The 237,925-nt window shown below is 42.8% G+C and overlaps 9 protein-coding genes and 4 long non-coding RNA genes across 26 annotated transcripts in view; 9 read left to right on the top strand and 4 right to left on the bottom strand.

Annotated features, from left to right (window-relative positions):
* The first annotated feature begins 3,101 nt into the window (after positions 1 to 3,101).
* LOC120434281 lies at positions 3,102 to 4,508 on the top strand. The gene is made up of 3 exons (XR_005609032.1): positions 3,102 to 3,410; positions 3,708 to 3,835; positions 4,010 to 4,508. It is a non-coding gene; the product is annotated as an uncharacterized LOC120434281 (long non-coding RNA).
* Positions 4,509 to 17,845: 13,337 nt separating this feature from the next.
* Positions 17,846 to 21,851, top strand: LOC116316546 (zinc finger and SCAN domain-containing protein 21-like). Of its 3 annotated transcripts, XM_039602073.1 has the most exons (4): positions 18,155 to 18,280; positions 18,932 to 19,012; positions 20,120 to 20,506; positions 21,188 to 21,851. In XM_039602073.1, exons 2-4 carry the CDS (start codon positions 18,946 to 18,948, stop codon positions 21,697 to 21,699), a joined length of 966 nt encoding a protein of 321 aa, XP_039458007.1. In that variant the 5' UTR covers positions 18,155 to 18,280; positions 18,932 to 18,945; the 3' UTR covers positions 21,700 to 21,851. The 3 variants fall into 3 exon arrangements, with proteins under 3 accessions (XP_039458005.1, XP_031590977.1, XP_039458007.1); XM_039602071.1 differs by lacking the exons at positions 18,155 to 18,280; positions 18,932 to 19,012 and adding an exon at positions 17,846 to 18,142 and having other exon boundaries at positions 20,117 to 20,506; XM_031735117.2 differs by lacking the exons at positions 18,155 to 18,280; positions 18,932 to 19,012 and adding an exon at positions 17,849 to 18,142.
* Positions 21,852 to 23,832: 1,981 nt separating this feature from the next.
* ift57 (intraflagellar transport 57 homolog (Chlamydomonas)) lies at positions 23,833 to 28,566 on the top strand. Its single transcript, XM_031735290.2, has 11 exons — positions 23,833 to 24,633; positions 25,070 to 25,244; positions 25,405 to 25,523; positions 25,617 to 25,707; positions 26,064 to 26,132; positions 26,231 to 26,353; positions 26,591 to 26,662; positions 26,975 to 27,106; positions 27,236 to 27,298; positions 27,839 to 27,905; positions 27,992 to 28,566. Exons 1-11 carry the CDS (start codon positions 24,479 to 24,481, stop codon positions 28,171 to 28,173), a joined length of 1,248 nt encoding a protein of 415 aa, XP_031591150.1. The 5' UTR covers positions 23,833 to 24,478; the 3' UTR covers positions 28,174 to 28,566.
* Positions 28,567 to 29,139: 573 nt separating this feature from the next.
* tmem71 (transmembrane protein 71) lies at positions 29,140 to 42,971 on the top strand. 2 transcript variants are annotated; one of them, XM_031735272.2, is made up of 11 exons: positions 29,142 to 29,456; positions 32,270 to 32,338; positions 33,228 to 33,286; positions 33,734 to 33,776; positions 33,868 to 34,077; positions 35,994 to 36,256; positions 36,339 to 36,533; positions 36,751 to 36,817; positions 37,433 to 37,494; positions 38,538 to 38,587; positions 38,674 to 42,971. In XM_031735272.2, the coding sequence occupies exons 3-11, from the start codon at positions 33,256 to 33,258 to the stop codon at positions 38,695 to 38,697; spliced, it is 945 nt and encodes a 314-aa protein (XP_031591132.1). In that variant the 5' UTR covers positions 29,142 to 29,456; positions 32,270 to 32,338; positions 33,228 to 33,255; the 3' UTR covers positions 38,698 to 42,971. The 2 variants fall into 2 exon arrangements, with proteins under 2 accessions (XP_031591140.1, XP_031591132.1); XM_031735280.2 differs by lacking the exon at positions 32,270 to 32,338 and having other exon boundaries at positions 29,140 to 29,456.
* A 209-nt stretch (positions 42,972 to 43,180) lies between these two features.
* LOC120434285 lies at positions 43,181 to 44,456 on the top strand. The gene is made up of 3 exons (XR_005609037.1): positions 43,181 to 43,388; positions 43,686 to 43,736; positions 43,832 to 44,456. It is a non-coding gene; the product is annotated as an uncharacterized LOC120434285 (long non-coding RNA).
* A 3,480-nt stretch (positions 44,457 to 47,936) lies between these two features.
* LOC116316632 (zinc finger protein 184-like) lies at positions 47,937 to 50,979 on the bottom strand. Of its 4 annotated transcripts, none has more exons than XM_031735245.2 (4): positions 50,498 to 50,979; positions 49,203 to 49,300; positions 48,990 to 49,128; positions 47,937 to 48,855 (listed from the first exon to the last, which is right to left on the bottom strand). In XM_031735245.2, exons 1-4 carry the CDS (start codon positions 50,787 to 50,789, stop codon positions 48,050 to 48,052), a joined length of 1,335 nt encoding a protein of 444 aa, XP_031591105.1. In that variant the 5' UTR covers positions 50,790 to 50,979; the 3' UTR covers positions 47,937 to 48,049. The 4 variants fall into 4 exon arrangements, with proteins under 4 accessions (XP_031591105.1, XP_031591114.1, XP_031591121.1 ...); XM_031735254.2 differs by having other exon boundaries at positions 48,990 to 49,125; XM_031735261.2 differs by having other exon boundaries at positions 49,041 to 49,128; positions 50,498 to 50,978.
* LOC120434290 lies at positions 49,240 to 56,652 on the top strand. Its single transcript, XR_005609041.1, has 2 exons — positions 49,240 to 49,309; positions 56,502 to 56,652. It is a non-coding gene; the product is annotated as an uncharacterized LOC120434290 (long non-coding RNA).
* On the bottom strand, positions 51,797 to 57,238 carry LOC116316619 (myoneurin-like). Its single transcript, XM_031735220.2, has 3 exons — positions 56,519 to 57,238; positions 55,494 to 55,554; positions 51,797 to 54,341 (listed from the first exon to the last, which is right to left on the bottom strand). The coding sequence occupies exons 1-3, from the start codon at positions 56,885 to 56,887 to the stop codon at positions 53,395 to 53,397; spliced, it is 1,377 nt and encodes a 458-aa protein (XP_031591080.1). The 5' UTR covers positions 56,888 to 57,238; the 3' UTR covers positions 51,797 to 53,394.
* A 5,352-nt stretch (positions 57,239 to 62,590) lies between these two features.
* On the bottom strand, positions 62,591 to 69,369 carry si:dkey-7l6.3 (zinc finger protein 467). The gene is made up of 4 exons (XM_031735232.2): positions 68,763 to 69,369; positions 67,412 to 67,527; positions 66,674 to 66,800; positions 62,591 to 64,046 (listed from the first exon to the last, which is right to left on the bottom strand). Exons 1-4 carry the CDS (start codon positions 69,022 to 69,024, stop codon positions 63,208 to 63,210), a joined length of 1,344 nt encoding a protein of 447 aa, XP_031591092.1. The 5' UTR covers positions 69,025 to 69,369; the 3' UTR covers positions 62,591 to 63,207.
* Positions 69,370 to 71,019: 1,650 nt separating this feature from the next.
* Positions 71,020 to 108,472, top strand: dnaaf11 (dynein axonemal assembly factor 11). Of its 3 annotated transcripts, XM_031735093.2 has the most exons (14): positions 71,020 to 71,139; positions 73,189 to 73,356; positions 73,646 to 73,723; positions 73,855 to 74,027; positions 74,417 to 74,637; positions 75,218 to 75,394; positions 86,139 to 86,216; positions 87,270 to 87,335; positions 87,843 to 87,912; positions 92,465 to 92,560; positions 93,056 to 93,150; positions 101,433 to 101,585; positions 107,198 to 107,257; positions 107,549 to 108,472. In XM_031735093.2, the coding sequence occupies exons 1-14, from the start codon at positions 71,130 to 71,132 to the stop codon at positions 107,619 to 107,621; spliced, it is 1,518 nt and encodes a 505-aa protein (XP_031590953.2). In that variant the 5' UTR covers positions 71,020 to 71,129; the 3' UTR covers positions 107,622 to 108,472. The 3 variants fall into 3 exon arrangements, with proteins under 3 accessions (XP_031590953.2, XP_039457993.1, XP_039457994.1); XM_039602059.1 differs by lacking the exons at positions 71,020 to 71,139; positions 107,198 to 107,257 and having other exon boundaries at positions 73,109 to 73,356; XM_039602060.1 differs by lacking the exons at positions 71,020 to 71,139; positions 107,198 to 107,257; positions 107,549 to 108,472 and adding an exon at positions 101,676 to 101,996 and having other exon boundaries at positions 73,110 to 73,356.
* A 6,696-nt stretch (positions 108,473 to 115,168) lies between these two features.
* kcnq3 (potassium voltage-gated channel, KQT-like subfamily, member 3) lies at positions 115,169 to 221,795 on the top strand. The gene is made up of 16 exons (XM_031735053.2): positions 115,169 to 115,296; positions 115,743 to 116,190; positions 205,861 to 205,951; positions 206,753 to 206,879; positions 208,205 to 208,377; positions 208,795 to 208,968; positions 209,667 to 209,777; positions 210,582 to 210,677; positions 210,806 to 210,900; positions 211,302 to 211,328; positions 216,195 to 216,394; positions 216,507 to 216,612; positions 218,845 to 218,976; positions 219,066 to 219,161; positions 219,303 to 219,390; positions 220,261 to 221,795. The coding sequence occupies exons 2-16, from the start codon at positions 115,877 to 115,879 to the stop codon at positions 220,945 to 220,947; spliced, it is 2,517 nt and encodes an 838-aa protein (XP_031590913.1). The 5' UTR covers positions 115,169 to 115,296; positions 115,743 to 115,876; the 3' UTR covers positions 220,948 to 221,795.
* LOC116316612 lies at positions 163,791 to 164,384 on the bottom strand. The gene is made up of 3 exons (XR_004199167.2): positions 164,184 to 164,384; positions 163,949 to 164,086; positions 163,791 to 163,828 (listed from the first exon to the last, which is right to left on the bottom strand). It is a non-coding gene; the product is annotated as an uncharacterized LOC116316612 (long non-coding RNA).
* A 10,298-nt stretch (positions 221,796 to 232,093) lies between the features above and the next one.
* The window catches only part of LOC116316525 (HERV-H LTR-associating protein 1), a 22,082-nt gene continuing 16,250 nt past the window's right edge, over positions 232,094 to 237,925 (top strand). For 2 of the 6 annotated variants that reach the window (XM_039602054.1, XM_039602058.1), the window contains exons 1-8: positions 232,094 to 232,364; positions 234,086 to 234,181; positions 234,261 to 234,317; positions 236,051 to 236,131; positions 236,461 to 236,544; positions 237,303 to 237,386; positions 237,466 to 237,549; positions 237,631 to 237,687. In XM_039602054.1, the coding sequence (XP_039457988.1) occupies positions 234,091 to 234,181; positions 234,261 to 234,317; positions 236,051 to 236,131; positions 236,461 to 236,544; positions 237,303 to 237,386; positions 237,466 to 237,549; positions 237,631 to 237,687 (538 nt within the window). In that variant the 5' untranslated portion in view covers positions 232,094 to 232,364; positions 234,086 to 234,090. The remainder of the gene's footprint in view (positions 232,365 to 234,085; positions 234,182 to 234,260; positions 234,318 to 236,050; positions 236,132 to 236,460; positions 236,545 to 237,302; positions 237,387 to 237,465; positions 237,550 to 237,630; positions 237,688 to 237,925) is intronic. The other 4 variants (XM_039602055.1, XM_039602056.1, XM_039602057.1 and 1 more) reach the window with 4 other exon arrangements.

Raw genomic sequence — 237,925 nt, 5'->3', positions numbered from 1 at the left:
CTGAAGACATCTTTTCAAGAGCGCCCTGAGAAGCGTAAAGCATTTATAATCAGGCAAACTGTTTGTAATTAACTCAACAAGGACACATCCGTGAGTGAAAAAAGAAAAAAGTGTCAGGAAACAATAATAAAGTTTTATGAACTCCACCGGGGGGGCATAGAGGACTCTAGTCTGCCCGAGTCTTCTAAGCAGATTAAATGCAGTCATATAAAACAGATGCAGGCCAGCAGGAGAACAGGTCGTCCTCTACGGTGTTAAAATCCATAAAGTGGGAATGCTGTGTGACTTTGGGCTGTCACAGACAAAAGACGACCAGTGTCAACAATCATTATGATATTTTTGGCTCCAGAATGACGGTGCTAGACCTCACAGCTCAAGTTTAGTTTGATCACAGTGTGTCTGCTTCTGTGACCTATATTTACTAACCAACCAGCAGGAACGCTGCATGAAACGGCGTGCTGATCAACCAAAAGACCAGAATAAAGTCTCGATGGATGCTGGCAGCAGCAGGTGTTTGTATGATCTGTCCACTCCGCCTTGATTCAGTCGGTATTATCATCACAGAGTCGCCGTACGTCAAACTCGATGTTCTGCCCAACTTTGAGATCCGTGCTGCACAGTGTGGCTACAGCGAAAGTCTCTACAAGCTAACGCTGGAGCCTCCAAACTCCTGCTGCAAAGGTTTATCGAAGTTTTAATTTCTACAGTTAGAACTGTACACAATTTAAAAACAAAATTTCACGTAAATATTAATAATTTCCCAGCAGTATGATCCAATGATACAATAGATTCTTCCGTGGTCCCCGGGAAGACCAGCTGCTGCACCGCTATAGCTAATGGAGATCCTGGTAAACTGAACTTTCACTTTTATCAGCCGCCACAAAGACGTATTCAGGGTTCACTGTTCAGCAATGAACATCAAAAGTTCAAGTTCTGTTGCACCTCCAGCACAAACATGGCGCACACGTCCACTTTAGCCACTCTGTTTAGCCGAGGTGCTACACCGCGGCTAGCTTAGAGTTAACAAATATGGCCTCTGTACTGTTGATATGAGGAGAGAAGACTAAAAATATTGTTTGCATCGGGTTGAATGTTAATTTTGTTAATTGTTAATTTCTGCTGTAAATTTGGTCATTTTTAAATAGAAGTCTATGAGCAGTGACTCACTTTTAAAAGCAGCCTCTAGTGGACGTTAGAGGAACTGCAGTGTTGATTCATTTTTCAGCTCCAGGTGGTGGGTCCACTTCTCCGGCTCTTCCTTGTTTGTATTCATGTGAAAGCTTCAGATATTTTTCTTTAATTAAAAAATTAAACTCCATTCAGAACTCTATTAACTCATCAGGTTAATGCAGGACAGCTCAGATGGATAAAATCAGTATTCACTCACTGCTGAGCTCCATCGGTCCCTGTGGGCAGATTACAATTCATATTGCTGTAATTACATTTCTGACTTTCATCAGGTCTCACTCTTTGATGCTCGTCTTTTTACAGATGTGCGATTTTGTCAGTAACATCTGTTTAACAGAAGCTCTGATCGTCCCTCCTCTCTGATCTCCACTGTCTGTGGCTCAAATTAAATCAGTGCCGGGACGTCAGGGCCGGTAAAACAAGATCGCTCAACCGAGTCAGCAGAGTCCCGCCGAGTCACCCCTCGGCCGCCACCGGCGGCCTCCAAATGAAACGCCAATCACCACGCTTCGCTCCAGAGGGGATTTACAGTCAGACTCGTCTCTGCGTGGCTAGAGGCTGCTGCAGTTTGTCAAGTGTGAATTTATTACATTTATTACAAACCCCGGAGCTCTTATTTCCTAAAAGAGTCCAATCAAAGTGACCGGCTGCAACACAAACCCTGTAAAGATGAAGGACGATCAAAGAGGCTCTGGATGATCCAATTATCTGCAGAGTGCATGCCGGTCAGAGCTTTATTTTGAAAGGAAAACATCGTTATTTCATCTATCACACGCCGACTGAAATATGTTTTGTTCAGCTGAGGATCTTCAAGGCTCTTGGAACAAACCAATTTGTGAACAAAGACAAAATTAGAGGCCGAGGCAAACGGTGAGCCTGCAGGCAGCAGCTGATACCTAAAAACTCGAGGATCAGGCAGAACGTTTGCAAAGCCGGTCAGTCCCCACAGTCCAACAGCACTAAAAAAGTTTTGGTGTCTACAACTGATTTAAATCTTAACAACAAACTTCACAGGTGGTGAAGTTTTAAAGGTCATACAGAGACATAAATGTTCCAACCCTCGCCGCGGTCACGAGCTCACAAATGCAAACAGATGAAATGAGTTTTCTTTGGGCTCCACCTCAGAGAGAGCGATGAGGTCGGACATCCGGAGAGAGCACGGAGGAGAATCCCCGAGTCAGCTGAGGCGGTTCACGAACATCACTGGGATTCCTCCTGTGCACCTCCCACTGACATCCAACTACCTGCTCTCACGTGACGTCATGCACACATGCTTGCAAGTTGATACAAGCATTGGTTGCTATGGAAACACATGTATTCTCCTGGTTGGCAGTAGTTCCTGGAGGCTTCTCTCATTGGGTGAAATCAGATTTGAAGATGAACTGCTTTGTTTGTCTCTGTTATTTTTGGTTTGTCTGCTAATACTTGCTAACTACTAGCCGACCAGTGTGCCGGCCTATGTTCAGCAGTGACTCACAGCTGGTTGGGGAATCCTGGTTTCCATCATCACCAGTGGCTGCTGAGTGGTCTGTGTGGGGCCTTTTTCACCTGATCCTGCACCAGCACTGTCATACGTCCAAGTTAATGTAACACGGTTAGCGGTTTCATTTCTGCAAAGCCTCAGCCTCTCGTCTGACCTGGGAGCTCCTATCCCCCAGGAGGAACTGGAGGAGTGCATCTGGGAAGAACAACATCAGCAACACCCTGCACAGCCTGCATCCATCAAAAAGCTGGGTGGATGAAATTTCACTCATCATAAAGGCTCTGCTAGTATAATTAACCACAATTAAGTTCCATTGTTTGTTATCGCTTTGTTAGCCAAGTGACCCTCTGACAACCTTTCTGTTGGTATTTATTGCGTTTGTTCCTTTTCTATGATCACATCTGTCTCCAAGGAAACGACACAGAGGTGACCAAAACGCTGTAAATCTAACCTGTGATGGTTTGGAGTTGTAACAGCTGGTGGAGCTTTGATTAGCTGCCAGTGCTGCGTTACAGTGTTGAGTGGGTGAGTCTCAGTGTAAATGAGCTGCAGCGGCTCTGTCTAATTTCAGCGCCGCTGCTTTTCATAACCTTGGCAAACTTGGCGAGCGATGACTCCGCCGCGTAGAAATCAGCCCACACCGACGGGAACCCGCGTTTCGGCCACGCTTCACCTGTTACCAGGTTGTCATGGCAACCGTACCCATCAAAGTTTTGGGAGAAGTGGAGCAAAAACGCCGGTAATTAAAACGCTCGTCATCCGGGTGATGTGTGACTGTGTGTTTCTCTGCACCGTCTCTCCTCCCGCGTAGCTTCACCGATGCCAAAAACCATAATTTTGATTTATTTCAGCGCTTCGGAGAGGAAGAGACGGAGACGCCACTCTGGAGCGATTGCGCTCGGCTCCATCTGTTTGTTATGCATTAGCTGAGCACAATTGAGCTCTTCAAGCAATCTGTTGAAGAGAAACGGCCTCGGGTGGAGTGCGGGGAAGGAAAAGAGGAGCTCCATTAACACGTTTTCATTTTCTCCTTCAGAGTGCGAACACTTCTTCTTCCTCCTCTGAGCCAGAAACTCTTGAATAGGCCGCACAGGTTTTTCCTGAGGACTCTCTGAGATTGACTTGTCAAATGTGTTCTTTAGGCGCCGTAACATGCGTTCACAGGTAGGATTTACATTTTGTACGACGGGGGTGAAGTTGAAGAGCTGCGCCGGATTTAAGGCTCCCCTCTCTCTTTTATTTCACTTCATGTTTCAGGTGAAAAGCTCTCAGGCTACGATGTAAAGTCTTACTTGAAATATTCAGTCGCTAACGTTTCCCCTTTGTTTGCCGTGACAGCTACAAGGCCACAGACGAAGAGCAACCGACTGACGAAGGCGGTGAAGAAAGGAAACTTTCTGCACCTTCAGCAAACACCAGCGCCAGAAATAACAGTTCTGTCTTCAATAAATTACGAGTGTACACTAAAAGTGTGCAACAGAAAGCTCGTATAGAGACAGAACAGGAGGAAGAGAGAAGCATTTAAGCCACAGATGATAAAACCGCATTTACTGCTCTGTTTTCACAGCATCGATTTGGCCTCGTCGCAGAAGCAGCAGGTGTTTAATCTGTCTGGATCCATATCTGAGAAATTATAAAGTGTCGCATTATGACTGCAGAGTGCTTATGTCCACACCGGCGGCTTTTCCGCACTGTTTAAATACATTTACTTGGAGGTCGGTGCGAAGGTGAGCATCCGAAATGTCACTGACGATCCCTCAGTGCACAAGAAAATCTGTAAAACAACTTCAGTAAATTAAAGTAAATGTCAGAGCTGACGTTTACTTTTTCACTTTGACTGTTTGGAGTTAACGGAGCTCCGAGTTACCTCAGAGAACCGGTGTTATTAATGAAGCCTGTGGTTGTTTAAGCCTGAGTCACACAGGCCTGAGAGCGCTCGATGCCGCGCTGCACCCCAGTTATTACAGTTATTACAGTTTTGTATTTTCTAATTAGGTTTGATTTTTTTTTTTTTTTGACTTTTTGTTTTTGACTCGGTTTAGTTTCAGTTTGTTTCAGAGTGTTTCACTTTGGTTTTTACCTCTCAGCTGTGAAAGTTTGTTAATGCGCTAACTCGAGAACAAGGCGACGTACGATTTTAAAACTCATACCACAGGTGCATCTTGTAAAGTTTGAATCCAGGTCAGGTCTTTGAAAATCCCCTCGGATTATTAGATTTATTCTAGGAGTCTGAGGGCTGTTTGACTTTTTCTTAGTTCCAATATTAGGTTTAGTCTTTTTAACTAGTTTTAAATGGAGAGCAAACATCAAAGGCAAGATTTGGGAACCGGCGCAGGTAACGTTTTGGAAACAGCTGACTCAGAGTTTTGTCGACATCAGACTCGTTTTTATTAAACTAACAGACACTAAAACTAAGGTTATTTCCTTTATATATTTTTTGTTTTCCAGGCTCACTATATTATTTCAGGTACTTTTAATTGTTCTTAAGAGTCTACTTTTTATTTTTATTTTATTTAACTAAAAGGTTTTTTTCACATTTAGGTTTTAGTTTTTAGTTTCGTATTATTTATAGTTATAGTTGTATTATTATAGAGTCTTTACCTTACAATATAAAGCACTTTGAGACAACTGTAGTTGTGATTTGCGACATTATAAATAAAGTTGATTTGAATTGACCCGTTGGCTATAATAACCTTGCTAGCGACTGACACGATCCTCCTGAACCCATTTCCCAGATTTCTGCGTAGCGACCTGTGGCTGGGAGTCAGCGTCTGTGTCTCTGTGACTGAGGCCTAAGTGTTCGAGTTAGTGTTGGTCAAAACAGTGACGAGACATAAAGTTTAAACTTATTTTGGATTTTCTCTAATCCACACGAGGTCAGAAGTTTACATACAGGGTCAAATATGCATAAACCCACTAACATTTAGTTAAATGCTCCTAAGCATTCTTAAAAAACCAAATAGTCCCTAAATGTCAAAACTGTAGTTTTTGACAGGATATTATCTTTCATGTGAAGTTACAAAAGCATTAAAAAGTTTTTTAACACATAAAACAAAATCAAATATTACCTGTTTAAATAAGTTTAAATATCAGTAAAAATAATAAACTGGAAAACCTTTACATTTAAAAAAATAATAAAAACAGAAAACATAAAAACGAGAGGCCATGTTTTTTGTTGACATGCTTAAAATAATACATATACATGGATTTATTATTATTAATATTACCAGACTGCTACTGTTGTTCAGTTTTATATTTGTATATAACAGTCAGTAATTTTTTTTAATATAAAAACATTTGTAGCTTTCGCAGGTTAATATTGGCATCACTTGGCTTCCATACAGTGATAGGCTGTCTATAGACGGTATAAAAATAACACAGTGAGCCGGCCTCAGTGATGCCTGCCTGTGATACTGTGAAAAGGATGTCAGATACTGTGTCGACGTCTAATTAGCCTTCTCCTGCCTCTGTAATGTGTGTGTGTGAGTGTGTGTGTGTGTGAGAGAGAGCTAACAGCTCTACCTGTCAGTCAACATGATGGCTCATCAGCTGTGAGAAAGACGCCGTTTTCTTTACGAATCTGCCGTTTCTCAGACGTGACACCTTCCGTTAAGCAAATGAGCGCCACCTCGATGGTGGAGGATAGCTGTGAGTCAGCCTCACATCTGCTCACACAGCAGAGGCAATTACAGCATCACACCGCCTCCTGCTGCTTCCCTGTTATCTTTGACCTCTGCTGACCTCTGTCAGCCGGCAGTCTGAACTACAGCTCATAACCACAAATCAGTTTTACAGCATGCAGCAGCTCCTCCAGCTGTTTCATGTTAATAAAAACTCTACATCTGTGCTTATTCTTTATCTTATAAATCACTCATATTTAGCAGGGCATTATTATACACTTATTATAAATGTATTTACCTTCACTTTATTCTTTAAACTGCATTTATAGATTATTTTTATTTCATTTTAAGTGTTAAACACATCGTAGTTGATCCTGTTCTTTTTTGTAAGTCTAGATTTTTTAAACTATTTGAACTATTTAATTTTTTATGTTTTTAATATTTTAATATTCTTTACATTTATTTTGTTTGAATTTTATTGTGTGTTTTTGTAACTTTTGAAAGGTCCGATAAAAGCTTTACTATTATTAATTATTACTTATCTGTTGAATTCTGACACTTTCTGCTTGACGAGATGGTTAAGATGGCGCGTTTAGGTGAAAATTTAAATATTAAAATGTTGGTATAATGGCACAATCATTGACCTGTTTACCTTCACATTTCATCAAGATTCATTTTCAGTTCTTTGAGGTTTATTTCCACTTTAGTTTGTGTTTTTGGACAAAAATCATGTGACCTTTATGTCTTTTAGTCACAACAACTAGTAACACATAAAGTCATATTTTTATTGATCCAAATCAGTCATGTTAGCCTCAGCTGAACTCTGCAGTGTTAAAGATTACTGGTCATGTCCAAATTCGTAGACTCCTCCGAATGCAGCCGACAAATGCGTCCTCCTTTTCCCCGAATGTGAAGGATGGGTCGGGTGTGTCCTTCGTGGCCCACCATATCCCAGAATTCATAGCGTGGCCCAGCCAAACTCCAGTTTCCAACAATGGCGGCCGCTACTAAGTTTTAAAATTACTCTTACTAATCTTTCTGAGTCACAAAATAAACTTTTAACATATTTTCAGGCGAGAAAGTAGCTGTGTAAACATCAAATATCTGCTCGGTTTATCAAGATATCACATATTTGCAAAAGTGCTTCAACGTTTTCAGAGACGTCTGTTACCCACCAGCGCGATAGCTAGCCCGGAGCTCGAGGGTCACTGAAGCCGCCGAGAACGGCACAACTCCCGGCACATCATTTTCAGATCACCGCGGACTTTCGCTACTGAGGTTAAACGTAACACATAAGTCACTTAGACAACCTAAAAATGCTATTGTTTGGCTTTTTTCAGTGTTTTATTTGTTCGTGAGTAAATCGGTTTGGCTGAGATTAACGTTATTAGATTAGATTAGATAAAATAAAACTTTATTAATCCCCGGGTGGTTTTCACACAGCTGAATAAACGTCAAACAGAAAACTGATTAAACAGAAGTGTGAGATGGTCGAGAATTTACGCCAGTGTCCTGTTATATTTTACATAGCAAGGAGCAGACGGCCGAGTTTATTAAACTGCACCGACACAGCGGTGACGTTAATCAGAAGGCTAGAACGTCCAATTTCCCCAGCCATTTACTTCCGGCCTACCCGACCTTCTGAGGACCCGGCCCACGTAGACCGCGAAGGCCGGGTCCTCAGGAGGATGCAGCCCATGAATTTGGACACGACCATTAATTGACTGCCTCCTGTAAAATAACTTTACCACCACCAGGGGGCAGATGTTTTCAGACATTTGTTTCTGCTCCTTTTTTTTACATTTTACTTTTATTTTTGTTTGGGTTTTTCCTTTTGCAGGCTTTCATTGTCAGTCAGAGCGCGTTCTTAACGAATCTCCTAAATGTTACATTTGCTCACTGCGCCATCTTGTGGTATAAATTGGTATCACGTGAACGTGCAGCCTGGTGCTTGTTTGATTTGAGTCAATACTTAAGCTTGTAAAACGCTAAAGTACCGACTTCCAGTTCAAGCATATAACAACGTTTTTGTCTTTTTAATGTGCTACAGTGACAAAAAAAACCCAAAAAACTGTTCAGCCTCTCCAGCTTTTTATCAGCACTGTTAACGTGCATCATGTCTTTAGGTTTTTAAAAACTCACAGTGTAAATACAGCTCACCGTCTCCCAGATACCAAATATCCAAACACTTCTGAAAAGATTCACAGCACATCTAAGCCCTCAGATCAGGATTTTTCATAGTGAGTAATCCAAAACCACGCAGCAGCATACTGCAACATGTTCTGATGAGTCTCGATTTCTGCTGCTGCATTCAGATGGTGGAGTCAGAATTTGGTGCAAACAGCATGAAAGCATGGATCCATCCTGCCTTGTATCGATGGTTCCAGCTGCTGGTGGTGTGAAGGTGTGGGGCACGCTCCTCACTACCAGCTGAGCATCGGTTAAACACCACAGCCTGGTTCCAGCTTCTCAAACTGATGAGTGTCTCATCATAGGTGTGCAGCAACTGTGTGACGCTGTCATGTCAACATGGTTATAGTGTGTTGGATTCTCTATCTTTAGTTACTTCCTGTTTTATTTTGGTAGTTCTTTGTCCCCATGATTCCATTATTCCTACCAAACAGCAGTTTGGTCCAGCAGGGCGCAGCGTGGAAGTCAACCAGACAACTCGGAGGCTAGTTTGGGTAGGTAGGACAGCAGGCCTTTATTTGGCATTACCATTAACAAGACCACACAATCCACGTCTCCACGGCTCTACACAATCTGGGGCAGGTAGATGCCCACGCCAGCCTGTTACAAGGGTAAGGTCTCTCTGATAGGCTGGTGAGAAGAGAGCAGCATGCTCATCTATAATGGCTATGCGCGTACTCACATCACTTGGTGCTTTGCCATGATAACAGTTGTTACAGCACGCAGGTGGCTCCACTCCCTCTGATTGGTCTCAGTGTGTATAAATGTCCAGTTTTCCCTTTGTTGTGTGTGTCGTTACCGTTTGTCTCTGTGTGTTTGATTGCAGTTCATTATTTCTGCTGCTGTTTTGAACTTTGAGATTTGTTGTTATATTTTGGACATTGAAAGCTTCCTCCAGCGTCCTGCACCTTGGGTCCTCTCGCCCTCCACACGAGCTGAGATTTGTGTTGTTCACAGAGGTGTCGGTCACACTGTGTGCTGTGTTGTTGGTGTTGACTTTGCCTGTGTGCATGCAGCCCAAAGATCATCGTTAGATTCAAAGTCCTTCTACAAGCAGCACATTTCTTCCTGCAGTTGTTCAGCAGCCGCCCTGAAACACACAGGCTGTTATTTTTAATCCTTATCTAAATTAACTTTCATTTCATTGGTCAACGGGCATAAAAACGACACGTCCAGACGATCCAGTCAGCTCTGATAAAAATCTCTTGACTCTTTGCCCACAAATAAACTTTTAAAGGTTTGTTTTTCTCTGGAGGTTTGACTTCCAGCACCTTTGCTGTTGTAAAATCCTCAGTTTAGATTTATTTCAGTATCTCTGCCTCTAATAATGTCTCTGCTGCTGCTGCCCTGCACGGGTCCAGCACTGTCCGCTGCTCAGTTTAACCTGCTCTAACTGTCTATTCTCTATTACCTTAAATGACACGAAGGTATTTTATTTTAATTTGCTATCAAAGACATTTCATAATAGGAAATGAGCATCAAGACATTAATATGTAATCTTCAAGCTTCCAGTGTATCAGAGGTCACTCGCAGATCAGTGCTTATCTCTGAAAGAAATCTCCCGTCGTCCTTGCCAGTCCTCTCCTTCTTACATTTCTTTATCTCTCGCTGTGAGCTTATCACACACAAACTTTTCTCTCACTGTTAAACAGCAGCTGTAGCTCCAGCTAGCAGACAGACTGTGTGCAAAGTTACTTCATTTATGCTCTCTCAGCAGAGTTAGCTAGACGCTGAAGTACCACTACCAAAACTTTATTGTCGTCCTCCCACGTAAACGCACGTCAGGGATGAGGAGGGGAAGGATGTGCAGGTGTAGGTCCGCGTGCTCTGAGCTGGAAGGACGGCCGAACTTTCAGATTTAATTTCTCATTAAGTGAAAAAGAAAGAACGTCATTCCAGATCATTCAGACCCACTTTAACCCTTTACTCATTTATCACCTGACCATTTTCAGAGGAATGTTTTTTTAATCATTTGAGCATAAACCGGCTCCAAACTCAAAGGATGAACTGGTGTTGTGTCGCTTATAACAGACAAACTGGCAAAGAAACAATTTTAAGTCGTATCTTTAGACACTTTGTTACTGGCAGCCTGTCATAAAAACACATTTGTTCCCATTTCTTTAGTTGAATCTATGACAAATTTCATGGAATACACAGTTTGACAGACATAAAATTCCTACCGACAAAGTGATACTCAAAGAGCTTTTAGCTAAAAACCTGCATATCTCAGCGAGGTGTGCAGTGTGTCCTTAAGTGACAGGCCTACAAAACTATCTACAGCAGGTGATAACTATCTGAAAGTCATGTTGTGAAGAAACCGGTGATAAATCCAGCAAAGACCCTTCAGCTGATCCATCTACTGTTCACTGAAGCCTCATCAGAAACGCTCTCAGCGGAGAAAAAGTCTGAGTGATGCCAAATTACTCCCTCTGATTAGAACTGGACTGAAAATCTGCGGCAATAGAATGATAAAAACAAATTTGACTTTTTTGGTTGAAATCACTGTGAGTACAGTATTTATGTAGGAGAGCCACAACAGTGAGTCATGATGTGGGGCTGCATTTGGCTCAGTGGTGTTGGAGATCTTGTCAAAAATGATGGAATTATCCATCGTTGCCTCAATGATCCAGGTTTGGGTTGTGGGGGCACCAGTCTCAGTGGAGAAGTCTGGGGGGCACCAAGATGTGGAGGAGTTGCGAGCTCGAATGGCCGAGCTCTTCATCCTCTCTAAGCGAGAGCCGCTGTCTTCCTCTTCGAAGGAAACTCATTTCTGCCTCTTTAGCTAAGATCTCTTTCTTTTGGTCACCAATTGAATTATGAACATAGAAAAGTTTGACCACCATCCAGATCCATCCGGAAAATGTTTGACTGGCAGTGGCTTCATTTTCCAGCAGGTCAGTGACCCCGAACACACGGCCAGTGCAGTAAAAGCACAGCTGGATCAGTTATTGTTCTCTCCAGAGCCCGAACCTCAACATTACCGAAGCAGTGTGGGATCATCCTGACAGAGAACGGAACAAATCGCAGAAGCATCCACATACGTTTGAACATGTTTCTATAAATCTCTGAACCTATTTCACATCTTCATAGAAAAATATAAAGAAATGAGAGGTGGTGTGAGACTTTTGTGCAGTACTGTTCCCAGGAGGATGTCTTCAGGTTGGAGCGTCATTCCTCGGATTCTTGCTGGCTTTGTTTTAGGATCAGAAGCTTTTACTAAAACTTCCTTTTTTTCTTGTTTGTGTTGTTTCGTAACATTTACACATTAAGCAGATTGCTGATACTGAGGCACATGTTCAAGTGTCCATTGATGTTGTGATAAAGAAGTCACGTCCCTCCTCCAGCAGGGACAGGAAGCTTGCGAAGCGAGCAACGTTTGTACGGCACTCGCGAGGCGACCTCTGAGCAAGATGGCTGCAGCCGCTCAGCTCTGCTTCTCCCTGCTCTTCGCTCTGATCTGCGATATTTGTGCAGGAGAAATCATCGCCATACGAGAGGAAAGCGAATCTTTTGAATTTTGGCTGCCAAAGCAGAATAGCTCCTGCGTAACCTCCAGACGTGCCGGTGAAGAAATGCTGGTCCTGTGGAACGTCTCTCACTTTGAGAACATAAACGTCACGGTGCGTGAGGATCTGACGGGACGACTCTCGGTCTCAGAAACATCCGAGGCTTCTTCGTTTACTCTCCACAACCTGACCCACTCGGACTCTGGCCTGTACCGACACGTGTGCCGGAGCGAGGGCAAAGTCACATATGTGGAAACCATCAGCCTGACTGTTTGTGCTGCAGTCAGTATGAAAGTAGTCAAAGCTGGTGAAGCAACATCAGACATACATTGTGATGGAGCAGGCGACAGTCTGGCAGTTGAGTGGATCAGATATGAGTTCAGGTTTGGAAAAGACAAACAGTCGAGGGTTTTAAGCAACAGAACGACTCTGGAGGTGGACAGTATAAGAGACAGCTTCCTGGATGTGAAGAACACATCAGTTCTTCACGTGTCCGACATCACATTTTACACGTTATACATCTGCCTGGTGATGAACCAACAGCAGTGTGTGAGCAGCTACTCTGAACATCTGTTCAAGGTACCAAAGCTAATCTACCACTCTGTGGGAGAGCCAGCTGTGCTGCAGTGCGCCTTCGCTGGTTCAGTCCCGGTTTGGTGGAAGCTGGAAAATTATTCCAACGCTGACCGAGAAGTCGGGCGAAACCACTCGCTGGTGTTTCCATCGCTGACGTTAAACGATTCAGGCTGGTACGGCTGTGGCGGTCCCAACATAAACGAGCGGTACTTGCTTGTGGTGTGCCCAAAGTTCGGCCCGCCTGTCCTGGAGATCTTCTCGGAGGGCGATAACGTCACTCTCAGATGCGCTCAGTGGACGTCACAGGCGTGGTTTGAGTGGTTCAGGAAGTCGAGCCGAACAGGAGGGGAAGTCGTTTACATCAATGAAACACAGGAGAGCACAACAAACCTACCCAATAACAGCCTGGTGCTCATCAACACCTCAGCGCAGGACGCAGGAGAGTATATGTGTGCAGTGTTGGACTCACATCAGCACTGCCTGTTATCATCATCAACTCTGCTGGTCTACAGAGAGCCCTTTGGAGTTCACTCCACCTTCTACAGAGTCAGGTGGATGCTGCTCAGCGGCCTGCAGCTGATGCTTTGTGCTGTTGTCGTCTGCGTGATGCAAAAAACCAGGAGAGGAGAGCAGCTTTACGCTGCAGCACACACTTAATGTGGTTATCACTCTCCATCATTATTATTACTATTATTGTTATGTTTTTTAACCTTTGCCTTTTTTTTGTTTCTTGGTACTCAGACATGTTTTTCTTCACGTATATGTGATGTGAATTTGATTTCATCCATATTACTGTTTTTCTCTGTCTGTGGTGTTAAAGTCTAAGTTTGAATAATCTTCTGTTTGTGCCAGTTTTAAAATCTGAATTCTTCTAAAGTGTCGGAGGAAACATCGTGGTCTCATTCAGCAGACGCTTCATATTATGGACTGTGGTTTTTGTTCGGGATCAGTATATCAGGCTTGACTACTGCAATAGTGTCTATGTTGGTGTCAGCCGGGCTCTGCTCTCTCGTCTTCAGCTTGTTCACAATGCTGCAGCCGACTCCTCACAGGCACTCGTAAACACGACCGTATTTCCCCGGTTTTGGCTGGTTTACACTGACTACCTTATAGAACTGATTTTAAGATTTTATTGCTTGTTTAAATGGATTAGCTCTCTCCTACCTCTCTGATCTTTTAACTAAAAATACTCCAAACAGAACTCTCAGGTCAGCTGATGAGTTGCTTCTGATTGAAGCAGACTAAACCTTGGAGGAGGCCGGGCCTTTGGGATTGCAGCTCTCCAACACTCAAATTCTTTAAAACCCGTCTGAAAACTCATATTTACTCACCTGCTTTTAATTGTGACTGAGTTTTCCTTTTGTTCTCTATGTGTGTTAGCTCTACTTTTTACTTTGTACAGCACTTTGGTCAACCTGTGTTGTTTTTAAATGTGCTTATAAATAAATTCATTGATTTAAAAATTGGTTTATTTCATAGCAGGATTCCTGAGTGTATCACTGGGTTTGTACTAAGCTTCATTTCTATAATAATGTTTATTTTGACCTTAAAATGCAGGAAAAAAATCAGTCTGTCATGCAGAACATGTAACGAAGCTGTCACATAGTTGAATAATATGGTTTATGATTCATTTCACCTTTACTTACGATAGATAGATGACCTGATAGAAACTATTTTAAGGGATGGTGTTCAGCTTCTGTTCACTGTGCACCGGAGTGTAAATCATACAGGTAAATATCCGAACAGTTTCCTGAACATGTAAAGTGACGGGGATGAAAGACGCAGCAAGGACACAAACCTGAACTACAGCACATTTCAACACCACGATAAATAGTCCTGAGTTCTCAACATAGAGCTCCTGGTCCATACTCACATGACAGCATCACTTCACATCCTGAAGGAGCTGATGGAGACCTGCTGACTGTGGAGGCTGAACTCACTGGAAACCAGTCTGAGATGATTTGAGCTGGTCTTGTGTCATCCTGCACGGTAAAATTATTACAGATGAAATCATCAGAAACCATCTCCAGCTGCAACATTAACGTGATATACACGTGAATAATTATGTAACAATAAAATATGACAAAGTTTTGGATACTTTAAATTCATTTTATGCTGCTTATTGAGCAGAATTTCAATCCTTATCTAAATAAACCGTATAAACATGTAGTTGCCCAACACTGTGCGAGTGCACAGGCTGCACATTTCTCCTCTGCAGTTATTTCAGAACAAATTTGTGTCTGACTGGCTGAGAGCGGTGAAGGCTGAGACCCAAACGAGCTGCTAAGAAATCTCTGTTTACTAAAATAAGTCTTCATTAGAGCAGCTGTTTAATCTCAGGGAGGTGCAGCTCAAGGTAAACAGACAGCATTCGCATGAGACGGAAGAAAAACTTACAGCCCAACGTGATGTGACAGGTAGAGATGCCTTACAAGGTCAGACAAATCACCCTCAGGACCCTGACAATCGTATCAGCCCCCACACAGTCATTTACTGCAGTCACCTATCACACTTTTACATAATATGCAGTGAAGTAATGACGCTCGGATAGCGGTTATTTCTGACCAGAAAGGCATAAATAGACTTTCTGAATGACGTCCAGCAGGCTGATAAGCTTCATGCTGGCCCTCAGGCGAGGCCTCCCGGCAGCCGCCGCTCATTACCACCTCGCTCGGGTTAAGCCACGGATCCACCTCTGCCTCTCCTCCCAATTACTCCTCCATCCAGTGCTGGCAAACCCAGAGGAGGAGGCCAGGCTGACACGCTGCTGGCTGCAGAGGGCCTTTAATCACACCAGAGCAGAGGTGAAGCCTGTGCAAACACTCCTGTTCTGGAGGAGATTCATTATAACTGCAGCTCAGAGGCTCCGGACAATTAAGTGCTGAAGTTAATTTTCCATATGATTCTGAATTTAGCGGCAGTTAATTAATCAGAAATTGCTGAATTAATTATTTGATCATTTAGAGGCGTGATTCTTATACAAAAACTCTTTAAAGTGACTAAAACCCGCAGACATTAAAATAAGACTGTATAAAAAAGATGAACCACTGTGACCAGTGGGTTGTATTCCTGCAGCCAGAGCCGACCATATTTACACTGTACGACACACATGACTGCTCATTAGTGCTAATTAACAGACTAATGAAACTCAAGGTAGTGGTAGTGAAGCCTTGCACACGCAGCCACCTGTCAATCAAAGGGACCATGAGGCCTATTACAAAGGTTAGTATTTGAAAAAATCCCCACTGCACTGTTGTTAGGCAGGAAATTATCCACAGAGACACAAACTGTTCTTTTATCAGGCTGTGAACATCGGTGTTTATGGGGACCGCCTCACTGCTGGAGCCTCAAGTGGACGTTAGAGGAACTGCAGCTTTTACATTTACATGTTTCAGGTTTCTGATTGGTCAAAACTTCATGAACGCTTAAAGGCGTGAGTATCGCCGCTGGACTGTACTGGATTATTTTATGGCTATTTTTCTATTTTAAACCATTTATATAATTTATTTACATTGTTTTTTATTAAAAATGTATTTGATTTTTGATTTTTCAGCGATTAAATTTTTTTATTTTTTTGTATTTCATCTACATTTTTACTTTTTCACACTTTGCATTAGTAACTGATATCTTAATAGTACTTTTACTTTTTTTTATATTTTTAGTAATTCTTATGTTGTATTATTTACATTTTTTATTTACATTACTTTTATTTTTTATTCATGTTACATTTTTATTCTTTTATTGCATTTTTATTTATTTACCATGAGCTCAGTCATATATTGTTTTTGGATGATTTTTTTGTCATATTGAATTTATTTTATTGTTAAAGGTTGTGTTTAGTGTTTAATGGCTTTGTTTTTCTGATCTCATCCTTTAAACTGAAGCAGAAATAAGCTCCAGACGTTTGCATGGATAAATCAGGATGCAGGAAATTAAATGTTTGACACCCGAAATTTGTTATAGGAGAAATTCTGAGAGTTTATTCAAGAAAAAATCATACTTTTAAAATGTAAAATGCTGAATTTTAATGAAAGGATAAAGGAGCTACATAAATCTGCCTGATTTTATTTTCCTCTGATTTTCACAGAAATGCAAGAACCTCACATTTTGTCTTCAGCACTGAACACATCTGTGGGACCTGTGGGTATTGTGTGTACACTCGTACTGTATCCCATCACAATAAACACCAGTCCCTCTGTGTTGCAGGGTTTTATTCCTCAGGTCGATGGCGTGAAACTGGGCTGCGGTTCGCTGAGCGTCATCAGTGATGCAGCAGGCAGTCAGCACGCCTGTCCATCAAACCCGGTCACCGGGGAGCTCCACCTGTGTGCTGCTGACAGACAGGGAGCAGCATGCAGATGAAACAAAGACCCCCTCTCTCTCCACGCTCTACCTGCTGCCCCACAGGGAGCGAGGCGGTATGAATTATTCACACACAAACACACACATAAGGTGCTCCACTGCAGAAGGTCACAAGGTTTTTAGAGTTTAATATTTATAATGTATGAAAGAAATTTAAAAACAGACAGAGAATGATATATGAACAGCAGCTTTGGACCCTTTTTTCAACAGATTTTATAAACTAGTAATAAACTAATATTAAAATATTAGTGCCTGTTTAATATTTGTATTCACTATAAAATAATAAAGAACAGAAAATGTAGCATTTATTCCATCATAGATAAACTGTAAAATAACAGAAACTTTTTTTTTTTTTACTATTCATTGATTTTCTTGCACTTTCAGCTCTCACTGAGCAAGAGGTGAGTTACATTCTGGACAGGTGACACAGACAGACAGACATACATGCATACCTAACTTACACTCACCAATTAACCCATGCACAGCCTACAAGTCTGGGAGGAAGCCAGAGTACCCAGAGAGAACATATTCGAACCAGGAACCTGGTCCTAACCACCAGTCACAATCAGAATAAAGAGGGTGTTCTCAGTCAGCAACAATAGGCCATACTTCCTTAAGACAGCACAATGATACAGCTCATTGTTTCACAGCTGTTCAGTTTGTCACAGTACGGCTGAGATGTTGAAAACAAGGATCTTTTTAATCAAGATGGCTTAAACTCTCTCCAAAACTCCAAAGCTTCTTAACGTCCTAGTAAGAAACGATCTCTGACTGGAGAAACACTATGACCCGTTTATGACAGCTTGTTTTCGCCTGAATCTAAAACCGGCCGGTAGGGGGCGATAACGAACGTTTATGTCAGTTTTCTGACAGCAGGGAACCCCCCACCCCCCCACCCCCCACTCACCCCCACCCCAAGAGATAAAATAAATAAAAATCCAAATCCAGAAGAAGAAGAAGAAGAAGAACCTTCATTGAGTAGCTTTACTGGTGGAGCCGGCGCAGTGTCTTACTGTAGGTGGAAATTTCACCTGTTGAAGCAGCAATGGCTTCAATTCAACATCTGAGAGAGTTTATCAGGGACAGACTAACGGCTGCTGCTGAAGACATCTTCTCAGAGTTTGAAAAAACCATCGTCCAGTACGAGGAGAAGATCGAGTGTCAGCGCAGACTGCAGGACATCACCTGGAACCCGGCGGTAAAGCTCCAGCGGACAGGTGAGTCAGACTGTGCGACTGGAGTGTGTTTGAACCCAGAGAGAGAGAGAGAGGTGGAGCGCTAACAGCCAGCAGCGGAAGGGCAGAGAGGCTAACGGACGAAGACCTGAGAGCACGAAGAACAAACTAGAAGCTCGTGTGAGTCACACATATGTACCGCAGCATCACCAGAACACATCACTGTACGAAAAAAGGCTCGGTATTGATTTTTATTCTTTCAAAATTTTCCCGCCGTTTGTTGAATAATCCGTTAAAGTGGACGGGAGGCCAGAGTAAAGTAATGCCCAGACACACAAGTTTGATGAAAAACATCAGCTTCCTCCTGCCCACGCACGCACAATTTTCACTCTACAGCCACCATTTTACAATCAAATCGTAGGAAAATGTGTTTTCTTTCCAACAAAGTCTCCATCAAAGCCAACAGATGTATGCTTTCTTAGACTGGAGTGTTTTCCAAATGCCCAGTTAACGACTAATAATTTCATGAAGGTTTTTAGAGAAAACGCAGAACAACCTCTGTTTTCCTCTCACTCCCCTGGCCACACTTTTAACACCAGGCCTACTAAAATTTACATCAACGTAGAACAGCTTCTGCATTCTCACATTTTTTAAAGCAGGCTGACGTGATTTACTGTTCGGATTTTATCAGTGGTTTTATGGTAGCAGTACCAAACCCATTTCACAGGCAGTTGGCCTATGCCATCACCATGGCAACACAACCACTCGCCTCTGACACAGGTGCACGTCATTATCTGATTGGCTGATTTGAATCTGCTCCCTGTCTTTCAGTGATTGGCTGAAATATGTATCCTGTTTCACCTCAAATCACTGGGCAGTTAATGAAGTACGTCATGCGTGCCACTTTTATAGGTACACCTGCTTCCTCGGTCACTTTATTAAGTACACCAGTGCACCGGGTCACTATTTTGGGGATACTCCTGGCAACTTTACTAGGAACATCCTTTGCCACTTTATTAGGTATTGTACTGTGATAGCCAACCACTTTTTAGGGCCCATCTTCTTTCAACTTTTGAACCCAACCTGTTTATCTCCAATCTTTCAGCAGCAAGCTACAGACCATGTCCAGCACCAGCAACGATCCCACTGCAGATTCTCCAGAAATCTCCAGAAATTCTTCTATTTACATTTACAGCACTACATGAACAAGCTTCCGACTGTTTATCTCACTTTCTTATGAAACACGATGCTGCTCACAGTCTTTGTTCCTCCTTTGAGTCGGAGCCTTTCTCCAGCCTCTAGGACCACGGCTCTGGAAGAATCTCCACATGGAATCAGTTAAAAGTCTTTTTGTTTAGCGAGGTTTTAGCGAGCTTCTCATTGATATTAATGGTTATCTGTTTTCTTTGACTCCTTCCTAACTTGGTTTTGCATTCCTGTTAACTGTATTCTTCGTTGTTTTTAATTATTGTGTTGTGCAGCATTTGTGACTACGTGTCTGTGAAAAGCACTTTATTAATAACCGTTACTTACTGTTTCATAACTAAATATTGGTGATCCATTCATTAATTAGTAATTAGTGTATCTGCAGTTAATACTGTGGATCCGTTGGGGCCAGCCACGTCTCTACGTGTGTGCTGGCTTTGTTAACTACTTGGTAACACAAATATCTAGACAGTGCACTTAGGCATGGAAGAATTGACCTGCTGAAGTTCAAACAGAGATACTATTAGCATGAGGCAGAGACCTGGATGGTCTGACTGTTTCAGAACTTCAGATCTGCATCTCTTAATAAAATCTGGACCTTAATTGAGATGAACTACAGCAGCAGAAAAGGACACCAGGTGGTGGTGTGATGATATAGGAGATATTTTCTTGGCACAGTTTAGGCCTTTTAAGACCAAGAGGGCATTTTTAGGCACCACACACTGGCCCTGCACCATCAGTTATGTCATGTACAGTAGATGTTTTTCTGCCCTTACATTAGTAACCTGTTTTTCTGTTTCTTTGTCCCAGCAGATCTTGCACAGCAGCACATCGGTGTTCAGACTGAGTTTTTCACAGACCAGCAGGTCTGTGACCAGGAGAGGAACTCCAGTAGGGGCCAGGAGGACCCGAAGGCTCCACAGATTAAAGTGGAAGAAAAAGAAGTCTGCATCAATCAGGAAGGAGGGCAGTTTGCACTGAAGCAGGAGAATGATGCCGTTATGATGGCACCAACTTGTGAAGAAAGTGAACCACAACCAGAAAGTGACCGGCCCCTCTCTAACAGTTCTGATATTTGCACGTTTGTTAATTCCACATCCAAAGAAACATTAGAAGTTACTAATAAGAGCGCTGACAATGAGGTAGAACTCAACCATCTGGACAGCACCTGGAACCCCGTGGTGAAGCTCTACAGGATAGGTGCGTCTTTTTAACACCACAAAAAAAACATACACATAGATGTAAGTCAGATAGACTAACAGGGCTAACACAGCTAACTCTGAGAGCTAACAGCATCAGACTTTTTAGGGTTAAGTTTGAAATAAAATGTATCTATCTGATTATTAGAACACCAACCGACCTCTTTACCATCAGGAAAGCCAACAACGGGCTAGACTCTGTAATTTGTACTTCTGCGTCCACACAAATACTTGTTTGTTTCTACTAATTCTAAAAAAAAAAAACACGTTAATTTTAGTCATAATGGTGAGAGTTAAACACCACGTCTTATTCTGAGTCAGAGTTCGGCGTAAACAACATGAAAGCATGGATCCATCCTGCCTTGTATCAGTGGGTCAGGCTGCTGGTGGTGTGAAGGTTATAAATGCATACGTCTAGTTTTAATCTCAAATATGAGTGAAATGCTTGCGCTGTTGAGTTCTGCATGACTGACTTTTTCCTCTTCAGCCTGTTTGCTTCACGTGCTGAATCATAAACATGATTGGTGGAAACACGTTAGCAGCCCAGCAGCTGCCTAACAAGTTACCTGACATATTTACTTAGTGGCCTCGAGGCCATCATCGTCTCAGACCCTGTTACAGTATACCTGCTCATAAGAAGTTTTCCGTCATCTCATTAGTAACCTGTGGTTTGTTCCTGCAGATTTTCCACAGCAGCATGTCTGTGATCACAAGGAGGTTCCCACAGACCAGCAGGTCTTAAACCAGGATCGGAACTTCAGCCCAGACCAGGAGGACCCAGAGCCTCCGCAGATTACAGGGGAGCAGGTAGCAGTCGGCCTCAGTCACCAGGGAGAGCAACTCGTACAGAACGAGGAGACTGACGCTGTTACAGTTCAGCCATGTTTGGGTCCTCCTGCCCATGAGCAGCCTAACACAGCCCCTGTTAAAGTCAGCGCAGATTCTGATTTGGCTCTGAAAACCAAAACCTTCACAGGTGAGAAGCTGTATCTCTGCAACACCTGTGGAAAAACACTGAAAACCGTGTCCTCATTTAAAAGGCATAACGCCAGTCACACAGGGGAGAAGCCGTACACTCGTCACAGCTGTGGGAGAAAATCTAGAGGCTTGAGGTCTTTAAAAAGGCACATGAAAACACAGCTGATCAGAAGCACGTCTGTAACACCTGTGGGAAAAGGTACAAACAGGAAATAACTTCACATGCAACGTCACACAGGTAAGAAGACAAAGGCCTGAAACGTCTGCTGGAAAACTGTGCCCCTGAAACGAGGCTTGATGGTAAAAAGTACGAATTTGTACAGGTTCACATGTGAGATGGTTCAATAAAATCTCGTTTTTGTTCTGTGTGAGGCTGCATAGTCATTTCTAGGCTGTGAAATTTCACATCTGACTCATGAATAATACATATTATTAATTTTACGAGGTAAATTAATGATATGCCCAAGAACTGCACAGGTGTCCGGTACCTGGGTGGAGCCCTGGGACCCTGTTCTCGACTCATGGCTGGACTAGTGGGGGCTCTCTCACCCTTTGGCGCCCCATTAGGGGCCTCCCTCCCTCCTCCTCCTGCTGGGATAGGCGGATGTCACTGAGATGTGTGGCCTCAGGTCTTTGGTATGCTTGGGGGCTCGGATCGATCTCTGTCTGCCTCTGGCTCCTGGGGCGTTATTGCAGTTTCCCACCCTCATTATCAAGTACATTTGTGACAAAGACACACACACTCTCACTCACTCTCTGTCTCTCACACAGTACGAGAAGACTGATGATTTATGGACCTGCGTATTTTCTCTTTTTTGTGTTCCAGGTGCAGCAGTTGGTGCATTTCTATCCTTTTATTACATGTCCTATCCTACTCCCATCCTGCCTTAGACGCTGTCATACTGTACACCACACAGTAGCGGTTTTAGATATGGGCGACACGGGCGGTTGCCCGGGGCGGCATCACGGGCATCGGCAAAAAAAGAAAAAAAAACGCTCGTACTCATGCTGCCCCTACGGCAGCCAGCGCATATTGGGAATGGCACAGGCATCGATCGGTTTTCTATCGCCCATTTGCTGGGAGTAAGGGCGCCCTCCGTTTGCGTGGTGCGCCTGCTGCTTGCGGCGCGCAGAGAGGAGAGGACGGGCGGCGGGGATTCTCTGGCTGACTGGAGCGGCATCTAATAACCAACTAGCAAAATAAAACAAAATAACAAACACGAAAACACCAGACATCATGATACAGACTTATAATTTGCACCGATGTTTTTTCAAAATTCTATACACGAAAAGTGAGCACGAGAGCCCTCGGTGCGCCTGCTCGCTGCTGAAGTCAAAGTAAACTTTATTGTCATCTCCGCTACATACAGTCCAGTATATAGAGAGACGAGACGACGAGGCTCCAGTTACAGCAGTGCAAGGAAACAAACAATAAATATAAGAAGAGTAAGAAAATAAATATACACTTTAGGACTCGGGGTAAAGGGATCAATGACAATTCAAAATTTACAGTTTGATGATTTAAAGTCTCACACAACCAGTCGAAAGGGGAGGAGCCCCGGCTGCTTCCAAATCGAGCACATTTCATTCCTAATGTTGTAAATCCAAGTCTGTTATGTATTCATGATTTGAATCCTGGGTTGTGTGAAATCTCAGAAATACACCCTAGACAAAGTGAATCTGTGAACTAAGGTGTAGGTCTGTTAGGTTATGTTGTGGTGATCCTCGGGTTGAAGGATGGGTGTTCATACTGGAGTGCAAAATTAAAACCAATGGAAGATGGACAAGAAAAGTTCAAAGCCATCAGGTGCTCAGTTTAGAAAAAAGAGAAAAGAAGAGGAGGAGAAATGAGCAAAAGATACAGGTAAGCAGATGTGTCATTGGATAATGGCAGGTCATCCTGAAACAGTCAGAATCAGAATACTTTATTAATACTTTACTAAGGAAATAATGTGGGTTACAGTTGCTCCAAGAAGAAATTGTAAAGATAGCAACACTAACAGATTAAACTCCAAACAATACATTATGTTACAGATTTTAATATTAATTAGTCATTGTCAGTTGTTGATTTGTCCTGTTCTCATTGTATGAAGAATTATGATGGCCGTTTGCATACAATGCATACTCTCTCTCTCTTCATATGTGTGTGTGTGTGTGTGTTTCTCTGGCGAAATTCAGTATGGTTCCGACAACAGTTTTTTGTTAATGTATAATCCTTAATATGTTTTATGTGCGTGTGTGTGTGGGGGGGGGGGGCAGAGGGAGTGTTCGCCCAGGGCGCCAAACAGGCTAGGACCACCACTGACACCACATACAATATAATAACTGAAATAACACAAATAGGAATTAACAAAGAAACAGATGAAAGATATACATGAACAAGAGGAGCCTGTAGAGAATTTATAGAGGTGGTTTTGGAAAATGTGTTTGGCACCACAGAACATTCAGATCATAAATCTGGTTGCAAAAGCTGCCACACAGGACAGGACAAAATCACCAAATTTATATATCTGTATGTATACACACACACACACACACACATACATATTTATATACATATACATATACATATATATTCAGTTTGGGGGGAGCTTTTAATCTTTGAATACTGGAAATACCGTTTTTAAGCACACACTCCAGCCTGTGGAGGTCGCTGTTGCGATGTTTTCCAGCCGACACAAAGAAGACAGCTAAGCTAACGGCAGCATCTAACGGGACACTGAGAGGATTCAGACTGTCATTTTATACAGCTTTTTTCCAGACTGTGAATATTGATACAGCTTATAAAAGAAATGTGACCAATTACTGACTTCAGACCAGTGTTTAAAATGTTATGCCGCAGTCGCTATCTGCTAACGTCAGCTAGCCGCTTAGCTGGTTAGCTTTCGGTTGCCTGACAACAGAAGCCAAACAAACACCGCTAGCAGGTTAGCAGTGCTAATCTGTTAAAGGTGCTAGGTTTTTACATTTTCCACGCAAACGTGAAACTTGCAGGATGGCGGAGGACGGCAGACGCGGCGACGAGGAGGACCGAGGGCCCGGAGCGGCTTACCGGGGGGTCGTAGTGATGGAGAGCCTGCTGGAGAAGCTGAATGTACTCAACTATGAGGAGGAGGTTCTGAGCAAACACAACATGAAGAACCTGTCCAGGTGAGAAGCGCATAGTTCGGATGTAAGTACGGTGTCCTTTTTAGGATTTAGAACCAGAAAAAAACAATCGAAGTGTGTAACTCAGTAGTTTTCCTTCTCAGACATTTAGAAAAATATAATGAGACACAATAAAAACACAGACACGTCCTAAAGATAAGTGATTGTGTTGTGAAGTTCATTCATCCCTCTGGTTGGAGGAGAGTGATGGAGTTCAGGTATGATGTGGAGGGTTTGTGTGGCCTTGGCATTGTACTGGACGGTTGTGGTGGAGAGAGAGCCGCCTACAACCCTCACCTCTGATCGATCAACTCAGACAAAGTATTGCATAAAAATAAAATGAAATCCAGGCTTGTTCCCAGTGTTTGTGCCGTTTTGATGTTTTCGAGTGTGCACAGTGAAAGAAAACCCTTCAGTCCCCTCTGCTTTCTCCGTGCAGGCATTACTTCGTCTCCAGTCCATACCTGGCGTCTAACCCCGGCGAGCAGTTCTACATGTTCACCATCATCGCAGCGTGGCTCATCAATGTGGCGGGGAGGCCGTTTACCGAGCCGCAGGAGTATGACGAGCCCAACGCCACCGTGTCCAACATCCTGGCAGAACTGCGGGCCTTTGTGAGTCACACAGAAAGAGTTTAGAAGCTGGAAATGAGCTTTGATATGGCTGGAGTTAGTTTGATTGTGCTTTGATAAATCTGACCGATCATGCGAAGGCGGGAGCTTCTGTTAAACAAGAAAAGTTTGACGCTTTATCGACGACTCCTCTGTTTTTCAGGGTGTTAAGGTGGACTTCCCGCCCTCCAAACTGAAGTCGGGCTCAGGCGAGTACGTCTGCTTCGTGCTGGACCGACTGGCTGAGGAGGCGCTGAGGAGGAGAGGCTTCACCTTCAGGAAGTATGCCATCTGTTTTCTTCTTTTTGTCAGGCTGCTTTTGTTGCTTCTGTGTTTATAGAAGGTTTTTTTTACTTCTTTCTGTCTCTGTTACAGGACAAACTACCCATCAGAAAACACAGAAGAAGAGTCTGTGGTGGAGGATGACGCCGAGCTCACTCTCAGCAAAGTGGAGGAGGAGCTGATCGTAGGTCTTCCACATTCGTCTAACTTCCTCTTCTTTTCCGTTCGGCACACTTACAGGATGAATCTGTTTTTACTGCGGTGGTTTCCTGCACCTCTGTCAGAGATCACCAAACACTGAGAGGAAATCAGGGGACAGATTTCAAAATAAAACATCCTCACACTTTTATTTTAAAAACAATTTCATGTATTTTATTACAAAATATTTCCCTCATTTTATAAAGTCCATCACACTTTAGAGCAGAAATCATAATCGAATATATTGCCATGACCGTGTTTTGGGTGTTTTTAATGCTCAGCACTGCGCGGGTCCAACCATGAATCATCTTCACGTCTCATGATTTTTTTGTGTGTGACCAGGACGAAGGGGACGAGGAGGAGGAGAACGTGATGGACCTGGAGGCTCTGAAGTTACGAAGCACTCACACGGTGAGATCACCTCCGAATAAGATTACATCATAATTTCCACTTTCACGCTCTCACGTTCGCGCCGTTTTGAAATCGCCATGGCGTCTGTTTTCTGGCAGGAAGCTGAGATGTCCTCCAAACCCGACGAGATCCTAGAGTCGACGGTCGACGCGACAGAGTGGAACCTGGAGGTGGAGCGTGTCCTGCCGCAACTCAAAGTCACCATCAGGACCGACAACAAGGTAGGCGCTCACCTGACGCTCACCTGAGGTGTCGGAGGCGCCGCCAGATGTGAGGTGAAGTGAAAGAAGCTTCACTCTGCCGGAGCTTCACACACTCGTCCAGAGTGATTGTAAAAATCTTTTGTTTCTGTATGAATGACTGAAAGCTTTGAAGGTTACCTGCAGTTTCCCAGCATGCTCTCTGGTTGGCTGTCAGTGTTAGTGGCTCTCAATCTCTGGTCTGTGTTGGTCCTGCAGGACTGGAGGGTCCACGTGGACCAGATGCACCAGCACAGAGAGGGGATCCAGTCCTCACTCAAGGAGGCCAAGGTGCGTTCACTGACCCGCTTCATCATCATGTTATGTCCTCCCTGCAGCCTCTCACCGTCATTGGACGGGACAAACAAGAAGTATTCTTTTATTTCAGTCACACATACAGAATATTATTGATCAACCAGATTTAATTAAATAAACTAAAAACAAACAAGCAGAAGAAACAGATGTTTCCATGTTCAGCGGATCTCCTGTTAACCACAGAGACAAACGTCCTGAGGACTGTTTCAATAACTCTGGAGAAAGATGAAAACGAAATAAATTCATGGAGTGAAACTAACATGATGTCATTCTTCGTCGTCTTTGCAGAGCCACCTGGACAAGCTGCAGGAAGACATCGGGAAGACGCTGGAGAAGGTGAGCAGTAGAGAGAAGTACATCAACAACCAGCTGGAGAATCTGATCCAGGAGTACCGCAGCGCCCAGGCCAAACTCAGCAAGGTGAACCCAGAGCTGAACGTTCCTGATTCGTTCACGTCATTGCGAAGTTCACGTTAATTCCAGTTTGAAACTGTCTCAATGTCAGAATGTGTGGAAACAGTCAGTTCAGTAACTCCTGTCATCCTTCAGGCCCGAGAGCGCTACCAGCAGGCCAGCGGAGGAGTGACGGAGAGAACCAGAGTGCTCGCCGAGGTCAGTGAATGCACCACATTTAATTCATCAATAAAATCATTTTAACAGCAGCGGGTCAAAAAAGCAAGCTGATAATAATAAAACATCAGATTTCACTGTCCTCAGTTTATTTAATAATAATAACTATACTTATTATTAGAGATTATTTGAACCTTTATATGTGAGATAAAAGAGGATTATTCTGAGCGGTGAATCATGCAAAGCTACTGTAGCAGAGCCTAAAAATATAAAATATGGAAATGAGCCGATAAATCTCATCTAGATACAAGAAAAACAGGAGTTTTTAGTTTGGTCGTCGCTGTTACAGGTTTGGTGACTTCATCTTTAAATCTGATTCACTTTTATAATTAAACAAATAAAAGCTTCAAAGCACAAATAAACATGGAGGAAGAGACCAATCAGTAACCAGTCTGAGCTAATCGTGTAACAACGTCAGTGTTGATCACTTGGATTGGGTTTAATTAAGTATTCGTCTTATTTTGAAATGACGACAGCCTGTATTGTTCTTGTTTTATTTTGAAATTCTTCTGTTTGTTTCAGATCAGCGAGGAGCTGGAGAAGGTGAAGCAGGAGATGGAGGAAAAAGGCAGCAGCATGTCTGACGGAGGTGAGGTGAATCTGGTCACAGTGCTCAGGTTTGACTCCGGCTCTGCCGCAGTGCTGACCTCTCCTCTTCTTCTTCTTCTTTTGCAGCGCCGGTGGTGAAAATCAAGCAGAGCCTTACGAAGCTGAAGCAGGAGATCATTCAGATGGACGTGCGAATCGGCGTGGTGGAGCACACGCTGCTTCAGGCCAAACTCAAGGAGAAGTCCAACATGACGCGAGACATGCACGCCACCAACATCCCCGAGCCCGCCGCCGGGCCCTTTGGTTAGCGCCCCTGCCTAGACCCGAAAAACCTGGCGAGGTCCGACTCCTCTCAGAGGACCTGAAGTGTTCAGGCTCAGGAAGCTGAAAAATGTCTTCACATCTATTTATTACCAACATGTTTTTCTATTTCCTGTAATGGATGTTTTTATGTCTTTGAGGGACGGTTGGATACATTTTTATAAACTTAAAGAATTTCTCTGTCACGCTCAATGATTCAAATCAATTAATCAGATTGGCCACCAGATGGCGCCAGAGTTGCGGATAAAGGGCTTGTTATTGAACTTAAGTATAAAAAGTATAAATAATCGAAGCATAATTGAATCTCTAGTTAGCATAGTTTTTATTTTTGTACAAAATATTGTAAACACTAAATAAAACCTTAAAAAACAGGAAATCAACCATTTTGACTCCAGGGAATTTTATTTCATCAGCAGCAGCTGATTAAGGATTAACGGGAAGTTGTGTTTTGGACCTTCAACATAAAACACCTTCACGTTAGAATACTTTAAACGTTTCCTGATGGAAGCTGGAACATTTACTGAATAATAAATCTAAGTTTAGGAAACCTTTTATTTTATTGAACCTTACTAAACTTATATCTTAACATGTGTTTATTTGTCTTTAAATGCTGAAAATGAGAAATAATAAATTACACACTGTCCTGGATCTCCTGTCCCGATGGTGGATGTTTTACAAACATGACCGATGTTTCTAATAATGAGCTCAGTGAGTGTGCGGGAGTCTGAGCCCAAAGCTCAGACCGCAAACTCAAACGCACAAACCTTTTTTCTTTTTTTTCTAACTTTTAGAAAAGAGGGGAGAATCGTGATATGGTCATGTCAGGCATGCACAGGCCTCACCTGCTGTTTTTGAGAGGGGCAGCCAATCAGAAGAAAGTTGTCTGAAAGGGTTAGACTCTAAAACAGCTGGCTTCTAAACAGAGATGTAAACAGAGATATAAAGAAGAAAAACCTGCATGAATATATATTTTATTCAATATTAAATTATATCGTTTTGCGCAGTTTAAATATGTTTGTGTCACTTGGTGCTTTTACTTTGAAATCCTTGTGAGTTTTAATTTGACAGCAGCCGCTGCTTCCTGCGTGTGGGCGAGGCAGAGTGACAGCTGCGAGCTGCAGACTTGTTTTTATCCTCCTGGAGACGAAATGTGAAGGTTTCAAAGCGAAAGTCCAGAAGAAAAAATACGAAAAAGAAAAACGAAAAAGGTTCAACGCCCGGAAGAAGATTTTTCTGTACTTCCGGACAAAAAAAGGAGGAAAACTGATCGGTGAGTTGAGCTTCAGTCCCGTTAGTTTCTCTTTGTCTATTTTTCTGCTGCTGATCCAACTTAAAACACACAAACAAACTCAAACAGGCGTTTTTTAACAGGCTGGATATTTATGCAAACTTTAATTGCATCATAAAAGAAAATATAAATAAAAATAAACTTGCTTGTGTTTATAAAGCGTCTTTTATTATTTCCGTTTATTTACACGATAATAAAAACTGTAATTCCAGGTTGTTTTCGGTATCACGTGTTTATCAGAGTAAAATAACACCACAGATGTTTTATAGTGGGAATACTTCAGGAATGATCAGAGGTGCATCACGTGGGAAAAACACGGAGATCAAAGTGTTAACTGGATATTCTGATATTCGGATCATTTTAAACCAGCAAAGTGTGAAAAAATCATAAATAATGACCGAACAGCTGAAAGTTAGTGTGTTACAGGGATATGACACAGAAATACTCAACAATGAGGACGAGCAGTAATAAAACTGGTGCTCATTATTGTTGCTCATTATTAACGAAACAAAACAAAAATCCTCAGATTTACACGAAAACTGATTTTAGAGCTGAAACACCAAACTGAAGGAGTCTGAGTGTCTGAAGGTGGAAAATGGTTTCTTCCGTTTTTGACGCGTTTTCCTCCAACATCAGCAGCTCCAGCAGAGACCAGCCTGCTGCTGCAAGGCATGCTGGGACACACAGGATGGGAAGAGTCCATAAAGGGGGCACAGAGGGGGGATTCAATTATTATATAAATAATTTAAATTATCTTTAGTCTCAATACAGAAACAGGAAACTATACGAACATCCACGTAACAGCTGAAGTTTTTTTTAATGTGTTAATATTTAGTTTTATTAGATCAAAATGAAGTTAGTATTATATATTATTATATAATATTTTATTATTTTATATGATGCATCAGAAGCACTTTTACAGGAGAGACCAGCCTGCTGCTGCAGCGACAGCAAAGTATCAGAAACACAAAATACGACGTAAAATCAAACAAATGAAGAAGAAGAAGGAAAAACGTTCACAGAAGTCAAATGTAGAGATTCAAATCATCTTTTTTCCTTTTATTAGTGAATGTAGTCATAACTGTCCTGATTGAAAACACTCGAAACTCCAACGTGAAAAAGAAGAAAAGAAACAAACGGTCAGATCTGAAAAGCCGCAGCCATCAAATGTTCTTTGTTTAAAAATCTCTCAGATTAAAGTTCAGTTCTGCATTTTCACTGAAAAGTTGACAGCAGGCAGTTTTCTGATCACACAGAAATCCCAGAAAGAGTTCAGAGCTGCATGAGTTTACAGACTGTAGTCCAAACCTCTCTTCCTCTGCTGTTTTCAGTCAACACAAACTGAAATAAACATAATGTTTGATCTGGCAGCGTTTTGTCCTTCCTGACACAAACCCAGAGGGATCGATCGTAACACAAATCATTATTCCCAGATATTTCCAGATCGGATCCTGTAGTTTGATATAAAAAGTCTGTCTTTATCTGAAGCCTCATGGGAAAAAAGTCCTTTTTACTTTTTCCCAGAACATGAAAAATCTTTTATTTGAATGTTTCACTCAGGCGGAAGTCATAAACAGCAGAAATAATAAAATGTAAACGCTGCTCTCCAGAGGATAAACATAGAGTCTGAGGCCCACGGCAGGCCCACCAGAGCCTGCAGCTCGGCCCACTCGCAGCTTTGCAGCTGTGCAGCTGTGCAAGAGCTGCGCAGGACGAGGAACGTTTAAAATCCTTCAGAGGCTGAACCAGCATCAGGTTATTGTTTTACTCACAGGCGTCACCCAACGTGTGCTGCTTAAAGCGCCATGAAGGTGCCATGGCTAAAAAATATCTTTGTGACATCAAACTGATCGAACGCAGAAAAAAACTGAGAGTAAAATTTAAAAAACAAACAAACATATTTTTCCTCCTCAGTTTCAGGGATGGACGGATAATTAAATGTGAAGCATTTTAAATCTGTTTAAACAGTTCAAAGGTGCCTTTTTTATTGGTTTACAGGTGTGCAGGTGCTCAGCTGTGCAGGTGTGCTGCATGTGGCACATGGACTGAGAAGAGTTTGACACGCCTGTGATAAACTCTTCAGATTATAATCTGCAGGTTTACAGAAAAAAGTTTAAAAACATCAGAAATCTTTCAGATGTTTGCGCTGAGGTGTAGCAGATGTGGGAGGAGTCTTTCTTCTTCCCTCCTAGCTCACGCCGCTTCCTTCTCTTGTTTTGCTTTTGGAGAGCTGAACCTTCATCATTGAGTCTCGCTGCTGAGTGGACGTTAACCGGACGCCAGACGGGTTTTCTTTTGAATCTTGAGGAGGAGCAGAGAAAGACGAGCCCCAGGCTCCTCCTCCTCCTCCTCATCTATTCGCTGTGACACAGAGCGCCTCTGTTCACTGCCCTCTAACAGTCTGTGTGTTCAAATCAGGGCCACTCAGCCTGCTGATGACTCCTCTTCATCAGATCCCCGGGCCTTCATCCTCGGCCTCTTGTTGTGTTCTTTTCTCATCCTGCCACGAAGGCTCGTTACCCATGAAACACGATGTGGGATCCAAATGTGATGATGTGCTTCAGTTTGTACTGAAGTCTTTGTCCCTCAGAGCTTCCTGTTCCCAAACCGTCACACTCACCGGCTCTTTGTCCAGCGTCTGTGTCTCTCATACAGAAACGATAGTTTATACAAACTCGTTTCCTGTGTGTGTGTGTGTGCACGTGTGTGTGCATGCGTGTATGTGTCAGTCAGCTGATGAAGGGTTGACAGGAAGTGTGAGCTCAGAGTCACAGCGTCTGTTTTTCTTTCTGCAGTCTGCTCTCAGGCTGCGTCTCTGCAGGATGTGAGAGAAGCACAGCAGAGAACAAAGAGCAACTTTAAAGGTAAGGCCCAAAAACAGAGCCTGTTTTAAATATCCTGATCAGTCTGGATTAGATTAACTCAGATTAGCTCCAGTTAATCCCTCGAGTGCTCAGACTGCAGAGATTCAGCTGAACTGAGTGAAGCTTTGCTGAGGAGCAGATCAGACAGGAAGAAGGATTCTTAAAGAGCTGAAGTCACAGAAAGAGAAACAAGATTTCTTTTGGATTTTCTAGATTTTTCTTCTCGTTGGGAGTCAAACCAGCAAAAAATGACTCGACTAATAAAAACTGTGTGTAAAAGTCTGAGAAATGTCTGTGAGCTCCAGCTGAGATACACAGAACAACAACTTCCTTTATGAACACACACTGTGGTTTACTCAGACTCACACACACAAAATCCTGCTGCTACAAATACTCACTACACCACCGAGTGCAGATTAATCCACCGCTGAAAACAGACCCCAACAACAGGAACTTTAAATAGAGACAGAGGAAAGTTCAAATGTGCTTTTTTTTATCCCAAAAGTTTGGAAATTCCTGTAAAAACAATAGACCCAACCCAGAGTAGCTCAGCCAAATACAATAAAATAAAAGTTCAATAAAGATTACACGAAGAAAGGAGCTCAGTTAAAAAGAAAAAATAATTCTGTTCAGTTCAGTTTTATTTATAAAGCCCCGAATCACAACAACAGTTTCCTGTTAAATCTAATAAAGTGAATGAATAATAAAAAGAATAAAAGTGTCCCGCTGTCAGCTGACGGCGTTCAGTGTGAGACTGATCGTGTCTGAGGTCAGGAGGGTTGGAGAGGCGCTCTCTCTGTCGGTTTTGGCCTTTCATTGAAAACATTTGTTAGAAAAACATCTGCCTGCTTCTCACCGACAGCTGTTTGGTTTCTCATGTGCTTCACAGATCCACGGACGCCACTCTGCAGACAAACATGGCTCTGTTCTTCTCCGGCGCCGTCACAAGTACGTCACCGACATCACCGACATCACCCACCACGTTCACCAACACTTTATTTTTATTCTGGGACTTGATTATGACATTGTAGCAAATTTTCTTTGTGTCTATTTGAACTCTTCAGACTGTTTTGGAGTCAGAACCAGAAACCAAACTAAAGCTTTTAGCGGCTCCACAGATCTGATTTTAGCTCCTCAGACGTGCTCTGTGCGGCACTTTGTTCCCCGCCTGTCACATTCCTGCTCAACTTTTATCTTCATCGCCTCCTCTGTGCAGATTTACCCAGGAATGCTCTGTACCTCTCCATGCTGATACAAGTCGTCTGTATTTAGAAACCACTTGTGTGTGTGTGTGTGTGTGTGTGTGTGTGTGTGTGTGTGTGTGTGTGTGTGTGTGTGTGTGTGTGTGTGTGTGTGTGTGTGTGTGTAACTCTGATGGTCTTTTCTGCCGCTCAGGTTCTCCAGTCAAGCGAAGGTTGAGGAGCAGTCACTGTCAGAGGTAAAAGCACTGTTTATTTCCTGTTTCTGATGAATGTGTCAAGTCTCAGCAGGAGGAGTTTGAAAAGCCTTTGCTCGTCTCTCTCCTGCAGCCTCGACGTGTCTCTGCTCTCTCCTGACTCCTCCTACATCTGCTACACCTCAGTGCACGGCAGCGAGCCCTGTTGCTGCCGCCGCTCGCCACGCCTCCTCACCAACGGATACTATGACGTGACCGAGAACAGCTTCTCCTGGGATGACGAGGGCAACGTGTCACTGACGCCCTGCAAAACCAGCATCTCCTACAAGGAGAACCTGCACAGGTGAGAGCGGCAGGTAGACCAGGAGGCTCCCATTTTTACCTGAGTTCTGGAAGCAGGAAAAACTTTGTTTCAGTGCGCTTGCTCGTACCACGTTCATGCACAAGTAAAAGTTGTGACTTTTATTTTGAAAACGAACTATCTCCATTTCCTGTTTGTGTCACACTTCTTGAAGACATGTTGAGGAGGTCATTTAGCCATTTAAATCAGCTGTGTTGGATCAAGGACACATCCAAAACCTGCAGGACACCGACCCTCGAGGCCTGGAGTTTGACACCTGTGCAGTAGGGGAATGCACGTTTTCCCTAACAACAGTTGGTTGCCAGGTGGTCACTGACCAGTCTGTGTTACTGGGGCTTTAACAGTCATTTTCCCAGCGACTGTGATTAACCTCCAGCAACTACTCACAACCGGCTGGGGATTTTTTTCTTTATGAATCGTGGTTGCCAAATGGTTGCAGATCAGTCTCTTGGCCTGTGTGACCAGGTTTTATTCGTTGATCCTACACTGCTACCACAATTGGCACACGTCCAAAATGGTGGATTAATTCGTCTAACTTTACGGACACTACGACCATAGCTGTTGTTTGGTTTTTCTGTTTTTATTTCAATCCAAAGTGAAATCAGAGCTGTGCCTTTACATGGAAACTAGCAAGCTAACCCCTGCTAACTTCGAACTCGTCTGAACTCATGAATCTTCTTTTTCGTGAAGACCTGGACGTTAAACTTTAGTGAAACACATGGACGAACAGTCCCAACAGTTTTTTGGGATTGTAAAAATCTGGACTGTGTTAAGCTCAAACTCTGCCTCAGAGTTAGTTTGATTTTATTAACCAAAGGAGAGTTTATACCAAGAAATGTCCGCTGTTTGCACTGCAGCTAATGGACAGCGTTTACTGCATTTTACAGCATCACAAGAAGTTTAATGTTGCTAACGTTTTTGTTACCAAAATCTGAGAAAAAGTTTTTTACATGTTTTTTTTTGGGGGTGGAATGATCGATGACATCAGCTACAGTTACAGAGCTGAGAGAACCGAACCCCAAACGCTTTGTGACATCGTTTAAGCAAAGTTTGGAAAAACCTTCGTTCCATAACATTTTCCTCTCTCTTTAGGATTATTTTACATCAGCAACAGGAACATAACGTCTCACGGTTGTACAAATGTATGACAGCTGTTAAACACACACACACCCACACACACACACACCTCTTTATAGCGGTGAGGTCACCTCCAACAGCCAATCAGAGTGAGCCGCTCGGCACATGTCGGGCAGGTTTTAAAGCTGTAAATTCTTCAGACCTGACATCAGCTGCTCTCGGGGACCAGGGTGTGTGATGTCATTGATCACTGTTGCTAGGAGACCCCATGTTATTGAACACTTTGCCACCAACATGAGAAAAGCGTCTTTGTTCTGTTACATGAACTGTGTGTTCACAGGTGACGCCTTCATGTGTTTGCAGAGTTCATCTTTTAAAAACAACTAAAAGTCTTACTTTACTTTAAAATTCGATTAAATGTGCTTCCTGACGTTTATTTCTTGGTGTGCAGTCAGACAGAGCAGGCCGCTGCGCTCAGATTTGGTCGTTTCCTGTGGTTTTAAATTACATTGTGGTTATTTTTGTCAGGCTGTGGTCATTCTCTGAGGAAGTGTTTTCACACTCGAGTTGCTTTTGGTCACTTTCTGCACTTTAACCCACTTTGTTGGGTTTGGGGTTTTTTGTTGGAGGTTTACTCTCGTTCTTTAGCTCTTTGTGGATTTCGTTCTTTCACTTTGATGTTGTTTTAGGTCATTTTGTTCATCTTTTCTGTGCAAAGAGACACAAAAATTCCTCAAAATGACAAAAAGTTCAAAATAACTCGTAACATGCCAAATGACCTCTAACCCACACATGTGTCTGAACACTCGTTTTTCTTTCAGGGTTTTCCGGCGCAGGCGGCGACCTCGCAGCTCGCTGGTTCGCCTGCTGAGTGACGTCACGGAGAGCTGCCAGTCGTGGCTCGATGAGAAGGTCTTCAGAGGCGTTTTCGGGACAGGGAACAACTGGAACCAGAAGCAGGAAGTTGACCAGGACCATGACCTGGACTGGTCCAGGTGCAGCCCTGATGGTCTGGCCTGTCTGGACGAGTCCTGGTCGCCGCTCAACAGCACCGAGCTGGAGGAGAGCCGTGCCTTCACGTACGGTGGGTAACCGGCCGCTTAAAGGGCGAGTTCACTCAAATGAACTCAGACGACAATGAACAATGATTTTTTTTTTTCTTTCAGACCCCACTGAGGTCCCGACTCCTCCCGACAAAGAAGCCCCGCCTCCAAATCTCCTGATCCACGAGGAGATTTGCTCTGAGATCTGTCAATCAAAGGAGCGTTTCACCCAGTCGCTGGGCGGCCTCTCCGAAGTCCCGCCTCCTTCACCTTTCTACACCAACACCTGCTGCTGTCAGGTGTCACCTGAGCCCACAGGTGAGCCGCAGGGTCTCTGATGTCAGAGGCCTGCAGAGGCTCGTAGCAGCCTGCTCAGATCCAGTCTGAATCTCTCCGTTCTCTCGACTTTAATGCTGAATGAAAAACATTTGATGATTTTTATCTGCAGAAACCACCAAAGACACAAAACCAACACCCACGATCTCCACCACAAAGCCTGTTCACTTCACCTGAGTTATTCTTCTTTCTGTTTCAGGGTTCACGATGAAGGCCCTCCTTCTTCTCTTCTTCACCGTCTTCATCTTCACAGCTCTGTATTCGGGGTGAGACCTCAGTTCCTAATTTCGTTTTTTTCAGAGCAGATTGTTTGATTGATCAGTATGAAGCAAGAAAATCTCTTTAAGTCTCCCAGAAAATCTTCCTGAAGCTGATCGAGGATGTGAAAACGCCTCATCTGTCCGTTCAGTTTAGTTTAGAAAGCTGCAGCAGCTAAATGCAACATAGAAGCAGAAACACAATTTATTTATTAACGGTTCTAAAATATGTATAAAAGTTAAAAACATGTTTGTTTCTCTTATTGCTGAGTGAGAGGCGGGTCTCACTGAGAAACGGCACGCCAGAGAAATCAATAAGACTCTCCCATTTTACGTCCTTCCTCACTCTGAAAATTAAAAAATAATAAATAATAATTTACAAAATGAAATGCATCTTTTTAAGCTAGTGACTGAGCCCATAACATGGTCACAGAGATGCTTTCCCACAGTTTTCTAAGTAAGTGTCGCCCCCTGGTGGCCTTTAATAGAATACGCTTTAAGACACCTCCACACTGGCTTCATGTTTCAGACCTGAAGCTGCCTCCATGTTTTGTCCCGTCTACAGAAACGGCGTGACCTTTGTGTGTGGAAGTGCCGCTGTGTTCAAAGACTGATGTTTTGCAGGTGTCTGTGGTGGAGCGCGACTGTCACGTCGACCGTCTTCATGATGATCACAACATGTATGCGTGAGTATCACCGACATTTCTGTTCAGTGATTAAAGAGCTTTTGTCTTCAGGTAACAGAAACTCCGTCAGAGGTGCAGATGTGACCCGTTAATTATTCAGTTTACAGAAGTTTCTCTGCCCCTCAGTGAGCTGTGACAGTGTGAGTCCCTGTTTTACAGTCACACTGCTGTGAAAGGAGCCGCTCTTCATCACTACAGGCTGCCTTTAAACAGAAATAAGACGTTTGTCTCCCTCTGCTGGCAGTGAGAGTCATTACTTTATTGGATGTTTCCACTGTACTTCCAGCTCCCTGCTTTGGCTCTGCTGGGCTGTTTTTTGTAATGAATGAGAAAGTTGTTTTTTAAATGCTGGTTTAAATCTGCAGTCACCTGCAGCCCAGTATTTGTTTCAACCACTGCTCTTGGAGCACGAGTGATACCAGTTTGGCCCAGTTTGGCCTTTTAACTTAAACTGGTTATAAAGACTCTCAAAGTCTTCAAATATTCACATTTAACTTGTTTACGAGAAGCTGGTAATTACAGCTTCAGACTTTTCCCAAATACCAGCTTTAAGTGTTTAAAATTTGTAAATAAATGGATCAGCTGATTGATTAAGGCGCCCCACAGCCTTAAAATCAAAACCACTGACTGAAACAAAGGACAGACGACTACATTTCTGTACAACTATATTATATTTTATTATATAAAATGACCAGTTTGTCTTCCAAAGAAAAAGCCGAAACAACTGCAACTTGTTTAAAATCCAGAGAGATGAATGCAGTCTGTTAGAGATATTAATACTAGCAGTCATAAAAACCTGCAGATGGTAAATCATTACAGTGTTGTTTGGGTTACATTTATTAGTTTTGGGGTCTTAAAAGCCTTGAAAACACCATTGTCCTGTAATAAACCCAATGAATCCTGTTAATTATAATACGAACTAATAAAAGTAAATCTGGTGCAGTTTTTCTCTGCAGCTCCTGTGTGCTTTAAATCTGCCACCAGAGAACGAATCTGATTTCATTTTTGTGATTTTAACTCGTCGCTGCTCTCGTTTCTTTCAGTCCTGACAAAGTCGGGCCCGCTGGGCGAGTGGAGGAGGGCGAAGACGGAGGTGAGTCTGAAATCAGAAACCTGGTTTCTCCGTTTGAGCTGCAGAGGAGAAACGAGTTTTAACAGCTGCCACTGATTCTGTTTCAGGACATCACGTCAAGAAACGAGTGAGGAAACACGTCAGGAGAACCTGAAGGAGGAGAGGGCGAAAAGGTCGGACGGGACTCACCAGAAACGTTAGATTCTGACTATTATTTCACTTTATGTTTGCATGTGAGGTGCACAAAATAATCTAAGCTCCAGAAAACATTTTAGAGCAAACATTTCTCCTTTTAAAGCAAAAATCACTCCTTAAAAGAGGTTTTTGTATTCGCAACATTTCTAAAAATGTGTCATCTTTACGTTGAAATGTACACGCAGAGCAGGAGGCTGCTTCGTGCGTTTAGTCAGATTTAAGCCATGAAATGTCTTCTACGTGTTTAATGTTTGGATTCTGCAGCTGGAAAATGTTGTTATTAAAGTGTTGAAGGAGCTCAGTGGCACATGTTAGTAGTTTAGCAGCTTAGAAAGCTAAAAACATTCATATCAACTCAAAATGTAGCCGATGTATTTTAGGAGTGTCTTCTTTCTTTGGTTTGTAGTTGATCTTGGCTTTTTTGAGCGTTCCAAAGTGACCAAACGTCGGATGTTTAATGTCTGCAAAACTAATTCAGGGTTAAAGGGCAAAAAAATCAATAAAAATAAGAGCTGTGACTTTTTATAAAAACCAAATGCACAAAAATCACCTGGAGGCTATAAAAGTGCCATTTTTTTCCTCCAGAATAAACAGAACGAAGAGTTTTACTACAAAATAAAATACTCACAAACACAGTGAGTATTTTCACATTAAAGTTCAGCTCAGATTTTATTGTGAAAGTCAGATTCCTGAATTCCTGTTAATTTTACTGGTACAAAATAGTTTAAGACTTTCTTACATCTATAAAATCATCGCCGGGTTTAATTTGCTGACATCACTCGACTGACAGGTCAGTGGGCAGGGCCATAGAGTCCAGTAAATCATCCTGATTGATCGCAGTCAGATAAATGAGAGTTTATGAAACTAGCAGAGGCTGTTAAAGCAATCAGACCTCCAGAAGGTCCTCTCAATTCTCCACAAGACTCCCAAACAGCCAACAATCATCTATTTTAAGAACCTTCTCAGGACTGTTTACAGCAGGGGTGTCCAACTTCAAGACATGTTGAGGAGGTCATTTAGCCATTTAGACCAGTTGTGTTGGATCAAGGACGCATCTAAAACCTACAGGACACCGGCCCGTGATGCCTGGAGTTCCCCACCCCTGGTTTAGAACATCTTTAGATGGATGAAGAATTCCAGGCTTTTTGTAAACCAATAAGGTCCTTGGATGCCTCCCCAAACCTCCACAAGAACTCTTAAATCCTCCTGAAGCACTTTGAATCTGCTGCCTTCCAAACCTTCCTTGGACAAGAACCGCCTCATAGCATAGAGGCTCATTTCCAGGATCTGGCCCAAATTCGGGTACTGGATCAGGAAATCCATACTCATCATCTGGTACGGATCTGGCCTGCAGCTGACTTACGTCATTAAAACGCATCCGTGCCGGTATTGGGCCGTTGTGCTAAAACACACCCGCCCAGGTCCGTTGCACGGATCCAGTCCAGAACTTAAGATGGATCTAGCCTGAATCCGGGCCAAATATATTTTATCTGGGTTGTTTCCCCAGTTTTACAGAATAGGTCACAGTAGTGTCCATTACGCATTTGCTGTTCTCTTGGCCACTAGAAACCATGTGAGGTTGTTACAGAAGGAAAATTCTCACATTTGCAATGATCGCTTGAATATTGTGTATGTTTAATGTTAAAGAGCTATTTTCAGGTCGAGTTATTCTCTGCAGCATTTTGTGGTAAAACTCTTCAGCTGTTAGGTGCCTTCAATCAGCCAGCAGTGCTCACACGCTGATAATAATAAAGGGAATCCTGAGATGCTGTTGAAACGCACTGACAGACCTGATGATCAGAGACAGAAAGGTGAGAAACATTCTGCCTTTGAGTGGTTTCTTTCACGCCGTTTGTTCTTGTCTGATTCTTGGGAGACTTTAATGTGGTACAGTGGCACAAACTTAATCCGTACAGGTCAAAGGTTCAAATGTGTTATTTGTGACCTGGTTACACAAACACATTTAAAGCTCTTATTTTTTTAAAGCAAATTTGCCTTTATAAGGAGCAATAATTCCAGAAAATGGAAGAAACTCAACAATAAGCTGGGAGAACGTTTGTGGATTTGGGAGAGAACTCTTAAAGTCACAATAGTCGCTGTAGAAGCTTTGTAAGAAAACCAAGTACTGTAGCGCTTTACGAGATGTTTTGTCTTATAAAGTTGGAATCATGGAATCATGTTTGGGCCTCAAACTACGCCAAGAGTGAAGAAGAAGGAGATGATCTCTGCTTTGGCTCCTCCGGCAGCACAGATCAGCTCCTCTGGTGTTAAACTGAACTATTTGTGTGATAAAGTTTGTATAAACCGACCAGCGGAGCAGAGAAATATTTAACTCTTCATGTTCAGATCATTTGAAGAATTTAGAATAAAAAAAGAAAACAAGATATAACTTCATTATGCTGGTTTAGGTCACATGGGAGCTGCATTAATTAAGAAATGTGATTCTAACGTGTACGTGAACATCTGGGCTTTAGTTATAACTGGAAAACTGAGACCTAATCCTGAAAACTATCAAGATCAGACTATTATGTAGTCTGTTGGTTAAAGTAGTTAAACACCAATTGAAAGTGTAGATCCACACCCAGAATGCTCTAATAAGACCCTGGCTGTGAATTTTTCACTGATGCAAGCAACCCATAAAGACTGGAATCTTTTCCACTGACAACGTTCCTCATGTGACGTGAACTCGGCATCGGATCTGTAGCATGAAGGGTTAAAACGGTCACACCAGATGAGAGGCACAGCCCCCAAACAGCCCACACCAAAAACAGCCCCCAAAATAGACACTTTTTTTTCTCCTTTTTCTAAAATCTGGTTAAATCTGAATAAGGTTTTTTACAGGCTTAAAATAACGTTGACAACTGTTATTTTCCACTTGGTGGGACATTAACAGCGTAACTGCGGTGAATCCTAAAAGACGTATAGTTATCAGCTAACATGCTTGTCAGCCAGGAAATGCTAAAGCTAACGACACTCTTTTACAATTGATATTATTGAAATGAGAAAGGTAAATAAAACTAACTAGCTACAGACAAACTAGCTCGTTCAGCGAAAAGATAGTTGTAGAGTCCTCCATTTTAGCTAATCCCGCACTTAACGTTCATCACTAATTACTAGCAGCACAATTAAAGGAGCCAGTTTTAAAGTTTCAAGGTGTTCAGCTCTGGTGTGACCGAATCTCTGTGGTTAACTCGCTCCCTGTCTTTATGAATCAGGAATTATTGTTAATGTTCAATCCAAGTGCCAAATTTGTTTAACGATAACATTACAGGTGATGTTTTACCACATGTACTTTATTAATGAACAGCAATCAATATGTTGTACTGATATTTTTAATACTGCTCTGCTTGACTTTGAATTTAAAGCTGCGCTTAATACTTTTTGTATAAAAGCAGATCATGGATCAAATGATCAATGAAATTTTTGTAATGGTTTTGCTTTTAATGTTTTAAATACCAGCTGTATGAAGCTTTTCAGCTTCTTCTAAATCCTAGTTTTGGCTTTATGGTCAAAAGTCTGTATTTTCAAAGGTGGTGGAGACCAAAACAGAGCTAAAAACGCAACTCCAGGGATTTTTTCTCTGGGTCTGCCCCCTGTTGGCCAAATATCAGTCAGTGCAGGTTTAAATAAACAAAGTTCAAAGTGGATCAAGTTCTTCTAAATATAAAATTTAGAGTAAAACATGAAAAAATCCTGAGGATGAAAATAATTTAAATAGATTTAAAGATAAATTTTACATTCTGTGTGGAGCAGCTACTGAATATGGAGTTACTGTTATTGTAAATAGTTTTTTAATTTCTATAGACTGCACTTATTTTCAAAGGTGGAATTCTTGCTCGTAACAGCACTTATTTTATCTTTTATTGTATTTTATCGTACTTTGAGTCTCTGGCAGTTAAACTGTAAAATTTCACTTTAAACAAGACGCAAATTCAAATTTAATTTGAACTTCAAGCAAAGGAACAAATTCTGAATGTATTCATGTGAATCAGTGTGAAATCAGCCTCCAAAATGACTGTTTAAACAGTGAAGCAGTCCTTATCTGTTACAGTGTGGATCGCTGTGTTCCAGTCTGCAAATCAGCCTTTTGGCCTGTTGATGGCGCTGTGCTTTGAGAATGAACTTTTACAGTATTTGGGATTTTTCAGCTATGTTTAGTCTCGGCTAAAGTGAATGTTTATGATCCATTAAAGTACATGACAAAGACAAACTGTGTGTCTGTATTTTTTCTTGGTTTTTTTATGGATTTAAATTGACGGTCATATGGATTTCACAGTTTCATTGAATGTCAGCTTTCAGGTGTGAGTAGTCAGTTACCACCTGTTCAACAGCTGAAACTAGTCACTCAGGTGATTCCTTTTGCACATAAAGGAGCAGCAAGTGTTGAGTCTTCATTGTTGTGTGTTTTAATGTATTGAGACTGAACCTGAAGCTGCAAGCAAAGCCTGAATACCTGAGAACTTTCAGAGAAACAGCCCCGGAAATAAAACTCACAACGGAAAGCAAAGGTGGACATTGACATGAAGAACAGACAAGTTTCCCATGAAAATCAGCTGAAAGTGAGAAAAGACGTTCTACTTACTTGAAGAAAAACCACATGAAGAGAGCAGCAGTGCCTCCTGAACTGGTGAGAACAGGTGTGATTATGATGATTTGTTCTGAAACTTTCTGTTAGCAGGTGTAGCTTCGTTTATTATTTTTACAAGAAACAAAATGGCTACATTTGACAATACAAATATCTGATAAGATTACAGTAATGACCTGTAACTCATCTTTCCTTGATGTTAACTGGAAGGATCAACGCCTACATGACAGAAAACATTTTACTGCACTGTAAAGCTACATCTACGTTTAAGAGCTTAGAAAGCTCACAGAATCAAGAATCCAGCATCTTCCACTGATTTCAGATTTTCCAACTTTCCAGATCTCATCAAATCTACTCGTCCATCCATGCTCTCGTGTAAATTTGGCTGACGTGAGTTTAAATTAATTTGAGAACTTTCATGGGTTCTCAAATTAACTTAAATCAGTTTAACAACTTCTTTTTTTTTTTTTTAATGGCTCCAACAGGAAGTGGCCACGAGCCAAAGTACTGCAGCTGCTCAGCAAAACATGGAAAACTTGGATCATGTGATGGTCCCATTGGCAGCTTCTGAAAGTGATTCAGGCGTTTTACTTTTTGTTAATGATTACATCGCTGGTGAATGAACTCAAATTCCTTCAGTATCACTGGCTGGACCTTCACCCTGCAGCAAGCCTGAAATGCCAATCAAACAAGCTGCTACCTTAAGGTGGAGGTAGAGTTAATATAGTCAAAACATTTGTGCTTCATCTTTTTTGGCTCTAAATGGGACCAAAATTTACAAAAATAATATTGTGCTGTATTTAGTACAACTTTAAACTGGTTAAGAAAACCAAAACCTGGCCAGGAAAGGATTTGAGGGCACAGAATGTGGAAGCAACCAGCCACACAAATCACCCCCAGTGGGCCATTAGAAGGAACACCAGATTCAAGCACTACTTCACCAGCTTCACTTTCCAGACCTACATCTTACCACCTGGAAGTAGAGGAAGAAAAAAAGAGAAAAAATTGATTCAGTCTCCACTTTTGTCATGTTAAAACTGAAACGCCTAAAGGATCAAATTTCAAGTGATCAGAATAGTTAAAAACAAAAAACAACAGTTCTGATTTTGGCAGCTGCTTTTATTAAAAATGATGTAAAAAAAACAAGAAAAGGAAGTTCGTTCAGCGTTTCTTCAGTTAGACGTCAGTCACAATGAAACTCGATGTACAGTCATTACAAACATTGGTTACCTTCACACAACCACAGGCTAGTTTCAGACATGAACGCTGTATAAAACACCTGCTACTGAAAAACCACAAGACTTCTGAAGGATTATTTTCAGTCCCTGCCTGGTGACAACATGACCAGTGAAATTTGAAACAGGAAGTACAAGTTCTCTTCCACTTATCCTTATCAGAGCGTGGAGCCTATCCCAGCTACCACAGAAAGGTCGCAAACCTGACACATCGCTGACACAGAGAACAATTGACATTCACAGCTATGGCTATGGCTAGGAGGAGGAGTTGGCCGTCCGACTGGGGTCTGGAATGTGGGGCCTCCCTGCTGCTCCCACCGCAGGGAAAAGGGTAACACCACCTGGGTCTGGGCGCAGTTTCCCCCTCCAGGGGCAAGGGTACCTAGACCCGGGGCTTAGAGTACGCTTGGGGAGTGTGATTGTGTGTACAGTGTCTCTCTATGTCTGTCTCCACGTTGGGTGAGTGTGGAGTAATTGCATTTGAGAGCATGAGGGTGGGAATGGATGTTTGTATCTGTGTGTGCCTGTTTGTCTGTGTCTATATGTCAGGTTGGGTATCAGACGCCACCTCTCTGGGGACATCTCAGGCCATCCAAGGTTTGGAGGCCCATCTCCCCCCACCACTTCCCCTGCCGGTGGTGGACACCCTCAGACATCGGTGCATTGGTGGTTCTTTGTGTCCGGGGGTGGGCGCCCAGGTACCCACCGGCTCACTCCTTGGCGGCTGCTTATCGGGGCCTGGAGCCTGGGGCTCGCTTGGGCCACTTCGGGGATGGGGTGCCCTCGGCCTCTCGGCCCGGGGCTCGGTCACTCAGGCACAGCTGGCTGCCGGGCGGAGCTCATGGGCACGTCACTGCAACCCCCTGGCTTCTGCTCATGCTGCTGCTGTGACCCCTCATCTGGGACTCTCCTCAGCTCTTTCTGGGATAGTGGCGCGGCTGCCCTCTGTTGGTCTTCTTTGGTCTCTTGTGTTCTGGGGGCCTCTGGATGTCTGGAGTTTTGATCTCCTCCATACCTGCTTCATGCCCTGGAGGTCGGGCAGTGGCCCCCACCCTCTAGCAGATCATTACATGAAGGAACCTCTTAAAAACAAGTGCGTTCATGCTCACAGGTGTACACACGGGTGATCACACACACAAACTACACCCTTTTGGGCTCCTACCTCAAAGCGCACTGTGCGCTGTCGATCTCACGTGCTGCACCATAATGTTTAATATTTAGTATTTACTGTCATATTCCCATAGATCATTGTGATCTTGTTTATTACTCTCGTTTTCTTCTGCTTGCTTTCTTTTTTCTTTCTCAACAGGTGATCCAGGTGATCGATATGTATTTTTTTTTGTCTGCTTATTCTGTTGGTTTTTGTTTTTTGCCCTTTTTCCCCGTCCCTCTTCTCAGGTGTTTTTTTTTTTTTTTTTTTTTTTTTTTGTTTTTTTTTTTCCCTCTTTCTTTCTCCCCTTTCTTTCCACAAAAAAAAAAACAAAAACGTGCATTTGTTCACTGGTATGTGGGTGAGGGAATGGAGGAGGGCGAGTTTTCTGAGGCTAGAGACGACATGGCAGCTCTAGAGAAGGATTATGAAGAGGTTGGAGTTGACTCTGCTGATGGTGAGGGAGATGAGGAAGGTGAAGAGTAGGTTCATTGCAATAAAATCATCAAAGTTATGCAAGTTCGCTCAGAAGCACTGTTACATTGTTCTACCAAATCTTGTTACAATATTCCTGTGTATATTTTTCAACTTTAAATAAATGTGTTTGAAAATGGAAGGAGAAAAAAAAAAAAAAAAAGACATTCAGAGCTATGAGCTATTTAGATTCACCAATAACTGAACGTCTTTGGATTGTTGGGGGAAGCCACACAGAAAGGCCCCGCCCAGGTGTTGGAGCTGATCTCAGGACGTTCTGGCTGTGAGGCATCAGTGCCACCTTCACTCTCATTTATAGTCTCTTTAATCGCTCACATACAAGTTCAGGGAAAAACTATTGTTTACTTGGCCTGTTGTATCTAAACTTCACTCAACTGTCAGCGACCTCTGGTCGTCACATCGGCCCACATGGGCGGCAGTTTAGAGATGGAGGTGAGGAGCTCCACCTAGATCTACTGTTCCTACATCTGAGGAGGTTTAGGACACAATCAGCATGCCTCCTCGGCACCTTCCCTTGGAGGTTTTCCAATCACAGTTGGGTGAAGTTGGATCCAGAGGAGACTTCAGTATCCATCCACTTTATCCAAACAGAGCTGTTAGCTTTGGATTTTGTGGGTTTGCTTAGTTTTTACTGTTTAGAAATGTTTGATTTTAGTAGTTTAGTTTTAGTGTTTTATATCAATTATAATAAATGTAAGGGGTTATAATACCAACAGCAGCCTTGCAGACACCTCAGTGTCAGCGAATGGATTCAGGAGAGCTCCAGTGTTTAACTTTAGGCCCTCAGAGGAGTACACAGGCACACAGCAACAGCTCCTCAGGCTTTATTTGGGTTCAGCAACTTTACAAAGACTGAAAGTACGATTACAGTTTGGTTTTAGTTTAGTAAGCATGGATACTGTTTGACTTTTTATTTTAGTTAACTGAAGCTGAGTTTTAATTAAACGTGACTACCTTGATGCCCCAGACAAATACCTGATGGACACAAAGCCCTTTCTTGCCTTCCTTCTGTTACCTGGGTCAAAGGTCAAAGTTTAGACAGAGAACCAGATGCCTCCAGCTCTTCTGGGGGGACACTGAGGATGTCCCCAGCCAACTTGGCTGCACAGACAGCACATTCTCATTATACTGGCTTCCAGTACATTTCAAACTCGTAGTACTGACTTCTAACGTCGTGACGTTCCTGCCCACATCTGATCTTTTAGGTCCCCACGCTCCCTCTCGCAGCCTGACATCATCTAATCAGTGTTAGTAGTCTCACGAACACATTTTAAGACCAGAGGAGACAGATCTCAGAGCGGTGGCCCCCAGGTTGTGGAACGCTTTGCCTCCATCTTTAAGTTGCCTTATTGTATTTATTCTTTTAAACAGCAGCTAAAGACTCATTTATTTAGATTGACTTTTAACTAGATTTGTGCTGTATGATCGATTGTGTTGTTTTATGTACACTTGTTTTATATTATTGTGAAGCACTTTAGGTTCTTATCCTGTAAAGAGTGCTATATAAATAAAGTTGTTGTTGTTGTTATTATTATTAATAACCAAGGCCTAATCTGTCCAGGTGTCTCCTCACCTGGGAAGAAGACCAGACTAAGAGCGACTCGAAGTCTGAATAAAACTGGAAGCAGAGGCTTGAAATCGAGCCGATCCCTGGTATCCAAACTGTCTGCTGCAATATGTTCCAATAAAACGCATATAGAGGCGTTGGCAGGTGATCCAAGAACATCTGTGTTCAAACATACATGATACACATTTTTACAGTCGGTCACGTGTTTCTGAGACTACCTCACCGCACATTTCTGTAATGCCGCTCCTCCCGGCTGTCACTGCACGGCGCCAAAGTGTTTCTCTCCTGCGTGGAGAGTGATGTGGCGCCGCAGGTGGCTGCCGGATATGAATGTCTTGTTGCAGTACGAACACCTGAACTGTTTGCAGTCTGTGTGGACGGTCATGTGGACTTTCAGCGATCCCGACTGGGCAAAACGTTTGCCACAGTGGACGCAGCCGTAGCGCTTCTCGCCCGTGTGGACACTCTGGTGGCGTTTGAGGTTGCTGGAGTCTGAGAAGCGTTTACCGCAGAGCGCACAGACGAACGGTTTCTCGCCGGTGTGGACCCTCATGTGGGTTTTGAGGTTCTTGAGGCAGGCGAGCTTTTTCCCGCAGCAGTTACAGACGAATGACTTTCCCCCGCCGTCCTCGCCTCTGTGGCTTGCCGCTCTGCTGATGGCATCCTGTCTCCACCCGCCCCTCCGGATGAAGGAGCGATGTTCTCCTGGCGTCTCCTTCCTAACAGGAAGCTCGTCCACAGGCACCGCCCTCTGCTGGCTGCTCTGGAAACCTGCAGGTCGCTCTGCTGCAGACAGACTCGCCTTGCTGAGCGGGAACATTAAGCTGCCACCTGAATTGGGCGCTGATGAGCAGCCGGCCTCCGCTCCCAGAGGATTTTGGGTGGTGCAGGAGCCATGCTGAAGCTGCGGCTCAAATATCAAACAGTCGTAACTGCTGGTTTCTGACCTCTGGGTGTTCTGGACAGAGGTGGAGGTAGAGCTGACTTCCCCACTCGTCCACGAGATGCCACCGTTATTTGCAGTTTCCTGTTTGATCGCAGCCTCCGCCTCCACCTGTCCCTCTTCATTATGACAGAAAATTTTGGGAATAAAAGAAAAGCAGAAAGAGTTTTAGCCTCTTACACAGCTTAAACTGGACACCATCGGGGTTTCGATCTGTTCTGAATGAGTCAGCTACAAACTAAAAGGACTCAACTGAGTTCCTCAAACAGGAGGAGGAAGGCTCTCTTCAGCTTCTTGTACTTACTGTCCGGCTCAGACTGGGACCAGGAAACGCAGTCATCGTCCTCCACTTTGATCACAGCAGCTGTGGTAGCTATGTCATCTGCAGGCTGCTGGAATCGGAGGAGAGAGGTTAAAAAAATTGAAGAGTGAGGGAGGAATTCCTGCTAATGCTCCTCCCACTCACCGTATTCTGTGTGGTTTCCTGTCTCGACTCTGCAGGTGAGTTGTGGTCTCTGCAGGGAGGCATCGCCTGATTGGACACTCTGGACAAGACTACCTCACCTGCAGGAGGTGAGTGAGGATGGTGTTTAAAGTTCTGAATCGTGTACAGCAGTAAAGCTGATCTATAAATGTTGTGTTATTTTGTTCTGTGCATTGCTGCGATTTTACAGATGTCCTTTATCTTCTGCAAATGACTCTACATCAGTTCTTTAAAAACCCTGGATAGTCCGAGGTGTTGGATGGATTAAAACAATGCCCCAGATGTGTTCTACTGGGTTTTGGGTCAGGCGAGTGTGGGGGGGCAGTCAATGGTATCAATTCCTTCATCTTCCAGCCTGCATAATCATCACATGGGGCCGGGGATTGTCGTGCACCAGGAGGAACCCAGGACCCGCTGCACCAGTACAGGTTGTGACAGCGGGTCCAAGGGTTGCATCCCGTTACCTAGCAGCAGTCAGGGTGCCGTTGGCTAGCCAGTAGACATCTGTGCATCCCTCCATGGAAATGCCTCCCAATACCATCACTGACCCACCACCAAATTCTGACACGATGTCACCTTTTCATGTCTATCACATGTGCTCAGGGTGAGTCTGCCCTCATTTGTGGAAAGCACAGGGCCCCAGCGGGGGATCTGCCAAATCAGGTATTCTATGGCCAATGCCAATCAAGCTTCACAGTGCTGGGGAATAAACACAGAAGAGGAAGTCTGGCCCTCAGGCCACCCTCATAAGGTCTCATAAGACATTCACACTGGTGGCCTGCTGGCAGTTCTCATTCTGTTCCTCCTTGCACAAACCAACAGACACCGGTTCTGCCGATGGTTTAAGATCCTTCTACGGCCCCGTCCAGCTCTCCCACAGTCTCCGTCATGTTCTTGAGACAGGGCTGGGAGACGCACCAAACCTGCTGGTAATGGCATGTATTAATGTGCCAGGCTGGAGGTTTTTTACTTCCTGTGCAAACTCTGTAGGTAGGATACAGGAATCACCTCATACTATCAGTAGTGCCACTGACCTCCAAAACTATTGGAGAAAGTCCGAAAAAATAATAAAACATAAAACATTTCTTTTTGTACTGTTTCATTAACACCAAAGCAGCTGATGATTAACAACCCCCTCTGTTACCCAACTGACCGCATCAACATCTGAATTTAATCGAGTCCATGCTGCACTCTGGTCACAAAGTTTTCCTTTCATATTTTATTCATTCATTTTTACAGTGTAGTTGCTGTGAATTTAGAAGTTAACGGTCGGTTACCTGTCGCGGTCGCGTTCCTCTTCAGCTCGGCTCGTGCGCGGCCGCTCGCGTGGAGTACCGCGCTGCCGCTGGCAGTAACTGCGGCTCGCAGTGCAGTCGCTCGGGCGGCCCGCAGCTCCATGAGGCGCAGTTTCCTCCGCAGCACCTCGTTTTCTTTGCGGCTCCGCGAGATCTCTAGCTGCAGCACCGAGTAGCCGCTGTCCACGAGCTCGCAGATCTCCGCCACGGCCGTGTTGGCCAGCACCTCCATGATGGAGGCGAGCTGCGCGTGGAAGGCGGCAGCCGGGGACATTGTCCAATCCAGCGCGTGCGTGTATCTGAAGCAGAACAATCCACACCGCGGGCTCGAGGCAGGACCGAAGACTCCACCGTTAGCTTACCTGAATGTAGCCGCTCACCTGATGTGCGCTCTCCGATACAAACCAGGAAGTGATGGCGGGGGCTGGAATTAATCCATAGTGCGCATGTGCAAAGTATCCCACTGTTTCAAGCAAATTTCAGGTATGAAAACGTCCCAAGAACTCCTTGGTTGATTTTCCTTATTGGGGAGATGAAATCTGTATCAAATCACTTTTATTTTTTTTATATTTTAAATTTATTGTGTTTGTTGTTTTTGTGAGTCTCTAGTTCGTTTAAAAAAAGAAATGTATGATATGAGTGTTTTTCTACCAGAGCCGGCTCTAGTCTTTTTGCCCTGGTACCCCCTTCCCCATTTATTATTTAAGAGTAAAAGCTATACTAAACAAATACATATGTGAAAATGTGATACATATGTAAAGAAACAAGCTTTTGCTGTATAAAATCAGAAAATCAAACCAAATCTACCAGTAGTCTGGTTTTATGCTCACTGATAAAGGCATAAATATTGCCAATATTTAGTCCTACAAATTGTTGGGGGGGGGGGGAGCAAGCAATAATGAGGTTCTCAAGCCAGAAATGGTTAGTACTCAGAAGTTCTCTGGATATAAATACCTAAATATTCTTTGTTTAAAAATAGTTTTAATGAATGAAAATTAAGGCAGACTTTGAAGAAATAACACGTGTATTGTGTTGCAGAGATATCGACTCAAACTGAACTAAGCCTGGACTGTACTTTCATGTGGCATCACTTTGTACCACATCATGGTGCCTGAAGCCAGTGAACTTTTATTTAACCAAGTAATGAAGAACATATTCTTATTTACAACGACAGTCTGGAAAAACACTTCACCTGGCTGTGAAGGCTTTTGATAGTTTCTGCAGATTATGATGTACACTGAACAAACAAATTATCATTTACACATGAAATAAGATGCAAAACACTTTTTAACCAATTTATTACCCAAACATTAGACAAACTGTCATTTAACATAAACCGTATCAACAATACCTTCTGTGAAACAACTTCCAATATGTGCAGTAGACTTTGTAACAGCACAGCTTTTAACTGATGAACACGATGCTCTTATTTTAGCTAAAAAGCCTAAAAATGTGTGTAACAGCTTCCTGGAATCTTTTTCTTTTGTCCAACAAATGCAGAAATGTTAACAAAAAAAACAGAAAATTATGATCTTAGAAACCCTAAACATCAAAAGTGGTTGTTTAAATTATTCAGAATGAGACGTTTTTTCATCTGATTGGGTGTCGCTGCACGTGCAGATGTAGCTACACATCAACACACTGATTTGCTTGGTAATACTACTCCATGTAAACACAAAAATCAATACAAACCTGGCTTATGGATTAGCACACGTAACATGCCTTGTGATTCTTGTTAGAATGGTTTCTTTCGGAGTTGCTCTCGTTTCCTGTTCATGTCTGTTAAAATAACTCAAATTGTCAGTATTTAAGGTAAAAGGAGCTGAACATAGTGATGTGGTAAATAGTTAAGCAACTTTTAGGGTAAAAAAAATAAATAAAGCCATTTCGGAGTACAAGGAAAAATTGCAGTTCCTCTGATGTCCACCGGAGGCTACTTCAGCAGTGAGTCTGGCTGCATTTACCAGAGCAGCTTAAACATGTTTAGATGTTTACAGGCTGCTATGGTAACTGCTACAAATATGGTTGTAGTCTCTATTGACTGAAGACTAATAAGAGCAACATGGGGGTGAAATATTTCAAATCTGTTAAGGCTTTAAGTTAAAGGCGTGGACAGTGTACAAGATGGATGTAGCTAGCGTGACTTCACCTGTTCATAGAGTCCTCTAGCAGACTCCTATCCTGGATAATTGTTAGAATGATCCAAATTTAGAAAACTAACTAGGTTTTATTTAAAATGAGCGACTAGGCCTATAAGTCATCAGGGATGTGTTTACCGAGGTCGGGTCACAGGGCAGTTTCCACACAGACTTCTACACGACCAGGCAGCTACCGCCCCCTGGTGGCATCTTAAAAATGCAGGTTTAAGGCACTTCTGCATTAGCTGATAACTTCGCACGCTACCCTCTAATCTAAATATGCTCACTTCTAGTTTCAAAAAGCGGAGCCAGTAGTGATGGCACAGTGTCCATGTCCATCTTTTATATACAGTCTGAGTACCATCACGGCCAATGTATGTTTGTAGCGACAGCCAGGCTTTTTCTTATGCACATGAGACGTCCCCCGAAATAAAGACAACACAATTAAAAAATATCTTAACTGGTTTTTACAGGCGGTTTTTAGACATAAGATGCATCAGATTCAGTAGCTGAACTACATGTGGGCCAATCACAGAGTGACACGGACACGTAAAGCACCGTAGATAAACTAACCTGGACAGATTTGATGTCTTATGTTTTGAGATTTTAGTGACAGAACATAAGATGATAAATTTAAGTAATAATTTAAGTTATAAAAATAGTCATATTAGCTGATGGATGCAGCTCGAGCACAAAATAAATGTTTTTTTTAAACGTTCGTAAAAACCAGCATTTGGGCGTTTAGGGGTCGCTCGGGACGTTTGGGTGACACTTCTTCATGTGCAACTTGAGGCTGTATTTGACGATGAAGCTCCGGGAGCAGAGCGTGCACGCGTACGGCCGCTCGCCCGTGTGAACGCTTAGGTGCGACTTCAGGTGAGCCGACTGGGTGAACTTCTTGCCGCACTGCTCGCAGCTGAACGGCCTCTCGCCCGTGTGGATGCGCATGTGGACCTCCAGGTTCTGCGACGTGGCATACGTCTTGTTGCAGAGTGAGCACACGAAGCGCTTCCCTCTGCCTCCCGTGCTCGGCTGCCCGTTGCAGAGCTGCGACCGCCCTGCCTGGTCCCTGTAGAGGGTAAAGTTCATGACGTCACCGCCGTCTTCGTACTCGAAGGCAGAGCTGCTGGCTTCAGACAGCTGGCAGTCTGTGGGGGTCGAGCCCGAGACGCTGAGCAGCTTCAGTCCAAAGGCGTCGCCGTCCGTGTTTCCGTCTTGGTGAAACGCAGTAAAAGTCACCTGACCCTTTGACTGTTTGGGCCACCCTGGGTCGACGGTCAGATCGAGGTCTGCTCGGTTTGACGGAGACTCGATCAGAGCGCCGCTGCTGAAATAAACCGGCCTGTTGGTGCTCGGAGGAACCAGCGAGCACTCCTCAACCAGATGAATGTCGGGGTCCATCTGTGACGAGTACGACTCAGCAGACTCGCCGGGTTCCATCTCGACGTCGTCGTCGAGCTGCTCGGAGCCCCCCGCCTCACGATCAGGAGAGTCCAGAGTGTAGACGGACACGGTCTTCTGCGTCCCTGCTGTCAGGTCGGATGTTTTCTGTGCCAGCTGCTCAGAAGATGACCTCTTCGCGGACTCCAAGCTTTCACGCCAGCGCCTCTTTGTGCGCCGACCGATGGGAGTCGATGTGATGCCCTCTCTGGCTGCAGGCGCCACCCCATCAGCTGTTAACTTAGTACCTAAGAAATTACATAAAGGAAAAAAGAATCTCATTAAACTTTCAGAGTTTTCATGATAAGATTCAATGCTGGGAAATGTTAGGACTGAGCATCAGGACAACACGTTCTCATATCAAAACGTAACGTACGACAATATATAACAAATTGTTACGCTTTCGGAAACATGAGAACCGTTTGGAATGAATCTACACATGTACATTTATTTTACTTTCTCATCATGAATCGCTTTAGAAAACACTATCTACTACATTCAGGTTGTAGTTAAGGTTAGGGATAAGGTTATGGTTCAGGTTAGGGCTGGAATACACGGCCGGAACGTGTGTTACCACCGGGAGCTTCATTCTGTTGGATTCGATTCACAATCCGGCGCGTATCACAGGGATAGGGAAGGTTACCTTTTGCGTTCCTATGGAACGCCTCGGGACGTGATAAATTGTCGGTATGTTGCGTGTTGGGAATGAGAATGATCTCATCAGGACAAATTAGATGAATATCAGCTGTGGAAGATGAGCCCGGGGTATCCTTGTGCTGTTTTTATTTTTTTGTGTGTGTATTACTTATTTTTCTAATTAACAATTTTCCTTCCTGAGAATGACATTTTTAGTTTTTTGTTTTACAGAGTTAAGAAATCAATCATGCCTTAACTTACAAAAGAAGACTCCCATTCTCGTTCTCACGGTGCCAAATCCAGCTCATTAATCTAACACTGATACCAGAGCACAGTGTAAACTGAAACACAGGAAAATTAAAGAGGAAAAATGAAAGGAAATAAAGAAGTGAAGTGACCAGCTGTCACTCCTTAGTTCTTTTTTTCCTAATACAGCATTATAGAGACCCGTAGCCATGACGACTACACTCAGATTTAGAATAGAGATGGTTGGTAGATGGTTGTTTCTTTACTAATGATTGGTGTTTGTTCCATGTGGTGCGTTCAGAGTCTGATGCAACAAAATTTTTATTACTTTGGAATTAAATTTTGAAGTTTGGGTGTAAATAACTGTGACGCTGCAGCTCTGCAGAAAGTCATTTTACAGAGACGTTTCTCTGCCTTTTCTGTTTTAAATTGTTCTGGAGCATGAACACAACCTTAATCGTGGTTAATAAACACACTTCAAAATTAGAGAAAAGATTTGCTGCAGGTTGTTTACTCACCTTCCTCAAAGGCGTCGTTACTGTCCGAGTCCTCATCTTTGATCAGCACCACTTCTGGAAGCTGCAGATGCCACAAAACACAAAAAACAACATTAAAAAGAGATGATTAAAATACTGTTTTTATAGAAACACAAACTAAAGAAGAATAAATGTTTCTGGAGTCCTGATTGGCTGACTTATCTTCGAGATTAATTTAAACTTCAGTATCTCAAATCTTCAGGTAAAGATCACGCTCTCTCTCAAACTGCCCTCAGGTTTCTAAAACAAAAACAGCTTCAGGCCTGATGACAAAACAAACACATCAGGCTGCACTGAGCATGTGCAGAGATAAGACTATTTTCTCCGTTTGTTTGGAAAAGAAAATTTGACGGCACAAACCTGTTTAAATCTGAGGACAATTCTTTTTAAGTACTGATTAACTGTAAGGATGAACTCGAAGTTTATGCATTTTGGTTTTAATTCAAGTGAAATAAATGAAAGCTTTTTTAACTATTTTTAACTTTTAAATGATTTCCAAAACTATTCTGATTATTACTGCAGTCATTAATAACTATTAGATCTGATAAATTATCCTCATTTCAGAGAATTTTCAGCTTTTGGGCGATTTAAAAAGGCCACACGTTGTAAATATTTTCCATTTATTGTCAGAGTAGATAAAACATTACAAATAAAACATTTAGTTAAACATTTAAGTATTGGCACACAATATCAATAAATTAAAGGATCATCTGGATTGTTTCAGTTTTGAATGAATACTGATTGCAGATTAATTCAAATCATCTTATTGGTCACGTGTTTATAACAAACATATATATTTGTGATTACATACACGTGATGTGTTTCTAATAGAAAGTTTCTGGACATTTCTTAGGTAATTATGTCATTCAGACAAATAAAATGTTATTTATTCCGTTTCGTGAGCTGACTGTATTACACTTCCAGCTTTAACCTGCATTGTTATTGTTGCTCTCTGATGTCTGCCTGTTCCCGGGCTTCCGGTTGATTCAGGCCGGCGGAGTGCTCACCTCCTCCCGCACCGCTCCAGCAGCGGCTCCTCGTCCGTCACCTTCCCGCTGCTGCTGGGGTGTTCCCGACTGCTGCGTAGCCTCCGCCGACGGTGAAACCTCCGATACCTCCGATCCCTCCGCAGCCTCCCCCCCTCCTCCTCCTCCTCCTCCTCCTCCCCCGCTGCTCCCCCGGACCACGATGGACTCGATGAGGTGTAGCTTCTTCTTCAGGTCCTCGTTCTCCTTATGGCTCCGGGTGATCTCCAGTTGCAGCACCGCATAGCCTTCATCCACCACCTCGCAGATCTCCGCCACCGCCGCTTTGGTCAGCGCGGCCATGATGACGGAGAGCTGCTCGTGGAGAGCTTTGCTGCTTAAACCGGACATCCTGACGAACCAACGGAACCCGAACCGGACCACAAGGAGCCGCAAGGTGAGCGCAATGGAGCCGCGAGAGGAACCTGTTTGGACCTCCAACCGTCAGCGAGAGAAAACAGCCACAACGGATCCTGCAACACTTCACTTCCGGAACAACACCGCTGCCTTCAGAATAAGAGCCTGTTGTTATCCACAGAACTACATTAAGGACGCTGTCAGTGAGCGACTGCTAACGGCATGAAAACAACAGAGCACGCGTAATTAAACTGCGCTAAGAGTTTAATGTAAAAATAGAAAACAGTGAGTTTTCAGACTGTTAAAATAGTACAAGTGATAAGGTTTAAATAAATATGGGAAAAAACTGGCTATAATGGTAACAATGAAAAGTGCAGATTAAATAAAATAACAAAAACATTATTTGTAATATTATTAGTTAAATAATAAAAAATAGTAATAATGTAAAGCTAAGTCGATAGGAAAAGGAAAATATATAATAACTTTACAAAAAAAACAGTAAATTGGACAAAATCATCATCAAAACATTAAAAAATAGATATAAAATTCTTAACTATTTAAAAAAATAATTGAAATAATAAAAATGCTAAATGACACTGACACAAACTGATAAAAATAGAATAGCTAACAATAAATATAAAGATTAAAAGTAAAAATCTAGAAAATATATGAACTCAAACTATAATATCTAATAGAAGAGGCTGGATTTTAATAATCTTTCATTTATTTTTTGTACCATTCCTCTGTTTCTTATACTTTTTTCAATTACCTTAGTTTATTGTGCTTTTGTATTTATATTTTAGTCTTTGTTCATGAAGACTCTTTGCTTTTCATCCAAGAGGCATCTTCAGTTCTAAGATAACTGGCTGTGTTTCCCGGGTGTTTAACCCCTCGGGGGTTCTCTGCCCTTCAAGGTTTACCTGAGGGTGGCTCACCTGTTGAGCTTCCACCCTACCATCATGCTGAGGTCACCTGAGGCAAGATGTGAGGGCGGGTTGATGATTCAGCTGTACAGCTGCACTTAAAGGAGGATAGACGCTCTTTGGAGGATGCCAGTGTTCACATTTTGCAGTTTGAGAGAGGAGTGAAGGAGGTCAAGTGTCCACTGTGATCCACCATCACTGAACAGGAATGGTCTCTCAGGACACGACACATCTCCTCAGGTGATCTCAACAGCTCACGACTCCGAGTCCATTTAAGATGACCTTATCCTCAGTGGCTGAGAACCTACACAGATGTATTTATATTGTTTATCATTTTGTTATTTTTCACTTGTGTAAATATTAGAAAGCATAGAAGCCAATTAAGATCCAAGTAAATGAAATATGAAGAGAACAGGCGTAGGACTCTGCAAATACATGAACAAGAACATAAACAAACTGATTTTCTGTTCAGATCCTTGAAGCATTTTCAAAATGATATTTTTGCTGAGCTGCTTTGAGGCAGTGAGATTTCCACTGTGTGAATAATTTAAAGAGAAATTTTGGTTGTTTTTATTAGAGATGGACCGATCTGATATTACGTATCGGTATCGGTCCGATACTGACGTAAATTACTGGATCGGATATCGGTGAGAAATAAAAAATGTAATCCGATCCATTAAATATCAAAAAAGCACCTCACAAAACTTGCGACACGGCGTAACTCGGCTCATAACCGTAGCACGTCGGAGCAGTGTGCTCACGTGATAGAGCGGCTGTGTGTATTTGTAGCCTCGCTAGCAATCTGGCATTTCATCTCCGAGGAAGTTATCCCAGAGAGAAGTAAAGCAAGTGTGTAAGTTCATCTCTGAATGTTTGTAAAGCATTCCCACGTTAAGCTTAACAACCGATATATGGAGCGACTGCCTCTCTCCCTCCCTCTCCTGCTGCTACTTCAATCATGAAACTGCTTAACGATCAGCTGATCGGCTTTTCTGTGGCGAGTCCGTCTCTCTTCTTTGTTTTTGGCCCACTTTGCACCAGAAAGAGGAAACCAGCGGCTGAACAACAGCAGCACGTTTAAGCTTGATAAGCTGTTGTTAGAGTTTATTTAATATTAATTTCTACACCAGGATCCTTTTCTACGTAGCTGACGGCTGGTAACTGTGCAGGGGCGGATCTAGCAAAGTGTAGCCAGGGGGGCCAATAGGGCATGAACAGGGAAAAGGGGGCACAAAGACATACTTTTCTTTCTTATTCTCATTTAAAATGTCTAGCTTTTAATAAATAATTATCTGAATCTTACACCCAAAGTTTTAATCTGATGTAAAATGTATAGAAGTCCATTACTATATATAATAACTGTTAAGTCTAATATACCCTAGTAAGCTATAGTACTTTTTCCTTTGGGAAGGTACCATCTGTGCAGTCTGCAATTCTGTTGAAGAAAGATGTTGAATCTATTTAATTATTCTTGAAAAATAATTTATTTCTGTGCATTTTCTTTTTTTCACACTGCATCAAATTAAAGTTGATTACGTCGATTAAGCATCATGAGGTGGAGGGTGGGGGGTGGTTCCCTATTTTTTTTTTTCTTTTTTTTTTTTTCTGCTTGGAGTTTGCAACCCTGTTAGTTAGGTTGCTTAATATTTTTGCTAAGTACTCTTTAAAATACCAGAATAGGGAGGATGGAGCAGGTTTAAGTTTATTAGATTGATCAGTGTTGCTGAACTATGAAATATTTTGGGTGCAGTGTATTTTTTACACACAGGTATAACAGAATAGCTTTAGTGTTGTTGTTTATTTAAACTTGAGTATGAACTTATACAAAATGCAGCAGTTTTATTGATTAAAAAACACACTATATCGGATTCATGTCGGTATCGGCAGATATCCACATCTATGATATCGGTATCGGACATAAAAAAGTGGTATCGTGCCATCTCTAGTTTTTATTAGAAACTGCAGGCTGAGCTGTGGAGCTGTCAGTTCAGACTCCAAACACACAACAAAGAGAAAACACCGCCTGAAGTAACGCTCTCCTCTGATTGGCTGCCAGGTGTCGCCTCAGAAAGCAGAACTCCAATCAAGGATCGTTTAGTTTTGTAAGACAAAATTAAATCACAATAAAATGATTTATTTGACCTTTTACTTACATTTCTCAATTTTGACTTTTGAATGTTTTCATTAAATGTTTGTAATTGTATTCTTAACGTTATTTAGTGTTTCACTTCTCAAATTAAGCTTCATTTTGGTTTTATAGTTTTTAATGGTGACATTCTTCAGTTTTAACATCTCATCATTTTCATCTAATGTAATTATGTCGTTATAATTTTTACACTATCTTTTGATGTACTTTTCAATCTCATCATGCCTTTTCGTAATACGTTTTATTTTGAAAAACAGAATTTTTATGTTTTCACTTAAAAAAAATAATTTTCTCATTATTTTATCGTCTTTAATTTATTCTCAATTTCAAAACATTTTTACAATTTTGAATTTTTCAAGTTTCATAATTTAGACATTTTAAGACAAATAATGTCTTAAAATTTCAACTCTGTAGTTTTTATAGTTTTTTAATGTTAAACTGAATGTTTTTCTTGTCATAATTTTGACATTTTTCTCACATTTTTAATCTTCCCAGAATCTGTAATTTGAAGTTTTTTCTCACATTTCAGATTCTTTTTGCATAATTTTGACATCTTATAATTTAACTTCTTTTCTGTGCTCACATTGGCTTTTAATTTTCTTATAATGTATACTTTATACATATTTTTATAACTGGAAATAATACATTCTGACCCTTCAAAGCACTTGAAAATTGAATTGTTGTCTTCTAATTTTAACACATTATTATACTTTATAAACTTATATTAAGTTATGAGATCAGAATGAGAATTTCTAATCGATCGACTGAACTAAACAGCAACTGTATTTTTGTGGTTCTTTTCTCTGATGGATGGTTTTTATGTCCACCTTAAAACATAGTCGTTAACAGACGACCATCACGTCCAAAATATGAATTTTGTTGCTTCCCTCAGATTTTGCACCTGAAACACGAGCAAAGCAAAGAAAATGGTCAATGTGAGAGCGCACACTTTTATTTCCAGATATACGCCAACAAAGAATATTCACATGCTCCTTCCAAACGTCAGTTTCTTCAGTTTTTGATCTTGAAAACAATCAAAGGGGACCTGGAAACAGGGCCGTTTTTGTTTGCAAGAAATGAAGGATCGGGTCAGGTCAGAGTGCCGTCTTTTAATACAGAGGCAGATGGTTACAAACAGGTAAGGCCTGAAAGACGACAGCAGTCACAGATCAGGTCTGTTCACCGATCAGCCACAACATTAGAACCAGCTCGTGCTGCCACAGGCGCAGCGGGCGGTGGTGTGGAGCCTTGTGACTCGGGTGGTCCTCAGTGTTTGGTTGGTTTAGTGCAGGGGTCGGCAACCTTTCTGATGATGAGTGCCATCTAAGATTTCCTCAGAAGTCAGTGTGCCATATGATTGCATTAGCAGGGCTGGACTGGGACAAAAAATGGACCCGGGCATTTTGACTAGAGACCGGCCCACCAGGTATTATAGGAAAAGCCATAAAGCCTTTGAATGAAAGCAAACACAGTTGTGACAGTGATGTACAGTCGTGTTGGTATATTTATGATTTCTATACATTTTACATCAGATAAAACTTTGTAAGATTCAGATAATTATTTATTAAAAGCGAGACATTTTAAATGAGAATAAGAAAGAAAAGTATATCTTTGTGCCCCCCTTTCCCTGTTAATGCCCTACCTGGCCCCCTGGTAACACTTTGCTAGATCCGCCCCTGCACAGCTGTCAGCTACATAAATAACACCAGGATCCTTTTCTGTCTCTCAGAAACAGTTCATAACTTCCCTTCAACTCATTCATGTCACCTAAAAGGTAAACCTGTTTCTCCATCACCTGTTCAGCTCTGATGATTCAGTAAGGACATCTCCTGGTTTCATCTTCATGTTTCCCTCTCACCAGATAACCAAACCGATATCATGACCAGCAGCTTTACAGCTGTGGCTCCAGCAAACATCAGCTGATACTAGAAATTAATATTAAATAAATTCTAACAGCAGCTGATCAAGCTTAAACGCGCTGCTGTTGTTTAGCGCGACATCCGGCGGTTTCCTCTTTCTGGCCCAAAGTGGGCGATAAACAAACAAGAGAGAAAAGCTGATCAGCTGATCATGGATCAGTTTCATGATTGAAGTAGCAACAGGAGAGGGAGGGGAGAGAAGAAGAGGCAGCTGACAGCGTAAAGACGCAGAATAACTCCAGCTTTGTGTCTTTTTCATTGTAGCTGAAGTCCGGGACAAACTGTGTTCCTTCTCAGCTCAACACGAAACGCGTAATATTTTCTCTGAATGCGAGACGATTCCGTTTTTTACGGGACGGTTGGCAACTCTACTAACTAACCTTATGAATAAAATAAAGTTCACTATCAGTAACATCATAGCACCCACCCAGCTGTATAGAAACTCTGTCATGCTAGCTAGTACGCAGTACGAGTTATTGTAACTGACTGTAAAAAGTCAGCACAACGAAAATAAACTCCACCTAAACTTGGTTTATATCTGACCCAGATAGACTGCAGGTCATAACTTTTTACCTGAAGTTCAGTTCACCTGACACTCGGACCAGCGGCCGCCTCACGTCTCTCCTCCTCCTGCCTCCCCCTTTCCCTCATCCACCTGCTGGCCTCTGTGGAAGCTCCGCCACAGCCACCACCAAACAACTGAGTTATTTTTACACATCGGCCAGCATCTCGCCAATCCACCACCTCTCATTGTTTATACCGTTACAAGAAAAAAAAATCATTGGCCCATAAAAACAAAATATAAATCACCATCGACCCACCAGGCAAATGCCCAGTATGCCCGATGGCCAGTCCAGCTATGGTCGTGCCATCAGTTAACCCTTAACGTACCAGCTGTGGCACGCGTGCCCAGGGTTGCCGACCCCTGGTTTAGTGGAACTTTAAGAAGAGTTTGCAGACAGAAGTGGACGATGACAGAGTGAAGAAGCAGATATGAAGTGGATAAGTTAGATTCTGACGGTGACTGATGCACAGGGAACAGTCCCAGGGTTTCTCCTGTGTTTCCTTTGTTTTTACTCTTTTGCTTGGCTCCTCCCATGTTGTTCCTCCACCTTCAGGCTGGTCAGATGGCAACAATAATTCTTCTCGTCTCTAGAAATGTGCTGCGAGCTGAACATCCACTGTAATCAGAGCGTACACGATGTTATTTATTCAGGGAAGCCTGTTAGGAGTGTTTAATGTTTTGGCTGATCAGTGGATATAAAATCAGTTTCCAATCAAATGTCTTAGAACTGAGTAACAGCGGCGAATTCTCATGTCGCCGGGTTAAAAGGCTGCAACCGCCTGCTCGCCCTGATGGTGCTTTTGCTGGTGGATCCTCAGGTTCTGCTTGCCGGCGAATCTCTTCCCGCAGTGCTCGCAGGCGAAAGGCCGCTCCCCGGTGTGCACACTCTGGTGCGTCTTCAGGTGACCCGACTGTGTGAAGCGCTTGCCGCACTGAGCGCAGCTGTACGGCCGCTCGCCGGTGTGCACGCGCACGTGCGTCTCCAGACTCCGGGAGGATGTGAAGCACTTGCCGCAGTAGCTGCAGACGAAGCGGCGGTCCCTGCTGTAGCGGTTGAGCTCTAGAGTGTCCAGCCTGGAGCCACCGAGCGCCAGCGCCAAAGGGAAACCGCTGGCGTTTAAGTCAGATGGTTTGTCCATGAGCGTGGGACGCTGGTCCGGCTTCAGGTACGGCCGGTGAGGGACGGGCACCATGCTCGGCAGGCCCTGATTGGTCCATGATGAGCACAGATCCAGCTCTGAGTCAAAGGGCAGTGAACTGATTAGGGAGACGCCACGCTTCAGCTCCGAGGTCCCAGGCAGCGAGGCGGGACTTCCTCCTGACTCAAGCAGGAACGACTTCCTGCTGTGAGCCGCAGATGCAACGCGGTCTTCCGACTCGGACGCCAAGTCAAACACGATGTCCGAGGAGCAGCATTCGATGCCCCCTGCAGGGCGCGGGGATCCTGGCGTGCTGCGGGACTCGTGATGCGCGAGTTGCTCTGAGACTGCGTTATTATTCTGGTCCCACGGCCGAAGGTCGGCACAGGTTGTGTTTGAGATCCTCAACCGAGAAGCGGCCTGCTCACTGTCCTCCGTCTCTGACGTCGGCACCTCGGTCCCTGCAGACACACAGAGGAAAACTGAAGCTCAAACGGAGCAGGTCAGGAATCTCTTCTTCCTCTTTTATCAGGTGATTTTTTTTTTTTAATGTGACAGAAACAAAAACAGCTGTTTTTACTGCACGTGCACTACCACATTTTGCTTTTATTTTGAAATTATACTTTCTCATATATTGTTACCACAGACAGTTTAAAGCCTGACGGTTTCTGCCATCGCCAGCTTGACTGCAAAAAAACAAGAGGTGATGAGGGGCGGGTCTGACGGTGGAATCATGCTCATTGGCTAAAAACTTGTGACTGACAGGTTGCAGATCATTTTGAAACATGACCAAGATTTTCAAAACTTCTTTTTTTTTAAATTCAGAGTGACCCAAAATGGGAGAGAACATAAACTTAGCAGCAAGATGCTTACAGAGGTCAGAGGTCAGAAAGCTGTTTTCTTCAACAGGACCAGAAATCTTGTTGCAACCACATCTATCGCCACTTGGTGGCCTTCAGACAGAACACAGGTTTAAGGCGCTTCCATATCAGCCTCGTTTTTCATATTTTATATCAGGGGTGTCCAAACTTTTTTCACTGAGGGCCACATACATACAAATATAGGAGGGGCTGGGCCACTTACTAGAAATTAGGTATATAACCTTAACTGTAGTGTATTAAAGTTAGAAAAATCACTTAAAAGTGGTCAAATGTGTTATATTGTTGAATATAATTAAAGACAAAACTGCCTTCATCACAGCTTTCCATAAATGGATCTTTATTGATTATTCAGAGAAAGCTTTGGTAGCTCATTCTCAGAACAGCAGCAGATTTCTTCTTGGACAGAAGATTTACAGCACAGAGAAAAAACAATAAAGGGGGAAATGGGACGGGTACATTTCAAGCTTGTTATTTAAGTTCTTAGGCTTAGCAACACACCTGTTAACGTTCGTTTGAAACGGTTATCAACATTAACAGACTGAAATGGACTTAATAACAGGAGTGCATATAATTTTAGTAAATTATTCTGGTGAGTATCAGCTGCGCTGGGTATGTAAATCGGGCCATCCAGCCACGGTGCTGATCCGACGCCACTCGTGCCAAAAATCCGGACAAATGTCACTTGATCAAGGAGCAGATCTGCATCAGATGAGATCAGCTGACTTTGCGTGTGCGTGCGCTGTGCACAGCGGTGTGTACTCTGTGTGTTAACAAGAAAAACGCATATAAGAAAGTGGTGCGTAAAAGCAGGGTAGTGACAGAATTGATGCACATTATTGATATTTGAAGCATGTGTACCTGCACATGCATGCTTATTAACACACGGGTACTGTGGAATATATTTTTTACTCACCTAAAGTGCTCGTGCTCTCGTCCACTCCCCGCAAAAAAATTAGCAGCTGTGCGGCGTCTGTGGCATCGGTGCTCGGATCGCATGCGATGGAGTAAAAATCAAAAGCACAGCTTTATCAGACAGTTGCAGTTTAATGTTGGCTGGCGAGTCTTCAGTGCGTCGCACAACTGTATTTCTGGACATGCTGACGTTGTTGAAGTCCTGCACTTTTTCTGGGCACATTATTTCGGTGACTTTAACGAGGCAGCGTTTTATGAGGTCTAGCATTTGCTTTAATTTCTGCTCTGGCTCAGCACCAGTGTAGGATGCATAGGCCTGATGTTTGGTTTCATTATGATGTCGTACATTATACTCTTTCATAACTGCCACAGTTTCAGTGCAGATCAAACAGACACACGTCCCCTTGAATTCCTTGAAGAAATATTCACTCTCCCACCGTGTCTTAAATTTTCTGCACTCACTTTCTACCTTTCGCTTCTTTGGTTCTGCCATGTTTGGTAACTTGGGGTAAATTTCTTCTGTGATTGTCCTTTTTGGTGGAGCAACTGCCTTGATCAACAGTAGCTCCCCCTGGTGTTAAAACTAAGAAGTGCAATACACTCAAGCAAAAGTTGACGTGCGGGCAGTATTCTATTCTATTTATAAAATTACTTGCGGGCCAATTAAATTAAATTAAAGTTTGGTCACCCCTGTTTTATACAGTCTGTGGCTGTTACTTAATGCTCATATTTAAATTTCTAATTATTTCATTTATTTTATTTTCAGATTTTTTTTAAATTTAGTATTATTTAAACTACTTATGTTTAATTTTTTTCAGCTGTAAAACAGGAATTTCCCAACTTTAGGATAAATAAAGTATATTTTATCCTTGAGGTAAAATAAATGCATAAATAAAGTCTTGAAAAACAAATGAAAAAACAGAATAAAAGTTTTCTTTACAATTTTATTTTTCATTCATCAGAGGAAAAAAAATCCATCCATTTACTGCTGGCCAGTCCCCTCGCTCTTATTTTGAAAGTTTAAATTGACTGGACTGCAGTTGGTCTGATGTGATTTTGCTTCTGCTGCTTTTATTTGGTGGAACTTGGTGCTAGCTTAAAATATCCTCTTATTGATTGTTTGTTTTTACTGTAAGGATTTAACACGTGAGTTTTAGCATTTTTAAAGAAGAAAATCTGTGATTGTTGCTCTTAAATAATGATGCACTTAAACTAAATCAATAGACACACTTAACATCCACACAGTGTCTCTGTGCCTCCACCTGGAATTAAATACATTTTGCTGGCTTGCTCACCGTCCTCACTGATAAGCAGCTCGTCTGTTGTAGCGAGGTCAGATTCAGCTTCCTCTTTTGGCGTTTCCTCTTTTATCAGAACAACATCCTGTTCGTTTGTCTCCTCTGCAGCTGCTGTCGAACCGTCCTGACAGTTAGAAAAAGCAGAGCTGTAGTAAGTGTTTGTGACAGTGACACATCTTCTGCTGTTTAGAGGAAAAAAGGCAACGCTGTGCAGAAAACCGGCCTTTTGTCCGGAGATGTTCTTCCTGCTGTTTTGTCTTTGATGTCTCTGGGAGACTTTGTCTGCTTCCTCTGATTCAGGGAGACCTGCTAAGTGTGGCCTGATTACGATGAACGCTTTTTATCGACTTTTCACATTTTCTCTAAATATCCAAACTCATTCCATTTTCATCTTTTTATCAAAATCTGTGCAAACTTTATTAGACTTTAGACCTTTTCATTATTTTTTTGATTATTTATTTTAGAGGAAAACTTTTGTGCAGTAAAACTGATCAAACGTGGAGCTGACGTCATTTTAGTTCAGCTGTTTGTTTTAAAATCATTCAGAGGAAAACAGAAAGTTTCACTGAGCTTACTGCTAAGATTTTAATTCTAATCTGATTAAAAAACAACACCACGAGGCAAAAACATTTCTGAAAATTAAAAAGGAAGCCCTCCTCGTGTTACACATTAACATCACATCGTTATTTGACTTTGATCGGGTTTGATCAGAGCTGATGTGGTGGGAAATCTCACCTCTTTGTTGGCAGGACTCGCCTCCGTGGTCATCTCCAGCACCACGACACGTCCACATCGTCTGAGGTTTAACGCCTTCGGCTGCTTGGCGCTGACTGCAGCAGGCGAGGCACGATCTGAGAGAATTTTAAAAAACACCACAAACACAAAGAAAAGGTCTTTAAGTGAATCAGGAGACTGAAAAACACGAAACACAGGATCCACTCCTGCCTCCGTTTTGTGCTGATTTTAAAACTGTGAGGAACTTAAAACTTTAAAGGTTTTAAAGTCACATGATATGATTGAATGCTTCATCTTTCAGACCAAATCTTGCACATGCAGAGAACCTAAACTTAATTTAATCTTTTTAAGGGATTTGAATCAGACAGCGGCTCTGTAGTTATCAGGTTATTTAATAAGATTAAATATTCTTTATTTATCCAGGAGCTGGGAACTTCTTCTAACAAAGCAGCTAAAATGTTAAACAACAGTGGAAAAGATCAATAAATCACAAATATGACAAAACAATAACAAAAAGCTCAATTAAATTAAAAAAACATATAAAAGAGGTCAATAAATGAAAAAAATACAATGAAGCTAAAAAAGTGGACAAACATCTTTTATACTGGTTTTATATCATCTCTTCTTCTGGTTTGAAACTGGTTTTATACTGGGTCTAATTGGTTTTATAAGGGTTTCTAACTGTTTATACAGGTTTCATACTAGGTTTAACTGGTTTTATAAAGGGTTTATAACTGGTCACCTGCTGGTTGAATCCTCAAACAGCAGCTGCCAACTCCCACCTTAGCCCCCCAAATATCAAAGTTAGTAACTTTGGTAGCGTTAAAAATAAAAAATAATAATAAACAGAAGTCATTTAATGAAATAAACCTTTAAATCTCAAAATCTTTCCTGTTTTTGTAGTTATGCTCTTTTTTGTTATTAAAATGTTAGTAATTAAGGATTAAATTACTCTGTATTTTCTGCGTCTTTTACACCATCTCTTTATTTCGGCTGATGGAAGCAGCTGGAAAGTTTGGTTCATTCAAAGTGGGACTTGTAGACATCCATTGTCAGTGTTTGGTTTACAGTGAAAACACCAACATAAAGTGTTCACTGAGTGCAGTGCTGACTTTGATTCATAAGCCGAATTTATACATGAATATTGGAAACCATCATGCGGAGACAAAAGTGTCTGAATCTTTGACAGGGCAGTGAAAAAACGCTTTTTAAACTGTGTTTGAGTGGAGTTTGGTTCACATCGCTCTGAAACGCGCTGTGCGCCTAGACACAGGATGTCTCGCGCTCGAAACATCCTTCCACCATCACCGGGGTCACTGACCTGCAGATGACCGACAGCCTGAAAACTCACCCGCGGTGAAATCCAGCAGCCTCTCGCCGCCCTCCTCCTCCTCCAGCACGGCGGCGCTGCCCCGGTGACCCCGGGCGATGATGGACTCAATGAGCTCCAGTTTCCTCCGCAGCGCCTCGTTCTCCTTGTGGCTGCGGGTGATCTCCAGCCGCAGCACCGCGTAGCTGTCGTCCACCAGCTCGCAGATCTCCGCCACCGCCGCTTTGGTCAGCGCCTCCATGATGGACGTCAGCTGAGAGTGAAACCCTGTATAGCTCGTCATGTTCAGCCACCGAGAAACGACACCAGCCGCCGAACCGCGAATTAAATCGACAATAACAAACACTGTGGACTCAGCAGAGGAGCGACGGCCCGCCCGTTTTCACGCCGAGAAAGGGTTTTTCAAACCCGGTGAAAAGAAGGATGGATGCTGCGGAGCACCGACCGTTTTTGTTTGGAGTACCGACCGTTTTTGTTTGGAGTGGATCCGTAGTCTCTTTAGCAACTTCCGCCACAACTTTCAAAATAAAAGATCAAAATCTAGCCTTGCTAGGTTCAAGTACACATTATAAATACCAATTTCCACTTAAGTATATTACATTTGATACAATTGTTGGATTCCTTTTCGTATTTTTAGATAATCTTTTTAAATATTTCAAACGTTCCAGTTTTAACAATAACATATTAGCTATTGCTCTTTGACATTATGCCCCCAAATGTCTTTCAACCGAGGTTGAACATAGTGCTGTAAATCATCACAGCCTCAGTAATTAACAACACGTTTTTTTAGTTACAGTGGAAGAGCCAGTGGCAGTCCTAGCCTGTTTGGCGCCCTGGGCGAACACTCCTCTGCCCCCCAAACACACACACACGCACTTAAAAACATATTAAGGATTGTACATTAACATAAAACTGTTGTCAGAACCATACTGAATTTCACCAGAGAAACACACACACGTAGAAGAGACAGAGTATGCATTGTATGCAAACGGCTACCAAACAGCCATCATAATTCTTCATACAATGAGAACAGGACAAATCAACAACTGACACTGACTAATTAATATTAAAATCTGTAACATAATGTATTGTTTGGAGTTTAGTCTGTTACTGTTACTATTTTTACCATTTCTTCTTGGAGCAACTGTAACCCACATTATTTCCTTAGGGATTAATAAAGTATTCTGATTCTGATTGTTTCAGGATGACCTGCCATTATCCAATGACACATCTGCTTACCTGTATCTTTTGCTCGTTTCTCCTCCTCTTCTTTTCTGTTTTTTCTAAACTGAGCACCTGATGGCTTTGAACTTTTACTTGTCCATCTTCCATTGGTTTTAATTTTGCACTCCAGTGTGAACACAAATCCCCCAACCCGAGGATCACCACAACATAACCTAACAGACCTACACCTTAGTTCACAGATTCACTTTGTCTAAGGCGTATTTCAGATCATGAATACATAATGGGCTTGGATTTACAACATTATGAATGAAATGTGCTGTATTTGGAAGCAGCCGGCCCCCCTCCCCTTTCGACTGGTTGTGTGAGACTTTAAATCATCAAACTGTAAATTATAAATTTTGAATTGTCATTGATCCCTTTACCCCGAGTCCTAAAGTGTATATTTATTTTCTTACTCTTCTTATATTTATTGTTTGTTTACTTGCACTGTTGTAACTGGAGCCTCGTCATCTCGTCTCTCTACATACTGGACTGTATGTAGCGACAATAAAGTTTACTTTGACTTCAGCAGCGCGCAGGCGCACCGAGGGCTCTCGCGCTCACTTTTCCCGTATAGAATTTCGAAAAAACATCGGTGCAAATTATAAGTCTGTATCATGATGTCTGGTGTTTTCGTGTTTGTTGGTTTGTTTTTATTTTGTTTTATTTTGCGAGTTGATTATTAGATGCTGCTCCAGCCAGCCAGAGAAGCCCCCGCCACCCCGCCATCTCCTCCCTGTGCCGCAAGCAGCAGGCGCACCTCGTAAACGGAGGGCGCCCTTACTCTCAGCAAATGGGCGATAGAAAACCGATCGGTGCCTATGACATTCCCACCACGATGCCGCCCCGGGCAACCGCCCATGTCGCCCGTATCAAAAACCGCTACTGGGAAGAGCCTAGCAAAATGCCTCTTCAGGTGATTAAAGTAAGCACACTTCAAAGTTAAACAGCACCACACATCTGAAAAGATCTCATCATTCCTATTCGTGAATACCCGCGCCTCCGTCGTGACAGTCTTAAAATCAGTAGAGGGTAATTTCAAAAAGCACCGTCAACACTGTAACTTCATTTGTAGTCCGTTTGGAGTGGTGCAGTTTACCACAGCACTCGAACGCAGCAGCTGCTGTTTGGTTTCCAGGGCAACGGTTGGCCACGGAGAGGACGATGGTTTACAGTAAGTGAAAGAAATAGAAGCAAAAATAAATACCGATAAAGCACCATGTGTTGTGTTGTGTTAATAACTGATATAATAGCTGTTGTTTGTGTCCTGTCCGTGAACTTTTGTTGTTTTAAAACCCGCTTTGAACCGGTTTGTTCCTGGTATGAGTTCACTGGACGGTCATGGCGGTGAAATTCAAGCTAGCATGTTGTTAGAAAACGTTCACTGTTGATCAGGAAGTATTTCCAGAGTGTTATTCTGTCTTAGTAAAAATAGTTCTCTCATTCTCTGAATGATTAAAAATATATATTCATATATCTGTGAGCAGTTCGAGTACTTGTATACCGTGATAGTTTGAAGACACTTGAAGGATACTAGAAACATAGTTCGGAATGAAAGTGAGTTTTTTAATGGTGTTCTGGGTTTCTCAAACATCACAGGTGTATGTTTACAGGGAACTAGAGGAGGTATAAAGATTGTGATACTGGGTTTAAAGTTGATTTGGTTGCAGCTTAAACGTGTTTTTAACCCTGAAAATTTCTTATGAATCAAAAAAAAAAAATGCATTTCTTTTTACTGAAAAAGTCCCAAATTTCAGCCCACTCTTATGTACTCTGAGGGCCTGTCACTCATTAAATATCCATAACTCGAAGTTAAATCTTTGTATAAATTTATTATACAAAAATCAGCTGACTCTGAGGGGGGTCAGGTGATTTTTCTTTCCAGATTTTATATGAAAAGACCCAAACTCCTCTTTACTTTGACTACATTGAAAAATTAAAAATAATGTTATTTTTATGGTGCTAAAAATAAGAGGTTTATTTATGTGGGAGAGGATTGCTCTGAGTTTTTGTGTTTTAAAAAGTACTTTAAGTAAAGACAGGCATGCTTTAACTTAACTTGAATTTATGAAAACAGAATTATGTTTTTGTAAATTTGAGCTTTGAACACTTTTTTGGCCATGAAAGTAAAGACATCCTAATTATTTAAAAAACGGATTATTTCAGGTCATCAGGATCCTGTTTTTAACCGACTTAAAACTATGTTTAACAACAAACATGGCTATTTAGTTTTATTTTTCTAATTAGCATCTACTATAAATTAATATTGATTGAATAATTTGTGATTAGAGATTAAGTGAAGCAGGTTAAACCAGCCTGCAGCAGTGATTCTGCCCAACACCTCCTGACCTGCTGAGAAGATTGACTAGAAAGAGAGAGCATATTTCTCCTGTTTTGGCTTCCCTTCATTGGCTTCCTGTTAAATCCAGAATTGAATTCAAAATCCTGCTCCTCACATACAAGGTCTTAAATAATCAGGCCCCATCTTATCTTAATGACCTTGTAGTACCATATCACCCTATTAGAGCACTTCGCTCTCGCACTGCAGGCTTACTTGTTGTTCCTAGAGTATTTAAAAGTAGAATGGGAGGCAGAGCCTTCAGTTTTCAGGCCCCTCTTCTGTGGAACCAGCTTCCAGTTTGGATTCAGGAGACAGACACTATCTCTACTTTCAAGATTAGACTTCAAACTTTCCTTTTTGCTAAAGCATATAGTTAGGGCTGGACCAGGTGACCCTGAATCCTCCCTTAGTTATGCTGCAATAGACGTAGGCTCCCGGGGATTCCCATGATGCATTGAGTTTTTCCTTTCCAGTCACCTTTCTCACTCACTATGTGTTAATAGACCTCTCTGCATCGAATCATATCTGTTATTAATCCCTGTCTCTCTTCCACAGCATGTCTTTATCCTGTTTTCCTTCTCTCACCCCAGATGGGTGCAGCAGATGGCCCCACCCCTCCCTGAGCCTGGTTCTACCGGAGGTTTCTTCCTGTTAAAAGGGAGTTTTTCCTTCCCACTGTCGCCAAAGTGCTTGCTCATAGGGGGTCATATGATTGTTGGGTTTTTCTCTGTATTTATTATTGTGCGAGCTACTGTACAATATAAAGCGCCTTGAGGCGACTTTTGTTGTGATTTGGCGCTATATAAATAAAATTGAATTGAATTGAAAGATGGTTTTATTAGAAACGGGTTCAGATGAAGTTCAAAGGAAAATCTGTTTCAGTCACAGAGGATTTGATCCGCCGGCGCGCCGAGCACAATGAGTGTGAGATCTTCTCCCTGGAGGAAGTTTCTCTGCATCAGCAGGACATCGAGAGGATCGAACACCTCGACAGGTGGTGCAGGGAGCTGAGGATCCTCTACCTGCAGAACAACCTCATCCCCAGGATCGGTGAGACGGGCCTCAGTGTGGGTAGAACCCTTTGAAGAAAGAAATGGCCGCATTTTAGTGTTGGCTTGGTTTATTTACTGAATTATCACCAGTTATTATGAAAGTGAGGCCTTGAGAACAGTTGTGGTATTTATGTTTGAGCCACTACTACTTTAGCTGCTATCAGTCAGATGTTAGATGTGTTGTCACATCATCTTACCAAGGAAAACATTCACCCGTTATTTTATAATAATATAACGTCATGAGCTGCGTTTACAGGAACTTTGTGATTTTGTTTTTGTTCATTTAGAAAATGTTGGCCGACTGAAGAAGCTGGAGTACTTGAATCTGGCCTTGAACAACATTGAAGTCATTGAAAACCTTGAAGGTCAGTGCATAGAGTATGTACAGGCTTTAATTCAGCGCTTGTTCCTGTGAAATGTGTCTGTTTAATCAGAGTTTTTCTGCCTGTAAACATGTAAACATGTCGCCTTTCTGTTTCTACTTCCTGCTCGTCAGGCTGTGAGAGCCTGCAGAAACTGGACCTGACGGTGAACTTCGTGGGCCGCCTGAGCAGCGTGGAGTCCCTGAGACACAACATCCACCTCCGAGAACTGTTTCTGGTGGGGAACCCCTGCACGCGGTTCGAGGGCTACAGGCAGTTTGTGGTGGCTGCACTGCCTCAGCTCAAGGTAACGTCTGAGGTGGATCCTCGTCTACATCCAGAGGGGCGGAGGCTGAACATGTGAACTTTTAATTCTTTTACAAACACCTGCTGTAATTTGTTTGGGTTTTCTTATTTTTTATTGATGATTGAGGCAGCTGAGCTCCGTATGGAAGATTGTGATGACAAAGTATTTGAATGAATGAAGGAAAAGTGTCTGCAGGGATTCAGTTAGTCTGATGTTAAAAGGTCAGAGCTGAGAACACTTCAGTGAAAGCAACAGCTGCTGAAGCTCCAGGAGAAAAATGTGTGAAAGTTGTTTAAAGACCACTGAAAGCAGTTTGGTCGTCAGGCTGTGAGCTTAAACCTTGACAGAGGTTCAGAGTTTGAGTCCCAGCTCTCGCTCTGTGTCCTCAGAGTCTGGACGGGACGGAGATCAGCCGGTCAGAACGGATCCGAGCCTCGCAGGGTCTGGAGGAGGTGAGGAGGCGCGTCGCTGAGCAGGAGCAGGAATACCTGAGGAGGAGAGCTGAGGAGAAAGAGGAGGCGAGGAGGAAGGAAGCAGGAGTTGAGGAGGAAAAGAAGGAGAGGAAGCCAGGCTTTGACGGCCGCTGGTACACCGACATCAACAACACGGCGTGAGTGAGAAGATAAATCATTTCTCTTTAGGAAAGTTTGTACAGAAAGTTTCTGAGATGCTGCGACTACAAACTGCAGTGAGACAAGATTTCACTTTTTATTAAAGTTCCTGCTAATACACATGATTATGTTGAACAACTCTGGTCTCAAACAGCAGAATATTCAAGTCAAATAAGTGAAACTGTTAAAATCAGGAGGAAGAGGGAAAAAAAGTGACAAATATGTTTGCTGTGTGGACTAGATTTGGCTTATGAGCCTCTAATTGGAAACTCTCCTGTATCTGCTTTACACTTAGAGATTTGTTTTGGAAGAAGGCAGTCAGAGGTGTCACTAACAGCGATAGAGGGTGTGAAAAGTAACAATAAGTGACGATAACATCTTAAAACTTATTCTAAAACTATAGGGAATCAAGATCCAGGACCTATACTGCCAGTGTGCAGCCACAGCAAAGTTACTGTTATGCCACCTTCACGTGATTCATAGCAACACTTACAGGTCACCCTGATGAGTTCGGGTGATCGGAGAGTCTTTAAACTGTCTTTAAAAACTCAGTGATGACCTGAGACCTTCTGGTTTCAGCAGTCCAGAGTCAGAGGAGAATAAGGAGAACCGGGAGCTGAAGGAGAACCCAAAGAACCTGGAGGAGGATGAGGAGCAAAGGGAGCGCGAGTTCTGGCACACACCGTGCAGCTTCACCCCCGAATCTCGTCTGGAGGCTCACCGGCACCTGGAGGAGAAGAGGCGGGCCAAGGAGAAGTAAGTGCTGTGAGATCTGAGCACCACGCCGTCTTATTTAGAGCTACGTGATTAAGTTCTTCACCAACATGCCGGGAATTTGGACCTCCTGCTTCATAATCATTTGTTCTGACAAATTTAATCAAATACTTTATAATTTAATATATTACAAATGACAGAAAGTGGTAAAAACTACACATTAACATAATAAAATGCATATTTTAATGATATTAATTTACTATCAGGGAAAACTATATAAACAAACAGAAAATCCAGTTTAACAGTGTTTAACAGTCACTATTAATAATCATTTACTAAACTGTTGTAATGAACTCACTGATTAATCAGGCTGTATGAAATAATGAGATCAGTGAGGCCCAGACATCAAATATGTGTACAGGAGATTTACTCAGAGTGAACCTCAACACATAAACGAACATTAACAGGCTGTTGTCAGTGTCAGCTACAAACTTCTGGGGGAGGATGCACGATCTGATATCGTCGTGTTGGTGTTGTTCCCAGATCATCAACTAAATGTTGTTCCAGGATCAACATTGCAAGTGACCAATCAGAATGTTGTGACGTCATACTTTTGCGACTCTGGGAAAAACTGCCGTAAAACAAAAAAATGTAGTTAAGCTGCGAGAAACCGCCTCTGTCCACCGATCAACGGACCCTGACCCTAACCCTGACCCTTTAATAAACGGTAAGCAGAATTGATATTGTCCTTGCAACATTGAAATTTCATAAATGCACGAATGGCTTGGCGGGCAAAAGAATAACGTCACAACAATGTGATTGGTCACTTGCAATGTTGAACCTGGAACAACATTTTCATGATGATCTGGGAACAACACCAACACGACGATATCAGATCATCCGGGGGAGGATATAGAAGAATAAAAACACTAAAGTTATCTTTATTAATCAGAAACATTTACTTGTGTGATGTAAAACGCAAGCACATTTTAATATGGTGTTTTTTGGTTGCAATTTACTGGTTCAGCCACCAGATGTCTCTATAATCTCACTTGAAATCTGCAGCAGCAGATCCCAAATGGTGGGATTTTTGTTACAGTCAGTAATTACTATTTATCTGAGTGGCATAAATTAGAGGTGTGGCTACTGTGTTTGACAGGTATGCTGAGTGTAGCTGCTGGGTTTCTGTTAGGCCTCACGTCTGCTTGTGTGCACTTTTTGTAATTACCCTCATGCAAACATTTTAACTGAAACTTTCACCATTAGGGGGCAGCACTGTGCTTTGTGATGTGTGCCACTGTTTTTAACTCTTCTTTTTTAGCCGTTCCCATTTTCCTCAAGACATTTTCTTTTCCCATGTTACTCTATTAGAAAAGAATGTGCTATTAATGACTTTCCTGTTTAAATAAAGGTTATATTGACTCGCTGCACCACCTTGTGGTACAAAGGAATACCATAAAACAAGTACAGCCTGGCCTTAGTTCAGCTTCAGGTGAAATCTCTTCAGCACAATACAGAAATGCTTGAACACAAAGTCGTAGCGGTTGTTTCTTCATATTCTTTTGAAGCTTTTAAATATTAAATTAATCACAGAAATTTTACAATAAACATATTTAATGTGATTATCTAGTTTTCTGTGCAGTTAATGGTGCTAACAGACCATCATCTATGTCGTGAATGAAATTCTAGGATTCTGTCAGGAGTGTGTGATGCACCTGTGCAGGCTGTAGACGCAGCTGATAATTTAGCTGTTCAACCTCGTGTCCAAATATCATCATTTACAGCGTCTGAAAAAATGTTAATGTAGACGCTTCAAGATGGGTGATGCCACGATGGCTCCGCCCATCATTTATAAAGACTCTAAAACCTTAAAACAGGTGGAAGAGCACAGCTGTCTGAAATGTACCTGCTGTCCACAAACTTTTGGCTGTGTTGTCTTTTTTCTGTGATGTTGACTTTGTTAGCTGTTTCACCAGGACAACACTTAATGTATTTTGAGTCGAGGGTGGCGTGAAGCAGCATGAATCAGACATAAATACGTTGGCTGACGGGCAGTCGGCAGGATGAGTCTGCCGTCCAGCTCGGTCTGTCGGGTTAATGAGGAGCTCTCAGACGAACAAAGTGTTCTGTACCTGAGGCGAGGCGGTGGCGTCAGAGAGACGAGCGGGTTCAGGCGGTCAGCGAGGATTTTGTTCTGTCGTGTTTGTGAAGAATGACTCTGCCGGTGAGCTCGAAGATGCCAATAATCCTGAGTGATTTACATCCAGGTGTCAGAGCGGGACTGACTGATGAGACTCAGTGGCGACTGTTTACTGAAATCTGTCTAAAAGTACTGACCCTGAAGCCCCGAAGCCTAAATATACAACAATCAGGCGTGGATTAGAGGAATAATATTATAACTAAAGAAGAGTTTGTACAGTCTGCAGTGTCACAGCTTCTGTTCTGTGCTGCTGCACGTTTAAAACTGCAGCTGGAGGAAAAATGAACAAAGAAGAAAAAAGCCAGAATTCAAACATGAAGACGCTTTAACATCTTTAAAACACATAACAGCAAAGTGTGCAGTGGAGTAACAGGAGACAATGGAAGCTGCACTTTGACTGAACTGTTAGCATGTTAGCAAAATTAGCAGGTTTATATTACAGGTTATGTATAATGTTACTGAATTTAATGAATGCTTTCTAAACTGATGGATTATATACTTTTTAAAAAAAAATTCAAGCACTCACTTTTGGGCCTCTGAACGTCTACTTTCAGCTTTAACTCAAAGAGTTTATTTAAAGTCTGCACTTCAGTCTTATCCTGAAGAGGAAACAAGATAAAAACATCTGTCCAGACATTTATGGACCTAACTGCATAAATGTAAATGTTTGATGTCATTTACAAACAATAAGGAGTATTTAGAGTCTAAAATGTCCAGTTTTTCCAATAAATTATTAAGTTTTAGGGATATATATATATATTCTGTATGTAAAGCATAGACTGTATGTTTACACTGTATACTCAGTCTATGAAGGTCAAACTGCCCAACTGCCACACACTCTGCAGACTAATGACTCACACTAAAGACATAACTGGAGCATTTTGAGGTGTTTCAGGGCAGATTTGTTGCTGACGTGTTCGTGGTTTTGATGTTGTGGATGTTGTTGATGTCAGACGGCTGTAGAGCGTGAGCCGGTGGTTCGTCACATCAGTCGTGTGGGTGAAATGACGGCGGTTTGAGTCCCGTCAGTTTCAGAGCTGACGGCACAGAAAAAGTTAACTGTGTGAATACTGAGCTTCCCTTTGCTCTGCTTTGAATTCCTGTTTATAAATTCTTTATACGATATATATATATATACACACACACACACATGTATGTGTATAAAACACAACAGAGGTAAAAACAAACCCCAGCTGTGGAAGTGACGATGAAAAACGTGAAGGATCGAGACACTGACGATTGATCAGTGTGATAAAGGAAGAAGAAGACGTGAGGTTGCTGCTATTAGCCGTTTACTGTTACCTGTCACTCCTGGAGCCGGTCCGACACGTTTTTGTCTCCCCAAAAACACTTCTGCTGTGTTTTGTGTGCTTTTGCAGCATTTTTGTATTTGCTGCTGCGTTTTTTTAAAGTTGCAATGGATTTGACCTCTCAGGGCCACCGTACAGAAGCCACACTTTTTAAGCACACTGTGGACAAATTAAAGTTACAGCTCTCTCTGCCTGCTGTTAGGTGAGGGCTTCAGACTAACAGCTGATAAAATGTCAGAGGCGTGCTTGTAAAAGGACTTTGATTTCAGTCACCTGTGTAAATCTGATGAGCTGTGATTAGCTGATTGCACACAAACTGTCTTTAAAATGTAGCCGCTGACTGTTTCCTTTGCAGTGGCCCTACTCGGATTACAGCGCTGGTCTGTCATGAGTCTAATTATTTTGCTGTAATTAGCGCTCACCTGTAAGGTGACCCTCTTACCAGGGTGTTAATTGAGTATGTGTAGTGTGTTAAACATCTGCTTCTGAAAGTGTTTCTGTCTTAAACACACACACACACACACACACACACACACACAGATTCCCTGTCAGTATGCTGATATCAGCCTGCAGCTGTGAGGTTTCCCTCACTGAGAGCAGCCCGGTCAGAGTGCAGGGGCCCAGAAATGCTGATTATTCCAGTTTACAGTGAACGCTCCTCTGTGGGAGAAAAATGATGCAGATTAGCTGGAAAATCACAGATTTTTGTAACCGTGTGTGGTTTGTGTTGCACTTTTTACGACTTCATTACAGCTTTGTGAGGTTTTTGCAGACAGGTTGATGTCTTCCATGTGAGAGACCAGTGGCAGTGACAGGTTTTCAGTGTAGTATCCCGTTCCCCTTTGTGACTAATTTTACTCTCAGGAATGCCAGCAACCTTCAGCAACCACTCTCAGGTAGTCAGGAAATACACATCAGTTCGTAGACTGGAGGTTGCCAGCTGGTCTCCAGGCCTGTCTCCTTGTGGAGACCCTGGACAGGACTAATATGTGCTGGAGAGCCTATGTCTCAACCGGATTGGGAATGGGATTTTTGTCATCCCGGAAGAATCGGAGGAAGTGGCTGAGGAGAGTAAAATCCGTGCATGTCTGCACTGAATACAGATAAGCAGAACAAAATGGATGAATGGATGGTAATAAACACTTGGATCTGTGTGATGTCACTGAGAGCAGATATCCCTAATATGGTAATCTGAGGCACACAGCTCCGCCTACTTTTAGTTCATATCTTCTTTTAAGGATATAAACACTTTAATGATGTTTTCATTCAGTGGCTCTGTGTTTAAAAAGACTTTCCTGAGTGTTGTTCTGATCCTGACTGTCTGTCCCCTGTGGAGCTTTTACCTTCCTCAGGTAAGAGGAGGAATTTATCAGTGATCCCAGCTGCAGTGTCCTTGGGTGAAGGTTGAATTCATCCCTTTTCCTTCCCGTTCGCAGTCATTTGAAGATCCTAGTGTTTGAGGAATATCATTTTTCATTCTCGCTCTTCTTGTGTTTCCATGATTCGGTCTTGTGGAGGCAGAACTGTAGCTGTGATTAGAGACCGTCCAGATAAACTTGACATGTAACAGATCTGCAGAATAATAAACACACAAAGCCTGCTCCTCTGGGACTCCGGGGTCGCTCCGAGCTTCCAGTTCACCGGGCGATGAACCCTGCTGCAGGCTCTGAATATTAAATCACCACCTCTGGTCACCAGGAAAACAGTCAGTGTCTCTTAGAGGACAGAAGGCCAAAAAGCTCCAGTGTTTCTGTTTCTGTCCACCTGTTCATTACAGTTAGAATACACATAAACATGTTTGTCACATGGTCGATCCTCCAGCTTTGTTCTCTTTGTTTTCTTTGAAGTCAGGATGTGAAAAAATGCAGATGTTACAATGACACTCTGTCTTTTTTATTCTTTGGAGTGTTTCAGAGATATAAGTCAGGATTACTGCCAATAAATAACTCTTCTAGCCAGCATCATCAGCAGGATTTAAACTCATAGTATGCTCGTTACCCCCGAGATCTTCAGCCTCATAAAGAGATGAAGGAGCTCTGCGCTGGCATTAGATGTGTGCAGATGTTGCTATGACAGCCTCCATGGTTCAAGCTCCACATCACGATGTTAGCAGAGCCTTTAATCCTTACATCAGTGTGCTTGTTTTTATAAAGCCTTAAAGATGAAAGTAGTTTTTGTTTGCTAATTTCTGAGCTATTTAATCACTAAATAAGATGCAAAATAAGCACCGATGCAGCACCTTATGTAATCTGAGAAATTTACTGTATTACCTTTTCTTAAATTCAAGAATCCACAGACAGGCTCTGTGGATTCTTGTCAACATAAAATAAAAGCTTTTCTATCCAATGAGAGGAACTCTGTGAGGACTTTATGGATAAATTCCAGTTTTCTGAAAATCTTGTTAATAACTTGCTCTGTGGTCTTAAACCAAACCCTAAAACAAAGAGCTGGGTGTCGTTTCCAGGCGACACAGAAACATCAGACTATGTGTTTCAGCAAAACTTGTTGAGTTCTGCCGTCGTGGCTCCTGTGACGTAAACAGAGGAGAATATTTCTCAGGATAAAACGATGTTTCACAGCACTGAGGCTGGGTCCAGGATCAGTGGATGCTGTAATAAATCAGCGAGGCCTGACACATCTGCTTTACTTGGTCATTTTTCCACTTTAGGCAAAGCTTTAAAAAAAACCAACTTTCTATTCACCGGCTGCTCGTCTCGCTGACCTGTGGACGCAGCGCTGACTCACAGCGTTTAGCTTTCATAACACCTCGAGCCACAGAGTCACAAACAGCTGAGCTGTGTATGACGAACATTGTGGAAGTGTCTCGCTGCTTAATCTCTGCCCACAGGAAACGCCTCACATCAGCCCAGAGGTGTTTCAGCATGTCGGGCTGTGCACGCAGCGTTTCTGCCTCTCCTCTTCGTTTGTTACCCTAACCCTAACCCCTAAATCTGCACAGTCTTTAAATGTATGCCGAAAAATGTAATCCAGCCTCAGTCGTTTGCTGAGGTCAGTTGGATTTAGAAGATGTGAGGTTACACCTGTGGATAATCCTGGTGTGATGGCTGAAACGCCAACAGCTGATAGTCCACCTACTTATCCACATTACAGCAGCATCCCGGGCCAGCGCGCTGTCCAAGCAGAAAATCAGGTTGATACGGCTTTGCCGTTTTTACCGCCTCCCCACGCACGGCTGTCAGAGCGCGCTGACTTGATGCGTGCAGTCGGGCCGTCACCGGATTGTCAGGAAAGATGAATTTCCTGGTCCTGAGGTGGATTCTGCGATAAGGTCAGCCGGGAGACGGACTCATGTTAAATAGTTGCTCTGTTCCTCTAAGAGGAGGGAAAACACCACACAGAGCCTGAAAACAGCCGAGTTTAAGGAACCCGGTGGGCTGATGGATGGAGGTGGGTGGATGAGATGGAGCGATGCAGATTTGCATAAAAGCTTCACGTGCTGCTTTAATGAATGTTGACGTGAAACACAGTCACTGCTCAAGTGACTCTTTGATAAAAACATGATCGATCTCACAGAATTTCTCATGGTTCTGAACTCTTTAATAAAACTGACAAATGACAAAATGACACAATCACAGATTTTAGATCATCACCACGCTGCTTCCAGGCTGTAGCAACCATTCAGTGACATCACAGCGATCAAGTTTAAAAGGTTTCTGCCTCCTAACTTATTAAAGTGCATCACAACAATCAGCAGTTAGCAGTTAGTATGACTATTGGCTAAACCGAACCAAGCTTTTCTTGTTTCCTCTACAATACTGAGTACTTCATCAATAAGCTGTTAAAATAAAAAACTTCTCCTGTGCCACTGTGGGCATCAGTTCATGCACATCTGTCTCCAGATGTGAATTTTTAACTCCTTTGGTGGAAAAAGTGGAAAAGCTACACTTTGTGTACGATTCTGTAAATAGAACACCTGAATGATGAAAAAGTGTTTTCAGTTTAATAAAAGTAAATAAATAAAAATGGTGAATTCAGACTGATAATTCTAAATATCATTATTCTGCTGTAGGAGCAGAGTAACTGTTTCTAGATGTTTAAAACTCATATATAATCACCTGCTGTAACTCAAAGTGGGTTATACAGATGTTGCTTCGCTGGTGTTTATTTATGACAGTATTGACATCTCTAAGTTTGTTATTGACCCTCTTTTAGCCTCTTTCATCTCCTCCAACGACACCACTAAATGCACCAGTGCGTCTGTTTTCTGCTAGAAGCAGTTCACTGTCAGAGTCTTTTCTACCTGATGCAGGTAAAATGATGACTTCGGAGCAGTTCAACTGAAACCAGAGATCTACGATTACTGTCATCTTTTGTTTGCAGAGTAAAGCAGTAGAATAACGACACTGTGTCTGCGTTTAGTTTGCTCCAAATAAGAAAACACAAACACCTAAACGTCCATTTTACAGTTCAAACCTCAAATTGGAAAAGCTGCACAGAACACATCCAACCATCCGTCCATCTTTTTCCACTTCCAATTAATTTGAATTCAATTCAGTTTTATTCATATGGTGATAAATCACAACAGTCACCCCAGGTGCTTTGTATTCTAAGGAACGACCCAACAATTTAAAGTTACCTTAAAATATTGATCTGTTTTAGTGCTGGTGTCTTCTTGGTGTCGAGCTGTATTTGATGGAAAGCTGTTTTCTGTTGTGTAATCGTGGTCTCTGGCTCTCACAGCTCCTCTATGATGGATGACTTTGCCGGTGTGCTGTGTGTCACTGTAACAGCAGCAAACAGATGTTGGGTTCAGAGCTGCTGCACCACCTCACTGTCCTCCACGCGGGGACTGCAGCTGTGAATTCAGCAGGGATTTGGACTTCTCTGCGGGCCGAGGCGTGCACGGCTAACTGAGCGTTGTCTGAACAGATCGTCCTCAGCTCTGGAGCTGTCACTTCTGACGTCTCCATTACTCTGCTGTTTGACAGATGCGCCGTCACAGCCCTTAAAAGATAGAAGTTATGGGTTTACAGCTCAGGCAGCCGCACTGTGACCTTGACGAGTCGACAGTATGTGGCATCGAGGGAAAAGCTGCTGTTTGAACGGAAAGCGATGGAGATGCTCATTCTGTTTGGATAAGTCCTGTCAGCCTCACCTCAGACTAACACCACCACATCCAGGAAGTGACTAAAGTATAAACGAAGCAGTTATAATTTTGGACTCTAGTGGAAGTCAGAGTCCCGCGTCATTAAACCCAGAGTGATGCTGAAGAAAAAGCCCAACATGAAGCTCTTAAAGTCTAAACTCATCACTTTCACACTCACTTTGAACCATTTAGGGAGCCCTTGGATCCTGAGTGGAAGCAGTTTGTTTACCAGAAACAATCAAATGGGCCAAATCAGTAAAACTGTCTAATCAGCTATAAAAACAAACCAAGAAGATAAACCGTCCATTCATAAAACTAACAGTTAGAACACTGTCACAGAGGCAGCATTCACCCTCTCTCTGTATATTCACACATTTCAAAGACCTGCTAAGCACTCCCAGGAACTATCTGAAGTCTACGTGACCCATGTGACGACCTCGCCTTCTGAACCCTGCTGATTTGACTCTTACTATTCGAGGGCCGTCACACGGATGACCACGAGGCTTCTCCACAGCTTCACTTAGACTCATTATCGCTCGCTCCAGCCGACCGCTCCAATAAAAACATGGACTTGACATCCTCCGGTTCAGCACATCGAAGCCTCCTCAAGCACGCCGTCGGCCCCCTCTCCTGCTTCCCTCCCTCTCCTTGGCTGATGTACGGCTGCGGAGGTCACGGCGGCCGACCCTCTGCAGAGCGCTAAACACTCACCCACCTGGACTGCTGACAGGTTCATCTGCCGCTCGGTGGGCCTAATAGACGGGCTGATGTGAGGTGTGTGTTTCCCCGTCAGCGCTCGTGTCGCCGTCTGCTTCTCGCGGCTAATTGAGCGACCGGTTGTGCGGCAGATGGTGATGAGAGCACACCGAAGCGATGACTCTGTGACTTTTCTCAGTCTTTTGTTTTTCCACATCCAACCACACATTCTACATACTGTCTGTCATTTAAACACAGAAAGAAAGGTGATAGATTTGAATGTGCCCTGTTCAAAATGAACACAGTGCTGTTTCACATCATTATTACAGCTCCAGTTTTACTTAAATTAACCAACTATTATTTATGTTACTGAACACTTTCAGTAGTTTATTTTTTTTAAACATTATTTATATTTTAAGCAGGCTAATGCATTTGATTTGTTATATGTAACTGATGGTATCATTTCTTTATTCATATATGTATAAAACTAACATTTTCCTCTGACATAATTTCAGATAATAATTCCTACCTTTATTTGTAATTTTAGCTAACAGCTACTGTTAAGCTACTCTTAGCAAACGGTTTTACTGCTAGCCACACATTTACCGGATAATTTCCAGTTTTTTTATGTTTAATTTGGTTTTAGCTAGCTGTTTAAGTGTTTAGCTGTTTCATTTCTTTATCCATATTTTTAACTGGCAAATTCAACTTATGCGTTTTTTCATGATCTTATCTAGTTATTTAAACTTTTTATACTTTATCTTTAGCCGGTAATTTAATTTTGTTAATCATATTTTTAACTTCCATAATAATTTCCACTTTTATTAATAATTTTGATGAGCTATTTGCGATGTTAATCCAGTATTTCTGTATGAAGCTAAAAGTTTTGTTTCAGTTTTCAGGACAAGTGAAGTGAATAATTTGTTAACTAGCACTTTTTCTAAATCACACTTTTATAGCTTTTATATCAAAGCTGTTTGAACCGTTCATTCTTTTGCCCTTTAGTATTGCAGCTACCACTTTTTGGCTTAGACCTCTCTCAGATTAATCAGTAGTTTCGGTTTTCTTTTGTTGTTTTTCAGATTATTCCATATAATCTGAAAAACAACACATAAATTTAAAAAAAAAAAAAAGCTACTGCAGACGTACTCTTGTGTTACTTGGTTTTGAACCTGCAGGGGTTCTTCATGTATAAAGAGTCGCCCTGTGTTAGGCAGGTTAAACTACGTTCATACTGACTTCATGACTTTCAGCCTTCGAGGTTCCTGCACTGCTGTGTTTCCAGGCTGTGTGCTACACAAACACGCTCCATTACAGGTTATATTTCTTTTTCTAAGGATGCTCCTGGGGGGGAGGAGAACCTTTCTTTGATCTCTGAGGTACTTTGACTCCAGGTGCTGTCACCTGTGAGTCCACTGTTTAAACACCCAGGCTTCATTTGTGATCTGCTCACACTGCGCTGTTTCTCTGCAGGGGGAAGGAGAAGAAGCCGAAGGCCCCGAGGACGCTGATCACTGCTGACGGACGAGTCTTGAATATCAATGAGCCCAAGTACGAACCAAGAAACAGAAGCAGGTTTTCCATCCTCACCGTGATGGCATGTTTGTTACAGCAGTACATGACAACTTTAACATTTGTGGTGCTGCATGGATGATTGGGATCAGATCTTTAAGTACAACATTTTAGAGCTCGACTGATCAACAGGTTAAATTTGTATTTTGCAAACAATTATAAAGGAAAGAGCTGCAGGTCCACAGTTTCTGTCACAGTTCTTCATCATATCTGTCATGTTTTTACTTTAGCTCAGTGAGGCAGGTGAAAACCTACCAGGTGCTTTTTCTGGCCCACTTGCTGTCGTCCTGTTGGGGAAAAACCTGAACGCTTGCAGGCAACTCCGGTCCTCCTCCATTATCCAAACGGTTCATATCATGAGCAAGGCCACAGGGGTCAAGGCCTTAAAGTGTGCCTGATTTCATTTGTAATCTGAGCTGAGGACACGCTTGGGTCAGGAATATATGCTTTATGTGATATATCACCTTACTGCAGCGGGGCGACAGCACGCCGTGCTTCACTGCAGCCCGACTCGTAGCAGCCAGCTCAGTAAAGATGTACACGAGTGGCCAGGAAAGTCACATGTTGCAGAAACAAGTTTAAGCCATAAAATAATGTAAGTTTGGCCAACCTCACTGTCAGGATCATTTCACAACATCCAACTTTAGAGCAAAAATAAACAGGTTTGCATCCTACTGCAAGTTTAGGTCTCCACAGCTAATTTTCTCCTTTTTAACCCCGCATGGTTTTATCTAAATACCCTGTTTGGATTTTAAGTTGATGTCTGTATCGCAGCTAGAATCACAGAACTGGAAGGCAGCAACAGGAAGTCTACTGATCTGACTTTATCTTCAGTCATTTGTCACTTATGGCTCCAAAAATTAACATCGGGGTGACCAAAACTCTGTCTTTGAGCTTTCATAATAATTTGTCCATCTATTATATACAGTCTGTGGAGGCACCGTGTAGACAGCAGTGTACGTTTACATTAAGAATCAGTGTCATGTCTCCTGGTTTGAACATCTGGATTGTTGCTCTCTGTGTTGTTAACAGGCTGGATTTCTCTCTAACAGAAGATGAGGAAAACAACACGATTATCTTGGACCTGGAAGTGCACAGGTAGGAGCACAAACTCCCTGCAGCTTCATTTATCAAAATTAAAACCTAATCAAGTCTTAAAAAGGGGGTTAAAATGGACTGAGTGAACAGACCTGTGTTTTATCAATCCCTAATTTCATGGTGTGATGTTACACTCAGTTTTGTCAAATAATATTGAACCTTAGATATGGAATAAGGAAAAAGCTGTACCTCGTTTTATTTTAAAATATAACTTCTTGCTGTAAATTAGATCTGCGTCTAGTCATGGTTTGTCTTCATGTGTGTTGTGTAGCTGGTTTCTGTCTAATGTGGTGGCTGTTTGCACCAAATCCGATTTACCGCAGCCACATCGATTCAAATTGATTTAAACTGTGGTCGGAGCTCAGGTTGGAAAACCCATCATGATGCTTCTTTCACAGAGACGGGCTTTTAAATGTCCGACCAAAACTCCCCACCTGATCACCTGATCAGCTGATCAGCGTCTGTACCTGTTTCTGTTTACAATGACTGACCTCCCTGTTCCCACAGACACATGGACACCTCTTTGATCGATGTGGACGTTCAGCCGTCGTACGCCAGAGTCACCGTCAAGGGAAAGGTGCGCTGTAAAGCTTTTATTTTTATACTCAGAGTAACTGGTGACTTTTCAGATTACGTGACGCCTAATTTGAAGTTTTGCCTGTGCGTAGTTTTGGCTGCACACTCTGAACTTTACAACAAATCCATTAATTTTGGGCTTTTTTCCATCGTAAAGGGCAACAGCAGCCACTTAGAGTCAGTCATTAAATCTTTGTCAGCTTGTTAAGTTTGTTGTTCACAGCCTCACTCACCACCGTTGCCATCATACAGATATTCACAGTCACAGTTACGCTCACCTTACTCGTACCTGATTGGACACTTTTGTGCTGGAAACATTCCTCAAACATTTTGGTTCATATTTTTATGACAGCATCACAAAGTTTCTCCAGATTTGTCAGCTGCACATCCTTAAAGTGAATCTCTCATTCCACCACAGCCCTAAGCTGCTCTGTTGGGCTGAGACATGGTGACTGTGGAGGCCATGTGACTACTGCGAGACAGTCAAAGAGAGATGCTTTCAGCTTGAGCATGAAAATAATCCCACCTCACGACACCAGCAGCAGCCTGAGCCTTTCGTACGAGGCAGGTTGGAGCTTTGCTTTCATGCTGTTTGCACCAAAAATCGAGATTCATCAGATTCAGAAACGAATAAGAAAAAGATTCAGTGCAGTGAAAACATTTCACAGCCAACTCAGTACAATGTGAAATTTTTACCTGGACAAGTGTAACAGAATTTTACCTGTCCGAACTCTGCTGTGCATCTTAAAAAACAAAGATGCTCATGTCTCTCTGTGTTTTTGTGTCTTGGCCACTTCCTGTTTTATTTGAAGGTTAGATTCTGACGTGACTTCCTGTCTGTGTCTTTGCTCCCACACCTGCTGTTGTTTTCACCTCGATCTTCAGTCAGACCTCGGAGTCTTTGTCTTTGCTTTCCTCTGATTGTTCACCTTTGTTTGTCCACCGGCTCGTGTCCTCAGAGCTCCAGACTCCACTTTCATTCTCCTCTCGTTCACACTGGAAGCAGGCCAGTTTAACCACAGACTGCTGCTGTCAGCCAGTGAAGGTCCTTGTGCTCAAGGGCACTGCGACAGTAGTTTTTGATGAAGATTTTCCTAAACGTATTTCCATGTTGCTCTGGGATTCAAACCTGTGAATTTCGAAGGCTAGGAGCACAAACACGAACAAATCAACAAATCTTTTCCCGTGTTGCTGAGTTGAGGTAACTGTGCATGTTATTTGCAGTTTGAGGTATTTGTACTTACTGCAGATATCTGTTGGCCTCTAAAGTTTACAGGAAACACTTACCAAGCAGTATGTCCTGCATAGTGCAGCTCTGATTTCTCACAGTGAGGAGTTCAGAGACTGCAGGCAGCAGCAGACTCGCTGCAGGCCGACACCAAACTGTAGCAGCTCCCCTTTCAGCAGCACCGCAAAGCCAGAGAAGGTCTGAGATGAATCCACATTTTTCTGTCTGCAAACAGAAACTGAGACCTAAAGTTTTCAAATTCATTCGCTGATGAAAAGTATGAGAAGTTCTGAGAAGTTGGTGCTTCTAAAATCTGTGTGCATGTTTACAGTAGCTTCATATCTTGACATTGTGGTGACTGGCAGAGGTAGCACAAGTGTGCAACATGTTTTTACTAAACCAGAGTAACACAACTCTTGAGATTAAAAATCTACAATATTTTTAAAGTCAAGTGTTTTTAAGTGTCTTTGCAGACCGTGTGGGCCCAAGCATACAGTTTACACACAGAGCTTTAAGGTTGGTAATAAATCTCAGTGCTTCACGACAGACCCAGCATATGAAAGCATTGAAGATGCACATGTATAAATAACATGCTCATAATCCATCACTGCCATGAAAGAAGTTCCTTTTTCATCTCAAAGGACGGACCAATTTTCATTTACCAGTTGAATGTGATGTGGAAGAAGAAGGTCATCAGTCATCAGTATTAATTCCTAAATACAAAGAGAGTTCTGAAAAAGTTGGAATGTAAATAAAAACAAACTTCATTAATATCCAGGATTGTTTATATATGTAAAAATATATAGCATACAGCAAATATAGCAGTGGTCCTGGAACTGAACCCTGTGGCACACCTTTAGTCATATTAAGCATGCTAATGTAAAACAAACAAAGGAAGAAGACAAAAAACAGGAAGACAAATGTTAAAAGAACAGGCAGCATGTAAAAACTGTAAAAGTTGTGGGGCCCATGTCATCACATAACACATGGTGCAGTGAGAGGAGCTCTCCCAGCTGCTATAAAGTAGTAAAAGTGAGACATCTGACCAAACCTCCTCGAGCTCTTCTCTTTTCCTCCTAAAATCTCAGTTTTCTGCTGTGTTCTGAAACACTGCCTGTTAATGCAGAGATCTGTCTGCAGTATGGAGGATGTACGGACGACTGACTGCTGTGATGTTGCTTGTTGGGAGCAGCAGGAACGTGTGATAGATGGAGGAGCAGATTTACAGAACATAACAGGCCTCCAGAATCTGCTGAATCATCAAACCTCTGTGACTTCGGTATTTTTGGAAAGAGTTTTATTATGTCTGCTGTGAATTCATTTCCCAGATGGAAACTGTTTTTTTCTCTGTAAATGGCAGCTGTCCAGAACGAATACGCCGCAAATGTGCTCTGTTTAAGCATACACCTTTACCTTCAGTAATCAGTTGAGTCTCCTGCAGCAGAAGTGGAGCCGTTGCAGGTTTCCTGCAGTCTGACAGGTTTATTGTGACAGGAGCCTCCGTCCTGCACATCCACAGCATTTTCTCCCGTGTGTCTCAAAGCAGCTAATTTATTTATGTTTTTAGGAGTTGATTTCTGAGGAAAACAGTTACTGCATATGTATTCAGTCATATGAGCAACAGCACCTGACATATTTTGGTGTTTCTTTGTTTAATTAACAACTACAACATGCAGAAGCCATGTGTGAAAACTGATTCCATCCCATGGAACTTGTCGAACCACTTTCAGTGCAATAACCTGCAGTAATCATCTCCTGCATGACTTTATCAGTCTCTCACATCGTTGTGCAGAAATCTTAGCCCACTTTTTTTTTTTTTACAGCATTTGTTCAGTTCATTGAGATTTGAGTGAATTCATTTATGCACAGCTCAGGTTGAGGTCTGGACTTTGCAACACTTTGATTCTTTTCTTTGTAGATTTGCTGCTGTGCTTGTGATCATGTCGTGATGCATGACTCACTTTGAGCCAAGCTTCATATTTGAGTCTTTAATAAAGAGGAGTTCATGGTTGACTCTGTGACTGCGAGGTGCTCAAGTCATCAGCCTCCTCCACCATGCCGACAGTCTGTCCTGATATCCTGCGTTTGGTTTCCAAACATCTCCACTTTGGTCTCGTCTCTTGTGGTTTTTTCAGATGCACCTTCACAAACCTAATCTGTGCTGCCATGTTGTTTTTAGACAGAAGAGGCTTTCTCCCTGTAACCCTCCAAACAAGCTAAACTTGTTCAGTCTTCTTCTAATTGGACTCTCATGAACTTTAACTCTTAACATGCTAACTGAGGCCTGTAGACTCTGACATGTAGCTCTTGGATTTCTGCTGTTGCACAGTCTAACCTTGATAGTAGTTTATTCCAGTTCAGTTTATTCCAGCAATTCTTTCCTGTGAAAGTAGTAAAGGTGTACATTAGTGAGCTGACCACGAACACCTCAATGACCTGAACCAACATTGTAAAGAAGAATGGGCCAAGACTCCTCCACAGTGATGTGAGCACTGATAAAGTCAGTACTGAAAAAAAGGTTTTGTTGTTGTCTGTGAAGACTTTTCTCATATGACTGTAGATCCATCTTTTATATACAGTCTTCAGGGAATCAGTCATTAACTGCAGTCTCCACATTGGGGGTTTTTTCAGCCCCAGATGTTGCTGCTTTGCATTGACTTCTGCTGCTTTATGCCTGGTTAAACAGCTGTTTCACCACATGATGAACTTTTTTCCCTCATGAATTCTGAGCCCTGCAGCTTCTGAGTTCTTCTTCTCGCTGCCAGACTCCTGTCATGGCTGCACTTCAAGCTGTTACAGTGTTTATGGATGGCTGTTGTGTGCCAGAGGTCGTCCTGATTGGACGGGCGGGGTGATTTACGCAGTGATACATCAATCCGCGCTTTTAAAATTCGTTTTTAATGTGAACTTGTTGAGAAGAGCGGGGAAAATTGACTGGAGGAGCCATCTGTGAGGAGTGTATATCACATCAGACACGTCTCACACTCTGCAGCTGAAGAGTTTTCCTCCTTAGTGTGGCTTTCCTCACATTCCCCCTCATAATCAAATTGAATTAAATGAAAGTTTAATAAGTCCAACTTTATGCCCGATTTGTCGTCCCACATGCTTCATTCTGGTTTCCATAGGCTTCCTCTCCTGTGATTGATCACCGCCGTTCTCTTCTGGAGCTATTCTGGTTACTCTCTCTCTCTCGAGTCCTTTCTGGAAAGCGTACCTATAAAAAGACCCGCTAATGATTAAAGTCATCTGACACACTGGGATGGCGTCGGTGCCAGATCAGCTCATTAATCTTACTAATTAAAGTTGTGAATAATTTACTCTGCAGATATTTCAGGTGGTTCTGCCGGCCGAAGTGAAGCCCGACAGCTCGACGGCTCAGAGGTCCCAAACCACCGGACACCTCCTCCTGACAATGCCCAGGGTACGTACAGGTACACGTCACACCTGAGCCAGGTACGGGACGCTGCAGCAGGAAGAGGTTAAAAGGCCTCTGCAAAACTTCACAGAGTACTTTTGCTTCTTTGGGATGTTTTCTGAAAGGTTGGGACGCTTTGTAAAAAGTCAAAAACAGCAGATTACAGTGATTCATCCTGTTAAAGTGTCAGTGCTGATTGTTGACTGTGTGTGCACCTCTGTCTCCACAGACAGTGGTTCCATGAATGTTGTATAATTATGACTGTTTCCTGCTATTTTTTCACTTGTTCCGCTGAAGATCAGCTGTGTTAAACTCAGAGGTTTAATGAAGAAACTCTTTACTGCGTCTATAACAAGAACACAGGTGCTGATGCTGCAGCGTCGCAGCAGCTGCTGCTATTAATCCTCCATATGGCTGTTAAATCCTGCAGCAGAGCGCCTGTAAAGAGTTCAGAAACCGAAGACTGAAAGCTGTTTGCGTCGTCTTTTCCTTCTTTTTCAGGCTGAAGGTGAAATCAAAGTGACGAAGACAATCCCAAGTCCACCCAGAGTGTGTCAGAACAGACGCGGCGGCGGCTTATCGGAGGATAATCAAAGGTAGCTTCAGTACACGAACTGCAGCCGCAGAGCTCATGATCACACATCCACACACTGTTGGACAGGAAGGAAACAAATATTAACCTCCAGTTTCTTTTTAATAATGTTTATGGTGATCTAAGAAAGCAAATGCAAGGATGGAATAAAACATTAGAGATAAAGGGACGTAACTTTAAGCACCGCGACAGATGAATACAGAAATTCAACCTTTAATATTTGGTGTAAAGTGCAGCACACATCAGGCCACGCTGGGGTGAAGTACTTCTGTGAAGGTAAGTTAGTATTTTTAGAGCATGTTTGAAAAACACCTTTAAGAACCAAAGTACGTCAAACTGCTCAACATGAAGGGCAACAAGAGACGAGTACAAGTACTGAACATCTTTCTGCAGCAACTGATGTGTGGACGGTGGCGTCTGCAGGCTGCTGTATTTGTCTCTCATGTTTACACGTGACTTTATTAAACATCAAGTAAAAGAAGAGATTTACCAAACAGCTGCTCCAGTTCAATCTCATTAGCAAACGTCAGGACGCTGTGCAAAATGTGAAAAAAGTATTTTATCCACAGTACAACATAGGAAACATCGTGTCACATGTTTGAACTGAGACACTTCACTATATCATGAAAAAATATCAGCTCATTGTGCAGACGTGGGACAGAACCACGTTTATCATCGGTGAGAAGTCTGGACTGCAGTCATTTTCTTTTGTCCTGTCTTTCTTCCTTCACCCCAACCGGTGGCCCCGCCCCTCCCTGAGCCTGGTTCTGCAGGAAGTTTCTTCCTGTTAAAAGGGAGTTTTTCCTTCCCACTGTTGCTAAGTGCTTGCTGACACACTGTGACTGTTGAGGTTATCTCTTTAACACTGAAGATCTTTACTTTGAGCACCTTGAAGGAACTGTTTGATTTGGGATTTGGTGATTAAATTAAATTTAACTGGGCATTAGTTTCTTAAACTGTAGGAATAATGTTATGTGATACATATAAATTTCTGTTTGTGGTGGTGATAGATGATAAACAGTCAGAAATACTAAGTTTATAATGCTAATGGGGCATAAAGAGGTGCAGCCTGCAGGCTGGTCTGTGTTTGTGTGAATGAAGTTGAGCATTGTTGGCTGTGGTGTTAGTCTGTGTTTGGCCTTGAGTTTAATACGCACATATTTAAACACCTCTGGCTCATCAGGTCCCCGTTGTCCTAATTACAGACGCCTGTTGTATTTTAAACACTGAGCGTGACTCATTTTATCAGCCGTGTTCATGATGGCGCTCTCCCTGCTCGATGACCGTGTGCTGGACGGAGATAACCTTGACCCACACGGCATCATTACACTGGGAGGAAGTGAGGAAGAGGATTGTCCACAGTGAAACGTGTCTGTGCTGCTGGGTTCATATTTAGCTGCAGGCTGCTGGGCTCAAATCACCAAACAGCTGCTGCAGACCACCAAACTGTGAATGTGACCCAAATCCCACTCTGAGAGAAAAGAACCATTTCAATTATTTTTGGTTGGAATTAAACCATTTTTGTCCTTTGAAGCACTTGGAGCTGGTTTGGCTCACCATTCTGGTAACATACCACTGTTACAGTTTTTAGTCACTTTATATGAAGTTAAAGGAACAAACCTGAGTCAGTAAACACCTTTTCCATATCTTGGTCTTTCTTGTCTCTATTTAAAAGCCTCCAGCTGGCCTCGGACAGCATCAGTAAGCTCCTCCTCTGTTTCTGTCAGATAGTTGGAGACCCTGAACTGCAGGACTGTGTTTGTGCTGTTTTCATGCAGTTATCTATTAAATAATATGATTTGCTTTGCAGTTAATTGCACTTGCAGACAATTTGAGAAGTTTGTACTTCTTAATTAAGGTGATTAAAAAAATCACCTTAATTAAAAAGTCACTTTTTGTGTGAGATTTAAAAACGAGGAGAGGAATCAGAGATGTGCAAACTGAGGAATGAGAAAAGGTCACTTCTGCTCCAACAGAGCAAGACAGCCGTGAAGGCCCAAAATGTGACTGGTGTGTTGATCATCTTTTATATACAGTCTATGTTCTGGTCAAAGCTGTGAATTTGTAAACGTGGCACACTAAGCATCAGGAGAGACGATTTGAAATCTTTGTGTTTGTCTCATCTTCACTGACTGAAATATGAACGATCAGCAGCTCCTCTTCCTCTGTGAGGTGATGAAGCTCTCACTGAGGTTGAGCTCAGCTTCACCTCTTAATGACCACATTAGTCTGCAGAGCTGTGTAACTGATCCCCCCTCTGCATGCCTGGAGGTGTGCTCTTCACCACGCTACCATCATCATCATCATTACTGCTTTATGACAGAGAGCCGCTTCCCGTCCTTCATCTGTCCCCATCAAACTCCATAAAGAGTCCCAGTGCAGTCCTGGATCCTTGATATAAATGCTAAGGTGACAGGTGAGCTCCGCTGCTTCCTGCTGACTTATTGCATCATTTCGATATGATAAGGCGTGACCTTTGACCCCTAGGTCTGTAGATTCTGTATTCTGCCTCGGGTGTGCATGGAAATTGATCTGAAGACCCTTTTCTTAATGGCACGAGGCAGCGCAAAGTGTAAAATAGACTCAGACATAGTCTAATCTCAGACACGGGAGAAAACCCTCGGCTCACAGCGCCATTGATAAGTGGATCTGAAAGGTTAAAGGTCAAGGTCAACTGGAAAGCCCAGTCTGGGTTATTATAAGAAAATCCCTGAGGTTACATTTTTTGCAGATAACCAGAATTAAAACAAATTTTTGTCTCCCATCAAAAATGAACTAATCCGTCTAACAGCTGCTAAATTACTGTTTATTTTCCAAAATCCAAAGTTCTGATTTCCGATCACGTAAAGCAGAAAAATAACACTCCGGATAATTCTCCACCAAATCTGGCAAATAAAATTCAAATATTTTAAGCACCCCAGTGAAGTTGGTGACCTTTGACCCTTCCACCTCACCACCTCTGAGCTCGTGACCAAACTTGGCAGAAAACTTGATGTGTGTGGTGTTAGAACACTGTTAGATGTTCCCAAGCAGGTAATATGGCGTGCTCTCTGCCTCATTACCCACGAGGACCTCCACTATGAATAACCAATTACAAGAAGCCATGTTGGAGTTTCTAACCAGGCAGGGCAGAGGAGGCCCGCAACAAGCAGCTCCATTTTCTTTTTCTTATTGTTTTCTTTATTTTGTTACAGTTTTCACTTTATTTACTGTGTTCACAGTTCAAGGAAGGAGAAAAAGTTCCTTTCTATCATCATTGCAGCCATAAGTGGTGAGTCTGCACTGTTACCTACAGAAACAGATACCACAAAGCCCCAAAAATCAAAGTCTGGAAATTTCTAGATCAATATTTGGGATTTTTTTTAAATATTTGGGGTTGTTTGTTCTCTTTTACATCCAGGCTGAGATAGTACCTGGATTGATGCAGAGGCTGACAGCTCTCTGATTTAATCTAATTTCTAATTTTCTATTTTTCTAAAACTTGCTTCTAATTGAAATTTGTCTGTTTTACATATTTGAAGAGGAACATCAGCTGTTCATAAGTCACGTTAATTATTTTATTAAAAAAAACAAAAGTAAAATAAAGGCTGTTTGTGCACAGCGGACTCTAAATGTGACACTTACACATACAGTTTTCATTTCAGTGTGTCAGAATAAAGAGTTCATTTTCAGGTTCTGGATTAAAGGTTGTTCCTCTAAATCAACCTAATCTTCTAATGAAACCTCTCGGGGCGCTATGTGCCCATATCTACATGACATGGACGTCCACAGCTGATAGGTGGGCATATTAAAGTAGATCGACCTTCACATTCAGCTCTATTTTCACCACAACACACTGTCTGTCGCTCTCGTCCTTCATTTTTCCAGGACTCTGAGATATTTGAACTCCTCCACACGGAGCCTTGGAGTACCCACGTCCAGCCGAAACGACCTGAAACGTATCCGTCCCACATTTAGTTTACCTTTGTAGTTCAGCACAAGGCTTTAAAAACTGGCAGTAATGTGTGTTTACAAGTGATCCATTATAGCCTTTGAATCTGCACTCAGGTTTAAATCATATTTTTGTCTTATCAAAAGAGTCCACATCAGGAAGAAGCTTGGTATCTGCGCATTAACCTCATCTCTCTGCGTCCACGTGACTCGTTTAGCCTGGTTCTTATCTTAACGTGAGCCGATGGGGTTCAGATCAGACCCGTGACATTACCTCACATCCACTCCAAAACCTAATCCTCTGTGGATCGGTGGCCGCAGACACTGAACAGAACCTGCTGATGTTGTTACTGCGGCTGAGTACAACTCAATTACATCCCCATTACCGAACTGAGAGTGATAACCCTGCAGGAACTCCGCCCGATAAAAGCTTAGTCATAGTTATTTTCCTGTAGACTTTATCAGCACTCAGGTTACTCTGAGAGCTCATGAACTTCCAGAGTTTCCTGTATTTCCACTCAGTTCTGCAGTATCCACATCTATAAACACTGTGCTGAGGCGTAACGAGGTCTAAGAGAGAAAGTCGAGTTTACAAAAGCAAAAGTTGATGGAAGAACACGAGCACACCTGTGCACAAGTCTGACCCATATGTACAAACATTTTTGAGACACACGGTGAGGCGCTGACTTGAAATATTCCAACACGACACAAAACAGCCGACAGTTCTAACTCCAAATGCAGATTCACTGGGCGTCTATAAGGGAACTGTTATCTCCCAGCAGCTGATATTGCTGCGATTGGTACGTCACTGCTGCAGGATATTCTGCATGTAGAGCTACGCAAAGGGGAACTGTGGCAGAGTGGCATTAAATTCTTCCACATTATGATCATATTTTTCCAGGTTAGGTTGTTGATGGACTCTTTAGGATACATCCTGTCCTTACAAACCTGTTTGACCACAATATCAAATGTACTAAACATTCATTTCTGAAATTCGACACGCTTGCTTTCTCTGTCCGAGGTTTTCCTGACGCAGTGTGTTTTCTGTAGAGTCCTCTGGCAGCTTTATTCCCCTCTTAATAAACAGGCGGCAGAATGCACAGAGTAATGAAGGGGCTCCTCTTCCTCCTCCTGCGTCCTTCTGATGTTTATTGTCAGCTGCTGTGCAGAAGATTAAATTATAGTAGCAACGCTCTTCCTGGAGATTTTTACTAAAAGGAAGCCTAATTATTGGAAGAGCATAGTCTCCACACAGTGAACTGGATCTAGAGGAGACCTGGATTTGGGTTAGTTTGTGGTATCTTTCATTAAGACATTGAGATTGTGTCTTTTAATTTTTCTCCTTTCAGTTTAACATGTATTTATGTGTTATAGCACAGTGGTTAGCACTGTTACCTCACAGCAAGAAGGTCCTGAGTTCGATTCCACCATCAGGCAGGGCTCTTTCTGTGTGGAGTTTGCATGTTCTCCCCGTGTTTGCGTGGGTTCTCTCCGGGTTCTCCAGCTTCCTCCCACAGTCCAAAGACATGCAGTTAGTGGGGATAGGTTAACTGGAAACTCTAAATTGCCCATAGGTGTGAATGTGAGTGCTGATGGTTGTCTGTGTCTGTGTGCAACAATATACAATACAGAACTAGTTATGAAAAACAGAATTCATCAGACAGCAACATGAAGAAGGACTTTTGCTTTGTAACAGTCACACAAATAATGCAATTCAATTTTATTTTATCTATATAAAAGCACCAAATAGCAGCAACAGTTGACTGGAGGTGCTTTCTGCTGTAAGGTAAAGACCATACAGTAATACAGCGAAACCCCAAAAATCAGACAATCCCCTACGAGCAAGCACCTGGCAACCGTGGGAAGGAAGAACCCCTTTTTAACAGGAAGAAACAACTGGCAGGACCATGGTCAGAGAGGGGCGGGGTCATCTGCTGTGACTGATCGGGGAGGATGGGAGGAGAAAAGGCCCACTGTCATCTACTTCACATTTAATCAGGATGATTCCTCTCTGCACTCCAAAAGCACAGCAGCCATGGCTAGGACTTTTATTGTGAAAGGGAGAAAAAAATCAATTTGTGCACATGCGAGTGGAACAATTTAGCATCAACTGGCATGTCAGATTAACCCAGTTGTTGTGTGTCATTGTGTGTCTGTGTCCCCACGGTGACGTGTTACTGTGCGGTTAATTCGACAAACACAATCAGAGAAACCCCCGGAGACGGTTTGCTGCTCACAGCACATCTGACCGTGAAGCCAGCGTCCTATAAATTGATCTGATGGGTTAATGGACTTGATTGTTGTGGGATGAAAGAGATGAGTTCAGAGGAGGAGCTGGATCATTTCGGTTTAATGGTAACAGATAATGTGGAAAATTGACCCCCGGAGATGAATTTATGGATGCTTGAGTAACAACACTGAACACAACAATAAATAATGAACAGTCAGTTTGTCTCCACAGAATATTTCTGATACACAGTGAACATAATTCCAAATATTACAGTAAACTGGTGACTGATTGTAACCAAATCAAGTAAAGTCGAACCAATAAAATAGGTGAAAAAAGGTGAAATTAAAAAAATAATCAGGTTTCAAGAGGATTAATTATTCAGGGTTTAATCGATTGAGAATGATGATGCCACAGATGAAGTCGCTGCTTGCTGTTGTGTTTGCTGTTAAATGTTTTAACAGCAAACACAGATGGATGTTAACAGCCAGGAGACTCTGCTGTCATGTTGGGACCCGGTTCTCTTTAGGCCCTGGAAACGTCTCGGTTAGGATCAGAAGAAGTCTGTGATCAGGGTAATAGCGCCCCCTCACAGCCGTTACCCTGCTCACGGAAACATGAGGAGCTGGGAGTGGCGGCTCCGTCTCACTGGTCCTATAATCTGGGACATCAGGACACTTTGTTTATCCTGAGCCACACCGACGGTTTTAACAAAGTGCCACTAATTAACTCATAGCAGAGGTAGATTTGATATTAATCTGCTACAGCCACGGTATTAAACTCTTAAATTTGCATCCGCAGAGGTCGACCAAAAGGAAATGTTTGTCCTCTGGACATATCAGACATGTTGGAGATGACTCGTGGCCACTTGTTTCAGCAGGAGCTCTGTGTGATATAAGACCTACACTGGGTATTTGCATATAGTCAGAGATGTATTTACAGTCTGGGGGTTTATTAACTGAGCGTCACGTGCACTTTGCACCATCAATCACATCTGTGTGAGCTCTCATATGATGTTTTACATGTAATCTGGAAACCTGAGTTTCTGCACAGCATCAGCACCAACGATGGCTGATTTATTCTCCTGTTCTCATAAAGCTTCTCAGAACTGGGAGCTGCTGCTGCTGATTCTTAGAACTCAGATATTTTCTGTGAATTTCTCCTCGTGGTGAGGAAAAATATCCTGAGAAAGAGAGAAGTTATTCACAGAGAACGCAGAGGTCAGAACCGGAGGAGGTAGAAGGACTTTCAGAGTTTCTTTAGCAGACACGTGAAGGTAGCTGATGAACTGCTACGTGCTCGATCGTCAGGGATGATGGTGGTCTGTTCTAACTGCACATATACATGTCTTGGTGCAGTCAGGAGTTTTTCCTGTTATCGTTCTTATTTTCTTGTTTTTTGGTGGATTTACCTGCCGGTCAGCTGCCACACTGAAGCTACCAGCATGGGAAACAGCAGTGACAGTGACTGCTCAGGTGAACCAGGCAGATGCTTTCACGTTTGTTTCAGATTCGTCAGTCGGTGTTTCTCCTGATTTATTTTTTTGCTTTAGTTTTTTTAAATTAAAACGTCACTGCCTTATCTCTGTACCTCGAGGTAAACATCATTCCTGAGACAGAGAAACAGGGCACGGCAGTTTGTGTAACTGTGTGTGTGAACATTTCTACACTCACACACTGCATGGATCAAATGTCTGGGTCACCTCCACATTACACCTTCAGGAGCTGCTGGGCCTCAGAAACATCCCATGAAGCTCCTGATGTGCCGTTTTTGTGCTGATGTTGATGCCGGAGGAGGTTTGGACTCTGCAGGGATTCCTGCCCCGAGTTCCTGTGTTTCCTAAATGCTTCCACTTTATAATAACAGTCCTTACAGCCGATCCAGCAATGACCAGAGAATTTCACCAGCTGAGCAACACAGTTAAATTCATTGACCGTCCTTTGATAAATGTTTGTAAAGGCAGACTGTGGGGCCAGCTGTTTGTTTCTGGCCCAGTTCTGTAGTTTATTTAATGTATTAATGAAGGAGGAGTGAAGGAGGCCCAAGGCGCTCTCTTTCTCGACATCTTTGTCTTTCACGAAGCTCTTTTACTTATTTAAGAACTTCATAATTCTCCTTTATCTCGACAGGAAAAATAACGTTCCTGAGAGGCTGGAAGTCGACCCGAGCAAGCGCACAGCCGTCGACCTCGCCATCATCGTGCCGCGCCAGAGCGCCAAAGAAGGGCCGATGGAAGCATCCAGACCGGCTCCACCACCCGCCGAGGATCACTTCTCTGAAGGGTTCGTGGACGACCCCGATGTCCCCCTACTCATATAAGAGTACAAGGATGAGCTTATATAACACTCAGACTGTATGTTTCCTTTAAACAGACCTTTAGATTTCCTCTGACCTGCAGCGACTAAACAGATGTGTGCAAATGAACCGCTGCAGATTTCCTTATTCAGTCCTGATGTGTGTCGTTCAGTCTGCAAACCTGATGTCTCAGCATTTAATAAATGTCCTTACCACCAGCCTTAAACACATATTAATGAGACACTTGGACATGAATTCAACTGGACAGTTTTATTGTTGGTACACAAAAAGTAAATGTAATTAAAGCTGTGAAGAGGCAGCTTCCTCTCAAACACATTTTCTGCCTTTTTAAAAGCAGCTGTAATGACGACAGGGCCGATCGGGGGAAGACTCTCTGCTCGTTACTGCAGCAGGGCGAGGCCGAGAGCTGAAACGCTGGCACAGCCTTACTGAAGCAACACAACATCACGCTTCCTCACTATAAACAACGTTGTCTTATTCTGTGTCTTCTTTGAAATGATGCATTTGTTAAAAGCCAGCCCTGTTAGGAGGGTTGAACAGAGAGACGCTGCTGCTGGTCTCCCTCAAACCCTCGTGTAGATTTCAGCCTGGAAATCAATCGGCTGAGTTCTGCCTGTGGCCTGGTTGCCGTCTTGGCTGCCGTTGTGCGTTGCCCTGCTTTGTTTTCTCTTTTCTTGTGATGCTCCTCCTCAAAGCTCAGAAACTTGCTCACTCTCCGTGCCCGGCTTTGATCAGAGAGCCTCTGCTTTGTGCCCAGAGGACGCCGGTCCAAGCATATTCTGAAGCTTGTTCATCTCTCCTTGAAGTCTCCTGGGTCTCTGCTTTCCTCTGAGTTGTCACCCCAAAAAGCTCGGAGGTCACGACTCCTCCTCCTCCTCCTCCTCCTGGCTCTGAGCGCCGTTACAGCCGCAGCGCCTTGAGAACTCATTTTGGCGTTGGACCATTTTTCCTCCTGACAGCCTCGCTCGTCTTTTATCATCCAGCCTTCTATATTTGGACCCCGTGGCTCGAGCCATCTGGGAGATTTGGATGTTTGTGGTGCGGCTGCAGGAGGAAAAGCCTCTGTGATGCCATCTTTGATTTGAGTTTTTAATATAAGGACTTGTTGTTGTTCAAACACATGTAAAATGCAGGGAACAGGCGCCTTTAATGAGCCTCCTGGACCAGAGTCACCGTACTTATCATAGTTTTTGCTTTTATTTCAGTTCAAACTAAAAGGTTTTTTATGTTTAGGCAACTATATTATGGATTTCTTACTTAAAAAGTAACTAAACAGCCAGTTTACAGAACACTTTAACATTTTTATATCATCGTTTCTTCCTGAAGTGAAAACATGAATATATTACTGGGTTTCCCTCCAGCCAATCATCATCCTGCGATGAAATGTTTCACGCTGCTGTTTAAACATTGAAATACGACAGCTTGGAAAGTTTCCACATTATTTTCCTTTGACCCAGATCTGCGGTCTGTGCTGCACTCGTGTCTGCTCCGCTTCATTAATTATTGATAAATGAGCTTCTCTGTCATGTGGCTGTGCAGATAAGACGTTTTCTGTTTGTGCTCACTGTTTTTTTCCTGTGTGATGAAACAAACCAACACCACCGCTGGCCTCTCAAATACGCCCTCGAGGTTCGGGTTGCTGGGAGAGTTTTGTGCGTCAGTGGGAAATGCTCCATTAGTCCCATTTAACAGCTCGTTTACCTCCTCGTCATTATTACTGCGTCTGCCTTTCCTGCGTCCTGACTCAGGTGTGTCGTGGTTAACTGGTGTTTGATTGGTGGATGCTTCCTCGATGATGGAGGTCTGAGGCAGCTTCTTTCCTTCCTGTGTTCCTCTGTCTGTATCATTGCTGCCGCTGCCTGAGCCTCATCCATCATCAGCAGGTAAAAGTGTTGCTGTCCGCTTTGACTTCCCTGCAGTGAGAGAGGACACTGCCTTTTATCTATTTTACTCTAATTTGGAGCAGAATTTGTAAATGAACCTGTAAATGATTTAAATGAAATCTGAAACTAGCGAATGACATCATAAACTCAAGAGTTCACAGAGGTCATAAATCACACGAGAAATCAGGTCATTTCATTTTTAATGCTTGGCACTTCATTTTCCAGCCAGAAGAGTCGCCCCCTGCTGGCCAATAGAAAAAGTGCAGGTTAAGGACTTTCATGAGGTTGTTGTCATCAAAGTGAGAGAGAGATGCCGACAGATCAGTAGCCCGATAGACCACTGTAAAAAATGCTGAGTTCAAAGACAAAATCCCAAATAATCAGGCCCCATCTTATCTTAAAGACCTCGTAGTACCATATCGCCCCATCAGAGCACTTCGCTCTCGCACTGCAGGTTTATTTGTTGTATTTAAAAGTAGAATGGGAGGCAGAGCCTTCAGTTTTCAGTCCCCTCTTCTATTAGGCTTCAAATTTTACTTTTTGCTATAGTGTATAGTTCAGGCTATATTTTAGTTATGCTGCTACAGGCTCAGGCTGCTGGAGGGCTTCCCATGATGCACTGAGCTCTTCTTCTTAATAATTCTTCTTCTTAGTAACCTCAATAATTAAAGTACATTAAAGCTGTACTACCATAATAAAGTAAATGTACTAAGTTACAGTACACCACTCAGGCTCGTGCAGTGGGTCAGTCACATTGGTTCACATTGTTCGGAGCATGAAGCAGGGCTGGCTGTGGGTCTGTTTGTTGTTTTTTAGTCTTACAATCTGAATTATGAGCTCGTGCGGCGCGGGATTGTTTGTGACAGAAGTGATTCGTTTTTTACTGAGCAGATGGTTTTTAGCCCTGCAGATTATAGTCAGTATCTACCTTTAGTATTGACCTGTGAGTATATCTGTTTAAGAAGAGAGTTGTTTTTAGCTTTCACCTCCTTTGCCTGTGTGAACCTCCCTCCTGTTTAAACACTCGATCAGATCAGAACCAGAATCAACCAGATTTTCTTGCTGTCTGATTAAATCCAGAGACACAAGAATCTGTTTCTTATCTGTCCGAGCTCCATCGATTTTTGTCTGTTGCCATGACAGCGGATGGTCCCACTCGTTTTGTGAAAGCTGCACCGCCTCATCGCTTTGACCCGGGTCAGACGGTACTGACTCGTAACGCTCGCCGTTTCCTTTCAGTCCGAGCCGTCAGACTGCCGATCACACTCGTCTCTGAGCGGGAAGAAAAGCCTCCAGTTATTTTTATTCGTCTCCTCAGGTTTTCTTCTTTTTCCTGTATTTTATAAGCGCTACATGTCAGGTTTAAGCATGTCAGCCTCTCTGAACTCTCCACTGCCGAGTCTCAGTGCTTCGTTGGTGTTATCATGCTTCTCCTTTCACAGGCCGTAAATAATAAATATAATACAGTAAGAAGAGTTTACAGGCAGAAAACTCAGATATTCTGGCACAAACGTGGCTCACACCTGCAGCTTGACTCGGCGTGATTGTGCCACAGATCCACCTTATATGGCAGGTGTGTTTAGACCACATATACACTCACCACTTTTTTGGTATATCTGTCCCACTTCTCGTTAACACAAATATCTAATCAGCCGGTCACGTGGCTGTGCGTTTGGGTATAAAGGTATGGTCAGGACGACTTGCTGAAGCTCTCACTGGGAGGTTCCCACAACCATCTGTAGGGTTTAAACAGAACGGCCCAAAAAAGGGGAAAATATCCAGTGAGCAGCGGTCACCTCAAGCCTGTTGGTATCCTTATTTATCCAGGTAAAGTCTCACTGAGATGAAAATCTAACTCAAATAGTTAGATGTTACATCCATGCTGAAGAGCATCTCTGAACATGCAACACATCAAACCTTGATGCGTCCACAGTGGAGGAACAGCCTGGAGGTGGCTCCATCTCAGCTTAATTACTCCATCCCGTCACTCTGCGGGGTTACGTCCTCCCCGTGCGGCTGCTCGCCGAGCCCGGAGACCCAGCGAGGAGATTGGATCCGTGCTGGGCAGGAAAATGTTTGGTTTTATGTGGCAGTGGTCTGAGAATCAAAGGGACACTTCAAGGATTCATGTGAAGTAAATCCAAAAACATTCTGTTTCCTGAGTGGCCTTTTCTTCTCCGCGTTCCCTCTCTCTCCGCCTTCTTTCCTCTCTGGGATGAATAATTTACTGGTTTCCTCCCTCTCGCCATCTCTGCGCTGCAGCCAAGGGCGGATGCAGGGCTGTGATACTCGCTCTGCAGCCAGTGGGAAGCTCTTTATTATCCTGTGAACGTGAAAGAAGGAATCTTTTGAATCTCTCCTCACGGGAAATGTTGTCCATAAAGTGGAATTCTCCGCTTTTCCTGATTTCCAGTCATACATGTGCTGTTCCAGGGGTGGATGCTCACATCAAACATGGTCCATATTTCAAATATTGAGGTTACACTTTGTACTGAGACAAACTCTCTAAGCTCTCTGCTGTTCTTACCTTCTGTTTGTGGGGAGCAGCCAATCAGAAGAAAGCTTCCTTAAAAGAGGAGGAGCTAAATGAGCTTGTTTCAGGCAGAGAGTGAGCTGATGGATGGATCCAAAATAATCTCTGGAGCAGCTCCAGGTGGAGTCCTCATCTGATGGACTCCTCTGGGTGGAGGAGCTGTGTTATACCTCTATATGTGTCCTCCACACTCAGAAGCCACGTGGTGATTTATTGGATTTATCGTTTATGCTGAGTCATGAATCTCCCGGACCGTGACTGAAGCTCGGACCTGACGCTCGGAGTCGTTTTTCATGGCGGTTTGATTCACGACAACCTTAACTGAGCGAGCACCAAATCACACGGCGGCCTCACGTGTTTGCATCATGGAGGTTCATACACACCAGAACACCATCACCTCTCGTGGAAGGAGGGGCGTCAGTCGGTTTTATTACTTAGTGACATTTAATTTATGTGCTAATGAAAAGTCTACAGCATATCCCTCACGGATGCAGCAGCGCTTAAAAGGATGATTGTCTGCTGGTGGAAGCCCGCTCATCCCATCCCCGAACCAAAGTGGGTCACAGTTTGTGGAAACTTGATCAGGAGCAAAATGAAGTGTGCAGACATCAAAGTAAAACTCAGACAATTTATTGTGTGAGACACGTTTAAAGTGTCTGTCCATTTCTCAGGCTCATTTTAATCTCTTAGAAAAGCCAAACAGCAGCTTTTAGTTACAGCTGATTGGTTTATTAAAGGTGGGCGTGGTCACGTGTTGGCTTAGAACTGGTTCAGCTTCCTGCACTCTGAAGCCGGTGTTCACAGAAATCAGTGAACGCTCAACATCAGTGCCGCCGACTGAAGCTGTTGGCCGAGAACATGACCCAACCCCACCCTGACGGTGTAGCACAGGCCCGTCTGGATCAGGAGCATATCCACAACGAGATGAGTGCATTGTGGTTATAAAGAGATGGACATGGTTGGCATTTAAACGATGCTCAGCTGCTACTAAGAAAGCTAAGAAAATATCTCCACAACTTTACAGCAACAACCTGAACCGCTGGTCCTAAACCGCAGAGATGATGAAGTTACTAACAATCCCAGTTTTTCTGAAAATAACCTAAATAAATTTATACCAAAGATAAATCTATTAGCAGCTGACAGTAATTTTTATCTGACACAGATTTTCCCAAAGTGTGCGTCAACCTCCAAACTGCAGTTCCTGTGATCTCCACTTGAGGCAGTGAGTCAAACCCACAGAGTCCTGCGTTAACTTTACAGCAAAAATAAACGTTTTTTGGTCTTTATATCTCATCTCACGCCTGTAATTTAAAACAACAACAGTCATCGTCGTCCACATAAATCTAAATAAAGAGACTCTGCTCAGTTTCCAGACTCCCGCCCCTCCTCCGCTCTCTGTTTGTAAAAGTTGGATGAAGCTGATGAATAAAACATGCCGGCTGTGCAGTTGAAGAGTCGGCCACATCATGCAGATATAACACAGCAGCCTGTAACACCTTTAATTATTCAACAGCTGGATTTCTGACAAACGCCTTGCTCAGAGTCGCCGTGGGTGGCCTGAGATCTGCGAAGGCCCAAGCATATGATCCACATCGTCTTCATCACACCAGTCAGTGAGCCCTCGCGTCCTGTGGAGGGGGACCGCTCCATCAGGGTGGACAGAGGCCATCACTCAGGACGCCATACCAGCAAAATGCCCTCTCACTGCACAGGTCACCAGTTCAAGGTTTTTCCTTTAATTTGTCACCTCGAACGTACATACAGTTTTCCTTATTTATGACAGAAGTCCCAAACAGAGTGGGAATGACCTGACTTCCTCTGCTGATAAAGGCCTTCAGGTTTGGCGTGAACCAATGAGCAGTTTGAAACGGTGACGTGCCTTTTCAGTTTTCAGCCTGCAGCGTGCTCCATCGCTGTGAGTGATGTTTTCATGGAGGACGGGGGAGGAAAGAAGACGTAACAGGTCCATTTCGGAGGTCTCTGCGGGGTCTGAACACTGTCCGGCTCCGCCTCAGCGCCTGCAGCACTCAGACGTGAAAGCTGAGGGGAGGGTGGAGAATAAAACACAGAAAAACCGCCTGCTACACCTGACAGGTGATGAGTCCAAGACCCCGGAGGGCGGTGGAGACGTGGAGGCGCATGAGGACGTTTCATATCAGGTTTGTCATGAAATGCAAGCTGCTCATCTGGAAACAGCAACAACCTCAGCGTGTTTCTGGATTCAGCTCAACGTTACGGAGGATTTTTTTGACTGTAAACAGGCAAATATTCACCAGGCTGTGACTTGTTACAGTGTTACTGTTCAGAAACCCTGATTAAACACGGCTGCTTCAGTTTCAGTTTCCACAGTTAAACTTTTATTTTAGTCTGTTCGGGATTCATTCGCAGCTGTCTGTCTGTGCCAGCCGATAACTCCGCCCACCCGTCCAGATATGGTCAGTGTCACCACCAACTGCCGACTTCCTGTCATGCATTAAAATTCAGTGCAGCCTCATCTTGTGTGTTCAGATTCAGGTCTGTGGACACAAACTGAGGATTTTCTGCTTCTAAAGCACAACAAAAGTCCACATTTGGAGGCTGGAGAAGACAGTTTTCCTGGTTTCTATGGTGACGTGTCTCTACTGGATATCAAAGGATCTGAAAATATGAAATTTATCTGCTGTTAAGATACTTTTCTTACAAACTCTGCTGACTGACGTGCATTATGTTCACCTCAGTATCACATCTGTATCACATCTGCATCACACACATGATATACGTTTGCTTTCTGCTTGAACTTTATTTCTTGCGCAGCAGTAACTCTTGATTCTGTCTTTGAGTGTGTTTAAATGTTGAAATGTACAATACTGATGGCTGGTACAGGTTTGGACATGCTTTATATTTCAGTATTTCCTGTATTTGATAAGAAGAGTGAAAACTCACAGCAAGAAAACATCAGTGACAAGAAGAGTCAGAGCTGAAGGTGCTCAGATGCATCAGAGGGACAGCTCAGGTGGAGAGGTGAGGCTGATATGGTTTGGACATGTGCAGAGGAGGGAGGACGGAGGCTGTCGGACAAAGGATGATGAAGATGGAGTTTCGGTGCAGGAGGAGAAGAGGAAGACGTCAGAGTCTCAGATAATTGTCTCAGATAATCAGAAGCATCCACCCCAGACTTTCAGCCAATGCACTACACGCTGATAGAAATATCTAAAGTGAGTGTTCCTGAGTTACAGTAAAAGTTTTTATTATTATATCTATTAAACATTATGAAATCCTCCTCTGCATGATGTGTAACACGAGAAAATATTTGAATTTTAATCCTGAAATCTGCAGGATCTGCAGATCTGTTTCTTTAACTGCAGCAGGTGTGGAGTTTATTTGTTGAGGACTTTTATTGTGAAAGGCAAGAACTGGAAGAAGGCTTTTTCACATGAGTGCAGAAAAATCTGATTTTCTAATCCAGCTCCAAAAATCTGATGTAGCAGCAGCCACAACGCTCACATATGGACGATTAAAAACTAAAGTGTGACATCACTGCGGCTATGTCCATCTTCTACATACAGTCTGTGTGTGGAGCCATGTTTAAAGGGACATATCTGCATTTTATTTCACTTTAAACTATGTGTCCAAACATTCATGCTCCAGGGCACTTCAGCAGAAGGTTCCCACCATGCTGCTGCATCATCACAGTAACTCCAGCTGTCTGCTGCCTGCAGGACGGATGGTCTCTGCTCGGGGACAGCGTGCTATTCTGAGCCTGTAAAATTACATGGATGACAAATCTTCTTCCATTCACGGACACGAGTATTGATCAGAGCCTTCGTCCATCACCAGACACCTCACACCCACAAACTGACACTCGCAGGGAAGCTTCATCAATCTGCTCCTGCCTAAATACCTGGCTGGGGGGGGGGCGCAGGAGGTCACAGGTTTGAATCCCACAGGCAGGAGAAGCTTCTGAAAAGGCCTCGCTGTTTCCTGAAGAAGATTAGGGCAAAGCGGCTGTAAAGTCACTTCATTGGAGAATTTAATGGAGTTGAAAGCTAAAAAAAGCAAAGACCATCAGGAAAATCCATTTTCTTCTAAGCTTTATGGTCTGATTCCCATCTGTCCACACGGAGCTGGGAAGCAGCGGACCGTCCTGTACAGCAGCAGACAGCTGGAGTCAAATTATTGCTTTTTCAATTACAGACTCGTTCAGACGTTTTTCATCCAGATAATTAGTCAAATCCGACGACCGTTACCAATTAAGCAGAAATACTAAAGGCCACCAAGACGTACAATCAATCTATTTTAAGATTGCTCTGTTCTTCTGGGTAAATCCTGTTAGCCTTTGTGTGGTCAAACACAGGACTCCTTCCTGGAAAGAGCGGCTCTGACTTTGTCTTATTGCTCTTCCCTGCACATCCACATTTCCACTGCAGATATTTCCAGGATCTGAGTCTTGGTTGTGTGTCTACGTTAGTGTACGTGCAGGCTGATGCATCAAACATTCGAACTGCGTCATCAGAGTTCACATTTCCTGTTCATTTCATGATCATCACATCAAATAACCAAAAAATGACCTGAAAGAGACGGAACGCTGCAGAGCTCCGACTTTGTGCTCTTTGAAGGCAATAACGAGACCGTGTGCTGTGTTTTGTTCTCAAGCTTACGGCTGCTGCTCCGTAGTGGACAGCAACTAACAACTACAACCTAAAAATCATAAAATGAAATCATAGAATCAAAATCAAAGATTTCTTAGAAACAACATTTAAACCAGAGACGTGTAAACAAGTTTCACTGATTAATCCTGAGAAATCTGAATATAAGAAAGAGAAGAGCAGTTTCAGCAGCCTCTGTGTGTTTGCACATGATGCATTAATGCTGCTGCAGGAAATGAGAGAAATCTCTCAGCACGACTCTCTGGGCATCAAATTTAAGAAATTACAGAAAGGTTTTTGTTAATTCACAGAAGACGTCCTTTTTACTGTGAAAACAGCAGGAAGAGAAACAAAACAGGAACTTTCCTGTCATTTAATCACTTAGTTGTCATTTAAAATAGTATGAGGACGAGGTCTGTATCTGTAGGAAAAGTTGCAAAAATGTAGGAAATTGCAGTTAAAAGTCCAAAACTTCAAATTTCCTAACGCTGTCCATCCTGATTGGATGCTTTGCCGGCCTTATTCTGGCTCCTGGGCCTTATGTTTGACACCCCTGTCTTTCCCAGGCCACAAAGATGTTTTTTTGTTTCTTGTTAGTTTTCATGTGTTATTTTTGTCTTTAAGTTTCTCCTGTTTTTACTTTGAAGGTTAGGAGTAGCTCTTTATCCCAGATGCAGTCCTGTCATGCCCCGTCGTTGCTGGATTGTCTGTTTTGTGTTTCCACCACTGACAATAAATAAATTAATAAAATAATAATTGCCAAGTTTTTATCTGAGAACTTGACATTTCTAATGACTTTTTCAACTTCAAGTTATTTTCTCTGAATTTTCAGCTAGACGTCAAAATTCTGAGATAACCTGAAATGTATGGATGATTTATTTTCGGCCATCTGTAAATTCATGTTGTCCTTGTCCTCATCCCTTCATCCGGAGTCTTCCTGCTTCCAGCCTAATACAGTTTTGTGTTTCTTTCCATCCTTTCTTGTGTAGTCCAGGCCGTCCTCAACAGCATTTAAATCAACCTCAGTCCTTGTTTTGTAGTTTTGTGTGTAATTAATCGTAACAGTGTTAGTGTGAGTCTGTGAAAGTAAACGTGGCTCCAAATCCTGGATTAGTGGTGCCTTCACAGATGTACAAGTTGACCTGAACAACAAAGTGATATCTGAGGTATCAAAGTGTCCTCTTGTTATCGCCTCTTCTCACTTATTATGTTCTCAGGCCAAACCTGCAGCTTTATATATTTTTAGAAGTGGATCCATGTGGGACCAGAATCATTAATATTCAACACTGACGCCTGCTTCTGCTTTCAGAGGAGCTTCTCAGCTTTTCTGCAAAGAAATGTAAAAATCTGAGAAGAGTCAGCAGATTCACGGTGTCAGTAATGTGCAGAGAATCTCAGATTAGACAGCGGGAGACGACGGAGGCTGAGCTACAGAGCAGAGCCGGCGACACATACGGGCGTTCCTTCAAACACCTGAAGCCTCCTGAACACCTGAAAATCTTTATAAATCGACCTTTGAGTTCGTGATAAAATGACCTCACAGTGTTACAATGTGCTGCCCCTCAGTATGGAGAGTATTTTCTGTTTTTACTCAATTAAAGTTCTCTGAATTAAATGTAAAGTGAAAGTAGCACTCGGCTGGTAAATGAAAACAAACAAACAAACAAACGATACCCGTTCTTCTCACTCAGGAAGGTGACGAAGCTCATAAAACACGAGCACTCTGCTCATGCGTGCTGATTGGTTAGTTAAGGATTTAGGACAGGAAGCCTTGTGAAGATTAAAAATGTTCCCTCACCTGCTCACCGTGAGAAAGTAATCCATACCTTTGTTTCATCCACTTTTGCTTATTGCTAAAGCTTTTATTTTGGAATCAGGCTCTGCTCTTTTCGCATGTCTTCTGGCTTCACCTAAACTCTGGAACTGTCTGCTTCTTCAAATTAGGACATCACCAACATCTTTAAACCTCATGTGAAGACAAGCCTGCTCTGTTTTATTCCATTAACCTGTGCAGCAATTTTAAAACGTGCTGTTTTTATATGTGCTTATGAATAACCTGACCTGACACGACTTCCCTGGATGGCGCCTGTTTTAAAAACAGAAGAGAAACTTCCACGTGTGCAGTAGAAGCAGCTGGTGGTGGGGGCTGAAGGCGATGCTCTCAGGAAGCTGCTGCTACAAACTCTCTGCAGCTGCTGACTTCAAGCCTCAAATTAAAATGGCAGATGCTGTAAAGCAGCTAATGGTGCTGTAACATCTCGCCGACTCACAGAAAGGTGTTTTATTATGATAGAATCTGCCGTGAGGCCTTGTGAACACTCTGTGGTCAGTAGCGTCTCCTCCCACACATTGCCGGTTCTCTTTCGCTGCTGTTTAAGATCCAGCACACATTTCAAAAGGTTTGAGAATCAATCATCAGGAAGCTTTACTAACAGGAGGTTAGGGCATTTAAGGTGAGAAGTGTAACGGTCAAGGAGGGGGATCCAAATCCAGGAGACATGGAAGCAGAGGAAAATCCAAAAGGCAGGACTCATCCACACCTGGGCAGCCAGCGAAGGCAGAAACGTTGTCAAACAAAGAAAATCCAACACAAGCCGAGAACACAGAAGAACAGGAGAGGGCGGCTCCATTGCTAAACAACTACACTGAGAGCGAGTGTATGAACTGAGACAGGTGGGACAGGAACAAATCAGAAGGTAAAACAGATTTCAAAATAAAACAGGAAGTGTTCCTGGTGACTTATTACTTTGTCAACTAAACAAGGAAAAAAAACTTGACTAACAAGACTGTTAATCACATTCTTCAGTAATGAATCACACTGGTTAGCTGCACGGCATCGCACATTGTGAACGATGAACGTTAAACTCCAAACAGACAGCGAAGAAGAAAAACACTTAAAGTAAAATGATGTTAAATATGACATGAAAATATCAAAACTACAATAGATGTTCACATATTTTTAAAATACGGCAAATTAACATTGGAAAAAGATTGGAAAAGTGTCGCGCATTGTGTGGTGCATTACAAATAATACACACTGTTCTACAGTTCATAACAACTATTTTAATAAAATGATAAAACAACAACTCATCCATGCATTTCACATGCCTGGGACACCTCATCCAGCAGGCCACCACCTCCACTGCCTCCTTTCAATGTGGAGCAGTAGTGGCTACAGTCTAAGCCCCTCCCGAGGAGCTGAACTCCTCACTCTGTTGCTGAAGAAGAGCCCATCCAGCCTTCACAGGAAGCTCATTCTTGCCACTTATATCAACAATCTCATTCTTTTGCCTTTTAAAATACAGAACAATAAATGGTTTAACAAAACATGAGCCTTACATGAACAGCTATATTCTACAATGATGTCAGAGCTGCAGCTCCATCTGCTGGCAGATGGTTGCATAGCATTTAGGACACAATGACTTTGGCGTTTGAGCACCCGTTTAAATATTAATTTGATTGCATGACTAATACATCAGGTACTAACCAGGGACAAAAGGACGATTAGTTTCTAGTCGACTAGTTGTGCACATCACTAGAAACTCAACATCACAACAGGAGGAAAGAAGGAAGACGGAGATGAGAGATAATGAGGAAAGAGGAAAGGGGCGGGACCTAAACACAGCTGAAACTTATTAAGGGAAACACAACAGGCTACCAAAATAACATAGGAAATAAGACAGCCTACTTAACACAGAGACAGACTGGAGGAACAGAATGGAAACACAACAATGTCTAAGAACAGCAAACTAACCCAAACCAAAGATCACCTGAAATGTAAGAGCTGGATAATAAAACATCGGCTATCTCGGATCCTGGGCTCTGAGTTTTTTATGTTCTGTTCTTCCATTGTTGACGTTTTTGCTGTATGTATTATGTTTCCCAGTGGTTCTTGTTTACATTTGTCTTAAAACTACTGAGTGTTTTCTCAGTGGGAATGCTTTGATGGAAAAGGGGTGAATTTGATCGCTCATTCGGGAGATTTTATTGTAATTTTACAAAAAGTCCAACTTTTAGAAAACGTAAACCCATAAAAGAAATGTCAGTGGTGAGATTTGAGCGTTAAATGATGTTTCTAAAGAATCTGAAGTCCGCTCTGTGTTTCCGGTGTTTTTTTTTTTTAACCCTTTAAGGAGCGGAAGCTTCGTCTTTATGTAACTCTGTTTTTCTGTTTTGCCTCTGAAATAAAGAGCCAGTTTCCCTGCACATGCATGTGCACACAGGCGCGTGCACGTCTACATGACTGTGCAGATTGTCGTGCGCGCGTCTGCCTGCATCTACCTGTGTTTACACGCGCGTTTTCCTCCTGAATACGCGAAGGTGGACGCTTTCTTGAGCGCGTGCACGTATGCATGCCTGGATGTGTGAGTGCGCGCGCTCGGGGCGTTTGCGTTGCTGCTGCTGAAAGCCTCCCTCTCTCTCCCTCTCTCTCTCCCTCTCTCTCTCCTCTTCCTCCCTGCTGCTTCTCCTCCGCTTCAGTTTCAGTACCGACCTCCTTCGCACAGCATCTCTGCTCTTCATTCTCCGTCTCCACCCTCCTCCTCTTCCTCCTTCTCCGCCTCAGCACCGCTTCCTCTGCAGGTGGATGGAGGCTGGGAGCCCCGGAGACAGAAGCCATGGCCGGGATGCGCCGCCGGTAGGGCTCGGTGCTGTTAGCGCTCTCATAGGTGTCCCTGTGATTTCCCGTGTGTGTGTGTCGCCAGGTCTTTGTCTATCCCGTGTGTGTGTGTTTATGGGGGAGTGCTGGCTGTTTGGGAAGTGGGCAATTGTTGCTCTGTTTTATAGATTATTGATTAATGAAAACGCCCGGTGTGACCAGGTGTGTTTTCGCCTCGTGTCCCGTCACACGGAGCCCGTGTTCCCCGGAAAACGCGCTGTTTTTGCGCATTAGTGAGTTTATATCCCACTCCGCGTCGGCCTCACCTCTCCGTGTGTTCTCGTGGTGATCAGCGCGTGCATGTTATGCGCGGTTTTTACGCACATTGTCCTCGCGCTGCTGTACCAGATGCCGATGCTCTCCTGTAGTAACGCTCCATTTCTCTCCTCTCCCTCCATCACTCCTCCTTTCCTCCCGTTCTCCAGTCACACTGCTGAGCACCTCCCTTCGCGCCGGGGACCACATCCTTAAATGACCCGCGGCTGAAGAGAGGGGGGTGTCTCCGGATCCAGCGCCCGGATCATGGCATGCTGCCCACACCGGGCATCCAGCAGTGACCATGGGGCTCCGGTCCAGGACCGTCGTTAGTAGCTCGGAGGAGCAGAAGAAGCCCTCCGGCGCTCCTCCCGGGGACTTACTGGACCAAAGCACCGCAGGAGCGGACAAGGATGGCGCCCTGCTGCTGGTGGCTCCGGGCCGGGATGACTACAAGCGGAGCTCCCAGGGCATCGGCATCGGGCTGCTGGCCAAGACCCCCCTGAACTACGCCCGACCGGCCAAGAGGAATAACATCCGCAAGAGGAAGATCCAGAACCTGATCTACGACGCGCTGGAGAGGCCGAGAGGATGGGCGCTGCTCTACCACGCGTTCGTGTGAGTATCTGAATGATGAGAGAGATCCTCCCCTCGGCTCTCCGTTCGCACTTTGTTGCAGCAGTTTTCAGGCTTTAATGAAGCTGGTGAGGAGCTCGGCGAGGCTGTAACCTAATATTGCTGCTGGAAATGAAAAGCTTCCTCTTGTATGTCGCTGTAGCTGCTGGTTATGTAAGCGCTCAGCAGGCTTCAGCTGCTGGATCGTTTCTCTGCTGTGTGTGTGTGAAAGGGCGAGAGAGGTTTCACCTGTGCAGGTATTCTGTTTGGTGGATGGATTTAAATGTGGATTCCAAACCTCTGAAACCACTTAAACCCACCAGAGTTACATAAGTGGAGCTCCAGCAGGTGGCTGATGGTGCTGAAGTGTGTTACCAAACTCTGAGCTCGCTGTGAGCGGGAGACTCGTTCAGTGATGGTCCGAGCGACCGTAAAAACTGCATTAAAAAAAAAAGAGACCAGAGTGAAACCTGCCACAGGAGTGAATGTGGACAAAACTACAGGAGCTCTTCTTTACTTTTCTTGTGTCCTGCTAATTTTAAACTTTTAATATGATGATGGAAATATTTGTATTTATGTAAAGAAAAACACAAAAACCAGGCAGCAGGTGATTCATAGTGCATGCTGCTGAGCAGGTGTCTGTACTGAAAAGGCGGCCGACAGTCGTGCACGGTTGTGACCGATTCCTGTCCAGAGAAGAGATCCCGGCGTGCAGAAAGGCCTCAGCATCCTGCGGCTGACGGCCGCCTCTGAGGCGGTGAGGCTCGTTTGTTTAGCCGTGATCTGAAGAACGACCAGAACACGAAACACAAAAAAATCACCTGTTGGTTTGAAGACATGGACACAGATTTGTTTTTCATAACAGTCAGATTTGAAGCTCATACATTTCAGGAGGTGCGCTTCACATCTGCAGCCAGATGTGTCACCGTGGCAACCAAGAAAACCGCTGTAAATTAACTGTCCCTGGGATCTTTACCTGAGCAACTAGTTTAATTTTCTAACCTTAACCAACTGGTTTTATTGCCCAAACATAACCAAACCATTACTGTTAATGATGATTAATAGCGGATCAATCAATAACCTAAATCTGTCCCATGGGGGAGTTGAACTGAGGTATCTGGTGTGAGTGGCAAGATGATTCCCTCCACTGCCGACACCTTCAGCCCTGAAGTGCAGATTTACAGTTTTATATGCAGCGCGTCTTCAAAGGTGTTGCTGTTGTTGGTGCGTGCAGCTCGTGGAGAGGCAGCAGGCAGCACCTGCATGAACTCTGTCCTGTTCTTGTCCTCCTGGTTTTAGAGGTGTTTTTGGTTTTAAAGCAATTCCAGTAGTTTTGAAATCACTGCGATGTGACTAGGGATGGGTATTGATAAGATTTTCACGATTCCGATTCCATTTTCGATTCTTATTTTTAAAAAAGGAGAACACTAAGGTCGATTAGCTTAGAACTTTGTTTTATATCTTCTCTTTGAACAAGATAGAAATTTAGGAGTAACATGGCCTTACAAACCCAACAGTGAGATCTTAAGAGATCCACAGCCTACGGCTCTTCAATGGGGTGTCACAGGGTCCCCAGGAAATAAAATTGTAAATGTAAAATAATAAAATAAATATTCTTCTGTAGCAATAACAAAGTATAACATAAATTATTCTGTAGCAATTACACAATAATATCCAGTAATGTCCCTGCCTACAATAAAACACATTCACTTACTGAAAATCGGGGGCATCTGCTGTGGCAAATGGGTGCAAGCCTTTGACCACAAACTTAGTCACTGCTCGGTGACATTCGTCTATCCTGGCCTGGAAGGAGACGCTACCGGTAGACTGCAGCGAGAACTGCCAGTCAGACTCTGTCTGTCTGTCTCATCATGGTCACCTAAATGCACAGTAATGGCAGGTCTTGTAATAAGGCAGATCGCGCTAACATAATATGCACTGTTAGCTGATTATTTACCTGCCGCATTAACGGGAGAGGACGTGCAAACGTTACCGCTGCTGCTGGGTTGAGATTCACGAGTCCGGGGTGGAATTAAAAACACGACATTCATTTAAGGTTATCGCGTGTTTTGTGAGCAAATGCTTTTGCATATTCGTAGTGTTTCCTCCCTTAAATGAAATCTCTACTTTGCAAGTATTGCAAGTTGCCCTGTTGTCATCCGTTCTCGTAAAGTATAACCAAACTTTTGAGCGTTTGAGCCGCCATGTTTCCTGCCAGGTAAATGACGCTCCGCAATGTGGTGATGTCATTCGGGGAGACTGGAATCAATAAGGGAATCGTTTGCAAAAATGGCAAACAATTCCAAGGAATTGAAACAGTGGGAACCGGTTCTCAACAAGAACCAGGTTTCGATACCCAGCCCTAGATGTGACGAATCTGATTGTTTGACTCAAAGTCGTGCTGGGACACAACTTTGAGTCAAGAATCTACTACATAACAAAACATCCGCACAGACCTTTCTTGTTATTCCTGCTGAGTCAATGTGACATAAAGGCCTAACTTTTCTGTCCTCCTTCGTGTTTGCCTGCTGCAGGTGTGAGGATCCAGAGGTCAGAGGTCACACTGATCAGGGAATAACCTGATTAAAGGTGGACACACTGACTTGATAAAGTCCTGGTGTACAGGTGTAAATGTGTTTCTGCACCTTCGGTCTGTCACAAACATATTTTTGTGTTTTGAGATCAAAAAAGTATTTTACCTTCATTCGGCTGCGAACGAAACCTGAAACGTCGGCTCAAATCTCATTTGGTTTGCAAACATTTCCAGGAAAATTGTTGGATCTCCTTCTTTTTGCCCTCCTGCACACGGTGTGAGGAGATGCTGCTGACTGAGATCACAACACTGTGTGCGTGCGTGTGTGTGTGTGTGTGTGTGTGTGTGTGTGTGTGTGTGTGTGTCTGTGTGTGTGTCTGACAATCATTTAAAGTCCCAGCTCATAGTTTGGGATTACAGAAGATGGATTCCTGAATTTAATTTATGCCTCAAACTCAGGCTACGTTAACAAGCTTGTGAAACACGACGTCTGGTTTTCCTCGTGGTCACGTCTCCAGGCTTTTATGTTGCCAGTTTTAAATGATTACAGGTGTTTACTTTTAGAATTTGGAGCATTTTGGATGAAAAACGACCACCGTGCTTCCTAACCAGTAACAAAGTGATCCTTGTTGTTTTGATCACATGGCTGTGCTGATCCTGGGTTAATCTCTAATGGGAAGGCTGAAAGAAGGCTGGTGTAAGAGTCTTGCTTGCTCTTCATTCTTAAGTGTTTTTATTAACTTTGGCTCAGAAAGCGCAGCTCTGTCTGAATCTCATTGTACTGCAGGTTGTACCTTCATAAGAAGGAATTAGTATTTTCAAAGCTGAGGTCTTAAACTCGTCTTTATGAGCCTGTGAAACATCAGAAAATGTGTTTTATTCATTGAACCAGATTAATAATCTGTTTACAGTCAAGAAGCAAACCGATGGTTTTGTTTGTTGTTAAATCCAATCAGCAGCAGACGACTGAACCCGTTACTTTAGCTTTTCAGGTAAATGTAGCCACACTTGGACATGCAGATGCTTCCTGGGAAATCTCCAGCAGAAGAGCAGCAGGAAGCTTCTACATGAATAACCTAATGCTGAGTTGTGGCTGTGTTCAGGTTGCGTAACAGCGTCCACGAGCTGTAAAAAGAGCCTGTTTTTAGTTTGGGTGAAGGTTTCACCTCCGCAGTAAAGATCTGCCGGGCAGTGATGAATCCAGGCGAAGCTGACTGTAATGAATATTCTGCATTTCTCGGAGCTGTCGACCTTTTTTTGCTCCTTGTTTGGACACACTTCAGCTCTCGGGTCTCACGGACGCTGACATTTTGGCGTCTTTGCAAAGCTGCCAGAACGACAGATGATCGCAGCTCCAGGAAAACACCTTTTGTTTGTTCTCACAATTCACCGTTGTTCCAAACAAGAGCTTTTTATTTAGCAGCCAGAGGTGCAAACTCAGCAGCTGCAGCCACAAACAACAAGAAATCACCGGCTGGTTTCTTCTTCCTGTTGTGTATTTGGCCAAGATTACCTGATGAATCAGTGAAGAAATTACTCATTTTCTTATTTATTCTCATAGCTGATGTGAATGAAAAAATATTCTGCCAAATGTTAATATTTGGGGCTAAAATATTCACTACTAGTCTGAAATATGAGCCATTTTGGAGTTTCTGCTGCGTATCAGGCTCCAGGTTGTCCTAATTTAACAATATGAAACATTATTTTATTTCTTTTACATAGAATCCTTCATTAAAAGATCTAACCCTCTGGTGTGCTCAGACAGATGGTTCTGGCTGAAAGAAGGCGGCGGTCCTGCCTGAGAGTCCGAACTCAGGGGGGAAAACCCGTCCTCCTGACTCCAGTTTATTTTTGCTACTGTGTGATAAAACAAGCCCGAAGAGACTGACTCATGGCGACTCTCGTACTCGACTGGCAGGACGCGTGCTTTCCCAGCAACACGACATATGCATCTCCCAATATGGCCGCTCCATATGGGCGGCTGGTGTCAGAGCAGGAAGTGACGTGTGAAAAAGGAAAGAAGGGGAGCTCTGGTGTTGGGGTTGGTGTGACAGGAAGTGGCGAATACAGAAACTGTGGACTGAAACATGCGTGACACGTGACTTTACATAAATGTGAACGACTCATCAAAGGGGCAGTTTGCTCCAGTTAAATACACACAAAACTCTGTTTCATCATCTGAGATTTCCATGTAAAGTTACGTGTGTTGGAAACCAACATGTTGTCCTGCTGTCACAAACATGGACTACATCACCATGACGATAAAGCCGCCAGTGAAAATAGTTCCCAGCAGCCTTTTCTTCCTTTAACTGGCTGCTTTAGGAAATTCAGGAACCTTGAAAGTTTGTAACTGTGGGACTGTCTCTGCATGTTGGATTTGTTCATGTCTAGAAGTTGAAATGAAGCTTTTAAATTAGAAAGTGAGGAAACTTTGCCTGCAGCGAGTCGCAGATGAAAAAAAAATTGGTTTCAGTTCAGGTTGCCAGATCGATTTCGTTCGATTTCACGTGCTCGGTTCACCGTGTCGAACTTTGGATGAAACAAAACTTGTTTTCATGTTTTTGATCAGCTGACTGATCCTTGACTCTGGTGGCATTCAGCCCTGCAGACAGACCGATGTCATGGAGGTTATCCGGAGTAACTGTGGTGAAACTCGTAAACTTGTGTTCGACCAAAGCTTTCTGTGCAACGAGATACCAATAGAACTACATTAGAATATGATTCTGGTTTTCTTTCATCCAATCAACAGAAAAGAAAAACAGGAATATACCTGACATGACATTAAAACCTAAGTTTTATTCAGTGGTGGAAAAATGACTCGCTCACGTCATTTAAATATAACGAAAACCATAAACATGTTCTCTGTAACAGTCGGCCATTTTTGATGTTCGCTGGTCTGGGTTGTTAGCTGATGTTGGGACTGTAAGGGGCAGCGTAATAGATGGTGTGTAAGATGGATTCAGCTTCTGAAAAAGGGTCTGAAAAATGAAGCTGATGTGTTAAATGCGTTAAACCGGAGTGATGTTTAAAGGCCACCAGGGGGCGATAGCTGTGATTGCAGAAAGACTTCTGTTCCTACAGAAAGCTGTGAGCACCTCTGTAAACACCTTCCTGAGGAGTTTATGGTCTTAATCCCTCATTTCAGGTTCATATTTAGTAAATCAGGAATTAATTTTTTTTGGTTAGCCAATGAGCATGTGGCTTCTCCCTTCACTCATCATACCCAACTTCGAAACGCTAAGGTGGCGATGGCGATACGGACCAGTGGTTGATGTCACTGCGGGTGCATCTATGGGGCGGATACGAATGGCGACGAGGCGACCAGCACCATCACTTAATGTGAATGTGTCACAGATGTCAACCAGCTGCTGGTTTAAAGCTCTGCTGCAGCTCACTGGGTGTTTAGTGTCTTGCTCAAGGGCACTTCAGCTGTTCGGGCTGACAGCAGGGGAAGCATTACTCACACACTTCACCCACAGATTCTGATGCATAGGCAACACTTCAACGTGACACATGTATGGGGAAGTGGGACGAGGATTAAAGAGCAGAAGCAGATGGATGGACTGCGATAAAGAACGAGGAAAAACGCAGAGACACGAAGAGGAGGATTCGCTGTCGGAAAACCACAAAAACACTCCGAAATCTACCTGCTTGGGACGTTACGGTTAGTCGTGTCCTGGAAAAACTTGTTGTGGCAGGTCTGTTAACAGAAAAACAAACGTTTATTCAGTCAGATTACTCGTTTTTATGTCATACTGCAACACATTCAGGTTTAACACGTTATGCACGACTGTAGCTGTAGGTGTCTAATGTTGTTTTCCAAGCTTCGCTCATGTAAACACTGCAGTCTGACGTCACCACTCGATTACCTGCAGGACTTTCCAAGCTTGTTGGAAAAAGGTGCCTTTGGAAGAGTTTTCTGTCTCCTACAAACAGTAATGTTATCATACAGCAACGTGCAGAGGTTTTAGACTCACACCAACCCGAGAAGCACCTGGTTCTCCAAAATACATTGTGTCACTCCAAAGTTAGGTTTGAAACCAAGTCTGAGAATAAGTCTGAAAAAAAACAACAACTCCGAAACCAGTGTGAAAGTCTAAACTGAGCTTGAAACCAGTCTTAAACCAGAACAAAGCTGGACGTGTGGCATGTTTGTGGGGAAACTCTAAACCAGGTCAGTACTCTGTAACCTGTTTGTAGATCACTGAGGAGAACTGGGGCTGTTTTCCAGACAAATATTGATCTGACTTCAGTTATTAATGAGTGAAAGCTAAGCGTGGCTCATCTCTTCTCCGGACTAAACTAAAGTTTAAATCCTGAATGTGACTCAGGTCCTTGTTTCCGCCCTCTGGAGGCGACACTGCGAGCAAAGGTTGCAGTATCGGACCGCAGCTACCATCACAGAGCTGAAGTGATGTAATACCCAAATTTTGGTTTCCATAACAACGCAGTGGAGAGAGTGAAATCAGATCCAGAGTGGAGGCTGAGAGCCCGGGCGAGTGAGCATGTGTGAAAGCAGAGAAAGAGAGCGAGGGAAACGCGAGATGTTTGACATCAGCAGTTTTGGTGGCAGATCGGTGGTGAACTTTGGCCTCGGCCTGGCATCCAGACAAGCCTGACAGGAGGGCTCCGTCCCACAATGCACTGCTGTATAAATGCCATCTTTCTGTTTGATGCCATGCTCTCTCTCTCACTTTCTCTCTCTTCACTTCTCCTGGATTTTGATGTTGTTTTCTTTTACTAGAAAAGCAACGACAGCAGCAGCGTCTGTGGGTGGAATCATCTCCTTCAGATGAAAACCTAGTGCTGTCAGTGTTTGTGATTTTCATGCTTTCATATCGCTCCAAGGATTACACGCCGCCCTGCAGGTGGAGGCCATCTTGCAGCCCTCCTTCTCTAAACTCTGTCAAAACCGTGTAAAGTTAAACATCCTGAAACGAGCAGCTGATCCGAGTGCTGCAGTTTAGACCAGGATGATGGACGCGCGCAAAGGAGTTCAGGAGCTCATCCAAAACCATCTCATCTGTGTTTAAGTGAGCTGACCTGATGCTGTTTCCCTGCTGTTCGGTCAAACAGCTCTCACAAAGCTGAAAACCGCTGACGGTCACATTAAACCCAGACGAGATGTTGTGTACTCATGTTTACTACCATTTTGTCATACGGATGTTTTAAAACTGACTCAAACCTGAAACTAGGTTTCAAACAAGTCTGAATCTGAACAAAGTTTAGAAAGAAGTTCAAACCCCTGAGAGCTTGAAAAACCATCCAGCTTTCATTAATACTATATGAGCTGAAAGGACTACACAGAGCTTATAACGTAGATGGTTAAATGGGTGATAAATTCTCCAGCTCGGCTTTCTGATTTGTGTCAAACTGAAACAAAAGGAGGATGACGAGTTTCCAATTCCATCTTAATCTTCCCTGATTTTTGCTGAACGTGCAAAAAGCTATTTTTACCCTGGCAGGAAACTGCTGTGCATAAATATCTGAAACCTCAGCAAATTACTGTCTGAATCCAGGCTGAACGAGATTAATGTCACACTTTATTGGCACATCTGTCTCTCCCGGTGCAGCCGCCGTCATCGGTCCTTTGTCGGCGTGAAACCTCATGTTTAAGTAAAGACATCCACAGGCAGAGATGTTTGAGTAGTTTTGCCACTGCACAATAAATGAAACGTCCTTGTAGAGGGGAAAAAAATGCACTACTGCTCATCATTCATCTTTTTAAAATGCTGTTGGTTGGGACCAGATCAGGTTTTATTAGTAGTCCTGTAGTTTTAGTGCTTTTTATTTTGGTCGCAGATCTATTTTCTGTGCAGGAAAGCTGTGACCTGGGTAGGACTCGAGGGCTGATTAGAAAAATCTTGTCTTAAGGACCTTCAGCAGAGCAAAATCAGCAAATTTTGATTTGAGAAGCTTTCCGGCAATCTGCTCAACCAACAGGAGGTCGTAATGAAGTCCGCAGTGTGTATTTACAGTAAACAGCAAGCGTGATTGGCTGTAAAGACGTCACATGAGACTAGCTGCGTAAACACAGATGGAAGATTCATACTTTACCATCCGGCATACTTTTATTAATATTTATATAGATAAATTCAACCTGCTGGAAACACAGGAAGTTAAAACTGCGAGAACAGACCAACACGCCACGAACTCCTCGAACCATCGTACAGAGGCAAGAGACACGCCCTCGCTGTTAGCTTCCTCCATCCTGTGATACGGTGCACTGCTGCTGACGGGTGGTGTAGTTATCATAGCTTGGCCTGTTGTCACTGACAACATTTATTCATGTATTTTCATGTTAATGCATTTGTTGTCAGAGTAGTGTAACAGGACAGAATACTGGGCTGCCGGGTCCGTGGTGTCCACGTCCACAATGGAGTCAAATGCAGGCTTCAGGGTGTAGCCGAGAGTAGCTTTATACATCTGTTTTTACAGTCGTGTTGGTTTCCTCCTCTCAGTGTGAGTGCACCTCCTTTTACTGCTCCTCACACGAGTCTGGGTGGAGCTTACAAGAAGCAGATGAGGTTGGTGGAGTTAATGCTACAGTTACTGCAGTAAAAGTTTCCATTAGAGGGCGACAGAGAGCAACAGTTTGCAGACACACAGGGAAAAGCTGTTGTTGTAGCTAACACGCATAGTGACGACACAGAACTACATCTGATCAACCGATACGACCTAAATCTGATCCTGCTCGTTGCGTCAGGATAGACTGATATTGTTGGATCGCTGCGTATCAGTTCCCGGTCTGTTCCTCACAGTCAGGACGACAGCTTATTTAATCCAGCACTGTTCTCAGTTCAGTAGATCAACGTGGATCTGAAGCCGGGTTAAAAAAACCAAAACGCTGGGAAAACGTTGGATTAATGCATTCCTGCGTCAGTCACCAAAAACTACCTCAACAGGTTTCAGAAAAGATGGCGGTTTGAGTTTAAATACGCCCCTTTTACACGATGTCACTGATCCATGATGTAAAACAGCATCTGTTCTCTTTAATTCTCTTACGTTATTTTAATCAGTGATGGGTGTTTTCATCGAGTACGTGTGACCTTTTAACGGCTGGTGTGGGCCTGTGGGTTAAACCGCCCCGATCAGACGCTTGCAGGCTGGAAGTGGAGTCAGAGACTGTGCAGATAATTAGTGGTGACGAGCGCTCATTAGCAATCAGTAACTCCAAACAGCAGTCACAGCAGACTCCACGGGGTGAGAGTGATTTAGTCATGGCAGACACATCAGGCGAGCGCGAGGAGTTAATTGAGCTTCTTTTTAAAGCTCCTCTGCAGTTTTGGTGCTTATCTTTAATGTTTGGAGTGAGAGGCTCGGCGCTGTGATCTGAGTGCATTTATGATCTTTTATGTATCAGGATACGATAAAGTGTCAGCTGACAGTTTGAGCCCACAGATGCACAAAAAGCTTGTTCCTTTATGGAGCCCCATGGAGGCCTCGGCGCCTCTCGTCCTGCTCGGCTCGACGAGTCTCTGTGAAATAAATGTGAGGCGTTTAAACCAACCTCGCTTCCTGCGTGCAATCAGTCGCAGCTGTGACGCTTCGGCGAGAACACATCAGTGGCTGAAAGAGCCAGCCGCTCTTCAGGTGTATCAGATTGATTCATCGTGTTCTTACACGTTGATCAGTTTTACCTCGAGCACCGAGCCGTCGTTGTTTTTACTGATGTTTTCGTGCAGGTAGACGGAGCTGACGTGAGAAACAGTGCAGCGATGTATAAATAGGCCCTGCCAGTGACTTATGTAACAGATTACAGCTTACACATGCGGTCCATTTTCAGACGGCATATTGATTAAACTGCGCTCCTCAGGAAGATCAGAATTTCCAGAGTTTCTGTGGGAGCAGCCACATGAAGAGGTGGCAGTCCAGATGTTCCTGAGGAAACATCTGGACTTTGGAGATTATTTAAAAATCAGACTTTGAACTATTTTCCCAGCCACCTGTGGGAAGCATATCTGCTACGTGAGTCCTTGTTTGACCAGGAAGTGAAACTCTTGAGATTAAGAATCTGTTTCGTGAGACACCTGCAGACAGGAGCTCTCCTGAGTTTGGAGAAATCATGCAAACTGCACACAGAAGGACCCTGCATGGGTTCAAGCCTGGAACCCTCTCGCTGTCAGACCACAGTACCAACACTTTGGCCTGAATCACTTAATCCTTAATTCCTGTCTGACATGTCTTTCACTCACAATTTCTGTAGGTTAAAATCATTTTATTTTTATATTTTGTTTTGTTTTCTTATTGAATTTAAACCTGTTTTGAGGTAAACCCACAGTTTGCCTTTAAATCCATTAAAATAAGGCTATTCTAGGTGTAATGATGGAAGCAGGGAGGTGGGCGTCTCCTGTTGAGTTGGGAGCCCAGGGTTGCAGAATGATTAAGGGTGAGGACCTTTGAACTAAATTATCATTGGAATAATTTACAAAAATCATCTCCAGCAGTCTTAGAGGGACGTAATGACCCGAACAGGCTCGATGTCTTTGAAGACAAGTTGATGGGTTTTGATTGGGAGATGGTGGCGTGCACTTTCACCCACTCCAAGGTTGATTTGCTGCTGACAGAGGAGACGACACGGATTGTTTCTGCTCCTCTTCGTTCACTTCCACTGAAGAGTCTGATGTCCGGTGGTTTGACAGATGTCTTCCATCAAACCAGTTGTGCGTGTCTAATGCATCACTTCCTGCGAATCAAGAAGAGGTTTTAACCGCAAACTGGAAATGACTTCCACAGAAGTCCATTTATTTGTCTCCTGATTTTATGATTGACTGCTATTGATCTGGATCTAAGAGGCTAAAAGCGTCTTCACTCTAATTATTTATGGTTCACTTGTGTTTTAATGGCAGACTGAACATGTTATTGCTTTCAGAGGAGCGTCATTTCATGGGAAATCACACATTTCCTCCACATCGGAAATGTCACTTTTCTTTTTCTTTTTTCCCAGCATTTCTGAGGCTACTCAGAAAAAGTTAGAGCTTGTGAAAGTTCTCTGTGCCGGGCTCATCTTCCGGCCCTGATGCCTTCTGGGTCATTTTTAAACACCCGTAAATGTAGCTCATGAAATGGAGAAACAGCACTGATATGTCCACATGTTCCTCACAGTTTGGACATATGATACGGATCAAACAACTCTAAGTTCTCCAGATGTTTCTCCAGGACGGGTGGATGATGTGTTTGCAGTTTCGTTGACAGCTCGTGGAATAATATGACAGGATTGTTTTAACATTCAGGTTTGGTGACACATGTCCAGGTTCAGTGAAGCTGCAGAGTTTGAAGGACGTCTTCAGGGCCTGGATGAGTTTGATCAGTGTGCCGTGGGCTCAAAACGTGGTTAAAAGGAGACTTTTAGCTTGTTTGGAGCAGCCGCCCATCCCACGTGGTGATACGACCCAAAGTGCACAGTGACTTTGTGCACTTTTGCTAATAAAACTATGAAACACTATTGGCTGCTCCTGTGATTTGAAATTATGAGTGACCCCAGGCTTCTTTGAGAGGCTGGAACATGAAAAGGTCACATGGCATGGCGCCAATAAAAACACAGCAGTTATTGTATGAAAAACACGAGCTGATTCTGAGGGTTTGGCTGATTTGCCAGGATGAAGGGCCGTCTTTGTTGCCGCTCGTTTAGGTCACTGTTCAGGCCTAATGAGCGATTCATGTTTCACTGAGTACATCCTCATAGTAAAGTGTTAACATGTAAAGTTTGAAGTTTGCGTGGGGACTGCGAGATGTTCACTGACAGTTAATAAAGTAGGATTTTCATGATTTACATGCAAACATAAACAAGACCTCAGTGACTTAATTCATTTATAGGAGTCTCTCTGTGGAGGCTGTTTGTGTTCAGGGTTTCCTAATGGACTCTGTGGTTGTGGTCATTTAGTGTAATGATATTTATGTCAGACAGATGTTGGAGCAGAGCGAGCGCCATGCAGCCGGGAGATGAAATGTAAGATCGAGGCTCTCTAATCTCTAAATTTAATCAAACGTCGAGTCTGAAAAGTGAGAAAAATGTCAAGAAATGTTGTTTTTAGATGGTTTCATTTTTGTTGCCACCATGTGGCCAAAAATAATCATTATATTAATATTTATGTCTTATTTCTTTTACAAGAGCTCAGGACAAATATGGAATTTTTAATATGTGGAGAAGGAAAAACCATTACATAACAAACTCACAGCCCAACACCTGGGTGAAAGCTGAAACGGGACGCGAGTGGGAACATGAAAGGTCTGCTCCTACCTGCGCTCGTGTCCCGTCATTATGATGTCATTAAGAGTCAAATCAAAGTAAGAAAAATCGTCCTTCACGGTTTCTCTGAGATCATTGTTTCGTCATCAGTTTGTTTCACAGCCGGAGGATTTTGAGCCTTTGTGCCAGAAACACGACTGAACTATTGATTAAGCGATCGATCGCTTCAGCTCTGGGTGGATGTTACCTGGATGTAGCTCGTTTGTCTGAAAACATCAAAGAGGAAGGATCACTGATCAGCTGGTGTAGATCACATGACTGCTTTAAACTGAAGATTCGCCACCAGTTTCATGTAAATCTGAATCTTTATTATCCAACATGTCCTGATGAGTGGACAGTTCATGGGCAGCTGTGAAAAACCACTTCCACCTGCAGGAAACATGTTTCCCGGTGGAGAATCGGGAGGTGGTCACAAACATAATGAAGCCTTCAGGTGTTGTTTAAGGTGTTAAGACAGCAGGAAGGCTCTGGAGTGAATGTCGGGGTTGACTTTGTGCCATACAGCTCACCACATGCTGCTTTTTACTCTTTAAGAACACAGCGAAGGAAAAAACAGTAACTTTTGAAGAAGGAACGCATCAGAGCATGCTCAGATGCGTCCTTATGAGTCTATAAGACGGTATGTTTGAGCGGTATTTGTTCAGATGGCGCGTCGGAGCAAAGAAAACAGAAAATAAAGAAATCTGCAAATCTTACATTGTCAGCGAGTGCACGGCTTTAATCTGTGTTTTAAGATCATTTAGATACAAAGGCCAACAGGACGGCTTTGAAATGATTCAGATTAAACAGGATTTAACATGGATTATATTTTGATTTAATCTGTTAATAAACCCAAAGAGAATAAAAATGCTCTGTTACGGCCCCTAAATCCATGACGCAAAGCAAACTAACACGGCTGCAGTTCAACAGACTTAATAATAAAAATTATGATTACTCACAAAGAACAATCACGAATAGATGCAGAAGACGACGACGACGACCAGGAAGCAGGCCCACAAAGGGCCGCCGGAGCCCCGAGACGTTTGCTGCTGTGGCCCATAAATCATGGAAGGAGTGCGCCTCAATAGTTCATCACTTTAAAGATTAGTAGCAGAGGTAGCTTTGATCAGTCTTTTTTTTAATCTTCTTTATTTTTATCTTCAGTTTTAAATTTTATTTCATTTTTTTTTCTGTTTTTGCTTTTTGTTGCGTGTGTTTTCTGTTTTATTGCTGTCTTTTAGATGGAAAGCACTTTGTTGCTGTTTTTATGATGTTCATGAGCTAAATCCCAACTTGGCTCGTGGTTAATGCACAGAAAGTTGGTGCTGATGGAGACGAGGGCTCTGCAAAGGCCTCATCTCCATCAGCACGGTGACTCCACCCTCTTCATGAAGCTGCCGCCGCACGAGCAGGTTAACCTGATCCTGAGATCTCTGCCTGCACGTGCACACTGCTTTGTGTTTGGACAGAAATCTGTGGGGACGTATGCTTTCGCCCTTTCAGGTGATGGTACCTTCTGCCAAGAGGGCAAAGGTGAACGGGCAGCAGGTGTCCATCTTTAGGGAGCTCCGAACAGCCGAGACCTTATGACATCACCCACCTCGCTCTGTTCACAGTAAGACCATCGGCAACAGCTGCTGATGCTCAACGAGAACGAAGGGTTTGGGTGGTGTCTGTGAACCTCTAAGGCATGGGAGGTGCACAGCGCAGGTTTCTGTGCACCATCAGAGGTCTGGTGGAGGCCTCTGATGGACCTCCATTGGGCCGCTGCAGATGAAACCCCTCATTGTGCTCAGCTGACGGGTGAAGCTGGTCTGGACCCGAGCGGGGCTCAGATTCTGTCTCTGATGTCACGTTTGCGTCACGTCACAACAATGGCTCCTCTCATCGGTGACTCAGCATCTGGACCTTTCCCGATCCACATTAGTTCGACCGATTCCCTGTTTCCGTGACGATACTGTGGGGATTCAGCTTGTTGTCTTCCTCTTGAGCACAATTACACCAAACACTGGAGCAAATTCAATTTTCCTGCTGTTATCAGTGTTTGTACATTTCTCTGCAGCCCTCGTTGGAGGTTCTCGCTCTGCCACGCTTTATTATTTCCCCTCGCTCTCTCTTCATCCCTCGGACACAGACGGCGGTAATGTTTGTGGCGCCCGGCGGCTCCAGCGTCCCCCGAGGCTGTTTGCTTTGGGCTGCAGCCGCTTAAGAACGATACCTTCAGGTTTCATTTACGTCAGGCTGTGCAGCTTTAATCTTCAGGTTTGAGCTGGAATCAAGTTTTTCAGATCAAAGTCTATGAAGTCTGCACGTCTGTATCCTCTGTCTGCAGCAGTGTTTCTGTAGATCTGCTGAACAAGGAACTTAAAGGCTTTCAGGATCCTGCACAATCACATGTTTTTGCTGTGACGTTCCAAAGTGATTTATTTTCATGTTGTTCACATGCACACCTGATTCATTTTGATCTTCTGATGATTTCTTGTCCGAACCTGAACAAACATCCAAACAAACCATTGCTGTGTTTGTCGAGGAGACGTGACACTCCACCCCACCGTCTGTCCTGAAGCCTCTTCTGGATTTAAACTCAATTTGTTGCTACAAAGCAATCAGTTTCTCGCTATTTTGCCTCCCTTTGTAGTCATTTTCTCGCTCTTTGTGGTCCCTTTGGATCTTGCATATCTTTTCAGTGATGTTACATAATTTGAGAGTCAGTTCTCATCCGTTTGTGATCATTTTGCATCCCTTTTGTCTTTTTATGGGGCTCTTGTGCCAAATGATGGATGCCAAATGAATCTCGCATGTCTTTCAGACGTTATTTGACAGTCATTTTTCATCCATTTGGTTATTTTTTGATGAATAGAAATCCTGTAGGAGTCCACCAGCCTCTTATTGGAGCCCTGTTGTCATTGTGAGCCTTTCTGTGCTCATTTTGAATCAGTTCTTTTGCGTTTATTAGTTTTTCTGCCCTTTTTAATCATTTGACAGTTGTATATTCATGTCCCTGTGTTGCATCCTAATGCCGCTTTGTTTACATTTTTCATCTCTGTGGCTTTCTCGTGTCTCTCTCAAGTCATTTTGCATCCCGCTGCAGTCATTGTGCATCCCTTTGCATGTAAAATGTATCTAGCATCTCTTTGTCTTTCACAGCCTCTGAAACGAGACTCATTAAGCATGTTTTCTTTCAAGCTGTGCTCATTTTGTCTCACTTTGTGGTAATTTGATGCCGTTTTTGGCTTATTTTTCATCTCTGTTGACATTTTTGCTTCTCTTTTCAGTCACCTTACATCATCTGACATGATTTCACGGTTCCTTGTGATCATTTTCAGTCGTTAGGTCTTTTTGTTGTCATCTCTTTGAGCTTTCTGTGCCTCTTCAGTTATTTTGTGGTAATTTTCTGTTGTTTAACGATGATTTTGGTTTACATTTGTGGCAGTGAAACGGCCTGTTTGCTGTTGGAGGAGTCTCCTGCTCTCTGAGGCCACGTCGGTGCCAAAGGTGACCAGATACAAGCGGAGGCGTTTCACGTTTATGATCCCTCAGAGTGATTCAGTGCAGCAGCTCAGCTGCAGTTTAGCAGGTGGTTAACGAGGGTTTCTCTGCTCATTTGTCTCCGTGGTGACGGGTGTAGTTTACAGCTCCAGCAATGGACGCTGGGTAATGGTAATAATGATTTCACCGGGTGTAATTTAGATGAAGCATCACTCGTGGTTTTACTGTTACCGTCCTCACTGGTTTGACTCGGGCAGAGAATTTTTAGGTGATGGGTGATTAAAACACGGCGATGTCGGGGAAACGCGCAGCTCCATGAATCTTCTTAATGTGATCATCGAGTGAACGCAAGACTGTGGTTGTGCATGTGTTTATTAACAGATGGTGACCTCACAGTGAGCAGCATCAGAGACCAAGTCAGGATTTTATGGGAGCGTTAAACTCCACAAGTCTGCTCAGTTTGTCTTTTGGGGGTGAAAATGATCAAACTGTGGCAGCAGTGAACGAGCACAGTGGATATTTAGCTGCTGTCTGGTGTGTCGGGTACATGCGGAGCTCACAGTCAGACGGATCAGACTGCAGCTGAGGTTCAGTGGGAATCTTTTATGGCTGTGTTGGATTTTATTCATCTTTAATGCATCAGTGAGAAGGAGTGCTGCAAACTCTCTCGTGCTCATTTTGCCAAAACCAGACGCTTCTCCCTGGTTGGTTTCCAGAAAAATTCATTTTGTCACAGCATATAAATAAAAAGCTGCTTCAGACATTCGTGCCCGTTTCTGTTCATCTCATGTAAAAGTCCACCATGTCTGAACGGTGCCTCTGGGAACCAGCAGCCCCGAGACTAAAGCACTTCTGCCCCCTTTTTACTTTAGTGTCTCTTCAGTCGTTTTGCATTGTTCAACCAAGACTGTGCAAGTTTAGTTTGGACATTTTGCACCCCTGCGTAGTAATTCTGTCACTTCGTGGTCATTTTTCATGTCTGTGAACTGTTGCTGTCTCATTTCAGTCACTGTGGTTAATTTGTGTTTCTTTGTAGTCGTATTTAGTTTCTCTGTGGTCATTTTCTGCCTGTTATGATCTCTGTGGATACTTATCATCTCTTAGGTCCATTCAACAGAAATTTGAGTATTTTGGGGTGATTTTGCATCTGCTTCTCTAAGGTTTTTTTTTTTTTAAGATTATTTTTTCCTCTCCATATTTTTCATCTCATGGTACTTTTGCATCAGTTTGTGAAAATTTCAAAATGATGTCTCTCTTTGTTGTCATTTTATCATAACTTCTCTGCATTTGTGAGCATCTTGCAGCACTTTTGAGTCAGTTTGCCGTCTCATTTTGTGGTTATTTCATGTTGTTTTCATCTCTGTGGGCTTTGGTTTGCATCCCTTTGAGCTCATGTTGAGTTTTTCTTGTAGTTTTGTCACTTTGGGGTAGTTACTAATCTTTTCTGTGGTGGTTTTGTTGGGTTATTTTGAGTTTCGGGCTGTTATGGAGAGTTTAAGATGCTTCCCGATAAAACATCAGAGTTTTAGTTTCTGAGTTAAACCTCCGATGTGTCTCTGAGTCCTGCATCTCACTTAAACTGTGACATTTTTGGACTGATCTGAGTTTTCACGTGTTTTTGGTAATTTTGTCATCCTCTTGATTTTTTTTGTTGTGTGGCTCACATTGAGAAGTGTTTTGTTCATTAATCACGGGATTTGTGAAGTCCTCGGAAGACATTGAGCTCCAAGTTGTTCCCAAGCAAAAACTGCAACGAGCTGAAAACAGAGGCTGTGTAAGTGCGGTCCGTTCTTCTTTTGTGGTTATTTTGCTCCTTCAGATGTTTGTTCGACCTCTGAGGATCAAACCCTGCTCAGTAGGTCCTCTCAGAAACACATTAAAGGTCCGAATGATGCCACTTTAACTCAGCTGATATTCAGATGTTTAAATTTACACCCAGTGCCATTCAGGCATTTAATTGTTTCAAATGTAGAAGAAGAAAAAACGGTTTCTGTTGATCACTGCAGCTGCTGGCGGGTTAATCTGATATCTGACGCACACACACACACACACACACACACACACACACACACACACACACACACACTCGTGCACACAGGCAGGGATCGATGGCTGCAGGCAGAGCGGTCGGACCCTGAGGAGGATGATCTTACCAGGAGGAGAAAGCATAGCCGGACTCTGTAAAGGGAAACCCCCCTCTCCAATCCCACAATCCCTTTCTGCAGCGCTGCTGCTGAATACCAGACCTCCATGAACCTGTGTGTGAGTGTGTGTGTGTGTGTGTGTGTGTGTGTGTGTGTGTGTGTGTGTGTTACGGTGCTCTGGTGCTCTAAGTCTGTTGCTGAGGCGGGGCGTTAACACCCTGCAGTAAAGCCGGGGGTCGTGGTGAGGGAGTCATTAGTGTCTGTAATTTCAGTCCCACCTGAATCTGCCGTGTCAGTGATTTTCACAGACTACCTGAGTCCGCCGGCCTCGTCAGCTTCCCGTAACATGACGGGAACAGTAACCTGCCCCCCACCCCCCCCCCACCCACACGCTGACATTTCTGTCTGTTTGATGGCTGCAGCAGCGGTGTGTCCCGTGGATCCTTTTTACAAACAGCACTTGTAACGTTAACGTCAGAGTGAGAACATCAGAATCGCTTCAGAGTTTGTTTGTTTTTCTAAAAAGAAAAATGATGACAGGGCAAACCGCTGTAGGATCGAAGAGTTCAGGGAACGTTTGTCCTGCTCCTTAATTTACTCCTTGATTTACAGCCGAGTAAAACAAACAGACGCCAACACGTGAGTCTGAAACTAACCCGGATTTTTTTTTTCTCCACGTGAGTCAAGCTGGTGTTTTAAATCTGTATTAAACTGGAAAAAAGCCTCATTAGTTGCCATCTACAGCAGGTCAGAGGTCAACGAGTCTTCTAAAGGGTCCAGAACTGAGGCTGTAATCACAGAGTCGGAGTCAGGAAGTGAGAGAGGTTTGGACCTTGAATGTTTGATAAATTCAGAGTTTCTTCATTTCTAACTGTCCAGAAATCTGAGAAATGTCGGTGCTACCCAAACGCAGCCACACAGCAGTTTGTGACCTTTAATCTATTGATTTGTGCCTCTGGATACAAATTCTGTTTTGTTGTTTTTGTCCCTGAACACGAATTTTCCTTAGTTTCGTCTCTCTGATCTGTACTAATTCATGTCCACGTACACAAAATCAATAGATTTCACTTTTAAAGGGCAAAAAATGAAAAGTCAAGTTTGGGGCTTGGAGCCAGTCGTTCGCCATGTCAGAGTCGGAGTGACTTCTTCACCTGTTGCTTTTTAAAGTTGCTGGTTTGAACAGTTTCATTACATCAAACTTCAAGGACCTCCATGAAGCCTCACGCTGCAGTAGCTCCCTGAGAATCTGCATGTTTTTAGGGTTTCTGGAGAATCGCAGTAATTAACTGTACATCCACTGGAACAATACAATCAGGATCTGCTAATTGGTAATTCAGCTGCGTTTAATGTCACAGTATGTAAATGAAAAAAACAGGCTTCGAAACAGAGCACACTGGTTTTCCTGGTCGTGTTTCCTTCATCCAGCATTTTCTCTCTCTGCCGTTTTCAGCACAGCACAAATCTGTCCCCAAGAACTTCATTTGATTTAGATTACAATTAAAACAGCAGGTAAATCCAGCTGTAATTGTTGCTGGAGGGGTGAGAAAGAGTCTGATGTATGCTGCGGACTGGATTACAATCACTCCACCTGCCCTGGAGAAATAAACAGCCAATAAAACGGAGCAATAATGCACTCTGCAGTGTCCTGATACTGCAAATAAACGGCTCTGCTTGCCGTCATGGCTTTTTTAGCTCAGTTATTTTTACACCTTTACATGTCTTCAAGTCAAAACACCTAAGGTATGGCACCATCGCAGGCTTCCTCCTGTGCTCCCCAGTAATCCAGATTAAATGTCAATCTTTAATTTCCTGCAGCTGGTTGCAAACGTGTGTTGGTGCGTTTGGTAAACCGCACACCTGCCTCAGCGCGAGATAAACTGCACAAGCTGGAGACAATTACCGATCCTCTCCTCCAGCCCGGCTCCCTTTAAAGCTGAGGGATGAGTCAGAGCCTCTGCAGATCTGAACCAGCGAGAGCCGAAGCTCTGCAGCTCCCTGTGTGGTTGTTGGACAGATTTAGCCTGCAGAGTGGAGTCATCAACGGCGAGCATGTGTGTGCGTGAGGCACGTTAACGCTCGGACAAATCATCTCAAACATCAGCACCACGGAGAAGGCTCCGATTCACACTCGGAGAAATCTGCTGCGTCGCTTTACGGCACGGTGCAGGCAGGGGGCGCTGTTATTGACGCGCAGAGGTGCGTGTTTGGGTCGTGAAAGTTCATAAGAACACTTTTTGTAGGTTTCGTTTTCTTCTGTTGGGAAGTGTTAAACTGGGCGTAGCTACAAGCGTTAGCTGGAAATACTGACACACAAACAGTCTGATGATTAAAAGCTGATGAGATAAACTAGAATCTAGACTTAGATTAAGTCTATTAGCAACAACAACTACTCTAGAGTCCAAGAATAATCAGCTGAATAATCAATGTACCTCAAGGTCCTCTGAAAACACCGAATACTTTTAAAAATATAAACCTGCAATGATAAAAAGTAGATTTAACAGCTCTAAACTGGGTCGAAATTCACCAGATTTTCTTGGATAAATGAAGGTTGACATAAATAAATAAACTCACAATAGATAAAAATGTTGGGTGTATGTGAGCAGGATGAAGGAGGCACAGCCTCAAACCCGCCACCGCTGCTCTGGTGTGTTTATGGAGAAAGTGGGTCAGGACGACCTCGGGTGCTGCTGACTTCGGGGTACATGATGCAAATGCTCATGATGTTTGAGGTGGAGAAGCACCTGAAACACAACGGCAGCAGCCCACCAAGAAGAATCGGTGTGAAAGGAAAATGACAGACAGTTGTTTGTTTTTCTTTTTTCATTTGAACACCTCTGATTTTTCAGCATGCAGGAAGCGTCAGAAAGACAGAAATAGTAGTTCAGTCAGTGGGTTTGTTGCCATGCGGAGAAAAACCGACAGGATGCTGCAAATCGGAACAAATACATGAATAAATAAAGTTGGCACATTGTTTTCATAATACCTGGCCTTATAGTAACTCCTTTTTTTATTTCTAAACTTAAACAGATTTTCCTGCAGCAGTAATTACATGACATGTGGTCAAAGGTCATGTAAACCAAGAGAGGGTCTCAGAAATACACATTTGACTGCAGTGTTCAGAGGTTGGGCTGTTTGATGTGTGGGTAGCACACAGTAGTCAGACTCCTCGTTATTTTAAGGCATTTATAGGTTTATTGGAAGTTCTCAGTTAAATCTGCTGAATACCTGCGTGTCCCAAACCGGTCTGTTAGGTTTCTACACTGATTTGTAAATCTTGCAGAGTATTACTGTTGCAGGAACATGGCTCCCATCAGGATTTCCCTTCACTGGAATAAAGACCCAGTTAATATTATCTGTCTCTTTGGCCACCTCCAATGTTGCTTAAATATTGGGGTCAGTGTTGAGATGTGAAAATCAGTTCTATATAAATAAAGTTAATGTTTCCTGGCTTCACGCTGCAGCACAGGGAGATGATCCGAGACTCTAAAGCCTCTAAAAGTGCCACAGAGCGAGCCGAAGGATGTGTTATGGCAGTAAAAATCTAACTTATTAGCTCATTAAACTCAGTGCACCGTAGCTCCGGATTAGATCATCGCACTGAGCGCGCTCCTGAATCTTTTCTGTTTCTGACTCACGATTTGGTGTCATTACTCTGCAGGTTAGTTAGCCAATCAGAGAGCCATGACGGGCTCCGTGCTAACCCTGCTTTCACCACCCTCTGTCCTGATGAAGCTGGAGGAAGACTGACGGCACCTCAGTTCACGTGTGTGTGTGTGTGTGTGTGTGTGTGTGTGTGTGTGTGTGTGTGTGTGTGTGTGTGTGTGTGTTTGACACAGTTTTTGTTAACAATGAATTTGCACTTAATTATCAACTGCAGCTGTTTTTGTCTTGCAGTGCAATTTGTGTCTGTTGGTGCACATTAGAGGACTAATTTCCTGTTGATGGGAGTGTGTGTGTGTGTGTGTGTGTGTGTGTGTGTGTGGTGGTCTGTAGTGGTTACAGCAGGATACTAGCTCTAATTCTGGGTTGATCGGAGCTGGCAGATGGGAAGGACGCGATGCAGCCACCAATTTTAGCATTTTTATACACTCACTAGTGCACAAATCCTCCACTCTTATTTTGAAAGTTTAGTTGCAACTAACCATCTAACCGCATCCTGGGGGAGGAGCAGGTCTGTGTTGTTGGGGGGGGACTCTTTGAAATCCGGCTCTCTCCAGCAAACGTGGTTGAAGCTGTGTTGTTATCTCTCGCCTGCAAAATGGTTGCAGTTCAGGAAACACTGGAAGCACAGACTGTTTCCACAGCTCAGCCTCGATCAGAGCACCTGTTACAAATTAAGATGGCAAATCTCTGTCTCTGATTGATTGACAACTGATTTGCTCACTAAGTTGTTGGGAACAGATGGACACACAAAGTACACTCTATAGAAAGCCCGCCCATCCATCCATCCAGCGGTCTAAGCAGAGAAACTCAAACGTCCCTCTCCGGGAAGACGGTGTTCCCAAAGCCAGCCAAGAGATACAACTGCTCCAGCATGTTCAGGTTCACGTCCTGCTCCTGGTAGGATTTGCCCAGGAGCCATCAGTCAGATGCCTGTACCACCTCAGCTTGCTCCACAGCCCGAGTTTAGAAATACAAACAACACTTTAAGCCATTTATCTTTATCTACCTGTAACCATGGCCTCATTTTTACAGGGCGGGTAATGAGCTGCTCAGCAGAGCTGTGTAATCAAACGTCTCCAAAGTGAAAGAAAGGGGTAAAGTTTGGAGAACGAGCGTCCTGAGCCAAATCTTCACCGACTCATTGTTTTTGTCTCTGACTGTAAGTCACGTCTCCTCAGTGTGGCTGTAACTGATTCACGTCTCCATGACATGAGTAATCCTGTTCGAGCTTCCTGTCAGTGCTGGAGCTGTTGTGCTGTTTACCGCCCTCCCCCTCCCTCGGATCCATTTTGGAAAGTGACAGCATGCGGTTTGATCCAGACGGTGTTTAGCCAGCCTGCCGCTCCCAGACTCGCTTTGAAAGCTTCCTCTGCAGACCTCCAGGCGAAAATTATCGCCTCTTCTTTCCCCAGAGTTTGTGGTGCATGAGGCTGATTGGAGACATTTTTTTACTTTAATGCCGCATTAAGACGTTTTTATGTAGAAACGCACCTGCCTCCTCCGCCTGAATCACCCAGTGTGTCTCGTTTCAATGCTGCACACGTTTCATGTTCGTTCCAGTCTTTTTGCCCCAAATGAGAGGAAACAAATCAACACTTTGGAGTTTCGTGTTTGAGGTAATCAGCAGAACTCGCTTCAAGCTTCTCCTGTTTACCTGCTGGTGTCTAATGCAGCAGCCACCGACATGTTTAAGAGCTTTGCTGTGACTCACGTGTTTAGAGGTGTTTTTATTAAACGCCCCCTTCACAAACCTGTTCAAGTGTCTACGCGATAAATCTGGCTGCTACGGTTAGCTTCAGTTGCGTTTTTCTAAACTTGAGCCTGAAACATTGACCGCTCCTCTTTCATCAGCAAAGAGAAACCTCACAAGTGGATGTCATGAGAAAAAAATGTGCTGAAAGACAGCTGTCAGTTTTGTTCAGGGGTTAAAGTGGGTGGAGAACCCGAAGCGTGGGTGAAACAATCGCTAGTTAGCCGGTTAGCTTCAGGGGATTTTTCTCTGAGGGCCAAATCTGCTAAAATCATAAACAGATGTTACATCAGGGCTGCTTTCCAACCACCAGCCATTATAAGCTGAATGTTTCAAATGAAACTAAAAGTCATCATCAGTTTGTCTTCAGTTCTGCTTTCATATCCAGTAATGTTTCCACATCTTGGTTAGTAAATCTTTAAAAGCAGCGACTACAGAGCTGCACTATGTCTGTGAAGGTTCTCAGTCATCCAGGTCATCGTAGTCAAAGGAGTTTGCAAAGAAAAGCGTCTGGACTTCTTTGAGTTGCTTGAAGACGTTTCACCTCTCATCCGAGAAGTTGGACTGACGGTGCTGATGAGAGGTCAGTCTGTCTGAGGTCAGATCCATCTTATATATGAGCCAGACAAACTTACAGTGAGCTGCAGATATAACTGAGCTAATCCTCACAGCATTGTTTAACCTGACAGACCACATTACACAGCTGCTTCTCCCAACAGGGCCAACCCCGGAGGGTGAAGTCTAAGGCTAACAAAGGATTCGGGCTTGTTAAGACGATTATGATCAATTCATTAATATCATATATTTGATAATAGTTCACACAGTCTGAACTGGTGTAAATCTCATTAAGTCTCATTTTAGGACCCCAGGTTTGTGATTTTCACTGGAATATTTTCACAGGAAGTCCAGACATTTATTGTGAAATTATGATCATCCCTGCTTCCTGTTTGACTGGCCTGCTCTTCACTGTCAGGACCTGGTGGTGTTTTTGTGTGTTTTTGGAATTTGATTCCTCAGTTTGTGGGATTTTAGGACAGGAGTGGGTAAAGCATCAGCTCTCAGACCTCCTGTGAAGCTGACCGAGCACTCGGCTCCAGCCTGAGCTACGCTCTCATCATTTATTCATGCCTTATTTTGCACCATCAGCCATTGCTTCCACCCTTTGTAACCCCATCCACCCCTCCTCACTCCGGGTCATAATGGAGCATTGTTTCCAGATGCTCTGAGGTTCTTTCCTGAGACATCACTCTCTCTAAAACGCTCCTCGTTTCCTGAACCTTGGTGATTAAACCTCGTGATTGGCTGAGCTGGAGGGTTTCTTGCCTCCTCACTTTTGTATGGGGGGGGGGCAGGAGCTAGACGGGAGCTCTGTGTGTGTTTCCAGACGGCTTTTGTTGTTTTTCCACGATGCTGGAAAGAGCTGAGAGCATCTGTGCTTCCTGTGACTGATGGAGACGTCTGCTGCTGGTCCTGGTGGATCTGACACGTTTCTGTCGAACCGCACCGTGACACGTTATACTCGAGCCGTCATCATTCCTGAGGCGCCAAACGCTGATGTTACGTCAAAGCTGGCATCTCTGCCACGATGTCCCAGATGACATTCCAGCTCTGTTGGAGACAGGTAGACTAATCTGCTGCTTCGCAAAGCTCCAGCGACACCGCCCCCCTCCATCACCTGAAGTGATGTCACAGCCTCTGCCCCCGACACCCAAACCTGGATAAGGAGCAGACAGATGGATGTGAATTTTCCTGCAGGTTCTTGCGATTTGTGGGCGTTGTGAATAGAGCTGCGGTCAGTGCACCAGGACGCTGGCGTTAAAGGACATCTCGGCCATGTCGTTAAGCTCTGATATCAGTTTCATCCTCTGGAAGCTTCACAGTAACTACAAACACACAGATCCTGCACATCCAAAGAGCAGAGTTCTCCAAAAGTGTCTCCAGTCTGCCTGAAAGCGGTGATTTGTTTAAAAAGGGAGATGAAGCTTCTCCTCAGGTGCTCTCGCCGCTAACACCCCATTTCACTTCCTTTAAAAGCGTGTCTTGGTAGCAATTTTCAAAACGATCTTTTCATTAAGAAGATATTAAAGCTTAAGTCGAGCCGAAAGTGCTGACCGCGTCTTTTTTTTCCCCAAATAGTTGATGCACTGTGCTAATTAGCATTCAAGACTCATCAGAGTTTGCAGCAGAGATGATTCAAGTTCGCACTCTCATCCCTGCTTTTCCATGTGTGCCGGTATTGTTTCTGTGTGTAGGTGTTATCACTGTAAATATAGCGTCTCTTACATCACACGAATCTTGTGTGACACCTGTCATTTGACCTGTTCTTGGAATCTCTTGCTGCTGCTGATGATGATGATGAGCACCCAGTTTAAGAAGCCTGAACCTTGGGTGTTTCTGAGAAGGTGATTGGTGAGACTCGGGGTGGCCTGAGATGCAGGAAGTGTCGTCTTTGCATTAAAATGGGGATCATAAGAGGATCAGCGGACGCGGGGAGGACACATCCGGTAATATTTAACACGCACTGAAGCAAAATCTCCGGAAAAGGGCGAGAAAGGACACAGCGGGATGGCAGAGGGATCAGAGGGACTGCTGACTTCACGAGATGGATTTAAAAAAAAATTATTTTAATGCTGTTATAAAGAGCAGCACTTCCTGTTTAAGAGGACAATGAAGTTTCAGCGCGTCTGATTGGGTCACAGCTGGAATCAGATCCCAGGCTTTAGTTTGACATTCACAGAAAGGAAAAGAAGAACATTAACATGTTATTGAGTTATTACTCGCCCGCTGAGCTCTACATGTCTGAATTAAGACCAGAGCCCAACTAACTGGATGTGGGGGACGCTCCTAATGCTGAGCTGCATTTGAAGGGCAAATTTTATTAGACTCCGACCTTCTGAACTCCCTCGCTAAGTAAATATAATCAGCACAATAGGAATGTAATGTAGTGATAGTCTCCTTAGTCTCATGTGTTCTCCTTTTAACTCCTTATTTCACTTGTTGGGTGTCTTTAAAAAACCTGAGGATGACTGTGAGCAGCTTTTCAGTCTTCATGCGTGGGGGTGATTTATTTCCAGTTTTTAAGCCCCTCTCCTTTAAAAAGTGGCTCCATCAGTGACTCTTTTATTATCCTTTCAGCTCTGGTTGGGTTAAAGTGGCGTAGCTTATCCTTAGTAATCAGAACACCTTTGCTGCGCCTCAAGAAGTTAATGTCAGAACAAAGAAAGATGATTTTACGAGATTGTGTTTAAATTTTATTGCCAGCATGTGAGAATCCATCAGTGTCAAAACCTTTCTCACCTCTTGAAATATACAGACCTGACACAACACAACCTTCCCACTAAATTAATAGCATTCCTCCTCTTCCTCCTCCTCCTCCTCATGATGTGCCCTGATGTTCACCGCCGTCTTGGAGATGATGGATGAGGAGCTCGGGACGACACGAGGCTGATTCCTCCTCCTGCTCCGTAGCCTTTAAGGAATAACATGAGGGATAATTAGATCTGGAAAACATTCGGGCTCTGCGGCGTGCAGATGCCTTTTTCTTACTCGCATAATGGAATCTGCACAGAACAGATGGCACAGAGCATTTCATCAGAACCACACCCCAGAGCCCCAGATCAGCGGTGATGCAGACAGTTTCAGCCTCATCCTCCGTTAAACAAATGTCTTTATTCTGGTTAAAAAGTGAGAAACGTGCCAGTGATTTGGAGTAAAGGTGGAGCTGCGACCAGCTGGCTTCTAGATAACGACCTCTGATTGGTTAATTGACAAGCTTGAAGCTCACACAGTCAGAACTGTAGCAGTAATCTGATAATCCGGATTTTAGAAAGCTCATTCTTCCAGGAGGAGACGGTTTGTTCACTTCTCCTTTTCTACCCTAAGCTGTGCGGCCATGTTCTTTGTGGCGAGGAGAGAATTTCTCCTGGAAACAAACGTCTCGTTCTGCTTCAGTCTTTGTCTTTAACTGGATGCTAACTGAGGTCTGAACAGTCTGAGATGTAGCTCCTTGATGTTTGTAGCTCCAGACCATCAAACTGATAAACCTCTGCTTTCATAGGAGTGCTCCAACCTGCTGAGCATCAGTTAATCAGATGCATTTGATTAGCAGCAGCCAGCTGCTGTTACCCTCCTATGAAAACAGAAAAGCCTGTTTAGTCCTGCACAAAGTTTATCTCACTGATGTGTTCCAGTTCTTTCTAACAGTTTAAAGTTATAAAAAGAGGGGTAACAACAAGCACCTGCACCACAGAATCAGAGCAGAGAGGTACAGTTACCCACTCATAGTAAATCATAGTGAACCAATCACATGTAAAACTACGATTTTAGGTATTGATCTTTCCAGTGACCGATTATCGTGAGGGGAAGCTGATATTTGTGTTTGGTTCAGATTAAAAATGTGGATGCTGTTTGTGATTGTGATGAAATGCTCAGTTGAACAGCTTAAGGTGAAAGAAGCATCAAGCATCAGGTGACTGCTACACTCTCGATGTTTTCCTTTATGTGACTGCTGTGAAATATTAGAGAGCTCTAATGTTCACGTGTGTGTGTGTGTGTGTGTGTGTGTGTGTGTGTGTGTGTGTGTGTGTGTGTGTGTGTGTGTGTGTGTCTGAGCATGTGCGGAGCCTGCTGACATTTTCCAGCCTGCACAGACTTTTGAATAATTGATCACAGGAGCTCACCTCTTTCAGTCTGTGTTAGTAACTGTCAGATGCTCACTCAGTGTCCATCAGCCTTAACTCATCTTTAAACTCAGTATAAATGGATTTTTTTAATTAAAGAGACTTACCCTTACTGCCTCCAGCACTCTGATTTCCTGTGAAGCTTCTGTAGCCAAACACACGTCCTGCACATTTTTACTTCAAGTTTTGTACCATTTTTCAAGTTTCACAAGGCGTCCGGGGAAAGGTGAGGGTCATGTGACCGACAGCAATAGCTGAGCTCTGCCTGGTTATAGGTACAAGTTTGAAAATATCAAATAATGTTTTTGTATTTTATTAAACGTTGACAGATTTCTTTTCTATCATAAATTTCATGTGTAGTAAAACAATATTAATATATTATTAATATTTAGATTAAGCTGCATTAAACTCCACTGTGTAACTAGTGTTTCCCTCTGGCATTAAGTTACTGCAGTTATTGTTATTATTAAGTATTTTTTGTTTTCTACAAATGTCCTCAAGCACGGCCAAAGTCTGCTCAGCACAGTGAGTGAAAATATGCCGACTGTGTTTGTGTTATCCATGTTAAACTGCCTTTGACTAATGCAACTATCTATAACAGTTTAAAATCTGAAACCAACAATCATCATCAGTAAAAACAGAAAAACTCTTTCGAAACACTGTTTCAGATGGCGTTTTTTTTTCCTCATGGCTCTGTGTGATGTCACTGAGCTCCACCCGCCTGAGGGTCACATGTAGCACTGGACCTGGTTTTTGTTTAGTCTTTAGTTTAGCACATTTCTGCCGTTGTCATTCTGGACGTTAACGTCGCCTTCTTCCACTCTGTGGCGTGGCCATCGTCTGTTGCTAAGGGAACTGATTAAAAACAAGGGAAATGTATACTTTAAGATGAGAAACAGTTTGATAAACTGTTTTTATTTAAAAAGAAAAGTGACCTGATCGTAAACAGTCGGGATGGGCTCCCATTAAATGTGAAATGTTTGTGGGGGAAGGGGCGGAGCTACACTGAGGTTAACAACAAATGTGTTAGAAAAATGAGGAACACTTAAAAGTGAAGTAATCACGTGGCTGCCTCTCATTGGTTGGTGGAGTTAAACTGGGCGTGTTAAGCGTATGAGTGTGAAACCCGGGCTCGTGGGTCATGTGGGCTGAGGTGGAGGAAGGCGGGTGTTGGTATGCTGTCTGTCTTTTATCAGCCGCCGCCGCCCCCGCCGCCGCTCACTCACTTCCTGCCGTCAGCTGTCAGTTTGTCTGCCTCTCTGTTCCTTTTCTGTCTCCTCAGCCTTTCATTTCTGCCTCTCACCCCCCTCTGTTTGTTTTCCACCATCTTCCCCAAACCCCCACCTCAGCAGCACCACCAGCAGCAGCAGCAGCAGCAGCAGCAGCAGCAGCAGCAGCGGTCCTATCTGCTGTCGCCTTTTGTCTTCTTATCATTTTCCTCCAGTTGCCCCTCTGAAATTTACTCTGTTTTTTTGTTCCTGTGATTGAAGGTGTTTGTGAGAGCGAACGCTGCTGCTCTGTTTTACACTGCAGACCAGAAGCTTCAGCTCTGCCAGCTTTAGCAGAGACTTTAAGTCTCCTCTCACAGATTCACATGAGAAGATGATTTTCAGACACAGGTTCAAGATGTGCGTCGTTTAGTTTTAGTGCCCTCAAAAAGGAAACCGCCACATTTACAGTCTTTATTCTGAGTGCCTATAAGAGCCGGACACCATCAAGTGCTCATAACGGCGTGAAAGTTGAGTTTAGAGCGCTGGACACTTCGCAGTGGTCACCGTCTTGGTGATGTCACAGAAAAATGGAGGGAACTTCTGTTATGGCCCCACTGGTTCTCCAGCTTCCTCCCAGTCCACAGACATGCCTGTGAGGACCTGGTCACGGGTGTGAGGCGGATGAAGTGTCATATGATTGTTGGGTTTTGCTCTGTATCTATTATTGTAGGCTCTACCTGACAATATAAAGCACCTCGAGGTGACTGTTGTTGTGATTTGGTGCTGTATAAATAAAATTGAATTGGATTGAAGTTTGTGTTCGTCTTTAGCTATGTGCTAATATCTAATTATCAATTTCAGAAACAAAATCAGATAAAACAATTACAAGTGTATCGTTATACTAATCCTCTGATTTATTACTGATGGTGAAAACTAAGATAAATGTGTGAGGGGGGGTGTCTGTACAGTTTTCTCCAGAATAGCAGCCAGTTAGTGTACTGTGGAGCTGATTTAATGTGGGACAGCTCTCCTACAAATAGAGTCCTACCACTCATCTCTGCCTTTGTTACCTGTTGAAACTCGAGCTTGGCCTGCGTGGAGATCAGCAGACGCTCTGCTCGAGCATTGTGCTGCGAGTTTTCTTAAAAACGGATGTTACTTTTGTAGGTGATTATGGAGCGTTACTTTGGTCATAATTCATCAATTTCAAAACCAAACAATAAACGGACTCTTTTACAAGATAACCGTAGGATTGGGAAGCATCTAATCCTTTGACTGCAGCTGATTTCTGTCCATGTGTGCACTGACTGAAGGAGTCGTCTTATCTTCTACCTGAGAACCTCAGATAATGCCTCCTCCTTCCTCCTGCTTACCCTCACTCTGCTGCTCCCTCCCTCCACTTTAAACCCCCCACTGGCATCTGGACCAGTTGCACCGGTTACCAGGCATAACCACGTGACTTGTTGCCAAGGTAACCCCAGTAGATGGGCAGGCGGGGGGTCCTCCATCCTTGGTGGTGCGATCAGTGATGCTCCGTTTCTGAGCTGAAAGGTTTTTTGCAGTTTTCTGCAGCGGCAGTGATTATAGCTGTCGCAGGATGCACATACGTGCTGCTGATGGAGGAGCGGCGAGGCGTTCGTACATAAAACACGGAGCTGTAACCCTCCACTTCCCCCGAGACAGCACGAGTATGCTGACTCCTTCAATGACGGTCTATATTTAGATTGTTGGTGGGTGTGCTTGTTCAGATTAGGGAGTGTGTGTGTGTGTGTGTGTGCATGTATCTACAGCATGATGACACAGCTGTGTACAGCAAAGAGTCTCAGTTGCTAGGCAACCCCATCCAAAAACACTAAAAATGTGGAGTGTGTGTGCAGCAGCAGGTTCTCAGCTGGAGGATTGTAGAGCATCGATTTGATCCCTGAGAGCAGTTTAGTAACCGTCACCTCTGAAAACAACAGCAGGTGAGCCTCAGTCAAAGATTATTCTGCAGGCTAACAGGCTGCAGAGGAGACTCCGCCCTCTGACCTGAGAGGAAAACCCACCCAAACGTCTCCTCTCCCTCAGTGGAAAACGTTGCTGCAGGTGACCATACTTCAAACTTTCAAAATAAAGCTCTGGGTTTCAAAGTAAAGCTTTACAGCAGAAATAAATGTGTTCAGTCTGAAATAGACTCTTCTGTCTCTGTGGATATGTTCATAAGAGCTGGACATGTTTGTTTTTTTTTAATGGATACTGCTAGACTCAAAGTTAGCACCATGGCTGCATTGATTGACAGGTGTCCCAAAATAGGCCACTTTAGCCATTCGCTGAGTCACAGATCAGGACCTCTTGTTGTGTTTCACGTTATTTTTATCCTGTATCCAGTATAGTCTATATTAAGATCATTACCATATACATCCACTTTCATTGTAAGTTACACTCACGGTCTTTCAATGAAGAGAGATCACAGAGAGATTTAAAGAGAATCACTAACATTAACTGATAACTTCTCCAATAATTCCAACATAGCAGCGGCCAAAACGCCAAAGTTGAAGCTTTTAAACCACCGTGCTGTCACTTTACTTCAGTTCAGTTTTATTGCTATAGCACCAATTCACAACAGCAGTCACCTCAAGGCACTTTATATTGTCATGTAAAGACACTACAGTATTAGAAAGAAGCTCCAACAATCACATGACCCCCTATGAGCAAGCACCTGGCGACAGTGGGAAGGAAAAACTCCCTTTTAACAGGAAGAAACCTCTGGCAGAGCCAGGCTCAGGGAGGCGTGGCCGTCTGCTTTGACCGGCTGGGGGTGAGGGGAAGGAGAGGCAGAACAAAAGGCAAAACTACAGGAGAGGGAGTCAGAGGTGAATAATTACTCATTCTAAAATAACGAGTGGTGTATAAACACATGAGTGAAAAACGTGAGTTAAGAAGAAACACACGGTGCAGCGTAACTAAGAAGGATTCAGGGTCACCTGATCCAGCCCTAACTATATGCTTTATCAAAAAGGAAGGATTTGAGCCTAACCTTATAAATAGCGATAGTGTCTGTCTCCTGAATCCGAACTGGGGACTGAAAGCTGAAGGCTCTACCTCCCATTCTACTTTTAAATACTCCAGGAACCACAAGTAACCAGGATAATAAGGTACTATAAGGTCTTTAAGATGAGATGGAGCCTGATTACGTCATGCATCTGTGTTCATGTTTTATCTTTTCTACAGTTTCTGATGTTTACATGTCAATTAAAATTAGATAATAACACCCACAGCACACGTAAGGGCCGGCCCAGTTTGGGACAAGTTTGTGTGGATCAGGGAATAATGAAATCGGGAGTAGTTGACCACACAAACCACTCTTCAGATATAAGGATGAGATGAGTACAGAACTGAGAAATATAGGAAATGCACTGTGCAAAGGAGATAAAATGAGATATATTGTAGATTTACATGAAACACAAGGTACGAAGGACATCAAGCCCAGCCCTGAGCCACTCCACCTTACCTCCATCATGAAGACGTGGTACTGCAGGAACCTTCAGGGACCAGGAATCTGTTTTACTCTCCAAGATGGCTTTCCTCTAGGAGAGTACTCTTTATAATTACAGGAATTATAGGGGTGTTGCTTCCAGCACTAAACAGCTGCAATTAGTCAAATACTTATCTTCTCTGTTATCTCCACCTCCTTCCTTGTAGTGGAGCAGTTTGTTGTACCGTTGTGAAAAAGTAAAAAGTAGTAATTTGCCTAATCTTCTTCTTCAAACCATGGAGAGAAAAAAAATGTACTTCCTGAAATCCCGTAGCTTCTGTGGGTAAAACACAGGTATGAACTCTCATCTGTAAATCTCCTCTTTACCGATCGGGCTTGTGTTGCCTCTCCGTGAACTCTTGAACTCTCGATGTCACCGTGAACTTTCCCTCGATGACCTCCACAGGCCGGTGGCAGGAGTTCAAGTTGTTCTTTTCCCGAGAAAACCTTCCAGTGCATCCCTGCACTGCGACTGGAGCCAAGTTGAGTAATTAGTGGGTGGCGAGCGACCTTGGTTAATTACATCAGTGAGAGCAGAGAAAGTGTCAGTCCAGAGCTGCGTAATGCCGATGTAGCTTCACAAATGTGCTCTTTTAGTTAAACATGGCTCCAGGCTGGATTCTGATGAGCTTTTAATGACGGCCGCGAGGTCAGATCATCATCTCAATACTGATGAGTCAGGCTTTTATTTTTAAGGGTTCCTTGTTTTGCAGTGGATGACTTTAAGCCCTGCAGAAATGCAGCAGAATTCATTTTGGCGTATGTGGAAAGAAGACTAAAAATGAAGCAGATGAACAACAGTGTAATAAAGTAATTTGATGGAGGCCTGAGAAACAAAGCATCCAGGCAGGCGGGTTTGGACTCAGCAGGGGAAGGAAAGGTCAAAGGTTTCAGGAAGGCCAGGATTGTTGGTGAGGAGGTTTGGAGCGTGAGCCAAGAGGAGGAGCGCTGAGTCTGAGGGTACTTCAACAAAGATGCAAGAGCTGTGGAATAAAGGCCGGAGGGCACGGAGAGGCGGAGGAGGAGGATGTGAGCGAGAGATGAAAATAATGAGGCTGTGAAAGAAGTAAGCATCTCGATCTGGCCTATCAAGACATCCTTGACCTTCAAGGATAAATTATCCTGTGACCTTTTGTATGACCTTTCCGGAGGAGTGGATACAATTGTGTTGCTGTGTCACTTGAAGGTCACAGCAGAGGGTGTACTTGCCCTCAGCTGACCTTCATAGATGTCATTTCCTTTCAGGTTGCATCTTTTTTTATGAGACTGCCAAACCTTTGGCAGAGTCCAAATCAATAAGAAGCCATTCTCTATATTGTTCTTTGTTGGGTGTGAATTTACTGATATTGATTAATATTTATCACAAACTATTCACTGGAGAATGCACTTCTAGACATCCACCAGTTAACATCTCCTCCTTTTATAGTGGGCGGCTGTGCCTAATATCCCAGTGGAAAAGGTCTGAACAATAAACTGTCTTTCACAATAAATCCATGAGAATTCATTTAAAAATATCTTGAAATTTTTGAGTATTTGTGGCTAAAACAAAAGACCAGACCCTGAATATAGACAGGTCATCAGTGACTTGGTGGCTGTTAGTGATGAACTGTAGGGTGGGCTTTAAGATGGCGTCCCCAACCTTTTTTGTGCCACAGACCAGTTTATGTCAGACTTTATTCTCACAGACCGGCCTTTAAGGTGTCACGGATAAATACAACAAATAAAACCAGTACCGGAACCAAAAACCCCCCAGATTTATTCATAACACACGGGAAAAGACCCAGGGAAACCGAGTTAACAATAAAAACGATTAAAAACCAGAGCCTCAACTCTTGTACCAAACGACCGGTCCGTGGCCCGGGGTTTGGGACCGCTGCCGTAGCGTATCCTCGGATTCTCAGTCCACTGGTACTCGGGACAGCTGGATTAAAAGAGCTAAGAAGACCAGGATGCTCAGCTCAAGGCTTCAAAACTTGAATTTTGCTGATCACTCGTGACATCCTTCTGGCTTTGGTAACATATGTGTTTGGTAACATTTCCTGCAGTGGAAACATCAAATATTTATCAGTCACAATAGCTTAGCTGTTTCTTTGCACCTGGTCTGTCATCATGGCAGATGTGTTGTGGGGATTCCTGCAGAGGTTTTAAGTGGTTAAAACACACCTGTAACACATGACATGTGTGTGCTGCTCACATCCTAAGCGGTTGTGTTTAATGGTGGGTGTGGTCTACATCTTGTTTGTTCTCACATGCTTGGTGGATTTTTATGGGACTATTTGTTTGCTATTAGCACTTTCAGACACTTTTAGTATCTCATCACGTCCGTCTGAGAGTGATCAATAATCCTGACTTACATCTCAGATGAAAAGGGCTTTGATGGAAGTCAGGAGAAATTAGGACATGCTTCACAGAGGTAAGGTAGATTGAGTTCATAACATTTTCCTTGTATTGAGTGAAGTGAAGCTGGTTGGAGCTGATGGGAAATGGAAAATGCCAGAGGCACAGACAGAAGCATGCAGTGATGCTGGGAAATAGGACGTGTCAGGACCCTGCGATGCTACACGATAATTTACCTTTCTGTACAAAGTGAGCAATAGTCAAATTTAGCTCATCTTTAGATCTGAAATGTAATTTTTAATTTATAGTTTGAGTTGGTTTAATAAGTGTTAGCTTGTATTTCAGCGGTCATGCAGAAAATAAATGTCCGTGAAAACAGGAAAAATCTATTTTCTTGGATGGCTGCCTCTGATTGGTTGTTACTGTGCACAGTTTAATCTTTGCCTGTGTCTGAGGAGCTCGCTGTGGTGCATTCACAGCGTTTAAAGTCGAGTTAGATTAGAAAGCTGAGATGAGGATGCAGACAGGCTGCTGCTGCTGCTGCTGCTGCTGGGGGATTTGTCTGTTTTCCAAACCAACCAGATGGAGTTTGATTCCAGAATAACAGTTTACACAGTTTCATCAAAGTTTAAAGTTATTTCAGGTCAGGCGTGCTGTAACTGATCCTCCATCCGCCCTGAATGCTTTTAAATGCTCCCCACAATCCTTTGCAGCTGTTATTTCTGTGCGTTTCAGACTGGACCGCACAACCATTTATCCCGAGGTGAAAACCCACGCAGGTGTCCAGCTGCCTGAGACGCCGTGTCAGCGTCTGTAGTGACAAACTGTGCGCCGGCAGCCTGTGAGGCAGCCCCATCTGTGGCATTCCTCTGCATGACTCAGTCTGTTTCCTTTATTTTCATCAGAAATGTGAACCTCTCTATAAATACTTTAAAACAAGATTAGCTGTAAATGCGAGTACTGCTGGGAATAAATCAGACCTGTTCCCGGTTTCTGATCATAACTTTATGGACAGGCTGTCACGGTGGAGGGTGTCCGGTTTGGTGTCTTTGGTGTTCTCATGGCTTCATCGAGCAATGACCTGCAACAGCGGTTCGCTGGAATCATAATGATCTCCTCCAAGTCTGAGACTTTCTAATCAGGAAAAGGGTGGAGTGCTCACTCTGGGTTAGGAATGAGTTGATGCACCATGTGATGGAGTTTAGGGCCGGGATAACGAGAGATCTGAGAGAGAAGGCGGAGCTCTTGAATGGCTGGTCGCTGCATCTTCCTGTCCTACGTCTGACTGCGAGCTGTGGGTAGTGACTGAAACAAGTGGCAGAGATGAGGAGGTGATGTGAGGAGCTGTTACTCCTCCACAATGAAGGAGTCAGAGGAGGTGTTCTGGGGATCTGGGCTCTCATGTATCCGGCCTCTGAGAGAGTGTTTAAATATGTAATTAACAGAGAAGCCACTTAAACTTAAACTGAAACAAACATCGTGCCCCGTCACATGATCAGACAGCCACAATAAAGTTAAAGGTACAGTGTGTAAAACTTCACCACCAGATGTCAGTAGATCACAGATTGAAGTCAGTTTAATTCTGTTTTCTCTCCCCTCCCAATTCAAGTGCATAAACCAAACCACGTTGACCAATGTAGGACAAACACTCGATGTGTAAAGATGTTAGTCTGAATTACCCGTCAAGCACAACGCCGGAGACTTGTCTGTCTGCATCTCCTTCCATCTGGGAAACTCGACTCAACCAATATTTACTTTGGTTTTATCGCACCGTCGCCCTCCTTGCGTTTTCGCCTCTTTGGTGAAGGGGAGACCTTCTCAGATGATAAAACGGGAGTGATTCTTTATATCTTGAGTCTGGAGGTGCAGGCATTCATTAGATTTTGCCTGAACAGCAAACGAACGCTGTCGAGTTCTGCCTTTGGCATACTGCATGACACGAGTTTATGTTGTGTAGTTTGCAACTTTGCGATTCACAAAGTTACACAACACTGTGGCTTTGCTGACATCTCGTCTCACCTTTGGCCCCTCCCACCAGGATGTCCAGCTTTTACACGCACTCTGTGACAGTTAGCACATGATAATCTCGCTCTGACGCGAGACAGGCGACTGGTATTTTAATGGCGTCTAGCACACTGGCAGTTATGTTGTATTTGACCAGCCGGACAGATGTGTAGCTGAGACATATCGCACTACCACAAGGTCAGCAGCTGTTTTTCATATCTTTGTGACTGCTTCAATGTTTGGAAATCATCAGCGTCCCTAGTATTTTCCTGTCTTGCTGGTTTTTCGAACATCAGCTGTTGTGAATAATTAGTGTGCTCCTACTGGCTGCATATCTAATTCCTCCTCTGTGTTAGTGGTTGTGCCTTGGAAGTAAAACTCAGAGCAGCAGCTGCTCTGAGGAACCCGTTTCACTTTGCGTGACCTTTGCCCTTTATCGGCTTGTTTCATCTTTGTGTAATGCACGTGCAGGAATGCAGCATCGTTCGCAGGAAGTAACAATCTGCTATCATGTTCTGCATCACCCAGAGGGGAACGCTGCTCGTCCAATTAATAGACTGAGACCACTCCACTTCCCTCCACCTGAGCTCCGTTTCCCCGCTGCCACCCTGATTACACTCACACTTTCTCAGCCTGGTCTCCTTTTTCCTGTCGAGTCAGACGGTGGAGCGGATTAGCGCGCCGTATCGACAGCTGTGGAAGCGCCAAGCCGATCGACTCGACGGGGGAAAGAGAACAAATGTTAAGCTGCCGATGGCGTCATGTCGACTCTTCCCCCGAGGCTTCACGCAGCATAAAAATGTCCCAGATACTGAATAATTTTATCTGATGGCGCCCTGAAATGTTTTCTTTAAATAGGTGATGAAACCAGCTGTGCTGCAGACGAGCTAATTTCTTTTTTTTTTCTAGAAAAATGATGAAACTATGCAAAGGAATGATGAAACAGCTTTACTTTTCCAGCTCGCAGAGGCCTCCAGAACACAGATTTTTAAACCTAGGCCACTAAAATATAGCAAAAGTACATTTTCATCAGTAGAATGAAAATGAAGCAAACAGACATTAAAAATGGCTTTTCTTCAGCTGCTGATGGTGATATGTAACCAGTCATGAGAAATGCTGGAGATTAAATCTCCAATATTTCACACATATCTGTGCCTTCAAACAGATGTGTGTGAGGAGGGTGAACACAGCTGCATCTTTTCAAGATAACGAGCCAGTCTTCAGGACTAATAACAGTAAAAATAATAATTATCATTATCAGTACACCTGGTACATGGGTAATTTCCCAGGCAGCAGCTGAGACAGTCAGTGACATGGAGAGACAGTGCATTGTGGGAATATCGTGAGGAGCTGAGCTTCTGGTTCACTGCAACAATTTGAGGATTGGGACTCTGCAGACCGTGACTCTGGGATGACCTGATGGCCGAGTGTTCATTATTCTGGGCTCTTTACCCAGTTCCTGTTTTCCTCCACTTCTACTGACAAATACAGGCTGAAGGTCCCAAAAATAAAATCCCAAGTGCTTCAGTCCAGCTTCAAATTCTTCCACATATCTACTGTTTAGCTGGTTGTGAATTTAAATATGAATAAGTCACGGCGTGTGTGACGGATGCAGACATGATGACATCAACCGTTGGCATTGTGAAGCCTCGATATTTTGGAATTTTGGATCCCGGCATGTTGGTTCTTTTGCAGTCAGGAGAGTGAAGTGTTAATGCGAGCATGCTCCAACAGCACAAACTTGGGGCAGGTGTAGATCCAGTAACCGCAGGCAGTCAGTCAAAGTGGATGCTCCTCGTTGTAAACATGCTTATTTCTGCTGTAAAGTTGGAAATTTTATCACAGAGTCTGGTGGGACTGACTCACTGTTGGAGCCAGCCTCATGTGGCCATTAAGTGCCGCGAGCTAACACGAAGTGTCAGTAGGCTTTAGTCCATTTAACGGACACTGACACATTCCCAGGTTGGTAAATGGTAAATGGCCTGTATTTGTATAGCACTTTACTAGTCCCTAAGGACCCCAAAGCGCTTTACACATCCAGTCATCCATCCATTCACATACTGGTGATGGCAAGCTACATTGTCCAAGCCGGGGCTCGAACCGGCAACCTTCCGATTAAAAGGCGAACTCCCAACTCTTGGGTGACGATCGTCCCTTGTTGGGAAGTTACACTGTAACACCATGAGCCACTTTGCTGTCATCTGTTAAAAGGAGTCTTCAGTCTGTGGGAATATTGGCTGGAAACTCAGCTAAACCTGCATTTGTGTACAAATCAGCCATTAGCAGCCTCCTCTGCTCGTGTTACTGGATTACGTTAACAAAAACCCAAAACGCAGAAGCACGTTCTGCTGAGTGAGACTCTCTGAGCTGACGTTTGTGACGTCCTCAGAGAGTGTAAGTCAAGCCGAATCTAAAAATATGTGTTTCATGTCAGTGTGTTTGGATCTGACTGGGTTTTGACTCTGAGCAGCAGCGGCTTCATTACCATAATTGCTTCAGAGAGCTGAATGTTGCAGCTGTAAGCAGCCACACTACAATAACACACACACTGTTGTTTGAACACAATAGGAAGTGTTGTAGAGACAACGTTGGTTTGGGGAAATTCTGAGACCTTGAATGCATCATTAGCAGCTCGGGACCAATCCTCAGTAGATGGTTTGCTCCTCAGTGGTGTGAAGGACTCCAAACTGCTGCAGTGAATGAGCTGTGACTGTAGGTTTTAGCTGCTCTTTGTATGTTGGCACAGAGTTGGGTGTTCATTCCCAAACTCAGACGAGTCAGACACATCAGGGACACAAGTGTCAAAAACAAAAAAGCTTCACCTTTACCAGAATTCAAATACTGAAATTACTGAATTAGAAATGACGTGTAGATCTTTTTAGTTTATTTTCAGCACCTAAATTTTCCTTTGCTTTTATTTTGATAGATTAGTACTCTATAAAAGTCCCTATGTTGAAAAGTTTTTTGTCTTTTACTATAAGAATACAAATTTTGAATTAGCTTTATGATTATTTCCACAAGTTATCAGCTAACATGGACAATCTCGGATAGCACTGATACCTGCTAACTACCTCTAAGTAACGACTAATAAAACACCAAAACTGAAGCAGAAACTTTTTTTTACCCTCCATTTGTACAACACCTTTTTTTTTTGTACACAAAAAAACATTTTTGTCAGATAAATCTAATCCAACAACACAAGCACGACATGAAGGCTCAGGACAGTCAGCTCGGAGACTCCATCTAGCTGAGGTGAAGCCAAACCGAAACCCAGCTGTGTCGCCATTTTTCAGTGATGTTTAGATTGTAGTTTGTTCTCTGATTTAAAAAGAAAAAGATTTTTTTTAATTCTTTAAAAAAATAATTGTTTCATTTGTTTAGATCATAACACTTCCCCTAACAGCTTTTTAGCTGCTCAGTGGAGAACCTGCGAGTCTCTCTGAGGAGGCCCTGCCGTCTTTTAAATCTCTGATTTAACTGATTGTTTGAAATCGTCTCCTCTCGCAGCTGTTTCTCTCAGCATGAACCAGACTTCCACTTACTCTACACTAGGTGACCCATCAACACTCCCGCCTTTATTCTTCATCCTGTGCATGTCTTCTGTTTGTTTGTGACTCTCAGCATGAAGCGAGCTGCAGGGACTTCTGCATTAGCCGTCCTCTGTCTCTGGGTTCGTTCCTGTCCGTCGTCTGTGTCCCTCCTTTGGTTCCCGCCCACCGCTGGGCCCATAACGCGGCGTCATTAAAACGCAGAGCACGCAAAGTTCCCGGCTCACCCCTGTGGAAACGCTACCTTCTGTTTCTCAGCACACACCGCCTTCTCGATCCATATATCTGCCTCTCTTTACTTTTGTTTCCCAGAGTGACTCAGGATGAGCAGCGTTTCATCATCTCGCTCCAGGACATTTTGTCAGCAGGCTGTTTTTGCCGAATCAAACCTTTTGATCCTTCGCTTAAAGAACGACGTGTCGAACTTTCCTGTTCTGACTCGCCCACCTCCCACATCGCTCTGAACTCATTTACTCTGAGAATCACAATGCAGGAAGCGTCAGGAGCTGCATATAATCAGAAGAAGGCACTCACGGGTTTTATTCCTGCAGCTTCTTCTGAGTTTGTTGAACTTTGTTTCTTGCTGGCGGCGCGCTGAAAGGCTTCAGAGTTTATTTAAGAGAGGAAAAAGCAGGCTTCTTTCTGCTGTACATGTACCTGGAAGGACAGAGCCAGCACACAGACTTACACCCGAGTCATTCCATATAAAATCCACCAAATCTAAAAACTCTTCCAACCTAAAACCCAAAGAATGATTGTTAATGTGCAGTAGTTTCAGCTTATGTAATCCAGTCCTGCAACAAAACTGTCTGAGCTCTCGAAGAACACAGGGTGGGTCAACGTTCGCTGTCTTTTAATTTTAGTTAATTTTTTCTGCATTTTTGGATGGATTTAAAACTTTGATTGTGCGGTAAAATTCACCTCCAGTTTGTAACCATCAAAGGCGTCCTAAACTCAGCAGCAGTAGAAAACTGTTAGTACCACAAAGTGTCACTTTACTTCAGTTTGACTTTATCTGTGAAAACTAAACCTTTATTTTAGTTGTTTGGCTCATATTCATTGAGGACTATCTGTTCGGTTCAGTTGATATGACACGAGGTGGATTGACTCTCTCAGCTGCGTGCCCAACCACCGACCCCAACCTCCTCCATCAGCGAGGAAAACAAAAACATCACCTGTTTCTAAACGTTTCAGCGCCGGTGTAGCTGATGTAGAATCTAAATTATATCATGATGTTTCAGTGAATTGTCTGATAACACTGAACAAATTATACAGGAAAAAAACACTGAATAATTTTTTTGCTGCGATTGCACTCGCATGCAGCAGCGTTTGTTTGTTCCATTCATTCTTTTACAGTGAGCTGATGTCACTGATGACATACGGCTTAATTCAAGCTGTGCCTCTGTTGCCACAAGGTGCCAGCAGCAGCGTTATAGTGCAATAATAATGGCTTAGAAGTCATTTCGACCAATCGGAGTGCTGTGTTAGTGCTCCGTGGAGCTGTTTACTTGTGGGTTGCACATCACCAGCTGCTCGTATCTCGTCCTGCGTAGCGTGGTTGTTCTCTGCAGTTTGTTTAAAGTGTTGAAACGGGTTTGTTGTTCCCACTTTTAGCAGGAACCGTTTTCTTGCATATTTTGTAAAGTCCGTTCTTTGTTGGAGGGCTAATGATCGGAGGCTGACACGCTGCTCTCGCTCTCAGGCATGCCTGGGCCTGTGTCGTGAGTTTTGCGTCACTATATCATTAATAACACAAGATGACACTTTTATTTTTTATCTTCTCTTTTTTAAAAGTTAAACTGGTGTTATCATAGCCAGTATGATGCAGCAGAGGTCTGTTTGAACCAAATGCTTTCTCTTGTTTTCATCTCCTCGCAAGAAAAACTCAAAAAATCGTTGCGAAATGTTTCCCTGCAGGTCTAACAGCCGTGTAAAAATACTTCTAATAAAGTTTATTGAATGCTCTTACATATGATTTCACCGTGTCAGTGAAAAATACCAGAAGCCATTATTATTAAAATCTGATCCGATCGGAGGGCAGTTTGGTTTATTTCAGTTGTTTTGATGATGCAACAAGTGAATCCCTGAAATCCAGCCTGCAGCTAATAATGTGTACAATAACAACGCTCTAAATAAAAAAAGTGAGTCAGCCTCTGACAGGTTTAAAAGCCTCCCGCTGTCACGACGAGTCCCACAGTCCCTCTGCAATGAGTGTGCAGTCTGAGCTGGGAGGCGAGGCGCTGCGGTGCTCAGAGCTTTGTGCTCCTCCAGGTTTATTTAGACACACTCGGTGACCTTGAGAGGAGCAGCAGCTCCTTTCCTGCCTCTCGTGAAGCAGGTGAAGTATTGAAGTTACAGCCATCTTGAGATGACATGCTGCAAAGTCACACGGGAAGACTCTGAGTTTGTCTCTACTTGTAGGAAGTTTTTTATTAGTGACACTGTTTCTGGAAAAAGCAGCAATTCACAAGATTTACTGCTGCAGAGGCTGATTTAGCGACCAACATTACCGAATGGGGTCATTGCTCTGCTGCTCACAAAGTTAAGGGAACGCTTGATTACGACAGTCTGACCCAGAGTCAGTGAAACTTAGTTAGGAAGAATAAACCACACAAATCAAAGTGACATCAGGTGCACTGGAGCGGCAACAACAACACCACGCCCAAAAAAGCCACAGAGGGCTCTGGCTGTGCGCCTCCTGCTTCAGATACTAGTTCTGCTGCTGGGCTGAAGCCTTCTGCATCCCTCGTGAAACTCCCATCTCCTGCCGTCTCCTCCACATTCCTGACACTGTGCTGGACGAGAGAGCGGTCTGTGGCCTTTACTTTCTTTTTAAGGCTTGTCCTGTTGTTGCCTCTTCATTCACTTTGATTTGCACCAAACCAGCTGGAATATATTCACAATGATTTATTCTTCCTAACTGGACCGATGATTTCCCCGAATTTCAACGAACTTTTGTGAGACTGTATTGATCGAGTGTTCCCTTAAATGTTTGATCAGTGTAGAAATGGGCTGATAAATGACTCATTCAGTCATTTTGGCTCCTGTATTCATTCTACTCTGAGTCTGTTAGCCGTGGCTCACTGCTAAGGGTGTGGCTCAGTAGGTAGAGCAGGTCGGTTAGTGGTTTGATCCCTTTCTCAAAACATGCAGAGGAAGAGTGTGCATGATAGACTGTATTTAAGTTGATAGATTCAAATATTTTTTGTGCCAATATATTCAGATTTAAGGGTTAAATAATTTGATTTAAATCTAGAAATGTGTGCTGAAAGAATGAACGACTGTGAATCTGATGCTTTCGTGTGACAGTTTTTGATGATTCAGCCTCAGTTTGACGAGCAGAAATGGAGCTCTAACGCCATTGTTTTAAAAATCACTTCCCTCCTGACCTGTTGAAGCAGCGCTGCAGCTCATCATGCTCTCATTCTGCTCTGCAGACTCTCGACAGCAGATTTTCCCTGAGAGGAGGAAAGCTGTCGTCTGTGCTCATCAGCTGGGGCGTCAGCCTGCAGCATTTGTTGGGGTGTGTTAATCTGGAAGAAGATGCTCATTCATATTTACAAATGGTGGCGAATAAATAAACCGAGACTTCTGCACACGAAAAGACCGAGATGGCAAACAACCGGAGTGCGAATCAGTCGCACTCTCACAGGAGACTCCATTACAGTCCACGAATAAACAGCCTAAAGAGGCGCTGACAGTTCAGTTGTTGTCTCTGGTCTGTGGTTTCCTTTAACTCACGTCTGTCTGCTTCCACTCCACTAATTACCATATTTACTCCCCGTGTAGCGAGCGGCTCCGTGCTCCAGAAATCACTGCATGGAGGAGAGAGGGGGCCTGCTGCGTTTCAGTCACCATGGAAACTAAAATGCCAAAAGCAAGAGTGCTTCGTTCTGAGCGAAAGGAGCACATCAGAGGTGAAGAGACCAAACAACAAAAGGAAAAAACACCTACCCTATTTAATGTTCTGTGAGCTCAGAGGGAGGTGTCAGAGAAAATCTGCTGCTTTTCGTGTTTAGTGTCTGAATCTGTGCTGCTGAGAAGCTTCAGTCATGAAGCAGCAGCTTAAGTCTCACTTACAGAATCAGATTTTTGTTCTGCATGATTCACAGCTTAGATAATCTTATACTGCCCCTGTATGCATCGCCTCAGTTCCTCCTTTATCTGAAACAAGCTGATAAAGATCCTGTCTCTTTAAGGTCGCACCCCTCCTTAAAAGCCCACTTCCTTCTAATTGGATGCTCCTCGTCTGACTTCCATAAACCGATTCTCTTGTGCTTCTGGAGGCTCCAAAAACAAACTGTAAACCTGCTAAACACATATTTTCTTTGTTTTCAAAGAAATGTACTCTTTGATCTTTGACCCTTTAAAAAAGAAAGAATAAACGGTGCAAGTGAAACATTTGGTTAGACACAAACCAACCTTTTCAATAGTTAGTAGGTTTGGTTGAAATATAAAACTGGTATCTTTTTCCAAACTGGAGGCAATTTAGCTAAACATAACCCTCAGTAAGAGCACTCTGAGAATGTTTTTGAATTTAAATTTTGAAACGAGATTTTACTAACAAGCCGACCGACGAACACAACACTTTCCTACAACAGTGATTTGTCAGTTACATGATCAGGAGCCATAATTTCAAACTTAATGCTTCATTTATTAAGATTCAAAAATAAAAACATTACCAGTTAAGTTTATATCAATGAAGAAGAAAGCTGTTTCCACATAGACTTCTACAGAGTGGACTACCCCCTGCTGATCATCAGCAAGAATGCAAGTTTGGACCTGCAACCTATGTTCATGTTTTAGATACAGTCTGTGGTCTTACCACTATGCAGCTCTCTCAGGAGCACCTCCGTGCACTAACATGGACCGAGATGTTGAAGCTCCTGAGAAAATGAACAGCTCGATCCAGAGTGACGACACAATAAGCGTTTCCTCTCATCAGAGTAATAAATAAACACCATGTACAAGAATGGCATGGCTGTGGTAACCATGCACATAACAACAACAACAAGTAAACATCTGCCACCACACAGCTGGAACTGCTGCAAACTTCTACTGTGGTGCATGCATCACTGCAATCACACAACATGTTTCCAGATTTGACTGCTGACTGGCTCTTTGTAGGAAGGGACCGCCACACTATAGCGAGCACTGTATTTTGCAGTAATTAGTGCTTTTCTGTGGATGTCCTTTACAAATGATTTATTAAGTAAAATAAGAGGTCTAATGGTGTGTTCACGCCAACAGGACCAATCTCGTTTCTCCGCAAGTTGAAAATATTTCCTTATTGGCATATATTTGTTGGTTTCCAAAGATTAATATATTACATAAATAAGGATGGGTATTGATAAGATTTTCACGATTCCGATTCCATTTTCGATTCTGTTTAACGATTCGATTCTTTATCGATTCTCTTATCGATTCTTATTTTTAAAAAAGGAGAACACACAGGCTGATTAGCTTTGAACTTTGTTTTATATCTTATCTTTGAACAAGACAGTAATGTAGGAGTAGCATGACCTTACAAACCCAACAGTGAGATCTTAAGAGATCCACAGCCTACTGCTCCTCGATGGGGTGCCACGAGGACCCCAGAACAGGGGTGCCCAATCCCAGTCCTCGAGAGCTACTGTCCTGCAGCTTTTAGATGCATCCCTACTCCAACACAGCTGAATCAAATAGTTGGATTACCAATTCGGCATTCCATCAAGTCTGGCAAAGGCCTGATAACGAGCCATTCATTTGATTCAGGTGTGCTGGAACAAGGACGCATCTAAAAGCTGCAGGGCAGTAGCTCTCGAGGACTGGGATTGGGCACCCCTGCCCCAGAAAAACAAAAATGTAAATGTAAAATAATAATAAAATAAATATTCTTTTTTAGTAATAACAAAGTATAAAGTATATATGAGCTGGGCACTCAAAAATAAAACTATATCAGCCAGCAAAAAATACAATCAACTCAAGTCCAATGGAACTGTGCACTGTGCAATTCTGCATCCATCAACTATGGAGAATTACAAATTCTTTTGCAGAAATATAAGCACATCTGCTTTTTCAGGAAGGATACGTGATCTTTCTGAACTTATGGTCTCTCCAGCTGTGGAGAACACCCTCTCAGACGGGGTGGAGGATGCCTGCACACACAGAAACCTTTCAGCCAGGGCTGACAGCAGGGGCAGAGTCTCTCTCTTGCTCCACCACCATAGGGCGGCGTTATCCTTGCAGGGGATGGGGGTTAGGCTTCTATACAGCTGGATCTCCTGATCCACTCTCTGGGCCAGGGAAAGAACGGGCTGCCATTGTTGGAATGACTGCAGCTCGTTGTCCTCGTCTTCAAAGACTTCCTCCAAGGCCGTTTTTTTTTTTTTTTTTTTGCTTTACTGGTGGCGCCTGAAATTAAATGGACATGATAAAAAAATTAAGCAAAAAATGAACAATCCATGACATTTAAATTATCATCACAATGAACTAAACTTAAATAGTCTTCTTCATCCTCATCTTCGAACAACTCTCCCTGTGTGTCTCCTTGCTCCAGGTGCTTGAGTAGAAAGTGACAAATAAACAAACAAATCAAACCAAGTACCACAGATCCATAGGTGAAAGGTCTCACTCTCACAATGGAAATGTGCAACCATGAAAAACTGTCATATTGAAATACCTCATCTGCTCCTGCCTCTGTCTTTGCTGCAATTGCTGCTTCCCTGATCCTGTGCCAGACTTCATCCTTATCCACTTTGGATTTAAATCGGGGGTCCAAGATGGTGGCCTCCTCCAGGAAGCTCTTGATATCAGCGTCCTTAAATTTTTAAGAGGGAGGAAAATGTGACATCATGACTAGCCCTCAGTATTTATAACTGTCATTTTATTTATGATAAATAAATCATCAGTTGTACCTGGTATCGTTTGGAAATATCTTTCCAAATGTTCTCCTTTATGCTCCTTGTGAAGGCAGAGTCATCTTCTTGTACGGCGTAGTGTTGCTGTAGCTTTTTGCAGGATGGGCAAAATCTCACCACAGGTCGGACTTTTGTCACTGGACACTGCTAGTGTGGAGGTGTAGTGCTACCGCATGAGTACCACAAACATAATTGCCCATTTTAGCCAGTCTGCAATATCAACAAAACAAAAATACAACAGATATGTTGCATAAAACAAACAAAAATAAAACCTGAGTCCAAGTTTAGCCATATTATCATTATTTTTCAATACTACTCACCTTTCCTTTTCCATGGACTTTCTTATCCGTGGATCGATGGCTGCAGCCTGGATGGCAGGAAACTGCTTGCAGAATCTCTCCATCATCAAATTAGAGATGGCACGATACCACTTTTTTATGTCCGATACCGATATCATAAATTTGGATATCTGCCGATACCGATATGAATCCGATATAGTGTTTTTTAATCAATAAAACTGTTTTTTTAATATCTTGCTGCATTTTGTATAAGTTCATACTCAAGTTTAAATAAACAACAACACTAAAGATATTCTGTTATACCTGTAGGTAAAAAATACACTGCACCCAAAATATTTCATAGTTCAGCAACACTGATCAATCTAATAAACTTAAACCTACTCCATCCTCCCTATTCTGGTATTTTAAAGAGTACTTAGCAGAAATATTAAGCAACCTAACTAATAGGGTTGCAAACTCCCAGCAAAAAAAAAAAAAATAGGAACCACCCCCACCCTCCACCTCATGATGCTTAATCGATGTAATCAACTTTAATTTGATGCAGTGTGAAAAAAAGAAAATGCACAGAAATAAATTATTTTTCAAGAATAATTAAATAGATTCAACATCTTTCTTCTACAGAATTGCAGACTGCACAGATGGTACCTTCCCAAAGGAAAAAGTACTATAGCTTACTAGGGTATATTAGACTTAACAGTTATTATATACAGTAATGGACTTCTATACATTTTACATCAGATTAAAACTTTGGGTGTAAGATTCAGATAATTATTTATTAAAAGCTAGACATTTTAAATGAGAATAAGAAAGAAAAGTATGTCTTTGTGCCCCCTTTTCCCTGTTCATGCCCTGTCGGCCCCCCTGGCTAAACTTTGCTAGATCCGCCCCTGCACAGTTACCAGCCGTCAGCTAGAAAAGGATCCTGGTGTAGAAAGTAATATTAAATAAACTCTAACAACAGCTTATCAAGCTTAAACGTGCTGCTGTTGTTCAGCCGCTGGTTTCATCTTTCTGGTGCAAAGTGGGCCAAAAACAAAGAAGAGAGACGGACTCGCGACAGAAAAGCCGATCAGCTGATCATTAATCAGTTTCATGATTGAAGTAGCAACAGAAGAGGGAGGGAGAGAGGCAGTCGCTCCATATATCGGTTGTTAAGCTTAACGTGGGAATGCTTTACAAACATTCAGAGATGAACTTACACACTTGCTTTACTTCTCTCTGGGATAACTTCCTCGGAGATGAAATGCTGGTTTGGTAGCGAGGCTACAAATACACACAGCCGCTCTATCACGTGAGCACACTGCTCCGACGTGCTACGGTTATGAGCCGAGTTACGCCGTGTCGCAAGTTTTGTGAGGTGCTTTTTTGATATTTAATGGATTGGATTACATTTTTTATTTCTCGCCGATATCCGATCCAGTAATTTATGTCAGTATCGGACCGATACCGATACGTAATATCGGATCGGTCCATCTCTACATCAAATACAAAGAGTTCCATCTGGTCTTTACATCTAGGAGCAGCATATGCTTGGGCAGCTCTGAGGGGTAACACGTTCACAACTTAAATGCTAATGTAATATTCCTTATCTTAGTTTATAAATTTAATTTGATCATGATCTAATGATTATAACATACACAATCTTAAAAAACTATTTCCTATGCTTACTGAGCAACTCTTGCTTCTCCTTCAGGACCACTTTTGCCATGTGGGACCTCTTCATCCATACAATCACAGAGCGAATTCTTGCCGCCCAGTTGGAAATGGCAGGACAGTTGTAGAGCTTCTGAGCTCCAAGATTCAGGGTGTGTGCAAAGCATGGAAACTTGAGAATTTGTAGCTTTTTGACAGCTACATCCATGTTGGCCGCATTATCAACAGTGGCTGCCACAACCTTGTCTTTGATACCATACTCCTCCAAGATCTCATCAATCTCCTCTGCTACAGCTGTCCCTGTCTGTGCCTGGTACACTGGTTTGGTTTTGAGGACTTTTTCATGAGTCTGGCCATTCCTGACATAATGCAGCGTTACTGTGAGGTAATGATCTTGACTAAAACTTGTCCATCCATCTGCAGTGATGGCTGCCTTCAACACATGTTTCAGCTGAGAAATCAGATTTGCCTTTTCGACTGCATACCAAGCAGGGATCAAGAGGTTGGTTAAACTGTCTGTGTTTGGGGCTTTGTACTTAGGGTTCAGAGTCTTTATCATTTCTCTAAAAGATATAGAAATAGAAACAGATGAAACATCTGGAGAACATGCAACTTTGACATTCCCTAACTTAGCCTACAATTAAACACATTCACTTACCGAAACTCGGGGGCATCTACTGTGGCAAATGGGTATAAGCCTTTTACAACAAACTCAGTCACTGGTGACATTCGTCTATCCTGGCCTGTGTCATTTTACTTTTCCCAGCCTCTGTGAAAGGAGAAGCCACCCGTAGACTGCAGCGAGAACTGCCAGCATCTGAGCCAGCCAGACTCTGTCTCTCTCGTCATGGTCATCTAGATGCAGCGCACAGTACTAGCAGGTTTTGTAATAAGGCAAATCGAGCTAACATAATATGCAATGCTAGCTGATTAGTTACCTGCAGTATTAACGGCAGAGGACGTGCAAACACTACCGCTGCTGCTGGGTTGAGCTTCGCTAGTCCGGAGCGGATCAAAAACACGACATTCATTTAAAGCAATCGTGTGTTTTTTGAGCAAATGCTTTTGCATATTTGTAGTGTTTCCTCCCTTTGATGAAATCTCTACTTTGCAAGTATTGCACGTTGCCCTGTTGTCATCATTTCTCATAAAGTGTAACCAAACTTTTGAGCGTTTGTGCCACTTAGGCGCCGTGTTTCCTACTGGGTAAAAGACGCTACGCAACGTGGTGACGGCATTCGAGGCGACTGGAATCGATAAGGGAATCGTTTGTAAAAATGGCAAACAATTCCAAGGAATTGAAACAGTGGGAACCGGTTCTCAACAAGAACCGGTTTTCGATACCCATCCCTATACATAAATGATAGATACACCACAGGCAAGACTCAAACTCGTGTCCTTTGGATGAAAATAGCGTGGAGTGTGCCCGTGTCCGTTAGAAAGTGCCAGTGCAGGAGTATATTGTGCTTTAAGATGTGACTAACTGGCTTACTGACCATCTGAGATTGTGTTGGCTGGTTAAACCACCTCAGGAACGTGCTGCAAATAAAACACGACACACCTTAAACAGCTGCTTGGGGTTTTTTTTATTGCAGCCTTGAGGATTTTCCAGTAATTGATCATTTCCTGCTGTCACCACTGTGACTCTGTGTTTGGCATTGAATCTGGGGGAGCTGATGACTGAGCAGGGAGGAAGGCAGCCTCTGCTGTTTGACTGATGGTTTCGTTTCCCTCGACGGAGAACAAATCCTGATGATTCAGTACTTTTTGTTGTTTATGACAGGCCAGTTTACAGTGCATCAAAACGCTGCTCTGCTGCTCATGTGTTTGATGGCTTTGGTGTTTTTGCTGTAGAGATAAACATTCAGATGTTCAGGTGAAGCTGAACTTCTGCTGAACTCTGAAGGAAACGTCTGATAAACGCTTGTCAGAGCCGATCGAGCTGATCAAGTTCATTATACGAAGTTTCTGTGACGGTTTTCCTTTTTGTTACTCACAGGATTGTCTTTTATTTTTAGTAATGCTGCTGGGCTCTTTGGATTTGAGTCTATTGAGGTCAGACATTTTGGAAAAGCTCTTGATGTGAAACTCTCAGAGGACTCAGGTTTACATCAGTGACTCATGACTGCAGGTGATGTATTAATGATCTCCGTCTAATGTGTGCTCAGCTAAACATTTTGCTGGATTCTCATTTACTTTATTTACAATCATATGGCACTTACAGCAATTTATGGATTTCAAGGTAACTTTGATGAAATATCAGAAAAAAAGTTAAAGATTATTTTTTTAAGTCTTCTACTGTGTATCTGTGATTTACTGGTTTGCTCACATGCTAGCTTTTCAGCCAAGGTCTTAGATTTACAGGTCACCCTTGTTTAAAGGCTCTTGTCGTGTTCTGGATCTTCAGACTAAATAACGACCCTCGGTGTTGTTAAAGCAACTGAGCTGCATGTGGTGAATCCACCACATGGTCGGCAATAAGACGAAGGTCACTGAGAATGTGTCTGTATACTCTAGCCTGTGTATTAGTACATGATACATACATTAATATCCACAGCCGAGTGTTCAGCCTGGCTTGATGCTGTCAAGGTCAAAGGGCCGAATGAGCAGTTTAGCACATTAAAGTTTAGTTTTAGAATCCAACACAGATCACTGGGCTTTGACGTTTTATCTGATAGAATAGAATAGAATAGAATGCCTTTATTGTCACTATACAGTTGTACAATGAGACACAGAGCATCTCCTACTCAGTGCAAACATGCGGGGGGGGGGGGGTACAGTTCTGCAGTGCTATATACATATGGGCAGTATTAACAGAGGGAAAAAGATAGATATATATATATATATATATATATCGATCGATATATATATATATATATATATATTTTATGGACAGGATTTCTAGGCGCAGCCAAGTGGCGGAGGGCTTTCACTTCGGTGGCCTCAGAATCTCATCTCTGCTTTTTGCGGATGATGTGGTTCTGATGGCTTCATCGGGTGGGGACCTCCAGCTCGCACTGGAACGGTTCGCAGCCGAGTGTGAAGCAGCGGGAATGAGGATCAGCACCTCCAAATCTGAGGCCATGGTTCTCAGCCGGAAAAGGGTGGAGTGCCCACTCCGGGTCGGGGATGAGTTCCTGCCCCAAGTGGAGGAGTTCAAGTATCTCGGGGTCTTGTTCGCGAGTGATGGGAGAAGGGAGCCGGAGATCGACAGACGGATTGGTGCTGCGGCTGCAGTGATGCGGGACGCTGCACCGGTCCGTCGTGGTGAAGAGGGAGCTGAGTGTAAAAGCGAAGCTCAATTTATTTACCGGTCGATCTACGTCCCGACCCTCACCTATGGCCACGAGCTGTGGGTAGTGACCGAAAGAACGAGATCGCGGGTACAAGCGGCAGAAATGAGCTTCCTCCGAAGGGTGGCTGGCCTCTCCCTAGAGATAGGGTGAGAGAAGTTCGGCCATCCGGGAGGGGCTCAGAGTAGAGCCGCTGCTCCTCCACATCGAAAGGAGCCAGTTGAGGTGGTTCGGGCATCTGACAAGGATGCCCCTGGGCGCCTCCTGGGTGAGGTGTTCGGGCATGTCCCACCGGAGGAGGCCCCGGGCAGACCCAGGACGCGCTGGAGAGATTATATCTCTCGGCTGGCCTGGGAACGCCTTGGTGTTCCCCGGATGAGCTGGAGGAGGTGGCTGGGGAGAGGGAGGTCTGGGCTTCTCTGCTTAGGCTGCTGCCCCATGACCCGACTTCGGATAAAGCGGATGAGGATGGATGGATGGATGGAGATATCTATATCTATATCTATCGATATCTATATCTATCTATATCTATATATCTCTATCTATATCTATCTCTATCTATATCTATCTCTATCTATATCTATCTCTATCTATATCTATCTCTATCTATATCTATCTCTATATCTATATCTATATCTATATCTATAGATATATCTATAGATATAGATATAGATAGATATAGATAGATAGATATAGATAGATAGATATATATATCGATCGATATATATATATATATCTATATCTATCTATCTATATCTATATCTATATCTATCTATATCTATATCTATATATCTATCTATCTATATCTATATCTATATCTATATATCTATATCTATAGATATATCTATAGATATAGATATATAGATATAGATATAGATATAGATATATAGAGATATAGATATATAGAGATATAGATATATATATATATATATATATATATATATATAGATATAGATATAGATATATAGATATAGATATAGATATAAAATGTACAAATATACAAGTCGGTTTTAAAAAACGTAATATGTAATAAATAGTGTTGTGTATATACAGTTGGGTTATTGCACAGTGGTGGTCCATAGAGGAAGTGGGAAGAAAAAAATTGGGGGGGGGGGGCTGTGTTATCGGTGCATGTGTGAGTTCAGGGTGGTTATGGCTTTGGGGAAGAAACTGTTTTTTGAGTCTGTGGGTTTTTGTGCTGATGCACCTGTAGCGCTTCCCTGAGGGAAGCAGGCTGAACATGTTGAAGCCAGGGTGGGCTGCTGTCCTTGATGATGTTTGCTGCTCTGCTGAGGCAGCGGGAGGAATAAATGTCCATCAGGGAGGGGAGAGGGCAGCCGATGATCTTTTGTGCTGTCTTGACCACACTCTGAAGCCTCGCTCTATCCGCCTTGGTGCAGCTGCCGTACCATACCGTGATGCAGTAGGTTAGCAGGCTCTCAATGGACGAGCGGTAGAAGGTCAGCAGCAGGTTGGAGTCCAGCTTGTACTTCCTGAGGACTCTCAGGAAGTGCAGCCGCTGTTGGGCCTTCTTGACGACCGCTGAGCTGTTGTCTGTCCAGGAGATGTCAGCAGAGATGAGGACACCAAGGAACCGGAAGGTGTGGACCCTCTCCACACACTCAATTGATGTAAAGGGGGGCCAAGTCAGTGCTGTGTCTCCTGAAGTCAACAATGAGCTCTTTGGTTTTCTTGGTGTTCAGTGCCAGGTTGTTTTCTGAACACCAGGCTGCCAGCTTCAGGACTTCCTCTCTGTAGTCTGCCTCGTCTCCCTTTGAGATGAGTCCGACTACCGTGGTGTCATCAGCAAACTTGATGATGAGAGTGTTGTTGTGGGTCGAACTGCAGTCGTGGGTGTAGAGAGAATACAGGAGGGGGCTCAGCACACAGCCCTGTGGGGAGCCGGTGCTCAGTGTGCGAGTGGAGGAGAGATGAGGGCCGAGTCTCACAGTCTGGGGCCGGTTTGTGAGGAAATCCTTTATCCAGGCACATGTTAGAGGAGGGAGGCCAAGAGTGACCAGTTTGGTGATGAGGATGTCCGGGATGATAGTATTAAAGGCTGAGCTGTAGTCCACGAAGACCATTCGGACGTAGCTCTGCCGCTGCTCTAGGTGACTCAGCATAGCGTGGAGGGCTGTGGCGATGGCGTCTTCTGTGGATCTGTTTGCACGGTATGCAAACTGGTGGGGGTTGAATTCTGGGGGGAGGTAATCCTTGATGTGCTGAAGGACTAGTCTCTCAAAGCATTTCATGATTACCGGTGTGAGGGCCACAGGGCGGTAATCATTCAGGCTGGAGATGGGAGACTTCTTCGGCACTGATCAGATCAGAAGTCAGAAACTGAAAGAAATGAAACTAGTAGTTTATGAATTGTAATGTGAGTTAATTAGTACTCCTGCATGTTCTTCTGTTTGTATTAACTTTCAAAAAATCAAAACTTTATGGAGAAAAAGCTAATTAAACAGGTATGAATATGTTACATATTCATTTTATAACTGAAGTGAAAAGTTGTCAACTAGACTTGAAAGGTAGCAGTTTAGCTAGCAGGTTACTACTAGCTAGTATGTTAGCATCACTGTTATAGTTAACTATTAGAGTCAAAACGAATGGTTTGTCTTTAGGATTAAACACTTAAATAATAAACTGAAAAGTTCTCAACTAGCTATATATTCAATGAGTTAAAAATGGTTAGCTAATTAGCAGCTAGTTAGCTCAACAGCATTAAAGTCAGCTAGCAGAATTAAGACAGTTTTTGGATCTAACAAGTTATATTACACAATACATCCACAGTCTCCTGTCACAGAAGTCTTGTTGCACTCTATGGCTTTTATTGTAAAAGCCTATCTCAAAAAGAAATGGCGAACACACACCTGTCAACCCTCAACAACATAATCACACCTAAACCATAATCAATTTATCTGTTATCCGTGATCATCCTTGTTTTACACGCCACCTTTTCCGCTTAGTTTTACAAAGTCTTTACTTTTAAATAACTCCAAACAACAAAACTGGCTGAATTCATCCCCATTGAGAACTCTTGTAATTAACCTGTCAGCAGAGACTGAAACTGAATGAGCAATGGGATGAAAAGGGATACTGTCATGGAAATCATCATGTATCTACACCTGGTTCAAGGGACTGGTATAAGAAGAAGGTTTGACTGGTTATAATGACATCTGCAAACTTTATTTGGAGTTGTTAAAATGGAAAAATCACAAATAGTAGAAATAACATCCTCCACTCACGCTGTCTCTGCAGCATAGTAACTTGAACTAACGTCAGTGGAGCTTTTTCCACTTTGACCTTTTGCTACCGTGGAGTCACTGTAGGTGTGTGAAGACCTGGAAAGGACATGCTCGGGATTCAAAAGCACTTTGAATGGATTCTATTCAAGCTAAAAATGTCCTGGTTTTCCACTTCTGAGTTTGAGTGGATTCTTGTGATGACATCTTGAAGGAACCAGCCTGGATTCCCATCAGAGATAACCTCCACCCAGATCAGTTATCAGCTCCATGTTTCCCTCCACATGTGTTGAGATAATGCCACGGTCTGTGGAGCTGTTGTGTTTTATGTCTATATAATTCACCTTGATCCCCCAAACATCCAGATAGTGTCTTCACTCTGGGAATACACCCAATAACAGACTCTATCTGCTCCCTCTGAGGCAGTCAGTGGTGATGAATCGGTTCAGCTGCTGAGCTAAAGCCGCCCGACTCTGCAGCGCTGAGCCTCCAGGGACGCCACGGAGTCGCAGAGTGATTCCAGCTAATTAATGAGCTGCATAAAAGGTGGAGTTCAACACATCAGTTACAGCAGGATAATAAAGTAATCTCCAATAACTCCTATTAATAACTCCTAAAATAAACGGTGAACAAGCCTTATAAAGACTTAGTTTGATGCATTTCTTAGTCTTAAAGCTATTCTTTGTGTCTTGTTGTTGTCATGGTTGATGTACATTAGCTGCTTAAATGCACATTGAAAGATAAATGATTAATAATTTTTAAAAAGTTAAATATATTTAAGTGACTGGCTGTTGATTTAAAAGCAGTCCGATCATGCATTCCAGTCCAAGAGTGGTTAGACGTGGTGCTGTTTGGGTTCAAGCTTGAGAAGTCGCCATATAAAAAAGAAATCATACATAAACTGATCATAAGGTGTGCTTTGTCAAAGCTAGCATCTCTGAGACGCACCGGGAGTTCCTTGGTTTTATGGCGATACTGAACTTGGCACAAACGTCCTTTTAAGGACGGAAGCTTTAGTTTTATGTTCAAAAATAACAACAATAATAACAACAAAATATTTTCCAAAGGTGTCTTTTGAATTGTAAATCCTGACATTTGTGACAAAGTTTATAGTTTTAAGGCTCATGAGAGACAGTTTCGGTGGTCTCTGCCAGCCTCCTCTGCCACTCTCTGAGGAGGTGGGAATGAAAACACCGTGGGAAATCATGAAATGTCACCACAGTCAAACATATTTTATCACTGTATTGACTGTGACCTACTTGGGGCATTGTGGGATGCTCTTTAATTGCAAGCATGCAAATTTTTAAGCCCCCAGATGTACTGCACATGTGCCAAGACATGCCAGTCAAAATAGGACGCCCACGAACTCCAATTAGTCATCGTGACGTCACAGATTACAGTTTTCCTCCAAATCCACAGCGATTTCTGTTTTTCTCTTCAGATTTGTGCTTTTTGGCGACTGTTTTCCTTTGAAAAAGACTCGTTTTCTCCTTGAAGTCTTGAAACTTTAATTTGACTCATCTGTGACGACAGTTTCCCGTCATCGTGATGCGTTACTGTGCTCCATCCTCATTGGTCCGCCTTTAGCCTCTTACTGTACTGTGACTTCATCATCATGGAGCCTCAGCAGTGCATTTCCATCAGGATTCATCAGCAGCAACGCTCTCTGTGGACAACAAGACTTGTGCATTAAGAGAGGATGTTCACTCAGACATGTCTAATGTGAAGCAACAGCTTGGGGAGCTGTGTACTTAATGGATCACACATCTGATCTTTGAAGAGATGCTCTGTGGCTCTGCCCTAGATATAACCATCATCATTTAAAAAAAAACGTAATGCAATCAAAATTATGAGACAAACATTTTGTCGCTATGCAAGCCAGAGCACTGATAGGATCAGGTTTAAGTCTGTTTTCATTCAGATGACCTGAAATGATGATCTTAGCCCAAACTGAGCAAAGTAGTAAATGAATAATGCAGCAAACAGCTGATTCTAGCCTTGTTAATTTTTTATTGCTTGGCGTGCTGGGAAACAATGTAGGGCTTATAGTGATATTTCATAAAGTTCACAAAGGGGTCACAATCAGCCTGTTTACGAGGATGTGCATCATCATCATCATCGCTAACCTGCCTGCTGCATCTTTTCCATCAACCTTCCATCCAACCTGATCTGTTTTCACACATGCACTCAGTCCTGAACCTTTGAGATGATCCTTTTAAGGTACATGTGAGAAGATAAACTTTCATAAATAAATGGTCTTTAACCTCCATAATAAGCCCCCTACCACTCAGGTCCAATTACACCCACCTGAGAGTAGTGCAGGTAACCGTGAATCTACAGGCATCATGTTATAACTACAAGATGGAAAACACCCATTGGTTTGGGACTGAAAGGCTGCATCTATAAACTGTACAGGTGCACAGGTAACTGCTAATTATTAAGGTAAACAAGTAAGTATCCTAATAATAGACCTTACTAGAGGTCTGTTAGTACAGTTAGCTTCACACGCAGCTTTATACAGTTTTATGCCGGATTCACTTCCTGATATAATCCCAGAGGGATTATCTTCTCCTTCTGGAATCAAACTTTAGTGTGTAAACCACAGTGCTCGATAATTAAATTAGCCCAGTGCTAGCAGCTACAGCTACCTGTAATAGTCAGTCCAACCTTAATAAAATTCTCATGGATTTGGGGAAAATTCACCCCCCACTCCCCATATAGTTGTTATGAAGGGTTAAACCATCCTACAGGCTGTAAATGTGTTTGTTTCTGCTGTTTTTAGCTCTTTTTAAATTTTTAAGCCTCAGAGGGGTTTAAAAATGAATCTATTTTCCATCCTGTGGTGTCACAAAATGCTTTTTTGTCATCAGCAATCTGTGTTTTGGTAACTGAGATGATGGTCCTGTCCTAGCAAAGAAGTTAGAGGGCGTCAGCAGGTATATAGCTGTGAGGTTTTGACACAAAAAGGTGTTGAGTTAGGTTTAGGAAAGGTGCTGGTTTAGGTTAAAATTGTGAGCGGCAGCCTGGTTTAATATTTAGTTTTTCCTTGTTTGTTTAAAGCCCCTCGTTTGCATCGTTCTCTGACCTGATTTCTGAGGTGACGTTTTGAGCGTAAACAGTCGCTGTAGAGATGAGACCGGCAGCTCGTCGCTCCTGCAGCAATGTGAGGGCGACGTGACGTGATGCTCCGCTGCTGCCGTCATCGCTGTTAAGGATTCTCTTTGAGGAAGTTTGAAAGACTTCAAAAACTGTTACGCACTCACTGTAATATGATTTGGTTTCTTTGCCAATAAAGGCACCTGTAGCATCACAGGGCCGTCTGTCTCCTCGAGGCCGATCTGCTGCCTCATACTGAATCTCCTCCACAGGCCTGATGTTTTAACTTATTCGGATCTGGCAGGATTTAAACCTGCATCTCATTAGCCCAGTTTTTGGGCTTTTTTTTAGCTCTCAATGCCGTGGCTCATCCAGTACGTGAGCTGATCTTTCCATCTGTGCATGTTAGCTGGGGCTTATGGGAGAAATCTTGAAATTCTTCACCAGAATCGGTCAGATCCTCAGTTTCTCTAACTGACATGTTCACATGAGACACACTTCATCGGGATTAACATCCAGGTGATAAACTGGTGTTCAAAGGAAGTGTATTGGGAATATGAAGGCAAAGAGGTAAAAAGGTGATGACCTCCCCTCATCACTTTCATCCACAGTGATTATGCAGAGCTGTATGTTTCACTTTTTTAGAAAACCTTACAAGAAACAGTAGCTGATTAGCTAGCTAATTATTTTACTTACTTTTAATTTGACTAAACGTTATAAGTCCTCGCTTGTATGGTTGCCTGGATGTTACACTACGGTTTAACAGTCACAGTGTTTGTGTTTGGAGCTGAGAATCGCTAACATCAGACTTACACGAGCAAACAGATACGCTGGTGGAAACATGAACAAGGCCTCGCTAGCCAGGCTGGTTTAACAGCTAATGACTGAAGAGTAGTAGTTACTCTTCAGGGCAATACGGCTTCTGATAGCTGGGAATCCTTAAACAGTGAACGGTTCGTCTTTGTCAAACTTTGGACAACATTTAGGCTACCTCCACGCGTCCACGGGTATTTTTGAAAATGCAGATTTTTCTATGCGTTTGGGCCTTTCGTCCACACATAAACGTGTTTTGGGTCACTGAAAACTGAGATTTAAAAAGAAAAACTCCTGCCAGGGTGTGGATTTTCCAAAACTCTGCTTTTGCGTTTAGGTGTGGACGAAGAAAACTGAGATTTACTCACGAACGTCAAAGGTGTGCGTGGTTTTTAACGTCACGCTGTGTACCACGTTATTGTTCACATGAGATGGATTTCTATAATGGCGGATAGAGACAAAATACTGTCGCTGTTAATCAGACTATCTGCAGTTTTTACATGCTTACATGTACAAACACAGTTACTGTCCCTCCATTTAGAGGCGTCAAAGTGAACTTTGGACGTGGCTTCTACATTCAACACAGACGCTCACAACCCAAATCCCGACATCGGTTTTAAATAAATTGACTTTTTTTAAATTACATTTATGCATTTTGTTCATTCCTAATTTGTGAGTCTACACCAGCCAAAATACTGTCTTTGGTTAGTAACATGTGAAATGATGAAGGCACTTGAAAAGTAACACAAAATTAGCTCCCTTTCCAGAAAAACACAAAACTTTCCAGAAGTCTTTCCCTCTCGGGCTTCTAGACTTCTGATTGGTCAGTATTTCGTTTTTAGCGTTTACATGTGGACGGAGATACTTTTTCAAAACTGCACGTGTGGACGGGATTTTTTTAAAAGAAACGAAAACCCAAAATCTCCGTTTTGTAAAATACCCGTGTACACGTGGACGAAGCCTTGGGAAAATCTTTTATTGTCACACCAATAAATACTCTGATGATTGTCCTGAACTAAACCATTTTATCCTTTCACGTGAGAAGTGTGTCCTTAGACATTGTCCACTGATTTATATTTTTTTTAATACTATTAAAAATGCCTATAACATTGTTGCCTCGGTGAGCTGGTGTTTACTGCCTGTCAGTTTACGGCTGTTTCATAATGGCTTCCTGCTTCCACACAGAGGCCATTGATCTACTTCAGGAACCTTTTACAGGAGACGAACACACCCTCAGGACGAACACGATGTCTAATTGAAGCGGGGAGATAAAAATAAACTCACACACACACAGGAACAAAGCAGATGACACGACTGCTTTCAGTTAGCAGAGCGTTGTTCGGTCTCCATCAGCCCTGCTGCTGCTGCTGCTGCGCTGCAGTTTGTTAGAGATTAAATTAATAAAAACTGTCTCAAAGCGGCTCAATTAAAACCAACTGAAACATGCGTGCTAGCTTCACTCCCAGCGAGTGTCTGCACAGCCTGCACAGTTTAGATGGCAGCGCTTTTCAGATGTTTTACCAGTCATGTGACATCTCTATGCACCTGGTGGTTTAGGCTAATTAGCTAGGGAAGCAATGAAGACCCAGACAGTGAAATCAGTGATGGGTTGTAAAAGGTTTGGTTTGACATTTTAACCCTCAGGTGACCAGAATGAGTCTGTTTGGAGTTAAATCCCAGTAAAACCAGTTCAGTAACTGCTGCAGTACCAATATGATCACGACTAATGTGGAAATGGGAAAGAACGCATAAATGCAGCATGTCTTTAAAGCTCGATGACAAACACTACGCCTACTAACAGATCGCAATAACCATCAAGTCCAAGAACATTTCAGTGACTAAAATGACCAAAGGAGTGTCATCATTAATGACCTCATTATATTTTGTACAGTAAGTATATGGCTGTATTTGTGTTTTCTATACCAACATTATTTGGCAGATATAATTAATATGTATAAAATCAGACATATCAAACAACCACGTGATTCATTTTCTATTAATTAGAAACCATTAAGTGCATTACAGGAGAAATGTTTCCTTTCTCTGTCCTCCAAAAACATATGTTCTTCCAGTCTCTGTACTGGAAAAAGTCCTTGGTGATAACTGGTACACGAATGAGAGCTGTGGTAGGATTTAGAGTGGAAAACAAAAAGCCTTTCAGCGCGGCTGCTTGAATTACACGTCCTGACACCGACTCTGTTTTAAAAACGTAAACATTGTGTTCCCGTTTCCTCCGGGGAAGGAATTAGTGAAATGAGGATCAGGATGTTCTCCACAGGTTAGGAGAAGACAAAGGTAAAAAACTGTGATTAACTGAGGACAAAGATGAAACCGGCTCTTATCTGATTTAAAGTGATGGCACTTATGCATAATGTGTGAAGTGGCCCATCCTCCTGAAAGCACTGTGTTGCATGCGTGTGCTCAGTCCTGTCAGGTGTTTAGGACCTCTCAGATAATCCAGTGTGTTGTTACTGTGATCTGCTCTTTGAAGAAGCAGCATGCTCACAGTAACCGGTGATTTCATCCTCTGCAGGTTGGTCCTTTAAGCAGATTTGCGTGATATCATCTGTTAAAGAGGCTTAAGGCTGCTCTGATTATCTTTTTTTATTTAAATCTCTCTGTTTGTGAATTTTCTTTGGTGGCTCAAATGTTCGTTATCACATTTCATCATCTTCTTTTTACCATGAACCACTGAGGTAGACTCAGCCAACAGCGTGACACCAGCAGTCATGATTTGCCTACAATGTAAAACTTAAATTCAGTCACATGAACCTGATGCACTGCAATGATAAAGACTTCGACTTAATCTGAAGTTAAATGCACTTCATGCTCATATATCTCTCATTTACAGAGCCGTGAAAGGTAATTAACTGCTTCTTGTTTTGGGGGGTTTTTTTGCATTTTTTGAAGATACAGTTTTTAAAAGATTATTTAAAAACTTATTATTATTAGCTGATTGGGCCACCCTTAGGAGGATGAACTGCAATCAAGTGTTTGTCAATGTGGAGGAATTTTCTGTTAGAAAGCAGAATTCATGGTTCCATCACTTACAGCAAGTTGTCCTGAAGCAGCCACAGACCATCACGCTACCACCGCCATGTTTGACTGTTGGTGTGATTTTAATTTTATGCCATAACTCTTTGGGATCATCCAGATGTTTTTATCAAGTCAAGTGTCTTTATTGTCTTTTTAACCATGTGCAGTGGTACAGTACACAGTGAAACCACACAGCGTTCCTCCAAGACCACATAATGACATATAACAGACATCAGCACAGGACTACATGAAGATCAAGTGTGCAAAAATTGCAAACAAAACAAAACAAAGGCAGTGCAACAGCAGGCAGAACAGAACGATACAGACACGTCAAATGTGAGACGCGCCTTCCTTTTGGGCAGCAGTGGTTTTCTCCTTGTTGCTACCCGATCCGTACCACGCATGCGCGAATCTTTCGTCACTTCCTCTCTTTGCCAACATTGCGACACTTATGTATGTAATATATTTGAATGACACGGTTAGCGCCCAGTTAGCTCCTAGCATTTCTCGACAGCTCTGCCTCCTTTTCGACTGCCCGGGACATTTGAACAATGGATACCTCCGTGTACAAACAAATTCATGCTTTCCTCCTCAGCGGAGAGCTTCCACTGATTGAACAACAGCACCGTAAAATAAGAAGAATGGTGCCTAATTACAGACTTAAGACAAGACTTGTGCAAGAATATATTATATTTTATACTAGAAAAACATTCCTAGAATATGTAGTGCAAATTGAGAATATGTGCTGTATTACAATGATACATTTTCAGCCTTTAAATCAAAATATAGTTTATTATGTATAAAAAAAAAAAAACTTGTAATATGTCACATGAAGATTTATCAGCCAGATTAAGTGTTTACTGACAATTGACGGTGATAGCGGACACCATCATCACTGTTGTTGTTGTTGTTAAAGGATTTTCAGAGTAAAGTCAACTTTAGTCATTTTTGTGAACTAACCCTTTAAATGTCAGCTGAACACTGAAAACAGGCTTTATTGAGCGCTTTACCGCTTTACCACGCGGGGGCCATATTGGCGTTTTACTGTCAGGTTTTAAACAGTTTGATCGGTCAGTCGATCTTTAAAGCTGAATGTTTACTGTTGTCCTCCAGAAGTGTTCGTTTTGTTGTCGTCTTTAAAAGTCGACAGCTCCCAGAGTTGCAGGTGAATTTTTCATTCGCAGGTAACATTTCAAAGTCATCTGAGGCACGAGATCGAAGAGGAAGCTGAACTTTTACCACAAAGGTCATTTTAGCTTGTAACCGTGGGGCTGTGATGTATAGGCTGCTGTTTGTAGAGCTGCACGTCCTCTCACAGTGTGTGGAGGTGTGGTGTCCTTTATATGAAGTATTGACTGTGTTTCTGCTGCAGAGGATCTGTGGGAGATTTCTGAATAATGCAAAATGCTTCATGACCTTGTTTCCATATATGTCCTTAGAGGAAATATTCTAATACACAAATATAAAAATATTCAAAAACACTTCATCAAACGTTCTAAAGATGGAGTGACGGCCGGGTCAGGACGGACCTTTTGTTGCTTTTTGATGTTTGGTATGTACTTTCCCCAGAATTGATTCATTAAGTAATAATTAATTATAAATTATCTGTTAATTGATCATATTCTGCACTTTCTTCATGAGTAGTTTACTGAGTAGCACAAGTCATACTTCTTCTAAAGCAGGAACCTCAAAGAGCTAAAAGCTGCAGTTCCTCTAATGCACAGGTGTCGAACTCCAGGCCTCGAGGGCCGGTGTCCTGCAGGTTTTAGATGTGTGGTTGATCCAACACAGCTGATTTAAATGGCTAAATCACCTCCTCAACATGTCTTGCAGTTCTCCAGAGGCCTGGTAATGAAGTAATCATTTGATTCAGGTGTGTTGACCCAGGGTGAGATCTAAAACCTGCAGGACACCGGCCCTCGAGGCCTGGAGTTGGACACCCCTGCTCTAATGTCAACTTGAGGCTGGCTCCAAAACTAAGTCCCTCCCACCTTCACTCTTCATAAAAGACTTTACAAATGGTGCATTCGGCCATTTAGAATCTTTGAATGTTTGTGCTATTAGGGACATGGCTGCTTTAACTAATGCCAACACAGGCTGCGTTAGCTGCTAGCTACCAGCTAGGCTGCACCTCAGCTAGTTGGACTCACTGTGGGAGCCTCAAGTGGACACTAGAGGAACTGCAGTTTCTGGCTTTATTCTTTATTCTGCTTGGTGTTAATGACTTGATGTCACCTGTAACTCCAGTAAGATTCACACCTGTGTGAGGAGTGTGGAGCTGTAACATTCTCCTGCATTTAAGCTGCCATTTATCCCAGCATGCACTGCAAAACATGCCATATTCCCAGTTCTGCATTTCCATTAACGCTCTTCGCCACACCCCTCCTCCTCTTCCTTCTTCTGTGCTGAAATAATTGAACTGTCCTCCTCTTCCTTCTTGCTCTAAAATACATTTCCTTCCAAAATATTTCTCCTACCAAAGGAGAGGAGACCCCCGCCATCCAAGCACGCCCACTCTGATGCACACCCCCTCGCAGCGCACCGAGTGTTATATATGCCCACTGTTATCATGGGAAATAAGCTGTTGGAGTAGCTTTTTCACAGGCTGCTCGTGAAGTCATAAAGCTGAGCGAGACGGCGGCGAAGGTGTCTCTCTCTCTCTCTTTCTGTCTGTCAGCTGAGCTCTCAGCACGGCGGGAACAGTTGGGTTCATTTATGTGTGATTACACCCAGAATCCATCGGGCCAGAGTCGGCCTGACCAACTGTCACTGAGGAGATCAGGGTGCGGTTTATCCATTTTCACAAGACAAAGGAGTGTAGCATGTGTCATTTTAGCTCTTCTTTTAACATTTAAACTTGTATTAGACACATATTCTTGACTTTGGAGACGGTGGTTTCATTAAAAAAAACACTGTAAGAATTTTCTTACTGCATGTTATTTGTAAGAAACAGCCTGACAGGTGTTAACAAGGAAGAACACGTGAGCACTCGTGCAGTGAAGTCAAGCCGACTGTACGACCATAGAGAGCTTAATGTAGCTTCCTGGCCTGCGTCTTCATGGCCACAAGGGGGCGGTACCTAAAGCTGCAACAAGACTTCTGGGCCCTGACCTCTGTAAACCCTGTCCTGATGAGTTTCTCACTCATTTCAGGTCATCAATAACTAAAACAAGGCTGATCGTGAAAAAGTCATTGGCTGTGCACTCGCGGTGACTAACACTAAGTTTACATACAACCGAACAGGCTCGACCTGCTCCACAATCACAGCTTCAGGATGCAAATGTTACGGCGTTAATGTCTCCAGTCGCAGGCTGGAAGTAAAACTGGGCCTCTGTGTTGTGATAAACTGGTACTTTGAACTGAAGAGAAACAGCTTTCATGGCATTTTCCCACTTCACGGGCGAGGGAACCAGTTGTCTCCCAGGATGACCTCGGGGCTTCTCAGCAGAGAGCTCTCCATCGATGCAGGAAAACAGATTCTGCTCGCCTTCAGGATGCAAACCGTGGATGAAATCTAAAAGAAGGATGCATCCTGGTGTGTCTGGAGCTGTTTGCTCTCCCACTGCAGCGCCTACAGTGTCCTCACGGACGCATTTGCATTGTGAGAAACTAAGTATAGCCTTCTGGCTTTTCGCTGATCCAGACCTCATCATCCTGCCTGACAGCTGAGGGAAGCGCCGGGGGGGACAGACTTGGCACCTCTCATCTCATTTTCCCAAAGCTTAACTCAATAACCCAGCAGACTGAAACGGAGAAAAACTGAGATGGACCTCGAACGTCTGTGTCAGGACTCGACACTGTCGCGCATGAATCTTTAGTTAAACCTGAAGCACTGAGAAGACTTGATGGGGTGGAAGTGGACAGAGAAGAACTGAAAGAGATTAAAGTAGTTGGAGTGGCAGCTGAAACATACACTGTGGTTTGGTTCAAAAAGATGACTTTGAAATGCCAGAATAAGTTGTATTTAAATGCAGCTGAGCTGAGTTGCAGTTGATTTCAGGTTGTTGCTGGAGGTAAAGCACTGATGATATTAACTGTCTGTTAGATTTATTAAAGAAAGAGTTTTATGTAGTTAAAATACTGTTTAAGTATCTAAAATTAAAAATCTTAAGTAATTTAATGTCTGTTAACTGTAGACACTTGATATCACTGCAATAAAAGAAGAAGAAGTGGAAACTGGAACACATTCGTTCATGTCTGTAGTTGAATTAAAGCTGTGACGGATATTAAATTCTTTTAGAGGCTATAAAAGTCTTCATTTAACTTCACGGTTATGATGGCTTCATTTTAGGCACCTAAGGCTACGTCCACACTGAGACGTTTTCATTTGAAAACGCATCTTTTTCTCTCTGTTTTGGTCTCCCGTCCACACTGAGACGATCAAGGAAAACTGAGCAATTTTAGTATATTATTAAGAAATATAAAATATATATAATTCATACATAAATACTCTTTCTAACCGATTAAAAAGTTTGTTTAAATGTTATGATGAGTAACATAACTGAAAGGAGCTGAAGTGGCAGCTCACTGCAGAGCACCTCCTACCCCTACCATAGAAATATTTATACTACATTATTGCTTTATAATATTACAATATGGCTTAAAATACATTTTAACGGTTATAATAGCTTAATGAAAATGCAATTATTATAGTTTATTATTAAGGTACATTATATAAAATATATATAATTCATACATAAATACATCTTTCTACTTTACCCACTTAAAACTATGATTAAAAAGTATTTTTTATTTTTATTGTGCATCCTTCAAGAAAAACATCTGCATTTTCAAGAAAACATGATTTTCAGGCAGGATGCTCCATCACACAACTCCCTGGCGTGTATGGCAAGAAAGGGCATAAAAGAAGAAAACTAATGACATGGCCTCCTTGTTCACCTTAGAGTAATTATTAATAATTACATCAATTACAATAAAATCCAAATTCGACTAATGGATTAACTGGATCAATATTTAGAATAAAAACATTTTATAATAATCACGCTCTCTCTATGTGTGTGTTTGTGTACCTCTATATTATCTTCAGTGGTATAATTCATTTAATTGTTAGATAGAGATCATTAATATGATATTGTTTTTATTAGTAAACATATATTGTGGGGAATGCTTTAAATGTTTTGACTGTAACAGAAATCCTCAGTGCTCGCCTGGTTGGGCTGACAGCATGTGTATCGAAGGTGTAGCTGTGTAATACTACAGTATATTATATATATTATATTATGTATTTTATTGTATTCTGTTGTTATTCATGCCTACATCTGTTAGCAGTTACTTCAGGGCTACAAACCAGAAAAATTAATAAGAAACTACAATTGAAATATATATGAGACTGAAACATTAAATATAATTAAGACTGTGTTTTATATGCACTGTTGTGCATCTTGGTGATCACAGATGATCGGTTAGTCCACCTAATCAATACTTGGTGACACACAGTGTGTATCGACAGACTGCGCGTCACAGACGGCAGACTGTCTGTGAGGACTCTGTTTACTCCGCTCGCCGTCTGCTGCCAGCCTGCGAGGAAAAACCCGTCCACAGCCTGCCACGCCGAACCCTCTCTTCCTCAAACTGACCAATCATGTCGCACCTCGCTCCGCATCCCAAACCCGCTCACCCCGCAGCACGAGCATCTCCATGGAAACACACACAGACGAGGTATGAGTGGTGATCCCTGACAGGACGGATAGGAGGGAGGGAGGGAGGCGAGCAGGTGTCGCCATGGTGATCTGGAGACAGAGGGATACTCCAGCGAGCAGCTGTTGCCATAGAGACACAGAATGCATGTCATCCAATGCTCAGCAGGATAGAAATGGAGGAGGATTCAGCGAGAGAGCTCAAATCCGCAACCGCCGATCACTGGCTGGTTAATCAATAGTGACAAAAATCAATCTTCACTAATGATCAGATCATTTCAAAGTCAGCAAATCCCGAACATAAGACTGCAGAGACCCACTTCTGAAAACCTGCTCCCCAAACCTATAATCAGAGCTGTGAGCATCGCACCAGGCGAAGATGAAGTGCTTCCCTCTTTGTGTTTGCACTGATTCATTCTGATGTTCGGGCTTTCTGCTGCGTGAGGACGATTCTTTATTAACAGCTGTGACTCCGTTCACGCGACACCAAAACATCCTCGTTCTTTCCTCCTGCTGAGGAGATCTAACACGAGTTCAGGAGCAAAAGTCGGTCCAAAGGTGAAGAAAAAAAAAGATGTGTCAGCTGTAAATACAGCGGCTTTGACTCATTAGATCAGTTTCTTTTTATGAATGTTTCATTTTACAACCCTACAGTAGTTTTTTCTTTGCTTCGCCCATGTGTGCAAACACGCACACGTATGTTAATTTATCATGTTCTTCTTTCTGTCTCCAATATATCACTCTATACAGTCGGATAGCATAAATACCTGTTCATGCACACTAAGCAAATGAATAATAACTACATATTTTAATTTGATCTTATTTACAAGTTACATATTCATTGTTTAATCAATTACACTATTAATGTCACTCAAAACAAATGGCGGCATCACGTGTGTGTTCCAGCGTGCCATCTCGTCTGTTATTTTCCTTATAAACATGTATGATAAATAAATAAACGCACAACGGTAGAAATCAATGAAAAACAGGAATTCCTGCCAATTCAAGAAAATAAAAAACTTTAGCCGTGAACGCACATAAACATACATTAAACATGAAAACCATTTACAGACGTGCGTACACGTAATGTTGCCATTCATTTAGAGATCAGCTTCTTAAATTTGTAAGGATTTGACGTTTATAACAATATCAAAAGCAATAACAAAAACCAGCAGCTGTATATGTCACACACGCAGAAAGGACTAGCGCAGACTGAAATCACAAGAGTTGGTTGTTTATTTCTTCCACAGTCACCAAGTGCAATATCTACAAGTGCGGGGAACGGGTCCAGGGGTTCCAAGGGTCACGAGGGCAGTCTTAGGAAAACACTCCAACACAAATACTCCTCCTCTCAGCTCGCACCAGGCCGACTCAACCACTCACGACTAAGCTGGAGTAGGAAGTCCTCAGGCAGGCGGGTAGAATCTAACACAGAGACAAGAGAGTGACATGAGAATAGTTCGTGAAAATTACTCGAAGAGGCTAGAGAATCGGCAGAACACTAACAAGAGTTACACAATAATCCAGTGACGAGTCACCTCCAGCCACCTCCTTAAGTACCGAGCTAGAGTGAGCGCTGATCACAGGAGATTGTTTGCAGGTGTGGGAGCCAGGGGCGGGAGCCCACAGAGAACTCCGCCCCGGTGGTGCGCAGAGTGCGAGAGGGAAGAGAGAAGGGACAATAGAGGCAAAACACTTGTAGCCAGACTGGGCTAGCTGGGGAGGCACAGGGCCATGACAGTATAGATGGTAATCATCCTGGTACTCGAGGCAGTTTGAAGAGTTGGGGAACAGACAGGCATGAGATTTTTTTTATTTTAAATGACCTCACACCCCACCTGCAGAAGTTTTAAGATGTCTACTTCCCTGCATCTGCAGACATTTCCTTTTATTCCTGCTGCTTCCTGCCCACCATCATCTTCACTGTACTGTAACAGTTCTTCATATCCACCAGGTTCAGGCTTAATGAGCGTGCCTCAGAGCGTCACCAGCCTGGGCAGCCAAGGTCAGATGATTTCCAGTGCTGTCAGGTGGACTTGAGGCTTCTTTGTTGTGTAATGATCCTGCAGTTTGGACTGGGAGTCTGGGAGAGGATGAGACTGAAGTGTCTGTTAATGAACCTGAACTGTGGCTGCTGAATGACCCTCGAGCTCCTCAGAGGAACATGGCCTGCAGATTTTTCTGTTATTTACCAGCTCAGAGGTCTCAAAACCCACATGTTTAACCTTTCAGGTGGTTTAGCAGAAGATCACATCAGGTCCTTGTGCTGTGAGCTGACAATAGAAATGTATGGCTGGAAGTTTGACTGGAAAAGCAGGAAAACCACGGCCTGGTCTGATGAATCTGTGTTTATTTCGAGGCTGCAGATTTGGCGTCAGCTCCATTGGCCTGTCTGAGTTTTTCATAATCACAGTTTTCTATTTTCTAATGGCTGTTTCCAGCAGGATAATGCAACGTGTCACAGTTTAAACCGTTTTAATGGCAGCGTGAATGGAAAGCTAAGAAACTGCAGAGAAAATGTTTCTTTTTACACGCAGCAGAATCTCAAAGGGAGAATTTTAATGTCTTATTTAAAGTCACTTCAGAAGTGAGACTGTTTGCTTTTATGTTAAATTACACGGTGTGCTTTGGCGTCTGTACCGATGTTATGGTATCGAATCTGTTCCAACTCAACCTTCTTTCAAGGATTACTTTTTTTTTTTCATTCAAACCACAACCTTTTTATAAAAGTAGCCAAGGGGTTTCAGGCTCTAAACCATAGACTGTATATAAAAGATGGAATCAAGCCACCATGGTGTCAACTATTTGTTTTGGATTCCACATTTTGAAGGCTCAACATTCGAGTTTTCACGTTCGTTTTTGAAGCTTGAAATAACGATATTTAGAAAAGAGGGTGGAGTGATAAGATGTTAACTGGTGCTACACAGCCTGACCTACACAGCAGAGAGGGTCTGTACCAGCCTGTTGTTGTGAAGGAGGACCTGAGCGTAAAAGCAAAGCTGTAGATTTACCGGCCAATTATTTCAAGTGGCAGGAATAAGCTTTGTCCATAGAGTGGCTGAGTGACGAGCTGGATCAGTCAATGCTCAGAGTAGAACCACTAGTCCTCCACATCAAAAGGAGCTAGTTAAGGCCAGCTGCTTAGGATGCTTCCTGGATGCCTCCCAGTTGAGGTGTTTCGGTCATGTCTTACCAGGAGGAGGTCCTGGAGCAGACCCCGGACTTGGAGGAGAGATTATGTCTCTCGGCTGGCCTGGGAACTCCTCAGCATTACTCCGGATGATCTGGAGGTGGACCTGAAACTGGGAAAGCTGCAGAGGTTGGATGGATGTCTTCATGGTGTCCAGGAACATTCTGGACACATGAGCAAACTACACACAAACAGACACACTCCTCTCTTACTGGAGCGTTTGCTCTCTGTCTTGTTTTGATTCATTATTTCCTGTAAATTTCATTTGTGGATCTAATTTGGACAAACGCAGTGAATCTGCAGAGCCTCATTGAGACAGTGTCCTGATGCAGAGTCACAGATTTAAACTCAGGCGAGTTCACAGAAACATGATGTACTGAACCTTTAAATAAATCAGGCCTGTAACAGCACTTCCTGCCAGCCTCTAAATTGACATTTCTTTTGCTTTAATGCATTCGCACGAGCTAAAATATTGTCCTCAAGCTTTGGCTCAGCTCTCTGCTGCTGCTAACGAGCAGTTTGTTTACACGAAAGTTAAATTCAAACAAGACGAGTCTCTGATTTATCTTTGTGGGCCAAAGCGATCGATGCGTAGTAGAAAGCAGACAATTGGCTGCTCTGCTGCAGCTGAAACCGGCCCGAGGCGGTCTCCAGCTGTCCACATCTGTCCTCCAGGGTGGAAGCATTTCCCTCAGACTTTGATCCAATACGAAGAACATCTTTAATAATGAGTGGCATTTATTCTCAGCCCAGAGAGTCAAATGAACACCCACTCACTTTGTGTTCATTCGTTTCTGATCAAACCGAGAAATGTTTCTGTTTTTGCAGCATTTAAAGCCTTTGTCTTTAATATAATGTCCCCTAAAAGACGATGCTGGTCTGGAAGTAAACACATTTTTTGCTACGACTTGCTCTAAGCATCCACCTGACCCACACCTGTTTCTTTTTTAAAGAACTCATCCTTCCTTCCTCCCATCTATCCTTATTTCCTTCTCACCTCCTTCTTTCTTTCTCTAATGATTTCTCCTTTGACATTGTTCTTATCCTTGTCTCCTTCGCTGTCTGTATCCTTATTTCCTTCAGCTGTTCTGCTTTTCTTCCTTTACTCATTTCCTTTATTTCATGCTCTTTATCCATTCTGTATTTTTTGCCTTGTTTCCTTCACTGCTTCTGTCCTTCCTGTCTTTGTATCCTTCAGTCTGACCGTCTTAATTCCTTAATTCTTTTATAACGTTTCTTCTTTGCTTCTTTGCTTCTTTCCTTCCCTTCCTATATCCTTCTTCCTTTCCTTATTTTCTTTAGTCCATCTGACCTTTTTTATTACCTTGTTTCCTTCTCTGTGCTTGTCATATTTCCTTCAGCTTTTGTACCCTCTATGTCTTTATTTCCTTCAACTCAACCGACCTTCTTCCTCCTTTGTCCTTTCTTCTTTCCTTGTTTCCTTTAGGCACTCTCACCTCTTTCATAACCTTATTCGCTTCAGTGCTTCTGTTTTTCTTCCTTTCCTTATTTCCTTTCCTTCCCATACATGTATCCTTCTTCTTTATTTTTTTTCCTTCTCTATGCCATTATTTTTTCTTTCTTTCCTTACTTCCTTTTCTTCTGTCCTTTGTTTTTGGTTACTTCAGCCCTTCGTTCCTTCCTTCACTTGTTTCCTTGACTTCATATCCTTACACCTATCCTTGTAGTATAGGAAACCTCGGCTGACTCTCGGGGGTTCAGGTCACAGGAGCGATGCTCACACAGCACGTTCATGTTTCCCAGTCAGTCGTGCAGCTGAAGCAGTTCCATACGTGCGTACGAGGATTCGTGAACATGGACGTGCTTTCGTGTGGGCGTGGCGTGGGTGTCTAAACGCTCTCAGACGTTTAGCTGGCGGCCGACGGTGCCGTTCAGACGTCAGAGGCAGCGAGTCGAGTAGTGTTTCGTGTTAATGAGTGGCGCTGTTGGCCGACTCACTCTGATTGCCTACACCTCCGCCTGCCAAGCCTGTAATGGCTTCCCTGGCCTTGAGGGCACTCAGGTGACAAATTATAGCGTTTGGCAGGCAAAACCCTCACAGAACCGATGGCACGCGCCCCATGAAAGGACTGCCGCTCATCGGAGGCCCTGCTGAATCGCACAGCTGTGGACTGTCGAGCATATGGACCGAATGCAGAGGCTCATCTAAACCTCTGACGGTCGGCTGAATGGATGCAGAGACAAAGACGAAATGACTCCGGCTGAAGGGCCTGAAGCTCGAGTGGAAGAGAAACGAGGAATTTTCAGTGTCTTTGTTTTGACTCACACATGGCTGAACTAACCAATCACAAAACAGAAGGACTTAGGTGGGAGCCAACCAGAAAGATCGATGATAACATTTAAATCTGTTTTTAATTCAATGAGCAGAAATATTAAAGTAAATACTTCCCAACAATTTATTTCAAATGTAAGGCTTCCTTATTCCCATTTTGTTTAGGTCTTCTGTCCTCCTTTCCTTATTTCCTTTCAGTCTCTGTCCTTCTTCCTTATGTCCACTGGTTCATATGTCCTCTTTTATCCTCGTTTCCTTCGCTCTTTCTGTCCTTCTGCCTTTCACTGACTTTTCTATTTCTTCACCATTCTAAATATGTTCCTCTTCTTCTTCTTAGATTTCTATTGAGAGGTTCATTTCTGCTGTTTTGGGCAGGTACTTGGATCTGTTTGGAAGGCAGCATAGACGAGCGTCTAGTCCGGTGATGTTCACGGATCGATTACTGGAGCTGTTCTTCTTCTTGTTGTCGAACATAAATAAAAGAATATTAATTCAAACAGAAACACCTGCAGGGACAGAGCGTCTTTAATTTTCTCAGGAAGTGTAAAGAAACCATCACCATATTTGCACTTCCTGCTGGGGACAGCTGGTCGCAGTGACGCCGGCTCCCCGGCGATGACGTTACCTCTCAGGTTTGGATCTGGGTCAGTGAGTCTGCTTTCATAAATCCTGTAAACAAACACAAATGGCTGCTCGTTAAAAAGCCTCTCCACGTCTCTCGGGACGTTTAATAGCACGATTTGTCATCATCGCGCCATTTTTCTGTTGATTACTTCAAAACAGGCCACGACTGTGACGCCGAGGCTGATTGATGAATGAGCGTCAGAGAATGATTGATGAGCGAGCGATGCCCTTTAAGAACGACCAATCAAACACAGGAAGTATCCGAGTACTTTTACTTCACTAACCTGTACTTTAGTATGATGCTACAGCGCCCTTCTCTCTGCCTGTCAATGTGTTCATCTTTCTTCCTTTCCTTTCTTAATTTCCTCATTTCCTTCTCTGCTTCTGTCCTTCCTTTCCTTATTCACCTCATGTTCTTCACCTCATCCTTGTTTTACTTGTTTCCTACATTTCTTCCTTTCCTTTGTCCTTAAGTCTATCTGACCTATTTCCTTGTTGTATTTCCTTCATTCCTACTATCTTTTTCCACTTTCCAGTGGTACTTCTTCTTCTTCTTCTGTTTTTCCCTCCCTTCTCATTTCCTGTCGTGTGCCCTTATCATTTTTGTGTCTCTTCCTTCTCTCGTTCGTGCTTCTTTCATTCCTGCTTTATTTGAATTTGACTTCTTCTTTCTTCCTTGTATTTTACATTTATTCTCACAGAGCTTCAGACTTTAAGTCTCATCTGTCGGTTTGATTTTTTGTGTGAGTTCGGAGACATTTACATTTTACTGAAGTATGACTTTGGCAGCCATATTTGTCTTTCACTCATCTTTCCAACCAAGAGGCAGGGAGGCGTTACTGAACCTCATTTCCTTTGGAATGACCCTAATTATACGGCCAGGAAATCTAAGATAATTAGCTCTCGGTATTTGAGATTTGGTCCTTAACTTTTCAAAGATGAGGTCAGCGGAGTGCGTCAGTTTCCCCTCCAGAGGAAACCATGGTGGGAAGTGTCAGTGATTTTAAACTGCTGCAGATCTGCATTACTTTATCTGTTCGCTACGTTCACCCCTGTCGGCTCCTTCAGCTCTGCTGTTTGAGGCGAATGCTTCGATCAGACCCAGCGAGTCGAGGTGATCTGCATGAGCTGCTCCCATTTCTCCGGCTTTGTATCAGCAGCAGAATAAACATGAGCTCTGACCCAGAGTGACGGGAGGCGGGCAGGTTGATTCTCTGCAGTGACTTTAAGAGATGTTTTATTCACAGCGTACTGGAGCCTCGTCAAGTGGCAGCTGACAAAAACTGAGGGTACATTATTTTGGCTGCAGTGTTTTCAGCGTGCATTTCTGCCTGCAAACAAGGACAACATCTCCAAAACGGAAAGAATAATAAACCTTTACCTTCCTTTGGTAGCCAGATACACTGGAGACTGGAATAACCAGTAAAGAAGCTGTGAAAGAGGAGTGATGAGGACTCAAGTCGATGGAGAGAGCTCAAAAGTGACAGTCAGCTGGCATTCAGCTAAACCTACCATGGTTTAAAAAAATAAAACCCTTTGTGAGCCTGAGGAGTCGCAGAGATCGAAAAGGATGAAATGTTTCATTAATGTGATCAATCAGTATGGTCAATTAGCAAAAACAGGAAATAGCCATGAAAAGTAATTTATTTGTTCGTGATCATTGACATCAACTGTCACTTTTTTTAGTGAAGGCACAGATTCATTCGTGGATTTTAACAACAACACACAATCTTTTAAAATTTGTTTTAAATTACTAAAAATGTTAAAGATATGCCAAATGAAGCAGAACTTTGTCAGGTGCAGGAGTCAAAATTGTTTAACTGGAAAATGATTAACTCCACCCAAACCCTTCACCCTCCAAATGTGGAGTTTTTCCACCCATTGAAAGTGGAAAATATTCATTTCGCAATATTGGAAACAGATCAGTGCATCTGAGGCCAGACAGGTGAAAAATAAAGGTTCATGTACAGGAGCATAAATCACTCGTTTGGAGGTTGTGACGACCAAACAAACTGCTGATGCATAAAGCTTTCAGTCGGATTTTGTTTTTATTTTTCTCTGTTTTCCTTCAACCCGTGTTTTTTCACGGCGCTGCAGGCTTTTCAGGACTTACTAACTTTAAAACAAATCAAGCATAACTTACAACAGTAGAGTCAGCCCACAGCAGCTGATGTCCCAGCTGATACTTTTCAAACACTTGGCAAATCTTATAAAGAAAGCAGGTTTTTTTATGTAGCCTTATCCTGCCTACGTTTGCTGCTCATCTGCAGCCACTTTGCAACCCACCTTTACCTCTGTTTCAGCCTTCAGGCCTCAGAGCCATATTACCAAATATAAATTCTTGCTTATGTTAATAATAGCTTTGTTTTGACTAAAGTAGCTTCGTGTTTTGTTAACACTAAACTGCATCTGCAGTTCGTTTTAGACTTTTTCAGGATGAAGTGTCAGACTTATTTGTTTACCTCTCATCCAGCCGGCTGTAGCGATACGTCCAACATGAAGTTTGTTTTTTAAACAACCAAAAATAAAACCAGAAAAAAACTGAATATGCCTGAAGTCATTATTGTCTCGTGGTTTGAGTTTGCATTTAAAGTAATTTCATTTTTTCCGTTTTGTTATTCCCGGTCAGTTTTTCCTCCTTTGTAATTGTTTGTCCTGCCTTCACTGGGTTTACCTGTGTTGAAATAATCTCCCCAGTGTCTAATTAGTAACCTCCCTCCTGTGAGCCTGTGTTCCTCCCAGTGCCCAGACTGTTTTTGTACTCAGAGTTTCCAGACGTCTCCGAGCGCTGCTTGTTTTTCATTACTACTGTTTTTCTCTCTCTTTCTTTCTTCTTTAAATGTGACCATAATTTAAAAAAATTACACTATAATCAATGAGACCTAAAACTAGTGATTGAGACCACTCAGAAAAGTGTGTACTGATGTCATAGATCAATAGAAGGTCATTATCTCATAGTTACTTTCAGTTTCTTTGGGATCTGGATATTTTTTTTCCAATGACCAACAGAATTAAGGAGCTAACATACGTATTCCTCCACAAAACATAGACGAGTCCCCCCGACAGGACAAGACTTGCCTGTACATCTGCATCTAAAGGTCAAAGGTCAAACAATCCAGTTTTGATGTAACCAATGCATTTAAAATAAACACATTTTAACTCCACATTTCTTAACTCCAGCTGATGAGTTTAACTTACTCTACCTTATGCTGGGCTCACACTGTGCGATTTTTGGCCCGTTTTGAGCCGATTTTTGAGTCGTGCGACCGTTTTGGTGATCGGCCCGAGTTTGGCCTTCATCGTGCGTCGTGCATCGTGTAGTATACGTGGGGTAACGAGAAGCGATTAACACCTCACGACCAGCTCCCGATCATCAATCGCTCGTGAGGGTGTCACTGCAGCCGCTCACACTGCGCACGCGCAAACACATAAACGTCGGTGAAAAAGACGGAGCAGCGCGGCAGTGCAGCATGTGATCTGGACACAAGCGATGGAGGCACTTGTAGAACTTTGGAAAGCTCATCTGAGTCTTTTCGATGTGGCCTCACAAAATTATCACGACCACAACAACCGTGAAAATAGTTGGATTTACATTGCTGCTCAATCACAGCTGCCTGATCAATGTTTTTCATTAGCAATTTAGCAAAGTTGATGGTGGTGGTGTGAGTCTGTGTGAGTGAGAGACAGAGAGGGAGAGCGAGCGACAGATTTTCTGTTATAACCTTCATTTTATGGACGCACAGTGTGAGCACTCAGGTCGCATCAGAGCATCGTGACCTATGAACTTCTAACCCCTGCGAGTCAATCGTACAGTTTGAGCAGAAGCTGAATAACGCGACTGAAGAAATCGCACAGTGTCTGCCCAGCATTACCAAATTTAATTTGGCCCATTTCTGACTTTCAGGTGTTTCTCACCTTCCTGCTTCCCCCTGTTGTCTCCTCATCATCAGCAGCCTCAGTTAACTTATATTTTTTACTGTAAAATAAGAACAGATCACAGGAGTTTCAAGTCACTGAAATGAGTGAAGTACAGGGTGCAAAACACTCACAGGTTTACTTTATCATCTCTACCAGCTAATGTGACTTAGCTTGTAAAGATGATAAAGTGACAGTCTGACCTATCAGATCCTCTTCCTACCTACACTCTGATGTTATGCTTTTGAGCCGGTGTCGTAACATAAGTGGGGGCTCGTCCGGGATGAAAACCAAGCTCAACATGAAGAGTGTGATCTGTTTTTAGGATGCATGATGTCCTTGTTCAAATCATTGAACACTCATAAATCTTTATCAAGCAGACACAGAAGGAGAGATTAAAACAGAGTCCATTGATCTCGTCCAACCTCTGAATTCAGTCCCGTGAGGCCACTGATGACTTCATGCTGTGACTGAATGAGTCGATTTGATTGGCACTTCACAAGGACGGAGAGAAACTCAAAGTCAGCACTCGACCTGAGTGTGATGCATCCAGCAGGTAGATGTTTTCCTGAGTAATCAGCATCATCTCTGCAGCTTATTGACTCCTCGGCTGCTTTAGGAGACTCTCTGATGTGGGTTTGCTGCTGTGGCTTTTTTTAAGCTAATTAAAAAATATTCCATAATTAGCTTAAATGAATCTGATTAGTTTGACTAATTATCTCATTTTGTTTGCTCAATCAGGGAGTGAGTAAACACACAAAGTAAGTGAAACAGAAAAGTCAAACCGGGCCTGTGACTGAGTCTCGGTGACTGAAGACCTTTGTTTTTACAGTATGTCCACCTAGTGTTTTCAGAAGAAATGCTAGCCAACATCAGCTTAGACACTACCTAATGGTCATTTATTAGTGGTCATCAACAAATAACAGGCCTTTAACACAGCACAAACTCTACATAAAGACCTAAAAAACAATCTCTTATGTGGCTTTAGATAAGGCTTATGTGTGCTTTTGGTAGTAGTAGAACTTCCAGATCTGAAAAATGAAGCTAACACAACAATGTCTAAACATGCTTTTTAAATTTGTTTTTTGCTAATGGTGATATCAATAGTCACTAAAAGACTTTTAGTTATGTTAAGGTATTGCAGGCATGTGACTACTAACAATGTTAATGTTAACTTGTGCATGATTTTGGATGTGTGACAGTCATGGTGACAATGTAGAATAAAGTTCAGGCACACAGACCTAGAGTCTAAAGTCCTACTCGTGCAGATCTACAGACTGGTCATTGACCCCACTGGCAGCCATTTGACACTAGGGATAAATTTCACCAGGTGGTTGGCAGAAACTTCCTTGTGATTGCTTTGATCGCTGGAATATTGCTGTGCAGTTTGAATGGAAGCGACAAACTTGTGTAGAAACACCGTCCAGCTACAGTGCAATCTGAAAATACTGAAGATAAAGAATCTGAACCCTGATTCATCCATCGAGTGATTGGGTAAATGAGACTATTAGTAGAAAGGTGCTATAGAAGTACTAGTCCATTTATTAAACTGTCCATGGTTTATTCTCATGAAGTTGTCCTGCCAAATAATTTGGCCCTCAGGGAAAACTACAGTAAATGTCAGCAAGGGGGATCATGGGAACAAATCTAGCCTTGACCAGTCTTTCTTGGGCTAATGTTAACCAGCACTAACTTCCCTTTATGGTTGTTGTATTTTCTTAGTGATGGAGTTTGTCTTGTACTTGCTTAAAGTTTTACCTGCAAAGTCTTATATATATGTAATTAAATACATTTAATTTCAGGTATCCATTACAGCAGAAGGATAATACCGTCCTCCCTGGATACAAATTCCCAGAGCTTTTAGCTAACATAGCTGGTGAAAGTCAAGTTGTCGATCATATTTGATGTGCAGCTGAGCAGCACAGCAAGATCCACATCAACATGTTTGTACGTCTTTAAAGCCGTCAGCTGTCACATTGCTGCGGTTGCACGTGGGAGCACCCAAGCACACACACATGCACAGATACACAACTACAAACACACCATGCGCCAGCACATCCAGGGGTCAGGATATCCCCAGTGAAACACTGTGTTCTGCCTGATCAGCAAATCCCAAATCACAGCCTGAATATCTTTTTCCTGTCTCCAGCTGCTGGGCCGTCCTCGGTGGGGGAGGATGGAGGGAAAGGGGGAGGTGCTGGAGGTGAAAGCCATCACTCCCAACATGGTTTCTGTCAGGATCACTGCAAATGCCTGTAAATCTGACCTTCTGTCAGCTTTGAGACGCAGTGTTGAGGTCAGCAGGGAGTCTCCTGGGAGACGGAGCATTCAGGGAAAATTAATCCATATTTCAGAATGCTTCCCAGATAAATCAATAAGGGCAGAATGCATTTTCCAAAGTCATCAATAAAGGTGAAGCCAAGTGCTCTAACCAACGGTGAAGGTAGGAGGAGAAGATGTCTTTGTAGATGATAAAGACAGGAAGTGACCCGATTGATGAGTTACTTCATCAGTAAATTGTCGGGTATTACTCCGAATACAGGGTGAAAAACCCAAGTCACACTTTTCTTTAAAATGAACAGTTAAAGATTAGACTAAACATGCACTTAATGTTTTCAAACATTAGACCCTCCTAGACAACAGCCAGTGTTATCTCTGTGTAATGGACTCGGGTGTTTTTAAATGAAAATCCAAAGGATATCAGACTTTCTGTTTAAATTCAACCCATATTTCCATTACTGTTGTAATTCAAAATTAACATTATCTCCAAAGTGGAGTCCACTGATCACTAGCATCCATAAACAGACTCCTTGTACAGAAAAAGCCTGACAGACATGTCACATGAAGCAGAAAAAAGCCAAAGTTAGCCAGCTAGCTAAGCTGTTAGCTTTATCTACCAAAGTGTGTCTGATAAAATGGAAATTTGACCCTCAGTGAAAAACTATGATCAGCATTAGCATGATGTTCAGTTCATCAAGAGATTGTTTTTTGGTTGAAACCCTGAGCTCTGTTTCTTCTGGCTAATGTTAGCTAACACTAGCTTGCCTGACAATACAGATAAATGAAAAGCTAGCTAACAAACCAAATACAAAGCACATGACTGGATGAGGTTGGCTAATCTCTATGAAAACCTGCTTTGGAAAACAAAATCCATTTGTAAGTCAAAGTTTCAGGTTATTAACTCAAAATTTGGACTTAACTGTGACTTCATCACATGCTTTATTGACGTTATACGGATAATCTGGTATTCATGTATGCAGGTCTTCCATTTATTTGTACAGCATACAATACATACAATATATGATCATGAAACACATCATGGATAACAACAAAACAGGCCAAAGCTTTAATGTAACGGTTGTCTTCATTAGTTTACTAATTAATTTACCTGGATTCAAAACCAGGGCCCAACCAGCTGGAGGGTGTTGGTTCAAACCTGTCAGCTCATGTCTGCTCACAGGATCACAGGTGGGATCAGCTCCAGCTGTCTGTGACTGAACTGGTTCAGAAAATGGATGTTTGGATAATTTAACTGTTTGATAAATCAAATCTGATTACTCTGAACTGAAGTGAGTGTCTAATAATAAATTCACCCAGGTAAAGAGTAACTCGTTTTTTTAGTTTTGTAAAATGTCATTTCCGAAGCCAAAGTTAAAGATATTGAAGTCCTAAAACTCCCTGTAACATTTAAGTGAGTCAGAGAACTGCAGCTGTCAGCCAGCAGTGAACGCCAGGCTCGCTCCGCTTTATAGCAGCACGTCAATGATGTTCGACTGCGTCCAAACGTCTTCCCACAGATCCTCTCATCTCGTCCTTGTGACTGCAGTCATTAACGCCAGTCCTCCTGCTGTCCTTTCCCACCAGTGTTTGCATATTACTGAGCAAATTAACTGCCAGAATTGCGTCGTCGGCACTCTTTATTGAATCTCGTCGGCAAATTGGATGTTAGGAAACCTCAGGGGTGGTATCAGCACCGGGCATAGCTGAGGATCTGCCGGGCTGACACAGGGAAGGTGGATTAACGGAGAGAGTGGCAGTTTAGGTGGGATGACCTCATCATTACTGCCACATAACCTCTGATAACAGTAAACCATTCGTCCACATAAACAGATAAACTAATTCAATCTGAACTTTAGGTTTTAGCTGTTTCGATTTTTAGTCACACACGATAGAACTGAGGGGATTTTGTAAGTATGATTGGAATATAACTATCCATCCGTTTACTTTTGGACACATTTCAGTGTCTGCAGTGGCTTTTTTGAGCTTTAAAAGTAAAGGATTTTACCTTGTAGCTGTAGCTCTGTCTCCTTTAGTTGGGTCATTGTTGGATTCTGGCCTTGTGACGCTTTATTTATCGCATATATCAAACGCTGTATAAGCTGTTCCAGGCACTAGACCATTTTCTCTAAAAACAGTGCCTCTTCTTAGTGCGAATCTCCATCATTTCACCGATTGCTGCAGGTCCAGTCCCTTCTCATCAATCACTCGTGACCTTATCGCAAAGAAAATGGATGGAAAGACCGTTTTCTCTATCAGGAAACTCTCGATTGCCAATCACAGCACAGATTGGACTGCATGCTTCACTGATTTGTCCAACAGGAAGCTAATGGAGCTTCCAAGAGCGTTACACTACCTCACCTCATACACACAGACTAATAGTGAGGCTGGAGGTGTTGGTGTCACCGCAGGGTGTATTTATGTCACTTCCTCCTGTGGAAACACTGCTGGCTGTCACAGAAACAGGACTTTATAGCTAGATGCTTAATTTTGCCACTACTCTCGCTGGAACATCAAAAAGCAGGATAAAAATCTGGCATTTCATAGTCTACTGTTATGGGTCAGACCTCCTGAGGAAGCCACCTGGTGTGGATATCGGTGGACTAGACTGGACTTATTTCATTTACTTGAGCTGGACTTGCTGTCTGTGTGGAGCTGTGGATGATTGAAATGGTGAAGACTGTGTCTCTTCTATTGATTTATCTGTTTAGCTGTGGCCCAACTCAAGAGCTGGACTCTTGTTAAACCCGTCAAAGCCACGTGGTCACTCCTGAGCCTGCCACGTCTTCTTTGGTTGACTTTTTTCCTGCTGATTCAGTCGGACTGTTTGATTTCCACCCGGCTCCACTCGACGCGTCGCCTCTAATGGGCATCGACGGCGCTCGGTGTGCCTTATTGAACAAACTATTTGAAGCCGAATAGGAAGCCAGTTGTGTTGCAGATCTGTATCTGTTGGATCATATCGAGTTAACATCGATCTGGTTGCGCTCGCTCCAGGATTATCTCTGTCCTCTGGATAACTTTGAGGAGAAACGCTCCAGTTTAATTCAGAGGGCAGGAATGCTGTGAAGAGTCAGAGAAACGTGTGACAGCCACATGTGCAAGCGCTCAACTATCATTTCTTTCAGGTGAATTAGATAAAGCTCTTCAGGGTGTTTGGCTGTGAAATATTGATGCTGTTATGATTGCGAAGCACTTCAGAAACGTCTCCGAGTTGTCGACACCGGCTAATGGCAACACAACAGGCCATGAATGATTCAGGACTCAGGAAGGGAAGGGTGGAGGATTAGAAAAAGAATCTAAACGGTGTAGCAATCGATGGCTTGTTGACATCCACGCCTACATTTATGTAAACATGTACAGTAAAGGATCATTCCCCCAAATATCCAAATCCATGTCTTCCTGGAGATACTAGTCTTACCAGTTAATTAACTGTGCAGTGGCCAAACAAATTCATTAACAAGTTAACCCCACAGAATAACTTATATAGTTTCCTTTAATCTCATTTTCAACCATTTTTGTGCTATATCGAGTTAACCCAACTTATCTGTCAGTTAAGCTGCTTCATCTTCGTCTGCCTCGAAGCTTCTCCAGCAGCAAATTTTCTGCACTTATTTTTAGATTTGAACCATTTTACATCGATGACCCTGATGAAATACTGCAAGACAGTTCAGTAAATACTTGATTTGATTAGGCTACAGTAAGTTAAAAACCAAGAAGCCTTTATTTGGACTCTAATTGGACGACTCGTGTGCCTGTAGTGTTGCGAATTATGCAAATGATAACGTGTTCCAGAGGTTCTTATTATCAGTGAATCTGTCCCGTGGCTGCCGTGAAACTCTTGGATGAGTTGCTTTGAAATGACTCCATCACACTCGAGCTGAGAAAGAACAAAATAATCTTTTGCAGAGCTGATGGTGGCGAATACCGGACACGCCGCTCTGGATAAATGTTAATTGGCTGCCTTCCTGCGGCTGAGTTCGCTCAGCACGGTTCGGGGTCGTATATCATAGCAGGGCGGTTAACTCCAGTCTACCTGGAATCCAGCCACAGTGTGCTCGACTCTACAGGAGCATTTAAATAGCCGTTTGTACGTGTGCATCCAATTAATTTCAGCTCTGGAAGCTAAATATAAGTGTAAGGGTAACAGAACGAGCTTTTTAAAATGCAGGATTAGACCGTGGAAGACTGAATATTTAGGTGGTAGGGCACAGAATAAGAATTAGAGGATTCATCAAGTGGAAATGACAATAAATAGTTTATGCTCTCATTTTATTATAGAGGACAACTAATATGTTTTTATTAAGGCTCAAACATGAGCTACTGAACTACAGTTTTACTTTCCTGTTTTAAAGCTCACCTTGATGTATTTAGCATTCGTGTCATTAGTCAGACAAATGAAGTAGGATTTAACTCTTATAATTACTAAATCTTCTCCAGTTAGCTGAATGTGTTTGTTGTTTTTTACTGCACAGGGGTCTCTATTTCATCCACTGACCCACCTTCACCCCTGCCTGTCTTTGTGCCTCCCTCCCCTCACCTCCAACTGGTCGCAGCAGATGGCCCCGCCCCTCCCTGAGCCTGGTTCTGTTGGAGGTTTCTTCCTGTTAAAAGGGAGTTTTTCATTCCCATTGTCACCAAAGTGTTTACTCATAGGGGGTCATATGATTGCTGAGGTTTGTCTGTATTATCGTGGGGTCTTACAATATTAAGCGCCTTAAATTGATTTGTTGTTGCGATTTGGGGCTATATAAAAAAAAAATGAATTGAATTGAATTTGGGGCTTTATTCTGTTTATTCTGTTTTTCAGAGGCTGGAATATGAAGCTTTAAACACTAAAATTCTTCTGTTACTCTAGTGTCTTCCAAATGTGAGTCATTCCCCATAGACTCCAATGTTAAAATTTCCCAGCCTGCTGCAAAAACAGATTAGACTCCATGGACAGTTTAACACCTGTACAGGTGGTGATACACTTCTGTTAAGGGTGTGGTTCCTTTGATTGACAGCCCAGTGTGTTTCTGTAGCCGAAAGTCTGTTATGTGGAAAGCCAAACAATTTGAAAGCTTGAGTAAAACGAGGATCCACGCATTCAGTCGTACTCCACAGTCTGAGTATCTTCTGGTTGTTGCCTTCATCAGATCGGTGGTATCTTGTTTGGCCTGCCTTGCTTTTAGGCCTCACCTCTGCTAATTTAAACTACTGAACCTCTGAGTCACAGTTGGTGCTTTTTAGAACAGTTACCTGTCAATAATATGTCAAAGAAGTTCTGGTGATCAACCTGTTATGACTTAGCAGCTCTGTTTGTTCTTGTGTTTGTTGCTCACCAACTTAGTTTGTTGCGTAGCTTGCTAATTAGCTAGCTAGCATTAGCTGATAACCTAGCTCGTCACCTTCTTATCTCAGTTTGTTCATTTGTTGCTCCAGAAAACCAAACCAGCGGCTCTTTTATACACTCTATACTCTCTGTACTTCCTCCTCTGGCTCCATCCCATTTTTCCTCTGTTTTTTTTTTTCTTACTTTAAAGTTACTGGTAACTAATCGAGGGCACTGATGACTTATATTTGTGGATAGTAAGTTTTTTTTAAAGTGTGATTTTATATTGGGGCTTTTTTCATTCAGTTTCAGGGGTAGCAATCATTAACCAAGACATACAAGTCTTTTTTGTCCTTTTTCTATCTTTTTCTTTTGTTTTATTTTTATTGTTATTGCTTATTTGTTTATTGATTTATTGGGATTAATTCTGTTTTGCTTCTCTCTTGTAACATCAGGCTATGATTTTGCTGTTTCCACTGCAGTAATTGATTCATGCAGCTTGTTTAGAGTTCACAAAGAGTCACACCTTTTAACACCGTCATGTAAACATCACTTGGTGACCTCTGCAGCCATTTACAGTCAACTGTTACTCATTTACTGTGCATGTTGAAGTGTTCAGCACTCTGATGATGACTCACATCCTGCCGGCTCACAGGTTAAACATGACAATCACATGAGTGAATAAAAATCTGCATTAGGGTTTGCATGCAGGACCACGCTGGGGTCTTTATTTCACCGGTTACTGATGATGATCAATGATCCTGCTGCTGCAGAGCTGGATTTTTAATAATCATGTGACCACCAACCAGTGCGTACACGAGCACAAGGTGAACAAATGTGATAACAGGCTCTCTTTCTTTATTACACTACAGGTCCAAGAGGTGATTTATCACCCTGGATGCTGCTGTGTTTGGACAAAGAGACTGAGTGCTTTGCTTAAGGGCATGGAAAATTGATGCCACCTGTTAGCATGCTAACTGGCGTCATGATAAATACGCTTGAATTTGTTTTATTAATTCTCGCTTCCACCTTAAAACCAAAACTGGCTGATCTGTCTGCGTCGCTGCCCCCAGGCTCTTAAATCCAGCATCATGTCGAGCTCTGCTGCTCGTGATTGTAGATCTGCTGTTGTGTACAGGCCCTCCTACATTCTTCCTCCTACAAGCCTTCTCGCTGTGTTTTATTGTTGTTTTAAATTGGTTTTACTCACCTCAAGACTCTTTCTTCATTATTTCCTTCTAAAGAGGAATAATTTTATAAACCTTTTTTTCTGTCATATTGTTTATCCTGTTCTTGGAGGCTGTTCATATTAAACAGTTTATATTTTACGATATTATCGTATCAGGTCAGGGTGTGTAAAGGAAATCCCCATGAGCCAACAGCTCAGACTGGAGCCTGCTCTAAAAACTCAGCTTCACTCAGTTTTTTTTTACTTCTGGCGCTGTATGATGTCATACGGAGGAGATATCCCTAATATGGGCATCTCAGGCACAGAAGTCCCACCCACCTGCTGTTCCGATGTTTTGTTTAGGGGCAGCCAATCAGAGGACATTTGAGCAGAACAGGTCTCCTTTAATTGTGCTGCTTCACTTTGTTACACTTTCATAGTCATTATATTTTAATGTAATGTCCTTTAGATCAGCTCCTATAGTTTTCAAATGTGCTCCATAAATACAGGTGACTTAAACTGACTTTGTTGGTTTGTCCATTGAATTTAAAGGCAATAGTTTTTCCAAATCAAACCCTTTTTTTAAAGTGCTGTGTGCAGATTTCACCGTAGCAGTGGGAGGTTGTCAGTGAGCCTGCTGGCTTCACAATTATCTCACAATTTGGTAGTTTAAAGGAAAATTCTGCTGTTTTTCTGATGCTGTGTGGTTAGCGGGCCTGCTCGGTGGAGATTAGTCTGAATTCAGCCAGTTCTGAACGACTCATCTGCCAGGCACACATTCATTATGCAACAGAGAGCCTGCAGTACAATCGCTGAAGTTAAACCGATCAGCACGAACAGCAGGATGAACGCTCCTACCCGGTTAAATTAAAAAGGCGGAACGGAAAGAAATGAATTTTGCTATATATGTGCTGTAATTTAGCCTCATTTTAAATGAAACTCTGTGCATGCAGTCAAATTAAAACGAAATAAACAAAAAATCTGACATGTGCTAATAAAATGTTCGTTCTAAGTATCTACACTGTTGGCTGATCACTGTGGCGTGCTTTCTGTATGTTTATGTCACATTGTTAAATAAGACTGTGTGTTTTTACATTTTTAGACCTCGTGTTACCGTAGTTAGTTCCAGACCTCCAGTGGTCCTGCTTTTTAGTCGTAGTGGTCTCGGTTTATATGTGTTAAAACATTAAATATTCTCCGTTTGACTTTATATTTTCATTGTCTTGTGATTTCCATCTTTACGTCTTTGTTCCAGTTACAGCTTTAAGTTTTAGTTTGTGTTCGGATGTGTCTCGTTCCCCTCCTGTGTCCACTTCCCCCTGAAGACTTGATGTGTCCTAAAGGTTCAGTCTGTCCTTCTCTTTGCAACCACAGATTCATGACAACAAGTTTAATAAGGATGTTTTTTGGGGTTTTTTTTAGTCTTTATCCTGCAGGTTTGAGTAAATGTGATATAACATCCACCTCGGTGGGCTGTTAATAAGCCCCCCCCCCCCCCATGTAAACGATGTTTTACCCCCCTCACTGGAACTAATACAGTCAGCCTTCTGTATAATTAACTCGTGTTCATGTGTGACTCGTTTACCCGTTAAATCTAAATAATTTAGGAAAAACATTTGTTTTCAGTTCTTCTGCGCCTCGTGCATAAATTAAAGGGAGATGTAGCCCCCTCTAGTGGTGACAGTATGACTGTGCAGTTTCACTCAGTGATTTTTATTTCCTGCACTCTTTAGTGTTTGTGTGTCCTGCACATGAGTGTTGTGCGTTATTGTAACTGAACGTTTTTCCTCTTGTGTGTCTGCAGGTTTTTAATCGTTCTGGGCTGTTTGATTCTGGCCATACTGACCACATTCAAGGAACACGAGAACGTGTCGGCACACTGGCTGGTCATACTGGTGAGATCTCATTTCTTCATTTATGTTTGTATCATTTTTTTATATCGTTCCACTTAACAGAAGCTTTTTTTAAATATGCATCATCAGACGCATGTTTCACTCAAATCAGCAAATTTGACCTTCAAAAAAATGTCAAATTCAGGGGTCACAGTGTGCTGGAGCATAAAATGTGGTACTTGCACTTCACATTTAAATAATCTCAGCTGATATAAATACTATAATATAAATACTTCACTGTTTAAAAAGATAAATAGTGTAAAATGCAGATATACAAATATTAAAAGGGCTGAAATAGGACTGATAGTAATGAGCAGCCATAAAATGTGAGTAAGTAAATCAACAAATGGTTAGAGGACATTTTTATTTTAAAAGTACAAAATAATAAATATATTAGATTAAAGCAGGAAAATGTTAATTTAATAAAAGGACTGCAAGAAAATTACAAGAAAATCTAAAAAAATTAAGCGATCAAAAGAAAAACGTACAAATTAAAATTGAAATCCAATTTTTGGTTGAAATCATTCCCACCTGGACAGTTTCAGATTGCCCTTCTGAACAAATCAGAGCTTTTTTGGACAAAACAACACTTCAAATATTCATTTTTCTCTTTTTTTAATCTCGTTTGTTGCTCCACGACCGAGAGAGCAGACGTGGAGTGAGTCCAAAACAGGATGTAATAACAAACAAAGAGGCAGATTCAGTAAAACTGAAAGATTTCACTGAATTTTAATCGTTATTGATGTAGTATGCAGCTCATATCTGAGCGAGCTGTGAATGGATTTTTGACGTGTCCTTGTGCAGGAGACGTTCGCCATCTTCATCTTTGGAGCTGAGTTTGCGCTGAGGATCTGGGCGGCCGGTTGCTGCTGTCGCTATAAAGGATGGAGGGGCAGGCTGAAGTTCGCTCGCAAACCTCTGTGCATTTTAGGTAAGGTCACTAAAGGTTCCTGAGCATTAAACATGGAAATCTACTGCTGAACATCCTGTTTGGTAAACGATGTGTTACTGGGAGCTCCTCAGTAAGGAAGGCTTACCGACAAGTCTACAGGAGGTTTTGGATATAAGTAAATTAGAGGCAGGAAACTCCAAGCATAAGTGAGTCCTGCAGGTTTTAGATCTCACCCTGGGTCAACACACCTGAATCAAATGATTAGTTCATTACCAGGCCTCTGGAGAACTTCAAGACATGTTGAGGAGGTCATTTAGCCATTTAAATCAGCTGTGTTGGATCAGGGACACATCTAAAACCTGCAGGACACCAGCCCTCGAGGCCTGGAGTTCCCCACCCCTGAAATTAATATTGTAGAGTTTGTTTCCGTCATTTTCTGGTACCTGTAAATGTCAACTTCGACTTTCAGTGAGATCTGCAGGTGTTCACAGGAGTGAAAATCAGGATTGTTTCAGTTGTTAGACCACACAGAGTATAAAGGTGGACGTAGCTACTGTGACGTAACCTGCTGGAGATGTTGTCAAGCAAATCTTTACATAGCAGCAACATGTGCTCTGTCATGATGTGTTTTTGATGCGATGCTGCAGCATGTGGGTGTCAGTTTTACTGCAAAACAGCTTTTTCTTTTACGTTTTCTGGTTTTAATGACAGCAGCTCTGCAGATGAAGATGAAACGACTCTCACTACTTTGCAGACATCTCTGCAGTTTTTGGGAAACTGCTTTTGGATGACGATGATGAGTTTTGGATTTCCTGCAGCTGCCTTGACCTATAAACACAGAAGGAGTCTTCCAGGACAAATGTCCAGCTTATGATGCCATGAAAGGGTTTTTTTTTTCATCACCAACCTTTAAAAGCTGATCCAGGCTCTAAAAGCCTTACTTTACTTCACAGAATCAGACAGTTAACTGGAGACGGCGCCTCTGTTCAACCGTCCAAGCTTGGTGTATTAACCAGTGTGCACTGATGAGTGGTTACTGAGTGAGTCTGTGTGCACAATAACACAGTGCACACGGGGAACATATTTTATGTTAATAATACCCTCCAAATATTTTACAGCTGATATAATTTGAATGTTCTTGCAGCACTTTGAAGGGTGAAGCATTCACATTAATGCTCCTTGTGTGTTAAAACCAATCCTAATTAAACGTATTAGGAGCATCTCATCGGTGTCTTTATGTTCAGCTCTTGTTAGGAACTCGTCGTCCCACAAAGACGACTGAATCAGCGTGTCGGGTCAGTCTCATTAACCATGTGAAGAAATGTCTTTTACGCGAGGTTTTGTCTGCTGTGTTTTCGGCTCAGACATCTTCGTGCTGATTGCCTCGGTGCCGGTGGTGGCGGTGCGTAACCAGGGAAATGTGCTGGCCACGTCCCTGCGCAGCCTGCGCTTCCTGCAGATCCTGCGGATGCTGCGCATGGACCGGAGAGGAGGGACGTGGAAGCTGCTGGGCTCCGCCATCTACGCGCACAGTAAGGTAGGCGTGGACCCGAGCACACTTCCTGCTTCCTGCAGCATGAAATTAGCTGACGTGTGAGCATTTTAAAGGAAGTTGGTGGAAAATATAATTATGGAAACTTGCACTTCTCTGGAAAGAGTACTTGAAGTACTTGAAGTATCGAGTAAAGTGTAGTGAAGCGCTCACATGAGCTGAAGATGTAAAGAAACTAAACCGGAAGCGCTTAGAAAGTTTATGGGAGTCTGCAGGACCTGACTCAGTTTTGAAGGCAGCCTCAAGTGGACATTAGAGGAACTGCGGCTGTTGGCTTCATTTCTCAGACCTGGAATCTGCTGCTCAGCTGTGAATGTGTAAATAATGAATTAGAACAGTCTTTTATTGGATTTAAAATAAACAAATATCAGCTTCTTTCAAATATTTCCCTGTTTTCTGCAGGAGCTGATCACAGCCTGGTACATCGGCTTCCTGTCTCTCATCCTGGCGTCCTTCCTCGTCTACCTGGTGGAAAAGGATGACGCCTCTGTGAGCATGTCCGACCAGGAGAACCCCACGGCCCAGCCCAAAGAGCAGGACTTTGACACCTACGCCGATGCGCTGTGGTGGGGGCTGGTACGTGCATTAAAAACAAAGCTCCAAGTTTACAACTAAAACTGCACTCAGTGAATTAACATGCATATTGTTGAAATTTTGTTGCTAGAAAAAAATCCTGTCTTGAATTCTGCAAATTGTTTGTCTGGAAATCAGTTTGGCAGCTTAGAGGTGAGAGTAGATTTGGCTGCAGCTCGGTGGACAGATGGTGCCTGGCCAAATCCTCAACCGCTAATATTTTGGCTTTAAATCAAATCTGGGATTTCTGCCAAGAGGACAGGAAAAAAATCAGGTTTTAGTTTCTAATAATGTGCCGGTGGAAAGCCTGAGGGTTTCTGGTGAATCCCGTTTGAAAGCTCGCAGAGCTCTGAGCTTTAATGAGGGCCTCTGGCAAGGGAAGCACCGATGCCTCATTAAAGCGACCGTCCTTCAACCAGAGGGGCCAAAAGTTCAAGCTCCATGACAGCGAGCATCTGCTCCGCCAAAATGTCCTTCAACAAGATGTTCCACTGTCATCGCCTGCTTTTCAGGGCGATTCTCTGAGCCCGGGAAACATTGAAGAGCCCTTTAACGGATCGATACGAAGGTCACAGAGAGAGACGAGAGTCTCCACGGAAACATTACTGCTGAAACGAGGACGCCGAGGCTGGTGTGACGAATGTCAGTGATTGAATTTAAAAGATTTTCTGCCAGTGTTTTATCTTCCTTGTGTTTTGCAGATCACACTGACCACCATCGGCTACGGGGACAAAACCCCAAAGACCTGGGCTGGGAGACTGTTAGCCGGCACCTTCGCTCTGATCGGAGTGTCCTTCTTCGCTTTGCCTGCAGTGAGTGTGCTCTCCTCACACTGCTGCTGATGGTTCAGGGTTTCATTCAGTCAGAATAAATCAATCAATAAATTCTCGTGTTAGGAAATCTGTCCTGCTTGTATGAACTGCACAAGTGATTCTGATCTTTTTATTTATGAAGAAAAAATGTGCAACATAAGTTGATTGTAACACTTGAATGCTAAATTATTAGTAAGTATCGCCTCTTTGAGTATAAGAAAACAGCCAGTTCTCGTCCCGGGACATCAATTAGTGCCGTGATATCAGCCACTGGTGTTACTCGTTTATACACCAGGAGTCCTCTGGTCCCGGGGTTATGATGTGTCTCTCTCTAACTTCTTACTGTGCAGGGTTATTGTTAATAAAGAGCCTTACTTTACACCCAGAGTTTACCTACACTCGACCAAGTGAAGCACGTCTCAGTGGGACTCGAACCAGAGCCTCCACATTCTTGAAGCATCAGTTACTCTGCGATGAGAACATGAACTGAAGGTTATCAGCTGTAATCACTCCCATGGATACAGCTAGCAGAGCACTGTCCTGCACCTCCTTAATGACCAGGAGGTCATGTGTTTGCATGTATGCACACATGTATGTGATACATGAGCAGCCGAGTGAATAAGTACATGTAAAACATCTGCTGGCGTTGGTTAATAAGGAGAAAGGAGGACTTTTGAGCCAAGCTGTGATCTTTTGCTAACCCTCACCAAGATAAACACGAGGTGTTAACATTTTGCTCAGTATTGGCGTCCCGCAGGGCGACAGGAGCACTAAGCGACGTGTTTTCTGTTTTTATGGCTGCAGGGTATTCTGGGATCGGGCCTGGCTCTGAAGGTCCAGGAGCAGCACAGACAGAAGCACTTTGAGAAGCGCAGACATCCGGCTGCAGGCCTCATCCAGGTGAGACGCTACCTGACGGCATCGGCGTCTTTCTGCGTGGTCCAGCTGAGACTTTCTGTGTTTTCTGGACTCATTTAAGCTTAGCGCTGTTATAACTTCTGGTTGATCTCCTGTCTTCCCATCTCAAGTCTGCCTGGAGATATTATTCCACCAATCCAATCAGGGAAGACCTTATTGCCACTTGGAGATTTTATGAAACTGTCATCTCTCTTCCCTGTTTCAGGTAAGTACCACTAAATTTAACAATTACTTTTATAGTCCTCGTACATTACCTTAAATTTACAAACGTGAACATTAAATATGTTGTTTTTTGTTTGGATCTGCAGATTTAACACTAAGTTGACTAATCTGGAGAGTTTTACTTTTAGATTTCTTTGAGTAAGAAGCACAAAAACTCAAATTAAAATTTTCATTAAAGATAGGTTAAACATAAAAGACGAATCAGCAGTTTGCACTATTTTGGAACATCAACTAAGAAAAATGCACTCGGTGGATTTCAAAATGAGGATTTTTATCGTGCTTTGGTATTTCTCTTCTGACTTTTAGTCTTTGTCAAAGGATATTTAAATCCTACGTTGCATGCAAATACCTGATTTTGATCCTTTCCTCTCTCCCCGTCCACAGGAAGGACACCTTGGAGGTCATGGCGAGGTAGGTCACCGTTTGGTGTCCATGCAGAGACACAGTTAATCACACAGAGCTGTGCCTAAAGTAAATGCTTTCTGACGGGGCTTTAATTAGCCCCACATGCTGGAGAGACTAATGAACATTTCCTAGAATATCTCACCCTGCTTGCCTTTAAATAGCTTCCTGTATTAATTCACCAGTCGGATAAATCTCGGGGCTAATGGCCGTGGGACGTATGAATTTTGAACGCCCACGCGTCCCTCTGCCTTCCACATCAGCTGCTTTAATGACATTTAAGCCGAGAGATTTCTGTGGAAACCTATTAGCGAGTCTATTAGTTGTGTTTCAATTATGAGTGACAGTTTAGATCTTGTAATTAGGGCCTGAGAAGAGGTCTATGGGTTTGACTTTTCATTTTTCTCCGTCCTGCTGAGCGACGTTAATGAGTCTCCACATCAAAAAGTGTTGTGAAACTCCGACTGAGGCTTTCGGTTTGAGGAGGAGATTGAACTTGAGCTGCTGCAGATGTGTCACCGCGGTTATTGACATATAATGAGTTTTGGTTGATGATCTCTAGTATATTATTTGGCAGGTAATTTAATCAAAGTCCTGCAAAAGGCACAAAAGCAGCACAGATGGACTGAGTGGCATTAGCACATGTGAAGTCAGTGACACCTTTCTGCTCACCTGCTAGTCATAGCAGCCACTCGTCTAACCTTGTTCTTGGTTGTTTGTATGTGGATACGGTATAAAAACAAATCACCCGGTGAAAAGGTCTCGCCTGCTTTGCACTTTATCCTACCCAAGGCCTCAGTCACACAGGCATAGAGACCAGTCGGCGACCACCATCAACCTCTGGTCACTGGGCAGCTGGTGAGGGGTTTCTGGAAGCTGGTGAAATTGGTTGCAAAGAGTGCTGCACCAAAACTTCCTTGGGATTGTTTTGGTTGCTGGAACATTGCATCTGCTTGTATTCTGCATGGAAGTGCACCCCAAACCAGAACTGCATGCAAAATACAAGCAGATCCAGCATGTGCCTTTTCAAAGTAGTTGCATCAGTACTTCACAACTTTTACTTTGAAGGCGAACATTGTCTGAGTTTAACCAATCAGCAAGTTGTTGGCGAGTGTTTGCAGACAAGTCTGCATCTTTCAAACTATGGCTGAGCGCTAGCAACCAAAGCAATCACAAGGACGTTTTCCAAGCAGCACTCTGTGTGCGACCAACTTCAACTAATGTCAGCCAGCAACCTCCAGAAGCCTCTCACCGACCGGTCAGGGGATACACCTTTTCCCCAGTGACTGCTGAAATGAGAGCTAGTTTTTAGTTGAATACACACACACATACGCACACACAAATCTGGAGTCCATAATCAGGTAAGTTTGATTTCTTAAACTTGGGAAAAACTTTGCTCTGTGATGTCGTCATTCAGTGTTGACAAAGACATGTCAGAGCCATTATATGAAATGTGCTGTAGTCTTGCTACACCTGGCATTTTGCATCAGCTCAGGTCAGCAGAGGTGGCATTACGGGCTCATTACAGTGCAGCGTTCTGCTCTGACGCCTGCCGGCCTCCGTGTTCAACACGCTGGATTAAGTTACTGCTGCTAAAAGCTGAAACGGCTCTGATACACGGGCTGGTAGAGCAGAGCAGAGGAGAGGTCGGGTCACCTGTTCTTAATGGTGTCTGTTTTATAGCCTGAACCGGAGGGTTGCATTACAACGATTACAATCATTTCGCTTTTATGTGTAGTATTTAGCAGGGACATAATTTAGAGAAACAGGGAAATGATGAGACGGAGATGTGGAGGGAGAACAAGAGTGAAAAGAAATGAGGGTGCACAGACGCTGAGTGATGAAGTCAAACGGAGTGAAAAGCAGGCAGAGAGAGTTTTAAGAGCCTTTTAGGATCAGCGGCTGGGAAATTAGCACTCTGACATTATCTTGTTGCTCTGAGCGAAGAGGTGGACGACGGCCAGAAACTACAACAGTGCGACGATGTCCGACAAGAGGCCGATAAGCTACTTATTGTGTGTGTGCGCAGAGTGTGATATTAGGCCTTTTTATCTGAGTTTCCAGTGTTACTGTGTGGCCTTTTTAATACAACACTGACACAAAGTTACATCTCTGACTCGTGTGTGTGTGTGTGTGTGTGTGTGTGTTTCGCATTTTGCTAACTTTGTGAGAACATGTTTCAGAGTGAGGTCAGTTTAATCTTCAGACCTCAGCCTCAGAAACTCACGGTCTGCATGAATACTGCTTTTTTTCTTAGCACTTGGAAGTAACTAAGTACATTTACTTAAGTACCTATCAGTTTTAGTAGATGCATAATTCTCCTCCACAGTTCAGGTGTAAACTACGTCTTTTACTCCAATTGATTTGACATCTATATCGACATACTTCAGGTATCAGGCCGTGTGATGCAGTGACGACCTGTCCCACGATGCACTCTTTTTCTTGCCCTGTGACAGCTGAGATTAGTTGCACTGTGTCTGCAACCATCAATTGAATGATTGGTTAAGTTGGTGGGTGCCCAGGTAGCTGTAGCTAGTAGCTCTCTGCCATACTTAAACTTGCATTACAGAATTTTCTGTTTATTTTCTTTTTATGTAGTAAAAGAAGCTAGGACCCTAAAAATATTAAATTTAAACCTTTAATAAAGTTTAAAACTGCACAGTATTTAAAAGATGAAGCTGTAATTTATTAACTGGGATGCTTTTGACTAGCATAAAATAGGTTTCTGCAGGTTTTGTATAAAACGTTATCCTCTCATCCAGGAAGAACTAAATTAGAGACCAAAACTGTGTTTTGTAGCAAGCTGTGAACATGTTTATTTCTGCTGTGCAGTTGGTGTCATATAAGTGTGGTGAGTGGCTGGTTGGGGTCTAAATTCAGATTCCAGAGGCAGCAGAAATAAACACAAAGCAAATCTTTGAGTTCTACTATCAACCTGAATAGTTTCAAAGTCCATGAAAAGAAAAGGGCAACTAAATCCATTAAACTCAGAAACAGGCAGGGAATAAACGGGGATGTCAACAACAACGAAAGGGAAAGGCAGGGCTTTAATGCTCACACAGGAAATGGATATAGGAGGGTGACGAGACACAGCTGAGACAAATTAAAACAACAAGGTAAGGAAGTAAAGCTAAATACAAAACGTAAGACACAACCAGCTACCAAAGTATAACAGGAAGCAGGAAACAGCGAACCGAGACAAAGAACATGAAGAGTTTACCGACAGTTAGAACACAAAACTGAACACGAAGGCAGCTGGTTGTCTCCTGGTTTTGGATCCATGGACTTGTTGGTTTAATAGATCTAAGTCGTAGCACGAGTCAGATGCTTTTGTCCTCGGCTTTCGTTGGAAACTTCTCACCTGGTGATCTAGACTTGACTAAAGAGATCACCACGATGGACACGTTTACCTGTGTTCCTGGCTTGAGGCTGTTTTGTTCCAAAACCGGAGTTTTGTGTTCAGAGACATTAATAAAAAACAAGTATCAGAGACTAAAAAACTGATCAAGAGAATGGTAACAGAAAAACCTCCAGTTCAACCAAACACATTTGGATAAATGAACATGTGTGGGACACACCCTGCTTTTTTCAAGCTGTTAAAATCAGTAGATTCAGTTTTACCTCCAAGTAAAATGGTTTAGAAATGATTCCCACCCATGTCCCTTTGTTATCCTAACAACCAGGAAATAAGATCCATATTTGCAATAACTGAAATTATCTTTTAATATTGTCCCGCAGCTTTGTGCAGGTATTATGAACCAACATGTGTGTGTTGGGAAGGCAGAGCTGTGGGAGATAAGGAGCATCATTTTTTTTCGCCTGCTGCGCTGCCTCATTTACAGAGATCCACGGGATAATCACATCTCATTTTCTGCTCTTTATTCGGCCGAGGAGCAGTCAGAAAGAGATTCTCTCTTCCTTTAAAGCTTCCTATTCTGCGGCCTCTCAGCGCCGTAATCTGCCGTCCCTATTCTGCCTCGAGGCCACATAGAGGCTCATATTGTGTGTCTGCTGTGGGAGCAAAGTCGCTGAGAACGCTCCACGTTTCAGAGGCCTTGTTTGGGCTGTTGTCGGCTCCGGTTACCCCGCCTCTCTCCCTCTTCCAAGGCACAGGAGTCTTATTTTACCCAGGGAGCTCTCGTCTTTGTGCTGCCAAATATTGCCAGCCATTGGACAGTAAAGGAGACCAATCTCCTCTCAGCTCTTTGAGTCTTCCTTCTGCCAGGAGAGCTGCATTGTTACGTTACGTCAGCAGACCAAGGAGAACTTATATTTTTAAAAAAACAAAAACAAAACTGATTGTGCGAAAAATTTGCATTAGCATGCACTTGGCAACAGTGGGAAGGAAAAACTCCCTTTTAATAGGAAGAAACTTCTAGCACATCTTCAAACCTCCAGGTTAGTCAGGTTCAGGGAGGTGCAGCCATCTCGCGAGTAAAGTTTGGGGAAAATGAAGAGAACAGAAATTGAGTGATAATCAGAAAAGCTTTAATCTGAATATCAAGATTTCTTTTGATGTGCATAAAGCAGACAAAGTGATCAAAAAGCTTTGCATTGCAACATTTATTCTAATGGGGGATCATTGGGTTTTTTCCAGTTTCTCTATAATTTTCTACCATCTTGACATTACCTTTCATAAAGATTAATATTGCCATTGCTCCTCACTACAGTGGATCTTCCAGGTTTTGAAACATCCCTTATAGCGATATTCTCAATGCCTAAACTTTTGCCTGCTTTGCTTCTTGAACGTTCTTCGGTGTCTGATCACCCCCTTGCTGGGTGATGTGTAAGACTTTACTTGCTGGTGCTGGTACTCTATATCGCATGCTTTCTCTTGGTCCATACTGTATTGTTTTCTTGTTTGTCCCTCTTCAGCCAGAAACTGAGTTTACTTGAGCGTGTTCGCCTTCCTAATTCAAGACCGTCTGTGGTGGCAGTGAAGAAGCTGACGGGTAACGCAGACTCCATCGAGGAGAGTCCCTCCAAGGAGCCCAAACCTGCCGGCTTCACTAACCGGGAACGCTTCCGCACTGCCTTCCGAATGAAGGCCAACACACTCCGCCAGAGCTCTGAAGGTTTGAAACCAAAAAAGCACGGATAGCTCAGAGAGCTTTTGTTTTCCATATAGGTCTAATCCTTTTTTTTTTTTTCACTAATGCAAAATTCATAATGTGTTTTTTGTCTCAGATGCCGGAGGTGTGGCAGATCCAGCCTTAGAGGAACGGGGTTTCCCCCCTGACATCCTCCTAGAGGAGATGATCCCCACGCTGAAACTGGTCATCAGGGCCGTCAGGTTAGGGTCAAGAACTGTGCTCTGTGGTCCTTTAAAGTCATCGTGTATTACTACATTTAGACCCAATCAATTAAAGAGTATAAATTGATACTGACAAGAAGAGATAAATGTACCATACTGTGACACACAGATGGGTGTTATGAACAAGGAAATGTTTTCTGGTTGCCCGGTTGCTTTGTCTCCAGTCAGTGATGTAGACTGACTGTATCAGGACATTAACACATCACTGTTGGATTGGAGAAAGGAAACTGTTATGAAGTCTCATAAAACCCTGGACAGGTCGTCGGTGACCTGCTAGCTGTAAAATGCTTAAATGCAATCACATGGATTAGCTAGAATCCAAACTTACAGACTGGTCAGTTCTTTTTCACCTTCTAAACAAACTGACAGGACAGAAAACAGAACTTTGTAGTAACGAATTCAAAATGTTTATTTACGCCTTAAAATATCAATAACAACTTTTGGTCAGTTTTCTGCACCGTATGATAAGTACGATTGGTCCTCACTGTATGTGCTTTCAGAAAACTCTGCAGGAATCAAAATTCAACACAGTGAGCTATGCAAACCACAGAGTGTGGCAGAACTCACACATGCTGACAGTGCGCTGGTAAATCTATAGGCCACACAGCTGACATAATGCAGGAATTCAATCTAGTGCAAGGGCCTGCGAGATGAGTGATTAACCCTGTGAAAGTGCTGCTTCCTTCCACTCCATTATATCAGGGCTGAATGGGTTTCTGAATAGGATGCTCAGATCTGGAGGGCTTTAGTTTCAGGACCCAAGACTTTCTGCCAAACACTGGAGCTCGTGCAGCAGCAGTAGCTGACTCTGAAAGTAGGAGATCTGTAGGACAAAAACTGGAGCTCAGTGGGTGGCAGCGAGGCAGGACTGAGAGACGCTGGGCTTACTATAATGCACCGGACAGAAAACGTCACACATGATTTCTGTGAAGGGGGCATTAATTACACATAACTGACAGATGTTACCTCTGTAACCATCAGTTTGTGGAGTCCTGTTGTGAAGCTGTTAAGTGTTAGCAGCTCCAAATCTGATGTCATAAAGCTCTTCGAGGTAAAGCGGTATCACTTACATTTAAATGCTGAAAGAAATGGTGCATTGTTTTGGTTATTCATGAGCTTGTCAAGCATACTGCTCCGAACTGTTATGACAAGGAAGAAGAGCCTTAAGGTAAAGACCAAAAGAAATGGCTCTTTAATACATGAGGACTCATTTGGATCCAGTAGGCGGTTGTAGTGTTGCTTTCTGGCATTTGAAGGATCCAGCCGAAGTGTCTGGGTAACTTTAAAGGCTTCCTGGAAATGTACACCTCAGAGGAGACCCTGGACTAGAACAAAACATGTCTAGAGGAATCATATGGTAATACCTACCTTACTCACAGCTCCAGCTTGATACTGCAGTGATGCTTCGCAGAGTTTTGCAGATGCCACTTGGAAATAGTATAAAAATCACGAGGGGTAAGCAGAAATATAGGCTACCCTTGATTGGTTTTGCTATTATTGTTCATTTTGCACCTGTTACAGAAAAGACAAGTCACAATGGATGAAGAAGTTATTTGTGTTTGAGTGAAACTGTTAAAAGTAACAATTTAACCTTGGAGCGCTTTTAGACTATGAGATTGTTACGCTGTCTTTGGTACTTCTTCCTTGGACAATGAATCGACTCTGGTGTGTTTCTATTCAACCTTTCAGCTAACTGTTTGACTTTGAGCAGAAGTGATGAGGCTTTGGCTTGTTGTACTCCACAGCCTCTGCACTGGTTCAGTTCCCGTAATTAGTGGCTCCCTGTAGGTAAACTAATAGAAACATGGGATCAATGTTTAGTTTTCCACTTCAAGCCTATTTAATACTAACATGGTGCCAGTACTTGTTCTGAGTAGGTGTGGGCAAAGAAATATGGACTGAATCTACCAATATTTGATGAATTTCTGGTGGTAGCTCTTCCCATGGTCATTGGTGGCTCCACTGTGTCAGTGGAAAGGGGTAAAAGACCACAGACAAACATTAGGGCCAGTAAATGTAGTGTTGTTTAGATCAGATACGTTAATAATATTAAAATCTAAACCATCTAAACCAGCTTCTTATTTGTTTGATTCTTGCATTCCTGTTTCCTGACAAACATGCGTATATACAATGAAGTTAAGTATAGTAGCTGACGTTTGTTAACTGTGCCTGATGGTGGTGTTTTCATTTGAAGTGTTTGTTACCACACAGGATCATGCAATTCCTCTTGAACAAGAAGCGGTTTAAGGAAACTCTGAGGCCTTATGATGTCAAAGATGTTATCGAGCAGTACTCTGCTGGACACCTGGACATGCTCTGTAGAATTAAATACCTCCAGACAAGGTGAGTTAGTCTTTCACACACAAGGCTGATCAATTTGAATGAAGCAAATTTTCTCTTTTCCTCGTGCTCATTGTGTTTTTTATTTTAAGGATTGACATGATTCTTGCCCCTGGACCTCCTCTCACCCCAAAACACAAGAAAACTCAGAAAACGCCCTTTACTTACCCGCCCAACCAGTCACCCAGGTACTGTTACAGAGTTCTAAAATGGCTAAAATGTTGTAAAACAATTACAAATTAGTATGAAGGTTGGTTATAACTATGTTATTTAGTTTTCGTAACAAATGTCTGTGCAGTTCACATCTACTCAGTGTCCCTTTGTTCCAGGCATGAGTCCTACATAGCCAAAGCCACATCCATGCCAGATGCGGAAGACCAAAGCATGATGGGCAGATTTGTCAGGGTGGAGAGACAGGTAACAACTAAAACTACTAAAGACAAATATTCTACCAAGGTGTTCCTTCACAAAAAAAGTACCTCTTTGTATCGTTTGAGATAAAATGGTTTGTCCATGTTACCCTTGGGTTTTGTATGTTGAGACATCTGGCGACAATCTAGGGTTTAATGTAATGCTGTAAAATGTGCTTATTTAGAAAAAAACTGTTGTGTTGATGAGACCAGAAACACTGGCAGAAACACTGATTACAATAAAACAAAGCACTGCATTGTCAGGGTCAGAGAACCCTCTGAAAATGTCAACAATATGCTTCAGCTGGAGATGACGTTGAACAGCAGATCTATTCATCCCATTTGGCCCAACTGTAGCAAATATTACTAACAATGTTATGCGATTACACTTGCAGTTCTCACTTGATTTCAAATCTGCAGCATGCAGTGACTTCTACAGCAAGACAAAAAGAGTCTATAACCTTCACCACCACCGAACTATCATCCGCTGTTTAACACTTAACAAGATAAACTGGACCAGACTTAAAAAAGAGATTTTCATGATTTTGTTCTGCTCGTCTTTCCTGTGCTGAGTGTTTCTTTCCTGCATCTGGAGCATTATCATCATTATTAGTGTTGGTGCAGCGTTCATAATTAATGCTTTTCTTTAGGAAGGTTACCAAGATTAAACTGTGAAAACACCAAGATATCAGTAAAAGAATCTACATGATATTTTATATCTCTCATATCTGCAATGTCTGCAAAGGTTTTATCAAACCTCACTAAAGTGATGAAGGAGTTACTAAAACTTCTTTACATCATACATTTTGGCCAAGGTGATTAGTAAGAAAACACACCTGTTATGCGATCCACTGGTTCCACTGTATCTCTCTCTCAGGTGGAGGACATGGAAAAGAAGTTGGACTTCCTGGTGGACATGCACATCCAGCACACTGAGCACCTGCAGGTGGACTCTGCCGGCTCTGCCCGCATGACCCTGGAGACCTGCAATCCTACGGCAAACGGTGAGGTCAGACGGGTTTTCCTCAACTACGGCGAGGCGTTCCCACACATGTCGTACCAGGTGCCTGTCGGCAAGGCGAACCCCTATTATGGCCGTGGAAGAGGAGGCAGAGAAGGGGTGGGGTTGGCAGGAGGAGTAGGCATTGCCCCTTCGGTTCTTCAACCCCAACCCCCACCTTCAGCAATCATCCCCACTTACACCGAGCGTCCCACAGTGTTGCCCATCAGCTCCCTGCAGGACTTGTCAGTGGGACTGGGTAGGACCACAGGGGGGCAAGGCGGTGACTCACCGCTCTCCATGCTATCGGTTAACCACGAGGAGCTGGAGCGCTCGCCCAGTGGATTCAGCATCTCTGGGGAGCGGGAGGGGGAAGGGGAGAACTTCTCGATGGGGGCCGGTTTGGCGCCCGGAGACCCCGGCTGGACGAGACCCAGGCCGAGCTACCTGGCGGAGGGGGAGACAGACACAGACACGGACCCTTTCACACCAAGCGGGGGGCCCCTGCCTCTCTCCTCCACTGGGGAGGGATTCGGCGACGCTGTGTGGACCATGCCACCCTGAGAGGAAACAAATTCTGCGCAGATATCCACCACTCTGAGTTAAGATATTAAATTCAACCCAAGCCTCTAAACCCAAGCCCTGGGTCAAAGCCACCACTGTGGACTGAACGTCTGGGGAGTAAAGCTGGGTCTTATCCGAGATAATCGACCTTCAGAGGCCACCGCAGATCTCATCATGCCGTCCGCGGTGCAGTCAGAGAGCCATGGCAACGAGACTGCCCAGGAAAAAAAAAGAAAAAGGGAAACCACATCGTTTGTAAAGTAAAACTCTGTACAGCGCACTCTTCGCAAAAGTTTAGCTGACATAAAAAAAGAACATTAATATACATACTATATACACCCAAAAGCTTTATTGCTGCAAAGCCAACCGCACTGCATGTAACGCATGCGATTTTTAGTGTAGTCAGGAAAAGGAAAAAGAGAACGAATGGTTACACATACTTGCTATGCCATTTTGTAACACTTATTTTTTTATATGAATACATTTTCATTGTTTTTTGCATGGTTTGCATGATAATGCACCACTGTAGGAGTTGACGATTAGAAGGTGATCCTGGAACCAAAAGTCTCCTGTCTCTTCGTTGTTTGCCGAGTGTGTGTGTGTGTGTGTGTGTGTTAGAGAACTGAGAGAGACAGACTTTGGTAATAAAACACTGGCTAGTTTGCTGGCAGTCATGTTTCACCGTTTCTGCTTTTCTCACGTTGCTCTGTACGGTCTCTGAGGATCAATTCTGTCCAGAAACCAGATTTTTTTTCTGGTCTCAGTGTTTTGTTTTCACACCACTGTGCTCAAATTGTGTGTCACCACTTTGTGTGAACTGACTATCCACTTGAAAATTTGACTGAGTTTGAAACACTAAATCTCTGCTGCTTTGTTGGCACATGAATTCAGGGATATAAACCACCTGTGAAGTTCTGCTTCTGCTTGATTAGTATTCAGAGCGTAACATCAATGCAAAAATAGTGGCTTAAATTTCCAGCACTAAAAAGAAAAGATTCCTACATAAAGGGAGGCACAATATGTCTGTCCCAGTACTCACATTTGTGGTCTTGAAGTAACACAATCTGTTCTTGATGCACATTTCTCCAAAGTTAAGTTTGTAAATATTTCTAATAACTTTCTGTGGTCAACCTTTCCAAAAAACATCCATCCTTTCTTGGAGTAAACTTGGATCGCCCGTAGTTGAAAAGTTATCAAATGGGAAGAACTACTCAAAATGAAGATGAATAGGCTCACTTGTGCATTTATATAATTTACTTTTGATTTTTCTGTTTCATTACTAATCACCTTTTAATTGCCATCAAAAAATGGATCGATGGCAGGTCCTTTGTATTGTTTTGAGGATGGGCCAAATGTTGGCTAACACTAGGTTGCTAACACAGACAAATTGCTAGCTAAATATTATCTGGAGTGTATAAGGTAAGCTCGTTCAGGAGGTAAACCTGGTGCTAGGTTGGCTACTCATTTTAAATGGCTTTGTAGCTGATGCCAGATTCATGCAGTGTAGCTAAGTTACAATTAACTGGCTATTGCTATACTGTCCGATTCTTCTTTGTGTGATGGCCTCAAATCAATCATTCCCAGTCAGATCATTGGCAGAAATTATGTTTGAATATGACTATGATCGCTGCATTTTATGAACACTCATAAGGATAAATTCTTGTACAGTTATGATGACAATTTAACAGTAAACACCACGACTCTTAGCAAGCTAGCTAAACCAGCTATCTCCTGCTTACCTGAAGTCACACTGTGAAAGGATAGACTTACATCATAATCATTACGAATATAGTATAAATCCATTGCCTGACTGTGGGTCTGAGTTTCAGAAGAGCATTGTTGACTACTCCATCTCTTTTTGTTGTAAAGCCAGTATGGCTACCGTTTGCTGCAGGAAATACCATGTTTCAAATTCAACTTTTTTGAAACATGATAGTTTCAAAAAAGTTTTCGAAGTTTTCGAAAATCTCCACCCTGGCAGGAGTTTTTAAAAATTTCAGTTTTCAGTGACCGAAAACGCCATTTACGTGTGGACGAAAGGCGCAAACGCACAGAAAAATCTGCGTTTTCAAAAATACCTGGGTACGTTTGGACGTAGCCAAAGATCCAACAATACTGGAAGTTCATCAAGTAAGTGTGCATTAGGATACTCGTGATGACGTGTGGTTACTGGGACAGTCTTCAGATTCCTTTTTAAAATTTTCACTCTTATTTTAAAGTTGCTTTACAAAAAAACCCAAAAAAAACCCAAACAAGCAATAATAAATTGTTAGCCATGTTACATCGAAATAAACCACAACAAATTTGAGGCAGTCTTGTTCCCAGGTGTTGGATAACGCTGTTTTGTCAGATACCGCATCTGTGTCTTTCATTTGGCAGAATTGGTCACCAAGAGAAAAACACCCCAGCTTAAAGACCTTTAGAACCCAACAGAAGAGGTGCCAGATTACAGGTTTATTAGCCAGCAATTGCAGTTCACTAAGGTAATCCCTATCAGGCCCTGAAGGTAAGTTTAGGCTCAAAAAACAGCTTGGCTCCAGCTACAAAAAGCTCTGATATGGGTTCAGATGTGCTTCTTTACACTACAAATCAACTCCTATGAAAAACGGTGAGTTGGACATATCAGCATTCCATCAAACATCACTAGTGAAAGACACGTACACGGTTTTGACGTTATTTAATGCTCTGGGAATCAGAACAGCCAGGAAAATTCTGTAGCGGTGTTTTGCTTCTCAAATATGAATTAAGGAAAGCAAACAATAATTTCTACTAAATTTTAGGTGCGATTTCTACTGCAAAGCTCCAATAAATCCAGTATGGTAGCTGGAAAATGAAAGTTCTAACTGCACCAATATGCTGTAGCTCAGAGAACAACAAGGACACCACCTAAAATTAGCAAACTGAATTTAGCTTTTCTACACTCCAATTAATAATTTAAGTATTTTTTTAATTGTTGCAACTTTAAAACTGCTGTATAGTTCAGTGCTGTGTTGTGAGCAACTCGAATGTCTAGTTACGAACACAAAAAACCTCAAACTGAAAAGAGAAATAAAGGTACGTGAAGGCGGAGCTTCCTGTTACTGATCCACAGGTATTTTTTAAATGAAAACACCACAAAGCCAGACCTGACCACCTACTGCAAATAAAAAGCTTTACAGACGACCACGTATAGGCCTAAACTGCATTTATTACCTTAGACTTAGGACGACACTGATATTGAATGTAATATCTCACAATATGTACACACATGAATTATTATTAATACACAGTTATAGCATGTTCAGGCACCTTCACAGTTAATTGACAGAGGAGACTTCCACACCAGGCTTCAACTCTACAGTTCGTTGCTTTGTTCACTTTTACTGCTTCTCACCTAAAAATCATGATGAACTTATCTTGCATTAATTTAACTTGGTTAAATGGATAAAGTTTTGGTTTAGTGTCGTGATGACCAGCCAGATCATTTGTGTTGAACTGTTGTTGAACACAGTTGGATAAAACACATTTAAGATGATGTTTAGACCTGTTGTCAACCCTCTGGCAACCACTACTTGCTGTTGCTTGGTGAAATTGGTCACACAGATGTACCTACTGCTACACCAAAAGGTTGGACGACCAAGGGTTTGGTGAGTGTTTGCAGACAAGTTGGTATTCACTGATCTCTTTGTATATACTGACAGTACCGGCACCAAAACCCAGTTGGTGCTTGTGTTAGTAAATCTGACTCTTAGACTGTAAAGGTACATTGCACAGGCACGGATTTCTGCTAATGAGTGCTAATAACTAGAATAATAAAATCTCAGTTTCACTCACCAAAACTGAAGCACAAACCTCTTGGATGTCTTTATTTCACAGTAAACTGTAATATTTTTTAGATAATTCCCATAAAAATCCCCCCGAAGACGCCAACAGCACAAAGAGTCCTCAGATCCAGTTCGGTGACTCCAGTTACCGGCAGTCATGAAAACTTTAAATCTTAGAAAAATCTTCTAAAGTATAAATTAAATGCATTTATTTGGAGCCAGCCTCGGCTAGAGGACCAACTGTTGGTTTGGTTTTAGTAAAACGTCTCAGCAGGTTAAAAGAAGCCTGGTGTGGATCCACCTACCATCTGTGAAATTAGCCAGGTGAACCAAACCCTTATGATTATTATTATCTATTTAGTGTATTGTTAGAGTTCCTGTTATCCTCTAATCCTTAAATTAAAGTCATTAAGCTCTATATTATATGAACACAGGCATCAGACGTCACCACATTTAGATGTAAAAATGATGACAATATCCCTGCAGACGTTCATTCATTGTGCCTCTGAAGCAAGAAGCATCATTCAGAATGACTCCACGCTGTCATTCTTTATTTAGTGTTTCAGCGTCACTTCATCTCCACCTCACACGGCACACGGGATTTTTGAATGTCGGCTCCGTTTCCTTCTGTAGTGCTTCGTCTTTTCTTAAAACCAGCTCAGAGTGCGGTCCTGCTTTTGTAAAATGCAGTTTTGTAGTTTTTGTGGTGCTTTTTGGCTCATTTACAGATTCAGCACGGTTTCAGCTGCACAGAAAGTTTGTAATGGTTCACTTCTGCTCTCTTCGTTATATCTAAAGTTCAGTCGTCTTGTTCTGTTGAGGTTTGATCAGTCTCGCTCCAAGCCTGTGCTTTTGTTGCCTTGCACATTAAGTTTAATTTACAGAAAGTATTCTGTGAGTTAGTGACACTGCTTCCATTTGAAACTACAAACTACAAATGGCTTCCTTTCTAAATTTACAGACACGAATCAGTTTACGAATGTCTCACTGGGAATACATAACGACAGCATTGCATTGGTACATTTATAGTTTCATGGCAAATTACTGTTAATATGAACTTTTGTTATTTTGTAAAAATTTGTCAAAACAGAAAAAAAATTGTCTTCCAAGACGCTGAAGTATGCTGTGAAAAAGTGATGCTAGCAAATGCAGTTAACAGTAAAATGGAAATATGTCAGATTACACACAAAAAACCTGAAGTTCTTCTCAGGAATTCCCAAAATCTAAGATATTCAAGTTGCTAAAGCCACTGTTCATATCAAGCATGGTGACAATATATAACAGATGGCCCAGTTTAACAAGTCGTTTTGTCTACAGTTACATTTATTTTGTTTCCTTAAAACCAATAAATCTCCCATACGTGAGATGATTTTTACGGTTTCTGAAACGAGGTTAGCTAAATTTCCGGAAAACCAAATCAGAACCATTTTTATTTAAATAAAATATGTGACTGAGTAACTTGTTAAGGACGAGTGTGAGCTGACCAAAGCCATCTTCAGTATCCCAAACCAACTTGCTAGCATTACTTTTCACAGTAAGTAAAATAAATCCATGTTACGTGAATTAAAGACGTCTTGCGTGTTTGAAACGATGTCTGAACGTGATACTGTGTTGCTGTTTTGTAGTGAAGGGTTTGTCCTGTAAGTGGCCACGTTATTACTCAGTATGATTTTCCTGCAAAATGTTCTCCAGTCACGTCTTTGGGAGAAACCACTTCACCTCAAGCAGGAAGTGGTTAAACTCCAGTTTGTCCTGGGCAAACAAGAAAAGGAGTGGAATTGGAACATCCATTGGTCACCGTTCATTGGAAATAAAAAAGTTAAATTCTTCAGATTTATGGTTTTGGGAAGTGTTGGTCACCTCATCTGTAGATGTAACTGGTGGCTGGTGAACACTCACTTTAACAGAAGTTCTGTTGAAACAGCAGCCTCTGATACAAAACTGCTCAATAATGTTTATTAAGGAGATTTGAGGCGCGAGGAACTCCAGTAAAACCTGCAGAACCAAAACTATGAGTCACTCCAGTGAAGTTGAATCAATTTTGCACACTTGGCACCAGGCTTATTTTACTTTATGTGTCTCCATTTACTTTATACTGTAAGCGGACACAAGAGCCACTTTGAATGGGTTTTGGTGACTCGTCCCATCACTTTGCCCTGTGAATCAGCCCTTTGCTTCTCTGGGTGTAGAAGAGGTTTAAATCAGCTGACGAGGTGACTGGAGGAATTAAACATTTACCAACCTGATGTTCTCTCATGTGCTCATGGTTTTGTCGTCAATTTGTCTTTTTTATTTTTCTGAATCAGTGTGATGGGATGAACTGAAGTTGCTGACCTCGGGTGATCATGATTGGCTATTTAATACTTAAAGCTTACACATGTGCTCATTATTTGACAATAAGGGAGGACGCTGTGTGACAGCTCAGAGCTATTTTTTTTTGACTTGCATTTCAAAAATCACCTTTTCAGGCATCAGTGCACAGTACAGACTTCAGCCTTATTATTTATTTTGACATTGCATTTGTCTCCATAACCTCCAAAACACAGACTCTGACAAACACACATAATGGTGAATTAATGTGATGGTTAAATATCTTAAAGTGGATCCGTTCTGTCTTCTGCCAGTGTATGGACGGCGAATCCCTGTGAATTAATGCTGCTTTTTTTTTTCTCTGCTTGGGTTTTTATGATGTCACGGAGAGCAGATAACCTTAATATGGCCATGTAAGGCACAGTAAGCCCCGCCCACCTGCTGTTAACATCATTTGTTTGGGAGGTGCAGCCCATCAGTGGAAAGTTGTCTTAAAGTGGGAGGAGCTAAGAGAGCTCATTGATAGAAGATAAAGGGGGATTATTTTGAATTGTGCAAAGCTACTCTCGAAGAGCCCAAGAGTAAAATATGAGCAGAATAGATCCACTTTATTGTTTTAGCGGTTTAATATCTGTTACTTTGAGGATGAAGGATTATTTCAGTTTGAAAGTGTGTTTTGGCATATAACACTGTAACCAATGTGTCTGCACTCTTTGCATTGCAGCTGTTATTCATTTGGTGATTCTGAGGAACAGTCCTGTATGAAGCACTCCTTTAACACTGTTTTAAACAGTACACTCTGAGTTAGTGTTAACAGCCAAAGAGGCTTAAAATCCCTCCACAAACGTAGGTTTTGACAAAGTCTTGTGTGTGGAAACACTCCTGGTATCAGTGTTGTGTGTTGGGATTACAATATTTAACTTATTTCACATAAACACTGAAAAGAAAAACGTCTCAACTTTGTACTTGTTGTAGCAGCCAAGTCTTGGAGAAACTGGAAAACTCACTTTAAAGTGCTCAACATAGCAAATAATCGATCACGTGAGTGTTTCTTATTGGCTTGAATCTGAACCTTTCCCCTACATTCAAAGCCATAAATCGAAACACATGTGCACCTAAAACGATCATTTTCTCCACATTTCTGTCCTCTAAAACGCGTGTGTGCTCTTACACTGTGCGTCATTTATTTTTTCAGCTTTCTGTGTGTGAACCCGTCTGCATGTGCATCGATTCTGAATGAAAAGGAGCACTTTATGGCATCTGTGTAGTTAAGAGGGCAATAGTACTCGCTGTGATTATTCTGTTAGGGTTGTATTCACTGTAACTGCATACCAAGCAATGCACTGATCGGCACATTCTGCATAACCTGTAATTTTATGGACATTTTGATTGCTACAAATTATTTGTGCCTTGGCCTTTTACAGTACAGATGTTTCTTTCAATGCAGTTCTTTTAATTTGGTTGTGCTTTTCTCGCTATGGCTGTCAAAACGCACCACAAAGCTGTTGGTAATAGCTGTGTGGAGGGCTGCATTTACATGCGTTTATTGCTCAGCGGCCACGATCTACGGAGCCAAGACTGATAGAAAATCAGCGCAGTAGCTGGTGGGTACTAAATTTTCTCTCTTCAAAAACCACCCCTCCAAACAGCAGCTGATATTGCTTTTACAGTTCCAGTTGGGGGTGCAGCTGCAGGGCAAAAGCACCAACAATGGAAGAAGAGACGCTGTCCACACTGAAATATTTAACCTGGTATTTTTTTGCTGTTTGATGAAACCTCACAATTTGCAGGGTTTTGGTGTGACTCTCAAACTGTCTTTCAAAAATCTTCTTAATCTCCTCCTGAGACCCGAACTCTTTCATGGCATGTATTTTTAATTTCTCTTTGATATTTGGGCTGATTGGTACCTGATGAATGTAAAAACAAATAATTACCTGGTTTTTGTTTTTGACGAAAATGAGATCCACATATGAGGACATGGTTTTAAATTTTGATAGAACAGTGGCAGTATAATGTCCTCGTAAGTGGATGTCAGGCCCTTGTACACGTTGCTCTGCAAAGAAGAAAGCCTTGCATGCATGTTTTATACGGACATGCTGCAGTCTCACAGCAGTTTGTAAAAAATAAACTGATTCAGTTTTATTTATATAATGCCAAAACACAACAATGATAAAGGTAAAGACACAACAATTACATCCCCCTTTAAGCAAGGATTTGGCGACAGCGGTAAGGAAAAACTCCCTTTTAACAGGAAGAAAACTGCAGCACACCTCCAAACCTGGTGTTCCTCATTGGTCTCCCATCAGCGTACTGACCAGGCCGATCAAGACTCAGATTTGTCTTTTTCACACAAACTGAACATTTTGTTTGTGGCTGTGGTGAAGCATGAAGTTTGAAACACATGTGACACAATTTTATAGTCTTTCAACCAAATGTTAGCAGTCTTGTGAACAAGATAAATATCTTGTAAATGCTAAATTTAAAAAGAAGTCATCTCATGGCTTTAAAGAAGGTTAGTAAGAGCCATCTCTCACAGTTTGACATTTAAACATGGATGATGATGATACTCGCTGGTTAGTTAAGCCAGGTGTGACGGACGAAGCTGCACACTCATTGGCTGACAACTTGTAATTGACTGAGTCCTCAGCCAATGAGCTTCTCACTGAACGTGATTTACAAAATAACCCCACATATTTTATTCTGTATGACCTGAAACTAGAAACCAAAGCTATAAACTCATCAGGGTTTCTATAAGACTAGAAGTCCTTCTGCAAACACAGGAGTCGCCCCCTGGTGTCCATTACGCAGAACACAGGTTCTAAACAAAAAGAATATATTTGTAAAAGTGCCAAACAGGTGCTCGATAAATAGCAAATGAATAAATAAATAAAATCACTTCTGCTTAGAGTCTTGGGCCGTACAGTTCCTGTATTTCTCCCACAGGAACGATACAAGAAGAAAATCTGAGAGGAGCGACGTCTAAATGCAGCCGAAACGCAGTAAAAACAAAAGCCAAACGTACGTCTGGGAGATTACTGACAGCTCTGTGTTGGTTGGTGACGGCAGCTTTTCTGGGTCAGAAACAGTTCTGTTGTTCTTAAGTTTCATTTAAGGGAAGTTTGGACAACTTTACACTAGTGGCCTTCAGAGCTGTGCATCATTTTTCTCATACCAGTTTGAAAAAAATGAATAAACTTACCATTTCTATTCTGTATTAGACCACTTTGGATATTTTGTTTTGATGATATAATATGCAAATGTATTCTTACTTGATTTTTTAATTTTTTTTTTGTCTTTTCAATTGCACCAGTTAATAATAAAGCATTGAACTGAAAGCAGATGGTGTGGTTATTACCTGCAAGCGTTAAACCAGAGATGGATTTATGCTACTGAAATCACTCAGGCTGCATCGTTTCTGCACCTGTGGACTCGTTGTTGGTGTCCTTGGTATCAAATGGCTGTTGTTAAATGTCCTGCAGCCCTTTGCAGACACGCTGTGTGTCTTTGGAGTAGATTTGTGTGCATTTGCAGTGTTTGTGTGTCCACTGTGTAATATTTGAGATAATGTAGCTGCTTTGCATGTCGTCTTAGTTCACGTGTGCCTTTTTGAATTGGCTTATTTTTGTCCTTATGTGTGTCTGAGCTTAGCTGTGCATGTCTCCGGCCCTTTGTAGTTGTTTGATGTCCGTATGTAGTGATTTTGTGTACTTTTCTGGTTGTTATGTGTCCCGTCTCTTAGTTGTATCGCAGTACTTTTGCTTCTTTCTTTGTAGTTGTTTTGCATTGATGTCTCTTAGTTTTGTGATCGCTTTGCAGGCTTTTGTAGTTTGTGTGCATCATGTTGTGTGTTGTGAGTCTTTGTGTTCCCATTATTAGCTGTCACTTTTCTATTTTGCAGTTATTTTCCATCCCTTCTTTAGCATCAGTTTGTGGCGTTTATTTGGCTTTTACTTTACGTGTACGCTCTTTCGTAGTTGTTGTGTTTTATGTTGTGTTGGTTTGCACATGTCTGTTTTTGTTTCATTCTGGAGTTGTTTTGTCTCTTTGCAGTGTTTTTGTTCTCAGGCTTGACCCTCATGTGTTGCCTCTGGCTGAAAAACCAGATGAACGTTATTATTTCGCTCACAGCCGAGGCTCCGGCTGTCGCTGCTGTTACTCTGTGAAAATGCTCTTTACTCATTTTTAGGATTCTTACTTTATAACATTTCCACCCCAGAACACAAACGTCACTGGACACATGTGCTGCTTGTTTTTCACTCATTAGCTCATGTCATTTCGTTCTTGTTAGAATTATGTGCTAAAAGTCTGTGTTTCTGTTCCCGGGGGATGGCTGTTCCCAGGCCCTGAGCAGCCTTGACTGCCAGTTACTGCTGCGTGCCTGAATGTGAACGCCAGGATGGCCAAAGTGCCCGCCGATCCCTCGGCATTAAAGACTCACATTCACTCCTCTCATTCACTGATCTTCCCCACGGCTCGTATGTCACTCCAGCGGCTTATTATGGCCACTTACCTACACTGTAAGAAATGTCCTTCTAAAAATAAACTCTCCACAGACTCAGGTTAAGTACCAATTCTGATGGATTTCATATAGTGTGACTGAAGAAACATCTCAGGTATGATTTAGATTTTTACAGAAGTTCAAAGTTTTGTGTTCGTAAGGATCGTTTCAGTGAGGTGGCTGTATGCTAGTGTGATTCAGACACAGTTCCAGCAGCTTATTTGCAGTGGCCTGAGCGATGCGTGGAACTTGGACCAAATAAATGAAAAGAGCTTGAATTAGCTCGTGCTAAATGAAAACAGGCGTGTGAGGAGAGGCCACACTCAGCAGCCTGGCCTCACATGAAACATCTGACTGACTAAATATACACTGACCTGCCACTTTACAGAAACAACTGTCCAACTGCTCCCTAACACAAATATATAACCAGCCAATCATCTGGCAGCAATTAGGAATGTACACATGGTCAAAACGGCCTGCTGAAATACAGTTTTCTGTTCCCATCACTGTCAAACAGCATGAAGTCGAACTCCAGGCTGTCACTGAGCCTCCTGCAGTTCCTGTCTCTGCCTTTGGGGGGCAGTGTAGTGCAGCACCTGCAGTTGGATATTTCTTGCAGTGCAGCTGCAGGAGTGGGTTTGGGATCAGTACCCGGCCTGCAGCCAGAGCTCGCTGAGCTGTCAGCCCGCTGATGTTCAGAGGGGAGAAAACAGGCGTCGTTTAATCGTTATCTGACCGTCGGTGTGTGACCGCAGGGTGGAGGCTGGTGGAGGCTCCGCAGGGCTGCAGGTGAATTCAAGCAGCAGGTGAGACGTGTTCACTGGTTTTATTTTAGCTGGGAGCCTATAATCATGATAATAATGATGATAATAATAATAATGATAATAATAATATGGCAGGTCAAACTATCGAAGGATTAGAGTTTTGAAAGTTTGAACGCTGTGAACTTTTAATGCTGGTGCTGTAAAAATGATATATTTTCCTCTTTCTATGGAAACAAAGACGGTTAACTTTGAAAAGAAAAAGTCTGCTTTGACTTTGATTTGTGAAACCTGTGATTGTGCATGTGTGTGACTTTATCTTGCTCTGAATGGATGAGTCACAGGTTGTAAATTAAAGACATACAGAAATGCAGCGACTAGACTGAGGAAGGCTTTCTTTAAATGCACAAAACACAAATTAGATGCCAAGAAAATTTAATGTAAAAGTTCTGAAAATCTTTACCGATACTCTGCGGAGAGCACTGGGTCCACTGGTGGGATTATAGAGTCATCGTGACGTCACTGTGAAGGACCAGGAAGTGATTTCTTTTCTTTTACACACTCTTCCAAAGGTGTCTGATGGAGGCACAGAGTTTACCTGCAGAGGACAGAGAGAGGCTGATGCGTTTAAAGATCTGCGTGTTTTAATTGGCCGAAGCGTTCATCACCAGATGTTCAGATGTTTCCGGATCTTTAACTTTCTGTAGTTCTCTTTAGCCTCTTCTCTGTTTCCTGCACAGACTTTGCATTTTCACAGAAGGAATGTGTGTTTCATCATTTACCTGGTTAATAAAGGTTATCTAGACTCACTGCACCACCTAATGGTTGAAATTAGTATTACATGAAAGTACGGCCAGTCCCCAACTCAGCTTCAGTTATTAGCTTTCCGAGCTATACACAGATGTTTATGGCCTCATTCTGTTGAGTTAGTTTATTTGTTTTTGGTGGCCCGCCACGAAGGCCGTAATTCCCCTGTAATCAAATGGAATTTCAATGCTTCTGATTTAAAATTATGATGTAATTATATTTACTTACAAATACTTAAAGGTATGTACACTACAATCAGAGTGTCAACAACAAGTCAGGCTTTTACGGGAAACAAAGAAATAATTATACTGTAAGTAACTTGAGGTAGTGCACAGTTTCATGGTAAGTTTGCAGAAAAAACAAGCATTATTTGCACATCTTACATCATAAATATGCTCCACTCTGTGGGGTTGTATTATAGAGTGGATTCATGTACTTCTATTGGAAGTACGTACATTGTACTTACAGTAGAAGTACAGTGTTCTTACATTTACTTACAGTATAATTATTTCTTTGTTTCCTGTAAAAGCCCGACCTACACCCTGTTACAGCCTTACTCTCATAGACCTAGCTTTCAGTATTCGATTACATCGTAATTTCAAATAAAATGCATTGAAATTCATTCAGTTACAGGGTAATTACACAGTCAGCTGCATTACAAAGTGTTACAGTAATTACTTTTAACGTCGTCTCCAGCACTAATGTGACGATGATGATGATGATGCTAATCTATTCAGCTGTTATCTGGTAACTCCTGGCTCTGATCTGTTTGTGTGTGAGGCTGATTTCTACAGAGCAGCATGTCTCTCATCTAAGAGCTGAGTTTTGCAGCTTGCATGAGATGCAGATTCACGGGGTTTGGTGGCTTTGCCCTTGTGCTAACCATGTAGCCCGCTAAAAGCTTTATTTTAATGTTGAGAGTGAATGTTTACATGCTGTTTGTGTTTTTGTGTTTGCAGCAGTCATGGCAGGCTCCTGGAGGTTCACACAGCATCCACGCTTCTCTTTCATAATCTGTGTTTCTGCAGTTTTAATACTCCTGCTCGTGAGCCAAGGTAGGCCGAGGCTATAAAGGCTCTATTGTTTGGTTTAATTATTAATAATAGCAATAACTGCTGGGTTTTTTTCCTCCAGCATTGATCTGCAGACAGCAGGAGGACAGGCACAGGAGAGACCTTGCTGACTCCACGGGTATTTTTCCTCCTTGGTTCTCATTCTGCTTGTTCACATACTGTGGCTGCCAAATACGTTTCAACGTGTTGTTTTCCAGCTCGACAAAGAAACTTAAAAAAAACACAAAGTACTTTGACTGCAGCGCCGTGTCGCCGCGGCGTGTCAGAACAGATGAGCTCACCTAGCAAAAATACAAACCTTAAACACAGTTGATGTGGAGGCGCGCACAACCGGCTTCAGTGTATCTTTTATATGAATGTCTTTTAAAGATCTCGACTGGCCGACCAGATTCAGGAAATTAAGTTTATTGAGGTTTTAAGTTTCTGAATAATGAAAAATTTCTGGATTGGCATCACAGCACAGACTGAGTCACTGAACATGTCAGATTTCTTTTTCATATTGTTTCTTTAACCAGATGATATTTGATTATATTAATTTAATGAGGTTAGCTCTTGTCGCCTCACACCTGGAAGGTCCTGGGTTCGAATCCTTTCTGGATGCGGCCTTTCTGTCTGGCGTTTGCATGTCTGTGTGTCTCTGTGTGTTAGCCCTGCAACAACACAGGGTATACCCTCCCTCGCCCTCTGGTAGCTGGGATGGGCTCCAGCGCCCCCCACAACCTTGATAAGGATAAGTGGAAGAGGATGGATGGATAGAAAGTCAATGAATAGCAAGCTTCACAGCTGGGAAAGGGTGGAGCACCTACTGTGGGACGAGTTGGTGCCCTAAGTGGAGGAGATTAAGTGTCTTGTTCAGAAGTGAGGGGCGGAACAGCAGAAGATGGACAGACCGATCCGTTGTGGTGAAAAGAGAGCGTGAAAGTGAAGTTATTGATTTACTGCTCGATCTACGCCCACGAACGACCGCGAGCTCTGGGTAGTGACTGAAAGGATGCAGCTGAGACGAGCTTCCTCCAAACGGTGAAGCTCAGCTAGTTAATCTGGTTTGGGAATCTAACTCCTGGAAACCCCCTCGGTGAGGAGTTCCTGGCAACCCATATGGAAAAGATATATATAAATTTTATAAAGTTTGTATCTGTGTTGTGTGAAACTTGTATGAAAAGCATACAAGAGTGGAAACAGATATAAGATCCCTTGAAAAATTATATAAATGAAACTTGCATGTTTTGGATACTTACTAAAACAATATATGAAAGTAATGAGAAAGTGGCCACTTTCATGAGTAAATCATATAAGCCTTATATCATTCACTATATGAAGTAGGCCACATCTTATGCAAGTCTTTTATAAGTTTTTTCTATTTCTTTTCCTGCTGCCACAACAAGAACCCGGAAAAGCAGCGGTCATGGATGGAGAGTAAAGTTGGTTGATGTTAAGAAATTCTCCTTTTTGTAACTAAAACTCATTCAATTTGCATAAAATATGCCATTTATCAGGCTTCAGTCCAAAGCTAAAACCAAATCAAACTTTATTGAGGGGAAACCCTGAAAGTCAAAGACGTCGTTAACTTCACAGAGAAGTCATCAGCTAACATCTGTCAATCTGCTCTGGGTTGTATCTGAAATCTGTTCAGTGAAATGCCGATTAGACTAACTGTTACACTGACCTTGTGTTGTTTAAATAACTGCCCCGCCCCCCGGGCACCCATTCCTCTGGGTAACTGTCACTTTTTTCCCTTTCAGTACATCCAGTAATTACAGCGGCTCATTCTGCTAATGCTGCTGTCTCCATGATGGAGATTACACCCAGAACGAGCTCCCGCTGACTTCACGCTCTGCTTTTATTTCCCAGAAATCCCGGCAGAGCACATCGACCCCGCTGCCATCGACCTCACGCCGCTCGTCAATACTTTAATAAATTCGAGCCACTCGGGTACGTTGTCCTGTCGCCGTACGTCTTTCATGTCTGAACCACAGAGTCACACTTTTGTTGGTTTTTAACTGCAGAGAGGAGCTAACATTTAAAGGAGCAGTGCGCTCAAAGAGCAGCTTCCCTTCAGCCCAATTTATCATTTTAACTTTGATTTTGGTTTTCAGGCTCATTGATGAGGTCGCTCCGTCGACCCCGTCCTCTTGTTGTTACTGAGATAACCGCCTCACCTTTCTCCTTAATCATTTTCATTAGTGAACACGCTGCTCTCCTGTATGTAATAATGCATCTGAGGCTGTGTGAGCTCACGTGTTCGCTGTTTTGTGTTTCAGACTCCCGGCAGCTCTTCTCTCTGCTCAGCGTCACGTCCTACAGCTCCCTGGCTCTGCACAAACTCACCCTGTTGGTCTACAACAGTAAATGTTCTCTCCTTACAAACGTCTGCTTCCTCCGAAGCTGCAGACAGGAAAGAGTAACGCGTGTGAAGGCTGCATTTGTCTATACTGCCATCTGGTGGTGTAAATGTGTAGTAATTTACACCACAACGGACCGCACGCTAAATGTCTCTAAGATTAGACTTTCTCTTTAATCATGTTGGATTGTTACCTTTAGGGTCAGTCGTGAAGTTTGGTGACTGCTGAAGGCTGAGAAAGGGAAGAACCCATCATTTTATTCAAAACTACAAAATAAAGCACCGAGGATGTGTCCTGACATATTACAGAAATAATCTTATTTGCCAAAATTTGTTAAGGTGGATTTATTCTGTTACTTGGTTTATTATCTGTCATGTATCTCCTGTTCCAGTGGTGGCTGTGTTGTCATCCACCCAGCCGTGAGGTCAGTGTATGGACAGATTCATACAGTTTTTTCCTGCTGTGGGATCTGTATGATGTCATCAAGAGGAGACATGCCTAATATGTTCATCTCAGCTAAAGGGGAGGAGCTAAAATAGAACGTTGAAGGCGGAGCATAAACTGCATCAAAGCTCAGAATAAGATAAATGAGGATTATTTTAAACTGTGAATCATACAAAGCTCTGCTAGCAGAGGCTGAGACTAACAAGCTGGAAAGAAGCAGGTCAACAGATGTTTGGAGGCCGTGTCGTCCTGACACGTCTTAAACTGAATCCCTGAATGACTTTGTGCTCTCTGAACAGTTTCCGTGTGTTTTGCAGTTTCCAGCGTGAGAAGTATAGAAAGCAGCGTGTTCAGGAGGCGATTCTGCTACTGCGTCACAAACGAGACCAATGACCTAACAGGCAGGAGGATTCGAACGTTCGGCCTCATGTTACGCTTCGTCAGTTTCCTGCATTTAAACTCGTTTTTGTTTCCCATCAGACTTTACAGCCATACTGCTGGATGTGATGGGAAACTCTACAAGTTACCTGCACGAGCTCTTTAAATCCTCCTCGATACTCTCAGGTGGTGGACGCTATTTAAATGAAACCTTATATGATGTGTTTGTGTCTTTGGCTAACGGCATGTTGTCTGCTTGTGTCTCAGTGAGCCAGAGGAATAACTCGGACTGTATCTACATCTGCGTGATGGCCGGTAAGATGGGTATGTGTGGGCCTCCTCTGTCCTGAGTAAAGGTCTGAGGCCTGGGGAAATGACACTGCATGCTTATTTTAAATCCCCACAGAGGTCTGAAAGTAGAAACCTTTTATTAATGCTGCTGACCTACGTTTAATCTCCCACTGACACCCGGTCCATCCATTAAAACACTGCTCAGGAGTCAGATTTATTATAGCTGTGTGAAACTATAAGCTGAAGGCAGTTTTTAAAAGCTCAGTCTTTA

Source organism: Oreochromis aureus, linkage group 18, assembly GCF_013358895.1.
Source record: "Oreochromis aureus strain Israel breed Guangdong linkage group 18, ZZ_aureus, whole genome shotgun sequence".
NCBI lineage: Eukaryota > Metazoa > Chordata > Actinopteri > Cichliformes > Cichlidae > Oreochromis > Oreochromis aureus.
Note: the sequence above shows the minus strand (reverse complement) of the source record. Positions and strands in the feature narration are given on the sequence as shown.

Excerpts from the sequence above, each read along its gene's own strand:
- LOC116316546 (XM_039602071.1), top strand. The coding sequence starts at position 17,971 with ATGGCTTCAATTCAACATCTGAGAGAGTTTATCAGGGACAGACTAACG. Across the intron at positions 18,143-20,116 it reads GGTAAAGCTCCAGCGGACAG|CAGATCTTGCACAGCAGCAC; the intron begins GTGAGTCAGACT and ends TCTTTGTCCCAG. Across the intron at positions 20,507-21,187 it reads GGTGAAGCTCTACAGGATAG|ATTTTCCACAGCAGCATGTC; the intron begins GTGCGTCTTTTT and ends TTGTTCCTGCAG.
- ift57 (XM_031735290.2), top strand. The coding sequence starts at position 24,479 with ATGGCGGAGGACGGCAGACGCGGCGACGAGGAGGACCGAGGGCCCGGA. Across the intron at positions 24,634-25,069 it reads AACATGAAGAACCTGTCCAG|GCATTACTTCGTCTCCAGTC; the intron begins GTGAGAAGCGCA and ends TTCTCCGTGCAG. Across the intron at positions 25,524-25,616 it reads AGAGGCTTCACCTTCAGGAA|GACAAACTACCCATCAGAAA; the intron begins GTATGCCATCTG and ends TCTCTGTTACAG.
- tmem71 (XM_031735280.2), top strand. The coding sequence starts at position 33,256 with ATGGCTCTGTTCTTCTCCGGCGCCGTCACAA. Across the intron at positions 33,777-33,867 it reads AGGAGCAGTCACTGTCAGAG|CCTCGACGTGTCTCTGCTCT; the intron begins GTAAAAGCACTG and ends TCTCTCCTGCAG. Across the intron at positions 36,257-36,338 it reads GAGCCGTGCCTTCACGTACG|ACCCCACTGAGGTCCCGACT; the intron begins GTGGGTAACCGG and ends TTTTTCTTTCAG.
- LOC116316632 (XM_031735245.2), bottom strand. The coding sequence starts at position 50,789 with ATGTCCCCGGCTGCCGCCTTCCACGCGCAGCTCGCCTCCATCATGGAG. Across the intron at positions 49,129-49,202 it reads AGGAAACCACACAGAATACG|CAGCCTGCAGATGACATAGC; the intron begins GTGAGTGGGAGG and ends CTCCGATTCCAG. Across the intron at positions 48,856-48,989 it reads CCTCCTGTTTGAGGAACTCA|AGGGACAGGTGGAGGCGGAG; the intron begins GTTGAGTCCTTT and ends GTCATAATGAAG.
- LOC116316619 (XM_031735220.2), bottom strand. The coding sequence starts at position 56,887 with ATGTCCGGTTTAAGCAGCAAAGCTCTCCACGAGCAGCTCTCCGTCATC. Across the intron at positions 55,555-56,518 it reads CTGGAGCGGTGCGGGAGGAG|CTTCCAGAAGTGGTGCTGAT; the intron begins GTGAGCACTCCG and ends TGGCATCTGCAG. Across the intron at positions 54,342-55,493 it reads TAACGACGCCTTTGAGGAAG|GTACTAAGTTAACAGCTGAT; the intron begins GTGAGTAAACAA and ends GTAATTTCTTAG.
- si:dkey-7l6.3 (XM_031735232.2), bottom strand. The coding sequence starts at position 69,024 with ATGACGAGCTATACAGGGTTTCACTCTCAGCTGACGTCCATCATGGAG. Across the intron at positions 67,528-68,762 it reads GCTGCTGGATTTCACCGCGG|ATCGTGCCTCGCCTGCTGCA; the intron begins GTGAGTTTTCAG and ends AAATTCTCTCAG. Across the intron at positions 66,801-67,411 it reads CGAGTCCTGCCAACAAAGAG|GACGGTTCGACAGCAGCTGC; the intron begins GTGAGATTTCCC and ends TCTAACTGTCAG.
- dnaaf11 (XM_031735093.2), top strand. Across the intron at positions 75,395-86,138 it reads AAGAGGCGGGCCAAGGAGAA|GGGGAAGGAGAAGAAGCCGA; the intron begins GTAAGTGCTGTG and ends GTTTCTCTGCAG. Across the intron at positions 87,336-87,842 it reads TTGGACCTGGAAGTGCACAG|ACACATGGACACCTCTTTGA; the intron begins GTAGGAGCACAA and ends CTGTTCCCACAG.
- kcnq3 (XM_031735053.2), top strand. The coding sequence starts at position 115,877 with ATGGGGCTCCGGTCCAGGACCGTCGTTAGTAGCTCGGAGGAGCAGAAG. Across the intron at positions 206,880-208,204 it reads CAAACCTCTGTGCATTTTAG|ACATCTTCGTGCTGATTGCC; the intron begins GTAAGGTCACTA and ends TTTTCGGCTCAG. Across the intron at positions 210,678-210,805 it reads CGGCTGCAGGCCTCATCCAG|TCTGCCTGGAGATATTATTC; the intron begins GTGAGACGCTAC and ends TCCCATCTCAAG.